General features: G+C 46.9%; 8 protein-coding genes and 1 long non-coding RNA gene across 14 annotated transcripts in view; 5 read left to right on the top strand and 4 right to left on the bottom strand.

Annotated features, from left to right (window-relative positions):
• Positions 1–25,959: 25,959 nt before the first annotated feature.
• GAS7 (growth arrest specific 7) lies at positions 25,960–85,825 on the top strand. 3 transcript variants are annotated; one of them, XM_042032737.1, is made up of 14 exons: positions 25,960–25,982; positions 32,243–32,366; positions 44,946–45,017; positions 46,561–46,646; positions 49,980–50,033; positions 57,509–57,598; positions 60,166–60,281; positions 65,012–65,086; positions 67,587–67,665; positions 70,387–70,515; positions 72,333–72,456; positions 74,179–74,258; positions 76,695–76,793; positions 77,523–85,825. In XM_042032737.1, the coding sequence occupies exons 2-14, from the start codon at positions 32,321–32,323 to the stop codon at positions 77,634–77,636; spliced, it is 1,164 nt and encodes a 387-aa protein (XP_041888671.1). In that variant the 5' UTR covers positions 25,960–25,982; positions 32,243–32,320; the 3' UTR covers positions 77,637–85,825. The 3 variants fall into 3 exon arrangements, with proteins under 3 accessions (XP_041888671.1, XP_041888669.1, XP_041888670.1); XM_042032735.1 differs by lacking the exon at positions 25,960–25,982 and adding an exon at positions 26,584–26,714; XM_042032736.1 differs by lacking the exons at positions 25,960–25,982; positions 49,980–50,033 and adding an exon at positions 26,584–26,714.
• Positions 85,826–91,021: 5,196 nt separating this feature from the next.
• On the bottom strand, positions 91,022–115,840 carry GLP2R (glucagon like peptide 2 receptor). The gene is given in 13 exon segments (XM_042032740.1): positions 91,022–92,494; positions 93,479–93,520; positions 97,443–97,581; positions 98,175–98,263; positions 98,709–98,778; positions 99,973–100,033; positions 102,047–102,206; positions 102,687–102,843; positions 103,442–103,548; positions 105,638–105,759; positions 107,668–107,772; positions 110,120–110,228; positions 115,500–115,840. Coding segments are annotated over 13 exon segments (1,578 nt in total). The 5' UTR covers positions 115,599–115,840; the 3' UTR covers positions 91,022–92,176.
• On the top strand, positions 115,823–126,558 carry GSG1L2 (GSG1 like 2). The gene is made up of 5 exons (XM_042032739.1): positions 115,823–118,314; positions 119,902–119,949; positions 122,325–122,477; positions 124,661–124,772; positions 126,165–126,558. The coding sequence occupies exons 1-5, from the start codon at positions 118,005–118,007 to the stop codon at positions 126,418–126,420; spliced, it is 879 nt and encodes a 292-aa protein (XP_041888673.1). The 5' UTR covers positions 115,823–118,004; the 3' UTR covers positions 126,421–126,558.
• A 2,963-nt stretch (positions 126,559–129,521) lies between these two features.
• On the bottom strand, positions 129,522–138,357 carry DHRS7C (dehydrogenase/reductase 7C). The gene is made up of 7 exons (XM_042032738.1): positions 138,223–138,357; positions 137,572–137,727; positions 134,708–134,820; positions 132,662–132,872; positions 132,288–132,380; positions 130,347–130,502; positions 129,522–129,848 (listed from the first exon to the last, which is right to left on the bottom strand). Exons 2-7 carry the CDS (start codon positions 137,723–137,725, stop codon positions 129,640–129,642), a joined length of 936 nt encoding a protein of 311 aa, XP_041888672.1. The 5' UTR covers positions 137,726–137,727; positions 138,223–138,357; the 3' UTR covers positions 129,522–129,639.
• A 4,144-nt stretch (positions 138,358–142,501) lies between these two features.
• Positions 142,502–143,814, top strand: BLOC1S3 (biogenesis of lysosomal organelles complex 1 subunit 3). 2 transcript variants are annotated; one of them, XM_042032733.1, is made up of 2 exons: positions 142,502–142,585; positions 142,834–143,814. In XM_042032733.1, the coding sequence occupies exon 2, from the start codon at positions 142,837–142,839 to the stop codon at positions 143,314–143,316; it is 480 nt and encodes a 159-aa protein (XP_041888667.1). In that variant the 5' UTR covers positions 142,502–142,585; positions 142,834–142,836; the 3' UTR covers positions 143,317–143,814. The 2 variants fall into 2 exon arrangements, with proteins under 2 accessions (XP_041888667.1, XP_041888668.1); XM_042032734.1 differs by lacking the exon at positions 142,502–142,585 and adding an exon at positions 142,610–142,751.
• Positions 143,815–144,094: 280 nt separating this feature from the next.
• On the bottom strand, positions 144,095–147,540 carry CCDC61 (coiled-coil domain containing 61). Of its 3 annotated transcripts, none has more exons than XM_042032729.1 (14): positions 147,109–147,540; positions 146,360–146,519; positions 146,197–146,279; positions 145,944–146,101; positions 145,742–145,870; positions 145,569–145,644; positions 145,393–145,475; positions 145,192–145,304; positions 145,017–145,095; positions 144,847–144,911; positions 144,676–144,754; positions 144,553–144,604; positions 144,380–144,446; positions 144,095–144,291 (listed from the first exon to the last, which is right to left on the bottom strand). In XM_042032729.1, the coding sequence occupies exons 1-14, from the start codon at positions 147,151–147,153 to the stop codon at positions 144,194–144,196; spliced, it is 1,287 nt and encodes a 428-aa protein (XP_041888663.1). In that variant the 5' UTR covers positions 147,154–147,540; the 3' UTR covers positions 144,095–144,193. The 3 variants fall into 3 exon arrangements, with proteins under 3 accessions (XP_041888663.1, XP_041888664.1, XP_041888665.1); XM_042032730.1 differs by having other exon boundaries at positions 144,553–144,598; XM_042032731.1 differs by lacking the exon at positions 147,109–147,540 and adding an exon at positions 146,986–147,070.
• A 102-nt stretch (positions 147,541–147,642) lies between these two features.
• LOC121666770 (protein ADP-ribosylarginine hydrolase-like) lies at positions 147,643–151,136 on the bottom strand. The gene is made up of 7 exons (XM_042032732.1): positions 151,033–151,136; positions 150,743–150,966; positions 149,928–150,026; positions 149,751–149,856; positions 149,062–149,141; positions 148,808–148,991; positions 147,643–148,301 (listed from the first exon to the last, which is right to left on the bottom strand). Exons 1-7 carry the CDS (start codon positions 151,041–151,043, stop codon positions 147,929–147,931), a joined length of 1,077 nt encoding a protein of 358 aa, XP_041888666.1. The 5' UTR covers positions 151,044–151,136; the 3' UTR covers positions 147,643–147,928.
• On the top strand, positions 148,527–171,281 carry LOC121666772. The gene is made up of 3 exons (XR_006016790.1): positions 148,527–148,537; positions 151,849–151,853; positions 171,208–171,281. It is a non-coding gene; the product is annotated as an uncharacterized LOC121666772 (long non-coding RNA).
• A 43,963-nt stretch (positions 171,282–215,244) lies between these two features.
• LOC121666563 (heparan sulfate glucosamine 3-O-sulfotransferase 3A1-like) overlaps positions 215,245–216,325 on the top strand; it is a 30,465-nt gene continuing 29,384 nt past the window's right edge. Inside the window, exons 1-2 of the mRNA XM_042032237.1 lie at positions 215,245–215,252; positions 216,049–216,231. Coding sequence (XP_041888171.1) covers positions 215,245–215,252; positions 216,049–216,231 — 191 coding nt within the window. The remainder of the gene's footprint in view (positions 215,253–216,048; positions 216,232–216,325) is intronic.

The raw sequence follows: 216,325 nt of genomic DNA, 5'->3' as shown, positions 1-216,325 counted from the left end.
GGGGGTCCCCACCAGCAGCGCCGCGATGGCCCCGTGTCCCCCCCGGGGGCCGGGGCCGGGGCCGGGGCCGGGGCCGGGGCCGGGGCCGCGCCGAGCGGGGGGCGGGAGGGGCCGGCCCGGGGATGTCCCGCGGGGGCACCGGCGGTCCCGGGGGGGACACGGGGCCATCGCGGCGCTGCTGGTGGGGACCCCCCTCGGCATCGCTGTGCCCCTGCCCCGGGCAATGCCCCGGCGCCCCGGGCTGAGGCTGCCGGGTGCTGTAGGAATCTGCTTGCCCTGCCTCGCCCCGGCAGCCAGAGCCTTTGGTGCTTGTAGTTGTAACCATGGAGCGGCAGAGCTCAGGTGCGTGACGAGCTGCGGAGTGCTCCGGACGCTTGGGTTTTCACAGTCGCTGAACAGCAGCAGAAGTCAGTGTCTGCGGTGATGCAGCCCCTGTCAGTCACTCACGAGGGACAGATGCTGGGCAAGTTCCGCTCCATCCTCTCTCCCTCACCCCCTCCCACTCCCTGTCATTTCCTTTCCCTGAACGTGTCATGGCTTTATGTTGTGGACGAGGTAGTTCAGGTACAGAATCATGGAATCACAGAATAGTTTGGGTTGGAAGGGACCTTAAAGATCATCCCATTACACCCATTCTGCCATGAGCAGGGACATCTTCCACTAGACCAGGTTGCTCCAAGTCCCATTCAACCTGATCTTGGACACTTCCAGGGATGGAGAAGCCACAAGTTTTCTGGGCATCCTGTGCCAGGACCTCACCACCCTCACAAAGGAGAGTTTTTTCCTAATACCTAATGTAAATCTGCCCTTCTTCAGCTTGAAGCCATTCCCCCTTGTCCTGTCACTCCATGCCCCTGTCCAAAGTCCCTCTCCAGTACCTGTGGGTACTGGATGATTCTCTTGAGTTCTCCCTGGAGCCTTCTCCTTCTTGCAGCAGCTTCCCAGCTAGCTGCAGACACCTCGCTGCCATACCTGTGCCATGGCTCAGGGAGCCCCAGCAGGGTTAAGGCTGGTTGTGCAGACCCAAAGGCCATGGACCTTCTGTCAGGATGCTGAGAAGTTCTGTCAGCTTCAATCATTTTCAGGGCCCTGACAGCTGGGGTGACAGTTGGATTCCCACCTCGGGACTGCTTGTGCCTGAATGTGTTTATTGCTTCCAGTCCGTGCAAACAAGATACAATGTGCGAGTAAAAAATATGTCCATGAAGAGAGCCTTCACAATCTCTGCATGTGAATTCTGAAACATCTTGTGCACTAAAGCAAGAACTTGCCATGACCCCATCAGTCTTCTCCTCACTGGCCATGCCCTGTTCTCATTTGGAGCTTACACTGAGGCTGTGGGCATGGCAATGGTCTCTGAGAGCATCTCCCTGCCGTGACTGGGCTGCAGCCATTTGCAGCCTGTTGCTCAGGTCAGCCTCTGTTTTTCCTCCACCCTAAGGGGAATCAGCCAGCCTGCTTTGCTTATGTGCAAGGCAGGCAATGCCCATCCCAGGTTTTCCATGCACACCCTCCAGGGAACCCAGAGAGGCAGGAAGCAGAGTCCTGAGCAAAACTTGTCCACCAGCTGCATGTAGAGCAGTGTTCTGTGAGCCAAAGATTCTGTGCAAAAGGACATTTTGCCCACAGATCTGTTGCTGCCTTTTCATTTCTCTTGTCCAAATAAATTTAAAAAATCTATGATGTTTCCATTGACCTCCTGTTTCTTATTTTTACCTGGAAAGACAGGAAAGTCAAAGCAAGAGTTGCCCACGTAGTGCTACAAGAGTGAGGCCACAGACTTTCCTGTGAAACTGACACACTTGGGATTTCTTCTGTTAGTTTTAGAATGTTGGAGTCCTATTGTTTGTCAGTTTTGTCACCTACAAGATCTTTTATTGAGATGTGTGAATGTTTGTGGTTTCACAAATTGCTAAATGTTTACATATCTAGGAATTTAGGAGTCGTTTGAGGAAAAATGTGTCATGAGATGTGAAAGATTCTGCTCAGCAAAGGCAGTGGGGAATTGCTTCAAAATACCGTAACTTCGCTTTCCTGTCATCTCCTTCTCAGAAACTCTCCTTTAAGTCTGAGGAAGTTCCACTGTGTTTGGATCAGTGCCCACAGCCCCACAGATGTGCCTTTCTGACCCTTGGCTCGTGTACCACTGACAGCTTTGATGGAGACTGCTTGTCCACACCGCCTGGCCCCCTTTGCCCTCCCTTGGGCAAACCTTCAGAAAGAAGGCAAGAAAAATGGCAAGGGCTGCGTGTGTTCGCTCTGGCATGTTTTTTCCTTTTCTCCAGAGATGGTACCTAATAAGGACTATGAGCCAGAGTTAAAAAATATGTCAAATGAGAGCTAATTAACCAAATCCATGGGATCACAAGTTCTTGGCACACATCACGGTAGATGTGTGAGAAGGAAGCTCTGTGTGTGTCTGTCTCTCATGGCTCTGTTCAGGGAGCCTTTCCCTTCTCTCTAGGTAGCTTATCCCTTGTGTGCAGGTAAGCAGCTTGCTCAGGGACCTGATTTAATTGAAAGATACCACAACAGAGATACTCTCCTTCCCTGTTCTCTGATCCAAGTCCCTGCCCAGCTACACTGACATCTGAGCTGATATCAGGGAGGTGGTCACAGTGCGTGTCCAGGTGGGGCCATGGACATGAGTTTCCTTTCTGTACCAGCCAGGCCTTCCATGGGCTTTGGGTGGCCCTGGCCCTGCAGCTCTCAGTAAGGTTCAGTGCTCTGTCCTCAGCTGAACTTGACCACACACTGTTGTTTAAAGAGGAAGATGTTACCCTCTCCCGCTGTCCTGCCCTTGTTTCCCTGTGCCCAGTTGACCCCAGCAACTACTTGTGCTCTCTCTGGAGCCTGAAGGAGATCTGGCTGCATTTTCTGCCACAGCAGTGACTGAAGATGGCTCATGGCATCACCCGAGGCATGCCAGGCCTGGCAGCATTTGCCCTCCACAGCACACACCATTTCTTCTCTCAGCAAAGTCTGTCGGGTGCCTCGGAGCTGCGAGAAGGAGGTGGCCTTCTTCTGAAGCCTTTGTGGCTTGAAGCCTGCCCCATGTTTAGACAGGAAGGCTGGATTTTCTCATTCTCTTCACATTTACCAACACTGGGATCTCCTCTGACAGCACTGGTTCGAAAGTCTGTGCTGAGTTTTGGTCCTGAGCTCAAAGAGGGAAGTGAGAAAGGTGTGAAGAACAGCAGAGAAGGGAAGCTCTCCCACCCCTGAGCGGTGGTTGAGCAACCAGTCTGTGGTGTGCTGGTTCCTGACAGTTGAAGCAAAAATGTGTTTTCAATTCATTCATCACAGTCAAGGAAAGGACCAAAACTGTGGTAAATGTGGGGCAAGAGAGACACAAGAGGTAAAGACATAAAGACATTTGGCATGCTTTGTTTCCTGCTGCAAGCACACAGTGGAGGGTTAGAGGTAAGCAGTGATGGCTGAAGGTTCCTGCTCAAGGCAGTGATGGAAGCAATGAGAACTGGAGGAGGACTGGAGGAGCTCATGGTGGGGACAAGCCAGAAACGACACGTCTCTGTGAGCTCTGGAGAGGATACTGCTGTCATAGAGCAAAAAACACTATGAAGAGCAGAGAGCAAAGGGAGAAAGGGAGGGTATCGGCTTCGTGGTGGGGTTCCAGATGGATTCCCTGAGGCTGGGCTGGTTGGGAGCAGCTGAGGAGGCTGCTGTGGTCTTATTCACAGAACCACTGGGTTGGAAGGGACCTTTGGAGATCAGCTAGCCTGGTTTGCCTGGCTCTGTCTGTCAGGTTTTGAATGTGTGCAAGAGTGGACACCACAACTGCTCTGGACAATGTATTCCAGTGTTTAACTGCCCTCACAGTTTTTTGTTGTGTCCATTAAAGGAATTTGTGTCCCTTTGAAGGGATTTTCCGTGTTTTAGTTTGGGCCCATTGTATCTCATCCTTGCACTGAGTATCACTGAGAACAATCAATCTATGCTTTTTTTACTGTCCCACCCCCCCAGATTTTTATTCACATTGATAACATCCCTCTCAAGCCTTCTTGTCTTGATGCTAAACAGTCCCAGTTCTTTCAGCCGTTCTTTGTATGACAGATGCTCCAGTCCCTTAATCATCCTCGTGGCCCGTTGCTGGACTCTCTCCAGCGTGTCCTTGTCTTCCTTATGTTGGAAAACCAAGTACAATTTCTTACACTGTTGTAGATAGTAGGTTAATGGAGAAATGGTTCTTAAGCAGTATTTCCTGAGCATGGGAATCCATGGACACCAGAGGAATCCTGAAGACTGCTGTCAGATTCATGTGGTTTTGCTTTGGCTGAGCTTGGTCTATGAGCAAGCAGCACCCTTCTGCAAGCCGAAGGGCTTGGGGAAGGAGGATGTTGTTGCTTGGTATCCATATCCTATTGAGTAGATACCATCAGCTTCAACCCTCACCCCTCCTTTGGTGATTAATAGCTATGGCAGGCATGAGACCTGAAAGTCAGGGATTTTCTGATGCTTCCCTCCCTCCTGTGTGCTTTATATTTTTGCCTGACCTTTTGGCCATTGAGCAGAGCCCTCCAGGGCCCCTCGGTACCAGACTGTCGCAGCCCCAGGTTAAGCAATTGGTCTTCCCAGCCTGGAGCAAGAGGGAATCTGTGCAGATGCAGGTGAGGAGGTGGTGTACACAGCTATAGAGCCAGTGGAATGTGGTGTGTGATACACCAAGGGATTTCTCAACAGCTCATGTTTCTTATCCTGAGGCTGGCTGCCTCCTCCCCCCAACTGCATCAGGGATGCTTGGGATGATGATGTCTGTAGAAAGATCTGTACAGCTCCAGACGTAAGAGCAACCTGGCACAAGGCTCAGGTGCTCCAGTTTGTGACAACCTTTATGGCACACAGATGTTGAGAAAGTGGGATGGTGTTAGACCTCAGGGGTGTGTATTCCAGGAGGTGCTTTGCATGGGACCCTCTGGAGAAATCTCTGTTGCGTCTGGTTTTTCTAGACAAGTGATTTTGGGAGGGCTGGAGAGATGTGTCATTCAGTCACATTTGCAAGTGGTTTCTTTTGAAATCTATTTTGGGCCTTGATTTTTGTATTTGTAGTTAACTAGAAATCACTTATATAAGCAGCAGCAGCAGCAACATATGCAAATTTGCTGGAAATTGTCAGCACTTTTTATAGCTTCAGTCATCCCACAGATGTAAGTCTCTGTATGAAGCACAGCGTGTGCTTCCAGAATGGATGGAGGTGGCTCTGGAATCTGACTGAGCGGGCTGGACTGAGTAGGACTTCGAGCTGCCACTGATCTTATCTGCACTCTCCACAGCTTGATTTACCAGAACTGTGAGGCACTTAGGAAGGAAGGAATGGTGTGCTTCTCCCTGGTGCAGGCTTCACCTGCAAGTGTGGGACAGATGGTTCATTGCTTCCACTGTTGTGAAATACTCAGTGGGTAACTCACCTCACCTAACCCAACCTGGGGCAGCTGCCACGTGGACATGGAGATGTGCAAACAGCTGAGCCTGGAGGTTGTTGCACATCCAGCTGCAGGAGGCATGGCATGGCATGGCATGGCATGGCGTGGCACAGACTGCTTCCTTCGTGGTGCCTGGGGAGTTGTAAAGAAAAAGGATGGAAGGAGTATACAGAAATTAAAATGCCTTTTATTTATTTTGTAACAGCACAGAATGTGTAGAGGATTTCTGTGCCAAACTGCTCTCTGCCATCGTGGGAGCTGTATGATGTGTGTGATATGTAGAAATGATATCCTAGGAGAGAGGATGTGTTGGTACAGAGCTTTTCCTGATGCACAAAGGAGAGTAAGGTTGTGTATGCACCTGGGTGGCTGTGTGTGTGCCTGAGCCCTGAGCTGTTTGTATGTGGTGTTCATATCTCCTGCACACAGCAGTGGTGCTTTGCTTTCTCAGAAGGTTCTTCTACATCCTTGGAGTTTGTTATCTCACTCTCTCTCGTTCCTCCATCTCCCCACACAGAAATCAGCTTAACATAAAATTCATGAAGAGCCACAAGAACCGAGGGGATGTGTGAGGATGTCGGGTATAGATGTGACTACTGCCACTGCTTTTATTCTAAGGATATTCTGTGGAGCAAGTAATGCTCCAATCTGTAGTCTTGGGTGATGAGGAAGAACCTGGTCTTTAATTTGGTGTGATAAGGCTGTGGGTGCTGAACCCAAAGAGCGGATGGCATCACTGCCAGGCTGGGACTAGTATTCTTATCTCCTGCCCAGGGGTGCTTGTGACACCATCCTGAGTGTTCTGGCCATTCTGCTGCCCCTGGGAGGTGTTGCTGGGGCAGCAACCAGAGCTGAAGTGGGTATGGCATTTCCTCAGGTGTAGAAGGTTGGTTTTCGTTCTTTTGGTGCACAGAAAATGTCTGTGCATGGTCTCAGGGAAAAGGTGAAGTTTTCAAAGTTCAGTGCTCACAGGCGCTGAGGCTGGTCTGCTCTGCAGGATTCAACAGCAAACTGTTGTCCAAAGTGAGGTATTCATGAGAGGAGTGACAATGAGAATCCTGCAGTATTGCCTTGAGGTTTAAGTTTCACAGTGTCTTTTTTCTATCTCTGACTTTCTGTAACTGTATTTTTTAGAGTTGAAACTTGTGATCATCTGACCACTGATATTTCTGGCAAATGGTGAATGAAATCAAATATAAAAGGGTGAGGAAATTATGTTTTGCTGCCAGAAAATCACTCTTTAATGAAGGTTCTGAGGGAATTTAAAGCCCCAGGAGAATGTGAAGAGGATGTGATGCTGCAGTTCACAATCCCTCTCCTGTGAGAGTGATATCTGTTATCCATCTGGTGATTGTCTTGCACTGTTGAAGTTACAGATGAAATGTAAAAACTGAATAGTGCCGTAAATAAGCAAAATTTTGAAGGGAAGGGTCTTACTGTGGCATTTTTTGTGAGCTCTTCCATCCCCTGCACAAGTTGGGGTGTTGCAGAAGCTGGGCTCATAGGTGCTGCTTCTGTAGCAGGTGAGAACAGTCGCACTGTTGGCCTTACAAAAATTGCATAGGACAGATGTGTTTCCTTTATGCTTAACTAAAAGATTAAAAAGTGCCATGGAAGGTTTAAAGTGGAGTATCTCTTATGGCCTGTGGATTACAGAGAGAGTCTCAAAACAGTCTCCCTGCAGACATCTGCCTCCTAGATGTGAAAGATTAAATGAGTTGCTGTGCACCTGCACGGTAAGGGTGGATATAGAGTAACCATGAAAAATGTGGATCATTTAAAGACTCACTTGAAGATTGCTTAGTTCCCTAAAGAATTTCCAGCTCATTCTGTGCTCTGAATGGGGCACGTGTCCTGTAGAAAAATACAAGACTGATTTCTGCAGCAGTAAACATGGGGAACTCAAGTCTCACTTTCCAGCTTGGGTGCAAAATGCACCTTCAGTGCCTTGAGTGTTGTGCCACATACGCCGGTGCTTAATGCACTGCACAGCACTTTATACTGAGTGTAGTTTAAAAAGACACAGCAGGAATAATGAGAAGATGCCACATACTTATTTTCTAAAAACAAAGAAGCTTTACTTTGGTGTGCAAAATGGAAAATTTGGCTCCGTAATCAAGACCAGAAAATTCTGGCAGCTTCAATGGGATTTGGTTTTTTCTACTTCTTGCACTTTTACTTGTGGGATAATAAATGACCAGGTAGAATTAACCAGTCATTTAACTAACTAGATTAAATCTGTGCACACATGGCAGGTTTGCTGGAAGCCTCCCAGAAGCTGGGGCTGGAGTGCAGTGGCTGCTCCCTGTGTGCTCATTTCCAGTAACCTCCACAGCTCTGCGCTTGCAGACAGGGACAGAGGACCTGGGGAAACCTGAAAGCAGCACAATGGAATTGGTGGTCCCCACGCTGTGCTTTGCACACTGTCATCAGTTCATGTCACTTCAAAGTGTCATTTGCCATATTTAATTACATGTCACATTCCCTTCTATTGGTATGAGCCCTTGAGTATGCAGAACAGCGTGAAACCAGGGCCAACAGTTTGCTCAGCCACTGTTTTTCAAGAGCAGTGTGCTTCAACTGGTGTTTGTCTTGAAAAATATAAATATGCTTTAGCGTATTTGGAATTTTTTATGTCACGCCACTGTGTAAAACATTACCTGTTGAGAGGACCTGCTGCACAGGGTTGGTATGTGGCAGGGCTGTTGACGGGTTTGCACTGTACCTGCAGAGCAGGTGAGCAGGCTGAGTCCCTGCAACACGGGGTTAGGCATGGGAGAGCCCCTTGCATACCTGCCATACCTGCCACAAGTGCACTTGTGCTTGAGAAGGGAGAGCAGGCTGTACATTTCCTGGGATACAGACTCCCTAACAGCACCCTCCCTGCCCTGGTACCTTCTCTGTACCTGCAGTGGTGACTGCCCTGGGAAGCAATCCTTTTACAGGCATATGGAACAGCAGAGAAAGCTTTTTGCTTGTACTAGTAATCCAGTTTTCCACATCACGCTATCAAAATAGCTTTTGTACTAGCCTAGTACATCTGTGGTTTGCTTGTTTGCTGGCACATTCCAGAAAGGGGTGCCATGGGTTACTCAGGAGCTGCCACTCTGCATTTTGTAGAGTATATCTGGCAGCGGAACAGGCCAGCATCTTTTAACACACACTTTTGTCAGCATTTGTGAGCAGTCCCCTCAGTACTCAGTCATCAGCATGAGGCACTTTGGAGTTAATTTAGGCTGACTGACAGATGACTTTGGTCACTAATCCTTGAGCTCCTCAACAGGTGCAGATGCAAAGGTTGAAAATCTTCCTTTGACATCGTTTGAGACCTGTCTGGCATTTTTCCTACATTCATGCTTGGTAAGAGTAGACCGTGCAGGCTGTTCTTGAGCCGCAGATATTCCCACTGTGATGCTGGCAGCAAAAGCACTGTGGTCTTCCAGTGTTTGTTTGAGCACTGAGTTTGTTTACTGCACAGATCTCTCAGGGCTTTCCCAGCTCTGTGGCACTTGGAATGGCCTCTGCTGCCGCAGTCTCCAGGAACAAAATCATTGCAACTTTAACTCCTTTGCTGGCTATCCCTTCATACACCCGTATCCATCCGTTCTATGCCTCTCTTTGCACAGTGGAAAAAGCCCTCAATAACAGGTAGTTAGAAGTAATAAGTCTTGGGAACACCTGGGGATTTGTATCATAAAATGGATCAGATAAGGAAGGTGTGTGGTATTTTACAGAGTGCTCCAATGATATATTCCATGATTTTCAGCAAAGAAGGGACGCAGCTGACATGAAAGCTGAAGAGGATCTGCCCTGCCCAGCGTTGCCAAGGCAGGGGCAAGCTGCAAGGCTCTAGCCCATCACTAGAGAGAGAGAAAGCAGGAGCTCATCTGGGCTGGAAATGAAGTCTGGAATAATCAGGCTGTCCCATAAGTACTGAATTTTCATCTTTGAAATGCTCTTTCACTCTCAGCAAGTCCAGCAGTGGGTAAAAGGGAGAAAGGTGTGAAAGTGGGGAGGGATCAGAGGCACAAAATTAGAAGTCTCAAGCCATTCATTTGGTCTTCCCAAACTTGCCCCTATGTTTTACTTGGAATCACGTTAAAAGCTTCCTTGGCATCTGTCAGCTGAGGGTCAAATGTCATTTTTTTACTACACCTGCAGTGTCCTTCCTGGCAGTTCAGCACTGTTTGTGGCTCCTGTTCACCCTCTCACAGCCCTTCAGCCAGGGACAGGCCAAGCAGCTCTGAGACTGCGTGAGAAAAATGCAGCAGTGGAATGGGGAGCATGTAAGGGGTTAACATGAAGCAGCTCCCTGGGCTGCTAAAAGACCAGCTTTTGTGAAAGGCTGAGGGAAGGAACAAGGATCTTTGCGCTTGACATTGTTTGGGACATGAGAAGTACAATAGGATTCCGATTATTACCTCCATATGTAATACTTTGCATTTATTCCTAGTGTATTTTGTTTCCTGTGTTGTTGCCTGTTCTTTGGAGACTTACCAGAGCTCATGTAAACAATTGTGTATAACTTGACCATATTTACAACACATTTTTCACTTTTCCTGAGCTGTCTGAGGAGCGACTGGCATCATCACTCCTCAGACACATAACCAGACCTTTGTGGCTCACCTTTGATTTGAGAAAGACTCACCCTTTTTGCTTCTGCTCTTTGCCTTCTGGTTTATCTATTTCTTATTTTGTATAGTAGTTTTTTCACTCCTTGGCTGCTTCTTTTCTCCTGAAAGTCTTCATAGAAAGGAGTTTATGCTTTCACAAGCATACCTGGGATAGTTGGTCTAACAGCAGATATCAGCACTCCCGAGAGTGCCACGCACGGATGCTTGTGCCACGATGGCTACAACATTGCTGTTGAGTTTATTCTGTCATTCTGCTCAGTTTTACTGTGGTCATCTATAAGCACTTTCAGAATGTTCTTTTAAATTGGCTGGCTGGATCTGCTTTGTCTTCCTGATCCTTTCTAATTCACTTATTTAGCCCTTTGTTCATGTTTCCAGAATGAAACCCTGCAGTTGCCGTGCGCTGAAATGCTCCTCCTTGAGCCATTGCCACAAAACCACAGAGCCAGACCTACAGTGACAAGCTAGTGCAGTACAGGAGCAGTTCCAGTTGCTACAGAAGTGAAATTGGGTTGTAGAAGAGGCAGAGCTGGCAAGCTTTTGGTAGTGGGGTAGAAGGAATAATTGGTACAGAGGAGTTTGGAGGAGAAAAATGGAGATGAGGAGTGGCAGAGTTTGCAAGGGGTGACAGAGAATGAAGAATTAACAGAGTTTGGATTTGATACAGATATGGCAAAGTGCCATGTAGAAATTGCACAGAAGAGGAATTGTATTTCCAAGGGGTGAGCAAATGCTTAACCCAGAAAGGAACAGACAGAAACTGGTTTGATAGATGTAGTTTGTTTTGTAGTCCTGAAGAACTGTGTGCAGAATTCAGTTCAAAAATGCTGCTGAGGGCTGTGTGTGCAGCACACAGCTGAGCAGTTCCAGCCCTGCCCATGTAATGAGCTGCCTGAGCAGCAGATTAGCTTCTACTGTGCCAGCTGCTGTATAATAGGACTAATTCATTACCCAAGGCCAAGTAATCACTCTCAGTAGCAAGATTTAGAGGAGAGCCTATGACTTGTCTCTTTGCACTGCAGACTGCTGATGATCACAGTGGTAACTGGGACCAAATGAAGACTGGAAATAACCTCAGTCTCTTACAGGATGAAGAATAGAACTTCAGGTATTTCCAAAAAGAAATCATGTTTAAATCATCTGTGGATTCCTTCTGGAAAATAATTTTGCAACGAACCTGAGTCAGCGAACCCCTGTGCACAGTTCCTCTGAGCTGCATTGCCCCAGGGTTTGGGGACTCCCTCACTCCAGCTCCCTCCTCTGCTCTTGGCCAGCACCATTTACTAAGGCTGAATATGAATCTTTGGTGAGGGACAAAGCTTCCTCTCAGCGCTTGCCAGAAACATAATCATGGGCCAGAAACATAATTCATCTCTGGGATGGGACCGTGGCAAATTCTGCTGTGCAACTTGAAGTGTTGAGGGGGAGATTTTGCTGGTGCAAATCACTGTTCCCAGCACGTTGTGATCGCTGTGGCCAGTGCCCTGTGCTGCCTGCTGGGCACCAAGCAGGGTGCTGCCTGCCCATCACTGCAGGAGGCAGGATGGAACAGGGCATCTTCCAGCATGTCTCTGATACCCTCCTCGGGAACCTTGTCAGTTTGGAGGTGGGATCTGCCACATCTCAGAGGTGGGACCCTGCTGGAGTAGGACAGGAGGTCTTCTGGCCACCTTGGAGCCCCACAGACAGGGAACCCACAGATAGAGACCACCAACTGCAAGTAGCATGTGGAAGGGGAAGGGAGCTGAGAACTACTGAATGCTTCAACGCTGGCTGCATTTTTTACTCAGTTAGGTCAGAGAGCTGGATCACAGGGCTCCACCCGGTGATACTCAGCAGGGCCTTTATATCACAGTCTTACAAGCTTGCACACAGTGATTTTGGTGACATGTGGAAGGAAGCTGGCTGCACTGAGCAAAGCAGCTTTTTTCCTGGGCAAGATGTGAATCTCTGGAAATGCCTCTTTTGTGATTCTAGAATCAGAAATACACGAGCAGGGATGGCTGTGGTCCCTGTGTTAGCACTGATTAGTGCTCTGTGTATGTGTCCCTGATGTATGCAATGGTGTTAGAGCTGCAGGGCTGAACCCCCTCCTCCCTTCTGTGCCTTCTGCAGCAGGAGCTCCTGTGTCCTCGCTGGGGTCAGGGTGTGTGCCCTGGCAGCCTGTGAAGAGCCACTCAGAAGCTGCAGCCTGTTTCCAACCCAGAGTCGGGCCCTGGAACGAACAAATCCCAACATTCACTTCTGTGGTAGGGAATTTGCTTTTGCTTTCAGTGCTGGAGGGTCCAGTGTTTGCCTGTGGTTAGAGGAAAGCGAGGCTGAAAACCCTTTACTCCTTCCTCCCCATGGCAGGGAGGTGTGCTGGGGAGGTTAATGTGACTTGCTGTGCTCAGGCCTTCCCCTGCCTGTGCTGGGATGGGATGTTTGCTCCTCACCACCAAGAGAGAGCCTCACACAGCCTTCTGCTCTTTTCTTAGCTCTGAGGATTCACACTTTAACCGCCGTGCACCTTCATCCTCTCACATCCCACCTTTGAAGAGTCAAAATCAATCTGAGCCATTGGTCCTTTACTTGAAAATAGCGGTGATGGTGGCTACTGAGCTTTGCCTTGCTCTGTGTGAGGGAGGTCTTGGGGCTGCTCCTTTCAGCATCTCTGGGTGGTACCTGCTTGGGGTGCACACCTGTAGCTCCCCAGAGGAGCACCAGCACCAGCAGACAGCTGCCCTGAGGGGTTCTGCCTGCCAGGGATGGCAGCAGTCTGGTTTTAGGTCTTGGTTTGTCACTGTCTCTCTGTTGGGTGACATGCTCAAAGGGCAGGTGCCGTCCAACTTCTTCTGGTTTGTAATGCAGTGTAGCTAAAATCCTTAAAAATACTTTTCCCTTGTTTTTACTTATTTTAACAAATAAGGTTACAGCTTGGCTTTTGATAGCCTTTACACCTAAGATGTCTCATTCTGCTCTGTGGACAGTAACAATTGTCCCTCTCTATGTCATAATGTGTAACTACCTCGGTTGCCTTATCAGAATATTTCTGAGGAGTACAATTGAATTACTGTTCACCACAATGTAGGACACAATTTTTTCCTCTCTCGTTAAGATTTTTCTTTTATTTGTGATGTTGCCTTCCTTGACAACTTCCGTGTTTTCTTCTCAAGGTGAGAAATTAGCTCCATCTAAATAAAATACATGCATTTATAAATGTATAAATTCTTCATGGTTGTTCATTTTCCCCTCTCTCTGCTAGGCTGCAGCTCCAGCAGTAGTGAGGCAATATCTTCAGCTGAAGGAGTTAAGTATATCACCCCAGAAAAGAGCAAGCCAGATCTGAAAGCTATTCCTGTAACACTAATTTTGATCTCGGCCCTGTTTCCTGTCTAAAGACTTTTCTCTTTCAGTGGAGATCATGAAATGTTACATTTACTACTTTTGCTCAGAGCATGCTGAGGAAGTATCTTTCAGCTCCAAAGGTTCCCTCTCACAGGAGCACAGCCTGAGGAGCAACCACTACAAGTTACAGCGTAGTTTCAGTTCTCTATATTGTTAAATAACATTATTCTGAAGAAAATAATATACTGTAGTGTGCTGCCATTGTTTAGCAGAGTGTGATTAATTAGGCACTAGATTCAATATGTTTAAGCATGCAAGACAACTACTAGAGTCAGGCCAAAACTAAGATAACCTCTCAGATTTCCCTCAAATAAAACAGGTTTTATTTTTCTTCACATGGTGAGATCCTGCAGCTGTGCAAAATTCACCAAAAAAATTCCTTCTGTAATCCTACCAACTTTTTTCCCTTAACCCAGTCAATTACAGAAACTTGGAGTGAGCAGCACAGAGCTGCTGCAGCAGGAGAAGCCCTGCACTGCTGACCCCTGTGAAGTGCCAGTGAGTGCCAAGGCACAGACACTGGTGCATGGGGGCTGCACAGGAGGGCAGCGTGTGCACAGATGCCCAGGCACAGCCATCCTGCAGATCCCAGGCTGCTGGGAAGCTGTTCCAATTCAGCAGCATGCACAGAAACATTTAGAGTCGTGTGAAGGATGTTTGGGCTGTGACAGGTGAAGAGCTATGGCAGTGCTGGAGACCTGAGCTGCTCTGTCCTCCCCTTAAACCCTCTTCTGCCTCTGTAACTCCATCTGCACTCAGCAGCAGCCCCTGAGGGCCCTCTTGAACCTCCCTCCATGCACTGGTCCAGCTCTGAGCACTGATGTTTTCCTGGGGCAGCTTCTGTGTGGCGTGAGCTCACGAGGCCATCGAGCACCAGAACCTGTTCAGAGTGGATGCTGAGAGTGGGCAGAGGGGCCAGACCCTGCTTTCAGCCACCTCAGTGCCTCCCCTGGGGTTTTCCCCTGTGGCTGCAGCAGCCTGATCTCCAGGAATGCTGAGTGTGTCCCATGCTTCTCTGGATGGGGGCTGGAGCAGTTTGAGCACACAGATGGGAAGGTGTTACAGATGGCAGCAGAGCCAGAGCTCAGCCTGGTCACTGACACGTAGGCGTGCTACTCAGGCAGGTTATCTTCACCTCATGAGAGAGGTGTCCAACCCTTCTGTACAAGTGATACAAGAGATGCTGGTTTCTCCAAAGGGGATGAGTGTTGGTTTATGCCTGGCAGGAGCTGCCCAGAGCTCACCAGTGGAAAACTCCTGGGATGGTGTGAGCGAGGGCTCCTCCTGGCAGCCTCTGTGCCTGGTGGGGGCTGTGTGTGTTTGGGGTCTGCTGGCTCATTTATGGTCTCCAGGAGAGGAGGATTAACCTCTCACAACCTCCTGCAGCAGGTGAGCAGCTCAAGGGAAGAAACTGATAGACATGGCTTCAGTTTCTTCTTCTCTGCGTGGAGTCAAGCACCACATGCTTCCTCAGGGAACTGCTCTGCTGTGCTGTGACCGTCCTGCTGCCCCTGGGAGCCATCAGAAGTGCCAGCACACGGTGTCCAGGGAGATGGCAGGTTTCTCATAAGCTTCAAGGATTGTTTTTGCTGTGATGTTCCAGCGTGGACAGGTGAGAAGCCTTGGGGCAGGAACTTCTCAGTCCTGCAGACAATGAAGAACAAGTTCATCCTTATTTCAAAAAGACAAAACACTCAGATTCCTTATAGCCAACTGAGGAAGAGAAACTCCTGAGGTCAGACTCTCCCAGTGCTTTTTCAGATGTCCAGGCTGAAGGAGCTGGGTCTTCTTTTCCTCCCTGGTGATCAGAGAGCACTGACTTGGCTGTGTGCACCTGCTCAGCTGAGGTCTGCAGTCCTGAGTGGAGGCAACAGCACTGAGCAGCTCTGCCTGTGGATGTGCTCAAACAGGCTGTATGGCAATCCCACAAGGAACTGCACTGAGATGTAGTTGTCATGTCTTGCCAAGCTGTTCTTCTCTTGCTAAGTCAGAGCAGGAGCCTGAGGGTGTTGTTATCAATCTGTAGTTTGAATTCAGCATCTGTTCTGCATCGTCCTGCTTCTTTCCTGGGCATGAGACCAAGGTTTGGTGTCCAGGAGGTGGGACCTGCCTGCAAATGCAGGGCTGTGCTCAGGCTCCCTGTTCCTTCCTCCACAACCAAGGCTGCTGCAGCAGAGCAGGAGGGTGCAGATACGATTTTTACAGCCAGAAAGTGGCTCTTGGGTTTGAATTAAATTTTCCCAGAATTAAATACTTTTTTTTCCCCCACCTTGCATCTCTCTGAGCCCAGCAAGTGTTCAGGCAGCTGGGTGCAGCACCACAGGTGTCACAGAGAGGTTGGGACTTCACTGGAAGTCTCAGAAGGGAAGTAGCACAGGCAGTGAGGTGCCCTGAGCAAGACAAGCTCCTAACAGGGGACCCTGTAGGAGCTTGGTGCTTTGGGTAATACCAAGAGTGTTTCCATGACTCCTGGATTAGCTGTACCAAAAGCTGTGCTGCAATGCTTGTTTTTTCCTGCTCTCCACAGGGTAGCAGCTTGTTATCTGGAAATTTATGACCATTTATTTTTATATTAAGTCTAGGTTAAAAATGGAATTCTACCCTTTTCACCAAAGCATATGACTTAAAAACCCCATGGCCTTAAAAATCCCATCTAAAGTAGTGGAATATGATCAGCAGACTCAACAGAACTTTCTTGTTTCGCCTAGGTTTAATTTTGTTTTTGCAGTCCCAGGCTTCAAAATACCTCAGCAGCAAATACTACCGTGCTTCACATGCAAAAGCTTGCAGAGGTTCATGTGGAGAGGGTTTATAGGCTAGGAATGATTTCTTCATGCCTCTTTGAGGTGATGATGTCCAGATAGCGCAGGGTGGCCAGACAGCACCTTCACTGTGATAATATTATTAAAGGTTTCATTGTGAATGCCGTCAGAAAGATTGTATCATCCCCACCCCAATTCTTAACTTTCAGCTCCAAGTGTTGATCTTTGCTAAGTAGCATGTCCTTATTAGATTATTAGATTATTTCGGTTAGGTTTTATTTTCTTTCTAATACATGATGTCATACTTTAAATAATAATTCTATTTTCGTATCAAATGTGTCCATTCCAAGCCACCTCACAGTGGAATGTCAGCATAGTGTAATCTTTGGACACAGCTGCCGAGGATACATATGTGTACCTCATACTCCAGTCACAGGCATACTCCTTTGCTTCAGAAAGGCTGAATAATACCTACATCATTTCTTATAAATAGTTATTTGGTATTTTCCTCAAGAAGTTCAGCCTTTACTGTGGCTTCAATACCACCTCCATCCTGAACCTTCCCTTCTGCAAGTTAAATTCATTTTTCTCCTTTGAGGGATGGGAAAATAAACCACCCTTTTTCTTTTCAGTAGATTGATGGCATAGCTGAGACACTCCCCTTTCATTCATTCCTGCCCTGTATTAAACCACTTCTTTCTCTTTCTGTTCAGGTCATTTTTTTTAGATCTCTGCTTTTTACTCTCTTTTGCATTAGATTTTCCATGAATTCTCCGAGAAGGTTAGCAAATGCTCTGAGATTTTTGAGCCAGTTCTTCAAAAGTCTATCAATCTCAGGGTTCTCCATCTTATTCTTTCCCTACTGCAGGCTGAAATCTTTGTTGTTCGTATTAACTGTGACAGCCACTTGATGATGGATGACTTCTTTATTAACAAATGACATTTTGTTGAATATCCTGAACATGGTCATTCAAGGATGGCTCTCCTCTGCTGCGCTGCAACTGATTCTTTTACTTGGTCTTCCTCTTAATATACATTTATAAAGTATTTCCTGTTACTGTTAGTACTTTTCTGCTGATTTTATCTACTTTTGCGCCTACACTTCTGTACTTGTCATGGGAATAGCTGGCAGCTTTTTTTTAATTTAAAAGCAGTCTAAAAGGTTCATTCCCTTACATGCCTAGTATGAAGTACAAAGGCTTCCCAGTCCCAATGACTTCTGATGTTTCCATATTACAATTATTCAAATTCACTGATGCCGTAATGGGTAATTATGTGCTGTAATGGACATAAGAGGAAGTCAGATACTGAAATGCCCAGTTCCATAAACAAGATTAACTTGCTAGGTGTAGAGCAATCAAACCAATATATTTTTTAATCTGATTTGAGAGTGTGGTTTGATGAATCTGGAGCATGCAGCAGGTCGTAGTGTCTGGACCATGTTGGAAATGCATCCTCGTGGCAGGATAGTCCCAGGGACTGAGGTGCAAGGCAGTTTTAAAATGGCCAGTTTATTCATCATCATCTTTAAACCAGTGGGACAGGAGACTGACTGGGAAAAGAGAGAGGGTGGAGGGGACCCAGTGACATTCATTGTGTTCTTCTGAGGATGCTCAGTTACTGCACTGGGCAAATTAAAATTCATCAGTAACTGTTTCCAGGGATTTCCTCCCTGCTGGCTGTTTTTTTGGGCTGTTTTCTCCACTTTCATTTTTTCTGAGCTGAATACTGAATTGATATTTCCTGTGTGTTTCTGCCTGCTCCATTTTTCTGCACACGTCTGACCAATCTGCAGTTGGTCATCTCCCACCAGCAGGTCTCCTGCTCAGCTGCCACTGCTGTCTCCCAGCACTTTCCTTGAGGTCTGCCTTTGCCATCCCTCATCTCTCCAGTCCTCCCCACCATTGGCAGTGTGCTCCCTTAAATGTTATTCTTGCATATGGACTGGGACTGAATGACTTTCACTGCACAAATGCGGTGACCTGGATATTCTTCTTCTCAGATGAAATGTTTGTATGGTGGAGTTTGATTAAAAAGAGCTAAACCAGGCAAATGAGATCTGATGTCCCCTCAGTGTGTAGAAGGCCAGGAGCAGCAGCTATGAGGACAAGAAACAGGTTTTTTACCTCAGACATAGGCCACTAATTAGAAGGTGAATGTGAGCAAACCCTTTAATTTCAGCCAGTGATAAGAGGCATTCACTTCCCCAAGGACTGCTCTAGTGAAATGGCTGCTCACATTACAGTCCTGGGAAGCTTGCATGTGGGAGAAACACACAGGTGTCCTGTGCTTGTGTCCTCCAAATCAGAAAGGCCAGAAGAAGGAGCAGAGCCACTGTGCAGGAATGCTGAAGAGGGGACGGTAGCTGCAGGGAGGTGCTGGTGCTGATGAATCGATGAGAACCAGCTCGGTCCTTTCCAGGAGCACGGGGAAGAGGGGACCAGTCAGCTCTTGCAGAGCGCTGGAGACCCTCTGCTGCTCTGCCCACCGAGGGCTTCTTCAGGATCCTGCATTACCTGGATGTCACACACTGGCTGGCCTTGATCTTAGGCATGCAAACAGCTCTGATGTGGCTGCCCAGACCTTCCTGTGGGAGAGGATTGAGGCAGCCAGGCAGAGATACCTGTGGTCATGCTCAGCATGTCCCGCCTGAGCAACCTCCAGAGTAGCTGAGCCTGGTGGAGAAGGAGGATTTTCCTGAGAAACATCTCAGTCTTCTGTCAGGGTACAAAGGCAGCCCCACACTTGGCACACTTAGAGAAGGGGCCCCTGGAAAAACGCTGCAGATGCAGTAATTGGTGTCACTGGGGCTCTCCCTGCCTGCTGAGCCTGGCAGGAGTCTGCGTCCCAGCTGCGAGGGGCACCAAGCATTGTGCACTGCACCTAAAGTTCCTTGTCCTGCCTGCGCCCCCCTGACCTGCCAGCAGACGTGGGCATATGGCCCTGCTCTCAGAGCAGCCTGTTCATCTGCCTGTTTGTCTGCCTGGCTGCTTGTCTGTCCGTCTGTCTGGCCACGGCAGCAGGCAGGGTGAGCTCTGGCTCCGTGCAGGGGCTCCTGCAGCCTCGTTCAGGCTTGCCAAGTTGTGAGAATGGCCTTCCTCCCATGCCTTATTCTGTTGTTTGTTTGTTTGCTCAGTTATTAAGATCTGTAGCAGCAGCAAAAATAAAAAAAAAATAGAGGTGGTGTGTCTGTGTGAGTGCATTGTGCTCTGGAGTTACAGGCACAACAGTCACATTCCCCACGCCTGAGAGAGATTACGAGGGAGGGCGCAGGAATGTGCATCTGGCAGCACTTTGTATCTTGGCCATTTCATTGCTTTCTCTGCATCTGAGGTTCCCAAAGTTTTGGTCACGGAGGGCCATTTAATCCAGGGAACAGATTTCCTCTGCAGGGAAACACCGTTCAAGAAAAATTGAGGGTGTTTGTAAATAAAAGATTTCCATCCCGGCTGCTTGCAAAAGTAGTAAGGTGTGTTATGTGGGGATCTGCCCAACCACAGCAACAGAGGGAAGCAAATTTCATTTTAAAGTAGAGGGAAGTGTAGTTATAATATGCCAAAAGATTGCATAAGGCCTTGGGCCAGGAACATAATCTGAGCTAACTATTCCAATTTTGTTTAATTTAGTGGGTTTTGAGATAGTACTTATAATAAAATTATCAGAAATGCAGCTCATTAAACATAAGGTTCTCAGGCACCTTGTCCAACATTCTTCCTAAAAGAGAGAAGATTAGTTAAAGTCTTTTCAAAAGTAGTTAAAGATGAATGAATAAATGCCCCATCCCTGGCAGTGTCCAAGGCCAGGTTGCACAGGGCTCAGAGCAGCCTGGTCTGGTGGAAGGTGTCCCTGCCCATGGCAGTGAGTTGGAATGGGATGAACTTTAATGTCCCTTCCAACCTGAAGTATTCAGCGATTCTGTGATAAATACAGGCAACTAACTGAGATTATTCTTTGGACACTCTCAGAATGTCCTTTGATTAACTTCTCATGAGAAGGAGAATACGCCAGCTCTGGAGATCGGATCAGATCTCCAGAAACTCACCTACAATGCTTTTACTTGCTTTTCTAACTTATAGATACATTACTTGCTCCAAAATGTTTCTGTAAATAGATGTTTATGGCAGATGACTGCAGCAAGTTTTGAGCTTGCTGTGCCTTAGCTCTGCTTGTGTGTGCATATGGGAGGGTCTCTATATTTTAAGGGAGAATCCCTTTCTTCCTGGAAGGACACTGATTATTAGTTGTTATCAAGTGATTTTATTGTGTCTGGGAAACTGCAGAACACAGCTGTAGAATGGGGCTTGTTAAAACCCTGGTGATGTATGAGAAATGAAGCACGTAAGGCATGCCCTGGCACAGACAGGAGAGAGGATGCTGGAATTGCATTGTTTGGAGTTGCATCCAGCTGCTGGAATTGCAGAGGATGCTGCAGGAAGACAGCAACTCAGGTAGAGAGAGCGCTCAGCCAGGCTGAGCTTCCTGCACTGCACAGGCTGGAGGCCCCACATTAAAACATTTGGCATTATTCCCAGATGTTCCATTTCTCCAAACCCAGCTGCACTCACAGGCACAGGAATTCCGGAAGGCAGCCATGCTGCCCAGCTCTTTGTTTGCCCTCAAGCCTGCTGAGGGTGACTTTTCTACCCCCCTTTTTCATGCCCCAGCCCAGGGAGAGGGGTCAGGCTGTGAATTTAAGTCTGTGGGAAGTTTCTTTTTTTAACTGCTTCCAGTCACCCTTCCAGGGCAGAGTACCTGGAGCAGGCAGCGTGCCCTCAGCTCCCTGGCTGCCTCTCGGGTCTCTGACCATCTAGCTGGTGTGCCACGCTCTGCAGTCACTCAGAGAGGGACTTGTCCCCACAGCAGGTCATTTCAAACTGGAGACAAGCAGTAATGCTGCAGCTGGCTTGATCTGGACTTGTGACTCTCTGTGCTTCTGGGGGTGACTCTGACAGTACAAGGTTTGCTCAACAATGGCCCTGTTGTCCCTGGATGCCCAGAACAACACAGCCCTTCAGAGTACTTGGCCCTGGTACTCTGCCTTGTACCAGATGCTGGTGTCAGAGACAGAGTGGCACATCCCTCCTGAGACGGGTGAGGCTTGTGAAAAAACTTCTCTACTCCAGGTTTCCCACAACAGAGTATCAGGCATCAAATTTTGGGGAAAAAAATAACTTAATAATTGAGTGGTACAGCAGCAGAAACAGCCCTGGGGAGAGACCTTGAACAAAGGAATCCCACAGGGGTCTCCAAGGTCACGTGTTGATGCCAAGATCTGCCTCTTTCCTCTTCAGTACCCTGTTTCTTACACAGGACAGACTGCAGTCATCAGCCAGGGCATGGACAGACAAATGTGATCACCAGCTGCCTGTTTGACTGGTTCCTTGAATCCTCTTACCCTTCACTGGTTTCATCCCTTCCCACCTTTGTTTTTTTCTCTAGCCATCCACCCCTAATCATCCTTTGTCTCCTATAGTACCTCTTTCCCTGCATCCCTCCATCAGTCTGTTCCATGGTCTAGAGAACCTTTCCTGTGACTCACTGTGATGGTTTTCACCCCAAACCAAGGGCCTCATGGCTCTCACCACAAGGGTGACTACACAGAGTGTCGTGTTTGTGGGATTAGGTTATCTCAGCTCCCATCATTGTCCCTCTGTGTTCTGTTACCATTCCTCTGTGCTCTGTTGTGTGTGGAGTTGGGCCCTCCATAGAATCACTGGTTCCCTAAGGATGGAAAAGCCCTCTGAGATCATCGAGTCCAGCCTTTAACCCGGAGCTGCCAAGTCCAGCACTAACCCATGTCCCTTAGCACCACATCTGCACATTTTCTGAGCACTTCCAGGGACAGCAACTTGCCTTGACAGCCTCTTCTAAAGCCTGACCACCCTTTTGGTGAAGAAATTTTTCCTAATACCACAGCAGTCTGTCTACATGTCCCCTCATTGACCTTCCAAGGCCGTGCTGTAGAAGCTCCATCCAGCAGTGCCAACGCCTTGCTGCTGCTCAATGTGGTCACCCACAGCTTTTTTCCTGTCCAGTGTCAGTCTGGCCATCACCTGTCCATGCATGGCTCAGCTGGATACAGGAGAGGGGCTGCTCAAAGGGAATTGCACAGATTTGTCCATTGAGTGATTTGTTGTATATTAGCACGGGAAGGAAGAACAACCATGTGTTTTCCTGGGGGTGATTCCTGAGCTCCCTGCGGGTGCATTATCCTTGCAGGGAGGCCATGTGCATGCAGCTGTTGGTCACTGTGTTCTAGATGGGCTTTCTCAGAACAGACACTATTCCCATCTGGCTTTCCATGGTCCTTGGCACCTGGTGAGAGGGTGGTACTTCATTTCCCCTTTCTTGGTTGCTCTTTCAGTGCCATATCTCTGCACCCTTGTCAGAAAGTGCTGCATGCTGTCACCCCCTGAGAGCGCACAGAAAAATAAGCACAGGAAAGGGAGCACAGCTCAGGCAGAGGAAGAAGCGAGAAGGCTGACAGCTGGGCTGTCCTCTGCAGACTGCTGTCACCCTCCTGCACACTTGCCACTCCCCAAATCCCTGCTGTCAAAGGCTTTTCATTGTCTTTCTTGCTAACCACTCTCCTCAAATCAAGGCCCCACTCCCATGCTCTTTTCCCACACTGAACCTCAACCCTGCCATCTTTCTTACGCTTCCTACTTCTCACACCTGCCTACCTTCCCTCCTCAGCCAAAACCCACTGACAGCTATTGCCAAGCACTCCCTGAGCTGCTGCTTTGCCAGGGAGTGAGCATCGTCTGTGGTGGGATCTGGACCAGCCCTGGTGCCAGGAGTCCCACATGCCCCACCACAGGGGCCAGGCTCAGCTGCAGCTCAGGGCTGTGAGCTCTCCCAGTCTGGCACATGGCTCTGTGCACCAGGCACATGTTGGGAAGGAAGGGAGAGGGCTGAGCTGCGCTGGAGTTACTCAGGTTTTTCACTTCTGGTTTGACAGCCCCTATTTTGAAGGGGTCAGGATGGGATTCACAGGTCAGAGCATTTCTCTTCCCACACATTTTGGTCTCTCACGCAGCGCCAAGGCAGAAAACATCACCCAGTCTGTCCCCGTGGGTCATGCATCCTTCAGAAACAGTTTGGTTTTCCCTTATTTATGGTACTGACAGAGAAAAGTGTACTATTCCCAGAAGGCTCATCCTCTGCTAGCACAGTGCTTTTCATGTATATTACATTAAAGCCAAGTCCTGGGCACATGCCTGTGCCACAGCCAGGGAGCTGGGCGGGTGAGAAGGGAGGCTTTTGGCAGCTGTGGATCTGGCAGATCTGGTGGGAAGCATGCACACTGTGTTCCAGAGCCCAACGAGAAAGAGAGGAGTGCAGAGATACGGGAGAGCTGGCCACCACCTGGTCACAGCCACCGTCGGCTGGTGGGAAGGTGGCAGAGATGGCATCCAAGGAAACAGCAGCTGCATGGAGATGCAGAAATCATTTAGAACGAAGAAGGAGTGAAGCAGAGTGGAATGGCACAGAGGAAACTTACTAGCACAAGGAGATTTTTAAAACTGGGAAAAATGAGAGCTGCCCAGCTAAACTGGAATGTGAGTATGTGCTGGGCATAGTTCAGCCCTTAGCTTCAACCTGCCAGCACTCTGAGATGCTCTAACTCTCAGCACAGGCACGGGGTTTGTCCTCTGTGGGGGCGAGGGCTGGTGGCACAGGAGGCTGGAGCCAAGGCCAGTGCCCAGAGCAGAAGACTGGCACTGCAGGGCAGTGGCACGGGCAGGGCCACCCAGGGAGGGTGACTTGTCCCCAGCAGAATGTGCCATCCTATTCAGCCCAAGGGGAGCTGTGCTGGTTGCCGTGACAACCAAGACGGATCATATGACCCGTTCCACTTTCTATATATAAATCTGTTTCACACAGTGTATGTGACTCCATGGAAACCAAATGTTGAGCAAGAAAGATTGCATAAAAATGAACAAAATACAGAATGACTCAAAGTACGAGGCAGAGAGAGGCTGTGGGTAGTGCCGAGGGGTTTGTGGGTGCCCCAAGCCTTCTCCTGAGCCAGGGCACAGGTTGGTACAGGCATCAAACACAGACCCCTGTTCTTTAACTACACCATACGGCACCTTCCTGTACCCAAAGGGGCTCCAGGACAGCTAGAGAGGGACTTTGGACAAGGGCCTGGAGTGGTAGAAAGCAGGTTTTGATTAGCTTTTAGGAAGAAATTCTTCCCTCTAAGGGTGGGGAAGCCCTGGCACAGGTTGCCCATAGAAGCTGTGGCTGCTGCATGCCTGAAAGTGTCCAAAGCCAGGTTGGATGGGGCTTGGAACAACCTGGGATAGTGGAAGGTGTCCCTACCCATGGCAGGGGGTTGGAATGAAATGAGTTTTGAGGTCCTTTCCAGCCCAAACCATTCTATGATTCTGTGGCTCTGCCTTTTCTGCACCATACCCTGGGACTGACACACAGCTTTTCCAAGTTCAGTGGTCATACAAACTGCAGTTAGACAGAAACATAAGCTCAGTATTGTCAGTGCAGAACAAGCCATTCCCCACAGGACAGAGGCTGTTCTGGGGCAGATTCATGCTGTGTCCTTGCGTTGCTCCTTGCAGGGAGTTTCCCCTGTGTAGTTTGCATCTTTCTGTTACCAGTGATCTTCCAGCACTGGGAAGGGCACTGCAGGGCAGCTTCTTGTTTGGGCACTGTGGCCTTCCCTTGTGCTGCTGGGTCTGCAAGTGTGACTGGACAGGTGGCAGCAGCAGGTGAGTGTGCTGATGCTGCCCTCCAGCCCGTTCCCACAGCCAGAGGCTCCTCTTCTCCAAGGCTGCATGCTCTGCTGAAACAGGATCATAGAATCACAGAAGAATTTCAGTTGGAAGGGACTTTTGAAGGTCTCTGGTCCAACCCCTTGTTCAGAGTTAGATCAGGTTGCTCAAGGCGTGAACTTGTGGGTTTGGGATTGTTTTGCTTTCCTTTCCCTGGGGTTGTGTGTTGGGAATTGCTCCTGCTCTGAGCTCTGGAGCACGGTGCAAGCCAACACATCTTCAGGGAGCTCAGGCTTGTCAACGCACAGATGTTTCCTCCCCAGGATCCCTCTTTGAAGGAGAATGGGGATTTCCTGCAGTTTGAAAATGGGAAGTCATTTTCCTCTATTGAGCAAGGCAGAACTTGCCTCGGGGTCAAGCCATCATGAATTGAACTGATGTGTGTTACTCCCTGTTGCCTCACTTTGCTGCATAAAACCCTTTTTGGTTTTTTTTCCACTACTGGGAGGGAATCACAATACCAAGTGCTCTTCCAAAGGAACAGAATGAGCTGGGCTGCTGCTAACTTGATCAAGAAGACCAAGAAAGAAAAGAAAAAGAAAACAGTCAGAAAGTCAGAAAAGGTGGAGTGGGAGAGGCACGTACCACCTCCCTGCTGGCCATGCTGCCCTGTTGTGAGCTGGCCCAGCCAGACAGAAAGTGCCAGGTCTCCGATGGACAGGCCTTGGCTGCTGCTCTTCTTCACATGAAGCATCCAGGCTGTCCGACCCAGCTGTCCTTCTCTTCAGACATGCTTCTACACCATCTGTGTATAGCAGTACCCAGATGAAACAGTATTTCCTGGTCAGGGTTGTGATGCTGTGGGGGTGGCTCTCTGGCCCACACAGGTTGTCCTCTTCTTGGCATTCCTGGCCCAGTGCCCATGGATGCAGGGAAAGAAGCACAGATGATGGTCAGGTTTGTGTGCTTTGACCTAAACAGCAAATGCCTCTGCCTCTTGTCAGTGCTTCTGTCCTGGATTAGGTGAGTTAACCCCATAGATCTGTTCTTATTCCACGTGCTTACCTTTGCCACCTCTCTATCATGTCGTTTGGTGCTGAAGAGCTCCAGTGCCCTTTCTGCTTTGAGATGTCTTCTGCATTTGCTGCTCATTTCTGTTTCCTCTCTGCTGTGCATTTATCAGGAGAATTCCATCTCTGTGTTTCTGCAGACAGCAAACAAAAACCATCGCTTGTCATGTAGAGCAAGACCTGTTGGGTGGCTGGCTCATGTGCATGCCCCTGCTACATGGAATTCTGATCCTAGGAAATCTCGTGCGAGAGAAGTGCTTGTGCTGTTGGGTTTTAATGTTTTGAGAGACGCTTTGATCCCTTTTCCAGGCATCAAATACAGATGGAGGAGGATTTCCCTGGGGTCACACATTCTTTGCTCACATTGTTCAGGTTTCCTGTTTCCTTGACAATGTGTTGCAGACATCCTTTCTGGGTCCAGATTTGCCTGTCCACCACCATGGTGACAGCAGCTGGTGACACTTCCAGAAGTGACAGTGAGGGGAGTGGCCTGAACATTTCTGAGCTCAAAGGCACTGTGGGACTTGGAAGGTTCAGAAAGCAGAAGGGACCGCAAGCCCAACCAGCCTGAGCTGGGGCAGGGGTGTCAGGGTCCCGGGTTTTTCTCCTATTGGAATAGAGGAGAACTTCTAGAAAGAGGCACTTAATCTTGATGGAAGAGCCACGAGAAGTGCACAGCTCCCTGGTAAGCCTTGATACTTATCCTCATGACTGGCAAATTTTCTTCAAGCTGGGCTTGTCTTCAACTTCCAGTCCCTGCCTGCTGCTCTCTCTTTGCTGGTTTGCAATGCTCTCTGCTGACAGGGAACCTCTTCTCCATGCAGACATCCTCTGTTGTGATTTACCATTCTCAGAAATTGTCCTGGCAATAATTCTCCTAAAATAGGAGCAAGAAATCAAAGTAATAGTCCAGTTTTGCTGATCTGTCTGAGGAAGGGGTGCATCTACACGTGGGTACCTCTAAGCACTTTCCTTGTTCCGTGTGGCTGGGCACAGGGTGTGCCCTGGTTGGAGCTGGCTTTGGGAGAGCTCTGAAGCCTGTCTGTGGGTGCTGTGCCAGATGTGGAGCTGTGCCAGATGTGGAGCTGGCCCCTTGGAACACTATCTGCCAGTCACCTCTGCTCCCTGTGCAGTCCCGTGGCCCTGTCCTTGCTGTGTCCCAGCAGCAGGATTGCCTGTTGTCACATGCCACAGTAACCAAAACTTCTCCCATATAGGTGTGCAAACATGGTCCCTGTTTAACCATGCTGGAGCAAGAAGAAGGGACTGCAGATGGCCTGGCTGGGACAGGGTTGTGTCTGCCAAGGAAAATAGAGCAAGAAAATCTCTCCTTTTCTTTAGATCTCCTGTTTTGGCAGAAAAGAGACTATGTGCTACCCACTATGGCCTCTCTGGCACTCTCATTTCTGAAAGGATGGGTTGCTGAGTATGCCAAAACAATGAGGTACTTAATCCATGGTGCATTATAATGCCCAGGCAGGCCCATGTGCATCTATACCAGATCCCATCATCCCACACTATCTGTGCCGGAGCATCCTGGGCTCTCACATGATGAGTATAGGGCTTGTAGTGATATGGCAAAGGGGAATGGCTTTAAACTGAGGGAGAGCAGGTTTAGATTGGACATTAAAAAGTTCTTCACTGTGCTGAGGCCCTGGCACAGGGTGCCCAGAGAAGCTGTGGCTGCCCCTGGATCCCTGGAAGTGTCCAAGGCCAGGTTGGACTGGGCTTGGAGCAACCTGGGATAATGGAAGGTGTCCCTGCCCATGGTGGGGGGGATGAATGAGATGAGCTTTGATGGCCCTTCCAACCCAAACCAGTCAGTGATTCTGTGATTCTGTGAGGGCAAGGTGATGAGGAAACCTGTATGAAGTCAAGTTTTGTTTCATCTCCAGCTCCTCCTCTATGCCATTTTCAGTTCCTTTTCCCCCATAAAGCTGCTATAGGAGTCTGAGTCCAAGTGTTGTGGGGAGGGGATTGCACTGGGACCAGTTAGGGGCTCTTAACACAGCAGTGGTCTCAGGATTCAGTGGATATTCCTCTGCAGTCTCTGCTGAAGGGTAAGTCCTGCCTAATAGTGAGCTGAATCACATTCTTTCCTAAAACAAAGCAAAGAGATCCACACATACTCCATGCTCTCTTGGTTTCAGCTGAGATAGTTTTCTTCCCAGTAGCTGGTAGAGTGCTGAGTTTGGATTCAGTGTGAGGATAATGTTGATAACACCCTGATGTTTTAGTCGGTCCTCAGTAGTACTCACTCTAAATGGAGGACTTTTCAATGTCCTGTGCTGGGCCAGCAAGGAGCTGCAGAAGGAGCCAGGAGGGAGCAAGGCCAGGACAACTGACCCAAACTGTCTGAAAGGATATTGCACACCACAGAACATCATTCCCAGTGTATAAACTGGGGGAGCTGGCTAGGAGAGGCTGAATGCTAGGAAGGGCTGGGCATGCAGCAGCAAATGGTGTTCAATTGTACTGTGCATCACTTGTCTTTCTTGGGTTTCATTCCTCTCTCTTTTTGTTATATCCCGTTTCTTTGTTATTATCATCATTATCACTATTATTATCATTATCTTTTACTTTATTTCAATGATTAAATTGTTCTTCTCTCATGAATTTTACTTTTTTTTTTTCTAATTCTCCTCCCCATCCCGGGGGTGGGAGGCAGTAAGTGGGTGGCTGTGTGGTGCTGAGTTGCTGGCTGGAGTTAAACCACAATACACGCACATAAACTGTTTCCCCATTATTTACAAGAACTTCAGATTTGGCAGTGCTGAGATTTCCTCTTGACTATCATTAATAGAGACCACTCTGCTCACAGCACTTCTTGATTGCAAAACCAGAAGCAAAGGTAGAAATATTAGTAACCAAAAAAATAGAATGATTAACTGCAAAACATAATGCTTGTATGCTTTTTGAAGTGATACACATTTTGGCAGGGACTACAGCTGAAGCCCTGGGTTAACTTTGCTTTTTATACTGTTTCCATCCACCATTTGCTGGTGTTCACTGTATACCATCCACATCCATCTCTTGGCGTGCCTTTGTTTAAGAATGCAGCCATGGCACTCACCTGTGAAAGACCCCTGTTTTTCCTGCAGTCCATCAGGGAGACGTGAAACAACACTGAAAATGTGACTGAAAGGATGTTGGGGCAATTTCGAGCTTCCCTTAAGCAAGCTGGTAATGTCTGTCTTTGCAGGGCAGTGGTGCTGACTGTGCAAAGTGGAGGAGCACCATGGGCCCCTAAAGTGACCTGAGTTTAATTGTGACTTGCTTGGCACATGGAATCACTGCAGGATCATGTTAAGAAGTAGGGGTAGTGGGAATGAAGGGACTTCAGTTCCTGAAGGGAAAGAAGGTGTTAAGGACAGAAACGGCGAGCGTGCAGCAAAAATGTGTGAAATCTGGATCTTCTGAAACAGAACCCAGGGCTGGATTACCCCAGATTCCTCTTTACGAGGTTTTCATGCACAGCACAGATAGTCTGGTGTATCTTTGTTATTTTCAAGGCCAGATATCCTTGAAGGGAATACAAGGGACCTGACCTGCTGCTGTATTCTTCCGGAGCTGCTGCACTCCCACACTGCAGAGTTTGCTTTTGCTCAGTGTGCTTTTGCAAACAATAACAGGGGACCATTCATCCCGTGCTGGAGGAGCTGTCCCAGGATTTGTTCCAGTACTCTGTGCTATCTGACGGAGCATACTGGGAGAGAGTCTGGTTTTGTGGTTCAAAAAATAGCTTGGAGCTATCCTGCGTTCCCTTCTGATCTGACTTCCTCTGCGTATGTTAGCAGCCTGGAGAGGAGATGGACGTAATTCCAGCCTTCCAGTACCTGAAGGGAGCTACAAGAAAGATGGAGAGAGACTTTACAAGAGCATGGAGTGACAGGACAATGGTGAAAGGCTTTAAACTGAAAGAGCACAGGTTTAGATTGGATATTAGGAAACCCACCACCAGTGGGGGTGGTGAGGCACAGGGTGCCCAGAGAAGCTGTGGCTGCCCCTGGATCCCTGGCAGTGTCCAAGGCCAGGCTGGACAGGGTTGGAGCACCCTGGGATAGTGGAAGGTGTCCCTGCCCATGGCAGGGGGTGGAATGAGATGGTCTGTACAAACCCTTCTAACCCAAACCATTCCATGATTCTGAACCCCCTGAATGCCTTTTAGCCCTGGCCTTCTCACCATTCTCCTGCCTGTGCACCAGGACCGTGTTGGGTAAGATGTGAGGACAGAGATAAGAAAAAAATCAATCAGTAACATAAATTGTGAAAGCTACTGCTTTCTCACACATACAGCAGGGTGGGGAGAGCTGTAAATTGATTTGATTAAACCTAGAGAGCAGAAACATGGGGGATAGGGATAGATGGCAGAGATCCTACTGATTAACCCTGCATGCCCCCCTGCCATCAGCATGCAGGCCATGAGATTGGAGTCTTACACCTGGAAGAGTCCCTTCAGATCTCCTGAGGGAGCTGGTTCTGTTGATGCTGGGCCAGCTGAGTTTCCCAGTATCCCAGTGTATTTCTCCTCAAGGAGAGGAGCTAAAATCTGACCCAGCACAGGCTCCATCTGTGGTGCAGTGGTGAGACAGATTCACCTCCCGTTGGCCTTGTGTCCATCTGGCTGCCTTGCACCTGTGACCTGTTTGTGCCAAGTACTCTTGATGAGGCACGAATCCAACATCATTCTCCAATGCCTCAAAAGCCATTATAATAAGAATTTTTTGAAACTGAAAAGAAACATAAAGTAGGCTGTTGGCTCCTAAATCATTAAATGTACCTTTTATTCTGGGTTGGGACAAAGTTGGAATTTCACTCAGAGGCTGGGTGTGCAGAAGGACACATCACAAATTTCTGACTAATGATGCTGTTCTTATGGCTCTCAGTGTCTGAACAGTATGTGCAGCAGATGCTGAAAGTCCCCTGGATGTGGCTGCTTGTGAATCCAGTGCATATTTCAGACCTGCTCCCCACCATGTCAGAAGGCATTTCCTGGATAAGGATTAGCTCCCGTGGGATAAATAGTTCCCATTTCACACATTTTTCCTTGTTCTTCTGCATTTCTTCCTTTGAAGACAATTCAAACAGAGACAAAAGTGAGTGCCTCGAATGCCTTAGGGAATGTGGAAAGGCAAACTGGAGCTCTCTGGGTGTGAGCCAGGAGCAGGCTGCTGGCTCCGTAGCTGCAGCCCTGGCGACTTGTGACTGGCGATCTTTGGCCATGCATCTTATCTCCCTACATTCAGCATTCCTGGGTGAAGGGACCAGAGGGTGTTCATGCCTCCTTTGAGGTGAATCCCTCTTTGCCCATTTCACATCAAGCTGTAAATCCCAAGCTACCAAGAAACCAGCAAAACTGGTAATAGCAAAACTATTTGTAAGAGGGAATAGTCCAGGGGATGCAAGGTAGTACAGACAATTACATGCACTTCAGTTTCACCTCTTTCTTTTTCCACACCCTGAAGCTTCACTGAGGCTTGCAGCTGAGTTGGTGAAGAGATGTATAGCTGAGATGTGGCACCTGAACCCTGACAGCAGTCCTCTGTGTGTGCCTGGAGAGCAGGTGACAGCCTGGTGCTCATCTCCTGCTCTTCCTAATTATCTGGATCACTCTTATTAATCTGGATCCTAATGATCTTGTATCTGGACAATATGGACCCAGATTGTGTGTAGATCAGTAATGTCTGCATTTCTAATTACATGCATTATCTGTATAATCAGCATCCTAATAAATTTACTTCAGCACGTGACTCCTGTAGGCAACATGGCTCTGCAGTCTTGGAACTGTCTGAAGGTGGTGGTGCCCCTGTAAAATTGTGACAGCACCTCTGTGATCAGTGCTTTGACCCACTGGTATATCCTCAGGAAGGTCCATGAGGGCCAGATGCCTGCCTCTTTCTCAGACCCTTGATCATTTTATGCTTTGCATTTTATTGCTTAACAGGAGTCATTTTCTTGGACAGGTCCAGGTGCCTTGGGACATTAAATACAGAGGGGTTCATTTCTGTCCCAAAGGGTGATTTCTTCAAGGCAGTGTTGCTTCATGTTCTGGATGAATCTAGGACAGATGAAGGGAGAAATGGACTGAAAGTCTTTCGGTGTATTGGAATCTCTAGAATGCCAAACCACTTAATTTCTTTCCAGATGTGTCTGGTTAGACTTTACATTATCTAGATATTGATTTAATAGTTCTGGTTTTTTTTCTTTTCTCAGCAGAAACCCCGGAAGGCAACTCCTCAGCCAGGAGAAGATACCTTGAACGGCCACCTTCCCCCCGGCTGGCAGAGCTACATGTCTCCCCAGGGTCGCAGGTACTATGTGAACACCTTCACAAATGGTAAGTGGGGGTGGCTTTCCAGTAAATATTTCACCATACCAGCACAGATCTGTTTCAGGAAAACATCTTGCTAGTTGATTTTGATAACAAATAAGCTGCAGAGCCAAGGTAGTTAATATGATCCTGACACCATATGAAAGAAAATACAGGAAGATTTAGTTTTATGATCCTCTGTCATCTGAATTCTGACCATCAGAAGAGTTCTGAAACGTTTACAAAAGACAGAGAATGTAAAATAGAAATGCCCCTGTTGTAAATGTTTTAGAATATGAAATACTGTTAAAGATAAAATTTTTACCACATTCCCTATTTCCTTTACTTGGAGGTATTTATGTCTCTACAGATACATACATGTAAAGTAGTTTGATAGAACATCAGATATCACTAAAGCACCATTGAGGAAAACAGAAACAGTGAACTCAGCTTGCCCATGGAGACAAGGAAAGAAAAACAGATGTAATGGGACAGCACAGACAAAGCTTTCAGTCTATATGTGTGTGTTCTATTCACTGTCGTGTTGGTAGAGGAGCAGACTTAACTCACGATCTTATCACTTGCTCCAGACCTGTCAAACTTGTACCACCTCTCGGTTACCTAAGGCTCTGTCTCTGCCTGCTCTTCTCATCATGAGCTCACAGCAGCATTGCAAAACAGGGTCTTGTGACCAGCAAATCCACATTTCTTTAGCAAAAAGAATGCCAGAGTGACATGAAGGAGAGGCCAGCAGGAGCTAACCTTGTTCACATCGAAGTTGCAGCCATCAGGAATGACCCCTGGCATTCCTTTATCTCACTCACAAGGAGAGCCACGGGCTGTCCCAATACACCTCATGGTCTGTTCAGGGACTGATGTGTTTTATTTCAGAAGGCTTTGGCCTAGGACTTTGCCAAGCCATTATTTACTGGGGTTTGATGCACTCACATCTTAGAGGACACTCCCTCAGAAGGTACCTCTGCAGAAGGTACATTTCCATCTAGCCTTGCCTCCATTTTCAAGCACGGTTTGCTCTGGCCGATGGGCAGCATCCCCTGCACAGCTGGGGAGATCAGCAGGAGTTTGATACCCCATCCCCACTGCAAGTCAGATGTGTGTGAGGAGGTGATTATACTCAGTGCTGAGCCATCCCTGTGATGGACCCATAATCGCTGGGTTGAGGCCAGATAAAACCAGTAAGAGGCAGAGGCTGTTTCTTTTGTGATAAGAGCTCTTGTCACAGGGACCCTGCCTCAGAAAGGTGGGTGGCTGGGACTAAGTTTCTCCATAATGTCAGGCAGTTTTGTACTTCCCTAACAAAAGTTACAAGTAGTGTAACAAGGGCCAGTAGCCATATCCTGCTTGGGAGCTCAGGCCAGAAATCAGGAGACTTCTGATTCCTCTAGGAAGGGAAGATAACTTTGGCACAGGATGGCCAGGGAGGTGGGGGAATCTCTGTCCTTGGAAAATCTCAGAAACTGGCTAGACAGAGCTGTGGTTGATCAGTTGTTAGCAGTGATCCTGCTCAGAGTAGCTGGGTTGAAGACTTCCAGAGGTCACTTCCAACCAGTCTTTCTCAGGAGAATGCCCAAACCACTTATGGTTGTGCTCTCAGCTGTTACAGCGCTGTGTGGTTCTCAGATTATCAGCATGTAAGAGAGGGTAGAAGTGGGGTTTCTGTGTCCTGAGCCTTGCTTTAGGGATCACTTATTCAAGTTCTGTTCAGATGAGAATCTCCTCACCAGACTAATCCTAAACCCAGTCGGCTTTGAAGTTAGGCTTGCTCTTCTTTCCTATGCTGGACTCAAGAATCCTGCATTTCTGAGCCTCCCATAGTTCTGTGAGGGCTGTAGCATTTTGTAGGACAACAGGAATCTCCTGCAGCATGTACAGGGGCACTCTGACCCCTCAACTACCTCCAGCTGAGTTGGTGTTCCTGGCAAGCTCAGCTTGTCTCAGCCTGCTCAGTTAGAATATGCTGCTGCCTCAAAGTCTTCCAGCTGCATAGAGACTGCATGGTAGTTTGTCAGCTGGGTGATCCTGCTGGAGAGTATTTTTGCTCTGGCTGGGCTGTATTGCATGGTCAGAGTCAGATCTCAAATGCCTGTGCTTCCTCAAAGTGCTCATGTGCCAAAAAAGTGTCACCTGTGGTGTCATCTAGGCTTCAGACAATGCAGAATGCAACCTCCAGGCCTTTTGGCTGAAGTGTGTGGTGAAGCCTTGTCCAGGCCTGGCATGAGCACCTGTCTGGACACTGTTTTGATTTAATCTGACTAATTTGACCTTTGATCCTGCAAAACTTGTAGTTCAGAACTATCCATAGGCTCATGTTGGCCCAGTTTCACGTTGATACACTTTCTTCCTTGGCTGTGCTGCAGAGCTGGACCTGCTGGGCCAAGCAGCCACCATGAAGTCACATTTGGCATGTGGGACTTGCTCCTACCAGTGGAACTGCACTTTGAGTAGGATGTATTCTCCGGGTTTGAGCCATAGGATAAGTCAAAGACAATATGCTATAAGCCTTAAACCTGCAGTCTCCTTCTTTCCTGTGGTAGAGCTGCGTTGGCATGGGTAGTATTTATTGCCAGTCTCACAGACTGGACAGCTCACTGCTGACTTGTCTGAACTGCTTATTTGTCCTGTCACTGCTGCAGCTGCTGCTGGGAGTACTAAGATGAACACTGGCAATGTTTGTCATGAGGACATGGTGCTGGCACACATCTCTGTCACAGGGCTCCATGGGCCTCTGTCCTGCTTGGCCTCCTTAGCACCATTGTTTCAGCAGCAGGAGCCAGGTCTCTTCTTCATCAAGGTGCAGATGTACTTCTAGGCTGCTCTCAGTTTACCATTTACCAGATGATGAAACTATGCTGAAGCATTTGACAGAGCTGTCACTATTTAATGCACACACATGGGAACTCAGAGGTCAGTGGAAGACAGCTGGCTGGCCTTCAGTGGCCTTCATAGATCACTCCAGCCTTCAGTGAACTATGTAATTAAAGGTCTCCTACTCATCATTACCCACCAACAGCAGTTGCTGCAAAACTCTTGGTGTGTAAGGTCACGGCCACTTCTCTGATCTCCCAGGGACCAGAAATCTCTTTATGGAGAGGGTTGAGAAGGAAGGAAGCAAGAAAGGAAGGAAGGAAGGGCTCCTCTCCATGGCACAGAGCATCCAGCAGTATCCCCAGCTCTCCTCAGCTGGAGCCCTCCCAGCAGTTCCTTGGAGCTCTGCGTTGCCCATGCGCTGTGTGCACCCAAGGGATCCTGTCCAGCTGCTTCCATCCAAGGGTTCTCCATCCAAGGATGCCACTGCTGAGCCCCTGACAACAGCACCCTACTGCAGGCCACCTCTGATCCCACTTCTCCAGGGCTCAGAGGGATGCAGTCTTGGCCTGCCACTAAAGGCAGTTAATTGCTGGAGAGCTCCACTCTGGCTTTTCCTTCAGGGCTGGTGTTAGACAGCAAATGTAGCACTGCATTTTAGGCTGAACAGCACTCTGTGAGGTCTCTTGGAGCCTGGGGCACACAGATCCATACTCTTGCTTTCTTCTGGCACATGTCCCTGAGGCACTGCTATCCTGCAGCCTCCCTTTGGTTGCCCCTTCCATCACAGGTCTCTCATGCTTGAGGTGGAAGAGAGTCACCCAGCAGTGTGGTGAGCATACTGTGGAAGCTCCAGGCATTGGGTTCACTGTCTATTCATATAAATGTTGTATTTGGATATCCTCAGAGTGGCATGTCCTTCACTTGCAGCACTCCAGCTGTCTTGGGTGTCCAACCAGTTGCCTTGCCAGTCAGTGGGGGCAGATTGCAGGGCAGAGAGGGGATTCATTCAGCTCAGGGGTGTGGCTGAGCCCCAGGTCAGGTACAGAGCATCCTTCTGCCCCACTCTGGGGCCTTGCTGGCACCCACTGCCTTTCTAAGGGGGAATGCTATCAAGAGCAGGTCTTTCTTGGCAGTTTTAGCATTTCCATCATTGAAAAGCACTGGTGAGAGGAGGTATGGGCCCTCTCGTGGGGTAGGACCATGGCTAAACATTTATCCAGCATCCAGGCAGGGGCTGTGGGTAGGGGACCTGTGTGAAGGAAAGGCAATTCATTGATGGGAAAACAGGTCTGAAAAGCAGCAAAGGCAGTCTGAAAGCTGACTGAAGGGAAAACAAAGGGGGGACCATAGTTAAATTACAGTAAGCTGCTGCAAAACTGTTTGGCAGCTCGTCCTCAGAGCATGGCCATCAATGGTCCCTTGTCAAAGGGGAGTTTGTGCTGAAGGGAATCCTGCAGTGATCTGCCCGAGAATTCATTCTAGGCAGTATTTCCAGTGAGGACTGGCATGTTGACATTGAGAGCACTTATTCAAACAATAACTTTTAACTGGAGCTGGGAGAGAACACGGTGTTCTCTCCTGTGCAGAACAGGCTCAGAATTCACAATCACCCTGGAATAGGAGGATGCTGTTCAGGAAAGATGCATTTAAGATCAGAGATTTCATCAGAAATAATTAAGTGGCAAAGACAGGCAATGGAACAGCTTACAGATGAAGACATTGGGGCTCTGGAGGATCTAAAGCTGAGTGAGAGCCAGCAGTGTTGTGCTAGTACAAACCAGCCAGCATTTTCCATTGTATAAATAGGAGTGTTGTCTGTGAGGCATGAAGTAAGCTTCCAACTTTACAAGGAAATTATAAAGCCTCAGCTGGAATATTTTATCTTGTTTGGACTCTACACTTCAGGAAATAATGTGAGTCAGTTGGATAAAGCCCAGAAAAGAGTAGCAAAAGTGATGGAAGATGTGGAAAACATAGCCTGTGGGTAAATGCTGAGAGATTCGGGGTGTCTGCCCTTAGAAAGCAAAGATGTGGACAGGGTCATGAAAGTAGGCTTAAATTGCATAAATGCCATTAGGGAGAAGACTTCCCAATGCCTGTCATCACTAGAAGATCCAGTAACACATTTCAATTGCAACCAGGACAACTAACCCTTCCAAGCTCTCTTGGAAGTGAAGTGTGGGAGTACAGGGTTGCCTGGGAGTCTGTAGCACTGGAGCAGGTTATGCAAAACCATGCAGATTCACACTGGCCTTGCTCTGGGGTAGAGCAGGGACAGTGGGACTTCCTGAAAGCCCTGTCAGGCCTGTTTTTTCAGTCTGTAAAGCCTAAACTACAGGAAAAATATTTATCACTGTAGAAAACAACAAATGCCTGGGACTCAATGGAAGTCATTCTTCATTTGGTGGCAATGCAAGTATCCACTCCCATTCCTGGGAGGGGAAATGGGATTTTAGGGGCAAGTAACATCCTGATTCTTCTGAGCCTTCAAAATACAACAGATGCCTCCCTTCTTGTGAGGCATTACTATTATTGTCACCATTGTTTCCAGTGGTTAGTGTCCTTCCAGACTGGGATTATCTACCTTTGTTGTACATCTTGACCCTGAGATGAGCTCAGTTGGTCAGAGCAGGGTGCTAATAATGCCAGGGTTGTGGGTTTGATCCCCATATGGGCCATTCACTTAAGGGTTTGACTCCGTGATCCTTCTGGGTCCCTTCCAACTCAGACTATTTTATGATTTCATGATCTTACCTGACCGTAACAGTATTTCCACCATGTGTTGTTGTGTGGTCTAATTTTCATTGTCTTTACAGGAAAAACACAAGGAGTTGGTTCTTAACTAGAAAGAAATAGAATATATGAGACAGTGTTCTTATGTGGAAGGAAGATGTTAGGAAAATGAGTAATGAAGGAATTAGGGTGACCCTGAAACAAACACATGCAGAGGTAAATGAGCCAGATGACAAACAGCACATTCCTGTCTGTCTCCACTTGATGGTCCCACCAGAAAAACACTCCCCATTTATCATCCTTTGAAACAGGTTCAATCCTGAAAAATTGTAAAGGCCTGAAATCCTGAAAATTGTAAAGGCCTCTGAGCTGTATATGATCTACACAATGAAGCCCAAGACAATTTCAATATACCTAAGGTTTTCTCAGCATGGCCTTGCCACAGGAAGGCTGAGTCTGCACCAGTGACATTAGAGGTAGATGCCTGGAATCTGCCTTGTGCAACCTCACTTGTCATGTCAAAACACCAGAAAGAGTGCCCAGAATGAACAGCCACTATGTGGTTAACGAGTTGCTCAGTGTCTGTGGGAGGGGTTTACAATTGTGTGTGGGTGGTAGATTCAGCAGGAAAATATTTCATTGTGCTGAAGAAACTCTCTGATGGGCTGCAGCTGCAATACCTCTTGCATTAGTCAAACAATTGCACTCCAGCTACCTTGCCCATCGCATTAAATATTACTTATGTACTTATGACACCAGTGTTTGTGTGGCTTACTGCCACCTTGCTTTCACAGCTGAGGTCAACCTTACATGGTGTGTTCTTATTTCCAGCCTTTTCTTGTCTTTGATGTAAGGTCCTTCCCATTTACTAAACAGCATTTTATCTCCTGGAAAGCAGGAATTCTGCTTTTGTGTAATCTTGATTCTAATTAAGGTCCATATATTCTTACCATCACAAACATCATTAGTAAAATGCCACCTGCATCAGTAAGTTCTGGGGCAGTCCTGAAATGTGTGGTTGAAAGTGGTCATTTCCTTGAAAGGTCTCTGAGTTGAGGGTTTTTTTTTTCATGCCTCAGCAGCTACAGTCAACTCCTACTCCAGCTAAACTTACAAACTGCAGCTCAAAGAGTAAGTCATCTATGGAGACGCCAAAGAGATGTCAAGCATTTTTATTACACATTTTTTCTCATACAGTTAAAACGTTTCAGTGACAATTTCCCTCTGCTACAGGATGCCCTAGCTAAAGGGTAGTATAGGAACCTGCCGTGGTAAAGTGGCCTAAAACCTAGAAAAACAAAGTCTCAGAAAGTGCTGGAAATAGCATTATTATCACTGCTAAGCCTGCAGTGAAGGGCTTGCTTTTGTCACGTGGTGTTTGCAAAAGGAGGGGCATGGTAGATATCCCAGGAATCATTTTGAAAGATCAAGTGAGAGCTCTTGTCAGCAGCTTTTCCCATGCTGTGGAGGTGGCAACAAGCACCTCTCCATCCAACACATGGACAGAACAATTCAGGAACTCCTGGATGGTGCCTGTCTCCGTGGCGTGTCTTTCAAGATTGAGGTCAAAAGCTGTTTGGCAGCCTCAGTCTCTCTTCTATTGAACTGTCTGAGATGGAAGTGGATTTTAATTCTGACACCGCAACTCCTGCTGAACTAGTTCATGTGCTACCCGGTATTCTGCTTTCAGCACTTGTGTGCTTGACTCTCATGTTTGATGCAGGTGCAGAGAGATCACTTCTGCCTGCTTTTTTTGTCTCTTTTTATTAGGTATGAGGAGGGAGGTAAAAGCCACAGTCCTGGGAGGCCCATGGAGGAGTGTGAGGTCACTGCAGACAATGGTGTTGCAGTTCAGAGGCTCTTGCCTGAACTGGTGGTTTGGGCCTTTTGAACTGATACTGATCCAGGTGACCCATACAGGATTCAGTACTGCAGGGCTCAGTGGACCACAGTGTGGGAGCACAAAGATGAAGAAGCTGCTGTGTTGAATCAGGAGAGTCCACAGCCTTTGGTCTGCAGGAGGTCAGGGCTGCTCTGAGTCAGTTCTGTGAACTGATGCAGAGGTGACACCTCCTCGTTCCAATGAAACAAAATCTCCTTGTGCTACACATCCTCTGTAGAAAAGAAGGGAAGATATGTTCATTGCACTCCAATTCACACACTCCTTCTACTTCAAAAGTTTTGAATGGTTCACACCAGTCTCAGGGCATTGTGAGTGATGTTCCCGCCTTACGTGCCCAAACCCCCACACTACCTTGGCCATTCCTTTGGGCTTTTTTTCTACCACACACAATATCAAGAAATGAAGTGCCATGAAACCTTTGCCAGATCATCACAAATGTGGGGAAGCTCTGAGCCAGAAAGGGGACATGAGGGGCGAGACCTGTGACAGTTCTCTGCTCCTGGCTGGTGAGGTGAGGTTCAGAGCATGCTGGCTCCAGGCAGATGTGAGGTTTGGGCTGGGAGCGCAGTACTGTGCTGTTCAAGGAAACCTGTTTCCAAAGCAGGGCTGTTTGCCCACCCTCTGAGTCACAGGGCCAACCAATCTTTACCCTTTGGGGAGCCATGGACAGGCCACAAACCTTGCTGAGAGCCTATGGAGATGCAGTGGACAAGCAGAGAAAAGTTATAGAGGCTTTGCAAACTGTCTGCAAGGTGTTTCCTGCCTGCCACTGGCAAGAGTAAAGTGAATCCAAAAGGGAGGAGTTTAGACTGGGTGGGCCTGTTTTACCCTTCTGCAAATGTGACTTCTAGTTCTGCTTGTTTTCAGGACCAGTTTGGGAGAAGTTTGCAGGGTTTCCTCTTGTGGCATTGAGGGGGGACGTGTTCTGCTGCTGTTCTTCATCCATGTCTGCGTACCTTCATCCTTGGCCTGTGCAGCCTGCACAGCTTCAGGTTATCCAGGGCAGAAACTGGGTTTGGAGCTGCTCAGCATCACAGATTTATTGCTGTTAAAGCCAAAATAAACTCCAAATCTATTTATAAAGATGTGAGTTAGCCCCATTAGCTGGGTGACACATGGCAGGTGCTACAGATCCGTAACACCAGGAAAGGTTTCTGCACAGTAAGCAGACCCAGAGGTCTGCCAGCTTGATCTGCCCCATTCTTGTAGTTTAGACAATGAAACTATGAAGCATTTAGCTCCTAAAATAGAACTACACATGACACCGTGCTGAGGTACTAAATCCATTCCTGAAAGGAATATAAGCACACTTGTGAGGGATTGTGCTGGTACATAAAACCCTGACGTTTGGCTGATGTTGTAAGTTCAAACTGGAAAGCAGCTCCTTCAGGCTCAGAGTGCTACTGAATTCATGGAAGCGGGACCAACAATTCATTCTTCAGCTGCTACAGTGTGATCACAGAAATCCTCTGCTTCAGGATGTCCTCAGAAGCTGTGTTTCTTGACTAGCACAACATCCCAGAGTGTGTGGCTCTCTGAAGGCCTGACACATCATGTCATTTCTCATTCTGCCAAACAGAAGTGACCTTTCTTCCCCCAAACACCACAGGTTTCCACTTTCCTTTGGTAGGAAATGTTTCACCACTTCTGTGAAAACCCTCTCTGGTTCCGTTGGCTGGTGTAGCTTGGATCTTGTAACTCTTTTTCCTTTTACTACGTCATTTCAGTTTTAACAAGTGGTTTTCTCCTGCCTCACTGTTCAGTAACCAAATTGCACAGAACCACGGAATGGTTTGGATTGGAAGGGACCTTGTGCCAGCTCCCTGCAGGGGACATGTTCCACTAGACCAAATGGCTCCTAGCCCTGACCTTGGGTATCTCCCAGGGCTGCAGTACTTCTTTTTGTTCACAATCCTCCTTCACAGTCGAGAATTGTCTGTAAGTTCACTGGTTTTCTTCACAGAGAGAGCCCCTGTAATGCATCTGCCTTTGCTGAGCCCTGGGCTGGCACCTGGGATTTCAGGGACACGGTGAGGTGTGCTGAGCAGGAGCTCCAGGAACATGCCAGTCTAGCCAAATTACTGGGTCATCTCTCTCAAAGAAGCTACTGGTTTTTCCTTCCCCACACTGCCTAAATGGTCTAATTAACATGTGGCTGATAAGAGAGGACAGAACTTGTTGGTGTTGGTCTGCCGGTGCTAAACTGCACTCAGAGTACAAGGCTTTAGCTTGACTGGAACATCCTCTGGGGAAAATTGTGTGGGATATAAAATCTAGGCCAGTATGGAATCTATTCCTAATAGCCATGATCACTGTTTTACCCCAGGGTTACGAGTAGTCTTTGGATTTTCCAAGCACCAGGATCAAAGGCTCCATGTGGTACTCCCAGACAAGACTCTGCTGTATCAGACAGTGCATTATCTCCCAGCAAGCCTTCTCTGTGTCTCTGTAAAAAAAGTCATCCCCCCACTCACTTCTAATCCCCACTCTCACTTCTTATCATGACTAAGCTGCAGAGAAATTGGTAATGTTACAGTTTTACCTTGGTAAATGTAGTTGCTTCCAGTAGATGGCATTCCAGCAGTGCAGTCCTGATCCAGATTAGTTCCTATCCCTACTTGAGCTGCCAGAATAATCCCTGCACAAAGTGAACTTTTTTTTCTCCTAATGCTCAAAATAAATGGAGTTAAAACACTCTTGTTCATTTCCTACCCAATTAAAGAAGTTTTTTCTGTTTTATGCATTTTATAGCTTTGGGGATTTTTTATTTTTCAATGTGCGTAACTCCAAAGTCATTTTATTTTGGAAAATTTGTTGAGACGCTGAATGGTTTGGATTGGATTCACAAATCTGCTAACCACTGGGCACTGCTCTTTCATGTGTGAATTTTCTGCCCTCAAGTTATGTGTCTGGGTCCTCTGTGTGGCAGAGAATGAGGCACTGCACAGCAGCTCCACAGCAGCCAGCAGGCAAAGCAGAGACCAGTTACAAGAAGCAGCTGGTAATTTTCACAGCATCACAGAATATTCTGAGCTGGAAGGGGCCCATAAGGATCATTGAGTCCAAGTCTTGAGTGAATGGCCCACACGGGGATCAAACCCACAACCTTTATGTTAGCACCATGCTCTGGCCAACTGAGCTATGTCTCTTTAACCAATTAATGACATTTCATATCTCTTTGGTAGGTTTTTAGGTATATTCCTCTGTAGGGTCTCAAAAATGCAAAAATCCTGGAGACAGATATGCTTGTGTAAAACCCCCAAAAAGCCCCCAAAATGAAGGTAACTCGCTTTACTGCTAATGTCAGTCAGTGCTGACAAAAACCCATTACTTCATTGACTGTACTGGGGTGCAGCATCAGAGGGCATCACATCCCCTCCTCACAGATCTCAGCTCACACTATTAATTTACCAACTATTTATAATAAAAAAAAAATCTACATGACACGTGGGTACTGTATTGTTTACCTTTGCCTTACAGTAAATGTAAATTAGAATGTGTCTTTATTTAACCATTTAACTTGTGGATTGTAAGCCAAGACAAGCTGACTCATAAAAGACGACTCTTTGCATTTCATTTTGCTTCTGTTTAGTTAAAATACTTCTCAATGCTTCTTTATTGACCTAGCGTGGAATTTATTTACTTACTACCCAGTTCACAAAAACAGACTAAAATTTAAATATTCCCCTGTGATTCAGCAAAGCTTCTAGTTCATCTGGTTTTGCACTTGTAAGGGAAGAAAAAGCTCAAAGTACTTTTCTTTGCAAGCAAAAGCAAGCTGTGACTTGGGGAGGGGGTGAGGGGGGAAGGATAGGGAAAGGCAGGGCGTGTATCTCAGGGGCATTACAGGTGTGGGGGATGGCACCTGCTTCTGTCTGGGATCTGTAATCCTGAGTCCTTTCCTGAAATAAGGGACCTAACGCACCCCTCGAGGACATCCCTGTGCATATATACACACACACACACACAGACACACACATCTGTATGCATGTGTGCATGAATGTGTATATAAAGATAGGCCTTTTATGGTTCTTGAAGCTGCTTGATGCCCAAATAAGCACTGACCCAGGACAGGAGGCCTTATGTGCCCTGAGGGAGGTGCTCACTGCCAACCCTAAACTGTTAATCCTTAAAGGCTCTCCTCCATCACCACTTGACCATGGTCATCCACAATACTGACACAGATGCAGGATTTCAGGCATTGGAAGAATTAGATGGTTGTTGATTGGGATTTTGGAAACAGCAGTTTCAAATAAAGCAGCCAAAACAGTCCTTGGAACTGATTACAGTGATTTGCTTATTTTCTTATTTGATACCATCTGGCAATCAGTATTGTTTAGTTGATTTGGAACTGACGTGCATTCAAAAGGAATGGTGCCTTGGGCTTTCTAGATGGACTTCTGTGGAGTTGCTGCTCTCACTCCACTGTCTTCTGTTCACAACTTTTAAAAAAAGTTTTGCACTTAAATCTTCTGTCTTCAGCATGTGGTCAAAAAGAATTTTCCTTTTAGTGAGAAAATGAGCGGAATGGTTAAACTTCAGAGGCAGCTGAGGGGGGAAAGCAGCAGTAGTCTTTGGAGTGTCACAACTTGTGGGACAGACATTTGCATATTCCAGCTGCTAAGTGACCTGGGTGGAAAAAAGGAGATTTTCCAGGGAAATAGTTTTTTCGGGGGAAAAGGGTGCTACGCTTGTGCATATGTCACTGAAAGCACATCTGTGAGTCACTCACAGCTGCCTTTCACGGAGGGAGCAGGGGCAGAGGCACTGCCAGTGCTTGGTGCCTGTCCCCAGGCTCAGCAGCACGGCTGGCACGTGGCGATGCCTGCAGTGGGCTGCACTTCACTCCACCCGGAAAGGCGGTCAGTGCAGGTGAGGTGAGTGTTCCCAGGCAGTGATCTGGAAGAACCAGTGATGCAGCTTCCAGTCTGCTCTGTCTCCACCCATCCCAGCTGGCAGCTATAGCAGGAAGAGATTAAGGAAGAGAGGGAGTGCAGGGAGGTGCAAGCATCTTCCTCACAGGGTAAGAACCTGGTTCAGAGGACAGTGAGGGTCAGACCCACTGGTTTATGTGTAAAAGTCGTAACTGGTATGTGTGCAAAAGCCTCCATCACCCTCACACTGATGCTTCCCTTCAACAGAAACGACGTGGGAGCGGCCGAGCAGTGTCCCTGGGACTCCAAAGAGCCCTGTGTCACAGAAGAGTTCTGCAGGTACTGTTTGGTGCTGTGCCTGGCCATTGCACGGGGTCAATCTGCTGCTCTGCCATTCAGCAAAGCAAAGCAAAGTGCTGTGGTACAGTGGGATACAGACTTGCTGTGCTATAGAATCACAGAATGGTTCAGGCTGGAAGGGGCCTTAAAGATCACCTTGTTCCACCCCCTGCCATAGGCAGGGACACCTTCCAGTGTCCCAGGTTGCTCCAAGCCCTGTCCAGCCCGGCCTTGGACACTTCCAGGGATGGGACAGCCACAGCTTCTCTGGGCACCCTGTGCCAGGGCCTCCCCAACTCTCACAGATTTTCTCCTAATCTCTGATCTCAGTCTACCCTCCTGCAGCTTAAAGCAGTTGCCCCTTGTCCTGTCACTCCAGACTCTTGCTTAATATCCCTTGCTATCTCTCCTGTAGCCCCATTAGACACTGGAATAGGCTCTGAGGTCTCCCCAGACCCTTTTCTTCTCCAGGCTACACAGTCATGAGAGTGTAGCAGAGCAAACGTGGTGGGGCTTTCCCTTCTGACCCATCTTCTGGGCTTTGGTTTCCCTGCCAGTCCATCTTCTGTCTGGGTGCCTGAAGTGTCCGCTCAAGAGCTGGGGTGGCTCCTTCTGGGAGCACAGAGGCCAAAAAGTGGCCCAACAAACACTTTCTCAGTTCTGCTGTCTGACAGGGCAGGGAAATCAAAGAGCTGCAGATGCACATGGGCTGGCTGATGCTCTTCCACGCAGAACATATGCACAGTGAAGTGTTTTAGCATGTGATGGCTACAGGAGTGACCATATGTATCATCTCTGTCTCGACTTGAGGTTGCAGGGAAGCAAGTAACAGAGTCAGATGCATAACTGCACTGAAAAGCACTGGGTACTGCAGAATGACAAAGCAAAGCAAAAATTACTCTAGAATAAAAAGTGTTAAATGTAAAGGCCATTGCTGCCAGCTGACTGTAAATAATGCAGGCTGGAGGATGTTTCGGATGGATGTCCCTCTTTATTGCTGCAGCTGAGTTGGTAGTCTGCATGAAGATTGTGCATTTTGTTGTGACCAAGGATTTATAATGTAGTTGAGTATCTTGTTTTAACACTACTTGGAGCATTATTCCTTGCTCAGTATATTAAAAAAAAAAGGCAATTTATAGTTCCGTGCATGAACCATAAACATCTTACAAGGCTTGCCTTCTTGACATGAAAACTCAACTCCTTTAGACCAGTATTTTTTGGATGCCAGGTGCCCAGCAAGCCACTCCATCACTCTCCTCCTCAGGTGAATGGGGGAGAAAACTCCCAGCAAAAGGCTCGTGGGTTGGGATAAGGGCACGGAGAGATCACTCACTGATTATGGTCAGTGCAAAACAGACTCCACTCAGGAAAATGTTTAATCTGTTACCAAGCAGATCAGACTAGGGTAATGAGAAATAAAACTAAGTCTTAAAACACTGTGATCTATAGCTGCATATTCAGTTATGGGATTAGTGTTTAAATTTGTGCAATTTTTCATTTGCTATTGGCAGCAGGCCCGCTAACTCTCCATCTGTTCTTACAGTGAATGGCTGCTACATCTCTGGGTCCCCAGTACACCAGCTCGACTCAGGGCATATGAGCCTCCGAAAAACCAGCGGGGACCCCCAGGTAAGTTTTTGGGAAAAAGCCAAACAGCAGAATCTAAGAATAAATGGGTTTTTATTTAAGTAGTTTAGGAATCCACCCAGAGCAGGAAGTCAAGAAGTCATTTTCTTTTAGAAACTCTCAGATCAGACAGATTTGTTGCATGCAGAATAGTTAGTCTTTGTGTCCAGCTGGTAAAACAGTAAAAAAATGTCAAGATCCTTTGGATTTTTTTTGTCCTATCACTCCTTTCTGGCCACTTCAGTCACTATTAACAACCCTATGAATTTTCCTGCCACTCCAGCCTGAAGCCTGGGCCTGTGTCCAGCACAGTCCTCTCTTTACACTTGCACATCCGCCCATGTCTGTATCTCATTGTGTTTTCCTGCAGCTCCAGCTTTCCCTCCCAAAGAGAGTATTCACAAAGAATTCGTCCAAAGCTTTTTTCTCAATGACTTCATCCACTCCAGCCTGTCCTTTCACAGCCCCTCCTCAGTGCCTCACCCAGCACATCACCCCGAGTTAACCTACAAGATGCTGACCTGTGGACAGTTGGCCTCCCCTGTCTTTGTCCAAATGTCCAGTAAATATCTCTGCACTTTTTCTTGCAACACATCCATACATATCCCTGGGAAAGTCTTCCCCACAGGTCTGCAGATGCAGCACAGGGCCCTCTTCCAGCTCCTCCCATGAAACTCTTTGCTCCCTGCCAAAACACCACCATATGACCACATGACTGCCACAGCTGGTGGATCACACTCCATTTGGGATGTGCTTCCCCACCCTCTGGCGTTTCCCCCCACTGGTCCCAGACCTGAGTTTTCTGTTTCATTTCTGTGTGAAAGGGCTGAGTCCTTTTGCAGTGCCACTCTTTAAATACCGCTGGGGAAATGCGTGTTTCATTGGTGTGCTGCTGCCATGTGAACCTGGCTTGTCTGGTGCTCTCAGTATCTCCCTGACATTCTCTGTTTCTTGGTTTAAATTTTGTGTTCTCTCACAACTTGTCCCGCTTTGCCTCAACCCTCTTTCTCACGTGCTGCCTAAGTAGTTCCCTTCAGCCTTTCCCTCAGGTGGTCTGTTTCACCTAGGTCAGTATTTCTGGTTTAGATTCATGGCATTTCTCATGATACAGTGCAGCACTTTGCATTCCCTATTTCTTCTACATCAAACATCTTGTACTGACTCCCTGTGCTGCTGTTTCTCTGAGAAATTTGCCCAGGCTGGAGACAGTGAGCACCTAAACGCAGGCAAAAGCATTTTAGAATCTTATGTAATGCATCACCAGACACCCCTGTCCACACATCTGCTGTGAATTCCTCAGAGAACCCAAATAAACTTGTAGGCTGTGACTTCCTTCAAAAAAACCCAGGTGAATCCTTGTGCCAAAAAAAATTAATTTCTCAAGGTATCTGACTCCCATGTTTTTGTAGTTGGCTTGGAACACGTCAGATTAACTGACTTCTGCAGAGCTTCCTTTGTAGCAACATTTGCTACCTTCTGTTTTCATGGTGCTGAGTCTTACTCAAATTCATAGACACCTTTTCAGTCAAATTCACGTCTGAGATACCTGAGGAGTTACAGAGTCACAGAATGGTTTCAGCTGGAAGAGACTACAGACCATCCTGTCCCCTTGCCATGACAAGACACCTTCCACTATCCCAGGTTGCTCTGAGCCCCATCCAACCTGGCCTTGGACACTTCCAGGGATGGGACAATCACAGCTTCTCTGGGCAACCTGTGCCAGGGCCTCCCCACCCTCACAGGGAACGATTTCTTCCTACTATCCACTCTAACCCTGCCCTCTGTCAGTGTGAAGCCATTGCCCCCCTTTTTCTATCACTCCAGGCCCTTGTCCACAATCTCTCTCCAGCCTTTTGTAGGCCAACTTCAGGTCCTGAAAGTTTGCACTAAGGTCTTTCTGGAGCCTTCTCTTCTCCAGGCTCTCTCAGCCTTTCGGTGCCATGCACTGCTTTGCTCGGTTGACTCAACCATGAGCCTGTTGGAAATCCCTGTCATGACTTTTCTCATTCCCTTCATCACCTCCATGATACTTTCTTTCCATTGCTCCTTTATTACAGGTTTTTCCAAACTGAAGTCCTGGCTTCACCCCTGCTTTGAACTAGTTCTGAATCTCCACCAGGCTGCTGGTGGCGTTAATTCTCAGAACAGCTTGTGTCTGCACCCGTTTGGGAAGCTGCTTTTCCTGGGAGCTGTGGCAGCTTTTGCTTTGCAGAAGAGTCCTTAGTAAGGAAAGCATCTGACCATAAACTCGTGGTTGCAAGAAGCTGTTCTGCACACCCTCAAAGTCTTTTTGGCCTGTCTCTCTATTTCCTTGTGTGTCTTGGGCCATCCTGAGCTGCTTTGCTCTGACTGCCTCCTTGTCTGTTCCTGGCACAGGCTGTCTCCCACTGTGGAGCAGCTCCGTGGCATTGGCCAGGATGCTTTCTTAGACCTGGGCAGCAGCCACCCTGCAAACAAATGCTGGCAAGATCTCTCCAGCAAGCTCAGCCACATTTCTTGGAAACAGGTCAGGGGGTGGGGGGAAAAGCCACAACTGGGAACAACACAGACCTATGCTGTGCTGGGCACAGGGCCAGACCTTGTTTATGGCTTCCTAGAGAGCAGCTAAATGCTGCCCGTTCAGGTTGTCACAACTGCCACCAAGGGGACAGCAGAACAGCCGTGGAACTGCACGTGTGTGGTGCTAGGCACGATGCTGCTGCCGCTGCTGGGTGTTGAGTCCCAGGATGAGCACTGGGTGCCCGGGCAGTGGGATTTGGGGTGGGAGTCCTGGCACAGCCCAGTGATGATGCCAAGAGCGATTCACACGCTGCGGATCAGCTGTCACAGCATCTGAGCCCCACCAGTGACCCTGCGACAGGTACAGGGGGCCACTGCCAGCCTGGGGGGACTGTGGCACGCATTTGTGTCCCTGACCCCAGGGGGACACGATGCCACCCTTCCACACACAGACAGGCAGGAACGGTCCGATGGCAGGACACTGCCACCATCGCTGTCCCCAGCAGCGGATGTCACCGTCCCCGTCCCTCTTCTCGTACCCAGCAGGGCAAAGTGCCACCCCGTGGGCCACCAAGACTCCTGTCGCTGTCCTCAGGGGGGTGTGACGCCCTCATCCCACCCCCGCCGTCCCACGGCGCTGCACGCCCCGTCCCCGGCTCGGTGCGGCGGAGGCGAGAGAGGCGGAGCAGCGAACTCCCGCAGCTCCCCCTCCCTCCATCCCTGCCTCCCGAGCCGAGCCGAGCCGAGCCGTGCCATGGGACCCGCCTCTCCCCGCCCCGCGCAGCCATGCTGGGCTCCGAGAGCGGCCGCGATGATGCGCTCCGCTTCCCTCCGCAGAGCCCGGGCTCCCCGGCGGCGCCGCGGCGACAGAGCAAGGAGAGCAGCCTGACGGTGAGTGCGGGCGGAGCGGGGCGGCGATCCGCGGGCGGAGCGGGGCGGCGATCCGCGGGCGTTCCGCGCTGAGCACCCCGCGCCCGAGCATCCTCCGCGCACCGCGTTTCGGTGTTCAAACGCTGCTACAGCGAGCGAGGCGCTGGGGGCTCTGCCCTGCGCGGTTTTCCGCGGAATAATGGTGGTTCCGCGATGAGCAGGAGGGAGGGAACGCGGTGCCTTGGGAGGTAGCTCGGACTGTGAACCAGGTGTCCTGAAAAAACTTCCTCATCTGATCGTCTTCCCCCCACAACAGCGTCTGTACCGGGAGAAGTACTGAAGAGTTAGAGAAAGACAGACAGCAGACCTGGATCGTTGCTCTGCCGGGGCAGGATCTTTTTTTTCCTCCATCTGTATTTGAGGTGCCAAGAAGGTTTCTTGTGCCAGAGTGTCCAAGTGAAGATTTCTGATGGAAAGTGTAGGCAAAGGTTTTATATTTCAGTGTGAAGTTAATCTTACATTTACTTTTAGTCTTTATAATTTAACTGACTCGATGAAGAGACTTTTTACAAGAACATGTAGTGACAGTGCAAGGGACAGTGGTTTTAAATTGAAAGAAAGGAGATTTAGATTAGATATTAGGAAGAAATTCTTGCCTGTGAGGCGGGGAGGCCCTGGCACAGGTTACCCAGAGAAGCTGTGGCTGCCCCATCCCTGGAAGTGTTTGAGGCCAGGTTGGATGGGGCTTAGAGCAACCTGGGATAGTGGAAGGTGTCCCTGCACATGGCAGGGGAGTGGAATGAGATGATCTTTAAGGTCCCTTCCAACCCAAACCAGTCTGTGATTCTGTGTTATGAATGAAAATGTTCTCAGTTGTATGATGTATCTCACTTTACAGACATTAGTATCTTTTTTGTGCTTGGTGACCTCAGCTGGAACACAATTAGCACTTACAGGCTCTTCAGTGCAGGACACAGGATTAAAAACAGAAAGGAAATCGAAATAGATGAATGAAAGTGGCTAGTAATAGAAAGCTTTATTTAAATGGAAATCAGAAGAAATGAGCAGATAAATTAATTACAGCGATAAAGGAGAGGCAATAACCATGCTTGCAGCTGCAAGTATTGGCAGGGTATCAAATCCCTGAGAACAAAAGGAATAGTTTAATATTATACATCCTTAATGTTACTACGAGGAGGAGATTGTTGTCTGCATAGTCACATAGTCGTTACTGGGCTGGGTTGCTGGTGACAGAGAGCAGGGTTGGGAAGGAGCACACACAGGTGTCTCTGACTGAGATGTGGGTCAGCCACTGCCATGCAGGTACAGTGTTCTGGGGCGGGAGGGGGAAATCTTCAACAGTTTTTGGAAAAAAACCACTTCAGTCAGTGATTTTAATTATTAAAATCGGTTGTGACCAATGTTAGTACTGTTAAATGGTATATTGAGAGTGTACTATGCTTTGAATTAAGGGTAAATCTGTATATTCGGACATTTTTGCAGAGGTCTGGAAGAATCAGCTGTTGCAGGGCTGTGCTGGCTGGGGCAGGAGACGTGTCCCAGCCCCTGAATGCAGCCCCTGCCTGCTCAGGCTGGGGGGTTGAAGTAAACCATGGGCTGAACATCATGCCCAGAGGGACTAGACATGGCCACAGGGTGGGTTGCACTGGGCTGCATGGCACAGCACAAGAGCAGGAGTGCTTGTTTTTCTGCAATCCCCGCTGCTTATAGGGCTGAGGACTCAGGCTGTTCTCTGAGGGTGGTTTTCCATATTTGCTGGCCCCTGTGCCATCAGGTAACATCTGCAAAGCAAGAAACTGTTATGTCAGGGTCACTGGGTGTGCATTTCTCCAGCAGAAGCCCAAAGCTTTTAAAGTAGGATGAATCAGATAGCCAAAAATAAGCTAATTTTAACAGCTGTTTGCTCCAAGCCATTGCCTCCATCAAGGCAGCATTGTGAAAAATAAATCTCATATGGAGTGTAAACTGTAAAGCAGTGTAAGTGTTTTTGCTGTCTCCTAGGAGGTTCTCTTTGCTCAGTGCCACTCAAGCTGACGTGGGGATGTTCTAGTTAGCAGAGCTGCAGGGCATGTCCTTAGCTTGCTGTCAGATGCTTTTCCTTGGTCTGTAGCTGTGCTCAGGCAGAACCTCTTCTTGCAGAGGGGAATTCTGTGATTTACTTTGCAGTTCTTGGTCCAGGAAACCTCCCTTCAAACCGAAATCCTGTGGCACACAAGCTGCAGACATCAGGTGATGTCCAGCCAAGCTGTTGCTGCGTCATCGCCTTCAGCAGAGGAGTGGGAGCATCTCCCTCAGGATGCATCTGCCTCCTCTGCATCCAAGAAGCATTAAGTAGCCCAGCTTCTGGAAACCCTGAAGGCAGGTGGAGCTGGAGTATTTCCCATCTGCGTGCACCCAACAAGAATAATCTGGTGGTTTCTCTTTGGTCAGTGAATGTTACTCCATTTTTTCTTCCATTTTCTTTGGAAGAGAAACTCCAGCTGGGTGTATCATAGGCTGTTATGAAACTGCAGATGTGTGGTCTGTGCTGGTTTTACAATGAGTTTCAAGGTGCACTCACCTTTTTAAGGCTGGATGGTTTGCTGGCTGATTCCTGAAGTCTCTGGCCATGAGTTGACTGTGGAAGCTGGAGATCATTTACAATAGGTAAGGGAGAGTTAAATGGAGAATGTACAGGGGGATGTCACCTGAGGAACAGAGCTGTGTCGTTCTTGGAAGAGCAAGAAAGCTGCCTGATTATAAGGTATTTCTGAGTGTGGGTTTCTTTCTTAAAAATTCTCTAATGCCTTGTCAGGACAGTGCAGGACTTGGAAAACCAGTGCAGGGTGGTGTTTGGATTGCAGTGTTGGACACATTGATGAACACGTGCTGCAGATGGGAAGATGGGCAGCCTGTGCACAGGAACTTGGGATTTCCTGCTGCTGTGCTCTGTGTCTGACATAGTGTGATAAACACAGGGTTGTGAGGAGCACAGGATGAGGCTGCATGTTCAGCACAGTTTCCCCCTCTGCCCTGGGGCTGACTGCATGGTAGATACTGTCAGAAGAGCCCTGGTTTGGCAGGGGCCTGAACAATCTCTGAACCTTTCTACAGATAGACCGAGTAAAGAGGGCTCCTGCACACTTTTGGCAGAATCTTCCCTTTGAAATAGGAAGGAATCAGTGGATTTGTTAACAGTGAGGACTTGAGTTGTCTGTTCTTACCAGCTTCTTACCCTGCCAGCACTAAAACCCCAGGCAAATTCATGGTGGTGAATAGCCTGGGCATTTCTGGGCTTCCCTGTCTGGGGCGAGTTCAAGCTGCCCAAGCCTGGGGCTGTGCCCAAGCTCTTCTGAGATGTTCCCCAGCCTTTGCATTTGGCTGTTTTACCCAGATGGTTCCATTTGCCACATGAACTCACTTAGTGGAGTTGGATGTTGTACTTTTTGGGTCTCAGCTGAAACTGTAAAGAAGATACTGAAGTGAGGCAAACTGGCACATCTGTTCTATGTTTAAGGTGATGTGAATGTGTAGAAATCAGGGAAAAAAAGTGCATTTTTAAGTTGAAGAAATAAGCAAAACTGTTGCCCTGCTTACTTGCTTTAGCATGGCACAGTAAGTTCGCCCCCTCTCTGCTCATTTATTCATGTTGTGTCTAATGTAGTAAACATGTAGTTGATTATCTACACTTTGATCAAATTATTCTTGTTTTATTCATGTTGCTTGGCAATGTCTCATTTACTGGTGAGTGGTGGCAGTGACTTCAAAGCCTGTAGAGACTCTGAAATCCAGGAGATTAATGTGCATGTCCAACCCAACAAAGTTTGTTACTCTTGTGCAAATCCAGTGCATTCACCTGGCTCCCTGGATCTTTTCCTCTTCTGTCACCCTTTTGTGTCTCAGACACAATGAAGAGTCACCGACAACACAAACAGCTCATTTTACCATGACTGCCAATGTACTCATGGAAAATAGGAGCTGGAATATTCAGCTGTTGAGAGTATAATTACATTTGCTCATGATCAGTACACAGGCAAAAGTATTTTAATCCACTGAGTTTGGCACACAGCTATCAAGAGAAATGCATCAATTTGTGCTGCTTCTCTGATCCCCTGTGTGTGTCCTCCACCAAGCTTTGTTGTCACCATGTATTTTTCCTTCTCTGACTGCACCTCCTGTCCTCTGTGATCCAGTGGCTCTCAGACAGGTTTTCTGGTGCCACTCCTGGCCAGTGGCAGCTGGAAAGACAAGCTGCTGTCCTCTGGCAGGTTTGCTCAGCTCTTCCTTGGGGTTTCTCCCTGCTAGTGTCTTTGTTAATAATTTTGCTTTGTTGCAAGCTGACAACAGCCATTATGTTGACAAAGAGGCCGTGTAAGAACTTAATATCATGGTGAGGCTGATTATCACCTCAGCTGTCCCAGTGGAGCTTGTGAGAACTGTAATGCAGGTCATCACACCTTGTTTTCTCTTCATGTTCTGTGATTCCATCATTATCTGAGAGACGTGTTATAATTTGTTTTGTTTCTGACTGGCAATTACAGCTGTAATAGTCACCTTCTGCAAGCTTTTGTTAGGCCTTGCTGGCAGGTCAGCAAAGTGAAGATATTCACACTGCCACAAGTTTGGATTTGGAGCTTGCATGGAACCTAGCCAGCTCTCAGGGATGTGAGCCAAGTGTGCTCTCTCAAAATTAGTGAGGGCAGTGGTCCTTTGCATGGAGGGAGTGTCACTGTCCGTGGGACTGATGGAGCTGTTTAATGCTGTCAGACATCAGGACATCATCACGAGATGCTTTGGCTGACTTTAGCATCAGTCAGCTCATCAGTGGGACTGAGCTGGTGAAGCAGAATGCTTTTTTTTTCAGCTCTCTTTGCTTTTAGAAGCAAGAAAAGGAGCATTTCAGAGGGAGGATTGGGAGGGGGGAATACCACGCTGTTATGCCACTACTGCTCAGTGCCAGACTGGCATTCCCCTCCTGCTGGGAGATCCTGAGAGGTTTTAGAAGTAGTAGGAAATACCAGTCCAGGAGCTCTTTTTTAAGTATAAGAAATCTGTGGTAATGAAGGAAAGATCACAGGATTACCTATGTAGTCATATGTAATTTTTAGTAATATTTCTAGAGTTTTGAAAATTTTCATGCCCCCTGCTGGGACTTGGTGTAAAAAGCTGTGAGTTCTGTTAAGTCCTGTTTACCATGATTTTTTTTCTTTTTTTTTAAGATTGCAAAAGCTTATGCATTTTAGCTTTTTAATTCTGGCACCAGTTCCCTTTTAAAAGTGACCAAATGGCCTAGACCCAAATGGCCTCATGACTCTTTCCAGACAATTTCAGCATCATTTCCAGACAATTCAGTCTTCTGGGAAGTGAGGAATACTTGATTTATTCCTAAAACTTTGAGCCTGATGATACTCTCTGAGAAACACGTGTATTAACCCTACTCTCATCACCTGCTGACGTGCATACCCACTGTTCCTCTTCCTGCTGCACTCCTGGAGTTCTATCCACTGCAGTGGCACACTGTCACCAGTCCAGCCTAGGACCAGTTCCAGTGGTTGTTGCTTCAAGACATTGAGACTCACTGTCACATCTCTAGTCAGCAGCTTCCAACTGACACAGATTTAGTTTTTGTGAAACAGGCACTGCCTTTAGCAGGGAATAGGAATTCCCCATGCTGTTCTCTTAGCAGATTCTTAAGCTGAAGGGTTCAACTCCTGTGCCCCCCACTGCAGATCCCCTCCCTGTCCTGGTGCGCAGTGCCACGGTGCAATGATCCAACTCGAGATACTCTGTGTTCCTCTGATTCTGTGATGCCCAGTCTTCTGTTAAAGGCTGCAGAATACCTTAGGAGGTGCAGTGGTTAGAGCATGGCCATCCTGCTCTGAACTGAGCTGAGTTCTGTGACTCCTGAGGCATGGCTCCTCTGACGGGGAGCACAAGGCAGCCGGGAAGGTGTTTGCAGTGCTGTCTGTGGTTGGGACCCTGTGGCTGGTGGAGGCTGGCACTGTCTGGAGATACTGGCTCTGTTTGGAGGTGCTGACTCTGACTGGACATTCTGGCTCTGACTGGAGGTGATGCTGGCTCCTGGGGTCACCAGTACGTGGCCACTGCCTGCAAAGCCCAGATCTCTGACCTGCAGATCAGTTTGGAGCCTGATGGGAGCTGGAAAGGACAGCGTGTGGCTTAGGATCTAGCTGAGGTGACAGCTGAAAGCACCATTGGTACAGGGTCCTCAGCCTGCTTTGGGATGGACTTGGCAAGCTCTGGGCAGATGATTTAAGTGGAGCAAGCCCTTGCACTATGACAGGACAGCTGCAGAACCTCCAGCCTGGGTTCCAGCAGAACCAGTGTGGGTTTGTAGGAGCAGCCTTGTATCAGCTAAAGGTTTTGTCTGTTTTGCTCTGGCATGGTGAGTTTGCACTGTGTCAGCACCCACATCCTCTCTGATCCTCTCTGAGTAGCCCAAAGGCAGATTCACTGCGTGTAAGCACTGCCTTTGGGTCTGCCCGTGCAGCTGTGCTAACCCGACCCACAGATTTGTGTATGGATTTCCTGTGAGCATTAACTGATCCAAACAAACCCCCACCCCCACACAGTTACATCTGTGGGTCTCCCATCCCCAATATCTCTTGATCCCCTGATTAATACCCAAATGCTCTTAGTGTTCCCATGACCCTGTGGGTGCACTGAGACGGGCTGATGTAGGGTACCTGCCCAGCAGGGATTTGGGGTGAGAATACAAACTGGCACTGAGCTCTGACTCTTGCTCGTGCTTCCTCTGGAAGGCTTGGCTGTGTCCAGGGTTGTTCTGCAGTAGCTGTCATGCTCATTGCCTTCACTGTGCTCTTTTCAGTCTGAATATTCCACCGTGATAACTTCATGAGCACTTGGGCTTCTTTATGCTGTTGTTTAATGACCGTGTGATGAGTCCTGTCTGGCAGATCGCTGTGGTTTCTGCACGCTGAAGGTTCACTGACTTCAGAGAGCCCCTGCTCCTTTCTACAGAGAGCATCACTTCCATCTGAAAAGGTCTTTGAGATAGATGGAAGGGCTGTGTGCTGAAAAAATAATTCCTTTTTTTTCATCCTCTAGGAGACTGGCATAGCCAAGGGTGTTTTGCAGCGATAGTGCCTGCAGTGCTCTCTGATGGTCACTGTGTTTCTGTGCTCAGGGTGTTTCACATCAGGTTTTTTACCACAGTTTTTAGGGATCTGGGAGAACTCCCTGCATGGTGCTTTCCAAATACAGTAGGTTTTCCTCACATGAAATGGGTAGTTTATTTCCCTCCGAGCTGACACTCCTGCTTGCAGAGAGTAGCTTCTGGGAATACTTAGCTGCTGTTTCCATGCAACAACCAATTTTTCTTCACTGCCATGCATTCACTGCGGATTTTCTGATGGGAAGCATGTGGATATAACTTTTTATTTACATATTTCTCATTAACAGCTAAATTTCTTTACCGTCTAACTCTCCTTTTTTTTTGCCTTTTTTTTCAACAGATCAACTGTGTGACTTTCCCCCACCCTGACGTAATGCCAGAGCAGCAGTTGCTGAAACCTTCAGAGTGGAGCTACTGTGATTATTTCTGGGTAAGTAGGCAGCCAGCCACATGCCACATGCAGCTCCAGAGCTTCCAAGAAAGTGGAATAAACAGCTTGATTTGTGGTACAAGGTAAAGAAGAATTTGGGCTGAGATACACTGTGTTCAGAGAGTACCAGGGAGACTGGGGATGCCAGTGAAGATCTCCTGGAAACATCTGACCACTCTGAGATGTGGCTGATGATCAGAGGAGTGTCCAGAAAGGCAAGGACAGTTCTCAGGAGATGGATTTGGTCAGGAAATAAGGAGGATGTAGGACAAGCCACGTGTCTCAAAATACCACAGGCAAAAGGGCAGTGCGGCCAGAGGGGGATAGAATCCCAGAATCCCAGACTGGTTTGGGTTGGAAAGGATCTTAAAGCCCATCCAGTCCCACCCCCTGCCATGGCAGGGACACCTCCCACTGTCCCAGGCTGCTCCAAGCCCCAATGTCCAGCCTGGCCTTGGGCACTGCCAGGGATCCAGGGGCAGCCACAGCTGCTCTGGGCACCCTGTGCCAGGGCCTGGCACCCTCACAGGGAAGGATTTCTTCCTCATATCCCATCCATCCCTGCCCTCTGGCACTGGGAAGCCATTCCCTGTGTCCTGTCCCTCCATTCCTTGTCCCCAGTCCCTCTCCAGCTCTCCTGGAGCCCCTTTAGGCACTGGAAGGAGCTCTGAGCTCTCCTCAGAGCCTTCTCTTCTCCAGGCTGAACAGCCCCAACTTTCTCAGCCTGTGGCTCCAGCCTAGTGGCCTCCTCTGGACTCCAACAGATCCACAGGTCATAGGATAGCAAGGTGGCTGACAGGAAATGTGAATTCAGTGTTTCCCAGAGCACGAGAGCCAGGGGTACACACGGAAGCAGCGGGTTCCCCTTCTAAAAGAAGCAGATAGTTGATAACTTTTTTGTTAAATTGTACCACTCCCTCCATGGGATATTCCAGAGGTCAGGTAATAAATGCATTCTTTGTAGGGTGAGGCTTGTGAAGGACAGGCCTATTTGTAACTTAAGTTGAGTAGTTCTAATGCAGCCTGGAGCACTGGAAGTCTTCAGTGGGAGGTTCTGTGTGTGCCCTCTTGTGCTCAGGTCTGTTTTCAGGTTCCTGGATCACATTAAAATGATGCAGTAGTCCTTGGAGTGGGGACCTGATAGAAAAAAGCCTTCCAGTGGAAAACTTTCCTTCCACTGGAGGATTTTTCTGGGTGGTGAGAGGAATACTACGATGGAATCCACAAATAACTACAAAAGGAGTCAGAAATGAAGGTTTTAGGAGTCTTACGTGTGTTTTCAGTAGCTATTGAAGCATTTCCATCTTAAAAAGTGTCAGCCTTGGAGGCCCAGCAGCATGTCCCTTCGTGCTTGCTCAGTGCTGATGGCAGGGACTTGCTAAAATACACATTTGAAAATGGTCACGTTATCACCAGATTTCTTCAGTTTCTTCCAGTTTTCTGATCCCCATGAGCCCTAAATCATTAATGGCATACAGACTGATTTTCTGCATGTGTCTTACAGAGGTTCCTGCCCTGTTTGGTTCTCCCCATTTGGGCTCAGCCACTGTTTGGTTCCATGGGTTGGTCACGTCTTGCTTTCAGTGGAACTCTACTTAAAGTTGCCTTTCTTCTTGCAGACTTTTCTCCTCCCATAACTCTGCTCGCAGGAGTTTCCTCTTTGGCCTTGTCATCCATGGTCTGCCCACAGCTCTCTCACCTTCTTCCATCATCTCCACTTCTCCCACTGTCTTGGCCTGCTGGTGCCTGGCAGGGCGTCCTGCCAGTCTCCTGCTTTGATTAATCTGGCATTTCTCTCTGGCTAGTTGTGCAGCACATGGGGGATCAGAGCAGAATCCGCAGCGCTTAGGGAAGTGTTCTCAGAGAATTTGTTTGTTGGAAGAGGGTAGGAAATGAAATTGGGAAACAGGAGAGAGAAAAGAGGCAGCAGAGATAAAACTGTGTTGGTCCTTGCAGCAGCACTGAAGCCAGTGGAACAAAGGGCTGTGTAAGAAACAGACAGTGAAGAATGGGGTGTAATCTGTGGGACAAGTTGCTGGTTTGCCTTGTTTTACAGCAGATCCGTGCAGACTGGCTCTGTTTTTCTCAGTACAAGTCAGAGTTGACCTTGGTGATCTGTTAAAGGTCTTTCAGTGCTGCTTTGCCCCTGGAAGGAGCAGCACTGTCCTCCCGTCTGCCCCAGGAGTTCCCTTGTGCTGCCTCCAGGATTCCTTCTCTTGGCAGGCTGAGCCCTTGGGGCTGAGAGCCCTTGGGGCTGACACTTAGCAGTGGTGTTACCAGCTGTGAAGGGTCATGGGCAGAAATGACAGCAGAGCTGCTGCTTTGGCCCCCACGTCATCCTTTGCTGGCCAAAGAGAATTGTGAAGCTTCCGTTTTTAAATTAAAAAAAACCAAAAAGGGAGTAAGAGGAGCAGGAGAGTGTTGGGCTATTTCTTTGAGAGGGGCTGAGGTGCTGTAGCCATCAGCTGCTCTCAGGGGAGGGTTCCTCAGGCACCACTGCCGGGAACCAGCTCTTTGTGGGTTTGGCCTCCAAAGCTTTTTGTTGAACTTCCTTTTATTTCTTTCAGGCAGATAAGAAGGACTCACAAGGGAACAATACAGTGTCGGGATTTGAAATTCTTCTTCAAAAGCAACTTAAAGGGAAACAAATGCAGAAAGAAATGGCAGAGTTTGTTCGAGAAAGGTAACGAGCACTTTGTTATCCAAGTAAATATTTGTTGAGATTGTTTTTTCCCCAATTTAGATATTCCTTAAATACATTAATGCTTAATGCTTAAACTGCATAAAGGGTATGCTACAAATTCTTAGTGAACATTTAATATTTCTTTAATGTTCATCCACACTCTCCAGTCTTCTCCAGCTCTCACTTGTCTCTCGTGCTCTGAGTTGTATTGCACAAAGGCTGTCTGTTTAGAGGGAGCCAAGAAGGTTTGAACCTGCAGATTCAAGGAAGAAGCATAGACAGGAGAGAAGCAGAGTGGAGATGATATTTAGAAGGGAAGTATTTTGTCTGAAAAATACAGGAGCAATTTGTTCGCATGGAGCGTAGGCACAGTTTCCTAGAGGAAGATGTAAAAAGACATCACTTTGGACTTAAACTTGGTTATAGAATCATGGGATGGTTTGGGATGGAAGGGACATAAAGATCATCTCATTCCTGCCCCTTGCCATCTACGTGTCTGGGAACACCTTCCACCATCCCAGGCTGTTCCAAACCCCATCCAGCCTGGCCTTAGGCACTGCCAGGGATCCAGGGGCAGCCACAGCTTCTCTGGGCACCCTGTGCCAGGGTCTCCCCACCCTCACTTTCTGGTTTCTGTAGCCTTTGACATAAGGCAGTCCAAGAGACAGCTCCAGTGTGACCAGAGGTAGAAGAAGGGACCACCTGGCACATTAAAAATACAATTGAAAATAGGCTTGCTAAGGGAGAGGATGGGAAGGCAAGCAGAATTGTGATAGCCAGGGAAAACAGGGGGAAGCTGCTTCAAAGGAAGTAATATATAATGAAATTTGACAGAAATAAAGACAAGATGCGTTCAAGAGGAAGGGAATGTTGGTGTGAGATTAGAGAGAGCAGGGAGAGCAGCTCTGACACTGCGGGGAGGCGTGTCTGTGTCCTCAGCAGAGGAGGCAGCAGGCATGCTGGAGAGGAAAGACAGAAAAGATTCACTGAGTGCTGAAAACAAAAAAAGGTTGGGAATTGAGTGTGAAGAGGGTCTAGATGGGAGTTACAGAAAGATTAATGCATTTTTCATCTGTTTGTAAGAAAGGATCAGGATTGTTATGTGTGGAAAAGGAGGAGGATGGTGTTGAGGTTATTCATGGAAATATTGCTCAGGCCATCAGAGGAACCTCTACATTCCCAGCTAAGAGGGCTGAAATATTGATAAAGTTTTCATGATGACCATCAGGTGCCTTGGGGACCACAAGACTACATTTAACTGGGAATTTTCATGTCCAGAAAAATTCTCTTTGTACCAATCAGCCTGCTGGAGGTGAGATTCAGACAGCTAATAAAAACAACAGAAAGCTGGTAATAGACATGATAACCAGATTTCTTCATCAAATATCCAACAAGAGGGAAGCTAACTGAAATTTAGTTTATCAAGTAGATGCTTTTACAGGAGCTTCTGGTATATCGCAGTCTTAGACTGAGCAATTATTTGTTCATTCAGTTCTTGTTGACAGAGGTAGGGTTATAAAAGTCAAATAGTCTCAGAACTTTGACTTCAGTAAGACAGACCTCAAGAAAGGGAGGAAAGTGATGAATAAATAAACCGAACTGAAAAATCCAGGGTGTTGGTGTGAAAGAAGGAGTTACTTTAAATCAGAAGTAAAAATCAGTTCCAGCATTTGCATTCAGGGAAGGACTCCAAAACAGCCAAAAAAATCTGCAGACTGCCCTGAGAAGCACCAGGTATAAGAAGTAGTGTTTCCATTAGCAAAGGAGCACTGTCTTAGTCACTTTTTAATTAAGCTGTGGTATGTTTAAAAAACATAGTAAGTTAAATAGCAGATTATTTAGCTTCCACCATGTTCAGCAGATACATGTATGCACCTTTCACTGTTTGTCTGCCACAATTTGTGGAAGAATTCTGCAGTTTCTTCGCTACAGGAAAAGCAATTATGCTTCTGTTGTCTGATAATTTCATGGTTCCCTCCTAATCTGGAGAAACAGTGTAAAAAGACTCCCAGTCAGTCTTCCCACAGTGACAGTTGTGTAGCTGTCTGCCAGATATCCTCCACCACCTTTCCTCCCTGTTCCCCCTGTTGTCTTAATCTATTTAGTTTCTTCTTGCATGGCAGTCACATCAGATCATCTTTGCCTCCCTTTGTAGCTCTCTAGTTTTGCTTCATCCTCTGTAGTATGTCATGGCTGAAACTGTTGGAGTGTGGGCACACAAAGTACTTCTTTCCAAAAAAAAAAAAAAAGAAGTAAAAAGGGAACGGGAAATAAACATCCAGACATCAACTAGAACTAATAAAGTCAGAGCAGTATGGGTCAAAATGCACTTAAGATCTGTAATGCTTCTGACTATACAGGGTGTGAAATCCTGAAAGTTTTCAAACAAGTTAGTGGAAGCAAGACTTGGAAGCTTTTTTTGTTAGGAAGGTGGAATTACTTCCAAACAGCTACGTGGATTTCTGGAAATGGGACTCAGGACTTCTGGCATGTTTGTGTTTCACGGTCACCACAATCCAGAGTTTGCAGTGTGTTTGTATCAGGCAGGGTCAAGAGGCAGATTTTTGCCCCTCTATGAGGTTTATCTTGGGTTTTAGCCCCTTTTGGCCACAGATGGTAACAGGAAGCCAGGCTGGGGTAGAATAATTTATTTCTTCTATTCAGGCTCTTCAGCTGTAGGCATTTCACCTTTTTATATTTATCTTTTCCTGATATTCCTCCTTGCCAGGCAGGCTGCCCTTTTCGTAGTGCCATACATTTGCAGTACAAGTAACACTTGAAATCCCTGAAAAAATCTCGGGGTCTAGGCCAAAGCTGGAACCAGTGAGGAGCACTTCCATCAAAGCCAGTGGCTTTACTTGCCTGGTACCACCTTGAGGACAGGCACTGATGGCAGCAGACATAGTGTGTCTGATGTGCAGTTGTGAAATCATGAGAATCATGGAATCACAGAATGGTTTGGGTTGGAAAGGACCTTAAAGCTCATCCAGTTTCACCCCTCCCAGTGCCAAATTCCAGCAGGAATGTAGTTCACAAGGAAGGCTGTAGACTAGAGCTTTGGCTGGTAACTGAGCCCAAAGCAGTGAGCCTTGGCACTGTGGAGAGACATTTGCACCTGCATTATTGCTGACCTGTTCTCTCTTTCCAGTCCACAGGAATTGTCATTTCTGAGACAAGATTAGTCTCATCCTGAAGTAGGTCTTTAAAGTGTGTTCAGTGAGATGTGCCTGGATAAAGCCCTTTTCATAGTGAGGTCCTAACCCAGTGTATCCTTAGATGCTGAACAGCTGCGTTTGTTGGTCTCGTTAGAGCAGGTGTGGGGAGCTGGCTGGTTTTGCCCTCCTGGGAGGGGGAAGAAGAGGACCCCCAGCTCCTGGGTAAGGTCTGTAGAACTGTGTCACACCAAGCTGGGTATCATCCTGGGCCTCAGCCAGCTGCATCCCAAGCAATTGCTGGAAGTGACATCCCAACCAATGGCTTTGCTGTGGAGCTGTCAGCTGTGGGACCCAGACCTGCTCCCTCCCCTGAACTCCTGCGAGAGTAACGACAGAGTGGCACTTCCCCTCCCACACATCCACCAGGATATTTTCAGCAGCCCAGAGCGTCAGATCTCTCTCAGCTGTCTCAGGGGACCCCTTTTAGCTGAGGTGTGCCCCACAAAAGTGCGCTTGCTCAGCTGGCTACTGCAAATGGGCATGCCAGAAATACCCCACCTTCTGATGTCTTTGTGGACAGACACTTCAAAGCAGGTTTTGTCCCTGCTTGTGCCTAGTTGGCACAGAATCAGGAGTTGTTCTACCTGGGGGCCACAGAGCTCTCTCAGAAATGCTCTGTGGAGCAAGCTGTGTTGAAAACCAGCAAACAGACCACTGTTTGCTCTGCCTGGGAACATGGGCACCTTGAAATTGTTTCATTGGGAGCAGAACTCAGGGAAGACAGAGATGGGTTTCAGGCATGATGCCCATCACCTCTGCACCAGCAGCTGCTCATTCCTCCCTGCTGGGCAGTCAGCACCTTGTCCCTTTACCCCACAGCTGCACTCCTTCTTCTCCCTGCAGTCATTCCCTTCCCTCTTCTGCGCCCTCACCACTGGCAAGCTCAGCTCCTGTTCCTGGTGTGCTGAAGACAAGGACAGGGCAGTGAGTGGGGTGAATGAGAGGAAGGGGCTGCACCGGCCACATGCTGGTGACAGAAGCCCCTGTCACATCTCTGCCATCTCACATCTGTCACATCTCACCTTTGCTTTGTCACCTGTAGCAGAGAGCAGGAAGCAGTTGGTGTCCCTAAGAAAGGTGCAGCCCAGCACCCCAAATCTCATTTGCATTTTTCCTGGATCGCCGCATTCCTTCATCTTTGCCTCGAGGATGTGCAGCCTCACATTTCACAGCAGACTGAACCACGTGCTTCTGGCTTTGCAGACAGCCCATGTTGCACAGCAGAAACACTCTGTCCTTGTTATTTGCTCTCCAGAACTGTAGCTTCTTCATCTAATTTTGTCTCACATGCCATCCTGCATATAGCCCTGCTCTTGCCACTGCATTTTTAGCATATGGGGGGAGAAGACGGCTCATCAAACCAGTGCTGCCAAGCCCTGGAGACTGAAAGGAAAATTCCTGTGGCAAAATCTGTTAAAATGCAGAGAATTTCTTCAAATTATGTGTGTGGGTTTCTGCCTTAAAGCTTACTTACTGCTGTCTTTTTATTTTCTCTCTGTGTGTATGTGAGTGTAGGATAAAGATTGAGGAGGAATATGCTAAGAACCTGTCCAAACTGTCTCAGAATTCCTTGGCTGCTCAGGAAGAAGGGTAAGTGTGTCTCTGTGACTTTCACAGAAGACAAATTTTAACATAAAAGGCATTTCTCCCACGCAGGTACATGTAATTTTCCCCAGCTCTCCCATTAATTAGAGGTTTATTTAGATTAGTACCCTGGGTGTGTTGGGGAAGATGGAATTGCTTCAGAGTTGTTTGTTTGGTTTTTTTTTTTTTAAGTTGTTAATGAGAAATTTTTTAGGAATATGTATATAAAATGTCACCTTTCCAATCAGGTTTGTATGCTGTCCTTGTTGTAGCCAGGATTAGCATGTATATGTACTAAACTACTTTGTAAATGGAAGAATATGTAGAATATATGTACTACTGAGAGTAGATGTGTAAGGTCAATGCCAGTACAATCAGTGCAGCACAGACAAGAGGGAGGATGAAGAACCAGAACCCTTCTCATCAGGATTCTGGCCCTTCAAGAAGAGCAGCAGACTGCCCCTTATTTACAACATTTTTACGCTTTGGAAGTTTTAAGAAGACATTAGGCAATGCAATTCAGACTAAATTGCAGTTCTTCAGTGATAATGAAAAGGCACCACTCCTGAGGGATCAGAACTTGGTAGCTCTGTCTGTTTCAACACAAACCCTCTAAGCACTGAAAGCCAGAGTTGGAAATGACTGTCCTCACTGACACAGTGGTTTTCTGCCAGCACTGAGGCTCCATGAGGTGTTTTGCTCAGCTTCCAGGAGGCAAGGACAGAAGTTGCAGGAGGCTAACTGGGCTGTTACTGCTCTAAGCACCTACAATGACAATGGTTTCTGTCCTCCTTTCTCCTCAGGGGTGGATGCTCAGCTGATCCTAGCAAAGCTAAAACCACTTTCCTCTACATCTTCCTTCCGCTTTCTGTTATCCCCAACAGGAGAATGAGAGAATGAGTGATAAAATGAAGGGGAAGGAAACTAGGGGAGAGTAGGTGAAAAGAAAGGGAATGAGTACCCAAGCCTAAGTGTCTGTAAGAACTGGGCAGTGGGAGAGGATCTCAGGGTGGATCTAGGGCAGGAGAAATGCTGGGAGCACTTCCCTGGGTGTATCTAAGTTGTTTAGCTGATGAGCACCGTATTTGAGGACTCCAGTCCTTGGAGCAGTGTCAGAGGTGACAGATCATTAGTTTGAAATTGCAGATGACAGGCGATTTTTCAGCCTATCAGGAAGAGTCAAATCTCATTATTGTTGAAAAGGGGATGGGGAAGAGATAGAAGGAGCCGGGAACTCTAGATCACTCAGCTTTATTTAACCTTTGCAGAGGGGTAGAATAAACCATCAAACTTGCACTTAGTGGAAAACTAAGGTGATGAGCAATTGTTGTAGATGCATAAAGAAAAATGCCAAGCCAACCTAAATTCCTTCACCGATGGAGTAAGAGAGTAGGTCAAGCATCACAGCTCTTAATTTAGTACTGCTTTTTGCAATGGGAGATTCTCGTAGGCAGACAGGAGAAATGGTGGCCTAAATAAAGCCTAATGTGCAAAAAACTAGGTAAGAAAAACCCACTACTTACAGAAACTAAACTGCAGAAAGCAGCTATGGATGGGTTTTTCCTAAGTCCAGGGGGTTTTAAAATGTTTCTGGAATGAACGACCTATGATAGAAGAAAGAATGGATTTCCTGTAGTCAGAGATGTGCCAGAGCTAGGAGGGTTGGTATGTATAATTTGAAGAACAGGTTGCAATTCAGAATTCTTGTGTTTAAAATGGAGAAATTAACTGAAAGAAAATAAGATGCATTTTAATGAGGACAAAGCTCCGCGTTTTATACTTTCACAGGATGTGAAAGATACAGTTACATAACAGTTTGTGGGAGAAGGATCTGGCTATAGTGAATCACAAGCTTATTCATCAACAACTTCATGCTGTTGTCTAAAAAGGCAATCATATTGAAATATGCAGAAGAAAGAGTGTCTGATACAAAATAATCTGTGACCAGTTTAGCAACTGGAGTTGTACTGTGCTGTACTGGGGACGTAGAGATTTGGTTATGATGCTTTCAGAGGAGTCTAGCTGTCATGGAGAGTCTGGAGGAGTGTGCCTCAGCTGCCATTGTCTTGGAAATGTTCTGTCCAAAAGAAAAAGATAATGGAGAAATTTTCAAGTGCAGAGAAGCTTCTCTGGGGCTTTTCACCTAAAGTGAAAATCTGTTCTCTAAAGCAGGGTGGGAAGTAGAAGAGGCAGTGGGAGAAACTGCATTGGTGGGAACTTTGTTATGGTAAGGGTAAGATACTGAGGGATCTTGCTGATGGAGGCTCTGGCGTCTCTGTACGTGGAGATCGTCATGAACTTTGTTTTCAAAGATCTGCTGCATACAGTGACAGTAGAATTCTACCTTGGTCACAAAGGTTTTCTCTGTTTTCTCTGACTTCTGTCACCCTTTTCCATGATTTTGCTGATCAAGGTATGGTACAAAGTGTCAGGTTTGTCTGACAGATCCCACGAGGGAGGATGGGCAAGGGATGGGGCACTGATCATTGTCCTTCTCTTGTTCCAGCACACTGGGAGAAGCTTGGGCTCAGCTCAAGAAAAGTCTAGCTGATGAAGCAGAGGTTCATCTCAAATTTTCTTCGAAGGTAAATAGTTCTTCCTTTTCCAAAGATTTTTGCCCTGAATTGGTGGGCCTCTCCCTTCAGTGCATGTTAGTGGGGGAAATATGCATATAATATGCATGAAATATGCATGCCTATGGTGCAAATTTAGAAGAATTAATAATCTGGTGACCAAACGTACTGAAACTGTCCAATCTTCCTCCCCAAATCAGTTTATTTAGTCTACCTGATGTGTAAATTAAAGCATGTCTAATTTTTCATAAAAAAGAAGTGAAACTGATTCTCGAGGTTGTTCGCCTGGGTCCTACGTTCCAGCCAGTAAATTTAACTAGTGCTTGTATGCTTTACTTCTGCAAAGGAAGAGATGAAAAGTAATATTTGGCTTCTCAACAAGAATCTACTCTACCTGTCTGGAAGGAAGAGAACCAGGACTCTGGCTTTTTTGTATCATTAGCCTTTCTGAAAAGTGTACTGGGAACATCATGTTATTTTTGGGCTTTCTCTCAAGTGATGCCCAAGGAGGTTTCTTCTACAAATTATGGTATTTATCTGGGTTTTTTCCACCTCATGTGACATGCTCTTGAATCCTGTTACATTATGTTAACCTCTGTGGGTGTTCAAGTTCAATACAGTGGCAGGTATCTCAGCACAACAGCCATGTTCTGGAGGAAAATTATAGCTCTGCACCATTTGTAAGTAATTCAGCAGAGGTTACTCAGGCAACCAGCTGCTGCCTTGGTAACCTGCTGCTCTGCCTCAAACTTCAACATCAGGGCTGTAATTAGTGAAATACTTTTTGCTCCCCATTGTCCTCCTGTATTGTTTTCCAAGAGGAAAAAATGCACCCTGGAGTGATGTGTGCATGTAGGCAGGCCAGGTAGAGGGGCTTTGCCATTATTTTACTTCTCCTTAAACTCTGCACAGAAACTCCTGCAGCATCCTCTGACTCCTTCCCAGTGTTTGTGTGTAAAAAATGTGTGGATGTGGCACTTCAGGACCGTGGTTTAGTGGTGGACCTGGCAGGCCTGGGTTAACGATTGGACTTGGTGATCTTGAAGGTTTTTTCCAACCATAATGACTTATGATTCTGTGTTCTCATACGTGCTTGGGAGTTTCTACTTTTGTCTTCCTTTTATTAACATAATATGTTTTTAAATGTATTGATGATCTTTAATGAAAGCACAAACAACTCCCTGTCGGGGCAGGACTGTCACCCACAGGGGATCAAGTCAGCTGCACCTCTGCCTGGCTGAGCCTTGGGTATCTCTAAAGACAGAGATTTCACCATCTGGTCAACCTTCTCCAGTGCCCAGCCACCATTCTAGTGATTCCTTTTGAGTTTGGTTTTTTGAATTATACTAAACCTGAACCTCCCAGAACTCAGTTGTCTGTTGTGACTTCGCCTGGCCCTGCAAAGATGGATTTGGTTCAGTTACCCTTGCATCTGACCTTCCCACAGCTGTAATTAGATCACCAAGGTGCCAGTCTGCACCTGTCTATACAGACTCTGCTTCAGGCTTGTTTCACCTTTCTAGGATATGTGCTGTAGAGTCTTGGCTGATTTTGTTGCTTCCCTCCAATAAAAGACTGTACTGAGTTTAGATAAAGTTTCCTTCTCCATTAAAATAATGCTGGAGAAAGGCTGCAAATACCTGTTTTCAGGGACTATTTTCTACTGCTCCACTGTAGGCTGTGTTAACTGATTACAGACCCAACTCACCTGCATTGATGGAGAGCAGTATCCCCACAGGAGTGACAATACAGAGCAGCTTCAGGGGAGGTGAAATACCTGTATCCCTCCAGAGCTCATTTTTAAGATGTCAAAACTGTGTATCAGAAGGCCAAAAACAATGCAAGCTCTATCAGAGTCGAGTATTAGCAGCGGCCAAGATAAGTCATGTGTCTGCTCTTGATGGAGTTCTCCTCAGTTCATTCCAGAGGTTTCTTGCTACTACTTAGAAGAGCTTCAACTGAATAATCAGGCTTCTCTTTAGGCTCCCTTACACTTGACAGAAATAAATAAAATGTGGCCTTCTTGGCTCTCACTTCACCATACTAGAAATGCAGCTGTGACACCACAGCCCACAGACTCACCCCACTGCAGTTCAGGTTAGTGGCTTTAGTTGGGTACTTTGGGGGGTTTTTAAACAAGTTGCCATCAGTTAGGCCAGAATCAGAGCCCTGATAGTGCTCTGAATATTTCCTGTAGTTCGGTCTTCTGTGTAAAAAGAGAGATGATCTGTCAGAGAGAGAGGAAGACGAGATTTCTGTCCTTTTGCAACCTTCAGTTAATACTCCCTAAACACAACTCTCCTGAGTTTTGTAGTAGCTTAATTCAGAGCATTCTTGGACAAGAGAAGTCTGGCATTGCCTTTGGCTGCAGTGTGTGAATTGTTTTCTCTGTCTTGAGCTCTTCTCAGAAGAAGGAAATGGTCTCAAATTGCACCAGGGGAGGTTAAGATTAGATACTAGGAAAAAAATTTCACAGAAATGGTTTTAAAGCATTGCAACAGGAGGCCCAGGGCAATGGTGGAGTCACCATCCCTGGAAGTGTTCAAAAAATGTGGATATGGCACTTGAGGACATGGTTTAGTAGTGAGCATGGTGGTGGGGCTGGGTTTGCGGTTGGACTTGATGATCTTGGAAGTCTTTTCCATGCTTAACAATTCTGTGGTTCTGTGAAGAGCCAGGAATTGCTGCCTGGATCCTCATTACTGCCATTTCTTCCTTTGTCTTCTTCACCAGCTTCAGAGCGAGGTAGAGAAACCCCTGCTCAACTTCAGAGAGAACTTCAAGAAAGACATGAAGAAGTGTGACCACCACATCGCGGACTTGCGGAAGCACCTGGCCAGCCGCTACACAGCCGTTGAGAAGGTGGGAGCAGGGAGCAAACTGCAGGCTTTGGGAGACACTGCTGGTTTGAGTAGAAGAGCAGCTGCCCCATGAAGAGTTTCTGTTCTGCCACAAAGGACCACAGCTCTTCCTGCTGGGGGCTTTTGCTGTTAGCTGTGCTTTGCCCAGCCCCAGGCATAGCTTTTGCTGTTTAGCTGAGATCTTACTGCTGAAATGGCTTTTTGTTTCATCTTCCCCTTCCCAATTTGGGGCAATAAATTTCTCATACATTTGATGCAAATGCTTCTTATTCCTGTGCATCTGTTGTCCTCCAGATTTAAAACACCTTGCCTTAGAATGGCAGCAGGGTCAGTGGCCAAAAGCAGATGGCCAAGGAGGGCAGCTCGACCCTGGTGTGGCAAGCCACAAACCCTTCACAAGAAGCATCCTCACTGAAAAAATCCAAACAGCAGCAGGACCCTGTAATGGGCTGATGGGACATGAAGCAGGAGGTATCCAAGGTTGTGGTGCAGGGAGTTAGACCCACAGAATGTGATCTCCCAGCAGCAGCTGGCAGAAATGGGGATGCTTGTGCCTCAGCTGCCAAATTGTATCCTCATGAGGTTTGCTTTTGGGTGTAAATTGGAAAGAAAAATACCATACCCAGTCATCCCCGAAGTTGTTTGTGATTTCATTAAAGATCAGCAGGAGTTTGCCCAAGGACAGAATTGTTGCAGGATACACAAGGTCATTAGGCTGAGTGAATGCAAGGAAGGCATTTTTCTGCAAAACACCGAGTTCTTCACACTCATAGCTGCAAAGAAACGCAGTAGCAATATTGGGAAGAGTGAATTATGAGTGAAGAAGGAATCAGAGCAAGGAAGAGCCGTGACTGCAGTGCCTGCACAGCACTCAGCCCCTCAGGGACTGCTCTCCTGCTGCTCCCTCTTGAGACCTGCAGGACCCAGCCGAGGCCTCGGAAGTGCACATGGAAAAAATTCCAGGAGTGCTTCAAGAGTGCTGTAACAGTTAGGCTGGTGTGACTAAAATCTCTGAGGTGCTAAGAAAATACAATCGTGCCAATTTAGCTTGAAACACTAGTACAGTATAAAGAATAGCTGTGACATGTTTTAAAACAAATCCATGCACAACAAGTTACTTCTATGTATTTATCAGCCTGCATGTAACAATGTTTATTTGTTAAGGTACTTTAATAATTTGCCTGTATAATATATGTTTGTACTGATAAATCAGGTTTTAACAGCTTGAAGAACTTTCAAGTAGTAATTCAAGTAATCAGTTATAACCAGACCTCAGGTTCTTGATTTCTGATGTTGGCATGAACCTGAATAAGTTTTTCTGAAATAAGCTTCTATTGTTAAGAGTTTCTGATAGGTGTGCACTGAGTCTAGAACATACTTAAAGACAAATTCTGTAAGATACTTGAAATTACTTCAACAATTCAGATCCTAAGAAAAGTGAATGGAAGAGGTGGCTTGGTATTGATGCTGTTTAGGATGTTTGAAAGAGGCTCCAGCTCTCCTTTCTTCCAGAAATAATGAGAAAGCTCTTGAGAAACAGGAGAGCCTGATGATGCTGTTAGTCCTTTTCCTTTCCAAGACCTAGGAAGAGTTCAGATGCGTTTGTGATTTGTTGGTGGTGACTTCTCTGTGGTCATAGGACACCTCTGTGGAGTCCACGTGGTGTTGTAAGAACCTGAATCGCAGTTAGGACCCAGTTTCATGCAAAGTCGTTGACTTCTTCCTGAGAAACACTTGTGTGGAGGAGTCCTGGATGGCTGAAAGCAGCTGCCAGTTCTTTTTCTCTTTAACAACAGACTCTTCTTTAATTACTCCCAGGCTCGGAAAGCCTTGACAGAGAGACAGAAGGATCTGGAAATGAAAACACAGCAGCTAGAGGTGAAACTCAGCAACAAGACAGAAGAGGAAATCAAGAAGGCGAGGCGGAAGTCCACTCAGGCAGGTGAGTACCTGTGTCCATCAGCACATGGCAAGAACAAGGGGGAATGCACCTGCCCAGCCACCCACATGGTTCTTGGTTTTTAATACTCTAGCTACAAAGTCAAAGTGAACCACGCCACAAATTGGTGTGATGTTAAATCCTCCGAAGAAACAAGCCCAGTTTTTCCAACTCAGATGTCACAAATGATTGATAACTCAGGTGAGAACAACAAAAGTAGGGTGAGTTCCTGTTTGATGAAAGTGTCCTTAGATTACTGAACGTTTGGGGAACTTCCAAAGTCAGATTCAGAGAAGCTTAGCTGAGGGTGTTTCTTCCATAAATCATAGTTCTTTCCTTGGTTCTTTCCTAAATCACACTCACCCACAACTTTGTGGGTGCCTATTACACTTACTATTACTGTCTCTTTCCTTGAAAGTGATTTTTTTGTTTTTTTCTCCACTGCTACTCAGTGACTAAAATAATTTCTCTGCTAGGAGTACTGAGGATATAGTAGTGTGTGCTGTACTGTACTGAGGATACAGCAACGTGCTGTGACCTGTGCATATTTTACAGAGGCTCAAGCCACATCTGCAGGATCCATCAGGAACTTTTTTGAGCTCTGCAAAGCTGATTCATGCAGCTCAGTTAGTACCTTTGCTGAAAATAAGTTTTAACTAGGGCTTCCATGTTTCCTCCCTTCAACAAGGGCTCCTCCTTGGAAGAGTGGTCCTTCAGAGTTCTGAGGTTTTGAAAACTTCGGGATAGATGTCTGGGTTTTAAGGAGACTGGGAAGAGTCATTGGCAGTGTGACCATGTGTACAGGCAATCATTTGAGGAGAAAGAAAAGTTATGATTTAACACCAGGAGGCTTCATGGGACATGGTCTTTATTCACCTGAAAATTCAGAGTCTTTCTTTGTTCCTTGGATCCTTAGAAATTGTTGATAATAGGTTTTTATTGAACAAGCAAGGGAGAGCTGAAGATCAGAGAGGGAAAGAGAAGCTGAGCCTCATTTAAAGAGCAAAGAGAATTTCCTAGCTGGGGAGCAGCAGTCTCTGAGAATTGTTTTCCAAATTTGCCACCCACCTTTCCCTCTCCATCAGTGCAGAGTCCTGCAACAAAGGAAAAAAATGGAAAGAACTGCAGCTTCTTGTGTTACTGCCCTGAACACAGAAGGAGCTGGAGCTCAGCTGGAATCGGGCATCTCCAGAGATGGAGAATGCATGAGGCTGCAGATAAGCATCCCTTCATCCAACAGCTGGAGCCTGATGCATCGCTTCTCCTTGAGACAGAGACCTCTTAGGCTGCAGTCTCACCTACAGAGTGCTGCCCTGCAGTTCCATAACTCATCATTATTATTTCCCATTTTAATTACTTCATTTTTCAAATATAACTTTCCATCTATGGCTTTTTTTTAACTAAAGTAGCTTGCCTTTTTATAATTCTGGGCATTTTGTGAAATACTACTTAAAGCTCATATTTTTCTTTCAAAATCTTGTCTTTTCCCCTCATTCATTCTCACCCCAATCACCTGCTTTTTTTTTGCCATGCATCAAGAGCATGCATTTAGTTGAAATGTTGGTATGTGTGACAAATACCATGCAACAGAACTGCTGTGAGCCCCACCAGGGTTGATCTTCAAATCCTTGGGATCTGTGTACAAAACCTGACCTGCACTTTCCTTCTAAGCTCTGGAGAAGGTTCTAGAGAAGACTGATGTGTTGCTGTCTTGACTCTTTTCAGGGGATGACCTGATGCGCTGTGTGGATCTTTACAATCAAGCCCAGTCCAAGTGGTTTGAGGAGATGGTGACCACCACTCTGGTATGTAGCACCTAAAACTACCCTTGCAAACTTGTAATAGCCTACAGTATTCATCATTCACAGCCAGTTCAGTGCAAAGCAGTGGGGAAGATTGAGTGATAAATCTCACATTGTATTTCCCATTCTCAGTCCTGAGAAAACCTCATCATCAGGGGATAAGAAGAAATAATTGTTTCTTTGCAGAAGGCCTTAAACCTGTTAAGGGCTGCTTAGGGTCCAGAACACTGGAATTGTCCTTAGGAAGGGTGAAGTGCTGCACAAGGAAAATACACAATAAATCACCAAATCCATTCATACATTAATGAATTTTTCTATTCCACAATTTCACAATTTTTTTTGGAGTCTCCCCAGAGACATCTCTTCTGCAGACTTAACAGCCCCTGTTGTCTCAGCCTGACTTGCTACAAGCTGCCTTGGAGCATCTCTGTGGCCTCCTCTGGACTCAATCCAGAAGCTGCACATCCTTCATGTGCTGCCACCCCCAGACCTGGCTGCAGTGCTCCAGGTGGGATCTCACCAGGGCAGAGGGGCAGGATCTCCTCCATCTACTGAACATGTGCTCTGCGTATTTGCCCCTGGAGAAGCACAACCTGCAAGTGCACTTGGCTCAAGAGGGCAGCCAGAGCCTGCAGCTCTGGTTTGTCAGTGCTAGAACTCAGGCTGATGAACATTTGCAGGCAAGTCTTAGTACACATGAATATAAAACCAGAACTGAAAGCAGCCTGTGCCTGCTCAGCCCAGGCGCAGATTAGTTCGTACAGAATGATGCCAAGCTGAGAGGGTCGAGGTCTGAAGGTTTTTGTCTCCATGCATACCTTCCTCCCTGAAGTTCCTGGTGCAGATACAGTGGCTGTTCTGCAGGTGGCACGCTGGGTTTGGCGTTCTGGTCTTGCACATCTGTGCCCTAAGAGGGAGTGGGCTGTTTATTTCTGTAAGGGCAGTACCTCAGCTGGCAGCAGCAGTAGGAGGTCAGTCTATTTCAGCCCTATCCATTCCATAAGCTCCTTTGCTCATCTTCCTCCCCAGGCTGATAATCTGCCACCTGAGATTTTTTTTGCTGGAATGAAGAATGTTTCAGAGTTGCAGATAGCACAGGGAAGGCCAGGTTAGCAGTCTGCCAGCTTGGATGAGCTTTGGTTGCACTCCACCTTGATGCTCAGTGAGTGGGCACCAGAAATGCCTGCTGAGGACAGGTTTCACAAGGTTTGGCCCCGGTGATGTGTGTGTGAGCACCAAACTTTCTGTTGAACAGCAAAGGCCATTGCAGTGATGTCTGTAAAGGCAGACTTCCACAGAGTGCTGCTGCTGCTGCTGCTCAAATCATGGAATCACAGAATATCCTGAGTTGAAAGGGACTCATCAGGATCACTGAGTCCAACTCCTGGCCCTGCACAGGACACCCCAGCAATCCTACCAGGGGCCTTAGTGTGTTGTCCAGATGCTTCTTGAACTCAGACAGGATTGGACCTGTGCCACTTCCCTGTTCCAGTGCCTGAGCACCCTCTGGGTGAAGAACCTTTTCCTAATACCCAACCTAAACCTCCCCCACCTCAGCTCCAGCCATTCCCTTGGGTTCTGACACTGATCATGGGAGTGAAGAGATCAGTGCTTCCTCTCTGCTGTCCCTCATGAGGATGTTGAAGACCACAATGAGTCTCTCTTCAGTCTCCTCCAGGCTGAACAAACCAAGTGACCTCAGCTGCCTCCCATAAGGCTTCCCCTCCAGACCCTTTATGATTCTTGTGGCCCTGCTTTGGACCCTCTTAACAGCCTGATGTCTTTTTTACATTGTGGCACACAGTACTCAAGGTGAGGCCACATCAGAAGGACTAAATGCAGATTTTGGGGTATAATATCAGAATCCAGAAGAAAAGGGAGGTAGAAAATATCAGGAGGAAAGACAGAAATCACCTGCCTTTCCAACTAAAATGTTGCTGGGTTCTGCTTGGTGCCAGCTGAGCACGATGGAAACTTGTCCTAGCTCATCATCTGGTGAACTGTGCTCTGACAGGCTGGAAGGGGGGGTGGTCTGAGCCATACACCCCAATGTGCTTTCTGCTGCCCCAGGGAATCCCTGTAATTTCTGTAGCTAGCAATAAAGCACGCGAAACTTCTTGCAGGAAACAGATTCCCTCTTGCTTGCAGCATCTCTGAAGGCAGTGGCTCCACTCTCTGCCTTGGTTGTCTCAGTTTTGGAACCTTTTGGGAAGGTTTGACCTTCTTTTCAGTTGCTAGGCTCAGGCTGAGATGACTGCTGTCGCTTGCTGTTTCTTACTCTTTGCAGAGCAGAGGAATGTGCAACCACAGAGCCCAGCTCCAAAGCATGACCCTGGGGCAGTATCGCACCTACTGGCAGCTTTTTGTCTATCATCCTTTCTCTGGGCCTCCAAGCTCAGGTTCCAGTAAAAATGTGGACTTGTTTTTCTTCATGTCCAGGAGCTTGAGAGACTAGAAGTTGAAAGGGTGGAGATGATTCGGCAGCATCTGTGCCAGTACACACAGCTGCGGCATGAGACAGACATGTTCAACCAAAGTGTGAGTGTGCTTTTTGTTTGATCCCCGTGGTCCTCACTGCCCTTCAGCTGAGCAGGATGGTCCCTCCTGACCTGCTCTGACTGGCTTTTGTCAAAGGACATGGGAGAAGTGTCTGCAGGCAGCTTGTTAGTCTGCAGCAGTGCTGTGCTGCCTCCCTGCAGTCCTGCTCCTCCAGGACTCTCTGATCCTGGTCTCATTTCATACTGCTGGGTCACAGCTCTTTGCTGGGGGGGGTACACAACCAACTGAAGCCCATTTGGGCAGCGTGAGCCATTATTAGCTCTCCCAGCATGATGCACTATTCCTTGAGGTCTTCTGTTTGTGCAGGGAAGATGCTGAATTGTTTCACTGTTGGAAAAGGGAGTAAATATATTTTCCTTATTAAAAACTGGCTATTTATTTTAATATTAAAATACGGGGGATGCATGCTGACCTCAGTACAGTTTTATTTGGTGTAAGGTGCAGATTGCAGGACAGGAGTCAGAGGCTGCCTGGCTGCTGCCTGGCACAGGAAGCCTTTCTCTGCTTCATGTTAAGTCTCCCTCTTCCCTGCTTACCACAAGGCTGCATGTTCAGACCTGTCTTGTCCATCAAGGCTCATGTACATGCAGCTCTCACTTGTCTGCTGATGCAGTGTAGGCATGCCCATAGCTGCTCTGCGTGTCAGAGCAATGACTCTCTGCTTGAAATGTGCCCTTGACATTTGGATTCTTGTTTTCTTCCTTTCAGACAGTAGAACTTGTGGATCAGTTGCTTCGGAAAGTGGATCCTGCCAAAGACAGGGAACTGTGGGTAAAAGAACACAAAACTGGAGATATCCGACCTGTGGACATGGAAATATAGACTGATCTGTAGTTGGATGCGATGAGTCCACTGAATTAAGCAGGCTGATGTTTGTTTGTAAGGGTCAAAAGAGCATAGGGAAAAGGTTGTTTCACTACCAGACACCTTGTAATTTATGCCTGTATGGGCTATCTCTGTTCCATTTAGTCATTACAATGGTCCTCGTTGTGCTAAGCCTTAAGCACCAGACATTCCAGGGTGAAAAAAACAGATGTGTGCTTCCCACCAGAGGTTCCCAATTGCACGCAGCTTCCAGGAGAAATCTGCTTTCTGGTACAGAAAGTGCTCTGTTCTTCAGTGACTTTGTGCTCCACCCCTTGCATGACTATCTCTATACAGTTTGTTAGAACAACCATGCAGTGAGCCTCTGGCCAGCAAGTAGATAACTGAAAATGATGCAGGAGGCAAGGAAGTCCTGATCACGAATCCCAGGTCTATCACTGACTGCTTTCATGGCCACAGGCAAGTCAATTAACTCTCCTGGCTCCCCCATCTATAAAATAAGCGTATCTTGCAGCAATGTTGTGTGAATACATTGATTCCATATAACACTGTCTTTCACCACGGCAGTGAAGTGATGGCCCTTCTCCCAAAATCCAGGGAGAAGATTCCTGTTCTTCCTGTTTTATACTCCCTCTCAGGGATACATAAACCCATTTTCATGATTTCTGTTGTAGGCCACTCGATAAGTTTGAAAGTGTTGCCATCACAATTTTTTATCAAGAAGGACTTGGTTGTACTATACCTACCTCATTAGCTGTCAGAGTGCCCTCGATGACAGAAGGAGGTTATATTCCAAGGAATAAATGAGATGTTAAAAATCTTTCCTGCTCATGCAAGGTGTTTTTCCACAGAATCTCCTTAAAGACAGTCCTCTAACAGTTTACTTGGGATTCAGGTTTAAATTTCCTTCGTTGGTTTCTTCAGGTGAATATCACAGACCTTAGGTATTTTTAATTACTGAGTTTGTCCAGCTAAATTTTGGCTTTTATCTTTTTGGAGCCTGATTTTCAAAGGTGCCATGAATATGTCATGCTAGATTGCATTCAGTGTAGATGTAGGTGCGCAGCACTTCTGTGCCATCAGAGTCCTAACCTGAGTTGTTTTCTATGTTACCCTTACTGCAAACCACCAAAAAATTCAACACTGCTCTTAGCAAATAGTGTTACATAGTTTGGAGACTGGTTTTGAAAAGGTATTTATTTTCTTCTGCTGTTACTTCTGATTGATTATTCAGTGTTGCTGTTAAAATATATTTTTTCAGCATTTCATACAATGCAAAGATTCTTCAGATTCTTGCTTTAGATCCAGGAGAAACCTTGATTCTCACCACTGTGGCCTTTACTCAGTGTTTACTGTGGTCTTAGCTACAATTTCCCAAACCATGGTATTTCATTTGACCCACAGTTATGCTCCATTTTGTCTCACTGTTACTGTCTTTTTCTCCCCAGCCCCAGAACTGCATCCTTCCTTTGTTCTACTGCTATTCCAGGTTTTTGTTCACCATCCTCCCAAGTGCTGCAATTGGATCACTGGGAGTCAATATTCCTCTTTACAAATACAAACTGAGACACAGAAAAGTCTTATCTGAAGCATGTTTTTAACATTGCTGCAGTGGTTATTTTTCTGGTTTATTATTTCAGACTGAATTCTCTTGCATTTTCCTATTGCTCCCTTTTTCTTAACCATCTCTTTACCAGTTCAGGTTCGTTCCTGCCTTGCAGATGCCTTCACAACCCACTCCTCTGCTGCTTCATAACCTTTATAAACCTTTTGCATGCTGGCAGTTGTAGTGTCATGACTACTGCATGCTTGGGATCACCGTTCCTGTGTGACACCTCCTGTGCTGCACTTTCCCTGCACACTTGGGAATTTGGACTACTATTTTATTCTTGGTGTTGGAAGAGCACACTGTGATGTGAGCCTCACCTCAGTTCCTGCAGAGACCATTGCAACACCAGTTGAAGTGTTTGGTTTGTGAGTGTCCTTGAGCTTAGTTAGAGCCTCCCTGGAATCCTTTTCTCCTTCCCTTCTTCTCTCAAGCAGGGCATTGATGATCTCTCCTTTTCAGTCTCTCTACTGATTCACTTGCTGTCTTGCTAAATTTTTGGGCATACCAGTGTATGCTTTTCTTACCTTGCACTTCAGAGGACAGGCACTTTTTTATTTTTTAAGCCACAAGTGCAGGTTGAACTTTCAAAACTTCAGTGGCCAAAATAACGTGAATACGTGTAAGCTGCATTTCAGGTTGCCCCCTCTTCTAGGCTGTATTGCAAATTGAAATGAGCAGTCTTGACAATGCCTCAGAACATTCTTGTTTTGATTACAAAACAAAGCTAGTTGTGCACTTTATACAGTATTCTCCTTAATAAATACCTGAAATAATCTGTTAGCAATTACACTTTATTTTTCCTCTTTCTTTAAAGATGTTTGTTATATTATCTATTTTGGACTGGAAATACTGTCCATTAGCACAGCTTTCTCTGGGGACTGCAATGTGTTTTGGTTCCTGTACTAAGGTGTATTTATGCTGCTCTAAATTCTTAGTGGGGTTGGTTTTTTTGTTGTTTCTGTTTGTTTGGGTTGGTTTTTTTTTTACTTTGGGTTTTATTTCTGGACAGTTTTCCTGCTTCTAGTTCTTGATCCATTTAAAATGTTTTAGGGATGTGATTTGCCCAGAGCAGCAATTCTCTTGGTGGAGTCTGATCTCTTTGTCACTTCAATAAGCAGAGGAGAGCACAGGTACCTGGCTGCTGATCTTTCCCAGCCCCAGGAGACTCTGGGTTCTGCTCCACGGTGGGTGAGATGCTTCGTCCACAACACCACTTCCATCTGTATTCAGTGGAAGTTTTGCTGTTGCCTGTAAACAGTTTCCAGCTTACTTCTTTCAAAAGATGATATTCCTCCTTGATCCAACACTGCAGATCAGTGTCACCTGGCTCGTTCCCTTCTCTGACTGGTGCATCCTGCACAGTGTGATGTCTTACAGGTCAGGGCATGCTGGAGTTCCAGTGCTTCTAACAGGCAGCATCTTGAAAGTGGCATGTTTAAAGGAAAGCATGGATTCCTGCTCTCATGTTTGTTCCTAAGAAGGTAACTTTGGGAGTTTCAGCATTGCTCTGTTTGTCTTCCACTGAGTTTCAGAGATGCAGTGGAACTCAGTATCTCTTCATTCTCCTCCTAAACAGCTGCTTCTCCAGAGCAAGATGCAGCTTGGTGTTTTATTAAAATCCTAGCATCCATGGATGCTGCGTGATGATGCTGCAGTGTGACTGACTAATAGAGTACCAAAGTAAGTCTCTTCCCTCCATACATACTGAGCTTAGGCATCGTCTCATTTCATCTGGCAGCTCCCACGCTTGGTGTGAGTTTTTGCTGGTTTAGTCACTGTGGGTATCAGATTGGCAGGGCTCTCTCCCATCTTCGTGTGCTCTGAGGTCACAGAGCAGGTCAGTTCTCAGTTAACACTGTTTGCTTTCACTGGCAGAGGTAGAACAAGTGGGAGTTTTCCTCTGGTCCTTAGCAGGTAGCTCTGTTTGTCCAGATCTGTTGAAGCCACCTGTGTTTTGGGAGTGCTGCCACACCTGTGGAGCTCCCTCTTGGTCTGAGCGATGCTGTCACACGTGTCCTATGCTGGAGGGCTCTCTGGCACTCTCCATTTCAGCCAGAGCCTTTTGGCCCTTGTCTTAGCAAAAGGGCTTCCTGAATTCCTTCAGGAGTTCAGGTCTGTGGCTTCAGGTCTGTTGAGTGTCCTGACACCAGCGCCAGAGCTGGTGAGGTGCTTGTACCCTCAGCTGCCGTACAGAATGAGAACTTCTTATTCATCATCCATGCCTCCCTGCCTGGTGTTCAAAGCCATCTTCTGGCACAGTTGAAATTCTTTCTCTCTAAGGTATTTTTTCAGCTTGTTTCCTACCAGAACTCATTCTGGATCCAGTGCTGTTGGCTGATTCCTGCTGGAGTTTGAGCTGAAAGCAGTGAGTCCTTCACCACATGGGCCAAAGGCACTCTTCTCCCATTAGGGGCAAGATTCCAGTTTCTTTCTTGGAGCAATAGCCAAAAAAGGCCTAATTCAGATTTCCAACTTGCTCCAGATTCAGTCATCTCTGTAACTCACACTTGTTCATCACTCCTATGAGTTGGACATCTTTTGAAAGACTTTGCTTGCTCCCTTATAGGGACGTTAGTTCATTATTGGACACTGGAATTTTAGAAGATTGCTTTAATTTTTTTTTTTTTTTAATTTTAAAACACTGTAACAGCAGTGAAAATGATACAGAAATCCCTGTTATGTCTCTAGACTCCCTTTCCTCCTGTGCAGCCCTTTCTGAGCTGCTGGGGGGCAGCTGTGCTCCCCCTTATGTTGCACAGGTAAACACTGAAATCACACTTCCTTGAGTGCCTAACAGGCAAACTTGTGCACTGCTTCTTTTTCCCATTATGCAGCTTTTTTTTTCTTTGCTTAGGTTGGGGTTTTTTTTTCCCTAACAGGAATTTTCTGTGAGGCATTCACAGGAAACTTCTACATGCTCGTAGCAGTCATCATTTCTCAGGTTTTGTCAGAACCTCCTTAAAGTTTTCCCTGTTTTTAATGTCATTATTTAAGTACTCGCTGCAAGTTAGGCTTGTTACATACAAATGTGCATTCTTCACCTGTTCTTTGGAAGTGCTCAGCACTCAGAGATTTCTTGGAATACAACAGGGAGCTAAGAGCTGAGAGTCTTTGAAAATCAGGCTAACAAACAGAAATGCACAAGCCTCTTTTTTCCTTACTTGTACTCAAGTACACAGATAAAGTAAATACTGAGAAACGAGAAATACTTAATGTATGAGATGTAGTTGCTCTCTGTGCAGCTCCCAGCAGCTCCAGTAATGTTCTTGTGTCTGGCTGCAGTCAGAACACACCTCTGGAGTATGGACCACCAGGTCACCTACTGATGCAGCTGTAAAAAATCCATAATTCAGTAACAAAGTAGCTCTGCCCGTCTATTTCTTCAGTCACACACAGGGAGAGAAAGGGCACTGCTTACCCAGGAGGGTCCTTCACTACCAAGCACCTTAAGAAATCCAGACGAGCACTTTGAAGGTCCCCCTGGAACGAGTAGATGTGACTTCTTGATGTGATTATTTGATTGTTTTCTTCTGGACTGAAAACAGATTTACTATTTAACAGTATCTTGTGTGCTCTTGTCCACTAGTGCAGCCTGCTGTGTCTGTTCCCAGAGGTGGCAGGCAGAGTCCAGTGTCCTGGGGGCAGTCCTGGTCCCCCTGACATTCCTCTCATTTGGCAAGAACTACGTCTTCAAAAGACAGTGTCAGAAAAGCAGTTTTGAAAACAGTGAGCTTTTCAGTTCACAGTCCTTTCTGGAAGGCCTGAAGGCTTTTTGCTACCCAGTGTGTGTTGAAGTAGGAGAGAGACGTGGCAGAGGTTGCTGAAGCGTTGGCTCTGAGGGGTTCTTGCTGTGTGGACATTGCTCCCATCCTGGCACTGGGGTGGGGAATGGCCCACAGGCATCCTGTGTGCACCAGAGGAGCCTGCTGGTCCAATCTATCTTAAACCAGGTGGGCAAGAGTCACAGGTAAATTCAGATTAAAAACAGACACGTAGGGCAGGAAGATCGTTTCTTCTGTGGCATCTCTGTCAGACCCTGATGGGAAACGAGCAGTGGTGAGTAAGTGGCCCATCATTCTCGCCATTCTGCTCAGCACTTGAAAATCAGTGATGAAGTGTTCCATTGTGTCTGTTGCTGATACAGAGCTCTCCAGCTCACACCTGGTTGCACCCGTGGAAGAGCAGTAGGTGCCAGTGCTGCCCTGGGGACTGGAGCACGGGCTCTGGCATTTGGCTGCCCCACACCGGGTCGGGTGTGCTGAGCCTTCTGTGCTTCAGGAGCCCGGAGCACACAGCCCTGCTGTTGCACAGTGGGAATGAAGTCTTTCCTGGCAGCAAATCCTTGTCTTTTCCTGAGAAGTGTTGTTGTATAAATAACACCCATTACTTTGTCTTACAGTAGATTTTATTCATATGAGTGGTGCATCTTTCAGCTCTTAATTTTTCCCTCTCTGTTGTTACTGTAGCCAGCTCTTCATCAATGAAGTACAGCACTTTTCAGGACCTTTTCTTTAATTCTGAAATTTCATAGAACATATCTGTTATTTCGACGTGCTGACCAAACGTCATGCTTTCGGGTGTTTTCTGAGAGTTTTAAGAGCTTTTTTGGAGAGGTTATTTTGGTTTTTACTTTGGAGTTTTCCTATCAGCCACCAGGTTTGGAAGTGTAATAACTCCTTTTTGTGCTAGCCACAGTTTCTTTTTTCTTCCTGGACATTTTTTCTGAAGGGAACAACACATAGCACAATTCAACTTAAATTTCTAATCCCATGCATTCCTCAAGGCAGAAACCTTTTGTGCCTAATGATGCATCTAAGAACTGTATGTGGATAAAATATTTCATAGACCAATTTAAAAAAAAAAGTCTTAAGTTAACCACATAATAATTACAGAAAAAAAATACATATAGATTTGAGACATTCAAATTTAATTCCCTCAACTTACATTAAGTTGAACTATTTCAGGTGTGTCGTAAGAGACAAACTCAGTGGATATTCAGAACAAAAGCTTTCCAGCTGCTCTATCCAGGTTCAGTGAGTGGACAGGACTATAATTTTGAATATATGCAGTCTTTTAGGGCTACTGATTTAACAAGTAACTGAGTAATGGCTTGTATCACAACCCTATTAAAATTCTGCTGGTAGATCCCCTTGAAGTGCCTCTTTAAATGTATCAGCTACAAAAAAAATACATAAAAAATACACAAATTCACCCTACAAATTGCCAAATCTCAGGAGCAGCCATTGTGCACAAAGCTGTGCAGGATTCTCAGCCCCCTTCCTTGCTCTGAACTGTGCACCCTTTTAGGACACCCACATCTCCAGGAGACCTGCCTTTGTCTCTGATAATTTACTGTCCAGCTCAGGCATCCTAAGTTCTCAGTGCTTAAAATGGAATAGAAAAAATTAGACTTAAAAGCAACTGCATTGAAGCCAATCTTTGGACCCATCCTTCAGTGTAGGGGTCTCAGTAGAATAAGCAGGGAATTCTGCATAAAAATAGTATGCAGTGATAATTTTGCATAGAAGAGTTGTGATACTTTACTGTGTAAAATTAATAATAATAATAAATAATAAAACCCCACAGCCTTTTTTTTTTTTACAGCAGTTGCTGAGAAGAAATGTTCTGGTCCTGGAACTCAAAAGCTGAATGTGATTTCAGGGATCTCACATCTGCTAACATAATAATCATAGTCATGTTAATCCCAGAATTTGGGAATGGTTGACCTGAAATCCGTTGTTCCTTTGGAGTTTTTTGATGGAATGGCTGAGGTTATCAGAGCAGCCTAAGGAATTTGGATGTTCATACTCTTGCAGATCAAAAGCACTCCTTAGGGACAGCAGTCTCTATCCATTATGAAAACAGCAGGCACTAGTGATGGACAAATAACTTTCTTCTCCTTAGATGATTTCCTTGTTTTCTGCAACGCAGGACAGTGCGAGAATTCCACTGGGCAGTTCTGCAGACTCTGTAGCAGCAGGGATTCACAGGCAGGCCAGATTACCAGTCATACACTAAACCAGAGTTTTCTACCAAAATAAAGTTGCTTATTTGGTCCTTTTTTTGTGTAAGTTTTCCTAAATACTTCTAAATTTCTAGGAAAGTTGTCTTTTGCCAGTACTAATGACCTGTTTTTAAAGATGCTTAACCAAAATTTTGTAACTTCCCATAAATTTTGGCTGACTAGACCCCTTAAATAGTTTATTTATCATACAGCCTCTGTCTGGGTTACTAGTAAATCTTGGATCATTGTGGAAATTACAGGATGGCTTTTGTTCCCTAAGGATAGATGAAGGAATCACTTACTGAACTTAAGTTGAATGAAGAAAAGATTTAAGGGGCAGATCTTCAGCTCGGGTAAACTGGCAGGGTTCAGTGGAAGCTCCTTGATGTTGGCTGTGGATCTTGTCCTTCAGTGTTGAAGGCATTTCCTCTATGTAATTTTTCTGTCTTACTGTAAAACGATTTCATATGGTTAAACTGTATTTTCCTATATTGTTCTGCAAGTTTATATACACCATAGTGCTCATCTCATCTCCTGTAAAATAAACTGTACAGAGACACATCGAGCATGGAACTGTCTTTACCCCGTTGCTTTTTCTTCTCCCACAGCCCCACACCCTGCGAGTGCAGTTTGATCAAAGACACGCAAGTGCAGCTTGAATTTGCAGCCACGTCACGGGGGTGCAATCTGTTTGTGCTTACCCTTTTCAGATCTTCACATGATTTTCAGACACATACGGTTCCTACAATTTTTTTTTCCCCCCCAGAAATCAATTCAAGTAGCACCTGTGGTTAAGTGGTTCTTAAGCAAGCAAGCTGACCATGAGCAGGCTGAGAGCAGCTGCCATGGAATGGGTGTGCTTTCATGTTTTAAGTGATCTGGAGGCCTTTCCCACCCAGTCAGTCCTTTACCCTCATGTTTCACGTGCAGCTTGAAGCTCAGTTAAAAACACCGCTATAAAGTGCTCTTAATAAATTGTTCTCCTTTCAGTATTTGAGTTAACATGCATGCTGACAGGTTTCCTGACAAAGTCAAAATCAGGCCTGCCAAAATCCTGTCTAACCCAACACCTGCCTGTGGAAGGGGGCTCAGAGCACCCAGGGGTCACAGTTGTGCAGAACACAAGGCCACCTTCCAGCAGGGTGTGACTCCTGGAGGCAGCACATCCATACATCTCATAAACCTCAGTGGAGACTCCTTCTAAGAATTTTTCCAGTTTTGAACTGACGTTAGAATTGGTTTCTGCGACCCCCTGAGCTCAGTGTGCTTGTGCATGGAGGTGGGAAGGGGTGCCAGAGGTCTGCACGCTCTCCTTGGAAAGGAGAAGACACTGCAAGTGAGACATTGAAAAAGTTCCCAGGTGGAAGCTTGGTTTTCACAGCAGTGTCTTTGCATCTTGTCCTAAGTTGCCTAAATCTATTAAAAAAATCTCAGAACGCTGTTTCAGACTCAGGCCTGAACTCCAGCAGTGCTCCTGGTCCCGTGGGCCAGCCCTCAGGCAGGGGAGTCCCGTGGGTGCTCTTGGGGCCTGACAATGTTGATCCTGTTGGATCTGTCTTCATCTGTGTTGGCTGCTGTACACACAAAGAGACAACTCTGCCTTGCAGGGCTTGGGATGGACAGCCAGCCAGCCTGCAGAAGGTCACAGGTGCTTATTTGCAGTGTTCATGGAAGGAGTCACATAAGGCCACTGAAATACTGCTGTCAGTCAGTTGAAAAAGTTAAACTTATTCTACAAGGTGAATGGGCTGACGTGAGTTTTTTAAACCTTCAGAGGTCAGGGTGACCCATGTTCTGCACGAGGCCCTTAGAGATAAAGCTGTGTGTAAAGTAAAAGTAAAGCTATGTGTACAGCAACTGGTTTAACTCAGATCATGTAATCTTTCCTGGTTTGCTACACCACCACCATCTCTGTCCTGTGGTTTCAGTGAACACGGTGGCAGTTTCTGAGCTGATGGTCAAAGGGTCCAGGGAGTGCTATTTGCACAGCTTCCTTTGAGTTAACCTCACACAAAAGGCAAGTTTCAGCAGCCGTGATCTTCTGGCTTCACTCAAACCACAGAAATACTCATGTCCTATTTCTGACTTGGGGAAGTTACTGTCTTGGTCCTTATACAAATGAAAAAAAAATACAAACATGCACTAGTGAAGTATTTATTGTAGGGACAAACAGTCCAACCTCAGTGGTCTGTGCTGCAGGCTGTTTGCACTGTTTTCACAAGTCCCTGAAAGCAGAGGATGAAAACCTCCAGCTCTGATTTGATTTTGACTTCCTGTTTTACAAACTACAAAACCAAACACTCAAGTCTCCCAGAGCTATAGCATAAGTTTCAGTCTTTTTATTTACAGAGCTACGATTTTTTTTCTTTTTTTTAGATTTAGCAAATGTTTTAAGACTGTGTCATTTGGTTCTTTGCTCGAAGAGACCGGGACTGGTTTTATGCATCAGCTTATTGGATTTATTTAAGCTGAGTCCTAGAGTGCCAGTCAGCTCTGCTCACAGGCTTCAGGGGCTCTTCCCACTGCCTTTTCACTTCCTGCAAGTCTGTGTAAAAGGGAGGAAGGCTGCTGGATGGCACTGGGATGGAATGTGGAAATGGGGGGGCTAAGTCCAGACACCTTCCTGGCACTGCTCACAGTTCTCAGGGATCTTTCATGTGGGCTCACATTATCACAAAAATGCCTGCAAATTGTGTGCAGCTGTGTGTTCAAGAGCACAGTTAACAGCCTGGGTGCTGTGGTGCTTACATACATTACAGGCACGTGTGCTCAATGTCTTTTGGACCTTTGTTGCTTTATGCTTTCTCTCTGTTGCTGCAACAAATTCGTTTCTTAACCTCCCAAGTCTGTGGCAAGTAAAACTCTGGATTAGGCCAAAGGTCCATGTAGTCAAGTGTCCTGGCATGACAGTGACTAGTAAACACCACTTTCACAGGGAAAGGTGGGAGAGGAAAGCTTTGTAATGAATTACATGAAATACATTGTGATTCAGCCCTAGATTGCACTTTGATCTCTGCTCAGGGACTCTCTTCCCCAGGAGTTTCAGTGTTGTAGTTAAATGGCACTCGACAGATTTTTTGCCTCCCTAAAGATAAATTGATAGACTGTTTAGTCAGTGATTGATAACTGATCTTCTGTGATATCTTTCTCAAATAAAGTTTAGTAAGTCCACCCCTTTCCTCCCCTGAAAGACAAAGGAGAAAGGAAAAAGCTGAAGAATTCTTCCTGGTGCGTTTTTGTTCCTTTCCTTCGTTCTGCTGGGTGGTGGTTTGCACCCTCTTTGCTGAGCCAGTGTGATGAACATGATACACAAGGAAACAGCCTTGGAGCCTTTGAGGGCTGCTTGTGTGGCAGCTGAACTTCAGTTTCCTGGAGCTAATTGCAGTGACGAAGTTCACAAGCAGCTGCTCCTCACTGGAGTTGTGTGTGGCTCCAGGAATGACTGCAGAGATATCTAAACACGAGATGACATTTATCACAGCAGAAAGTTTGTGAGATTTGAAATGGCAGGTGGAAAAACATAGTTAAAAATCCGGAAGTGTGGTTGCTATGGAAGCTGGAAAAGATTATGTCAGCAAAATAACATCATGAAGAATTTTACAGATCACAGAATTTTCCTTAATGGGAGCTCACACTGATGGGAAAAGGGAAGAAAATCTGAGAATCAAATGAAAAGAAGAAGCTGTATCCTGAAAGGAAGGAGCAGTATTATCGATTCCAAGGCATAACTGACAGAGCTTTCCAGAATGGAATGGTTGTGCTTTACTATTTGAGCCTCTGAGGCACAGACTCTGACATGTAGAAGCAATATATTTAACAAAGAATGTAAGTGCACATGAATAATTAGCATAGAGTTGACATCTCTGGCTGTAGGAGGAGCCACTGTGTCTGGAAGGGTGTGCTCTAGGTGTAGTAAAATACAAAAGATTTATAGCATGTCTCACGACAGATTACTGAGATGGAATAAACCTTATTTGTACATATCAGATCAGTTATCACACCACATCTAATGGCAAAGCTCTTCTGAACCCCACAAGCTATTCTCGGCTTGGAATGCAATTTTTTTTTTCTTTTTTTTTGTCATGCAAGTTTTGACAGAAAAAACAATCCTTGGCAAAGACAACTCCAAAGCTGTGGGAGTCAGGTTTTGGCGTGGGTTGTCTCTGATGTCCTAAGCATTCATGTGCCACCTTGTCCTACTGAATGGATTGACTCAGCAGAGCCCAAACTCCCAGGACTGTGGGAGGAGGATGGGCTCTCTCCCCAAGAGGGAAGGAGCCTTTATCTCACTCCAGACTTTCTCATAAGGCAGTGGAAATCTGGGGACTAAAGGTGAGCAACCAACTGATAAAGAGAAAATGCCTGTAACCGTGTCTACACAAGCATAAAACCCTGGGGGAATGTAAAACTTTCTGTTGCCTGGTAATTAGTCGATGTGCAGATTAGATACATCATTTACATAAAATACCACTTGTAAACAAACACCAGTTTAGGTCAGTCAGTCTCCTCCACTCTTGTTTTGTCAGAACAAGACCCTATTTCTTGTCCTTCTGATGCCATGAAGATTTTTGCCTTTTCTTTTATTCCCCTGTTGTACCTTTTTACAACTTCTGTATTCCCAGTGCTTTTTCCCTACATTCTTGGACTTGTTTGTCAAGCTAAGAGACTCAACATTTTAGAAGCTTCGTAGTTAGGGATCAGTGTGCCCCAGACCCCAAGGTCCTCTCCAGAACACATTCTGTAAACCAAGATAGAACCATCCAGGGGAAGGTTCCTTGGGGAGGGGGGCTCACTTGAACCTCTCATTGGGGAATCTTTGATAGATCTGCTAATTAGTAAAGCCTATAATGTTATACCCAATGTTGGGGGGGAGTTATGGGAAGAAGAGAGACACAGAGACACAGGGAAAGACTCGACCAGGAAAAGGCATCACTTCGACTGTTTCTGTGTGTCCCGTCCGTGCACTTGGAGGATCCCTGGCTGCTACAGCTGGTTTTATCAGCTCATCGGGCTGCAGTGTCCCTCCAGGGGCTCCACAAAGGCTGGAAAGAAAATCCCAGGAGGATTCCTGGCTGCAGACCTTCAAGTTCCCAGGAGGACAGTCAGCTATTCCTACCGCTCACTGTTAACTAGGTGTGAATTGTGAGGTTCGATGCTGTCTTCTAGAAATAGTTTGTTTAGAAACCAGGAGCTTGTAATGATTCTGTAAAATAAATAATGCTATATTCTTAGGATGAAACCTGCTGTTATCAACTTAGAAACGTGCTTTCTGAAGGAATCCATGTGATGGTTGTTTTTATCAGACCTCAGGCCAACAGGGCCTGCTTATATAACAACAGTTGATTTTTATAAACTGAAAGAGGCAAAAAGCCCAAACACATAATAGAGAGGAGAAAATGCAGCTAGAGGGACTGCTGTTAGGAGAACAGAAAACTGGTTTCTTGACCATATGAAACTCTTTAAAATGCAATTAAAAAGTAAACTATTTCACTGAGATACCATAAAGTCTTAAAATTTTGACGTTTTTAACACCTAAGTAAAACACATTCTAAATAACTTCAAGCTCTTTCATGTCTTAAACAACGGCTCTGGAAGAAATCAGTCTGGTTTAAATTGAGGAAGACACTATAAATGTATGTGTGGTGTCTGGTGTTTCCAGTGGCTGCTGAGGAAATCCATTGCAGTAAAATTCTATGTAAGCAGAATGCACATTCTAGTAAAAAAACCTTTAAGAATTGTAGATAATATTATTTTAAAATGGATCAAACATTTACAGTTTATTAATATATTACTGAAATATACAACTTTGTATTGATTAAATAGGTTAACACATATAGGACTGTAAAATAAATACTTTTTTAAAGTGCCAGAAGTATGTTCTTGAACTAGTGCTAGTCAATGAATTGATCTGTTCTTTGCAACAAAAGAGTATATCATAACTGCCAAAGGCTAAACCTTTGTAGCCTGATAAATAATCCTAAAAGCATTGGTAAGTTACATAAGCTGGATCATAGAATATTAACAAACTCAATTGCATTTCATAGGTCTCTGGATGAGTTTGTATTTGAGAAATGAAACTTCACCATGGCTCTTGTCAAATGGTGGAAGAAGGATTTCACAATATTCTTTTGGTGCTGTCACAATCCCATGTCTTTATCCACTTTGGGGCCCCTGGGAGGAAGGTGGAGGCATCACTTACCACTGAGCTGCTTTGTCATTAAGGACACACGCAGGGCAAACCAGAAGTCACAGTGGCTTGTGTCAAAAGCAAGAACAGAAAAAAAAAATAAGGTAACAAAAATTGTAACAGAACATTTCATTTGGGCACATTCCATGGAAATATTTTGGGTTTTCATCTCATAATGACATTTATTTCCAGCACTAAACTTTAGGTGAAGATGCTCAAAAATGTATCAAAAGTTTGCTTCTTCCCAAGTTTATTTTTGGGGTTTTATATATATATATATATATATATATATATATATATATTTGGTCTGGTTTGGTCTAAAATTGGGGTGGTTTTCTTGAGATGGGGTATGATTTCAGTCTGTGAAGAAAGGAGTCTGCCACACACGTCTCTCTATTTATGAACCACTCCCATGAGAAAATAACAGCTTCTCACTGTGTGACTCGAAGGGCAGTGTCTCCAGAGCCTCCTGATTTCCAGAGTCCATCCTGCTGCCTGGTGTAGGTCACGAAAGCAGAAATGTCAGCTCAAAGCAGAAGTGATCCATCCCGATGACCTCTTCTACCCAGCCACACCGGTTAGCAACATCCAGAAAACATTTTTCTCAGATCAAGAAACCTGGAACATCTGGGATATCAACGGCTTCGTCCTTGCACTGCACGTTCCAGAGCTCAGAACAGTCTGGAGGTGAAAGATCTTTCGGAGCCCTGGCTGTTGGGAGATGCTGCCCCAGCTCTCTAAATTTCGCTTTCCTCAAAGACTTCCTCGGTTGTCTCTCCGGTGGTGACCTCTCCCTCGCTGCTGTCGGACATGCTCATCTGGGGGGGTCCTGGCCTGGGCTCTGTCCTCTGCCTCCTCAGCACCTGCTGCACCTGCATGTCTCAGGGCTTGCTCACCTCCAGGCAGAAGTGGTGTTTGCTGCTGAGGGGCTGTTTTTTCCGTTTCTGTGAACATTTCCTGAGGTACTTGATGTTTTCCCCGAGAAAGCAGAGTTTGCAGCCGAAGGGATCTGCCAGCAGGAAACGGGACCACTGCTTCTGGAGCTCTGCTTTCACCTGAGGGGAGGAGAAAATAGTCTGGTCATGCTAATGGCATGTGGCCACCTTGTAGTTCACTAACACAAATACTAGTTGTATCTAACACTTCACTAGTTGTGAAGTGCTGAGCTTCCTGCCCCTTTGGGGTTCACCTTGCACCTCTTGGGGTCCTTGTAGGCTAGGAACAGCCTTGTTTGCTAAATCAATCTGAAGAGTCCAACCTCTTCCTTCTGACTTGGGAAAGCTTTTCCTCTGCAAATCTGATGTGTGTGAGAGCTCAAGTGACTCCTGTTTACAGTCTGCTGGAGTGAGGAGGAGGAGGAAGGCGCAGGGGCTGAGGAAACGAGGACCACGCAGCTTTGCCCAAGTGTTATGGTGGTGTAGCTGGTTTGTTTTGTTAAAGCCTTTTATCTGGCAGCCTGATGGAAATTCTCTGCACTGAGTGTCCCACTGCCTGCACCTCAGGAGCCAGCACTGCAGAGGAGGACAGGCTCTAGCCCCGTGTGGAGGAGTGGGGCTTCCCCTGGCTCTGAGCAGCAGCACTTTGGCCTGAGAGTTCAGCTGGACCAGGTGGTAGAAGGCCAAAAGAGCAACTTTCAACTGCTGATGAGAGCTGCTGGCAATTCTGTGCCCTTCACAAATGTCAGACAAGCAGTTCTCTACTGCAGACAAGTGCCAGCTCTCTTTTTTATTTAAGTAGTTCTGAAATTACCGCAGAAAGTCTGGAGTTTCAGCTGATTAAAGGACTGGGTTTTAGGTGGGTGACCATAAACCTCTAGTGGTATTTCAGACACCACTCAGGCTTCAATGGAAATACTTTGCATTTGAGTCCAAACCTGTGGTAGTTCTTGTTGTTCTCTTCACACAGAACAATTTTACCAGCTCAAAAGAACACATACATGCTCTCAATCAACAGACCTGCTCAGCGCGTTCATCCTTCTTGGTGTCATTAAGATACTTTACTAATGAGCTAAAAACTCCTCTCTCAGCATTATGTCTTACCTCTCCATTAGCAAAGCAATAGAGAACTGCTACCAAAAAGCCCTGCAAGAGAAAGGGAATGAGAGGAAAAAGTCAGTGTGCAGGAAATACCTGAAGCATTAATTTAAAGATGACATTAGAGTTAAAACCATAAATACAAACAGTGCTCCTTAATTTTCAGTAAGGAAACCAGCTGCCAGCATTTTGTTTTTAATGAAGTACACAGTCACTTGTTTTTGTGCAGTTCCTTGGCAAGTGCAGGGCACATTTTGTGCAGATGCTGAAGAACAGACTATAAAATCCAGTTTTATCCTCATTTTTCTACCACATAGTACTTTTTTTCCCAAGCTATTGCTGTTATACTGTGACTGCTGCTATTTCCAAACGTGGTAAAATAAAAAAAAATGCAGCTTGGTTTCTCATATTATCTGTATGCTTGTTTGGGTTTGTGAATGAGTCTACTGAGATAGATCTCATTTGGGTGCTTCTTACAAATTATTTCTATATTAAGTGATTAGTGTTAGTTCAAAGTTCAGCTATATTGAGTCTTTTGACCATTTTGAATTGCTGTTTTTCCTTTGAAACCGATTTAGATAAACACCTTAAAAACCCCTGGAGATATAACTTGTTTTAAACCAACCCCAAAATTATTCTTTCCATTTGCCTCTCTGTGTTTGATGTCAGACTAAAGCAGCTTACAGGCTGCATCTCAGCCCCACAGACATGCAGATTTATTCCCACTGCTTCAGGAAATGCCCTTTTTTGGTGTGTTTAAAGGCAGCTGTGACACAAGTTCTGATTAAGAAAATAAACACTCTGAGTCCCAGGACAAAGGTGCAGCTCAGCTGACAGCATTCAATTGTTCTCACACTGATACTTTTCCAGAAATGCTTCTGCTTTTCTCAGACAAAAGTTTAAAAAGAAATTCACATACACAGAAGCTTCAACGTTTTTCATTACACCTAGCATGAACCAATAGCATTCTGAGCCTGCTGTTAATTTTCTAGCAGTCCTGAAATATTTGGAGTCATTAATTCCTTCAGCATATGTGCAGTAAGTAGGAAAAGAAGCAGTTTATCTGCAACACCAGTGGAAATGGGGACAGGAGGAAGAGCAAACAGAATTGCTTTTTAAAATACAAAAAATTGGATTTTATTTCTATCCTTTTTCATGCTTCGTCTGGGTTATGGTAGGAAGATAGAATTCACCAGAGTTAATAATAGATAATATTAAGTACAAATTGTAACATAATAATTACCTTGCATAAATATAATGTATTATCATCTAATATTTTAAATATTTAAATATATTGCAATATATTATACTAAATACAAATCTGCTAGCTTAAAAAGCAACTTTTTATGCAGAGTTTCTCCTGCTCCTGGATGCAGTTCTCTTTTTTTGGGGGGGGTAGAAAGTTCATGACTCTGCTGGGTATGAGCTCTAAATTTGGCCTCACGGGCACCACAAGCAGAAATAGGATTTGAACTACCCAGCAGTGCTGAGTCCTGTGCTTGCTAAGCCTGGTGACAGCCAGTGTGAGAAAGGCAGAGACTCACCAGATTAGGAGCTGCCTGTGGGAACATCCCTGGGCTGATTTCAGCTTGTGAAAACCACTGTGAATCTCGTTCACTGCTGCAGGATCAGAGCATGCAGTGACAAGCAGAAGCACTGTAAAATCACACCAGAAGGTGGAAGACTTTGCTGATTATTTATATTTGATGTTCACTTTATACCCTGCTTTCTTTAGTGCTTACTCATTTTTCTCCCAATAAATTGATTTTCACGCTTAGAAACCTTCCTGATATGTTGTGACTTCTCAAACACATTTCCAGAATTATCCCAGGGCAAGTGAAAAATGAAGAATCAGAAATTCAGAAGAATGGTTCATTAGCAGAAACACCAATAGGAAAGGACAGATGCACATGCAAGCCTCACAATTGTTCTTCAGTTCTATTGACAATGGCAACATGATCAATTACTCCTCACATCACTGGGTTCTGTCCACCAGGCATCAGTGGTTTTTCCTGAGGGTAACAGTTCCCATGCACAAGAGAGCCAAGATGTTTAGATTGCTCCACTTTCTAAAGAAAAGCAGCATCGTACCTACAGCAGAACTCCTATTTAGAATTTAATTTTGTGCTCCTAGAAAATGTTTGAGTTAAACCTTCAGCTGAGATCCCAGGGATAATTGTTTTTCTTTAACAAAACAGTTTAACTGCCTTTTAAAACTACTGAGAAGATTTACAGACTAAACAAATGTAATTGTGTACAGTTTATGTGCTTTTTGGCTAATCCCTTCATAAATAATGCTGCAGCTAAAAAAGAGAATCTGCAATAAACATTGGCTAAGATCTTTGGGTATTTTTTAATGGATCTTTGCTTCTAAAGCATGACATGCTGCCAAGCGCATGCATGTTTCTCTAAAAGGAATGAAGTTTGTGTTCTTTAGCAAGGATGAGTAAGCTGGTTTATATATCAGATTTCTTTGCACAAGCCAGTAAATAAAATCCTCACTTAAAATGATTCTGTGCTTTTAAAATAAAATCTAGCCACTGCAACCTCTCCAAGTAAGGCTATGTCTAACCAAGGAACTTATACTCTAGCATTAAGGTCCCTTCCAACCCAAATAATTCCGTGATCCTGTGAACACCATGTCAGCAGGCTCCTTGGGGTTGTGGCTCTGCAGGAATTCTCTGCTGCCACTCAGGACATTTTTCCCCTCAAGCTGCAGTGGCAACTTTAAAGCGTAGCCTCAATAACAGCGTCAAAACACTGATGCATACATACAGCAGAGCACAGGTGCATTTATGCAAAGGTTAAACCCAAGGATCATCAGAAATCATGGGGAAAGTGCAGCAATGCTCCGATGGCTTCATGCCTCAGGCTGCAGCAGTGGGCAGCATGTGTCAGAGCCGTGAATTACTGAGGAGCAGCCACTTGCAGCCAGCAAGGTCACTGGGTTTTGCAGCAAATAAAGATCTGGGAATCGCTGTCCTGTTGCCCCAGGAAGATGAAGGCAGGAAGATACAGGTAAAGGACAGCTTTGCTGAGCAGGTTCATTAGTACTGTCTGAAAAATTCATTACTTAGCAGGGCTGCAGAACTCAGACAGGGCTTTGTGCCAGTGTCCAGTTCTTTGGCTTGGCAAACTGGAGAGCAAATAGTTACTGGGAAGCACACCCTGTGCCTGTGCATGAGTGGCCATCTGAGAATCACCACTGAGGTCCAGTAACAACTCACTCTGGAATGTGGACTGCTTAGAGCTGGCTATTTTACTGGAGTGTGGCTCTTGTACCCCTTCAGTCTTGCAGCTGAGATCTGAGGGCAAGGAGCTGCCACAGTCACACTCCTTTTCTCACCTCAGGTTTCTGCCCACTCACACAGAACTGAGTCAGGGTGATTGAAGGTGAACACCTGTAAAACACTCCTGGCTGTATGGGTGAGAAACTTCTTTTCCACCTGCAGATGCTGGTCCATTTGTCTGTTCCATCCATGGGAGGGCTCTGACAAATTTTCTCCTTAAACTAACTGAAAATTGATGCACGTGTACAGCACTTCTGTGAAGGCACACGTAGGAGTCCACAGGGTCACTTTGCAGATAAGGTGAACAAACACATCCTTTAGGGAAATGGAGCCCAAACCTTGGATGAGGCAGACATTGTCTTTGTTATGATTTTGGCTGGGAGTGTTTTAAATGGACCATTTTAATCCTGTTTCCAGAGCTTTGTGATGAGCTATTAACTATTACCAGGGAGCAGAGGACACCTTGTTCCTGAAAATGTCAGACTCCTTTTTTTTGATGTTTGGGACTATTGTATTTGAGTATGCATTTGTGAGAGGTTTATCTTGTTACTGCAGTAGTGTATTTAGAGACATTGTAGGTTGGGGCATAATATTAAATCAGAATTCACTGTAACTGTGGTGAGCAGAATATGCACTTGGATCTATGACCCCTAAAATAATGCTTGCAAAACAGTACTTACATGAAATGAGCTCATTGTCAGCTGAATGAAAAGTCTTATATGTCTTGAAAGTCCTTCCACCTGTTCATCAGTGCAGAAGGTAAATGCAAACTCATGGATCCCCAACAATGGAATCAGCACAAGTGTAGATCTTGCCAGTCTTAAAAAGAAAATATTCGATTGCTGTATTTTTTAAACATCCTTGGTGCCAAAATCAAAAACTCAGAGACAAAGAAATTATTCCAAAAATATGCCCTTAATATTCTAACTTCTGAATGGTAATAGCAGTTTTGTGATGTGAATAATGTGTGTATAAACCTATGGAAAGTCTAGTTAAAAGGCATGGGTAAATGGAATGTTTTCCGTGGCACAATAAAGTGATGCCTGATTCTCTAGCAGGCTACAAATATAGTGCTAGAGGGTTTTTCTTCTTCTTCTTGAATTTTGGTGACAAAGGGAGAAATGTGTCACAGCAGCAGAGGCCAGAGGTGTGAGAGAAGAAACCTGAGAGCAGAGCTCTTACTGCACTGAAAAGGCTTTGTGAAAATGCCCACGAAACTCAGCACACAGGTGCTGACCTGCCTTTGCCTCTCAGATAAGGAAATGTCTGTGGAGCCGCTTTTCCTACATCATATTCTGAATATCCATTACACCTGGTGGTGGTAGGTAAATCTTTAAGGGCAAACTGGCAAGTTTTTGATGTGACAAAAGTTTTAAAAAGGGGCCAGGACTTCTGTGTCATTTACTACATACCTGTATTTGTAGTCATGAAAGGTCATTTGCTGAGCTTTCAGTTTGGAAATCAGCATTCTGAGGATTTTTAAGAAGATGCCAAAGTTAACCTTGAAGGAAAATACATATGGTTTACTTAAAATAAATTTTATGACACTAATCAGTTAACTACTAAATAAATGTATAATTGATATTAAACACTTGCAAAACCTGCCACCAAATAACTGGAATGCAGTTGTGATGAGGCTGGAATACAAGCAGGTTATTGTCACATACTAAACATGCAAAGCTGAGCAACTTAGCATCACCTTATTCAGCCTGACATATCATTTGATACATGATCTCCCAGTATAAAATTACATCTCAATTTTTTAGTACAGAACCCTGCTTCCTCATTTTTTGAACAAAACTTCATCCATTCTGTCATTTTACGTCCCCCTTGATATTTCTGTAGTAGGAAACTGTATCTTAATTATTCCAAAATTTTGAAGGACAAAAATGGCACTAATTACAAAGAGCAAGGAGGGAAAAAAATACAGGTTATACAATTCTTACTGTGATGGAAAACAGCATTGGACCTCGGATGATCCACCAGATCCCCATGTGTTCATTTGTCCCCCAGCACCTGGAGAGTAATTTAAAGTATAATTCTTTTCATAGAAATTAAAAAAAAGAATGCTCACATAACTTGTATATCTATTTCAAAAGGAACTTGATGAAGTTCAACTTTTTCAGGTGGCCCCCTAAAGAACTGGAATTGGACTAGGAAGAGTTTCACCAACAACTCTAATTGTATTTATTCTGAAGATCTTTCCACAGGAGTGTTGATAAAGGTTTTCCTAGACCATAAAGTTCAGAACTATCTGGAAAACTCAGTCTTTGAATCCACAAAACAACTGTACATGACACCAAAAATTCATAATGAAATTAATCCTCCTTAAATTATCTATCTGAAACTGGAGACTGGAAATGAGTAAACCAGGAATTGTGACCATGCTTCTTGATCTGCTCAAAGGGATGCTTACTGTTTCCTTGAAACTGTCTCTCTTTCTCCTGCTTTAACCTCCTAATTTGTCCTGTGCATATGTCTCCTCTTGCTAATTAGCCTCAGGTTCTGTAGGATCTTGGCTTGTCATTTACAATTTACATGACATCTAACTCTGTAAGACCATCATTATGAATTGGATGTTGCTTATGATCCACATTGGCATTCCAAATAAAATTCCCAGGAAACCACAAAAAATAAGAGAACAAAAGATACTGTACCTAAACCACAGAGTTTATGTGATCTCACCAACAGCACCACTGAAGACCAGGAACTGATGCTTACTAGTGCATGTTACTGTCACTGATGCCCTCACCAAACACCAGCTTTCAGTGACTATCAGGTTTTGTCATTAGCCTCCACTACAATTTTTTTTTTTTTTACAAAGTGGCAGTGAATTCTAATTAAACTCAAAGTGTAGACGGTCTCCAAGGAAAGCACTGGTCTCCTTTTCGTACTGAGAGGATGCTCTCCATGAAGATGCTGATGCACAGTTTGCTTCACGTGAATGGATGAACATTGGCTGCAATAGTTTTCACTTCAGGAGCAGTGAAAGTTCATTCCACTCCTTGCTTTATGCATAAGTAAATCTGAGAATTCCTAGAAGAAGTTTGATGTAAAAGTACTAAAGGGAACCTTGAAAATATAACAAGTATCAATAGGTGCTGTATAATCTTACAATTTTCTTGTGTCAAGTACTGCCCAGGGCAAACAGAAATCAGCTAAGCAAACAGAAATCCAGTATTCCAAGGCACATTTTATTTAGCAACCTACCCAGTGTTCTCCAGTTTGGATCTGGTTATTCCCCAAGGGCCCACAAACAGGATTGGAACAACTGAAAAGGAAAGAAGAGTCAATCACAGCCAAGCTTGTAGAAGTGTGTGGTGCAAAGATTTGTGCTTTTCAGTTTTCTATTGAGAATTGTACAGAAATCAACTTCACCCTGGCTTTCCCCATTTGTAGTTCAAATACAAAATGACGTTTCATGGTGTAGTTGAATCTTGCATTTTCAGACTGATAAATACATTTGCACACAAACACACTGCTGATCTGCTGAAATCTTCTAAATTTCTGACCCAGAGAATTCGAAGTAATTGGCACACGAGGCCTCGCAGACTACGTCAGGCAGAAGTTGTTGAACCTGAAAGGAGTTTTCAGTCAAGGAGTGGAATGCTGCCTGGTTAATTAAAAGAGCTGACAAAGGATTGTTTTCCTGGACCCCTTCAAGAGAATCCCCATCCCCTTATTGTTGCCCCCACCCCCCACCCATTCCTGGAGATCACAGACTGCAGGCTGAAAAAAAACCCCTAAAATAAAGGATTACTGCACTATTCCAATGGACTACGAGTGTGCAAGCACAGGTCTCAAATCATGAGCTACAAGCAGGTGTTCCACTGGATTTTTAGCCCAGTAACACACAGGAGATTTTCTGGTGGATGTGGCAGAAATTAAAGGAGGTGTGGGACACTGGGACCAGAACAGGGACTATTCAGGATCCTGCGACACTGGCTAAGGTCATGGAGAAAGCTGGAGTGTGGCAACACAGGGAAAGGACCAGAAACAAAATACTTTCCAAGAGAATAGATTTCTGAGTAGGTAAAAGGGGGAAAGAGATAAAAGGAGTCTCACTTGGGTAGGAGGTGGTATTGGTGCAACAAGAGGGTCTGCAAGAACAACTGGGGCATGGAGCACTTGGGAACAGAACTATAGACCCAGGGGAATACAAGGTGGTCTCATGAGGAAAGGTGACACCCGGGATGATGAGGTGAGGTTATCAAAGGCAGTTCCTGTGCAGCAGCTGAGGAAGTGTCAGTGTGAGCCCTGGTTCAGCCCTGCTGCCTCAGCAGCAGTGGTACTACAAATATCTGAAAGACAGATGCCAGATCTCCCATCTTAGCAGTGATTGTAATAAATATAAATAAAAAATTAAGCTAATGAGTGGGGAAAGCCTTTAGAAAATTGGTGAATATGATGCAGGTGTGCAACCAATAGAAGAGGACCAGCAGGCAAATTATCAATTTTATTAATACTCGTATGGTAGGGAGCAAATTTCCTAACAAACTTGTCCATTGCAATCTGAACAAGGAATGAAATGACTAATCCCTATTCCAACAAGCTGGTGATCAAAGCAACAAAGGGATTTAGAGAGGTAGGAAGCATGATGAAAGAATGAAACAACATTCATAACCAGCATGAAAGAGAGTGGTCTTGGAGCACCAGCAACCTGTGTGCTCAGAGAGCCAATGTAGCACAGGGGTCCTTTAAAGAGGAATGTGAGAGGGAACAGGGAAATCAAGGCATGGATGGTGAAAAAGACCCCCAAAAGTAACTACCTTTAAATTGTCTTTATTTCCTGGATAATGCCTGAATTATAAGACCTGACTCATGCAGTGTTTCAGATTGTCCCCTGACTTACAGCACACCTTAGAGCTTTCAGGTGTTTCAGGTTCCCCCTGAGAGGGGGAACATCTAAATGAAACTTGCTGATGTGTTGGCATTTTCACTGTAGGGGTGCTCTATTACAAAGGAAGGAAATGAGGTAGGAAATGCTGGAAGTACCATAATATTCAGTGATGGCAATATACAGTCAAATTTAACGAAATTTCTTCTTGTTCTGCCCACCAGGCACCTGTTTTCTTATGAAACCATTCCCTGATTTCCTGTACCTGCAGGTCAAACCGAACTGCAGCCAATGTACCACTGCTGACAGATCTTCATTTGCAGTTGCTGTCTTCAAAACTAACAAATAAAACAGAATTCAGATTTTTTTTTTCTTCTTTACAAAATATCCTCCACTGCCTCAGCAAAGCACCACATGATCAGGACTTGGAAACAGGTACAGACTTACCCCATCCTATCACAATGTATGCCTGCAGCAGTCGTCTTTCAGAGAGTACCACAGTTATCAATAATGTGTGCAGATAAATTCCTTCTACCAATAGCCAGAAGTAATTTGCCCCAACAAAGTAATGCATGAAAAACTGGGCAGTCCTGCAAATGATTACAATCTGTGGGAAGGAGAGACCAGGAATAATTGTAAATATAGATGTTGTGGTCTGCATGTGAGAATTTTTACTGATGAGCTATTAAAGTAATGGTCATCATTAACATCTTGCAGATAATATTCCTTGTTGACATGGGCAACTTCTATTCCTACAACATCAAACAAGAATAATTTATTCACAGTTGTCATGAATGAGATGTTGTTAAATAAGTGCCAAAAAAATGCAGAGATTTCTTTCTAAAAGCTACAAGGCATGAGTTGCCTTGCTTAAGTGGCTAAATATTACAAATTAATTGATATGTTCTTTCTATACAAGCCTTCACATAAAATAAATCTATTACAATCAGGATTTTATCAACAAAATTTCAGCATCCAAATCTCAACTAACAAACACCTCAAAACTTGATGCTGTAGGGCAAACTTCAAAAACTGTAACTGTTACGACCACTAGAAGCACACATTTACTATTAGCTATGAACATTACCTCTGGACTGAGGTAGAATATCCATCCAGTTTCATCATTTGGTCTTTTTGAGTAAATCTGGTAGTAGACAGTGTCCTTTATAAGAACTGCTGCGGCACGCAGGATAAAAGATGCAAATAAATTCATGTGGATGTAGTTTCTCGTGCAGTGAAGTTTTCTGTGGGAGAAAAAAAAATAATGTATGAATCCTCTGGAATAGATCTGATTTGCAGAAATAAGATTTTTTAAAATCAACAAAAACCCAGCAAAGCAACTGTTGTATTCATGTTGTTGCCATCAATGGATTTTGCTTGGAAATTGCATTTTATCGCTCATTAGAAAAATACAAGTTATTTACATGGAATCAACAGAATGGTTCAGGTTGGAAAGGATTTTAATGCCCATCTCATTCTATGCCTCCTGCCATGGGCAGGGACACCTTCCACTATCCCAGGTTGCTCCGAGGCCCATCCAACCTGGCCTTAAACACGTCCAGGAACAGTTTCTCTGCATGACCTGTGCCAGGGCCTTACAGGAAAGAATTTCTCCTAATATCTGATCTAAACCTACCATCTTCAGCTTAAAGCCATTCCCCCTTGTCCTATCACTCTGCCTTTGTCCAAAGCTCATCCCCAGCCTTTTTGTAGCCCCTTCAGGTACTGGAAGGCTGGAAGGTACTGGAATATTGGAAACTAAATAATAACTGCAATTTCATAAAAAGAAGCATATGAGAGTAGGACTCTGTCCTTTTAAAATGCATGTGAATTTATACTAACCTGAGTAAAGAAAGTATAAGCAGAGCCAATACCAGTGAGATGAGAGAAAAGCAATACCCTATGGTGTATAACAGCTGTAGTGTGGTAAGTAGTTTATGTTCTTCTTCCTGGGAACAAAGAAGACAAATATGTTATGTAGGCAGGGGGACAGAGCAGAAACACAGCTCAGAAACTCTGGGGTTCACCTTCTTTGAGTTGCAAGGAGCCAGGGGAGGATTCTGATCCCTGCTCTCTGCGCTGCCTTTTGAAATCAGGGTCTGACAAAGACACTGGCACCCAGACTTAGTTTCTTTTTAGATACAGAGGCACTCACAGACTACTCCCAGCCTTCTCCTCCACAAACAGCATTTGCAGTCCAAATCACAGCTCAACATTGCCGTGATTCCATGCACCAGACGGCTCCTGGTGGGTTCACAGCTGCAGAGATCCTCTCACTGAACCTGCACACAGAGGTGCACTGCTGGGTGTGTGGCCTGGAGACAGAGTTACTGCTCAGCTGTGTCTGTACAAACCTGAGAGTCAGCTTTGTCTAGAGATATTGAAACAGACTGACTTCCATCTTGCGTTCAAAGAAAAAAAAATTATTAAATTAGAGGTATCTTGAATGTCTCTGAATGACAAATAGGACCTCAGAGGAGGAAGGGAGCCACTCACACTTTCACAGATGATCATAGAACATCCTGAGTTGAAAGGCACCCACGAGAATTGTTGAAGTCCAACTCCTGGCCCTGCACACATTTCCTTTCAATCTGCCTAATTTAACACTTCTTTTTCCTAAGTTTTTTCTATTTTAGCTGCTTATGTCTACCTCTCATCTAGTCACACTTCTGGCCCAAGGAAAGCATCTCTGAAGAGGGAATGTGAGATACAGGATATGGGACTTTCATAATCCATACTTGGCCTACAGAGGTTTTCTTGGAACCTGTGCCTTTTCCTCAGGGAGTTTGCTGTTTTTCTTGTTCTACGACTCAGCACCAGGGGCTTTAGCACTGTCTTCCTGCCAGTAGTTTTCTCTAACAATTTTATGCTAGTGAGCCATGCCTCTCTTGCAGAGGGTGAAAGGGCCCAGGGAAAGCAGTGTGGGTGCAGGAGATTCCCAGCCATCAGTCACTCTGTTCCATGGAAACATTCCAGCAGGCAAGAACCCTGTAAAAAGCTCGAGTTATCACCTTGGCTATTTCAATTTTGCAACACCAAAGCACATGCAACCAAGCAGATTCCTCTGATGTGTGCAGATACCAGCTCTGGGTTATTTCTAACATCTTGGGGGGGGTGCCATTAAATAAAACAAACAGGTACAAAACCACCTTTAGTGTTGGTAGAAAAGCTAGTTAAAGCTTTCAGAGAAATTGTCTGCTGTCACACAAGATGAAATAATATGTCTTGCAGAAACAAATTTGCTATCCAGAATGGGCAACAAACCCTGGAAAACACTCGTAACTTACGAATATTTATTGCATTTGAAAGTTTGGAAATTCATGTACTTACTATATAAAGAGCTTAGTAAAAACATAGTAATACATGGAGGTACTGAACTAATCATGTTTCATGACTAATCAGTAAAGCAGTGTTACTTGATAGAGTAAGAAACAGCACTCAGTCAGTATTAAAAAGTAAAAAATAGTGGTAATAGTGCTTACCTAAAAGACCTAATTTTGACATCTGCTAAGCTGAACTCCATGGCAAAAGAAGTTTGGCTGACAAAGTCCAGCCCCTGGGCTGATGCAGTATGAGAAATACAGGAAGGATGGCATTAGATTAGGGTGAATCCTCCAGTCTCTGACCAGCTAACTTTGAAATAACCAATTAACAGCTCATTAAATGCTAAAAGGCCCTTTAAATGCTGGAAGGATCAGAAGGGAAGTTGCCTGACTTTGATAGGCTAAAGCAATTTGGGGAGATGCTGAGATGCTCCCTTGCTTGACAAGTTGCAGTTTTCTTCTATTTTATTAGGAGAAAATCAGCACATGTGAGCACTGGACTCCAAACAGAAAATTACTTGTGACATCTAAAGCAGGAATCCCCTTCTTTAATATTTTCTCTTCTGCCTCTTATAAATAAAATTACAGCTTTCCATCTGGTAATTTAAATGAAATCTGAAGATCCTTTGCAGGTATTAAATGGAAATGTTTTGTCAGTTACTCAAGAAAGGTTTAAGAAGATTAAAGTATTAACCGTAATATAAAACATACTTACATTTTTTTGGAAATGATTTTTCTCCGAACATTCTGAACTATCCCGCCAAATGTCTGTGGAATTTTCCTTTGTTTGCCAAATCCCTTCATCCAAGCAGACTCTGTATACATGTCCTACACTTCCTGAAAGTAAACAGAGTTTTAGTTGGAAAGGTCAAAATAGAGATTTCATTTTTCATACACGTTTGAAAGATTTCTGCCTTATACCTCCACAATAGAGTCCACACCACCCATACTCAAAAAAAGAATAAAACCCACTTTTCTTTTGTCTTTGTCAATGCATTTTTCATATTTACATGGGACAAAGTTGGAATGTAATCTAGCAGAAATAAATTCCCAGAATGTACCTGGTTTTTACAATTCAGTACATCCAAAAGAAAAGCCTACACCTCACTTTATTCATTTTTCCTCATTAAGCTCATGAATGGGTAATTCATTGACCAGGTTGTGCAGTCAAAAGTGCACAAGGATTTGACTGGGGAATGATCTTCCTCTGTAACACCTGGTGTTGCAGGCTGGTGTTTTATTTCTGTGCTCTGGGGCCCTTTCAGCACGTGGGGTGAACTGATGAAATTTTCTTGGTTTTCACTGCATCATCCTAGTTTATATTAATTAGGAATTAGCATCAGAGGAATGGTATGGGGACCCTGGTTAGTGTTTGTTTGATGTTGTCCTTAACAGCTGCCATCCATTTATTTCTAATCAGACCTGAGCTTTTTTGATCATTTTCGAGTTGAAAGTGTTTAAGGGTGGCAGCAACAACCAGAACATCTTGTTTAGCTCAGGGTAACTGGTGCTGACAGAATTGCTTTGGGAGCAGTTTGTTGTGATGGAGCAGGAGCTCTGTATGAATACTAGATACTGAGAAAAACCTTAAACCTTCCATGAAATGGGACCAGAAATCTTGCTTTTGTAGAAGTTCAGAGAAGAAAAAAGAGTCCCCACTCCACGGAGGCAAGATGCTTTTGTTTATTACAGAGAGCTGGGTTTGTTCTAAATGGTTGGCAGAAGCAGTTTGGGAGACTAGATAGGAGCTTGGTCTCTTACTGCTTATCAGCATCAAAAAAGGACAAATGATATTAAAGAACAAACCATGTGTGGCTTGGCCTGGAGAAAGCTGGGGTGAGCAGCTGGTAGCAGTCTCCCATAAATTAAAGGACTCAGGCAGAACTGGTCCCTCTAAGTGGTATGAGAAAAGCAGCTAAGAAAGGCTGTTTAGCAGCATGCAGAAATGCTGGTCTGTGGCAGTGCCCTTTCATTTCTTTAGGAGAAAAGGAATGTTGTTTGGTCTTCAACAGTTTTGCTGCTGAAGATGTTTGGTGGGGGTTTTTTTTTGACAAGTTGCAGTTTTTTTCTATTTTATTAGGAGAAAATCAGCACATGTGAGCACTGGACTCCAAACAGAAAATTACTTGTGGCATCTAAAGCAGGAATCCCCTTCTTTAATACTTTCTCTTTTGCCTCTTACAAATTAAATTACAGCTTTCCGTCTGGTAATTTAAATGAAATCTGAAGATCCTTTGCAGGTATTCCCCCATTCCTGAGCCTCCCTGCTGCATTCCCTGCAGGAAAAGGCTGCTTGGAAGGCTGGTTTGCTCACCACACCACTTGCTGGTGGTGTGCTGCAGCCCACTGGAGGGGTGACAGCTCGGAATGCCGCTGAGTTTGGCTTGTCCAGGTTTCTGGGAGAGAGCTTCATGTCTGGGATCAGTGGGGACCCCAGAAGCTGAAGCTCAGAAGCTGAGCCCTGAATCTGTTACTACGAATAAAGCCCTGGCAGGATGGTTACATGACCTGGCAAATGTTGCTTTACCACAGACAATACGGAGCTGTGGTGAGCACAGATGGAGAAAAAGAGCAAACAAACATTGAAAATGATTTTGTGCCTCAGTTCAGAAGCAGTAGAAAGAGGTGAGAGTCTTTCTCACTCATCCACTTCAGAGGACACTCGGGCAAGATAGACAAGCACCACCTGCCCTCCAGCTGAATTCCTGGCACACAATCCAAGACAAGTTAGAACTTTCACGTTACCATTTTCCAGCCATGGCAAATATGAAGGACAAGGAACAGAGACGTTTCCTGGGGGTGAGTATGGCCAGCAAACAAACTGATCAAACGTCCCATTGCAATGTACTCCTGGGGAGAGAAGCAAATACAAATTTTACAAAAAGTTGTCCAGGCAATGGGCAGTCATGGAAACCATTCTGTGCTGTTCCAGGTAACCTGCAAGCTACTCCAGAGCAACAAGATGCTGCAGATAAACGTTGTGTATTCACTGTGCAATGCTCCATGCACAGAGCAGAAACGGGTGCTGCCCTTCTTCCCTGAGTCCTGAAGGCTTTACACTCTTCACTGTGAGAGAAGTTTATTGCTTAAAATCACGAGGAGGCTGAGGCCAGACCTCACCAGGGTCTGCAGCTTCCTCTCGAGGGACAGAGCAGGGGCAGCTCCCATCTCTGCTCCCTGTGACCGGGACAGAACCCAAGGAATGGCTGGAGCTGTGTCAGGGGAGGGTTAGGTTGGATATTAGGGAAAGGTTCTTCCCCCAGAGGGTGCTGGGCACTGCCCAGGCTCCCCAGGGAATGGGCACGGCCCCGAGGCTGCCAGAGCTCCAGGAGCGTTGGGACAGCGCTGCCAGGGATGGCCAGGGTGGGGTTGTTGGGGTGTCTGGGCAGGGACAGGGGCTGGATCCATGATCCTGTGGGGCCCTTCCGGCTCAGGATGTTCTGTGATTCTCTGATATTATAATTGTGTGATCCTGAGGCCTCTGAGGTCCAAATGTAACAGTCAGATCCCAGCCATGTTACCCCTCACTGGTTTGGGTACATGCAGCAGACTGGTAAATGGAAGACATTCCACCTTTCCCAACCCCTGTGACACCAGTTCTCAGCTCAGACCACCTCTGTCAGTGACAGTGACTCCTCTTAGCCTTTGGGCAATATCTCTCATTCCCAGAGATAATACCAGAGGTTGTATCTCTGGTAGCATCTCAGACTAACTCAGTTTTAATCTTCACAGGTATCACATCACGCACAGGATTTAAGGTTAAGATAAAACTTTTGATAATGCCAAATTGAAATGGTGCAGTCAGGTGACAGCAACATAAAATAAAATGCATTGATGTCTTGGTTAATTTCTGTCTTTCTTTTAGGATAAAGCCAAAGCTCTTCTCTCTTAACTTTAATGGTTTTGCTCATCCTAAATGTTTTGCAGAAGAGTATATCCTGCTTTATTTGCCATAGCACTTAGCAATACTTTGAGAAACCTGTGTGGGAAGAACACAGGGAGCAAGAAAGACAGCTCTGTGCTATCTCACCAGCATTTTTTGGGGTGTTTCTGCTGAAATACAGAGCACAGGATGTGCATTCTTACTTACTCTGCTGTACCTTTGAGGCTAAGCATCGGTGTTATGACCCATGTAGCTGTTAACATTTATAGCTGCACCTTTATTGTTCCTTTCCCCAGTTTCTGATCAAGGTTTGCTCAAGCGTCGGTTGGGGAGACTGCCACGAGAAAAATACCTTTTTTTCCAATTTCATGGAAGCTGAAGTTCTGAGTCCCTGTAGTTCTCTTGATCCCCTACGACAAACTACTGCCCTCTGATATCTTGCTGGGGTCATCTGGCTTAGTTCTGATTGCCACGAAAGCCATCATTCATTCTCTGCTTCCCTGGGAAACTACAATCTTCTTTTGCATCATGCTAATGTTTTCTGCACACCAGGCTATTGACTTCTGGATGCTCACTAATGTTCCTCCTTCTTTCCTGTCAGCATTAGTTCTATGCTTTGCTTTCCCTGCTTTCCACAAAGTCTTTTGTCCCCCTTGCAGTTCTCATCAGTGTCTCCTTGCCTCCTTGACTGTAGCGACATAGTAACTTAGGGAAACTTATTTTCTCTGGTTTTCTGTGTTTTCTCCTTCCTTATTTCCCACAAACGGCTCTGACTTCTGACACCTCCCACTTTGGAGTCACCAACAAATTTGGTGAGGGTGCTTTCAATACCTGCCTACAGCCAGTGAGTACAAAACAGGGAGCACAGATCCACTTTTCATCTCTCCTTGGTGAACAGTAGTCATCTCTCTCCCAGCTACATCCTGGACTTCTCCAACTACTCAAATCAAACCCGTGCCATCCCTTCCTGAAGACAGACACCTAGCTGAGCACAGTTTATACATTTAGGAGTGAAATAATGACAGATTGTGACGTTCCCTTTTGCCAAACAGCGTAAAACTTTGAGCACCCAGTCAAAGGTGGGAGGCATGGATTCAGGAGAAGACACTGCAGGTATGCTGCTCTTCATCTAAGAATCCAAAAGCCACAGAGGGAGGAGAATAAAAAAGGGACTTCAGGCCAATATTTGTGCCAGGTGAATTGTTCTACATTTAGAACTTAGGAACAGACATACACTTGTGTGAAGCAAGCAAGACAATATTTGCATATTCATCAGTGTTACTCCATACATCTCTTCATTGTTTCATTCCTTACCACCATCCACAGATGATTCCTGCAGCATTTTCAAGCATTCCTGTTTATATTTGTTCCATCCAGTAGTGGTTTTCTCCAGCAGAGACCCTTTGGCCTGGGAGTGAAAATACTGTACATGAGAAAAATCAGGTAGAACCTTTTAGACCTTAATGGCAAGTTTCCTTCCATTATAAGCAATGAGAGGAGAGGAAGAGGAGAGGAGAGGAAGAGGAGAGGAAGAGGAGAGGGAGAGGAGAGGGAGAGGAGAGGGAGAGGAGAGGAGAGGAGAGGAGAGGAGAGGAGAGGAGGAATGGAGGAATGGAGGAATGGAGGAATGGAACTCTTACTTCTCCAGGAGTCATAGAATCACAGACACACAGAAAGCTTTGGGTTGGAAGGAAGATGAAAGATTATCTCATTCCAACCCTCCATGTCCAACCCATGGGCAGGGACACTTTCCACTGTCCCAGGTTTAGCAATGGCCAAAACCAGAAGAATTAAATGCAGAAATGCTTGGTGATTTGGGCTAGTGAAGAAATGCCCGATTAGGAGCAAAGTGGTACAGAAAAGATAATGGGAGCTGCTGCTTACGGCTCAGTATTGGCATGATGACTTGATCATTATTTCCCCATAGAAAAGAACACCAACCTAAGCACTCTCTGTGCAATAAGCCCCCATGTCTCCTGAAACCAGGGCTTTGAGAGGCCAGAGGCAGGCCAGCAGTCAAAGATCACTGTTACTAGAAGTCGCCAAAAATGAGAAATTCATTACTGGTTGAAAATGTTGCCAATTGCAATGAGCAAATTTTGGAGAGCAAACAAAATATAAGTTTTCTAAAACAATCTTTCTACTAAAAGATGCCTTTCAGTTCTCCAGGAAAAGTCAATTTCTTTTTGTCTGGACTTTTCTTTGAACCTGCCTTTAACACATCTGTGCTTGTCCTGATGTTGTCTGAGCGTGGTGATGTGCCAAGGGCTGAGATGTATAACCAGAACAATATATGGCTGTGAACTTCACCTTTGTTCCTTTAAACCTACGGTTCGTTGGCTTTTTTAAATAAAGAAAATAATATTTATTTACTTTCAAAACAAGAACAGTGTTCTTGTGAGCTAGCTCTTACGCAGGATCACTGTTTCATGCACGTTTTTGTTGTGTAAAATGTTGCCAGCTCAATACTTTGCTTTTAGTCTCTCAGCTAATTTCCAGACACCCCACTGTAAGTTAGAGGGAGTAGAAAGACTACAATCTTTCCTCATGGATGGGCTTGCAAGATAAGGAGAGAATATTTACAGCAGCCATGAGAAAGGAATGCATGTTTCCAAAATAAAAAGCATCTTGGCATTTCCCTCATGTAGGCCTCAAAATGCTGGGAGCCAGGGGAGATTCTTCAGATACTCAGGGGTCAGTGAACCTCGTTTGAAGAGGCAGAGACATGGAGATGACGCATTTGTAGAGAGGACTGCTTGGTTTAAGGAAGAACACTTCAATTTCTAATAAACAAATGCGTTAAACAGCCAAGGAAATACAAAGGAAACCTCACAGTGGCTACCTGGCAGCTTGTTTGGTTCCATTCCTGGAGATGAGGCTGATACACAGTCATGAAGAAGTTCACTCAACAAGAGTGAGGAGCAGTTTGGGCCTAAGCAACAGTTCCACATCACTTCCTTGTGGAATTGTCCATTTCCTCAAATCTGCAGGCACGGTCAGATAGCCAATACCTGGTCACTACTGATGTCAATACTTGTGAGATAAATTTGTTTTCTACCATAAAACTTTCTGGTGAAAAAAATCAAGTCTACATAAAATCAGAGCTGCAGCTGACAAAAAACCAGTTAAGAGCTGTCAGCTGACCTGAAAAATTAATTTTAAATAAAGTTAGAAGGACATATTAAAAAAAATTAAATTACCTAATCAAAATGAAACATTTCACAGAGTAGCTGTGGCTGCCCCAAGTTTCCTTAATGGTTGATCTAAAAGACTAAGAAATCACCTTAGGTTTATGATTCCAAAGAAATAATAAACAGATACTCAACAGCAAACCATGATGACTTGAATGGCAGCAACTTGTGAATTGATCATCAGATACTTACATGGGGACTGCCAATAAAAATAGGCTAAAAAAGGCAAACTTGCTGTTTGTACACAGCTATTCAGTGTGCAGGGGCCTCCACTCTGGGGAAAGGACATAAATATAGAGAAAGGCTGAAGAATGCTGGCAGTGCCTGGGAATGAGGAAAATCAGCTCTTGTTCCCTTCTTGGTTTGAAAGATTTTGATGCAGGTGCCCCAGGGAGAAGATATCAGTCTTTTCAGCAGTGGGACATCCTGTTAAGCTTTTTCTGTATGAACTGAATTAGAGAGTTATTTACTGTCCTGTGACAATCCGAGAATGTCCTGAGCTGCAATGGATACACAAGGATCGTTCCAGTCCAGCTCCTGGCCCTGCCCAGACACCCCAGCAATCCCACCCTGTCCCTCAGAGCATTGTCCAAACACTCCTGGAGCTCTGGCAGCCTCAGGGCTGTGCCCATTCCCTGGGGAGCCTGGGCAGTGCCCAGCACCCTCTGGATGAAAAACTTTTCCTGATATCCACCCTAAACCTCCCCCGACCCGGCCTCCTGCTGTTCACCTCGAGTTCTGTCGCTGGTCATGAGAGTGAAGAATCTTTTCCTGATATCAAACACAACCCTCCCCTGACCCAGCTTCATGCCATTCCCCCTGGGACCTGGGGCACAAGAACGGGAATCTTGCACGGTAGCTCTAAGCTGCCACCAGAAGGCAAAGCGAGTAGAGTGGGAATAAAGGAACAGCCTTTAGAGGGAAGGTAAAATGAAGGGAGACACCTTGGTGTTCTGTGTCCATTGAACTGTGTGAAAAGGAGCCAACAAAAAGTCAGAGACAGGCTTGCCTCTGTGTCCTGGCATCCGTGTCCCCGTGGTTCTTCAGAGAGCGGCTCAGTCTCCCTGAGGAGGAGGATGGTCTCGAGTCTGGGTCAAGGTGAGGAGCACAGCAATCACTGCTGAGATTGTGGAGGCTTTTTCTGGGTTTGTCATGTGAGAGGAGACAACTCAAAGAACAACAGAACTGCACAATGGTTTGGGTTGGAAGGGACCTTAAAGACCATCTTGCTCCAACCCCCTGCCATGGGCAGGGAACCGTCCACTGTCCCAGGCTGCTCCAAGCCCTGTCCAACCTGGCCTTGGGCACTGCCAGGGATGGGGTGTGGGTCCTGTGGCTCTACTCTGAGCAGACCCAGCAGATACCTCCCTGCAGCTGGTACAGGTCATGATTACAAATCCCAGGAAGGTTTTATTATGATCTGAGTTTTGGGTTAGATACAGTGCAAGCTCCATGCAAGTTCACACAAACTTTCAGGTACATTTCCCCTGATCTCAGCCAGTGGAAACTCAGCTTTTGATCTGTTGCATGTTTCAGTTGCCATTCAGCCACTGCTTTTAACCAGGACTTCTGACTCAGGAAAATTAAACTCCAGGGTCCAACAAAGAAGCTCAGAAAGTCCATGACCTTCTGCCCTACGCTGGACATGATTTCAGGTTGTCTGAAATTTTTTTGGTGACAAAGGAACTGCCTCAGCCCTCAAGCCTCACCCCCACTTGTGCTGAAGCTCACCCATAAGGAAATTTAATCAAAATTCCCTGGAAGTGTCTGGCCATTTATTTCGATTGCTCAGCACCCACAAACTGCACCAAGAAGACACCACTCTTTAGAAACACATTGGATGCAGAAGAAAATGCTGCCTGAAGGTTTCATTTAGGAAATGGATTACATATGGTTGCAGACTGGTTTAAATTTAAATTTTTCATAACTGACCACTGTACAGTCAGGATTTCACCCTTTTAATTTTTTTATACTAAGCTAGCAATGCAATGAAATATTTCTGTTTATTCGGACTACCCTCTTACGGACAGAAAAAACCCCTTCAATTTAGGCATAAACTAAAAATAAAAGCTGAAAAATATTTACTCATTCTTTCAGCCATGATCCAGGTTTAGTCTGATGGATATTTTTTCCTATCTATAGAGGCTTTTGCTAGAAAATACAGATACAGTGATTTATGACTGTTGTTCCTTTAAATGTTTCTTTCTTATGAAATAAAATATAAAGAAACACAGCACATACTTCTTTGAAGAAGTTGCAAGAACCACTATGACAAATTAATTCACTGTGATTAGTCTAGCAAAGCTTTCATCTCACAGAAGTGCTTGGGAGATTTTCTGTTAGCATTGATGGAACCAGTGCTTTGGCCGAGGTGTCTCACAAATCTGAGAGTTGTTTCAGTTCTATCAACAGAAGCTCTAAGCAGAGAAGCTCTGGATTTGAATGATCAAAAATATTAGGAATATTTTCTTAAAAAAAAAAAAAGGATTTGTCTCCTGGTAACTTTTTCTTCATAAAAATGTTAGGAACACAGATATGGGCTCTACAGCACACACAGCTGCAAACCCACTTTCTTAGGAATCCAAGAAAATGAGAATAAGTGGATATAAATACCATATTACTTTCAGTTTAAAGTAAGTCTGTTTATTGCCCTAATGCCCATACTCTGCATAGAAATGTACCCTAAATATATGTGTGAATTTTATTCCGTTAAATTGAAATTTACCAAATATCAGTAGTTGTTTAAAACATTTATTCAAATCTAGATTGATATTAATAAATAAATAATAATTACTAAAAACTTACATGAAAATTTCCTTGAAGTGAATTCCACTGAGATGTTTTGTCATTAAATACCTAAACCCCCTCCAAATTATAAAGCAATATGGAAAAAAGAAGTGAGCATTTAGAATTTTGTATAGATTTAGGGAAAAAACCAAAATGGCTTAGTGGATCTGTACAAGAAATAAGGGCAGAAATCTCATACAGATTTATTTGCTTTCTGTAGGACTGTGAGGTGCAGAATGAAACCAGTAATGCCAGTTTTCACAAACTGGAGATTCAATGCTCACCCTTCACACAAAGGCTAAAAGGCTAAAAGGTAGTGCCAGAAACAAATCAAAGCTGGGTTTAGAACAGAGAAAAAACAGTAGAAAATAAAAATGATCCATGATAGTGTTGTTATCTGGTAGGAAAACTGAAAACCAAATATAATTCAATACTGGTCAATATTGGTAAGAAAAGTGATCGTGTAAATGGTTGTAAACGTGATTTATTCACTTTACGAATGAGGATTAATAGAATAAAATTGTAATGAATGACCTGGTCAGGGAGAGTTAATATAAAACTCTGCAGCTTTGCAGCCATTATTTCTCATGACAAATTTGTAATAAAAAGCAATTGTTATGTCGGAAGGATTTTTGATACAAACACACTGCTTGTGGCAGTTAAAACGCTATGTGCTAGGAATTCACTGTCCATTATTAATTATTGAATTAGCTTACCTGTTTCACAAGAAACAATATCATGATAGAGCTGGCAGATGTTGGAGGTATCCTGGACCAGAGTCCCATGCTGGAATAGAGGGCAAAAAGTGTCCCCATGCCCGTTTGAATAAATTTGTCCCCAGTATGCTGCTATTTCACTCTACTACAGATCAATTATATCAAAACAAAAAAAGAAAATAGAGAGAAGTGAAAAGGTCTTCTTTTAAGAATGCCACTGTTCCATGAATCTTCTTTACAAGTAAGTGAGGAAGTCTCCTGAAGTGTCTTGCCTTGCTAGACTCCAACTACGTCTTGGTTTTTCTGATTAAAGGCAGAGAGAGCTTAGTCTAAACTTCACAGCAACTCTGCTTACTGTAGCCTGTCCATTAGCCAATAAGAAGTCAGAAAGCTATTAAAACATTAAAGGGCTGCTCCTGTTCCTTGAAGCTCCACAGGAATTTTGCCAGTGATTTTTCCAGAATGCAATCCAGCTCCACAAAAACACACAGATGTATTTATACACACCTCATGAAACCAATAAACGACACCTTAGGACACAGAAAAACTTTGTGTAGGAAGCTCGCTGGCTCTGGTTGTCTGTCAGAAAGCAGCTGGGTAATAGGTGGTTTTATGCTTTGTGATGGTATTTTGTCAAATATGCACAGCCAGTGCAGGATCAGGGAGAATCTATACGTGAAAAAACTTATGTTACCAGCAGTTAAAGTTTTACTACAATTCAGTGATATTCAGTGTTTCTTCAAAGCCTCAGTTGCCAGGTGGATCGTGGCTGCCTTGGTGTTACCTGCATGCATTCGGTTTATTCCAGCAAAACTCACTGCAGATAACACTTTGCTTGAAGGAATTTCCAGCTAATCTATTTGCTCCTCTCTTATTTTCTTTCTTTTTTTCACAGTTTGACAGAACTAACCAATAAATGCTCATGCAACACATTTCTCCTATGAAACAGAGCATTCTTACATGAAAAATTTGACTTGAAAGTTGTGGCACCAGCATTGCTAGGGCGTGAGCAGAAAACTGTCTGTGGAACATCTCAGTTGTCAACCAGAAGGTATCTACGGTTTCACAGGCCTCAAAATATGTTTAAATAAAGCCATATGCAGATTACTCATAGGAGTAGAAACACAGAGAAGTGGTTAATCCTTAGAAGGATTTCCCTCCCTCCCTCCCTCCCTCCCGCTCCTCCTGTTCTCACACTTGCTCCCACTCCTGCTCTCTCAGGTGCTACACCCCTGTGAAAATGCAGTGAGACAAAGCTGTAGGAGATAACAACTCCTGCCTCAAGCTACGTGTGACCTTTGGGTTGTGAGCTCTGCTCTGCCTTTGTAGCCCAGACCTGCTTGGTGTTTCACTGGCCAGCTCTGTAAGCTGAGCTCTTCATAACAGCCTAGGGCAGGCATTTATCCTGCTCCTTTGAGTTTCATGCTGGGGCACATCCAGCCAACTGCTTCTCCAGCTCTGACATCTTTGGGTAGAGAGTTGTCTTGAAAATCCAGATTATTTTCATTAGAAGATACATATGTGACTTCAGAGTCTGTCCTGTGGTACCATTCTCCTCCAGGACACACGTTTTGACTTTACAGTTGTAAAAGGAAGCAGTGAATTACTAACACCCCAGCTCCTTTTGGTTCTCTGCATAACTTACTTGCATCATCAAACAGGCAGAAAAAACAATATCTATATAACACATCAAGGTGGGAAATGTTTCCTAGATGAAGGAAAAAGAAATGCAATTTCACGGAGTGAGAAGATGCACATATAAAATAAGGATAATTCAGCATTTTCTCCAGTGTTTCACCTAACCTGGGCAAAACTTGTGTTATGTGTTCATGGAGGCAAACTGGACAGTGCCCAGGAAACCATCAACAGCAAAGACAGGCAATTTATGACTTTCATTTGTCACTGGGGGAACTCTGAACACATGCCGTCACCTTTTAGTGGTCTTGGGCAGTGCTGCATGCTGTGAAATTCCATAGATGACCAACCAGTTTTAGCTCCTGACCAGTTTCTTTACAGTAAGAGTCACAATGTGTTCAATTTAAACAGCGTTCAGTGTTACAGGAGCATTTGGACCTGCGAGATTTTATTTATTCCTTAGCTAAGAAATAGAGATATTCCATCAGTCTGACTCCACCTCTGATCAAGGTAAATATTTTGTTTGTATAAATAAAACTTCAGTGGTTGCACACTGGGGTACTTCCAGTGCTTCTGTGTTCGGTGTATGATTCATGGGGAAAATTACAATTTATTGTCACACTTCCTCATATTTCTTTCACAGTACATTGCTGCCAAGCAACACTGTCCTTTATTCTTAATCTCCCCTGCCACATGATTTCTGGTCATGCCCAGATCTCTGCTCTCCGTCTTAAACTCCTAAGCTAGTACAATTTTCTGAGAGGGATGAAGAATGGGATGGCAAATACAGGCAGGTGTTTCATTGGGCAGATAGCTGCATTAATTTCTAAAAGGGACTTTCTAGAATAATTGCTAGCGCCGTTCTAGAGGATGCCAGCCTCAATCCCAGAGGCAGACAGACGGCACAGAGCCTCAGCAGCATTTTCTCTCAGTTTCCTCTCTTTAGTCTTCTCTATCACAGCGTTCAGTAGCAGCCACTGGTGTGAAGGGACGAGGAAAGTTGCCAAACCTTTCTGTAAAGGAGACAGCAAAGGGGATCTGTGCATCCGCTTCAACAGCCCCGATGGCAACAGCAGCCAGGCTGTGCAGTACATCTGGGAGACGGGAGATGACAAGTTTGTGGAGCGAAATTTTCATGCTGGGATTTGGTATTCCTGTGAAGAAATGATAAATGAAGAAGGTGAGTAAACCCATGGAAATTTACTTAAGGAAGTAATCACAGTTATCCCTCCTTATTTGGTGTCCCCTTCCCCTCTGCTTCGCCATCGCGTGTGTCTTTTATCGTGTTTGTAGCCTTAAAAAGTTGCTCTTCTCTGGCAAAAAGGACCTCAGTGCGTACCATCTAGTCAATTCTTTAAAAATTCCTAATGAATTCTGCGAAGAACATTAGCGTGCCAGGTTGTGTTTTTGATTTGGGTGACAAGTTGTGGTACAGATGAAGATTATTTGGTTTTTATTCTTCTAACCATAACAGCAAGTCAAATTACTTTAACAGGAAAGTGTTCAATTTTTCCAGTGTTTTCATTCCATTAGTCAAAAATGAACATACCTGCTTTAAATGATTGCTTCTGATCCCTTATGGCAACATAAAAAGCACAAACTGACTTTTTTTTTTTTTTAAAATAACTTTCCCTAATAAATCTGTGGGATCTAAATCAGTTCCTGGATTTCCTCTTGAGCACAAATATTTCTACTTTCTTACTGTGATCTCACCTTCCATAAATCAAAGCAGAAGAAGATTATTTTCACCCTGCTAAAACATGATAGGGAGAGTTACTAGTTCTAAGTGGTGGCATTTAATTGGGTCTCACTCTGAATATGTAAATATTGGTAGAATGAAATTAGCTTGCCATTACAGAAACTTTCTAGTCAATTTTGGATTTTTGTATAATGCTGGTTCGAGAATTCAAGCCTTTACTGTAAAACCAGATCAACACTAGGTTTTTCCCCCTTATTGTCCTGATCAGTTTACAAATGGCAACCAGAACAGAACTTCAGTAGCTGTTACCTATGCCATAAAATGCAAATATTTTCTCAGTCACCTGTCCTGAAGGTCCAGTTCTACCAGAAGGTCTTGTAAGTTGAGCAGTTTTAAGGGGTAAATGTCAAAGATCAGAGCAAACTACATGTCCAAAAGATGCCTTTTGTCCATGCTATGAGTACCAGGGTTGTGTAATTTGAGCATCTGCTATGGAAGCTCGTGTTTTCCGACTTGGGGCAGTTAGGAGCTGGAAAAAAACACCCACATCTACAAGAACTCTACATCAGAGCAGAATTAATTCCGAGAGCTCTGTTCACAGCATCTGTGTGGGGGTCAGGAGGTCGAATGGGTTTGAAAATCAAAGCTTACAGAAAGAAATTGGAATGAAGCTTAGAGGGAATTTGTGTGAGCAGCAGCCTTGCTGCTGTAAGGAGAGCAGCTCTGCCCTAACAGGGACAATTGCATCCAGGCTGCCAGTTTTGCAAAGGAATTTTCCTATCCTGGCTTTCACAGCTAGCACCTCCTGGAAATCAATTCACAGCCTTTCTCTAAGTCTTTCAGGCTCTGCTTCTACCTTCAAAAAGTCTGTAAGGACTCTCTAGCTAAGCCCGAGGAGAAGGTTGATGTACCAGGGGCTTTGTGTACATCAAAAAGAGCTTCTCCTGATCCTCTCACTTTCTGCTTAATTGATAGATTTTGTGTTTTCTTCTTCCTATTAATCTATTTCTTTAAATCATTACAGAATACAAAATAATCCTGAATTTGATTTAATTTTGGTTTTTTTAGGTGAGAAATGCAGAAGCTTTATCAGTCTGACTCCAGCTTCTGATCGAGGTAGATATGCATATTTTATTTCTGTAATCAAAGCTTTCCTGATACAAATATTCTGCATTAAATTAAATCAATTAATTTCAAAAATCCTTGCTTTAATGCCAAATAGTTCTTTTGTCCTTTATTTAGTTTTCCAACTTCAAAGTAAAGTTCATATGAGTTATGATATCAATCTCTGTTTTTCTGAAGACACACCATGTGAATATGAATGGTTTTTGAAATTACTTGAAATATGGGTACCGGAAGTCAAAATCTGTAAGTTTTTGCCCTCTCTCTCCTCACACCTCCCTATTTGCAGACAGGAATTCTGTGGCCTGCACCACACCCTGAGAAGGCAGAGGGACAGGCAGCGTGGGAGCATTCACCCAGGAGGGTTGCACGCTGAGGGGATTGAGGGAGATGTGCTGTGCACCAACCCAGCCTCAGTGACACTCTGCATCCCCTCCCTGTGCCTCATGCAGAACTCTGAGGAGACATTTCCATCCTCTTCTTTCAAAGAAGGACTCATGTTTTTATGAAACATTCCCACAGATGCTGCTAAGTGCCCTCCTCTTGCCTGATCCCCAGTATAAAAACATCAGTCCATCACTGATCTGATTAGACCAATCACTTTACAAGTGGCTGATCCAGGAAAAAAAAAAAAAATCTTTCTTTCTGGCATGCTGGGACAAGTATTTTCCTGGATATGCAATTTCAGACCCTTGGAGAAGGAGAAACACTCAGTCTCTGAATGCTAATCTTCCTTTTAACTGCTGCAGCTTGTCACAGTGCCTCAATAGCATAAAAGAGTTTTGTAGCATGAGAAAAAACTTATAAATGAGATGTGGGTGTAGTCATACAGCCACGGTCCTCAGAAATGAGAGGTGTGTTCTGGGCCCTGCCTTGAGAGTTCCTCCCAAGGAAAACTCCAGGTGGACATGATGCTGAAACTAACTCTGAACAGCATCAGCAAATGCCCCGGGCAATGGCAGGCCAGATTGAGACAGCCAAGAAGCATCTAGGTACCTAAAAACCAAAAATCTCTCCCTGGGCAGTGAAATCCTGTGTGGAAATAGGCTCCTGGCCTGCACAGAAGAAGGGGTTTGTGTTCTGCACGTGCCTGCGGCTGCTATGTGATCCAAACTCAGGATGCAGCAGGCTCACCCTTCCCGAATTCATCACCCCTGGGTCTCACACACAGGGGTGATCACCCTTGTTCAGTGCATTTGTTATAATGGCTCACTGACCAAAAATGTTCAGATGCAAACTCTCAGAGCTGGAGCAGCCAAAACTGTTGGGCAATGCAACATCTGGAGTTCCTAATGTAAAACACCATTTTTTAGCGAGACAGAGTTTCTGGAGAAACAAACCAAGTCCAAGAACACCCACACATAGCCTGGCCCAAGAATTTAATGTCTAAATGGCCCATGAATCAGAGAAGCCCCACAGACATTGTCAAAGCCAGCAGCTGGGGTTATGCACCACACAAACGTTGTCTCCTGTCCTAGGTGGTGCTTGGTAATCAAGGACAATCAGCAATGTCTCGATTTTTAAGTTATGATGGTTTGTGCATGTCTTCACGTGAAATCACTGTTTGAATCTACAACCAGGTGTCTCAGGACACATTTATTTTTTAAAAAGTTTGGGGAAGGCCATTTGCCAGATCTTGCTGCAGTGAATTTGGACACAAGAAGGCCTCCTGCTCCTGGCTGGGGGACATTAGCATGCTACAGGTCAAACAGCGGGCTGAGAGACTTTAATGGGAGGATTAACTTCTTGCATAAGATGTAATTACCAGATATCCAAAAAGAGAGGAATTAGCAGATAACTAGACAAATGAATCTCAGCGAAACCTGGAGACTGTCTGGGCTCATGAAGGCTTCTCTGTCCAAAAAAATCAAGATCCTGTTTGGTTGAAAGTTAAGCCTGTGGGGAGGATTTTATTTAATGACTAGACCCACAGGCAGTGTAGGTGTGTGCATGGCCTCCAGTTTGTTAGCTGGGGTCTGCTGCTCCAGTGTGCTCCTCTCTGCACTCAGAACCACGACATCAGCAGCGAGATAACTGGGCAGTTCTTTTTATATTCACTGTGGTTCTTCTTTTTATATTAACTTTGGTTCATGGTGATTTTAGGGTAGCTACTGAGTATAAAACCACACTGTCCCAGAAGCACAGTCACCTTCTAAGTGTATAGCAGGAACATGCAACTCCTCTTCTGATAATTATAATTTGGGGTGTCCATTGACACTGAAGCCTTCCAGAGGTGTTATCATTATCACAGCATCCCCACAGCCTTCGTGCTTCTGTTCAATGTCGTATGAACAACACAAATGAAGAAGGAAATGGTGACAATACCAAATGATTGCTTATAATATCAGTGCTCTTCATTTGGTTTCCAGGGGTTTTATGGCTGTCTATTGGAGCAGAGCTTCTCTACATCGTTTTGCTTCTGATTGGAAACATTCTTATGTCAGTAGAAATATTCTACTACAGCTCTGTCATTGATGGGCTAAAGATCAACGCCTTCTCTGCAGTGGTCACCGTGTTGGCAGGTAAAGTTAAGTATCTCCATTGATTACATCCAGAATAGCCTTCCATCTGAAAATTAATGAGAGCATCCAAGTTTCAAAACTGTTACAGTACCTATGGAGATGCTAACAATACAAAGGGATGCAAAATTGTATGGGGAAATACTGTTTTCAATTAATTATTTCTTAATGTGGTTTGGTTTTAATGTTATATTTATGGCTTTTGCTACTTTTAACTTAATTATTTTAATTTTGTCATTTTTCATTTCATTGTCAGGTTGGTCGTCAAAGATTGAAATGCAACATACTCTTCCAAGTAACTTGATTTTTTAATTCCGACACACTACATATAAAATCAGAGACAGCCAAACTCAAGCAGCACTTTTAAGAGGGAATAGAATGTACTTGGATAATTTCTAGTAGAGAATTGTCATTAAAATTTTCTTTCATTTTCTGCACATTGTTTCATAATCCGGTGGTATTTAATTCTAGGATTTCAGGCAAACTAATTTTGGAAGCAGTCCAATCTGAGGAATCTGGTCTGAATTGTCTGTTTATAGTCTGTCGAGCAGGAGGAGGTTGGACTAGAGATTTCTGAAGGCACCTTATAGACTGAAAGATTCAATCTATATTACAGAATTTTCACTGGGGAATGTTGCAGGAAAGCATTTACAGTTAATTTATTTACTGTAATTTCTTGTGGAACACGTGCCTCTGTGCTTCACATGTTCAGGACTGTTCAGCGTTCAAAGTGATTTATACTTGGTGATAGCATACCTTTTAGAATGACATTTAATTGCAAGTCAGGCAGCTGGCAGATGGCAAAAAATTAATCTCAAGATTGTATTTCTCTGTCAAAATTTTTGGCCTGGATCCTGATCCTAATGTTTCTGGATTTAACGTTCATACATTTGTGCCTTTTCTTATGAAGTAAGGGGTTTTTTTGTAATACTTTTCATCTTAAACATAATCACATATTTAGTTCATTCACCAGTCTTTTTTTGGGGGGTCAATAAATGAAGTTCATTAAACATCTGACCATGATAATGGGGAAGAAATAGAGCAGATAATTCCTTTTCTTTGCGGTTAACTTTCACACGCGTGAAGACGGCTCGTTCAGCTCCTTGTTGTCCAGTGGCCAACCTTTGCTGCCTGTGATCTCTTAACCTGCTGGATTATCTCCTTTCTTCTTAATGACTTCCCTGAAAGATGGCCAAGCAGTTAAAAATCTCTACTATCACCAGTTCCATTAATTGCTCAAAAAAGCCCCATTTCTCCTGCATCTGACCAAACCTCATGATCCACCATCATGTCTATTTTCAAAGAAAGAGTTGTGAGCTTCATTCAACTCCTCAGGCAGTTTTGCCAGCTATTAGCAGCTTTCCCCTCTCCCAATAATCATGAATATTCACTTTTATTAATATTCTTTTTGTTTTGGGCCTTTACAGTATTAAGCAGACTTAGACAGGAAGCAGCAAGTTTATCCTGGACATTCTGTTTACATGAACGAGTAAAATTTCTTGAAACACTAAAAAATGGAAGAACACTTGTCTTAGCTGTTAAATTGATGTATGAATCATTTGCAGACATAAACCAAATCTAGTTGCCCTAATCTGTAACGATGATGCAAAATTTCTTGTACAAACATACTCTTGGTTCTATTTGAGCAATGCAAATTAAATTATTCAATATCAGCCTCTGTCACAGCCTAGATTTTCAGTACTTTCTAGTGTTTGTCCACATTTTCATTCACCTTCATACCTGATAAATCTGGCTGCATTTACAGCAGTGGGAGAGGGCATCCACCTGCATGGCTTTGAAAATCTTCCCACTCAATGACAGGAAACTGGGAAATGTGTCCCGTGCAATGCAACTGAGCAACACTTTCCTGTAATAACTCAGGATTATATTGCCAAGATATTTTCAGAGGATGAGAACCAACCAGTTCTCCTCCTCTGGCAACCAGCAGGTTGCCTTTTGAAATCTATGGGCTGCATGTCCCAGGGCTCCCTCAGATTCCTCTGGCCTACAGAGGGGCAAATACACAACACGTTAAATACACCTAGATGATAATGTCCAATATTTTTGAGCGCTTTGTAGAATTCAGATACTTCACAAAATATTCTCCAGGAGTTCAAGGGACAACTCCAAAGAAGAATGTCCTCAATTTACATTTTCTAATGTTATTATAATATTGTATTTTTTAGGTCTTCTGGGCATGGTTGCTCACATGATGTACACGACTGTATTTCAAATGACTGTAAATCTTGGTCCTGAAGACTGGAGACCTCACACTTGGGATTATGGCTGGTCCTATGGGTACTTACTGGTTTATATTTGGTTCTTCCATTACATTTCGGTCACTTCACCCTCTGTTCAAGGAGCATATACTTAATTTCTAAGCAGTGGCTTTACCTTATTTCTCTTCTGAGGATGCAGTTCAGTAACCAGGTGACGTTCTTGAAATTCAGCTGCCTTAGATTACTGCCCAGAATGTATAAACTTGCAAGTTTTGTATTTGCCATCTGTCAGAGAGTACAGAGAGGTCCAGAGGACCTGCATGAAGGAGAGGTTCTTCTCCATACACATCAGAGCCAGGTTAGGTATCCTCATCTCCCAGGACAATTGTCTTGCCTAAATTGTTTAAAACTCTTCCAGCTTTAGTAACTTAGGTTGACGTTTTCCTGTCACATACATGCTTCAGATTGTTGTATCTGGAACATGTCATAGAATCACAGAGTAAACTAGGTTGGAAAAGACCTTTGATATCATCAAATCCAACCTGTGACCTAACATTACCTTATCAGCTAAACCATGGCACTGAGTGCCACATCCAGTCTTTGCTAAACACCTCCAGGGTCGGTGACTCCACCACCTCCCTGGGCAGCCCATTCCAATTTATTGGAAGGATTTATTTAAAAATGTAAATGGTTTGTTGAATCACATCAAGGATGTGGTCACAAACAGCTCTGAGGAAGATGTGAGGTAAACAGGAGTCTACCTTACACTGATTTCTCCACCAAAGCACATTTCATTTGATAATTGTGACCTTGCCATGTTAAGAGAGCTACTGATGAGCCAGCTCCTGCACTGTGAGCTCCCATTCATGCTCATGTAGCCATATTTTTACATGCTGCTTTTAATGTCATGCATTTTTAACAAATTGTACCTCAATATAATTTTTTTACTTCTGTTTCCTTAGGGCTTTACTTTTAACATTTCAGCGTTGATGTCCTTTTCTCTCTGCTTACTCATGACATGCATTTCAGTGCTCTGAACCTGCTTTAGCCAGCTATTTAACAGTGCCTTCTCTGTTCTTTTTAACACTTTTGGGTAACTCACGTTTTTCAGTGTCCCCTGTGAGGTTTATACTCTTAATAACTGCACCTTTTAACTTTTTATGCATTCCTCATTTTTTTTATAAAACCCCTTTCTGCTATTAAGCTCTAACCAGAGTAAATAGAGAAACTGGAGGTAGGGTTTCATTAAACAGGTCTGTTAAATGTAAATATTACAACAAATATGTACAGGTCAACTCTGCAAGTCAGGTCTGTAAATGGTCATTAACCAAGAGTATTTCTTCCTCACCCAGCCTGTTCATCTCTCCCTAATACAACCACACGTATGCAGTGTTCTCAAAAATAAAATTGAAGGACTTGAATATGAAAATGTCCTCCTAACTTCTGATAATTTTTTTTCTTTTGTTTACAGCCTTGCATGGACTTCCTTCGCTTGCTGCATGGCTGCAGCTGTCACCACTATTAACAAATACACAAAAACTATTTTGGAATTCAAGCACAAAAGAAAAAAGCTGGAAAGGAGCTTTAGGATTCAATACAACTTTCCTGACCACACAGCTCCAGAGAAAGTTTGCAATGTGTATGTGAACTCTTTCCAAAACACCACGGATGACCCCGCACATGCAATAAGAAGCTTGCGTCACCTGGCCACTATTTCAGTCCTGTAAAGCTGAACCATATCTCAAGGCAACCTGTAAATTATAATCCTAGATCCAAATGAAACAGTGCTAATGAATAAAATGTATCATTGTGTAGTATTATTTATTTTTCTTAATAAAGAAATTCTATTTCTGTGGAAGCTTCAAGGAAGTCTTGGTGCTGGAAAAGAAGGTTCAGGTGTCTCTGTTCAGATAACAATACTGACACAGGTTCCCCACTGTTCTAGTTTTTAAGCAGATCCAGGCTTTGGAAAAATCCCTTTATATTTTTATTCAGGCAATAAATATAGCTTGAGTTTGTTATGCCAGCAAGATCCACAACAGGTCAGGTTATGGCCAGTGATAAGGTGGAGCTGATAACAGAGAAGCATCATTAAGTCAGAAGAAAACCATTAGTGGTAAGAGAGGAGAGTTTTTGTGTATATATTGAATATATTCAAGAAATGAGAGTTCCTGACCTTGTTGGCAACAGGTCCCAATGCTTCACTGCTGCAATTGTAGAAAAAGCATTTCCTCATATCAGATCAGAACGTTCTGTGTTCCAGTTTGTGCCCGTTACCTTTTTTCCTTCCACTGTGCACCTTTGAGAAGAATCTGGCTCCATATTCCCCACACCATCCTACTAGGTAGCTGCAGATAGCAGTAAGATTTCCTCTTTAATCTTTAGAAAAGTCTGTCTTTATCCTTTACAGTGCTCTGAAACTGCCACCTTCAGTTCAGCAGGGGAACAAAGCAGCTGCTCGAGGGCTGGGTGCCCGCTCTGTTAGAAGCAGTCTCACTCCCTTGACCAAAACACAAGATCCTGATTCCTTCCACGTGTTTCAGGCATTTCTTCCTGATGGGTATGTTTCTAACACCTTCACTGACAGAGGAATTATTCCTGATTCCGTCTGACTTTCTGCTTTTTGTCACTTGTAATAATTCTTTTTACAACAGATCTTTACCCATCTCGTGTTGCTCCTGGGTGTCATGGAAGAATTTCCACCTCATCCAGGAACGTACTTGGTTGGTGCCTAAAAGTCCTTTGAAAAATCCAATTTAAGCAAGTGCCTCATTTTTTTTCTTATCCTGGAGTTTACTAACACAGGCTGACAGTCTCTGCCATGTGCTGTTTCCTCAGGACTGTTTCTTACAGTGGTTTGCATGCACATAACGTGCTGCATGTGGGCAAGGGCTTTTTAAATAATTGTGCAGTAAGAATCCGTCCAGATCAATACTTGAATCTCAAACTGTCTGTTTTTCCCATGCTAACCATTCAAGAAGCTATATGGCTTCTGCTGGATATCTGGTAAATCAATTCACCTGATGAAATGCAAGATTTCTTATCCCTATTTGTAAGCCATGATTTCATATTCTGGCCCTTACTTTAACTCTTGACTCCCAGTAAGTCCTGGAACCACATTATTTGAAAACAGAGGAAAAACACCTGCAGCATTTTTATTCTGATTCATTGGATCCTATCAATCTTGAGGAATATGGCATCTCAGAAAACTTCAGATACCTGTGGCACAACAGATCTTCAACAGTGCTGGTTACCGCTGCAAGTTAATGAGAGAAATAGGCACCTCTGGGATGCAATTCCTGTTATCCTGAACTCATCTTAATATTTCTTTTTGTTATCATTGTATTTTTATGTGCAACATATATCCACAGGTGAGACAGCGAAACAGAGATCAACAAATGAAATAGAAAACTCCAGATTAAATAATAGATTTCCCCAGAGGAAAAAAAAAAAAGATATTGCTTCTGAAATACCAGTGGAGAAACCCTGTCTTCGAGATGAGAAAAACCCACTGAATTAGAGAAAAGTGTGACCCATTTAAAAGGTCATCTAATCCTTCTTTTCTTCTAGGCAGGATAAACTAAAGCTACATTGCTTTTTTACAGATGTTTCATTAATCTCTTCTTTAAAGCTTCCAAAGACAGGCATTTGAAAATTTCTGTGGCAATTTATCCTTTGTGCTTAACTATTCTTAGCAGAAAAATGCTGTCCCTGTAAATCTCCTTTGCAGTAATTTTAGCACATTGTCCTGCTCCAGCAGAAATGGAGAACATTTCCGTTCTACCTTCTCCACAGTACCTTTTAGGAATTTGAAAATCATTAAGATACAACTTTCTTCTACTCTCTAGATTAAAATGCATCTGTTTTTTGAAAGTTTCTTGGTAGGTTACAGGTGTTATTCCACCATTTTTACTCTCACTGCCTTTTACTGTGGCTCCCTGAACTCTCACTGTTTTGAAGTGAAATTGTATGGAGAAGTTCTGCTGATCTCTAGAACGTGCAAAATGGAGCAGAAGGATCACTCAGCTTATTTTAACATGTGATCCACTTGTTTTTACAACAGAGAAAGACAATAATAGAAATCATAGAAATCACAGAATGGTTTGTGTTGGAAGGGACCTTAAAGATCATTTATCTCATTCCAACCCCCTGCCATGGGCAGGGACACCTTCCACTAGACCAGATTGGTCCAAGCCCCATCCAACCTGGCCATGAACACTTCCAGGGATGGGGCAGTCACTAACAATGTTGATTCATGTTCAGCTGTGGTGGCCTGTGGTGCCTGATCCTTTTCAGATGAAATTGTGCTTATTCTGCATCTTGCTCTTGTGGAAATGTGGAGGACTTGGCTGTTGCTGAGGTACAGGAACAAATACAACTGAGATCACAGCAAATGCCCATTGGTTTGAAGGAGAAGAGTTCTGCTGAGGACCAAGAAAATTTTGAACAAAGTTAAGGTACAATCTCTCACACTACAATAAAACCCCCGTGCTACAACAGAAAACAGATGGAGCTCCAGCAGGTACTGCAGGAACTGACCCCTTCATCCCAGCAGTGAACTCCCTCCCTGAGTCAGGTTTCTTGAAGCCAGAGCAATTGAATCAGAGATACAGCAAAGGGTTAATGTCCCTTCACGATGACATAATGTTTCTTTGCTCTGAAAATTCCTCTCATGTTTGGTGATTCTACCAGTGACTGAGGTATATAAATGAGCTGATGCTGAAAGTGATATGAGCAATGGGACTTGTAGCATCAAGAGCAGTTTGGTTCCAATGGCATATTGTCATATTCCCTAAAAGCAGAAGAGTAGAAGCTTTATAGTTGAATCTGTGTGTCAATGCTAGTGGCTTTATTCTACCCACAGCAAGCAGCAGAAATCACTGACATTTAAAACAGAAACCTTTTTTTTTTTTCAGGTCAAAAGCAAGGAAAATAACTGAACAAAATCAATTTTCCTCTTCTGTCTTCAGCTTTTCCCTAATCCCTGAGGCAACGATGGCAAAAAACAGCTCAGGGAAGAAGGTTCGAATGTAAACTGCTGCTCTGGGGATGGGATTGGCCATAAGCACCTCCTGCTTCTTCCTGCTCACTGTGCGCAGGACCTCCCCTGCCACCTCCACCGGGTGCACGCCGTATGACACCTTCCTGAAAAAGACTGTAAATGAGAGAGGAGTGAGAGCTACAGACAGACAGACAGACAGACAGGCAGACACTCTGAGGGAATGGTGTTAAAAAGACACACAAGTAATGCATCAATCAAATCAGTTTAACTTCTACGCACTTTCGGTCCCTTCCCCACTCCGCTCTCCTCACCAGTACGTCACCAAGATCTTTTTATAATGTTGAGGTAAAAGCCTTACAGTCCCTAAGAGAAGGAGCAACCTGAGTGCAGTGGAATTATCCCTTTGGACCTTTCATGCCCTCCTCCACCTCCATTCCTGATGCCCTGGTGTATTTATTTTCTCACATAATGTTGCCTCATTCCATGTTCCTTCTCTTTTCACCAGACTTATATTACCTCTCCAATACCTCTTTTGTTTTGCTCCTCATGCCTGTTCATCATTTCTGTCATTCCCATTATTTTTCCTCTCATTTACCCTGGAAAAGCCTCCCCCCTGCTATATGTTCCTCATCTTCATCCACCCAAACTTACATTTCCAAATAGATGCCTCCCAGTTGCCTGGTGTTGGTTGGCGATGGTATGAACAGATGAAGGTTGGATTCACAGTGCTGACAGAAATATCAAATTCCTCCATTTCAGCTCGAAGACAATCAAAAAAGCCTACAGCAGCATGCTTGGATGCAGCATCTAAAAGAAAAAAAGCCCACGTATGCATGTTTAGATGTATGATTGCATGGAAGCAGATGTATAATAAATCATCAGTGTTTGGGAAAACGAGCATGGAATGATCAGCCAAAAGGCAAAACAACAGCGAATTCTTTCACCCAGTGAAATTATCATATGACATATTTAAAACAAGCAATAAGAAATTATCTATCCAGGACAATTGTGTGTGGAGTGTCTCGGATGGGTCAAAGAGCATGTGCCTGCATTTCCCAGTCAGAAACAGCATATCCTGGGTGAGGGAATAACAATTCTATTATCTCTACAGTTCAAAAATGTCTTTGGTGAATGGCATTGTCTCTGAGATGAGTCCCCACACCTTGTGTTTCTGCAGTTGGTGACACATCCATACAATGCAGTGAAATACATGTCCACTGCTGGAACGCAGTGCTGCTCACGCTTTGTGAACTGATTAGGACATTGCCCCAGAGAAGCAATCTGAGATGTTAAAGTGAATTTTAAAGTAACTGAGTGTCAAGGCTTTTTAATCTGCTTTTAGTGTCTTTTTATTGAGAATAGTACGAATAAGACGATAGTATGTGAAACCTGACCAGCAAACAGAACTGGGTGTTCAGTGCAGCAGAGCTGCAAAGTGCTCAATCACCTTTTATTTGACTCAGTTTACAGTGAAAAACAACCTGTGCATATCTAGACAATGGCAGGTGGGCTCTGGGAATGCAGAGATACCTCTCCATGCATCCATTTTGACATTCCTTCTTCTGGCAGCTTCATTTCATGCAACAGAAATATTGGTAGGGGCATTGTAAAAACTCTCTCTGTTGGCTCTTCTGCTTCTTATGGTTTTATACACATACAATGTATCTTGACACAATTGTCTATATCCTAGATGGAAAGTATTCCAGATGTCACATCAATGTGTTGTTTCCTTTTTGAGCCTTTTTTGTAGTTCTTATACTTCTTTTGAGACGGGAGACCAGAATAGCCCACTATGTTCAAGATGTGGGCACTGCGTATTTACGCATAAATTTACAAAGACAGAAAGACATGTTTTAATTTATTTTCTCTGCTGTTTTCCTTACAGCTTCTGTCACTGTAATTTGCTTTCATGGAACTCTAAGTCACAATTCTGAGGTCTCGCAGGCTTTTCAATTCAGAGCCCATTACTGACTTTCTGCCAAGTTACAAATGTCTGTTTACATCTGTTCCAAGTTAAAAATGCCTATTTACATCTCTCCTATATTTTCTGTCCACTAATTTTGCATTTTGTTAATGCAAAAACCTTGCATTATAATTCAGAACAGCCTCGTTCCCTGAGGAGCTTTGGATGAAAGACCTTGAAAATTTTCTGGAAAGCCAAGCAGGAAGCAATTACTACATCTCCCTTTAAACTCCCACACCCAAATACATTAAGGGCATGGGGCTTCCTTCATAAAGCAGTAGCTCTTATCATACTTTATATTTACACACTATTCTTCATGAAGGTTTCTTCCAATATGCACAAGTACAGATAAGATACAGATTTTAACTGTACAATATATATTTATATGTATATTTAAAATTTGCTGTCACATTTTTATCCTCTTATTCTCAAGTACCCTAGGCAGCAGTTACATTTCAAAGGCAGCATTTTAACTATTTCTGAGTTCCAATTTGAAAAAAATTTCAGCCAAATACTGTAATAACACCAAATTTGGATGCAAATTAGCACTTTTAACAACCTATTATGATTGTCATGGACTACTCACAAGCTGTGCATTAGAATGTGTGTTTTTCCTATGTGTAACTTACAAGCTGCACGAAATGGGATTCCTATTTTCCCTTGGATGCTATTAATTAGAACAATCTGACCAGTTCTTCTTGAGATCATGTTAGGAAGAATGGCTGCGAAAAGAGAAATACAAGAAAAAGCCACGTAAGTAAAAGAGCCGAGTGCATTTAGTGAAAAGGAGTGACAGCAGAAGTGTAAACACCACAACTTCAGTGAAGTTGACTCAATACTGCAAGCAAAAGCATCACAAAACCCAATAGGTGGAAATTAAGTGTCTCCTAGACTTCACCTGAATTCTACATGCAGAGCTGGTTGCAGTATTAACCCATTTAATTGTCAATCTGCTTTAAGTGGTTACAGCAAAAAAAAAAAAAGAAAAAAAAAATTAAAATACCTTTGGTTAATGTTATAGGTCCAAAATAGTTGGCATCCATTATCTTTTTATCAAGTTCCAGTGAAATGCTCTGCACTGCTCCCTTCACCTTCATACTTGCATTGTTGATCAGTATATCCACACAGCCATAGCAGTTCAGGATTTCCTTAGCTACGTCTCGAATGCAGCTGATGTCTGAGATATCCAGGAGTATGAGCTTTGGTGCATATGTCTGACAAACAAAAGACTCATTTCAGCGGGACTTGTTATATACGAAGTGTATTTCTACCTACTTGTCTTGTAAATGAATTTACCTTGATACTCCAAGTGTTTTTATCATTCTCACATAAGGTTTTGATATTAACTCGCTCTAGAAAGAAGATAGCTCAGCAATGAGAGATGGGTTTGATATTAACTCACTCTAGAAAGAAGATAGCTCAGCAATGAGAGATGGGTTTGATATTAACTCACTCTAGAAAGAAGATAGCTCAGCAATGAGAGATGGGTTTGTTCAGCCTGGAGAAGGCTCTGGGGAACCTTAATGCTCCTTCCAGAGCCTAAAAGGGGTCCAAGAAAGCTGGAGAGGGACTGGGGACAAGGGCTAGCAGTGACAGGACAAGGGGGAATGGCTTCCCACTGTCAGAGGGCAGGGTTAGATGGGATATTGGGCAGGAATTGTTCCCTGTGAGGGAGGGGAGGCCCTGGCACAGGGTGCCCAGAGCAGCTGTGGCTGCCCCTGGATCCCTGGCAGTGCCCAAGGCCAGGCTGGACAGGGCTTGGAGGAACCTGGGATAGTGGAAGGTGTCCCTGCCCGTGGCAGGGGTGGCACTGGGTGGTGTTTAAGATCCCTTCCAATCCAACCCATCCTGTGATTCTGTGATTGGTTCTGTGATTCCATGACAATGGGTATTCACAGACACTGAACTTCAGGTGAAGCAGAACACCACGGGAAGGGTAAGCTGGACTAGCTCCTCATGAGTCTTGTCTCTCCTGTAATCAGTGGAGACAGAAAATAGACACAAGGGTGACTCCTACCAGTTCAAGTCATGGTCTTTGTGGGAACAACCCTTTGCTGACAACACAGACCAGGGTATAGTGCTTTGATAGACAAGCTACATAAACATGGGGACAGATGGAAGGTAGGAATGGTTTGTTTTGCTATAGCTTATCCAAATGGAGTTTACATTTGCATGATTTCTGCAAAAACAGATTTTATCAGCTGTGGGACAGAGGAATGAAGTTGAAATTGTTTCTCTTACTGTATTACTTAAACAATGTAATGCAGAACCCTTGGTCATACTTAATAATTTTTCCTAGTTGAATCTGTGCAGTCTAACATGAACCTTTGTGGTTATCTGTGCAGATGAACGAAGCTCACTGCAAAAAAACTCCACAAATATCTGTTGGTCTGATGAGCAATGGCTGTAAAATTTATGTGATGCCTTCAGGAGCACCTGTGCCCTGGAATTGGTCAACTGCATGTTGGTCCCAGAAGGGAAGCGTTCCCAGGAGCCTCAACAAACACCTGCCAAAGAGCTGGAGAAGGGGCAGTCCTGCATGTCCACTGCCAGGGTGACCCAGCCAGTGGCCATGAGGAAAAGACAGTGTTATTTTTTCACTCCCAATCCCTTCTGCCGGGACTTTTCCCCAGATAGTGGAGAAGCTCAAAATTAACTTGATCTTTAGACCCATCTCGCATTCCTTGAGCACACTAATTATATGAAAAACTGATGGCATGTCCTGTCATTAAATGAAGCACTTGGATCCCTTTCATCCAAATTATCAGGCAAATTCCTCTGCTGAGGATTTCTGGCTGGGTGGCTTGTTCAGAATACAGGAGCACTCAGATGCTTCACAGGATTAGCTCAAGAGAGCAGGATTTTGGCAATATGCTCCAAAGACCTTCAGAGGGGTTTCTCTCTCTGTCTCTCTGGACTGTGTTTGCTGTATTACCTGGGTGACCAAAGCCATCACTGACAGAAATCACATTTCTTCTCCATTGTTTTGCTGGATCTAAAAAGACATTGTGCACCCAAGCAAGGTTTATCCCAGGCCATGAATACATACCATGCTGGGGTCTGTCACGCTAATTAAGGCATCATACAAGGCTTCTAACTTCTCCCATGTCCTGCCACACAACACAAGCCTTGCTCCTCCTGCGTGAAACACACGAGAACATTCTAGGAAAGAAACACATCCAGAAGAAAGAATTACAATAATGACAAGTTGATTTTGTTTATTTTGCTTGAAATGGGATGCTGGTTCTGCTAAAGATGTTGAATCCATGCTTTAAAATTCATTAAGTTTGAAATAATATGAGTAAAACAGAAAGCATCGAATTGTGAGGAAAAAATTAAATTTATTGTGATGGTATGATGCATAGTTAATGGTACAACACAATGCCACTGTTTAGTAAAGGGATTTATTAAAAATGACTTAAGAAAAGAACACCATGTCTGTTAATGGATGATGAGATTGAGTTAGAAAAATTTTTGTGTATATCCTTCCCAGACACACTTGCTATAAATAAAACTACATATAAAAATACACCTAAGGTGGTTACAATACAAACTGCATCTTTTGCAAACCTTCATGTCTGCTGCACTATAAAGAAACCAGCCAAGCCCAGCAAGCAGTAACACCAGCTCGCTCTGCGGGCTACCTGCATGAAGCTCTTGGCAACACAGAACTCATCTACAACTTTGAAAAAGAGTAATACAGGCCAACTTCCTCAAACTGGCCCACTGGTGAAGCACCCAGGAGACAGCCCTTTCTCCTACAGACCCTCCCCTCCAGATGTAATCCATCCCAAGACCTTTATCTCCTGAGTCCTAATCCTTCCCAGCAGTCAGCAGGGGCAGCAGGGACCAGCTTGTTCAGCTACATTCCCTGATGCCTTCCTGAGAAAAGCACCAAAAAGCCTCTGGGAATGCAGGGCTGGTACTGCATTTTCTTCATTCAGACATATTCTAGGCTGGGGGTTTACCCCAATTTAAGATAGGTCTCAGAGGAGATTTCTCCTCCCTTTTTTACACAAGTGAGCTATGGTAGTGCACTTCTGGAAGCGGGGACTCAAGTAACAGCAGGAACTGGCAATCAGTGTCACCCATCACCCCCTCTTGGCACCGGCTACGAGACTGCAACCAACTCATTGTGCAGATCTTCATGGGGGTATGTCACCAACTCGAGCCAAATTATGAAACACAAGGGTGGAGCACCTTTATGGATCCATTCTTGTAGTTTTGCAAACCTGTGCAGCTGGAAGCTTTTATTTAAGCAATCTTTTTCAATCTTTTTAAGCAATTTACAACAGTAATTTTATGAATGCTTTTCATTTTCTTTTTTTTTTCTTTTCCTAGCATAGAAAGACTTTTAATTTAATGCCCAAAAGATTATTTGCCAGAACAATTATAGCAGTATTTTCCTTATAAACAACAGTTGAGGCAATCTGGTGAAAAAAAAAAAAATAAGAGAAAAAGACTACTATGTGAGCAGCAATAAAGGTGAAAAAGGGAAACCAATGTTCTCCTCTAGAACTTCCCTGTACTTTTCCGAGTTACAGCACTCAGAAGAAACAGGAACTATGTTTCAATAACAACCATAAACCATTGAAAACATCTTCAATCATCACAGATTTGTTTCTCTTTTTTAACTTTGATGAATGTTGCCTTTAGTCCGGAAATTCTGGCATGTAGGAAAAGAATTTGGCTGTTTCCTTAGAGCCCACATACACAGCAGCTGGCCACACAGCTGGTATTTTAAAGCTTTGAATGAATGCATGAGTGGACTGCAGAGTTAATTTTGCATTATTTGGAATCATTCAAGCCTGCAAATAACATCCTGGTGTCAACCTGTGGGATACTGATCATAGACATATTTAGGATAATAAAATAAAAGTGCTTTGAGTTACCTCATTTTTCATCTATATGAAAAGGAGTGTGGGGGCACCACACACACACAATTGCCTTTCTAGCCTCAAGAGACAGGTGACAGCTAGTCACAGAAAAAAAAAAAAAAAAAGAAAAAAGAGGAAGAAAGGTTAATAAGGAAACTGAAGTTAGGAAAATATTCCCCAGGGGTCATGCAGTGCTGGAGAAAGACAGCTGGAGAAATGTTAAATTATAAATTTTCTTTATTCTTGGAGGACTGCAAGATTTGGCTTGAAGCCACAGCCAAACAAATCCAGCACTGGTGATATTTCTGCTCCAAGTGAGGTTTTTGTCCAGAAACCCAGACACCATACAATTCTGCAATACCTCCAACCTCAGCAGAAGTACTCTAAACCATGCCTCCCCAAAATCAATTTGAAACATAACTGTCCTGGTTCTGGCCAGAACAGGGTTAACTCTTGCAGCAGCCAGAAGGGGCAGGGGCAGGACCCTGGGGTTATTCAATCCCACCTCACCCAAGGGGGCTGAGGAGTCAGAGGGGGGTCACAATCACAGAACCCCCTGCGATGGAAGGGACCCACAGGGACCATCGAGTCCAGCTCCCAGACAGAGGGGTGAGCACTGCTGTTTACAAGCAGCAGGAACTGTTCAAGTCTCTAAGGGCTGAAAAAGAACATGTAAAGAATAAGATGACACCTGTTTATATGCAGCTATCCCGCACTGACAGCCTATGTAATGGGATCTTACAGTAGCAACATGCTAAAAATAGCCCTCAGCGTTCTTATAAATCCTCTCATTCTATTGAATTAAATAAATACAAAGCTCTGCAGCTCCTTCAAGTCTACCAACAGTTCCTGTGGCTGAGCCTAAAAATATGCATTTAAAAATCACGGGACTTGTTTATAAATAGATTTATTAACTTCTGCTTCACCCAGCCAGTTATGAATAGGTACAAGGCAATGTGTGCATGTTCTATCACCCAGAGGGTCGCTCTCTGGCTGTTTCTGTTCTCTGACACTGAGAAGAAATGAGAAAACTCACCCTTGCCTAGTCCAGAGATGGCATCCGTGATCACCACTACCTTGTTCTGCACCGCTGACTTGGACAAGAGCCACCTGACTGACTGGTAAATATAAATAATTCCACTGATCCCTAAGAGCAGCAATGGTAGAGCAAGTACAGAAAAGATACCCATGTCTGTGGGAAACAAAAGACCATATGAGAGTACAGTAATCATAATACACACACATTATTTTTCAATTAAAAACCCAGTGTTTTCATATATAGAAAATCCAGTGATCAGCATGCCAAAGCAGCAACTTGAAGTAGTAGGAAGGTTGTTTTCCGATCAGTGGCGTAATATTGTTTTGTAATGAACAGGGTATTATTGCTCCTTTGTTTTCCCCATCTTTGTATGGTCTAGGCAAATCTGGATTCCTTTTATGCAAAATTACTGCATGGTGGCAAGACCATAATAGCATACACACACACATCTATATACTACATATATATGTGTATGTATGCATATTGTATTATGCTTTGAGGCAAAACATAGGCAAAAAAAACCACTGAACTTTCAAATACATTGCTATTATTAGAAAACAGAGAAAAAGCTTTTAATCCAAATTGCAGGTAAAACTCACAGTAGAAGTCTTTTCTGTTCTAAAAGATAGAGAAAATACAATCACTTACTATGGCTACGAAGACTCCAGATACAGACAGAGCATTCTGTTGTATTTTTGTAAACCTCTGTATTACAGGTTTAGATAAGATCCTTTAGCAGCTTCACAGAGAACTGATTTGTTGAGGCTGCTTGCCCTGAATCAGAGTGGCTATGTATGGCCCAGTGACAGAGGCACTGCCAGAGTAAATATAGCATGCACAGTGTGATCTGCATGCCTGACCTATCAGGCCCAACAGCCTGGGCACTCACAGAAAAGTTCTCAGTACAGTATCCATCCACCTGTACGAAGAACCACCTCTCCTTCTGCCTTGTGTTTGGCTGCAGTTGTTCACAGTGCCTCAATTTCTTGTGCTCTGCCTCCAAGAGACTTCACACATCAAAGCATTTGTGTAAATGCCACAACAATAGGTCGTCAAAACCAAGCAAAAGGTTCCACAAAGAAGCTGCCACTTGAAATAATCACAGTTCAGCAATATGAGTGATGTATGAATGTGTCAGGAGAAGGTCTCTGAGCAAGCTGGCTGGGGAGTCAGTGCCTCACACAGAGCTGCTGCAGGCAGCTGAGTGCTGGAAAACAGACGAGGCTGGCATCCTGTGCTCCCAGGGGCTGCAGGCTGCTTTCCACTCTTGGTGTCTGCAAGACAGATCTGTCTCTTTCCCAGCAATTTTAAGACCATACCAACTTAAGATAGGTGATCTACGTTTTACCTTTTTACATTTACATCTATTTTACATTTCCTACAGAGACGTTATCTGTTCATAGAATCACAGAATCACAGAATCACAGAGTGCTTTGGGTTGGAGAGAACCTTAAATCTCATCTTATTCCACTCCCATGCCATGGGCAGGGACACCTCCCACTTGACCAGGTTGGTCCAAGCCCCCTCCAATCCCCACCCAGGTTCAAGGCTCCAAGCCTTGAACACTTTGAGGGATGGAGCAGCCACAATCTCTCTGGGCAACCTGTGACAGTGCCTCACCAAACTCTGGGTAAAGAATACGTTCCTAACATCTAATCTGAACCTATCCTCTCTTAGTTGAACACTGTACCTCTTTGTCCTGTCACTATTTACCCAAATAAAAAGCTTCTCTCCTTGTTTTTTTGTAACCCCCTTTCAAGTACTGGAAGGCAACAACGAGGTCTCCCCAGAGTTTTCTCTTCTCTAGGCTGAACACCCCCAGCTGTCCCAGCCTGTCTCCACAGCAGAGGGGCTCCAGCCCTCAGAAAATCTTCTGGACTCACTCCAACAGGGCCACATCCTTCGTGTGCTAAGAGCCTCAGACCTGGATGCAGTATTCCAGGTGAGGTCTCACAAGGGCAGGGAAGCTGTGATTGTTAACCTGACGATCACACATACTGACTGACCTTTAGACTAGGGAGAAGAACGGTTTACCATAAACCATCCCTGTTTTGCTTCTTTAAAAAAAAGTATTACTGTCTTAAAACTGCAATCTGACAACCAGATTCATAGTTCTGTTTGTGCTGTGTAACTGGTCATCTAAACTCTAATTTTCATCTTCAACGTGAGACTGCAATTCTACAAACGAGAGAGTCACTGATGTTGGAGATTTCTAACAAAGAACAAGGACTTCACGGCTGGTTTTGCAGGTACCAGGACAGTGGTCACTTTCAATGAGTGGAAATGGATAGAAGATTATTTAAGTGGGTGTAGGAGGGCACTTTCAGACATATTTTGTAAACTTAACTTGCTCTAGAAGCTAATGGCTTCAAGAACTAAGATGTGTACTCTTGCCTCTGAAAGCTGAAGTTGTCTACCAAAGAACCCGTGGTTTAAGGTTTCCAAACCTCAGAATTCTATAATGTGTCAACGTTTGAAACACTGCATGCATTTCTAGGTAAAAAAGACACGAATGACAGGTATGATTAAATACCTGGTTTTCAATACAAAATGGTCACAGTGTCCTGTAACGTACATCAGTTTCTGCAAGTGAATGTAAAAACATGAAGTCACGCCAAGCCACCTGCAGCCACAGAGAGGAAATCCAATTTTCCATCATTCCTAAAGCCCCAGCCATCTTCTCTTACTTTTAAAACATCAGTTTTTAACAAACAAATGTGCAGTTCCTATCAGCAACTGAGCTGGTTTGCTCTTTTTATGGAACATGATGTGTTGTCTGTTTAATTCATTCAGGGTTCTGGAAACAATTTTCCTGGCAAGTTGAAACATAAAAAAAAAAAGCACACGCTAGAGATAGAGGACTTTTTGTGAGTTTTAAGTGATTTTTTTCCAAATGAACCAGAATAAAGGTACAAGAAATGTAAAAATCCAAGACTAGGAAAAATCAATAGAAATAACTAGATAGCCCACAGTGTGTAAGACTGTAAAGATAAAATGCTATCGTATTTATTAATACAACGAAAAATTTTAAAGAAAAACTGCCAGAGTCATCTGGGAAAATACAGTGACTGCAATAACCAAAACACCCAAATCTTCTGAAGCACAGAAATCTCAGTCTGGTGAAATAGCACAGCAATGTATCATGCACTGCCACCTTCAGAGCAGCGCTGGGAACAGCAGTGCAACGGGGATATTTAAAAACTCTTCTAGAGGCCAGTTCCCACGAAAAGGGTCAATTATCTACAGAGAAACTTGAACAGAAGTGAGGTTTTCTCCCTCCTTCAGCTGGCTCTGAAAGTCTCTGTCACCAGCAATAGCACCACCACCTGCCAACAGCACTGCTGTCCTCGTGGCAGCGAGCAGGGACCTCATGGTGGCCCCTGTGCCCCACCTTGGCAGGGTGGTCACCATCAGCATCGTGCCCGCAGTGTCCTGACAAGGGTGTGGTTATGGTGACACTCCCGCTTCTGGTCCCAGTCCCGGTCACCACCTTGGTCCTGATCGTGGTCCAAATTCTGGCACAGGCACTGGGCTCCCACAGCGCTCTGGAGCCCCGACACTCACTGCTCCTCATGAGAGTGGAGCTGAGCCTGAAAGCAGGAGAGGGGGGGTGGCAGTTTGGCACCACGGCAGCTGCCAGGGCACAGCCCCAAGCACCCACACAGGCCACTCAGCGTCCCACCCTTTGTGTCCCCCCTGGTGCCACCAAAACCCACCCAGCCTCACCTCTCCCACCAGCAGTGACATCTGCTTGGGAATGGCCACACTCCCTGTGCCTTACAGATATGAGGGACCTCTACACCCTCCCCCAAAGCCCCAGAGCCCCGCAGATCACTGCAGCCCCGGTGCCCTGTAGTCATCATGGCCCCTTCCCCAGCCCCTGTGGGCTTCTGTAGGCCAGCTCCCCAGTTTGGAGATGAGGATGCCATGTGGGACCACGCCAAAGGATTACAGCAGTCTAGGAAGGTGACAGTGCTCAGTCTTCCCTGTCACAGGTGGCCACCAGATTGGTCACACCGCGCTTGCCGCGCTGGCTGGCTCAGGTCACCTCCCCACTGCCATGAGCCCCGTTCCATCTGCATCTCGGTTCTCCTCATCCTCTCCCTGTGCTCCTCTCAGGCTACAAGTCCCTGCTGCTGCCCGGCTTGATTCCTTACCCAGGGGGATGGAGAGCTTTTGCACTGAAGTGGCCTGTCTTGGGGTGACCTTATGATGCGTATCCCATATCGCTGCCCTACGCCCAGAAATTAATTCTTGTGCCTTTTTATGCCTTCAAACTGAGCCTGAGAGGGGGAAGGAAAAACTGAGCAAAACTTTCTCAAAGCAGTTTGCAGCTTGTTCAAGGTCACACAGAGATAGAAGGTTTTTCCCCAGCTGCGGCAGGGGAGCGAGGAAGCACCCGGCTTGCTGCTTTCCAGTCAGCTTTTGGCCAGTTTCAGCTTCTTTTTCTCCGGAGAGAGACTGAGAGTTGAGCTTTCTTTCCTTCCCTGGAATTTTGGATTTTCTCCCTTTTCTGCTGGACTGCTTCAACCTCAGAGCACATCGGGAGGACTTTCCTAAGCACAGAGGGCCTGGCCCTGGGCCAAGCCCCAGCTCCGAGGAGACCAAAGGGAGGACTCTAACACTGTCCCAGGGTTTTCCTCCACAGCGAGAGATTTTATTATTTAGCATTATTTTCCTTTTCCCGCGTGTTTGTTAAATAAATAGCTTTTATCTCCTTCACTTTCCTTCGAGGAAAAATTACTTTTCCCGAACCTGGTGGGGGAGGGATGGCGACCTGCCTTCTCTCAGAGGATATATTTCTAAATTTGACCAAACCGGAACATGGCCTCAAACAGCTGTCGGCTGGCCGGCTCCTGTGCGTTTCAGGCCAGTTCCCCGGGGATCTCATCCCGGAGTTCTTCAATCAACCCGGCAGCGGCCCGCGGCCCGCCATGCTGGGCACCGGCACTTCCGGGAGGCGGTCACGTGGGCAGCGCATCATGTGACCCGCGGCGGTGGCGGGCCGGAGGTGGGAGATTCCCGTGGGATCGGGGGGGCCCGGGTGTGGGGATCTGGGATCGCTGGGGGGCCGCGGGACCGCCTGGGATCGCTGCCGGGGCCGCGGGACCCCCTGGGATCGCTGGGGGGCCGTGGGACCGCCTGGGATCGCTGCGGTGCCGCGCGGGTCTAGAGAGGTCTGAGCGCCGGGGCAGCGGGGGAGCGATTCCGCAGGGATGAGCCCCCCGCCCTCCTGACCCGCCCCGTGTCCCCCTGCAGGCCATGGCCGCCCCCCGCTCCCCCCGCGTAGTGCCGGGCGAAGCCTCCGAGAGCGACTCGGAGCCGGAGCTGCTGGTGGGGACGGCAGGGCAGGCCCCCGGGGCCGGGCTGAAGGTGCCGGGCGAAGCGTCCGAGACCGAAGAGGAGGAGGAGGAGGAGGAGGAGCAGAGGCCGAAGACTCCGCCAGTGCTGGCGGAGGAGCCGGCGGCGGTTTGGGGGGGCGGCCCCTCGCTGCTGCAGCAGCGGCTGCGGGAGGGCACGGGGCGGCTGCGGGGGGCGGTGGGCAGCGCCCTTCGGCAGAGCTACGGCAGCGCTGCCCGGAGCCTGGGGGGGCTCGGCGGGGCCCTGGGACGGGCGCAGGTCACCGCCGCCGCGGCCGCCCACTGCCTGCGCCTGGCCCGCCGCGATCTGCGCGCCGTGGCCGACACCATCGACATCGTCACGGCCTGTCACCTCCTGCCCGACATCCGCGGGCAGCTCTGACCGGCGCCGGGATGTGGCACGGCGTTCACCATCCCCACTGCGGCTGTCACCGGCGGCGGCACCAACACCTGGCAGACATCTGCGGGCAGCTGCCAGCATCACTGTTGTCCTCTCGGCATCACCAGTGCCACGTATGCCGTGGCAGGGTCATTACCGGCAGGGTCATCACCACAGTGTCCTGCGGAGGGTGGAGTTGTGCTGGCACTGAGTCATGTTTGGAGCACCCCTGACTGACCCTGAAGACCTCCTCACCACAGTGACATCATCACCAGTGTAGCCACAGTGACACCAAACAGTGGCTTTGGTAAAGAGACCGCCGGCCTGGCACCCCAGGACCTCCATGCTTTGGTGACACCATCGCTGCTGGCCGCCTGGCCAGCCGCCACCATCCCTGAACTGCAGCCTGGTGCTGGCTCATCACCATTGTCCCCAAATGCCACTGTTTTATGTGACATGGAACTGAATAAAGCCGTGATGGCGTCAGAGCCATAGTGGGGAGCTTGGCCGGCGCTGTGAGGATGGTAGTGTTGCAGGAAGGGGGACAGGGACACCCTGGGGTGCAGGGACGGGGTAGGGTGACATGGGTGCTGGTGTCACACTGCAGTGACCTTGGAGTTCACTGGTAGCCCAGGGGACAAGACTGGTGGCCTGGGCTGTATCCCACATGTCCCCAAGCACTGGTACTGTCACCCTCTTGTGATGTCCCTGGTGCCCCCATGCCCCCACACTCCCTCCCAGGAGACACCGCCCCCACCTCCGTCCCAAGAAGGACACACTCTGGCGCCTCACAAGGGTTTATTTGGGGGGACACTTGCACCACACCACCACTGTTCACCCCCTGAGGGCACAGGGAGAGGGTGTGTGTCCCTGGAGGGGGTCACATGCGGGTGTTCAGGCTGTCCATGTACTCCTGCAGAGCCTGCAGCCGGGCATCGATCTCAGCCAGTTCAGCTGAGGGCTCCTTGGAGTGGTTCTCTGGGGAGGCCAGTGCAGGAAGAAAGGGTTAACAAAGGCCTGAACTGGGGTATCTCTCAAATATCTTGGGGCTCAGATGGGGCCTCACCTTTACCAGGGCGCTTGCCAGCAGTCCTGCATGCCGGCAGCTTGTGGCTGGCAGCTGGGTGAGGCACCTGGGGGGGAGGTTGAGGGTCACCAGTGACCTTGTGCTCACCCTGCTTTGGGATGCAGGGGGAGACCCCAGAGGGGTGGGGGAACCCCAAAGGGGCAACCACTCACCATGCAGGATGAGGTGCTCAGGGGTCTCCGTGTATGGGTCACTCTCCTGTCCCTGCCCAAGGTGGGGGGGGTTAAAGCGTGCTAGAAGGGATGCCCAAGCATCCTGCCCCACCCCAGCATTACCTGCAGGGCACGGGCTCGGGGCGCTCATTGGCTTTGCTGCCAGAGCTCACTCCCAAGCGCCAGCTCCGGGAGCTTTCGGCTGCAGGGAAAAATGGGGATGGGGGGAAGTTAAGGAAGGAGCCCCAGCACACAAAGGGTGTGCCCCCAGCCCTCTTCATGCTCCCCACTCACCTGATGAGCTGCGCCTGTGGCTCCTCGCCGGGCTGGTGCTGCCAGAAGCCACTCCACGCCGCTGGCTGTACCCAAGGGAGATGGCGGTAAGGGGACAGGGGTGTGAGGTGGGGAGGAGATCCCCCAGGTGCCAGGGAGGGAAGGTGACAAGCTCAGTGACCACCACTCACTTTCTGAGCTCAGCTTCCTTCTGCCGGCACTGCCGGGCCCTGACAAAGGCAGTGGGGTCAAAGCGTGGTGGGCGGGAGCCTGGCAGGGGGAGGCAGAGGAGGGGGTCAGGGTGAGGAGGGGGGGGAGCCATGTCCCGTCTCCACTCCTGGGCATGGGTCCCCAAGTGTCCCACACCTGCAGGCGACAGGGACCGTGGCGAGGGGTGGCCCCGGCTGCTCCTGTGGCTCTCCAGGGATGCAGAGCGTCGCTCCGGGGGGCGCAGGGCCGGGCTGGCAGATTTCTGGCGGCTGCCAAGAGGACCAGTGCCATAAGGTGGGGACAGAAGGACACCCCATGGTCATGAGGGTCCTCTTGCAGGGTTCACCCCGGCCTCACCCCCTCCTGTAGGAGGCCAGTTCAGCTGTCAGGTTCTTCACCCGCATCTGCAGCCTCTGCTCCGACGCTTTTGCCTGGGCCAGCTGTGAGGGGGAGAAAAAATTTCGCTATGCATCCAACAGCCCCTGTCCCTACCAAGAGCAGCTCCCATCCTTCCTGCCCCTCTCCCAGCCCACCTCTGCAGCCAGCTGCTGGTACTCGCGCTGGTGCCGGGCCTCTGCCGCCCGCTTCTCCTCCAGTGCCTGCCACAGCCTGGGGGGGATGACAGGGGGATGGTCTGGGGGTTCCTTCCTCACCCTGTGAGACAGGAATCCCCCAAACCCTTCCGGATGCCACCGGCCCCACTCACACATCCCGCAAGTGCTGGGTCTCATCCAGGCGTTGGGCCCGGAGCTGCGCCAGCTGCTCCTGCAGCTCCCGCACCAGTGCCACAAGGTCCGGCCGACCCGCATAGGGCAGTGGCAGTGGGTAATGGATCCTGCAGGACAGCATGTGGAGGAGGTGAGGCTGGAGTCACTCCCCTGTGACCCCTGCCTGGTATCCCCTGTCACCTATCGAACTCCACAGAGTAGATGAGGATGAGGTAGCGCTTGGTGTTGAGGGGGGAAGAGGAGGAAGGGGGAGGCCGGGTGATTGCCCCCACTTTCCGGCTATGCAGGGTTTCCAAGTCGGTGTAGGTGAGGAGCTCCAGGCTGACGGACTCGCTGCTCTGCAGAAAGTTCGAAAAGCAGGAGGGCTCAGTGGGACACACACCCCACCCCATGTAGCCCCAAAACGCCGTGTGGAGGAGCGGCACGGCCACACCTGCGTCAGTGCCGACTCCAGCATGCTGCAGAAAATGCCAAACTGCTTGAAATTCCCCGTTTTGCGGGTCAGGTCCTCGACGACTGCGAGGAGGGGAGTACTTCAGTCAGTGCCAGTCGTGGGAAGTCCCCTCATCCCACCACGAGCTCCCTCCGGCACTCACAGGTGGCATCGAACTCGCCTCTCCACAGGTCGGCGGTGCCGTGAGCCTCCACCTCCACCCGCAACGTAGTGCGGGCCAGGGTCACCCGCACCGTGTGTGCCCCGGGCCGGAAAGCGCAGTCGGCCTGCAGGTACCGCGGCTCGCCCATGGTGCGAGGGGTCTGTGGGGAGGGGACACCCTTGGGAGACAGGGGTCTGTACCCCAGGAGTACAGAGGGCACCCCAGGAGTACAGAGAGGGCACCCTCGGAAAGGGGAGGAGGGCTCGGGACAGGTGAGCTGGGCTGGATTCTGGGGGGGGGGGGCGAGTGCCGAGAACTGATGGGCGCGCACTGACGGGGTAAGAACAAGGGGAGACTACAACACCACAGGGGGTGACCAGAGAGGACCTTACAGCTTTTGGTAACTTGGGCCCTGCTGGGGGCGGGCGCAGTTTCAAGGGGTGGAGAGACTACAGAGGAACATGGGGAGATCCATGGGCTTGGGCCTGCTGCCGGGAGAACAGCGGGAAGCGCAGGGCTTCGGGGGCCTGTTCTGGGGGTACCGAGGGAAGGGAACTGGGGGTCTGCTTTGGGAGCAGCAGGACGGGGGTGGCCCGGGCCCGCGGTTGTGCTCAGCCGACAGATACCGGGAGCAGCCGTGCCGCACTCGGAAGAGGCTCACCGCCCGCCGCGATCCGCCGCCTCAGCCGCGCCCCGCCCCCCGAGCCCGCCCCACCTCATTGGCTGGCCGCAGCCCCGCCCTGCCTCACCCCGCGCTGTCTCATTGGCTGGCCACACGCCGCTCCGCCGCTCATTGGCTGCTGGCGCCGCCCATCATGGCAATGCCGTTACTGCTCTGCCCGCCCCCGCTGCTCTCCAGCCTCCCGCTGCCATTGGCTGTCAGGAGAAGCCCGCGCCCCATCTCCACGGCACCATTGGTTACTGCTGCTGTCAGTCATTCCTGGGAAAGGGGAGGAGCCACGCCTGCCTGTGGCAGGGCCCGCCCTTTCCCCTGCTTCCCGCCCGCCTTTGGTCGGGGGCTTGTCCCGCTCCGTTCCCGGAGTCTCTGAACTTTAAAAACATAAACCTTGGAATGCATAAATGTGGTTTTGCAGCATGAAAGTGTCGGTTTGCACCTTAAATTGACTATGTGGCTTCTGTTTTCTCTACTTTTGAGGACTGCATTATACAAATTCGGGTTGGCACTTGGAGAACTTGGGGTTGAATCTGAAGAGTAACGCTTTGGACCTTAAACACTGGCAGAGGCAGGACAAGAGGCGCAGGGCACAAATCCAGACCCAGAGTGGCTTGGGAGGAGACGTTCTTTAGTGTGAGGGTGACTGAGGCTCCTTGGGCGGGTTTTGGGGTCTCTACCTGGGGAGGACTAAAAGGCCAACTGGACACAGCTGTGGTGGGCTTTCCTTGGACCCCAGCACACCTTGGAAGGCCCTGCTTCACCCAAGGGTCTCCCAGGCTCGTTAACTCCCCAGCCCCGCTGTGACCCCACGCTGGTCCCCGCTGTGCCCTGGGCAAGCCACAGGAGCTTCCCTTGGAGAGGGACAGCGGGTGACACCAGGGACGGAGGGGCACTCACCGTCCCCCCCAGGCCAGCGCGTGCAGCTGGCGGGCAGCATGGCACAGCCGCCCGCGGTGCTCGAGGCGGCAGTGCAGCCCCGGGGGGATGGATGCCAGCCCGCCCCGCAGCCCCCAGCACCCAGCAGCAATGGTCCCCGTGGAATCGCTGTCCCCGCCGTGCAGCACTGCCCTGGCACACAGCTCTTCCCAGCACCCACCAGCTGCCAGCAGGGCCTCCAGGGCCACCATGGGCGCGTCATGGCCACTACGGCCTGGCCAGCCTTCCAATGCCCAGCCTAGGTACTCCGTGTCCCGCTCGGCTGGGGATGGGAGGGATGGCACCCGTGGTGGGCCACGGCCCTCCAGAAGCCCACGGGAGTCCAGGTACCTGCAGAGACATGGGGACACTGAGGTCACTGGGGCCACTGGTGTCACTGGACAATGGGGTAACCAGTGACACTGGGGGTCACTGGGCTGTGGCTCTCCAGCAGCCCCTGGGACCCCAGGTAGCTGCGGGGACAGTGGGGACAATCAGGAAACTTGGGGGGCAGCATGGCACTGGACGCAGTGGGGACACCAGTAACACCAAGAAAACCCAGTGCCCCAGGAACCCGAGACACAGAGGTCCCTGTCACTGAGGATGGCACCTCTGGCCGGGACATGAGGGACACTGGGTGCAGCAGGGACAGGATGGGCACTGCCAGCCCTGTGAACAGACTGGGCATCAGGGTCAGCAGTGGCACCAGTGACACCCCTGCGATGCACTGCCAGGACTGACAGAGAGCCTGGCTGGCACCAGTGGCACTAATGGACCCCTGAACCCTTCACAGTGTCCTTCCCAGCCCCTCTTTGTGCTCCCAGTGTCCCCCCAGAACCCTCACAGTGCCCCCTCACCGGTGCCACGCCTCCCCAAAGAATGGCCAGGCAGCAGCATTGTCCTCCACGGCCACCCCGGTGCCCTCCACGTAGTCCCATGCCAGGGGCAGGACCCGCAGCAGCTCAGCCCCCCAGCGCTCTGGGGGCTCCCCCCGACTCCCCAGTGCCCCAAAGAGGGCCACCGCCAGTGCTCCAAGGTACCCTGTGGGGACAGGGGCTTCAGGAGAGTCCTGGTATCCCCTGCTGCCCTCCCCCGCCGGTCTGGAGCTCACCAGTGGGGTGGTGGTGGGTCATGCGCCCGCTCTCGATGCTCACCCGGATCAGAGTTGGCAGCTCCCAGGCATGTGGGTACCTGCACTGGCATCAGACGAGTCCCCACTCCCCTGGTCCTGTATTTCCAGCCTCATCCCTGTTCCCATAGCACCACCCTTGTCCTGCTGTCCCTGCTGTACCCATTCTCCTAGCCCCATCACTTCCATGTCCCACTCTCAGCTGCTCTGTGACCTGTGTCCCTCTTCCCTCTTGCTGTTCCCATGTTCTCTGTCCCCAACCTCCCAGCTCCAACACCACATGTCCCCAAGCCCTGTGCCTTGTCCTCTCCAGCTCCACCAACCCCCGTCCCCACCCCACTCTGTGTCCCCATTCCTCTCCCTGTGACATCCTCATGTCCCTCTTACCCTACTCCCATCCCGTCATGTCCCCTTCCCTCCAGCTGTGACACCCCCATTTCCCCAGCCCAAACATCCTCATGTCCCCACTCCTCCAGCTCCGACACCCCCTTATCCCCATCCCATGTCCCCGACGTCCCTGTCCCTTCCCGTGTCCCTGCATGGCATCCCCGTGTCCCCCATTCCACCCATTCTGACACCCCCCACATCCCCGTCCCCACCCTGTCACCATGCCCCCGGCTCTGATACCTCCATCCCTGTCCCCACACGTCCCCCAGTGTCCCTGTCCCCACCTGAGGCCGATGGCCAGGCTGCGCATGGCGGCCCCGCAGCCGGTGCCGCGGGGGTTGAAGGGGATGCGATAGCCCTCGGGCTCCCCTGGCCGCAGCTGCGAGGTGCCTGGGAGGACACGGGGGCGTGAGGCTCCCTGAGCCCCCCTGCCTCTCCCCGCATCCTTGGTCTCTGCTCACCTAGGATGCTGCTGGGTCCGGGTTTGCGTCCCTCCATGTCCCCCATGGCAGCCACATAGCGGCGGGCCAGCTCCTGCAGGAGGGCTTCCCCCTCCAGGCCTGTGCAGGGGTGTGAAAACCCATGTGGGTTACCCAGGCTGGCAGGGAGAGGCCCCATGCATCCCCCAAAACTGAAGGGGAAGAAGAAGAACCCCATTGCACCATCCCCAAAAATGTGGGGAAAGGGAACACTGCCCCACAGACACCCTCCCCCTACCCCCCGGGGGGAAGCAGAACGTTTAGTGGAGAAACGGGGAATCCCTCTGAGCGAGAAAGGGGTGCCCTGCCAGGTTCCCAAAGTGGGAGGGGGAAGTGTCCCTGTCTCCAGCACCAGGTACGGGAGGAAAAGGCACATAAATGAGGAAAACCACACGGACACCGACAGACACACACTGCCCATGCCACCCCCACCCAGAGGAAACGAGGATACACATCCCCCTAAGCCTCACTGGAAACCCCTAAAAGTGGGGGGGCTGGGAGAAGCAGAATTAAGATGCCCCAAAGTCCCCTCCAGAGCTGGACAAAGCCCCCCAAAGCCCCTCCCAGCATAATGGAGACCTCCCTGACATACCCCAGGGCTGTAAGGGGACACCCAGCCGCACCCCCAAACACCCACCCACCATGCAGCAGCCCAAGGAACAGAACAGGGACCCCTCCCACCCCTTAGGGGATCCAATGAGGACACCCCCCCTCCCGTGCCAGCCTGGGGTACAACGGGGACCCCAACCCCAGGGACCCCTCCCTTGTGTCAGTGGGGTGTCACGGAGTCCCCGCACCTGTGGCCAGGCCCTCGGCGGTGGCAAGGTGCAGGACGGTGTCATCGCTGACGGGCCACTCGGGGGGCTCGAGGGTGATGGCTGCCAGCCCGCCCAGCTCGGCCAGCTCGGCGTGGATCTGGGGGCCTGAGGTGCAGTACTCCCAGCGGCCTGCCCGGTACCCCAGTGCATCCCCCACCCCGCTCAGCACCATGGCCGCCTCGTAGGTTTCCACCGAGGGCACCCTAGGGGAGCAGAGGGTTCAGGGGGTGCTGGCGGCAGAGGGGCCCCAGGGACCCCGGTGCACTCACGTCTCCTCCATGGTTCAGCAGCTGGGGATGCCTGTCAGGCTCAGGGCATGGGGCCAGTGCTGGCCAGGGGCCCTTAAGGGGACCAGAACACTCCAGGGATGTGGGGTACAGGGTACAGCGAGGGGGAGAAGCAGGGAGGGGATCCAGGGGCATCCTGGGTGGGGGAAGCAGAGGGAAGAGAGGCTCTAGGGAACCCCAAAGGACAGCAAGGGCTTTTTAAGACCCAAACCCTCTTCTGGAGGGTCCAAAGCCCTCTTTTACCGCTCAGAGCTTGCACTGGAGTGCCTGAAGCCCTCTAGTCAGCACTGCTTGCGGCCAGAGAGGTTCACCTCCATTGCAGGGTCCACAAGGTCATTTGTAGCATCTCAGCTACTAATTTTTTTCATGCCTAAAGCCTCCATTTTTGGGCCAAAATCCTATTTTTTGGGCTCCCAACCTCTCTTTTATTACCTGTGGCTATTTTTAGGGCACAGAGTTTCATCTGTTGGGTCCAAACCCTCATTTGTCATACAGAAATCCTGCTAAGGCTACAAATCTACATTGAGATGGTCCTAAACCTCATGTTTTCTTCCCAAGGTCTTAGTTCTGGCTTCCTAATCAGCTCTTTTTAGGCTACAAAGTCTCATTTTTAGTGTCCAAAGAATCTGTTTCAGCTCACAAATTCTGTTTTTGTGAGTTCCAAGCAGGGTTTTTCCTCTCCAAAGCCTTCTTTTCAGGCAATTTGGCTCTTGTCCCAGTTAAAAAAAAAATCAGACAACTAAACCTCTGTTCTTTCTTGTTTGGTCACACTCTACAGAAATTAAAGTGCCACCTCAGACAGGGTTTGGTTCTGAAGGCAGGTTTACTGTTCAAATGGTAACCTCCAGGCTGATGATCACGAAATAACAGAATTCTCAATAATTGGTGAAACCAGGAGGGGCACCAACTAAACTTCCACACTGGGCTTCCGAAGGGCAGACCTCGGCCTTCTCAAGAAGCTGATTTGGAAAGTTCCTTGGGAAAGAGCCCTTAAAAACAAAAGGTTCCGGAAGGATGGACGTACTTCAAGAAAGAAATCTCGAAGGCACAGCAGCGGGCTGTCCCTACGTGCCAAAAGACGAGCCATGGGGGATGACTGGCCTGGATGAGCAAGGAACTTCTGAAGGAACTTCTGTTCTCCGTGTCCAAGCCTCATTGTGGACGAGTGACCAGCTGGCAGAGCTGTCCAAGTTCCTGCAGTGTCTCCCTGAGTGCTTCCTTATTCGAGGCAGCACTCCGAGGAGAGTCAGGGTCGTCTGCTGGTGCTTTGTGCGAGCTGGTCCCTACCAGGGACACTTCGGGTACTTCCTGCACTCCTCTTCTTCCTCTCTGGCACTGCAGAAGTCAGATCCTCTGCTCCCCCCTCATCCAGGCTGACAATCTGCCCTTGTCATTGCTGTAGTGGCGTGAGTCCCCTCGCCTCAGCACCCCTCCTCTGCCAGCTTGCTGAGTGTTCTCTCTGCCCCAGCAGCCAGACCATTAGTTAAGAAAGGCATTAAACTGGAGCAGTCCCTGACCCTTGGGAGACACTGTTTGTCCCTGGCTCCATGCTTGTCTTGCTGCTGAGCAGCACCTTCAGGGCCTGGCCATCCAGCCCTTTTCAGTCACTATTGGCACATCCAGCCCATGTCCCTTCGAGTCTGGAGCTGGGGTTGCAAGACAAAGCCAAAGAGAAAGAGGAAAAAGAGCCAGGGGGCCCAACTGGTTTCCTTTTATAGTTAACTTGGTGCGTACCTCTTACAAAGACTGAATGTTTTGAGCTGGTTTTGTTCATGCATGCACAGCCATCTCTTCTGGCCCTCGCCTAGGAAGTGAGCATGAGTGTCAAAGCAGAGCACGAATTGGGCTCACAACAGTGCTGCCCCATCTCTGCAGGACTGTCTCCTCCTGTGATTTTTCCTATCGTAACAGGGTCAGAATGCTTGAGACAAAACATGCTTAAGTCTGGTCCTCCACAGGCCAACAAGGGGTTTTAATTCTGGGTTAGGCTTTTCTGCCTGTTGATTCCAACCAGGTGGGCTTTTGTTCATTTCAGATGCTGCGCTGCTGCATCATCCGGGCTGAAAGTCTGCCCTCATCATGCTGTGTTTGTCTGACGTGCATCTCTGGGATGCTCACACCCAGACCAGTAAGAGTTTGTGATCTCCACAACCCGACTGCAGAGCCCATAGTCCTGCCATGAGGATCTGCCCAGCTCTCTCTGTACTGGCAAGGTCTGCACCCAAGCAAGCCTTGGTACAGGCGCCTGCTGGCAGATCCTGTTGTAGGGCCCTGGAACTGTGGCATCCCCGGGAGCACGGTCATGGCCAAATGGACTAGTTCTCTTCCTCCTCCTTCCTGTTAAATTGCCGTCGTTGGTGCTGTTCACAACCCAGCTGCAGAGATCACTGCCCCACTGTGGGGACCTGCTCCGGGCCCTCTCCCTGGCACGGTTCCTCTGACTGTGCATCACCTTAATCCTGCCAGGCAGACCTTGTGGAACTGAGGAACCTGCCTGCTGGTGGCTGGCCCCTCCCTGACCCAGCATGGCATGGGCATATGATGGTGCTGGTGAGGAAGCCGCCATTTCTCTCATTTTCAAATCCGAGCACCTGGAGGAAAAAGGAGTTCTCTCTGTTTCAGGCATTCCTTGTAGACTCCTCTGGGATTCAGTTGTTTTCTTGGAGCAACAGAGAGAAGACTTCACCAAGGTCACCAATGGTAAATTTAACTAGGGTCTTCCCACCAGGTCTGCCACTGCCAGAGCAAGTCCTCATCTTTTTACCCCCTATGGCCTCCACTTCACAGAATCCTAGAATTTGGATGAGAGAAATCTCATTCCAACCCCCTGCCATGGGCAGGGACGCCTTGCACTGTCCCAGGGAGCCCCATTCAGCCTGGCTTTGAACACTTCCAGGTGTGGGGCAGCCACAGCTTCTCTGGGCACCCTGTGCCAGGGCCTCCCCACCCTCACAGGGAAGAATTTCTTCCTAATATCTAATCTAAATCTTCCCTCTTTAAAATCATTACCCCTTGCCCCATCACTACACTCCCTGATAAGGAGTCCCTCCCCATCTTTCCTAGAGGCCACCTTTAAGTCCTCTTCTCTACGTGAGCCAGCTTCAGAGAGCAGACAAGTGGCAGTTTACACAGGGCAGCACCCTAAAGCCCAGCAGGGAAAGAGGAGGACTGGAGTGAGGTAGTTCAGAACTGGCAGCACTGAAGGATGCAGGAAGGAATTGTCTTCTATGGCAGAAACACTCAGGAGGATGAGAAGACAAGCAGCTAAGACAGGAAATGGAAATGTTTTCTGAACACATGATGCGGGTTATTACCTGGCATAAAACAGCAAGTAGGCTTGCTGCCCCAGAACTGTGTGGGTGTCACAACTATCCACAAACTCATCGTCCATCTTGTACCACAGCCCATTGCTGGCCTGCAGAGAAAGGCATCCAGTTCTGGAGAGGAACTGCAGGGTTTCTCCACCACAGGCAGAAAACTGCCAAGCCAGGAGTACACAAAAACAAATCCAGTTGAGCCCTGGAGGAGACCTTCTCCCCCAAACCCTTGCCTGCCAGTAACACTGGTGGGAAAGTTTGTCTTTCCCAACACACATTTCTCCCTGTCAGGAGGGAAGTTGCTCTTTACCTTTGTGTAGCACAAGAAGTGTCCTTCAAGACAGGTGTCACCACTGTGAACCACGATGGCATATAGGGAGCAGAGGAGGGGTTCTCCAGCTGTGTCAGACATGTATGGCCGAAGATCCAAGTACTCGGGGTACTCTACAAACTACAGAGAGGCCAAGAGGGCTCAGAAATTACCCTTAGCTACCACATTAAATAGCCTTCAGCATGTATTGGCTTGGGGGACAGGAAACTGTTCTCAGCCACAGCATCTCTGTCAGAGCAGAGTCCAGGCCCGTCTGTTCATGGGAATTCTCCTCTCCCCAGAAGGGAACACAAAAATCCCGACATGAGCATCTTGTGGCAGAGCTTTGGGGAATCCTCTGCATTAGAAAGAGAAAGTTGCACTCCACTTGCACACACACCTTGCTGATCTTTGTGCCAGTCCATTGGTCAGCCCTTTCCAGACACAGCATGAGGACTCTGGGTGCACGATGGACTGTGACCCTCTTGGAGGCAGCAGCCTTCTTCTTACACCTTGAAACCAGGCACATAGCCAAGTGCTGAAATGCACCCAATCTTCCCCCAGGAAGGCCAGGCAACCTATGCCCTGTCTCACACATCCTTACTAAGGTTATTTTAAGGTTATTCAGAGGCATATTTAAAAAGTTGTGTCTCATTATTGTGCATTAAACCTCCTTGAGAAGATGACTTCTGTTCAACGACATGCAGCCCCTCCCTCACGCAGGATCTGGTGTTACTGTGTTTGGAATCATCTTACTTGATACATCTGAAGCACTCTTTCTGATCCAGCTCCTTGGATGTCACACAGTCCTCCAGAATTGTGGTGAGGGATGAGGCTGCCTGGAGGAGTGAGAAAGGAGCTGCAGGAAACGCCCTCACCCAAACACTTCCCAGGAGCTGACAAGAAGACCCAGGCAGCTGACACTGAGGATGCCCACCATGACCCTGCGGGCAGTGTTTGTAAGGAGACAGAAAGAGGGTGTGATGCTGAACATCTCCCTCACGTCCCAGGGGCTCCCGGAGTCATCAAGAGCTCCCTCTGCGTGCCACCACTCAGTTCAGCTACCAGTGGCATGCAGGGGCATCAGTAGTGAGAACTGATCCTACCCATCAGCCTGGAAGCCAGATGGGTGTTGAGGGAGGGCAAAGGGAAGGGGGAGGAGAGTATGTCAAGGGTGCAGAGGGGGTAATGCTTGCTAGTTCAGCCTAAAGCCAGCACCACGGTGCCATGGGCTCTGCAGGAGGACACTGAGGACACTGTGCTTTCCCCTTCCCACTCACCACCAAGCTCCCTTGTGCTCGCAGTATAGGTTTTTAAGACAAGTGTTTTGTTTCTGCAAAACTACAGGGGCCTTGGGATATCTTGAAGCTCAGTTGCAAACCTCTTACTCTGATATCCAAAGAGATATCCAGGAAGGCCTTGTAGGAATCAACAACTGCTTGGCAGCTCAAGCATGTGACTGGAAGGAAAATCAAAATGCTGAGTGAAGCTAATTGACTGTGCTGGTTAATGCTCATGGGTTCTCCTACGCCAGTCATCACAGGACCAGCTGCTTGTCACAGGCAGACAGAAGGGCACAGACAAACCAAGTAAAGCGGTAGTAGTGGAAACATACCTCTAGATTTCATAAAGCCCCTGAATATTTGATGGATGATGGTAGTTTCTTGTGAAGAGATGTACAGGCTGCAAATACATGGCAAGGCAGAGAGTTACCTCCTCCAAGAGTTTAGCATTGAAAGCCCTGGTGGTCAGTTTTCCTTGATGGGAACACATCAAGGAGTCCAGTGGGTTGAGGAACATTGAAACTTGTAATTTGCTTGTGCTTACTCGTGGCGTGCACTCAGACAGGCTCTCTGCATGGCACTGAGAGTACAGCATAAGAACTTGTAGGCGTTTTCCTGCCTGCCGTATTCAAACTCCTCTCCTATGACTAAGAAAGAATTTAGTAGCTCTCCCCCAAAAGAGGGGAAGACAAAGAGGAAAACCTGTCGAAGCACCTGAAACAACTTACATTTGAGGTCCCTGAGGACAGCTCCAGGCAGGATGGCACTGGCTGGGGAACACAGGACCTTCCTGACGTGCTCTTCCATGGTGCACATCATGCAGAAGCCTTGCTGTTGACCTGAAGAGGAAAGGAGGAAGGGAGCAAGGAAGGGAGGGACAGAAGCTTCTCAGGGTAGCAAAACATCTCAATTTCTTGGGAAACCTAATGGAGATCTTGAAGTGCTAAGAACAGTCTCCTTTACTCCCAAACTGCCAATGTCCCAGCAAGCCCAGGACATTTTAGTGCACAGAAAACATACTTCAGAGGGAGACTAAATAGGCAGATGTGTTCTCTGCGATAAGCCAAGAGAGTTCAACTTTCAGGGATAGAAACTCGGGGCTAGAAAGAGGTGTTCTTCTGAAGATGAGTGCACCTTGATAGGACAAGCATCTTTTAGCTGATGTTCAAAGAACATAAGCCCATGGGGCTGACAAAGAAGGGCTTGCTGTTCTCCTAAACCTGATTCCAGGTTCTGGGAATCCTTGGGATGTGTCCAAGAGATTTACAAGATGTCCCTAAAAGTACTCACACGACTGGCTGTGCTCATAAGAGAGCAGGTAGTTGGCCAGAGGGGGTGTGTATGTCAGGCACTGCAGGATGACATTGATGTAGCAAGTATTGCCCAGGTTGAAGAGTCCTGCCCCAGGTCTCTGTCTTTGCTGCCAGTCCATGCAAATCTTCTCTGGGGGAAAGACGATGCTTTGTGGCAGAGCCCTTCCCTCGGCAATGTCTTCAGGGAAACGACGTTTGAAAAGAGGTGAGACAATGTTGTTACTCGAAAGCATATTCAAGCGTTGAGTTCTCTAACAGGAGCACCAAGGACAACAGCTCTAGTCAGCAGCTCAGAAACATCGGGGAAAGCCTAACACCCTGCTGACATCTGCTGGTAGGGGAGCAGTTTTGGAAAACTGTCTGTTCCCCTGTGTACTCTGCCAGAAGTCCAACAAACCCACTCTGATTTCTGGGCCTCAGGCCACCATCCTTTCCCTCTAGAGTCTTGTATTTCCAGGACTCACAGGAGTTGTTCCCCCTTGCAGCCATCGCTCCTCTCAGGAACAGAGGGGAGATCTTTGGATGACAAAGCTCCTGAAAGATCTCCTCCAAAAAGATCAGGTGAGCACCAATCCCATCACTTGAAGGGAAAGGAAATAATTGTAGCACAACAAAATTATCTAGAAACCCCAAACATGACTCACAAAGCACCTTCAGCTATCAAAAGAATTTTGGTGGTGCTTGTAGCTGTTATCAAGGATGAAGAATGCTTGGAAAAAGGCAGGCACGCAATGGAAGGAGCCTAGATATCTTGAAGGCCAGCTCAGCCCAGCTAGCTTTCAGTGGCTTACTCCTCAGGATGCCAAGCATTGGGCAGGTGAGATCACAATTGCTGAACCAGTGCCATATCTCTGCCCCTTTGTGACATGAGGCCACATGGGGTCATGTCTTTTTGAGGCCACAGAACCCCACGGATGTCACAGCCCAGGCACCTCTCACAGCTGAAAGTCACTGGACCGGGTACTGTGGACAAAGGGCTGTTTGCCTGCCAGCAGAGCTCCTTCCTCTTCCAGGAGCTCCAGCAGCCAGAGTAGTCAAAGGCTGCTGTGGGCTGTAAATGAGCCTGACCACAGCTTTGGCTGGCACACTTGGAGTGCTGGAGGTTTCTGTTCCACTGTTCCCAGCTTCTTCCAGGCTTATAAGCCCCTAAAGATCCCTTTTTAGGAGGAAAAGCCTTTGGTTGTGGCAGCGAAGCATCCTCTGAGGGCACAAAACCTAACTTCAAGGCCCTCATTTTCATTTCCAAAGGCCCATTTTTAGTTCTCACAGACCCAGTTTGAAGACCCAAAACCCCTTTTAGAGGGTCCAAAGACCTCTTTTACAGCTCAAAGCTTCCACTAGAAGGCCTAAACCCCTTTATTCAGCATCAAAGCTTTGTTTCTTGAGACCAGAGAGGAACCAGAAAGTTCACCTAAAGTTTGTAGACGAACTCTGCGAGAGTGAAAACATTTCTTACCGCAAATGAATTCATGCTGCCCTTTGGGTGTGGTGCAAATAAGAGTTTGGACTTAGAAGGGGAAGGTCAGTGCCAACTTTCTGTCCTGACACAGTTGATTTGAGAGCGGGGACGTTTCCAACTTGGCTCTGCGTTTCCTTGAGGTGCGTTTCCTTCTTCTGCAAGTCGGCAGCGCTATCGTGTGGTTGTTCTGATGAGCGCTGACAGTGCCCAGCAAAAAGCCAAGAGCTTCTCTGGCCCAGCCCCATTCGTGTGGGAACAGTCAGAGTGAGAGCTCCGCTGTGCCTCCTGCCTCGTGGAGACCGGGAGAATAAGATCATGCATAGTGCTGGGAAGGAAGAGGAATCGTCTCGTCGTTGGTTCTGCAGTTTATAGGCTGCAAAAGAAACGTGAATTCCAGCACTGCCTCCTTCTTCTAGAACATTTCGTGTGGGACCAGCTGTGGAACATTCTTAGTTTTGTCACTGAGACTGAAATTGCATGAAGGTGCCCAGAACTGTGCCGGGCCAGAGAAGCTCTTGGCTTTTTGCTGGGCACTGTCAGCGCTCATCAGAACAACCACACGATAGCGCTGCCGACTTGCAAAAGAAGGACACGCACCCCAAGGAAACGCAGAGCCAAGCTGGAAACGTCCCCGCTCTCAAGTAACCTTTGTCAGGACAGAAAGTTTTCCCCTTCTAAGTACAAACTCTTATTTGTATCACACCCAAAGGGTGTGTGATACAACTTGAATTCCTTTGCGCTAAGAAGTCTTTTCACTCTCGCAGAGTCCGGCTGCAAATTTGAAAACATCCGGCAAAAACAGCGCTCGCAGAAGTGCCAGCTGAGAAAGTTCTTGCTGCCTGCAGCTTCAGCTGCACCCATCGAGCTACCAGCACACACCCTGGTGTCTGCACTTTCCTTCTCAGCTCCATGTCCCATCGTAATCCTTCAGTCTCACAGAGTCAGGGTCTGAATGGAACAGCAGCAGGGACTGCTGACACACTAAAGGTACCAGGACTAAAAGCCTGGCTTTTGCATTCCCGCTGTAACAGCTCAACAGGTCTAGCTGATAGAAATTCTTACTAGGAAAAGCAATTAAATTCACCAAGGACCACCCAATGTGTGGAATCAAAACTGGTTTCTTTGCCAAAGAGAGGAACTATAAGGCCATCCCCAAAGAAAGGGGATTCCCTCCTCCAAAATAGAAAACATCTGGGGATTGATCCCATACAAAGGTGCCAGAACAGTGTTATAGGGCATTACCTCCCCTGGTAGGCCAGGCAAGGACAGGAAGGGGTAGGCGAGGAAGGGCCAGGGAAGAAAGGGCCAGGCAAGTCAAGGCAGGGAATGGGTACGCAAGGCCATGCAAGGCAAGGGACGGGCAGTCAAAGCGAGGTGAGAACACAGAGGGGTCAGAAAGGCAAGGCAAGGAGAGAAGAGGAGGGCAAGGCATGTCAAGGCAAGACATGGGAAGGAAGGAGTAGGCAGTTAAAGGTGGGGGATAGGTATGAAAGGCGATACAAAGCCAGACGTGTAGGCAAGGCACGACAAAGTAGGGGATGGAAAGGAATGTCAAGAAAAAGCAAGGTTTGGTAGGAATGGCAAGGCAAGGCAGTAGACTGACAGGCGAGAGAAAGGCCAGAAGTTTTAGGAAAGGCAGGGCAGAGGAAGGCAAGTCCAGTGATGGGGAGGCAAGTCCAGTGATGGGGAGGCAAGGCAAATCAATGGCAGGGTAGAGACTGCAAGGCAAGGACAGGCAAGAAAGGGGCAGGCAAGTCATGGCGGGTCATGGTCTCTGAGAAGGGAGAGTGAGATTCTTTTCCACAGGAAGGAAATCGTGTAACCTCAGTGTTCCAGGTGCAGGTGAGAGGGGGCCCAGGGCAGGTCAAGGGCAGCCAGACCCATCTCTACTGGCAGCTTTCATCTAGGAGCAATCCTTGGATGTATTGAATTTTGGAGGTGCAATAAAAATTTTGGCCATGGGCTCCCGGATAAGAATGAGAGTTCCTTGCCACAGGAAGGAAAGAACATAGCCCAGGGTTTCACATGCAGGGGAGAGGAAACCCATGGGAGGTTAGGGTTAGGTGGTTAGGGTTAGGATTACATTTATGCAAGGATTAGGATTATGGTTAGGGTTAAATGAGGGTTAGGGTTAGGTTTATAGAAAGGTTAGGGTTTGGGCTAGGGTTAGGGGGGGGTTTGGGGTTCACATTGGTTATGTAATGGTTAGATTTAGGGTTGTTTAAGGGTTATTTTTAGGGTTATGTAAGGCTTGGGGTTATGGTTAGTGTTGGGTTTAATGTTCTTTTACATTCTGAGTGAGGATTAGGGTTAATTTTAGGATTTGGGATTGGTTTAGGTGTGGGTTTACGGTTAGGCTTTTGTAATGAATCAGGATAGGGTCAGTGTTAGTGCTAGGTTTAGGATGATTTTTTTGTTATTGTTAGGTTTACGTTTTTGCAAGTTTTAGGGTTTGGGTCGATTCTTTGTTTAGGTTATGGGTTATGGTTGTGTTTTGGTTTAGGGTTCGTTTTGGGGTTATGGAAGATTTTGGTCTAGGATTATGTGAAGTTTACGGTTTTGGTTAGGTTTAGGGTAAGTTTAGGCTTAGGCCTGGGGTTAGCATCAGTGTTATGATTATGTTTGGAGTTAGATTAATGGTTAGGGTAAAGTTTAGTGTTAGGTCTGGTGTTAGGGTTAAGTTTATGCTCTCAGTTCTGGAGAGTTGAGGTGTTATGGCCAGAAAACAAAAAGTAAACTCAAAATTGTACAAATCACCTTGGATGGGAAGAATAGGAAGAGCTGGGTAGGTGAGCTGGCTCATTAATTAACTTGTTCCCTCGTTAGCTTCCGGGGAGTCTGGCACTGCTGTTTGAAACGTGTATACAAAAATAAAGGGCCACTTGGAACAAATGCCCGTGGCACGCTCGTGGCTGGAGCTGGGCGTGTGCTGGTGCCACACAGGAGCAGCTGCTCCGGCTGAAACCCGGGCGGGGCACAACCTTTGCAGGGTGACATCCCACCCAGCACCTCTCCACAGCTTCCAACAGCCTCTTCCACCCTTGGGGGTAGCACTCGAGTCAGAGCTCCCAACTTTGGGTGAAGATATGGGGGGACATGCACCCGTGCTGGCCAGGGCTTCTTCCTCACTGCAGGACTGCTTTTCAACCAGCCTCTGCAGCTCTTTTGCATTTTTGCACATGGCTTAAAGCATTTCTGGATAACCTGGGGCTGATGGAGTTCAGCATCTCACCAGCAAGTGCTAAACAGCAGCAGAACATCCTGGGCCAGGGACTGAGGAGGGCTCGGGCTCCAGCAGGAAGAGCAGGCGCTGTGCAGCCTCTTGCCGGACCACCCCTTCCCCTCAGCAAATATTTATGCTTTAAGCTTTCTTGCTTAAAGGCCTAATTGGAGTCTAGGTGAGCTGGCACACTAGAAGAGAGCCTAATAGAGACATTGCAGTGCTATTAGCACAGATGGTTGTCATATGTATGCAAATGAGGAGCAAATTGAATTTGGTGTCCCCTCTCACCAGCTGTCCTATCAGCACTGGCTCCTGCAGCAGCAAAAGGCACTGCCACTGCTCTGCTAATCTGTCATCGCAGATTAATTACAACTAACACATTAATCTTCATTTGTTTCCCCATACAAAGGAAGTATCCTGTTCTTTCAAGTACACTCTGATGGGATGGGGTGCTCCAACCTGGGAAAAGAAAAAAGAAAGGGAAGGAGGGCCAGCCAGCTTCATTAGTGCCAGCCCCGGGGGCTGGGGCTGCTGCAGCCTTAGTGGGGCTTTCGTGCTCCTTCTGGCAAACCAGACCCCACTGGGGGCACTGGGAGCCCCAGCCACCTGCCGGGAGCCCTGGGACATACACTTTGCTCTGTGATCCTTCCTGGGACACGTTTCTCTGCTTGGCTTTGTCCTAAAGTGACAGTGTCACTCTTTTCCCAAGCTGGCGGCTTCCAAGGCAGTGGTTGGTGCTAGCACAGCCGTTTGCTGCTTCCCAGTAAAGTGGCTATAATGGGCGTGCTGGGCCAAGGAGGCCCTTCAGGATGCTGCCACCCTTCAGGCAGTGGCACTTTTACTGCTGCCTGGGGTGGGAAGAGAACTCGTTGCTTCAGTCTCACCACTAATTTTGACATCTTGATGAAAGGCAAAATAATTCTTTCTGTTTGGTTTGTTTTTTGTTTATTTTTCCCAAGTGAAAATATTGCAGCTGAAACATTTTACAGACTTCTGGAGTTAGCACCCACTATGTTTTTGGGTAGAAGTCTAGTCTCTAACTTTTTTTCTCCCTATTTTCTGCTTTTATTGGAGTAACCCATAGTTCTCCTCAGTTCTCCATTAGCTTAGTGTCTGGGCTGCTGTGTGCTCCACGTGTGGTCTCTAATACTGTGATCTGAAGTGTACTGATGACAAATGTTAATGATGTCTATTTAATCAGTCTGTAGAAGCTCAAATCCCTTGTATCCCATGGGCTGGAGAGATGCTAAAGGAGCCAAGGTGAACAACTTCCAGCCAGCTCGAGACAGCAGGAGCTCTCTTCCAGGCAGCAGTAACAGACAAACAAGCACTTTCAGCCATCCTGGAGGTGTTTTCATGTGTTCTTTTGATCCTAAAACCTATTCCCCTTGCTGGGCTGCTCTATGCAGGATTCACCATCCCCTTTGAGTGCATCTGCCAATAACCCACACTGGCTGGATTACTGAAATAAAATTAAATGAAAGCCTTGTGAAGGCATCCCCTCATTTCTGAACCTGGTCCTGTATGAGCAGAGAGACCTGGTTGTTACTCTGCCCCAGCTCTGCTCCGAGAGCCGGCCAAGCGTCCCCATTCCCTTCTTTTTGGGCCATGGAGCTGCTGCTCTACAGGGAGGAGGAAAGACTTGGCACCTTCCCACCTCACAGCAACACTTGCTTTATTCTCTGCCTTCCTGATGGCACTTTTGTGAGGTTTGGTAGAGGTAACACTGACACCAGGACGATTCTGCTGCAGAGATTGTCTGTCAAGGTGCTAAACCCAACTGCAGAGCAATTCCCGGGCAAGAAAACCCAGGAAGGTGGAGTTGCATTTGTGGGAGTGGGTCAGGAACTTGTGGGTGATGACCATTGCTGAAGTGTGATCACTCCTAACCAGGCACAACCAACAACAGGAATTCAAAGACACAGCACAGTCACCCTTTCTGTGTAACCTTCAGAAGGAAGCAAACCCACTTCTGTGAGAAGGGTTAGCAAGGACAGAAACAGCTGCAGAATTTGGCAGCAACATGAAATATTTTGCAGAAATAAATGGAAGCAAACAATACACTTTTATTGTTCTAAAATTTAATGTTTTGCACTGTTCCAATGATTTTTAAGTCATCGGACGTTGCGTTTCCTACTGTTCTGATTGGCATGCCTTGCTCCCAGAGAGATGGAGGTGACCTAGATGGCAATGGAAGGGAGAAGGGGCTGTGTGGAGCATGCTACTGGTAGCTGGAGAGATCAAACCCAGTCCCTCAGTGCTTTAACAACTCCTCGCGGGAAAGTTGAACAAAAACGTTGATTACCAAGAAATGGAAATTCTAATACCTAAACGTCTTTTTGCTGGAAATTTTCCATGATACCTAAAACACAAAGTTTGTTCTGAACACTGATAATGTATTTGTTTGGCCAAAGCACAGCCATGTCTCGTGCCAGACTGATTTCCTGCCACGTGCTGCTTGGGATGAGTAGCGTCATGTCCCAGTGCTGTGGTGACCTGAGGCCACAGCTGGCCCTGGCCTGGTGGTGAACCCCAGGAGCCCTGTGCCACACTGCTGAGCTGGGCAGAACGAGGGGGCCCATGGCATGTGTGGCCAGCTGTGGGGTTTGGGGACAGGGACATTCCCAGTCCTTGTCAAGCAATGCAGATCAATGCATTTCTGAATGCTTCTAGAGGAGGTTAATGATGTGTTCAGTGCTGAATTGGGCAGGAATGCTGGATTTGGGGTTCATTTCTGGTCAGGGTACAGAAGATATTTTTTTTAAGCTTGTATAAAGTGCTTGTATCAATACCAGCAGGACCAGGGCAGCCCATTTCTGTCCCAATCTCCCGCTGCAGGTGAGTGGTGCTGTGCCCTGTGAAGGAGCTGCTCGATGTGGGGTGTGTGCAGTGGGAATCAGACCCACCAAAATGTGAATGCCCACGTCATTTTGGGGTCACCAGGCGTAGTCTCTGGGGTGATATGGCCCTGCATGTATTGGAAAAAGATCAGGAAAGGCAGAGCAGAGTTCAGCAAAGCACACTTCAGTGTCTTCAGAGGCACCCTGTGCATACGGCTGCAGCAGTTTTTTGGAGCTGAAGTTTGTGGTGCTCTGCTCTTAAACTTAGCTGACATTTGCATTTCTTTAGAGATGGGGTTTAACTCTGAATTTCTACTGCTTTTCAGAGAAGGTGTCACATTCTCAGAGGGATCAGAGGGTCAGTGCAAAGACACCTGGAGAGCTGTGCTTCAGGGCCTCTGCAACAAGGAGCCATGTCCTGTGTCTTTGATCAGGACAGATCAGTGAGACAAGAAACCTCAGACCTGTCTGGGAGCTTTAAACCTCTGCTCCTGACGTGCCTGTCTGCCACCTGACAGCTCCAGCACTACCTGTGCCCATGCTCAGACTGGTGATTCAGCTTCTTGCAGATGACTGATAATGGGATTATCCTCCAGCACCCACAGCAGGACAACTGGAACCACATCCTTTAATGAAAGAAATGTTTGTCACTGGTTGGCATGTTTGCTTCTGTCAGGTTGAGCTCTTTATCCTCCAGCTGACAGAGTGCTGCTACGTTGTCGTTGTGTGGACCCCATGCAAGCAGAAATCAAAGGGGCAGCAGAGATAACCTTGAACAGCCAAAATGGATGTTTCCAGCAAATTCCTTGCGCAATAAGTTGCACTTCAGGCTGATGTGACTGCTGCAAGTAGTCACATTTTGCCTGCTCCCTGAGAAGTGCATCCCTCCAGCACACAGAGTGTTTTCTCTGCTTACAGTGTGGAAACTCAGATATTCCTTCTGTCTAACAGGGTTTGGAGCTGTCTGAAGCTGGGAGTGTTTCTGTTAACTGCAGTCTTCATATCCAGCCCTTAATTCATGCTGGGCTGGCAGGATGCGTGGGGGGAGTGCCTGGGATGAGGGCACGATTTGGGGTGTCCCTGAAATTTGTATACTTTGGCTGCAGCTTGCTTGTGGGCAGAAAGGCTTTTGGGGCGTGAGGCTTAAAAGGGTCTTTGAGTAGTTGTGCTCAGTACTCTGGGAGCTATGTAAGGGTTATGCTAAAGTGTCCCTTTTTTTGTCAAATATGTGTCTAGACAGCAAATTCTTAGTCGTGGCCGAAATGTTTCCCTCCTGGCCTCATAAAAACATACCATCACCTTTAAAACATCACGCTCCCGTAGAAAAACTTTCTGCTCTGGAGTTACAAGAAGCACTTGAGCATCCCTGCAAGTGGAAAAACAGAGGAAAAAACAGCGTCTGGTTTTCCAGGGAAGTTTTGGGCAGCACGTTGGGCATCATCACATTTACCAGAGGCACATCCTGGTTGTTCTTTACAATTATTCATATTTTATGTCAGTGTATTCCTCCCTTTCCAGAGGAGAGGGCAGGTACCACGTACTGTCCATCAATCCAGAGCTCCAGCAAAACCAGATTTCTCCCCTTTACCCTGCTCCCTGCTGCAGGGGCCTCATCACAGCAGGAAGAGCTGGTTCACCCTCATCACCTCCTCCTCCGGTTTGCATAGGCAAAGAAACGCAAAGCACATCCCAGGAAGGCTGTAAGGCGTTGGTGACACCCCTGGCACAGGCTTTCCAGGTGACAGCGTTATTGCAGCATCGGCAGCTCCCTGCTTTTGTCCCCGAGGACCGGCGTCACTTTGTTTGCATTCCAGCCGCGATGCCGGGGCGATTGGCGGTGCTCGGAATTTATTTGGATGCAAACACAACAATGCAGGTTGCCGTGACCGGTGCCCGAGCCCTGCTGTCTGCATAAACAAAACTCGTGTTTTGGCTCCAGCTCCACCTGTGCCCACTGCGTGTGTTGGTAAATGAATGGTGCGGGGAGGGGAGACAGCTGGAAATTCAAGGCTTTTCAGTGATCCCCAGCAGTGTCTGGATGCTGCCCAAATCTCTGCTAATTGGCCCCGGGAGACCCCCCCATTTGCTGCACCCTCATCAGTTTTCTGAGCCTGAGGGGGGGAAAAAAATCCCTGGATGGAGAGCGTGGGGGTAGCACTTTGTATTCCCGGCCAAATATCACAGGTTTGGGTACCAGCAAGCACCTCCTGAACCTCCAGAGCCCACCTGATGCTGACAGCTCCCAGTTTGCTCCAGCACGGACAAAAGGATGGGACTTGCACCCGGGGCTGCGTTTTGCCTGGTGTTTTCCAGGCAGAACTGGAAATGGGGAGCAGGTGGGAGGAATTATAGCTGACCCTGGGTATTTTTGACAGTGAGTAATACAGAATTACGGTTTGAAAGAGTGAGATTTGGGGCTTCCATGCTGTTGCATGACAATGACCTGCCAGCCCCGAGGTGGGCAAGAGGGCCTGGAAGTCTGGGCTTATTTTCTATCAATTTGTAGCTTATCAAAGCTTCACCAGCAGAAGCAACTCCCCTTAAAGCAAATGTTGGAGACAGGGCCTGTGCAAACTGCTGCCTTTTTATTTCATGGGACCACCCTCTTCCCAAGATAAGATTCATTCGGAGTTTATCTTAATTTTTTTCCCCACAAGGAAACTTAAAAGATATATTTTTAAGGGTTTTGTGGGGTTTTTTTTTAAATTTTATTTTTTGTTGGTTTTGTTTGTTTGTTTTTGGGGGTCAGGAAAACATTTTGTTTGTCTCAGCTTGCTGTATTTGATTAGTTTTGTTTCCTCCTTTTTAATTATTAAACATGAGTATCTTTTGAAACAGAGCTTGGTTGCCAAACGAAATGTCAGAAAGTTTGCATTGAAAATACCAAGGAAAATGTGTTTTGGTATTTTCCATTTTGGTATATTCCAGAGGAATATACCAATATTTCCATTTGGTATGTCCCATTTTGTTTCCTGATTTTGCTGCCAAATAACCCAATTAATTTAATGTGAGTTTGCCATTAGTTTCAGTCAATTGTAATTCAATTTTTTTTTTAAAAAAAGAAATGCTTTCCCTTGAAAACAGAGGAAGAGGGGGGAAAACGATGCTTGTGGCAGAGCAGGATTTTGAGTATTGCCTTCTGACAGCACAGAACAGTTTATGGAAGGTGGAAACTAGAGTTGTAAATATGAAAAACCCTCTCATCTCTAACCAGGCAACAGTTTCTCCCAGACAAATCATAGAGATCTTACCAAGACCCCAGGAAGTAGCTGGAAATGTTCCCACACCATAAATACACTTGACATCTGCCATTGAGCAGTCTGTTGTGTGAAATGGAGCCAAATTCAATGAATTGTATATCTATTTCCTACTTTGCAATGCTCTGTGTTCACTTGCTGCGTTCTTCCAATTTTTTAATGCTTTCTTTTTGTATCTTTGCTCCAACTGGTGCTCCAGTGATCTTGTGTCCAAGGAAAGGTGCTGCTGCCACAGCTGTGCTGAGGAGTTTTGTCAGAGCTGCTGGATGCTGCCAAACTTTGTGGTTTCTGCTGCCTCCCAGAGTGACAAACAACTTCTGCAAAGTCTTGTGGCACCTTCTGTGCCCTGGACGGGAAGTTGGGGATGTGGCTCCTTCCTTCTCGATGCAGATGTGAAACGATGTCACAGAACCTCCTCTCAGACTTCAGACCTGAGGTTTAATGGCCTTTCAAGTGTCTATTGTTTTCTGGTTTGTTCTCTTTGTGCTCAGCACCTGGCACGTAGAAAATGTGCTTTGAAGGGCAAATAAATCACTCTGATCATCATGAGAGTCACAATAAATCACACAGGCCATGAGGGTTGCTCCCAAAGAGCCTGTGGGAGCTGGGTGCCAGGTTTTGTTTTGGCCAGACCCTCAGTTCAAGGCAGATCCCCTTCAGGTTCTGGTGCTTTACACCAAGAGCTGATCCCTCTCCCGTGGGTCAGGGTGGGATGAGGCAGAAGCTCAGGGTGGGTCCATCAGCTTTGGCCTTGCTGCCCCAGCAGCTCCCAGGCAAGAGCCACCAGGTCCCCAGCAGGTGTGGTGTGGGTGGTGGAGACATGACGTGAAAACAGCCAGCTTGGGTTTTTCTACTCTTAGTGAGGGCAGAAAGTAAATAAATGGACTAAATAACAAAGCAGAATTGCCCATCCAAGTGACTGAGAACTGTGAACCAGAGGGGAAAAAAAGATTTAAAACTCGTGCTGTTTGTGAGAAACTGATAACACAAGATTTCCATTTGGGTCTTGTCTCTTGAGCCTGTTCTGCTTGGGATTTTTTGTTCAACCTGCCTAGAAACCCATTATTTTGTTTAAATGAAAGATGATCCTGATACCTGGCTGAGGAAGCCATTGCAAAACCAACCTGCCAGCTTGCACAAGAGAATTGCAACACTGGCAAAGAGCAGCTAAAGTTTAAAAATATTTCTCATCCAATGACCCAAAGCTGTTATTAAGCACCCACAGGTAAGAGGGAAAGCAGTCCACAGCTCTCACTTCTAAAGTGACTCATGAATAGGAATGCTATTACCATTACAAGTTTTCATTTCAGCAATTCCTTCTTTGTGCACAGAAGCCTCAATAAACCATGGCCAGCCTGTTGGACTTGTTTGCTACAGGCCTCTGCCTTGCTGGGACAGTTTTGGGAAGCGTTTGCCAGGTGGTTGGTTTGCAGCATCAAGGGGTTTGCTCTGGGCAAGGTTGGATCTCTGTGGTGGGTGGATGTGAGAAAGAGGAGCGGCAGGGAAGTGACTTGTCTTGTGGCAGCAGAATCAAATCTGGATAAAAGGCAGCAGAGGACAAATGAAAACACTTGACTCCCCTGCTTCGTGCTTCCTAGGAGCATTTTCTTTTAATTGAGTGGGCCATTGTTTGCCGAGCATAACCTCTTGCTTCCCTTTGTAAGTGTGCTACCCACTTTAATTAAGAGGGATCAAAATGGGATATTCCATCTTGCAGAGGGGCAGGAAGGGATGCAGCTGAGACTGCTCTCTCCAGTACAACTCTGCACAGCTTGACACAATCAGCTGCATCATTTACACTCACTGTGTAGCATAATATGGGGTGGGCAGCAGTTGCACTGGCTTAAAACAGCCCCAGGATGGCCATTCCAGAATCATGGAATGGTTGAGTTGGAAAGGACCCTAAAGACCATCTTGGTCCAGGCAGGGACACCTTCCACTAGAGCAGGTCGCTCAGTTTCTATGAGGCAGATTCCTCTGGGCTGCACGAGCTTGGCTCAGGTGAAACCCTGGCCCTCGGATGCAGAATGAGCTGATACCCTTTGGCTGCAGACCCATGGAGAAAGCCAGCACAGGGCTGAACATCAGCCTGGGGCTGTGGGACTGCGAGTGGGGACGTTCAGTAGCTTCCTGGCTGAGATGATTGGGTGGTAGGTTGAAATGCAAAAGGCAGTACAAGCTTTAATACCTTGTTAAGGAGGATGCTGCCCATCCTGTACTGGGATTGATGCCTAAGGATTTTTGTCTTTTTTCTTTTATGTATTCCCTGTACTCTTTGCACATATATTTGGAGCTCTGTAGCCTATTATTGCATTCCTAGCTAGTTTTCACAGTGCTTTTCCCTGCCCTGATAGGCAGAAAGACAAAACATGTTCCAAAGCCCCTGTCCTGTCTTGGTTGTCCCTGGGAACCAAGGCTGAAAAACCGCTCTTCGAGACACATTTTCATCAACAAAGTACAGACCCATCTGAGGGGGCAAGGATTTAGAAGGGGCTTAGACTGGGGGGGAAATTGCATCAGCACTTGTGCTCCTAATTGGTGCTTTTTGTCAATTATGCTAATCTACTAAACTTTATAAAACTCTATTCAGCCCTGTGGGGGGGTGAACTTTTGTGGACATTTTCCATATCTGCCCCTGGAGGCCTCCAACAAAGACCAGGCTTTATATTACCTCCTATACTAATACTATCTCGAAAGTGTGTGTGTTGTTTCATTTTTAGGTTTGTTAAGGCATCAGGATGAACCCCTGAGTAGTGCACCTGCACCAAGGGGAGCCAGGGGGATGTGGAACAACACCCACACGTGAGCCCTTCAGTTCCTGTCTGCAGTGCTGTGAAGCCATGAAGATTTTTGCCTTTTCTTTTATACCCCTGTTGTACCTTTTTACAACTTCTGTATTCCCAGTGCTTTTTGCCTACGTTCTTGGACTTGTTTTTCAAGCTGAGAGACTCAACATCTTAGAAGCTTCGTAGCCAGGGATCAGTGTGCCCCAGAGCCCAAGGTTCTCTCCAGAACACATTCTGTAAACCAAGATAGAACCATCCAGGGGAAGGTTCCTTGGGGAGGGGGGGCTCACTTGAGCCTCTCATTAGGGAATCTTTGATAGATCTGCTAATTAGTAAAGCCTATAATGTTATACCCAATGTTGGGGGGAGGTGGACAGAGATAGACTCGGCGGGTGCATCTCGATGCATATGACCTGGACGTGTGCACCTAAGGATCCTTAAAATAAACACCAAGGTAAAATCCCTTTTCCCCTTCTAACCGTGTATGACTCTTGATTTTAAGACCAGGAAAAGGCATCAGCTGTGCACTAAACAGTTAAACTGCCCGTGTCACCGAGCTTTCTGCTGGCCCTGGCTTCTTGGAGGATTGATGTGTTTGGCACATGCACACCTCCCTCCAGATAGTGCACGAAAACAGTGAGCTGCTTTGTGTGCCTGTACGTGTGCGCCGAGGATTAAAGTCACCTTTGTGCTGAGGGTGAACATATGGTTTATGTATTTCAGAGAAGGGAACAGGAGATTGAAGCTTGATGTGTGCTGCACAGGGGTGAAACCGTTCCAGAGCTCAGTGTCTGGGTTGTTGGTCCTCCAGAGCTTGCAAGAAATGGGGAGATGCATCAAACTGGGTATTACCGTGTGTCATCTGTGTTGTTCACCTTCGCATTTTTCCTTCATGGCGTGGTCAAAATCTGGCAGGGAAGGGATCAAACCCCTTGTTCAGGGTCTCCTTTGAGTCCTGCTCATGTTAAACCCTAAAAACCCAAACACAGGCACAGTGATGAATGCTGAGCCAGTGGCTTCCCACCCCTTCCAGTGGGATCCCCTTCCCCTTCGCAGAAGCTGAGGGGACAGGAGTCCTGCAGGGAAAGGCATGGGATGAGAAGATAGTTGGGGTTTGGGTTTTGGCTCAGTTCCTGCTGTTCTAAGGACCAGGTCCAGAAACTAAAGTTAAGATTCCTATTGTGATTAATGGACTTCACACCTGATTTTGATTTAACTTCAAACCAATTCTCAGGACAGGAGCTAATATGGACTTCATATAACATGCAGGGTATTTTCACTAGTATTGATGGGTAACAAGCCCAATCCACTGATTTGGGTCTTTGGAAACCACATCTAGATATTTAAAAATACCCAGACCTGGAAAGGAGCTTTTTTGCTTCCTGCTGGCCCATTCTTCCTGTATTGCAGAAATCATGGAGGAGATGCAGGTGTAAAAGTCTGGCAGTCTACAGGAACAATAATTTTGCTGTCCCAGACTCTCTGAGGATCGCAGTAGATCTTCAAGGCACTACCAGACACTGCTTTTGCCTTTGTGTTTTTCATTAGTTCTCTGATGGTCTTTCAAAGGGAAGAAACACTCTGAATATGGGCTGTACAACTGCGCTCTTTTCCATCTGGAGAGAGGAAGTGATATTTTTTAATGCCTGTGATTAGTCTGCAGTAATTCGTTTGTTTGCCTGTTTGCTTTTTTTTTTCCCCTCCCCAGAATGCAAACCCAGAAAATTTTTGTTTTGCTGCAGCCTGAAATGCAACCTTTTGTTTTCACGCCTCAGTAATTGAAGGTTTACGTTATTGCTGCTACAGCCTTTTCCCCCACATTAAATCAGTAATTAATGCTCTGCTGCCTCAATGTTAGCGGGTTTGAGCTCTGGTCTGTAGTAGAGTTTCTCCATCAACATATGAGAGAGAGACCTTTTGGTCCTTTTTGCTGTGACATCTCTTGCATGGGCTATTTCAGAACCCACTCAGCTAGAAAGTGAGCATACGGCGGGTTCTGCAGCCCGGTGCTTAGGGTGTGCTTTGGGGAACGAGAATCGCTCAGTTCCAGCCCTTGCTCCAATGAACCTGACACTGAAATGCTGACAGTGAAAGCAGCTTTATTAATATTGCCATCTCAAAGCGTTCAGAAATCGTGTGTCAATCTTGTGAGTGTTGAGATAGTGGGAAATATAGCTGAATCTTTGGCTAGTTTTTATTTCCCTTTTGGTTTGTATCTTTTGAGGGATAAGTTTTCAAACTCATGACCATGACCAGGGTTAGGAAAAGCTGTGTACATAAACTCTTCCCTTCCCTTCACAGTAATCCTCTTGGAGGGAGTTTTTCCTCTGTGTTTTATTTTATCAGCACCTTTGTAGCCCTCAGCAGAGAGAAGAACGTTTTAGTGAAGGCACTTCAAACTCCAGGGCGAAAGAACCATCTCCTCCCCAAAATCCTTGCCTCCAAAGGGGATATTCACACCTCCCTTTTACACTGGTGCTGACTTCAACTCACCAATTTTGAAAGAAATAACCTTGAGATGTCTCTTAGCACTATTCCAGAGTGAGATGATTGCTCATCTTCAGTTTGCAGCAGAGCCTGGCCAGATTTGCTCCCAGCGACCTCGTTTGAGCATCATTGTCAGGTTATTTTTCCTACTTCCTCTCTGTATATCAGTATTGAATCAGCAACTTGCCATTCAACAAACAGGTCCCTGTTGATCTAGAATTTAAATTTCAACCTTAACCCATTGCTTGGAAAGATTCAGCAAGACTTCTCAATAAAAAAAAATCTTCAGTGTCCTCTGCCTTTAGCTGACCTGACTCTCTCCTGAAGTTTCCCAGGGGTGCTCTGGTCTTGTACTGGAGGTTGCAGACATGGGAGAGGGGTTCCTTCAGGTGCTCCTCTCCCACGTGCCCTGATCCAAATGCCAGGTCTGAGCATGAGGATGTCCCTAGGAGCTTTGTGCAGGGTGTGTGGGCTCATCACTGCACAGGGGACTGAGGAGATGATGCGGGGAAAACACCACTTTCCTCACTCCCCAGTTCTGCCATTCATGTTAAAGAAATGGGGTCTCACAGGCAGTTAAGTGAGCATTTTAAAAATTTATCAACAAAATAACCAGCCTTTCCAAAAGCAGCAGGGCATCTCCATTTATTTAGAAAGCATGTGTGAAATGCAAGGAGCCTTTGCAACTTGTGGTGCCAAAATAATGGGGTGAACTGGGTTAGAAGAGTGAAGTGGTTAATAGTAATCTTGCTTTTAAATTCACCACATTTGAAGAAGTCCTTAAAGAATTCCTACAGATGCCCTAGTGACTGATTTTAAGCTACCTTCAGTAAAAAACATAACATATCTGATATGGTCCCACGAGGGACCGACACCATTTGTTCTTATTTTGAGTTCCTATGCATAATAGGGTCATGTTCTAGAAATGAGACCACCCTAAGAGGCATGACTGCAATTTCAGAAAATAATTCCCTTTTCCTAAACTGAATGTTTCTGCCTTTTCAGGCTCAAAAGACGGGAAGAAAATGAAAGAGTCTTTAAGCAGCAGCCACACGCTCACCTATGGCTTCCTACATCCCCAGCTGTAACTTTCACAATGTTTTACTGTTATTCCTCACATGGATATTTTAAAGATTGGTCATTCCCATTAATACCTTTGTTCCAGCCCATGTCTTGCTGAATGGTGTGATATGATACAAACCATGATTCATAAAGGTTTCTTGGAAGTCGCTCAAGAGAGATTTGGTGTTTTCAAACAGCTTTTTGAAATGTTAATGGCTGTTTAAGAGCAGCAGCCAGCAATTTCAGCTGGGGATGATTCAGTTGAGGAGGCTCTTGAAGCAAGTTCGTAGGAGTCAGAGAGACTCAGAGAAAATAGGAAAACTGGCATTTTGCTTAAAAAGTTCAGAGTGGGAATTGCAGCTTCTTTAGAAGGAAAAATATTCCAGTACATTAAAAAACACTTTAAAAATCAAGAGACTTTCTTGAGACCAGAAACTTTCCAAAGTTACACACTTGTACATAAGCAGGATGGGAGCAGTGGCTGGAGGTGCTCCAGCTTTATCCCTTCAATAGAGGAAAGGATTCCATGGTGGTTGGGCTGCCTTTGGGAGTCCCATCACAGGCTCTGATAGAAAAGAGGGTTTGTATCTGTATTTTGTTACCCTGCTTGATCCAGCCGCTTGTGCTGGTACTGGGTTGCAGTGGAGTCCAGATTCCTGTTCAGGCACCAGCTGGAAAGGCAGAGTTCCTGCTGCTGGGGAGGACTTGGATTGTCACTCGAGACCTTGGGCAAGTCACTTCATCTGTGCAATGGGGATAATCATGTTTCTTGTCAGAGAATTGCACAGTTAGGCACACTAAGATCATGAAACTGAGTAAAGGGATCTATAATACCAGACCTATACAGAGTACTGACCCATGTGGTCATAACATTCCTGACCTGGTTAGCTTCGTGTATTCTCAAGTGCTTTGCCTTAACCAGCAGCTTAACTCAAGCTAGCTCACATAACACATCTCCATGTCCTAATCCAGAGAAAGCATTCTGAATGGGAAATCCAGATTCCTGAATTTCAGCCTGGAAAGGATCATCCGATTGAGGAAAACCGACAGGAATTGGCTGTGTAGTTGTAAGTGACCTTTCAAATGGTGATGTGGCCCTGGCTTTCTCTCCTTCAGCACCACTGAAGTGTAGCTGGAAAGAAAGGCACTCAAACCATTTCTCTTGTGATTAAAGTTGCAGCTTATTAAGGTCGGACTTGCAACTCTAGTCCTGAGAACAAGCTGGCGATTAAGAGGAGACTCTGGCGTGTCAGAGTGATGCCATCTTGACTTTTGCCTTTTTTTCTTTGATATATTCTCTGTATTCTTTACACATACATTTGTAGCTTTGTGGTCTATTATTGTAACTCAGCTTCAGTATTTTCCTAGGCAGAAAGACAAAACACATTCCAGGACCCCTGTGCTATCTTGGTTCTCCTTAGAAACCAAGGTTGAGAGCAGCTCTTCGCGACGTATTTTTATAAACAGGGCCTAGTCCTCATCTGAGGGGGGAGGATTTAGAAGGTGCTAGAGATGGGGGGATTACTTCATCAGGCATGCTTCTAATTGGGGGCTCTTGTCAGATATGCTAATTTGCAGAATCTATAAAAGTGGCACACGCACGATGCGGCGTGTGCATCTTCAGCGCTTTCCACCTGACGAATTGTGCACCCAAGGATCCTTATATAAAAATACCCCTCTCTAACACCCTAAATGTGTCTGGCTCATATTTCTAGGACCAAAGGAAAAAGGCATCGAGAGCGAGAGGGCTGTGTGGAGGAGGGAGCCTTGCTCCTGAAGGATCTGCGCAGCCCTCAGCATTCCCTGCGTGGAGGTCGCTTTGCCGTGGCTGTGCCCGCCTGGCACGCGGCTCGTTGCCGACGGAACAAGCCTTCCCAGGAGGAAACACTGCACCAATAACCTTGTGAGTGGCCAAGACCCAGCTGTAAAGTTTTCCAAGGCCACCACTGCGTAAATAACGCCTTGCAAAGGCTCCATTTAAAGCCTGGAGAGTCATAGATGTTCCTCAAGGCCGGAAAGAAAAGAGAGGCAAGGTTGGGGCACAGTTTGTTTCACAGAACCGGGAAGTCTGGGCTGTATTTACCCAGCTGGAAGCAGGCTTCACGTCTATTTATGCCCACGTTTTGCCTCAGGTGCATACTCTCCCATTAGGTTTAAGTGGCTGGAAAAGGCCAAACACGTCTGAGGTCACTTTTGGCTAATTAATATGGCAACAAGTGCTGATTAATTAGTTTGGGCCTGAAATTAGCTGAGATAATTTTTTCGCGATGGCGTAGGCCACAGATTTATGAGCGCTTCTTCTCCAAGACAAACAATGCTCTGAAAATGTTTTTTTCGGGGTGCATTCGCCTTGAAAATTACTACCTGGATTTCTCAGAACTTCAACAGTAACCATTTTATTTCGTTTAAATGCATGTTTTCATTTCTTTTTACCTGATGGAAAAATCTTACCACACACAGCATCTGGTGACAATCACTTGCCTTATCATGATGCCCTCTGCTCGATGTGTACCTGTATGTCAGAGCAAGTTAAAAAACCTTTGGGATTGAGGTCCAGATTTTCAGATCAGCTGGACATCATAGCAGGCAAAAGGTGCTGAGGTCTCAGTGAAAAACGTGGTGTCCTCTGGTCATCAACATGCTTAATACCCAGACTTGCTGACTTTAACAACTTGGTCAGTGAACTACCAATTTTGGTGATGATTTACTGCTGTACTGATGTGGGCTGTGGTGTGTCTGACTCGTGGACATCCAGAATTGGACCTCAAAAATGACAGGGAAAATTCCCCTTACACCTACAGAGAGAAACTCTGCTCTGTGCAGTGTATATGCCATAGGTGTGGATGGCAAACACGCTGTCAGACTAATAATTATGAACTTGATGTGGGCAGGGATAGTGATGCTTAAGAAATGTTGGACTCTTGCTCACAGATTGCCATAGCAGAAGGGTCCACCCACCCCTGTGTCTGCCTCAGGGATTCCCTGCACAAGAGATTTAAATTGAGTTTGGCTTCATCCATCCCACTGCAACCACTTTGGAAGTACAAACTTGTACCAGGGAGTGGCTGCCTGTGCCCCACTGAGGGCTCGGCTCTGCTGCTGCTGCTGTCACATCAGGTCAAGAAGCAGGATTTCCTTTGCATGGGACTCTTCTGGCTTTAACTTTGCTTTCAGTCCAAATCAGGATGAAACCATGAGTGTTGACATTTCTCGTGTGCTGGATGTTGCCACCACGCACGATGAGGAAAATATCTGCTATTAAAAGAAAAATTCACAGAACAGCTACAAGTGGCTGCCAGTTTTCAAATCCAGAACTAACCCTGGGACAACTGGAGTCCCCAGAGTGAAAGATCACTCAGGTGTCAACCCAGCAAACCACATCAAAGCCAAGGTGCTTTGAATATTTAGGTATAGATGTCATGTCACTTTGCATTGCATAGGGAGTTCTTTATAATTCTGCTCCATCCATCCATCCATCCTTCCATCCATCCATCCATCCATCCATCCATCCATCCATCCCAGGTAACTCTCCCCCTCTCGGGGGGAGTGATTATCAAATTTTAAGAGGGAGGCCCAATCATATTTCCTCTGAAGCACATTTTTGCCACTAGAGCTGCAAGTTTTTCTCCTCCTCCTCTTCTTTACCTTTAAGCTGGTAGGTCTGACTGTTGCCCAGAGCCAGGAACCATTAGAACCAGTCTGGCAGGAGGCTTCTCTTCCTTGATAGGACTCTTCTCACATGAAATGTCATGTGAATTTGCAGGGCCTTCATTAAGTGAGTCTCATGATTAGGTGTGAAAAGGTGTGTATTGCAGAGGATCTGTTATTCCAGAGGTGACAGAAGCCGGAGTCCCGTCGCTGTCACGCAGAAACAATCCTACAGGAGATCACGCAGACGGAAACTTCAGAGAAGACTCTGCAACCCAAAGTCCTTCGGGGTTTTTTTGCCAAAGATGAAGTCAGTAATGTTGATGCACCCCTTCATTCCACTTAATTCCATTTCTGGGAACTGACTGCAAATCCCTGGCCTCGCGTGGTCCCATGGGAGCAGCGTTCACAGGGCAGCAGTTCCGTGCCACGGCCCACGCTCTCCAGGCGTCATAGCTGAGCGTGTTATTGGCTTTACAGCCTGCTCATATCCTTTCTGCACCACTGTCATGAGCTGCTAAGTGGCTGCCTTGTGTCATACCCCAGAAGGAAGGAGTGACACGGATCTTCAGACTTCAGATCGTTATCTGAAGTGCTTTGTTGGGAGGTAATTGCAGACTGGAGTCTTCTGCTTGGATTTCCATTGCCAGGTGACTGCCCCAACCTCCAGGCTGTGCTTTGTAGTCCTGTTATCCCAGAGCTGCTTCACAACATCTTGTCCCACGAGTCTCCTTCCAACCCATGTTCTTGCAGCTTGTCAAGTTCTTCTTTGCCACTTTCTCCTACACCACCTTTTCCCTTTTTTTGAGCTCTCTGAGCTGCTTTTACTTGCAACCACAACCAAATGTCTCCCTAGGCTTCATCATCCATTCTGCTGCTTCTGCTCTATTTCCTGGGAAGTTTGAGCTGGTTTTCTCACTAAATATATTGTCCAAGTATTTAACAGCACCTATTTCTTCTCAGCTGCACACTTGAAGGAAACCCTTAAATTTCAATGTTTCTCTTCACCGTCCTGCTGCATGCCAAGACAGTCTGAAAAAACAAAAATGGTTGTGTGAAATTGACTCTTTGCATTATTGGAACCCAAACTGCCCTGTGCAGCTTAGCAGAGGCTGATGGAGTCAACTGGTCATTTATTTTCCTTCATTCAGTTGTGAAAAGGGTTATCCAGAGAGCAATTCACTCCAAATAGTTTAGGTCTGGATGAAACACTATTTGAAAAGTGCTTATTTCTCTTCAGCTTCTGCTATTTCCAGCCTGCTGGGACTTAAAAATTCAGTGTAATGTTCAAACATAGACACCTCTATTTGACATATTCCCGGACATCATGAGCTGCACTTTGAACAGTGATGTTAATAGTGATAACACCTTGCTAACTCTTAATTAAGACTAGACAAGATAGCAATGCTGCATTTAGGCTGATCGCAAGCTGATCTGATCAGGTGATCATATAAATTTAGTCTGGTCGGATCAGAAGCTCAGGCTTTTGAGAGGGACTGGAAAGTTGTATTACCTGGTAGGCATTTCTTCCCTGGTTATGCCATGCAAAATTCACTGTCAATACCATCAGCATATCTATCTTCATCTGACATTTGCAGCTGGTCATGCAAACAGTGTTTAAACCCTTTCTGGCTCTTTAAACCCTGCTGCTCTGGCGAGGCATTTGTCAGTGGAAAGTCCTTCAGTGGCCTCTGAGCTCCACACCTTGCAAGTAGGACGCAGCAGAAATAACAGATTGCTGCATGTTTTGCTTGGTTTGTGGTTAATACACCCTGGAACTGGGAAATTAAGGAGACCTATAAATAGCAGGTCTTATATACACACCTGAGCCTCTTGAGCACCAGACCACCTGCAAGGAAACCAGAGCTGGAGCTCTGAACACCTCCAGTCCCTCTGACTGTGAGCAGGGCAAAGTGGTCAGACTTCCCTCCTTCACTCCAAAGGGACTGAATGTGCCCTCCATGGGCAGGCAGGAGCTGGGCACTGCCTGTCAGGATGCAGCTGCTGGCACCATCTTCCAGCCAGGAGGAGGTGCAGAGGTGTGCAGAGGCTGAAAAGGGGCTCAGTGACAGCCCCTGTGGTGTTGGTCCCACCGTGATGCTCTGGAGTAGTTCTGGGCTGCCACAGCTTGTCATTGCTGCCAGACCCTCAGGGTGAAGCAGAAGTGAAGCTACTGCTGGGGTGGGCAGGGAGCTCTCCTGCATCAGCCCTTTCCCAAACTGAGGGCAGGAACCAAGGGTTATCTGAAATCAGCATTTCCTGGGTGGAAGGCAGAGGATACAATCACTCTGGTTTTGAACTGGGAGAACAGGAGCTGTTGGAGCTGCTGATGTGAGCCTGCCTTTGTAACCACAGCCCCCCAGGACCCAGACTGGGCTCCAGTGGCTGTGAAAGGGGAGAAGGGAAGAGGAGCTTTGAAGGTTGAAAGCCAGAGATCAACGTGTCAGATGGAAGGAGGAAACTGACTTTGCAGGGAAGGAGGAAGAGGGGGTGTAACAAAGGTGTGAGGGCACCAGCAGCTGGTCCTCAGGGCACTGGGACTCGGGCCATGTGGTGGGCTGTGGCTCCATGGAGATGGATGGGATCCAACAGGCTTGCCAGGTCCATCACAGGGTGTGCTCTGCTGGCCCCACCAGCCCAGGGTTCATTTTCTTCTGCTTCCATCTGGAAAGAAAACCACTGAATGCAGTTTGGATGGTGATGGGCTGGAGAGAAGCAAGTGACAGAGGATCAAAGCATCATGCACAGATGCTTTGGTTCACGAGGAGGTGCAGGTTCTGGGTGAAACTTTCTCTGGGGCACCTCTTTCATGGCAGCTCCCTGCCAGGAGGGCTGACCTTCTCTTGCGTGTTTCCCTCTCCAACTCAGCCACTTGGTTTTGCAGAACTGGTGGGAACTTCGTACTTGGAGCAGCAATGGCCTGGTCCAGTCTGGAATAGGTGATGGCCCAGAAGTGGGGAGGAGACATCCACACACAGAGCAAAGCTCATGATCTTCATCCTCTTCAGAATCCAGGATGAAAAGGAGGAAAGGTTCAAAGCTTTGTCAAACAGAGCTTAACGGTAATGCTGTTTCAGAGGAGTGAGCACATCATATTGCATATTTACATGTTCAAATCAGTCACAACCTCTCTGCCTTCCCCACGTGTAGATCCCATCAATAGCAGCTTTATGCAGGCAGGAACATAACCTGGGGACTGGAGCACCAACACAGTGTCAGGGGAAGTTGGTACAAATTGCTCCATCGGCTGGACATTAAAGCAAGGAGTGATATCACTCTTAAAATAAGAAACCTAATGTAATGTGCTTTAATAGCTGAATAATTGCTGTGAGCAAAGAAAGAGCCTTTTGTGAAGGAGGATCAGTGAGACCAGGAGTGAGTGCTCATGACATCACAGCAGCACACAAGAGGAACTTTATTCTCACTGCTCCACAAGAACGGCTCGTCGAGCTGCCAGTCCCAGATAACTAGGTGGGAGACATTAGAGAAGAGTTAATAAAATGATTGATTTACAGCTGGAAAAAATTAGACCCTGAAAATTGGCAGGCTGACATTGTTTGAAAGATGCACTTGAAACCTCCCCCGCTTTTTTTTTTTTGAGAAGAAGGTCATTTGCACCTAAATTTGGAGCTTGCAGCATTTGAACAGGTATTTTGGGGGACTCACTGTCAGTCACCCTTCATGGGAAACAGTTGTAAAACTACTATCATCCTAATTTAGCTGTGTAAAAATAGATCTTAAAAGCCTGTACCTTCTTATGGGAAGGAGCAGGTTTAAAATACTTTATTTTAATTTTACCAGCTGTGGATCAGACCCAAAACCTTTATGCAACTCATGCATTTCTTACTGCTGGGTTTGAGTGCAGTGTGTTTTCTTTACTTGTTAGGAAAAACTGTCAACTTTGTCTCAACTCTGTATATATTTTTACGGTGGTTTACAAGCACAAGGCAAACTAAGGGTCCTTTCACAACTTTTGGAGCTGGTCCATCACTCTTTTTTTTGAGAATTTACTTTGTAAAAATGCTTCTTAAGATTGAAACACACGATTTACTGTTGATAGGAACAAAATCCCGTGGACACTGCATTGTGTCTTTGCGAAGAAATAGGCTTTATTTTTCAAATGGAATTTCTCAGTGGTAGAGGCAGCTCCAGGAGCCATTTGCACCCCAGTGGTCTGCAGCAAAAGGCAAAGGCATCCATAAAAAGTAGAGGTTGAGAGACAACAATTTTATGCTTTCAATCTTCGACCACTCATTTAAAAACAGATTTTTATTTTTGGTGTCAATATGTTTGATCCATCAGCTATACAGCTAGAAAAGGGACAAGTCTGGCTTTCAAAAATCTTTCATGGGTTTCCAAAGATGCAACAAAACTTGCTCCAGACTGAATTTGACTCACACTAGAGGTGAAAAAAACCACCTTTGCAAATGCTTGTGAGACTTGAGGGTAATCATGAAGGATGCAATGAACAGAAATAAGGAGAACATGGTATTTATTGCAGATAAAGAGAAAAGACAGGAAAATAAGGCCAAACATCAGCAATGGGCACTTTGAGGCAACCACAAACACGGTGACACTATGTCCAAAGCTCATCTCTGTTATTGAAGCCACTTAAGAAAGTATCTGAAAAAGAGCAACACTGATGAACTTTAGTCTCCCTCAGGAAAAAATGTAGACTCTGTGTTGGCTTTTGCGTGAGATAAGTATCAAGCTGTTTGTATTTTTAGAGAAGAATAGAAAGGACCAAGGTAAACTACAGAGGGAGAGCAGCTGAAGAGGTTTAAAAATTTTCTGGTGTTTGAGTCTGATGGACTCTGAAGCCAGATGAGTTTTACCAAGAACTGATATCTTTATTTAAGGCATATTTAGATCTTATCTTCATCAGATAAAATCACTGGTATATCAACAGTCTGTTATCACAACTTTTGGAGTCTTGTCAAGTAAATCTACTTAAGGAGTTGTACTCCATGCTAAAAACCTCCTGAACAACTCAACAACTCTCCCACGCTAAAAATAGCCCTCAGTTTTACCTAAATGTATGCTGACATGTCAAATTAATTTCATTTCCTCCTTGGGAATGAGAGCCAAGCGATGGCTTTTGAATAAGGAGGCTTTTGACTGTGTTTGGATTGATGCTCTCATACCTTAGGGCAGTGCTGTCTGGAGGAAAACACCAAGTGAAAGATGTAATTTCAATATACACTTGGTTGAAAACACCCTGTGAGAACAAAAATTATCTTAACAGGCCATGTAGCTGATGGGGAGCCCAGCAATGTAACATTCAGCGAGAACTGTAAAACGGGACATTTTAGAAGAATACAAATGCACAAGTACCACATCAAAGCTAATTGACTGAAAAATGGTCTGGCATAAAAATGGATCACAAGTTAAACACGGGCCAAAATCGCATTATATTGCAAATTCTCAGTCCAATCTCATTCAGGGATGTAGGAAGATAACTTCTTTGCTCTCTTAGTGTGTTTGAGGACTTGTCCAACACACCACGTCCCACTTTGAATCCCATACAGCTGAAAGAGAGACGAGTTGCAGGCTGAAGGTCAGGAGAGTGTTGTGAAGTGCAGGAGGGAGCAGCTGCAGAGAGCAGCTGAGGAAGGTTGAGGTGTTTGGTTCGGAGGAGAGGGGCAGGAGGCCACTCTGTGACAGCAAAGGAATGCTGTGGGAGGTCAGTGACCGAGCGGTGCCTTCACGCTGCAGGAAGAGGAGCCCATTAGCATTGCTGGGGGTTCTGCAGCCTGATGGAGGAGTTGAGTGGCTGAATCTCTTCCCTTTCTCTGGAAAACTTCTTGGAAAAGCTCATTATGAAGTTTACCACCAGTGCCATTTGCCAGGTGGGCAGCAGGGAGGAGGTGTGGGGATGCTGGTCCTGGCTCTGGCCCCGGCAGCAGCGAGGTCCCAGCACGGGCTGTGAAGTGCCACCACTTAATGATTCTGTGATTCTAGGAGTCTTCACGTGGAGCATTTTCATCATACAAATTGATTTTTAGTGCAAATGTTTGTATCTTTGTCATAGTGTTATTTCTTATTGAGTATTTTCTAACCACAATGAAACTTTTTCTTTCCTTTTGTACTGCTTGGGTCTCAGTGTTTCCCATTTCTGGGGAGGTGAGGTACAGTCATTAGCAGAGCAGGCAGTCAGGCAACCATTTAAAATGCCAGACTGATTTTTTTCTTTAAATTAAACCCCCAACTGAAACAGAAACCAGCAGCTCAGGGGTGGAGGCCACGGGAAGATTATTGTTAGGAAGAGAAGAACAGAAGGATAAAATGTGTAGCTTTTGAAAAGTCCTTTCTGTAATGACACAGCTCTCTCTGTTTGCAGATGACAGAATAAATTAAAACTATTTCTGCCAGTCTAGAGATACTGATTTAGGAAGCCAAGGTTGCCTAATGGACTGGAATATCATCTCCATGTTTTCAATTTCCTCCATTTTACCCAAATCATTCACTTCAATAATTAAGGGATAATGAACCGAACAGCTTTCCCCTTTATAACCAACTCTCTCTGGATAGAGATTCAAAATAATAATTAAAAATAAAAAGGAATCCTGTCTGCAGAACATGCCTGCAGATAATGGGAATATCCTTCACTTTCCCTCTCCTGGGGTTTCCTGGCTGCCCTCTATCAGCTGCCATTCCTCGCGATGCTGTTAGGGACCAATGAAGAGGCTGCCCTCGTTCAGGATGATCTATCAAGACCCACATTCCTCACACAGATACATTCTCCTTCCTAGAAAACGGGTTTGTGTCCATCCACACAGAGAACCTCATCGATTAGGCAGAAAGAAAAATGGGCTAATCTTAATTACGGCACTTCTTAAACTTCTCTTGACCTCTCCCCGACGCTGTCACCTCTCGGATCCACTTCCTTGCCCAGTCCATGACAAGGACCAGGGAAAGGCAGGGCTGCCCTTAGCCAAGAAGTTGTGCAGAAAAGGGGATTTCCCACAAAATCTGCATTTCTTGCATTTTAAAAAATCCAGTGCGAAAGCAGTAGAAACACTGACCAGTTCATGCAGGCAAACATTCCTAAATCTTTACATTCGAGTGCAGCTGGATGGATTTACACCACCTAGATGTAGGCATTTCCCTGGCCATGGGCGTGACCTCCACTCCCTGTCCCCAGCAGGGAGCTCAGTGGTTTTCCAGGGGTTCCCAGCCTTGTGCAAGCAGCAGCTCTCCAGGCCCGTGACCAACACTCAACTCTCTCCTACCAGGAGACTGAGCCCCTTCAAACATCTCATAGACAAGCCTAGGGCCTTCCCAGGATCAGGAATTTTCAAGTGGTTTGTGTAACAAAAGTGTCAATTGAGGCAGATCGACGTTTGATATTTTTAAGGGTGAAAAATTCTTTCTGCTTTTTTTTTCTCCTGAAACCCACCTCATGCCCATTGCCTTCCCTCATCACAGTCTGCTGCCCCTGACCAGCAGGGGAATTAATAAATTAGTTATGAGATTTTCCAAGCACTAAACGTTCTTCTTTGGAAAGAAAAAAGAAAAAAGGAAAAAGAAAAAAGAAAAAAGAAAGAAAAAAGAAACACCAGTATCTAAGAGCTTTCCATGCTGGAGTTTGGGAGCTTTTCAGAGCCATAAAGTATTTATTTTAGGGGTTTTTTTCATGAAGTCCTAATTCTCAATATTTTATAAGAAGTTAAATTATCCAGGAGAACTGAGTGTTCATTTCTGGGGAAAATAAAAATCCCAAAAAGGCATTTTCCTAATTAGAAAATGACCATCAAGCAGAGAGTGCAAAGAGCATTTTGGATGGAGAGAACTGAGCACAGAAGGAACCGAGCACACACTTTAAAAAACCAGAACTGTTTATTTTTCCTTCAAAGAGGATCAGTTTTAAGAACTGAGCAGACTGCAGTTCATTTAGCCTCCTTTATATTTCACCCCAATAGCAAAGCAGTGCTTTTTATCCTTTCCTTTCAGTACCACTTCCTTCTCTGGGCCCTATTTACTGGACCAGACCCCTCCTGGCTCCCCATGAGCCTTCATCCCACCATGCTCCCCACAGCATTCCTCTGCCCCGTGCCCTGAATGTTCAGCCCAGGACAAGTAAGAATTTGAGACTGTAATCCTAGGACTGTCTCTCCAGAACTTGCAGACCCCAAAACACTATTTTTTGTGTAAGGTAAAAGCTCAGAAAGCTCTGTCTATGTCAGAGCATCCAGGCTCCTGCCCCAAGTCCTCTGAGGAGCTCCAGGTCTCTTGGCTCAGGCAGAAGGGAGGGGAAGAGGGGCTGAGAGAAAGTGGACATGTTTCATCAGAGTGAAGCCACCATAAAACAGGTAAAACACCGATTCCAGGTGTTGTCATGCAACAAATCAGTTTGGCTGGAGCATGTTGTGGTCTGCCTTGGCACAAGTGTAACTTCTGGGTGGGCAACAGAGAGACATTTCCACGTCAGGAAAAGGGAAGGGGTGACAGCCACAGGCTGAGTGGGCCTGAGTGGGAGCAGGTGGCCCTTGGGCACCCATCTGAGTAGTGAGAATGTACAGATTTATGTCAGACTGAACACTGCCAGGGGAAACCCAACTTTGGCTTATTTCAGACCCTGTCTAAGCACAAAAAAATTTCTCCCGTGACCCACTTCTGTATCAGAACTCGCTGGCCTCTCTGCTGACACATCCAAGGCATCACAGTGTCACGAGATGTCACAATTGTCCTCACAGAGCTTTGTGCCTGCCCCGTTGCCCGTGCAGAGGCTGGAGAGCTGCAGCCCAGGCAGCAGCACTCAGCACAACGTGGCTAAGGGCCGATGAACCCTGTGGCAGTGCAGCATGGGGGGGTTGGGATTTGCCATAACTTTTCTCATTTATTACACTCAAAGGTTGTTAATTATGAACTCACTTGTCGACATTAAGCTGTTTTACTATCCAAGAGGCAAAGCTGGGTTGGACACAAAGAGCTGGAGGTTTGTCCTTCCCTCTGATGAACCAGCCACCTTCTCTCAACACTATCTCCGTCTCACCCCCTCGTCGTCCCCCAAAGCAGGAAAGAATTTGCATTATTCCTCTGAAAGCGTTAATTGAGAGGAGAACAAATGGAGTTCCAGGCAATTGGAAGAAGCCTCATTACTGACTGAGGGCTTGTTTTGAACCAATGTCCATCAAAACAACAATTGCACTGCCCTGGCCCAACACCAAAACTGTACTGGGAGGGCTGGGACAGGGAGAGACAGGGTTTTGTTCTCCGGGAGACAGTTGTGCACCCCTAATGATGACCATTGCAGCCAGCTCCTGCCTGATTGCTGCACAGTCCAGTGCATCCTTTTCCAGCATTAAACCCTTATTATCCAGCAGCAGGATGAAATCCAGGGCCCGGGCCACGCCGGCCCCTGCGCTGCTGCCCACCGTGCAGCGGCTCCCAGACAATGTCACACTTCTCTGCCTGGAGACCACCCGCAGCAGGAGGTGCCACCTCCAATTAGGATGTGGGTTTTTTCTGCTTTGCCTGACTTTGTCCCAGCTGGAGGAGAGCTCCAGCCTGGGCCAGAGCGAGCTGTGAATGCTTTGAAGAGAGCTGAAAGGGACCTTCTGCTGCTCTGCACAGGAAGGGGGCACAGGGAAGGCTGCATAGGTTTTCAGCTGGGCTCTGCAACAGCTCCTGTGGCTTTTTTGTTTTTCTCTTTCCTCTTGCTTCTCTCCTTTCCTTTTGGCCCAAATTCCCATCTTCAGTCACTTTTCAGTTCATTGGATGGGATGACTTCTTCTATCTCCAGGCTTGTTAGGTGTCTAAGAGAGGTACAAATGTCAATGTGGAAATACAGGAGCTTATGACAGGGTTAAGGGTGTTCCTGCCTCTCTCCATTACCCTTAAGGACATCAACCCATTGACTTCCCTTCTCCATAACTCACTGCATTAAGCTGCTGCATTATCCTGAGTTGGCTGGTAATTCTTGAATGGGTGAGAAGGATGTAAGGGATGGAAAGAGAAGAGTTTTTTTCAGCATCATTCAAGGCTGCTTGGACCCAGAGGTTTTGCTTTCAGCCCACCTGCACTTTCTGGGTAAGCAGTACAGGGGCTATGAGCAGTATAAGGGTGAGCAGTATAAGCTGCCCTTTGGACCAGCAAACTTCCCCCTGGTGCTGGACAAGCTCTGTGGGATGATCACGGAATTCAGACAGCACTTAGAGATATCCTTGTTAGGGGTAAAGGCAGGCATTTTAACAACTTGCTTTGTGTTTGCTCTTTGTAACTGGTGCTGAAACACCAGACTGAGAGGAAAGGAGCTGTGCTGAGCCTGCTCGGGATAAAAGCTTTGATATTCTGTGCTGTACATATGCAGCTCATCACCACCACGGTCCTCCTGCAAGTGCCCAGCTGATTCAAAGTGGTCCTCAAACAATCCAATAGTAACTGTTTTCTCTAAACATTTACAACCAACAAAATGTGCCTGTGTACATTCAGCAGAGAGCCAAAGAGAAAAACGGCAGCTGCTCCCCGCATTCCTGCTGGGGCTTGTATATATTCCAGTGCTTTTTAAAGCATCTATTTACATTTTCAATTTTGGATACCTCTTCACTTCCTGAGAAGATTTGGCCAACTCCAGTCCTGGTGCAAAGCGGGTGCATTGCCCTGACAGGGGCACAACCACACTCCTCTCTGCCAGGCAGAGGGATACCCCGATGTCTTTTTCCATGACACACGCATGGGCTTCCTGCTTTGCTTGTGATGCCCTGTTGATTTTTGCCTTTTCTTTCATATATTCTCTCTATTCTTTACACATATATTTGTGGCTCTGCAGTCCATTATTTTAGCTTAGCTTCGGTATTTTCCTAGGCAGAAAGACAAAACACATTCCAAAACCCCTATCCTATCTTGGTTCTCCTTAGAAACCAAGGTTGAGAGCAGCTCTTCGAGACAGATTTTTTATAAACAACATTTAGTCCTCATCTGAGGGGGGAGGATTTCGAAGGTACTAGAATTGGGGGATGGCTTCACTGAGTGCGATTCTAACTGGAGGCTCTTGTCAGATATGCTAATTTGCAAAAGCTATAAAAATTGTACACATATTTATGTGGGGTGTGCATCTTTGGTGTTTCCCACCTGATGAATTGTGCACCTGAGGATCCTTTTATAAAGGTAACCCCTTTTATCACCCTAACTGTGTCTGGCTCATCATTCTAGGACCAGCAAAAAAGGCATCACTTGTCCTTATGAAAAAAGGCACTGGCACCTGGCAGCCTTACTGAAGTGTCCAGGCTATGGTCTGTGCTGGACTGGTATCTTGAGGCCACTCATGGCACCCCCTGAGGTCCCTGGGACTTCACCACCTCTTGCCCCAGCAGGCAGGGATGCTGCTGAGGGAATATTGCACATCATGGAAGTGGGGCTGCTCAAGGCTGAGAGCTGTGGGAAACCACCTTGGACATTCCAGTTTCACCTGCAAACCAGCATGGCAGCACTACAGCTCCTCTGCTTTCAAACTGGAGCTCAGCCACTCACAGGAAGTTCAGAGTTTTTATAGCTGGATAAATCGTGTTGGCTTCAGCAATGAGCATCAACCCATCAGCAAGGGATGCAGGAAACAGCCTGGCTCTCTGCTCAGCAGGAGCCATGGTTCTCACCAGCTCCTTCAGGGAAATGATGAAGCTACCAAAGGCTGTGAGGAGAGAAAGTGCCATCCAGCCCATGCTGGGCTCTGGAGAACTGTATTTTTATCAGACAGCACGTGATAATTTCAGTCTTTCCCTCCTTAATGATGTCTTGGAGCAGCACAATCCCCATCTCATTCCCTACTAGCTGTTCATTCAGATGAGGTCTTATTGCCCAGAGAAGCAATTCTGCCAAGAGAGCAAAAGCACAGGCAGCTGTGTGTGTCCTCCTAGGATAACGCTCCCCTTGGGAAGGCTGCACACCACCAGGATTAGTGGCCCTGCTCCTCCACGTGGGACATTGCTGGGAGAGGTGTCTGCAGCCATCTCACTCCTCCTGGCATCAGGTGAACCTTGTGCTAAGATTGCCCAGGGGTGCTGTTGACAGGAAGGCACCATGGCAGTGCCCCCTCTCTGGAAAAGTGCTGCTGGATGGGCCAGTCCGTGTTCTGCTGGAGCATGGGGACCAAAGAGCTCTCAGAGCATCGCCCCAGAGCAGCAGAATCCCTCAGCCACATCCCAAGGGGCACAGCCCTCGCTGGAGCAGGGACACAGTGCCGAGGACAGACAGACAGACAGACAGACAGACAGATGGCTGTCAACTCTCAGGGGGACTTGATGGGAAATTCTCCCGAGTTCTGACCCACAGTGCTGTGTCATGTCAAGGATTAAACTCCTTCTGAAAGACAAACCTCATGAAGCTCATGGGTGTGGGTTGTGAGGAGGTATGAATGCTGTCTACAAGGTTAACACTTTGCTCATGACAAAATATAAAATACCTGAGACTGCTGAGGCTGGCTTTGGAACCTCAGGAATGCTGTCTACAAGGTTAACACTTTGCTCATTACAAAATATAAAATACCTGAGACTGCTGAGGCTGGCTTTGGAACCTCAGAGCTTTCTGACTTCTGCTAACAGCATGCCTTGAAGCTGCAGGTAATTGAGAAGGTCAGGGGAAAAGGGCACTCTGGGCTTACATCTGGTGCCTCCCCTTCCTTCCCTCCTCTTTTCCCTGCCTTTGCATGGAGGGGTCCTCAAAGCAAAAGATTTACATTTCTATTTGTTTCATTAAAGATGTTTTTTTCTTTGGATGGAAAGATAAAAAACCTTTTTCATATAGCAAGACACAAGTGATCTTACATATTAAACAAAATGCTGCAGGGGGATGTATTTAAGGCCAAAACCATCCAGGGTGGATTTTCAGAGCATTGCCCTAGGAGCAGAAGGGAATTGGAATATCCTGTGCAATGTGATAAAATATCCTGTAACTCCTTCTGCAGGGCATGATCCCATAAACTCAGATGTTCCCCTGGTACAACACAGGGACCTCCTTCTCTCCCCCAAGCTGCCTCCCATTCACTTTAATTATCTGCTGCACCACAGCAGGTATCTTGCACGGTTGGTCACCTTTAATGGCTCCTCAACAGGAGAGATTTAATTAAATTAACAGGTTCAAAAATAAACGTGGAAACGAAGAGAAAATAGGCCTGGCATGTTAAACATAAAATACTTCATCACTTAACAGTGACCTTAACAAATGGTGTTCACTGCTAATTTTCCAAATGACCAAGTCTGGTATCTGATGGAGATATAGGGAATTCTGGTAATTCTCTTTTAATCATTTCCCTTTACATGATGGAAGATGGGAACTGCTCACCAGTAACACAGTGCTGGGCCCAAGAGGAGAGGCAATTCTTTATGGAAGACGAGTGCAGGTTTTGTCTTGGTGCAGCATCAATGTGACCAGAGACCGAGACAGAGGCAGAGCAAAGTACAGCGGGGTTTTAATCAGGGAGCAGGTTTGGATTCCCAGGCTCACACGAGCTGGCTGATCAGCTTTGCTTCCATGTGGCAGCACCTCCAGAGAGGACATAAAGAACTGAGTGGTGTAAAGCACTGCAATTTCATAGCACTGAACAGCCAGAGACCATAAAAGCTTCGTTGCGTTTTGCTTTAGCCCGCCCTTGAGGATCCATCCTCCTCGTGCCTACGTGAATCTCCGATGAATTCCTAAAAGCCGTGAGTTTATTTATATTTCTGTGCTGCTCAATCCTCTTTGCTTGTCCCCTGTTAGCTGCCACCATCTGCTTTCACCTCTCTGAGTTGTGCTGCGCATCCCATCTTGTACTCTGCCTTCATTCCCCAATTTCACAAATAAACCTTGCAGAAAAGGCAGTGGGAACTGACGCTGACTACAACGTCCCCCTCCCTCACTGTTTGACGTGGAGGAGCTTTGCACTCCTACAGGAGCTTTATTTTCTCCTTGCTCACCTTTCAGAGCAGCTGTCCCTGCGTGTTTTTCCCTCTGCACAGTGCCTGTGGCTGATTCAGAGGCCACAGAGGTGTTTGCTTCTGTAGGCAGATGTGCTTTTGGGAGAACACGTGTGTGCTTGTGCGGGACGTGACAGGACACGCTGTGCCACAGCCCGAGTGCAGAACAGCTGCTGGGTTTGCCTGGTTTTGTGCTGTCGTTGCTGTGGGGGTTGGACAACCCCTGCCCATGGTGGGAGGTGGCTCTGCTTGTCCTGTGGTCCTCATTTCTGCATCACAGCCCTGGCCACGCCGCTCAGGCAGAGATGACCTTTAGACATTGCTCATGATCGTTAAGTGTACATCGTACTGCCTGTATAGGCCTTGTCCTCCTGAGCCCTACACCTCTGAAAAAAGGCAACCTCAGCTCCAAAGAGTTTGCAGTAATACCTGACAGTGCCTTCCCACAGTGGTTACAGACAATTAAACCTGCAGCAGGTAATGGAATAGTGCATGGAGCATCCCAACTCAGAGACAGGTAGGGCAGGCACAGCTGTGATGCGCTGCTGAGACTGGAAACAGCACTTCAGGCACGTGGGGTGGCTCTGCCCACTTGCTTCCTGGGGTGTATTTCATAGAATCACAGAACAGCTGGGTTTGGAAGGGACCTTTAAAGGCCATGGGCAGGGACACCTTCCACCAGACCAGGTTGCTCAGAGCCCCATTCAGCCTGGCATTGAAAGTTTCCAGCAATGGGACTTCTTGTGCCTTATTTCCTGCTGGAAATGAGGGCACTTTTCTGTCACCCAGGTGTAGCTCAGGAGATATCCACAGGGTACAGGAGCTGCTGGCAGTGTGAGTGGCACAGCCCCCAGCTGTGGGGAGCTCAGGCTGGTTGCACCATTGATGGTGATGTTCAGCCCCCAGCAGTTGTGTAGGGGCTGTCTGGACTTCCCCCAGAGGCAAGAGGGATCTCCTGTCCTAACAATATCAGAGTGTTACAGCTTGGCAGTCTGAGGGGAGCAGGAGTGGGACAGTTAATGTGGAGGGTTAATTTTTTCTTAGATTCCTGAAAATAGACAAATGTATTTCAAATACTCTGTTTCAGCTGAGCTCAGAGGAGAAACCAACACCAAGGAGTTGATCGAAACCTGTGGTGATTTCTGTGCTGTCCTGGACAACATGTTCAGCTCTGATCCAGGAAACTGTCACTGCAAAATCCTTCCAGCCCTTTTGTGCAAGGCTTGGCAGTGGGTTTCTCTAAAGCTTGGGTGCACATAGATTTTGGGAGAGGGTGAAGAGTGCCAAGGACACTCTTGCTGTTGTAATGACCACTGGGCAGCTGAAAGGTTGTTAACACCAAGTGTGAGACATGGCAGTGTCCCAGCACAAAGTAATCCTAAAGGACTTAGCTTTGGGGTGTGATAAAAACCATTTTGTGCTCTTCAGCCAGCCTGGTTGATGTGCTCACTCCATGTGGTCCATGCAGTTATCTCTGTTCCACGACAGGGAAACTGAGGCACCACCACGGCTGCATGCTGCTCCATGGAGCTCAGAGCACCCCCAGGTAACAACCCCCAGATTATTTAAAATGGAAAGAACACAGCCAAACTCTCTGGCTCTTTAAAGGAGAGGCCTCCGTTGTGTACCCAGGGCTGGCAGGAAGCAGGGACTTGAGCACTTTGCATTCTTTGTTAGGACTCAGGGACATCCCAGGCAAGCTCAGAAGTTCCCAAAAGGTCCTGGAGAGGACAACGGGCTCTTGGCTGCCCTGGGTTTGCTAGGAGGACACTGTGACCCCTTGTGAACACCAAACCAGAGCAAGCAGGAGCGAGTGCCTTCCTCCTCCAGCTGCCATTAGTGCTGTCCTCAGCTCCAGGAAGGTCTGTGCCACCAGGGTAGTTAATTTATGAAATTAATTTATGAAAACCCCAGCTCAGGTCCATGTGCTGCTCACAGCTGGGGCAGTTGCTGCTCAAAGCCTCGATTTGATTTAGTTTAGGTTTCAAAGGCAACATATAAACATTCCCAGTGAAGACACTTCTTCCGAGGGGCTCAGCCAAGTGGGGTTTCCTTCTTCATGTTTATGGGAAAGCATTTTGTTTAGATAGAAAAGCAAATAAGCAAATCCCCACATTCCTCTCTGGCACATCTCAGCCAGCTCAGCTGCCTCCGGGATGGAGATTTAGCACAAGCTCAAGGGAAATTTGCATTAATAGTCCTTTAGTAACCCCCTGGCAGTGTGTTTGTGGGACAGAGGCACCACAGCCTGGTTTAGGTGCTGGCAGAGGGTGGAAACACCACTGGTAATGCAGCCTGCAAACCAAGAGTTACCCTGAGGTCCATTACAGCAGAAAATGCCTCTTCTAAGGACTCTTCTTGCCCGTGACTCAAACCCACAGCCTACCTACAGCCCAGGAAGGTTAGAAAAGCTGATATTGCTTGCACTGTGTCCTTGAGAACTATAAAATAAGAAAGAGTTTCCAGTTTTGCCCTTCAGGGCAGGTTGAAAATTCACCTCTATATGAACACCAGAAAAAAAGATTTACACCCATGTAATACCACTCAAAATAGGCTTCAAGTGAGAATTAATTGGTATCTATACCTCTGAGCAGGGTGAATTTCCCCTGGGCCTGAATGAGTTCTGCCTAAGCCTTTTGTGGAGTTATTATTTCTTTCATTAAAGGGGTAAAAAAAGGGATGAAAATCTCCACTGAGAACAGCTGGCTAATTTTTGTTCTTTATTTATAACAACTCAGGTCAGGATCTGATTTCTGGCAAGCACAGCCCCAACATCTGCAGGAGGAGAGGCCTCTGGCCCCCCCAGCTTGCTGGAATTTTCCAGCTAATGGGAACTATTTCCCCAGTTAAAGAGAGTGTCTGTCGAGGTAGGGATGCAGTGACCAGGTGGTCATTTTTTGGATGCACAGCCGGGTATCACAGGGCAAGTGATTGAGGGAAAACCCATCCTCATGCAGGGGTGGACTCCACAATCACACTCCAAGGGGCCAGGTTTTCTTTCTGGGTCTGCTTTAAGCAGCAGGAGCCTCCTAATCTCGTGCTGGCCTCGCCCAGTTTGCTCCCTGGTTTGTGGGACCAGTATGAGGGAAGGGTCTGATGTCACTCCCATGTCCCCACCAGTCTCCAAAGATCTACCATCAGTCCATACACACTGATCTCAGCAAGCTTCCAAGAGCTTTATGCAGCAGGTAAATAAAGCTGTTTATCCCCACACCTGGGGAAAACAGGGTCCAGTGCTGAGGAGTGGCTTCTCCAGCTCATCCATTCAGCACCACAACTGCCTTCTTAAGGGCTGGTCCTTCACCTCCCTACCCTCAGGATTTGACTCCAAAGGCCTCCAAAAGTCATTTTATAGCTGATCAGTGGCATCAGCATGACACGAGACAGCGGGATGCACCCAGGGAACCTGCAGAGCATTGTCTGCTTTTCCACTGATATTCACAGGAAGGGCACTGGGTGTGAAGGTGAGGGGGGAAAGCATCAGGACTGACCTCACCTTCCATTGTGATCAAGGTGAAATCCCCAGACAGAGGCATGGGAAGGCTCAAAATTTGTTAAAATCAGTCTGAGAGACTCATTGGAGCAGTGATCTTGGCAGCTCACACCTCTAAGCCCCCAACCCCCCCCCCATCCTCAAAGTTCAACCACAAAAAAAAAGGGAGCCAGTTCCTGGCTGGGGACACGCTGGGCATCCACGGGAAGGAGGCAGTGCAGGGGTTAAGGCTCTTGGCAGCATTTCAGTGGTACGATGCAATAAAATATTTTATGACATTTTTACAATATTGTGCAATGGGATTTCGAGACCTCAAAAGAAAACACTGCTGAAGTAAGATGCAGCTGAGTGCAGCAAGCCCAGCAGGTGAGGGTTTATCTCTTTCTCTCCCCTCTCTTCACCCCTCCCTCCACCCTGGCTGCAGGCACAGGCACTTGCTCCCCATGCCACGGGCCAGCCCAGCTTCCCTGGTGCTTCCCAGCACATCTGTGCTGGGTTTGTGTGCGTGCCACATACTTCTACAGTGAGCACATCGTGCATGTTGCTGCAAACAGCCCCAATAAACATCAGAGCCAAGCGTGCCTAAATATTACACCACGTTAAACACCCTTCATCCCAATCCATAACCTTGTAATCGGTGTGAAAGGAACATCTCCTCCTGAAATGGGATTCCTTGGCTGGTGTTGTCCAGCAGGCTGATCACCGAGGCGGTGTGAGGATCCTGGGGAAGAGCACCTGCCCCAGACACAGGACACGGGGCTGGCTCAGGACCAGAGGGTTGTTCTGATGATCTTCTGACACCGCTCCAGACATGATGTTCCCCTTTGAATGCAGAAAATTTGACTGCAATTCCAAGGCAAATTTGACCAGGGTTGTTTCTGATTCTCGGGGATCAGAGAACGCTACTCACAGCATGCAGGATCTTTAACATGAATCCCCAAAGCTGAGTGGGGAAAGAGGCGTCTCCAGCTCCCCCAAGCACGATCTTCCTTACCCATTTCAACCCTTCTGGTAACAATGTGGGGCAGGAATGTACTTTTATAGCCGAGCCAGCAAGGAGGCTCTTCTGTAATCGCTTTATTCCAGGAACTGGCACTCTAAGAAAAATCCCAAACATCACAAAGCTTGGCATAAAATTCTACAAATTGGCAACACTACATTCAGAGCGAGGCAAGCTAAGAAAAGCCTAATCCAATCTTATGCTTTAGAGTAACAGCATCGTGGCAACAGATTGCCTGGGGTGGTTGGGGAAGAAAGGCTAGTCGCAGCATGGGATGTGTCCAGCTTTCAGCGGAGCAGAGAGATTCACAGAGGAAGCCCCAGTGTCTGAACCTCTGCAGGCAGAGACATCTCCCTCCATGGCTGATTTGTCTGATCAAACAGAGCAAATCCCTCGCTCTGATCTCGCTGATGGCTCTAAATTGCTTTAACCATTGTGAAATGAGCCACACAATACATTTTCAGTGGAAGCAATTTTTTTTTTCACCTCCTTAGCAGCTCTTTGGCCTGACTGCAGGAGGAGGTTCAGCTCCCTTGGAAGGTGCTGCTGAGGAACTGGTGTGTGTGAAGACTCACCTGACGTGCTTGTACTCTTTTGTTTCCTCCTCTGGATTGCTAATGTGTCTTTTATTACATATTTCAGCTGTGCCCAGAGATTCCTTGCTGTGGCTGCGGGACACACTCACATGAAGGCACCTTTGTTTGGAAGGGTGTAATTACAGCCTCGTTAGACAAGAGGGAAAAGGATGACCTGAATGGGGTCAGATGCCACACTGGGGCTGGACACCTCCTCTGAAGGCACCTGGCTCTTCCCAAAACAGGGTCCCCCTTGGCTGCCTGATGGAAAATGTTGGGAGTTGTCACCTGTCCCATAAATCCTGGTTGTTCCAGCTCCTGCTTCTCTGCAGCACCACTTCTCAGTGCCAAAGCAACTCCACGGGTAGAAGCAACAAGAGGAGCTGTATGTTGAATTACGTAAAAACACCAGCACATTTGTTACTCGCAGAGTTTTCCTCACCCCTTTCAGTTTTGAATGTCCCCCGTGCCCTTAGAGTTCACATTTTTTACACTGCTTTTAGCATTGGGTCAAACCTGGTAAAAATTTCAATATCAAAAGTTTGAGCAAAATTAAAATGACAGCATTTGTCAACCACAATGAATTCTTTGCTGCTGGGAAAGATATTATTTGAAAGCCCAAAATTTTCTCGCAGTGTGAATTTTCCAGTCAGATGATTCCCAGTTCACATTTTTCATGAGATGTCAAACAAACAAACAAAAAAATCCTAGCCATGCCTAGCTATATTTCCCTTAAAATGATGAATTTCTCTGCTTTTCAAGTCAAAGTTGAGGAAATTACCTCTGATTGGAAAATCCTGGAGGAGCATTCTGCTGGGAAATACAGCCCTCCCTGGCAGAGGTGCTTCCCAAAGTGACACCTCAGGCTGTGACTCCTCACAAGCCAAAGCACCATTTCCCTGGGGAGCTGCTGCTGGTCTGATGTTGCTTTGCTGGGGACCCTGGGCATTATCCTGCTCACCCACAGAAATCCTGGATACCTGTGGGTGTCACAGGTGACCTGGGGACTGAAGTATCTCAGTGTTCATCCATCCTTAGCACGATCTGCCTCTCTCTCTGGGATTTCCCATGCAGTTTTTTGGTGAAGCTCTACCAGAGCTTCAGAGGCTTCCTGAAGAACTCTGGGTGGAAAGCAGGAGCCCTGCAAAGGGACAGGGTGTGTGCTGAAGCTCAGCTGCACCAGGGACAATGCTGGCTGGTGACAGAAGGTGACAAATGTCCTTACCACGACCTTCTTGAGGCTTCTTCTTGCCTGTTTGCAAAGCCCTGTAAAGTCACAAAGCTCAACCCTTTAAAAAATGAGGAAGCAAGAAAAAATATTTGGCTTGGAGGGAGGAGAAGGTTATACAAGTGATGGTAGGAGGGGAAGTTGTGTCTCCTCTGAAGCAGCTGTGACTCCACCACTGGGCATGTCCACACTCACAATGAGGGACCACAACTGATGCTCCTTTGAGCTCCTGCAGTCCCAGTGAGCGGTGCCAAACCCCTCCCTTTTGCTTGTGGATTTACCCAAGCCCCCCCAGCACCTCACAGAGTGTCCACCACCATCTCCCAGTGGTATTTCTTACGACTTGAGGATTTTGATGCCCAGCTTGGGCTCCCAAAGCACCTGCAGCTCACCTTGAACACTTCTTCCTTCAAGGATCCTTGCAAAGCATCTGCTGGCGGCAGCAGCCTCCCTGGGAGAGCTGAGACTGTACCTGGACACCCCTCTGGGCACCCTGGCTTCCGGGCCAGCTGCTGTCCATGGCACCAGAACTTGGATTACATCGATTCTTGTGACATCGCCCAACTGAAACCCTGCTCCCTGAGGGAGGCTCAGCTTAATTGACTGTGGTTATTAATATTGTATTATTGGCAGCCAGATGGCCCAGAGACAGGCAGTTTTCATCCATTTTACTGATAATCTTCAGTGGAAAATTATTTCTACTTATCTTTCATCCTCACGTGCTTCAGCTGGAACAAAGTGTTAACAGCAGCACCCTCCACCACAAGCCAAGTCACCACGGGGAAGTGCCTGGCTGGCAAACAGATGTGAAGAGGTGTCTGTGCTGGGTTCAATTAAAACAGCTTCATGGGATGGCTGGGGGAATAGGATGAGGTGGTGGGTCCTTCCTGCCAAGCCTGGAAAACACCTGGAGTGGCACTGCTGGAAAGGATATTCTCTTTGTTCCTTTTGTTTCTCTGTTCCTGACTTTTGGAGTGCCACTCGAAGAGCTTGCAGTGGTGGGTGCTCCAAAACACAAAGCCCCCAGAAGCACCACTGAAAACTTTACAGATGAAGCCTCCAAACACACAGAGATGGGATCTACACAAGTTTCTGAGCCCATCAAAGTCTAAAGCTCAGGGGAAGTTTAGGTTGGACATCAGGAAAAAAATTCTTCACAGAAGGAGTGATTGGGCACTGGGACGGGCTGCCCAGGGAGGTGGAGGAGTCACCACCCCTGGAGGTGTTTAATGAAGCCTGGATGTGGCACTCAGTGCTGTGGTTTGGTTGATGAGGTGGTGATGGGTCACAGGTTGGACTTGATGATCTCAAAGGTCTTTTCCAACCTGGTTCATTCTGTGGTTCTGTGATAGTCCTGGGTAGAAAAGTGAGAGGTTCTTCAGGAGGTTTTTAACCAAGAGGTTTCATGGCTCCCAGAGGAGATTCAGTCCTAGGAACGGCCAGATGGGCACTTCTTCAGAGGTCATTTCACCTGATCCTAGTTCAGCCACTGCCCATTACCTCCTTCTACCCGAGAGATGCAAACGATGGTTGAGATAAACAGAAAGGAGATCCTGGGCTTTGTACTGCCAGAGAAAGAACCTTGGTGCTTGGCCATTATTTCACTGCCTTACCCAAGCCTCAAGTAGCTCATCCTTCCAATATTTGCCTCTTGGATAAAGTTTCCCCCCTCTTCTGACCATGTGATGAAGAGAGCTAGTTAAAAGCAGATTTCTGTGAAAGAAACCAGCCCCAGGCTCAGCTGAAACCTTGGTAAAGCCAGTGCTGCCTGCTTAGCCTCAGACACCTCATCCTGGGTGATGCTTCTCATGTGTCTGCACTGGCCCAGGGCCATGCTGCCAGGCAGCAGCTGGGACCTGCTCGAGGATGGAGCAGCTGAGCCCTGGTTTATTTTATTTTCCTGCTGATCCACCAGCGATGCCCACTGCTGCCACGACCGGCACGTGCTCCCCAGGTCAGCCACTCACCGGGAACATCACCAGCAAAATAGCAAACAGATGTCATCCAAGATCATTCATAAATATTTTATAGCGGCCTGTGAGCCCTTTGGTGAAAGACAGAGACCTCAGCCTGGCTCCAAGCTAATTACTGAATGCCGACAAATGCTTCTAATTGGGTCGGTGGCAGTGACAATGTTATTGACAGCAACAGAGGGAACAACCCGCTGGTGTTTATTTGCTTTGCTGTGGATACCCGTGGTAATAAAATGTAAATTGAGGGTGATGCATAAGGCTTGGTAGAGAGCTTCTGTTCTGTCTTGTTGAATTAACACAGAAACCTCAGGAAAGAGGGAGATGTGAGGGGATGCAGGCAAGCTGCTGAGAGGACACAGGCAGGAGTCACTTGGCATTTAGTGTTTTCAGCCAAGCAGGAGCCATGGAATGGGGAAGGGGGTATTTCCCAGGAATCTAACCTGTTTGCTGTCAGATTGAACATCCTGAAACCACCATGCTGCATGTGGACACTGCAAACAGGGTGTTTTCCAAAAAGGATCCTGCTGCAACCAGAGCAAAAATCCTGTTTTCTCAACTCCTTCCCAGTGACAGAGATCTCAGCGAATAGGAGATATGAAATGAAGTGGGAGAGGGTGCAGGATTCAAAGAGGCTTCTGTTCCTGGGCTGCCATGTATTTGCCACACACCACTCATTTCTCAGAGGCTGCAGCGCTGTCCCCATGTCACCAGGGATGATGTGACACTTGATTTGTTGCTGTTTCCAGAGCATTTTGAGGCCTTTGTTTGAAAGGAGCTTTTATTAAACTTCCTGCATGCTAAGAAGTGCCTAGAACTAATAAACAGGGTTTAAGGAAAGTAATTTGGGGACATGACAGCAGCTTGGTTCTGTGTGCTCTTGGGCGTGTAATCGTGTGTTTGTGTGTGCGTATGAGTGCCTGTAGCTCACAAATTCTCTTGAGAACCCCCTCCTTTTGGAAGCAAAAGACTCCCATATGAACATAAATCTTGAAATGGCAATATTTTATATGCGAGTATTAATCCTCTCTTGAAGCAGCCCGTTTATTAAAACTCTGCAAGTTTCATTTTTGAAGCTGGTTTCTCAAGATGTCATTATCCTCCTGCTGCAGCAGATTAGCGGATTGCTAGGAGGATGCAATTTGAGCTCAATTAATTCTGCTTCAAGTCCCAATTCAGTGTTGCTAAATAGCTCTCAAACCTTCTCATCAGGCTCTCCAGCACTCCACTGCCTCAGGAATGCTGCCTTGGGACTGGGTTTCTGCCCCGTGCCAGGCACTGGTCCTGTTTGCACCATCACTCCCTCTTTTCCAAAGGAATTCCGCAAGATTTTTTGCTTAGTCACTCAACCTTGTGTCCAGGGAGCAAATACTGAGCTGGTCTTGTAAAATACCAACCTCAGCATTCAGTTTTTCCTTTTTTTTTTTTTGTATCACTTCCCTCAAGTTGGTTAAACCGTTGGCGCAGTCATTTCCATGTGTGCTTGGATACAGTGATGAGAGGGAATGGCAGAGCTAAGCAGATCAACTGTAAAGCAGTGAAATAAAAGTAGTCACTTCACAAGCAGGGCTTGGTTTGTTGTTTTTTATTCCTTGGGTAAGACTTTTCCTGGCTGACATAAGCAGGATTAAACCAGAGTGTTGGCTTAACCTGCCGTGCCCAGAGCCTGTGAATCCTCGCCCGTGTGGTTGGGTTTATGTCAGTAGAAATTGGGGTCCTGGCATGTGTGAAGTGAAGACTGTATAAATCACAGCTCATTCTTCCAGGCAGGAATTGTCATTTCTTTCTGTGTCTTTGCAAAACCTGTAAAGCTGGGCCTGGAGCCAAGACTACCCAAATCATTATTAATCTTGACCTAGTTTACAAACAGGTATCAAGTCCATTTCCTTTGCTCCTGTCCTTCCTCTCTCTTCCTTCCTTGCTCTCCCTCTTGTGCTCACAAATACATACTGCACATCCTCTCTCCTGCTTCCAGCCAGCATCTCTTACAATGAGACCACTTTATTTATTTCTTTAATATGAATTCAGGCCTTACTGGGATATTCAGCAGTCTCCCAATCTGACAGATCTATTTTCACTGGATGCTTGGGAGAGGAGAGTTTGGGCACCAGGAAGCCATCCAAAGCATCACCATCAGCATGAATATGGAGTAGGTGACTCTGGTAGCTGCTTTATTTTTGAACAAGGAGGATTTCTGAAATGCAGGCCATCTGAAGGAGAAAGAACAGGGGCAGGTGGGGGGATGGAGCTGTTTTCTTGGCAAGAGACATGCAGTGCATAGGGTGTTTCCAGCAGTTATGCAGAGAGAGGTAAGGACCCATGGCACATGCAGACCCATCACCCTCAGCCTCCTCTCTCCAAATGCCCAAAGTGCACCGTGAGAAATCCACAGTGATAAAACACAGGCACTGGTTTCCTGGAGAAGCCGTGGCTGCCCCATTGCTGGGTGTGCTCAAGGCCAGGTTGGACTTGGAGCAACCTGGTCTAAAGGAAGGTGTCTCTGCCCATGGCAGGGGGTGGGACTGGGTGATCTTTAAAAGTTCTCTTTCAACTCAAACTCTTCTGTGATTGTATAAAAATAAACTCTGAATTGTCAGGTGGGACCACAGAGCCCAAACAACAAAATGCTTGTTCTGAGCTCTAAGGCACCAGTTGAAATGCCTGGGTTGCTCTCTTCTTCCTTGCAGTCTTCTGGATGTCTCAGAGCTTATTCCTCTGCTACCACACACCTGCCCACGTCCTGTGGCATCACAAGATGCCCATGCACAAATCCTGTGGCAGGCACAAAGATGCAGATGCTGACACTTCCATGCCCTGAGTTGATGCTGTCATTGACGACTCTGTCCACAAACCTTTGGGGCTGGTAATGTTTTGCACATGAGCCAAGGACTGGCTTGTTATTAACAAGAGTAATCTTGTTATTAACAAGATTAGATAAAAGGAAAACATTTTTCACGCAGAGGGTGCTCAGGCCCTGGAACAAGCTCCCCAGGGCAGTAGTCACAACACCACGCCTGACAGAGTTCAAGGAGCTTTTGGACAACAATCTCAGGCACATGGGGTGTCCTGCATAGGGCCAGGAGTTGGATTCGATGGTCCCTTCCAACTGAGCATATTCTGTGACTCTGTGATTCTATGGCTGTTCAGAGCACTGGCGTTGCAGACGAGCCTTTCTGAACACATCTCCCCAGCGAAAGGCAGAAAATGCAGCTCAGTGAGAAAGTCAGCTTCAAAGGGATTCCCCTGGCACATTCCAGGCCTTTGGCCCATCAAACAGCAGCCTGAAAAAATACTTGGTCCCTAAAGGTCAGCAGGTGTCACAGCGGTGGCCCAGCTGGGGAGTGAAGGGCACAGCTGAGGGATGTGCTGGGAAGGTCCTGCCACCAGCCACAGGTGCCACAAACCAGCAGTCCCCCAAAACACCTCTGCTGCCTCAGTGTCCTCTGTTTTCACTCCCCTTTGTGCTTGAGCTGGGACAGAAAGCCTTGTCCTTGTCCCAGCTGCACACCCACATCTGCCAGTGAGACCCAGCCTGTGGAGCAGAGCTGTCTCTGCGTGAGAGAGCGCTGATGGCAGCGAGACCTTGATCTCTGTGATGCATGGGGTAACCTTGGGAGAAATGCCACTGCCTTCGTGGTGGGTGTCTGAGTGCCATGGACCCGCTGTCCTGAGCCTTGAGGGGTGGACCACAGCCAGCACTGTCTGCACTCGATGAGCCCTGGCTGTGACGGGGAGATGACCCGCACCCTGTGCTGTCCCCTCTCGCCTGCACAGCCAGCAGATATGCTCTCTTCTAAAATCTTCTCATTCCCTGCTATAAACCTTGTGTAGTCAATGCCAATTGCCCTCTTGCCTGTCCTACCTCTTCCAGCTGAACACACGTGTGGATTGCTTGGCTTACCCGATGCTGTCCTTCAGGCATGGGGTGCTGAAGTGTGGGAGTGCTCACAGGGATGTGCTCTCAACCCCCAGGGCTTTGCTCTGACCCACTTGTTCCGCTGTGCCCTGTGGAGCTGATACCCAACACAGGAAATCTGCACCACCCGTGTCCTGCAGCACATCCCTGGCTCTTGTGGGTCTGTGCAGCCTCTGCAGTGCTGGGCTGGGTGGCTCTGCCTGGCAGCACGAAAGCTGAGTCTGTGCTCCATCTCCTCTGCCCAGATCACAGCTCTGCTGGTGGAGACGCTCCTGTGATGCTGAGGGCACCCATCTCTGCTGGCAGCACCCCTGACCTGGCAGGGACTGGGGCTGTCTGTGTCCTGCTCACTGTCTTGCCCCAGGGCATCACCCACGGCTGCTGGGGTTTGGCTGCAGGTGAGGACAGAGCTGGGGGAGCAGCACAGGGCCAGTCCTTCAGCTGTTGTTTGTTCCATCCCTGGTGTGCAGAGTGGATAGACAAGGCCGAGGTGGGCACAAAGTGGGCTCACTCAGGCCAGCTGCACCCAGGCCACCCTGATGGCATGAATTACCACACAGCTTGTGGCACGTGGTATCTCGTGGGGCTTTGCTGCCCCTCTAGCGCAGCTGCAGCCCAACCCAGCCCCTCTCCGTGACACTGATCAGCCCCCTCTACTTGCAAGGCGCTTGCCATGGCTGGGGTGGTTTGCAGCTATTGACTGAAGGGACTGGATCAATACACAATCTGTCCTGCCTTTGTGGTTGGGAATCCTTCAAAAAACAGTTAAATGCTTGGACAGGCCCAAAGGAGGATGTTGCAGCTGGGGTTCATGACCCTGGCAGATGCCTGCTCCTGTGAGGCCACGCTGCCTTTCCCAAATAACCCCACGGGGTGATTCCCAGCTCATGGGAAGGATTGAACGGCACAGGCGGGGCTCGGATGCCAGCACAGGGGTATCAGCTTACCATCCTGAGGCAAGGCAGCCCCGTGTACACACCCAGCAACTACCATCTGGGATAATCTTCATTTTGGGGTGTGATTCCAACCTTAGGCCTTTCAGATGCACCAGTGTCCCAGGAGAGATGAAAGCACCAAGCCGTCCAACATCCTCCATGCCAGAGCTGTACAGAGCTGCTTGGAGGTCAGAACCATAGCCTCTAATCCAAGAGGCTCTGTGGTCCACAATGTTTTTAAAACCTTTCTTTACCTGTTAATTTTCCTAGGAGAAGCCTGTGGCTTGGAAGGTTAGTAAGAGCATCCACTAAATGGGGAGGCAAATGGCACAGATGGGTTTCAGTGCTACAGCTTCCTGCTAGAACTTCCAAGGCATTTTTGTCAGCTTATGCTGACAGCTTAAGTCTTTCAGCCAATCCTGTGTCAGTCAACCTGCAGCTCATAATGCCCAGCCTGAGTGGAAAGAGAAGAAGCAACTTCTAAAAATCACAGCTCCGAGTCTCACTGCCAGCTCGGGGCAAGGGAAGGAGCTGAACAGACCCAGAGAGAGGGCAGGGTATGGGACAGAGGGGAAGAGCAGGTGGGGGGGAAGATGCTTTTGGCAAGGGGGAAAAAGAGCAGAATAATGGAAATTTTTCCTGTGGTTGTTTCTCAAATGGAGACTCCCTGTGAAACACGAGCACTTCTCAAGGATCTTTCCCAGCGATGCCCTATCACTGGTGATGCTCTACCATTAAAACCACCATTACTGATCTACTAAACAAAACACACCCTTGCCTCAAGCCTGGCTGGTGCACCAACCTTCCCTTCATGGTGCTGATGTTGGAAAAGCAGAACGCCACCAAACCCCTGAAACAAGAAGTTCCAAAGCATTGACCCAAGAGTGAGGATCAGCTGCACAACACCCTCCAGAAAGAAGAATCACCTGGCATAACTCTGGAGTGATTAGAGCCCAAAAACAAGGTGATTTCCTAATGCTGCAGGTCTGTGTTTTGTGCAGAGTTCAGACATCTGGCAGAAGCATGAAGGGCCAGTGGTGGCCAGCGCTGTCCCCACTGCTGGCCAGCGAGCTGTGCTCATTGAAACACTGACCATGATTCTCATGCAAATGGCCGGACTGCGAGAACAGATGTGAAACGTTTGTTTCTGCTCTTGCTGGCTTGTAAAGAAATAATGCAACTGGAATGGGGTTAAAAAAGGGGCCAAGCAGGGTGTGGGGAGAAAGTTTATAACAATGGCTCTCCCTTGGTGGCCCAAAGTGATGGAGTTTATGTCAGGCTGTGCCAAATTCCTATCTCTAAGTGAATTGGACCAGGCCTGTCAGGCTTTGAGGTAGGGGCAATACACAAATATTATAAATACGGGGAAGTGTAGAAGCTGTGTCATGTCCAGTGTGGAGCCATCAATCATCCTCTTCCCGTCCTCAGTTTATAAAGTGGTTTTTGACGGTGCTTAGACAGTTTACGCCGGCCGTGTGGACTGGCTGGAAAAGCTGACTGCATGCTCCAAGTATGTCGTGTCTGCTCTTGAGGAGCAACGGTGATGAGGTGCCCTGGCAGGTTTTGTTGATATTAGCAGTCAGAAAGAAGTAAAATCCATCGAAGCAAAGAAACAGGCAAGTGGAAAGCACAGCCCATGCCCTGGCTGACCTGATGGCACGGGGTGCCCATCACCTCTCTCTCCACCCCATTGTTCAGTGCACGGGATGGGGAAACCAGGCTGGTAGGAGAAAAAATCCCAGAGTGACACAGTGTGTGATGGTGCTCCAGCTTCTCCGAGACGTTCTTCATCATGGCTCTGGAGCTGTAGTCACATTCAGATATAGGTACACACCTTAAATGGGTGTGGGGCCCTTTTTCTGGGAACATCCATGCAGAGAAACCCCTGAAGAAACAGAGCCCTCAGTGAGAACATGCCTGACAGGCAGATGCTCAGAGCTCACACAGTGCAACTGTGTAGGTGTCCCCCACAACCAAATGCACACCCACACCCCTGCCTGTGCTCCTGAGGGCACTGGAACACAAATATTTACACACAGACAGGAGCATCCCTTGGCACGCACACAGATGGGATCCTGAGCTTCCCTTTTCCCTTCTGTATCCATGTGGATACCTCTGAGCTGGGACACAAGCTCATGCAGTGAAGGGGAACCTCAAAGCTGAGGTTTTTCCACATTCAGGAGTGCCTGAGCCCTCCCACTGCACTCCTGCAGGTGCTTCTGACAGCTCCCAAGAGGGAGAAAAGGGCTCCTGGGTAAATGTGGAGGCCAGGAAGGGAATAGAGAGAGTGGGAAGGAGAAGCCCGATGACTGGGAGTGCGGCAAAGAGGGCACATCTAATTAGTGCATGGCAGATGCCAAGCCCCTGAATAACAGAATTACAGAACCACAGAATGAACCAGGTTGGAAAAGACCTTTGAGATCATCAAGTCCAACCTATGACCCAACACCACCTCATCAACCAAACCACGGCACTGAGTGCCACATCCAGGCTTCATTAAACACCTCCAGGGACGGTGACTCCTCCACCTCCCTGGGCAGCCCATCCCAGTGCCCAATCACTCTTTCAGTGAAGAATTTTTTCCTGATGTCTGACCTAAACTTCCCCTGGCACAGCTTAAGGCTGTGTCCTCTGAAGAGACCCCACTGGATAACAACAGGTCTGAACTAACCTGTCCTCCTCTCATCCCTCCTCCCTGAGGAGGAGGTGGCCACGTCTCCCTGGGTATGTCCAACTAAGGCTGGTTGGGAGGACCTGTCCAAGCTCCCCCCAACCCCACTGCTTCCCTTGGCCAAACCCCACAGGCAGCTGCGTGGAGGAAAAGTGTCTGCTTGTGTTCCGTGAAGCACTAAAAATCATGTTTGGAAACAGCCGAGCTGATGACTGCTTGTGCAGTTCAGTAATTACACACTCGGCGCCGTGCTGAACATGCAAATTAGGCCTAAATTGACGCCGGGATGCTGTGTGCCCAAGCTGACAAATGCTCAGTGCTGGGACTGCCTCCAGCACCTGGGACACTTACTGGAGCTGCCTCTCAGAGCTGCACCTTGCTCTGCTGGTCTCCAGACCCCGTCCTAGTGGGGCAGTGGGCTGGGAGTGAATCCCCAGCAGAGGGATGTGGACACACTGCCAAACACACAGCAGGGCAGTTTGCCCTTCCTCGGGGTTCTTCAGGTGCGTTTAGCCTGGCCCTTGCCACTGCTCAGCCATCCTCAGGGAGCCTCAGTGAGTGCTCCAGGCATGACTTCACCCTCTGCTGAAGCCCGACCATCTCGGGGCTGGCAGTGGCTTTTAGCAGTGCCTCCCAGGAGCTGTCTGAGCGTGGGGTGCTAATGATGCCTTTTCCTGGTCTTAAAACCAAGAGTCATACACAGTTAGAAGGGGAAAAGGGATTTTACCTTGGTGTTTATTTTTAAGGATCCTTAGGTGCACACGTCCAGGTCATATGCATCGAGATGCACCCGCCGAGTCTATCTCTGTTCCCCCAACATTGGGTATAACATTATAGGTTTTACTAATTAGCAGATCTATCAAAGATTCCCCAATGAGAAGCTCGAGTGAGCCCCCCTCCCCAAGGAACCTTCCCCTGGATGGTTCTATCTTGGTTTACAGAATGTGTTCTGGAGAGGACCTTGGGGTCTGGGGCACACTGATCCCTAACTACGAAGCTTCTAAAATGTTGAGTCTCTCAGCTTGACAAACAAGTCCAAGAATGTAGGCAAAAAGCACTGAGAATACAGAAGTTGCAAAAAGGTACAACAGGGGTATAAAAGAAAAGGCAGAAATCTTCATGGCATCACTAAGAACACAGCATTCAGCCCAAACTCTCAGGGTGATGCAAGCAGGCCGAATTTCCCATACAAGGCAGGAATGTGCATCACTTGTTCCCCCTTCCAGCAAGAACGAACGCTGTGTTACTGCTTTGCTTCCTTTTAAAGTGCTCTCTTCAGCCCAGCAAAGCCCATAAGCAGAGCTGTCACCAGCTCAGCCGGGGTGGAACAGGGGGAGCAGAGGTGCAGGGTCTCCAAAGAGGGGGCACCCAGGGATTTGCCAGCTCTGCTGCTGGTGTGCTGGGGGTGCATCACTGCCCCTCTCTCTCCGTGCTTACACCACAGGGCTTGGTGTTTTCTGGGTGTTACAAACACCCCAGGAGCACTGTGGGGCTCCGGGCTCAGGTCTTGTTGCTGGGCCAGTTGTTTCCAGCTGTGGTTTAGTCCTTCCTGAAGGGAGTGTGGTATTCCAAAGGTATTGCATGAAAAGAGCAAGGCATAAGGATCAAGTCAGTGCCTTCACATTCAACCTCCATGTGTACCTTTGCTGTACAAAGGGCAAATTATCCCTAAAGCCTGCTGTGAAGGGAGGAACCCAGGGGTTTTACACCCAAGCCCTCATTGGTGGGTCTCTGGCTGTTTTTTCCAGCCTTTTGGAAGACTGATTCAGCCCTCAGCGCTCTCCAAGCATTGCCTGATATCCAGTTAAGTCCATTAAAAGACTGCCCTTAGCTTCAGAGCTGCTCGGTTGAGCAGCTTGAGAGAGACAAGGCATTCTGTGGAGCACCAAAGTGAAGCTGGAAGTGATCAACTCTCACCCCCATGCAGGGTACACTCTTTCCCCAGTCCGGTTCTTTGGGGTCATTTTCTCCAACTGGAATGTCCATCCTGGACCGGGGAAACCTTACCAAGTGTGCATCTTCATCAAAGCCAACCCCACTGCACAAAACACACCACTTTCCCCAAAAGCGCATTTTTAGCAGAACCAAGATATTTTATCAACAGTTAGTAGCCAGCCTTCCCTGTGTGTTTAATGTAGAACCATAAATGCAGATTTAGGGTTTAATTTTCCCTGTATTGTTTTCATTGCCTGACTTGGCTTTTTTTTTTTCTTTTTTCCTTTTTTTTTTTTTTTTAACGGACAATAATATTAAAAAGCACAAAAGGCCTGGAAGGTATTTATTGTTGTTCCAACCCATAGCCACTCACAACTGTACCAAACCCAGCACAAGGAAGCACGCAGTGCACAAATAAAGCGAGACACAAACAAAGGTAATAAAAGAGACAAGTATCTGTTTCAAAAGCACTGGAAGAGCAGCAGGAATGTAACTACTTCATGTTCCAGCTAATATAGCTGTCTGGAGTGATCCTCAGGAAGCTATACCAGGGAGCAGTTTATAGGTTTCCCTTGGAGAGCCCTTGTAAATATTTGCCTGCAGTGGCTGAGCGCTGTTGGGAACACCGGGGAGGGTGTTGGGAACACCCCGGGCTGCCGGCCCCACAACAAAGCCACTGCTTGGGGTGTCCAGAGAGCACCCCCAGCACTGCACCCTGTAGGCATGGATGTGGCTTCACAGACCATTTCAGGATGTGCCCGATGCTAGGTTATTCCAGGAGTGGGTTTTCCATGGATGAGAAGCGCTGGGGTGTAACAGGTTGTTTGAGATGTGAGGCTTTGTGCTGAGCATGGAGCATCCATCCCCATCCCTGCTGCCTCTCCTGGCTCTCCAGTTGGCAATCCATTGTTTTCCACAGCCCCCTGGTGCCCGGGGAGGGGTGGATGTCATTCCAGCCAACGCAGGGTGACGTGATGCCTTTTCCCATCTGGGAAAAGCCAAGATGAGAGCTGGGCTCAGCACCCAGACCACACAGTGTAGCTCCTTGACCTCTCAGTGTAGTTCTCAGCCCCCTCAGGGCAGCACACAGACCCCTCAATGTATCACCGGACCTCCCTGTGCAGCTGCTCTCAGGCTCACAGCCCTTTGCAGCCAAGCAACTCCCACCATGGCCCCACAAATCCAGCCTGCCTGGAGTACAGGAGTTCTTTACCTGCTCTTGGGGTGCACAGGGGGACATTCAGGGTGTAGAAAGCCTCCCTGGTGTGGACAGGACGGGTGAGTGTGGACAGGATGGGTGAGTGCTTGCCTGTGGGATATGTTGACCCAACTAACTTATGTGTTCCAGCTGGGCTGAGGCACCTCGCAGACGTGGTGCCAGTCCCCTGAGGTCACTGGCTATGCTAAGTGCCACATAGTGGCTGAGGTCCATGGACTGTCCCTCCTCTGGACCTGCCTCTGGCTGGGCACCAGGGGTGGGCTGGCTGTGCTGGCGAGGTCCCTGGTCACTTGGTGGGCTGCAGAAGGAGCTGGGCTGAGCAGGCACCAGCTGAGTATCACAGCCAAGCACCAAGGCTGCCCTGCCTGACTCTGCCATCACAGCAGCCTGAAGCAGTGACGGGCCACCAAAACCACAGCTGGGAGCTGTGGCTTCAGTCAAGAGGGGAGCAGCACGATCCTGCTGGCCCCAGGGGGCCGTAGCCCACTCCAGCCTTAGGGAAGCACTGCTGCAGCTGCTTGCACGGGAGGCTGAGCCACCAACGAGCTGACAGCAGGCTCTGCCCCCCTGCATGGCAGAGGCATCCCCCTGAGTGGGATGGCCACTTTGGGAAGGGCAGGTCCCGAGGTCAGGACCTGCCCACAGCAGCTGGGCACCGTGGCTGGCAGCGCTGAGCTCCCGTCAGGGCTCTGAGTCCAGTTCAGTCTCCTCCTCTTACTGGCTCTTATTAATTCATGCTCCTGATCTGAGGCCTCCCAGATGTCCTCATGTCCCGTGCCAGCTCTCTAATCAAGTTGGCCTAATCCCAGCTGGGCAGGAGGTATCACAAACAAGGTGCATGCACTGAGGGCCATGGCCAGGCATCAGGTGCAGAGATATGTGCCCTCCAGCCCCAGCCAAAGCAGGACTCAGATTTCACCCTCTTTCTGCTCACAGGGCTGCTTGCTTTTGGGCACAGGCATTGCAAATGATGCAACAGACCAACTCGTTTTGCCAGAGTTAAGAGAGTACAGAGTGAAAATAGTCTCTCAAAACGTTTTTTAATTTTTTTTTCCCTGGTCTTCATGGTATTTCCTGTGGATACTTCTGTCCTTCCAAAAGAAAAAAAGGTACTAAAAACCAAAGCAAAATCCCATCCCTATGTTTTTAGTGTCTCTGGCTAAATATTTCAAGATACCTTTTCAACAAAACTACCAGAACTGGAGATGCTGATCAGGTCTCCAACACCTCTCCATCACCTGTCCCATCTGCTTGGACGCTGTGCTGATGCTCCACGGGAATGCAACTCCTATTCCCAGTGCCCTCATGGCTCTGCTGCTGCTCTGAACACCCTCAGCTCATGCTGTGCCTAAGGAGGCCCTGCTGGCCCCCTGATAGAAAGACCACCATTCCTTTTTTAATAATTTGACAGCATTTGACTCTGCCAGGCTCTGGGCATCCACACAGACTCTGCCCCAGAAAGCTCAGTGGATTTGGAATCCCCCTGGGAGCCAGCTGCGATGAGGGCAGCAGCAGTGGTGCTCCTGCCACCACTGCCAGCCCAGGGCTGGGGACATTGCAGGACACAGCAGCAGCTCACCCCTGGCATCTCAGCCTGCTCTGGGGTACTCCCCATCATCCTGTCCCAGCACACCTCAGCAGCTCTCGAGAACAGTGCGTGTTCCTACAATCGAAAGGCAAAAAGTCCTTGAACTTTCTGTCTGATTTCAAGGGGCGGAAAGCCCAGGAGATTATTGAGATCAATAGAGGATTTGGGTAGAACAGGACCCGTCATTGCCTCCTCCCTCTCCTCTGGCTCTCAGATCCTTGGCCACTGCTGGCCTGTCCCCATTAGCCATTGTTCCTATTCATTTTAGATGAAGGGGCTTTTGTTGTAGGAGCCTATGTAGGGTCACATCACCCCTTGGTTATCAATCTGTTTCACTCTCCTCTGTCCCATACTCCATCTCCCCAGTACAATGGGATGTTTTCTTCAGCGGCAGCTTCCTGACAGGCAGGGGTTCCCTTTCCCTTCAGACCTTATAATCACTCGTTAAGTTGCACTAGCCTCGGGCTCCCGATCCCTTTTCCACCATACTCCCAGTTTAACCCCTGATCCCATCTGCGCTATGGGTCACTGGGAAAGCGGAAAACATACAGCCATCCCAGTGGGGCCAGCACGGGCTGTGCGTGCACAAAGCATCCAGGGTGGAAGCCTTTCCCAGCTGTAAGAAAAGCACCTGAAAACATCAGATGGTGAAAGCCAAGCCTTCAGCTCTAGTTTGCCAAGGGGACAGCAGATTTCGGTTGCTCAGTTTAAGGCTCTGCAGACTCACGTGCCAAAGGGCTCTTTTGGTAAGCAGGTCTGTTTCTTCAGTGCCCCCCCTTGAAAGGCATCCCAAATCAGCCCGTTTGGAGTAGGAAACCTTGCTGCTGCTGCTGCTGCTGCTGCTGCTGCTGCTGCAAGGAGGATTTTGGCACCAGCCATACTGGGAGACGAGCCCCACTCGCCCTCAACAGCAGCACCCAAAATGACTCAAGCAGTGGAGGATCCCTGGGGTGGAGGCAGGGGTGGAGCAAGCAATAAAACTGTACATAGATAAAAGGAGAAAGGAACAGCAGAGCAAGGTAAGGAGCAAGTGCAAACAGGACCACAGAGCAAAGCCTGCCGGGACCATCCCAGGGCTGAGCCCACACCAGCAGCAGGATTGGTGCCAGGGAACTGTGAGTCACGGCCATGGTGCACGCTGAGGTAGCCACACTCCCCTCCAGCCTGCCAGCACTCTGGGGACAGTGACCAAATGCCCATGGGCCCACCATGGCATGCAGAGCTGCCCTGGACCCCCAGGGATCCAAGCACCCCTGCTGCTGCCAGGCTTTGGGAGAGGCATGCTGAGTCTGTGATGGGTGTAATGAAAGGCTCTGAGATGGGCAGACAGAAATTTAAGGGGAAAAGAAAGAGGCCGCACTGAAAATGTTAAGTCAGTTGTGCAAGAGGCTGAGTAAAATGAAAAGCAACTTTTGCTCCAAGCTCTCAGTCATTAAAAAACCCTTAAGTTATCCCTGAGAAGGGTTATTTTTGCAGCAGGGCTAAAATAGATAAGACGTGTAAGTTCTCAGCACTTGATGTCATGATGTCAGCCACATAATTTTACTGGCTTTATGGTACAGCGTTCATCAAATGGTCTCTGTAGCAAGAAAAACTCATCCATAAATAAGGCCCAAACCAGTCTGCTGCTAATAAAGAATCTCAGATTTGCAGCTGTACTAACAGAGTCCACAGCAGTATGGGTGAAACTATACACTATTTCCCTGTATTGCCCTTTCTAAAGAATTAAGACACCTTCCTTCTTGGAGAGCTGTTCCTGGCTGCAGAACTAGTGGTGCCTTCAGCCCCAGGAGGCAGAAACCATGAGTCAGGGGCTGTAAAAAAATCACAAGTTTGCCTTAAATATTGTAGGGCTCTTTTAAATACAGATATATTTAGCTTATTGCTTTCTAGACACCGAAACTTTTTATATAGGCTATGGCCATATTTTCCCTAGTCAGCTAGTGACTCTTTAAAGGAAAGTTGAGATTCACACCAGTATTTCCAGGAAAAATGCTGCAAACATAAGTCTTGCAATGCAATCCCAGCAGATACACACCCTATGCTCTTTCACACCGATTTCACTTCTCTTTTCTGTTTTTCTCCATTTGAAACAACCATTCTTTTTTCAAACAGAAAGTGTAGCACTGTTCTAAGTGTCTAGGAAAAAGGTATCATAATGAGAGTAATAAGAAGTCAAACCACTTTTGCCCTTCTGCAGGGCCCAGCCCAAAGCCCATTGATGTCAGCAAAGTCTTTTCATTGACTTCAATGAGCTGGATCAGAGCACAGATTTAAAAAGGCATTTAGGTTCCTAATGATCGAAGCAGTTGCTTCGAGGTGTTGGGGGCCTAACCTGCTTACAGAGTTTTGTAAATCTGCTTACCTGTTGGAGCACTGAAATACCTGAAACGCTACAGTGTCTTGAAGTCACCAAACACACCAAGATCTAGTAGAATAATTCATTGCAAATAGCATTTGTTATTAATTTTGGTCTGTTTACTATTTGGAAACACATTTTTATTAGCCAGCCAGCTCTGCAGATGGCTGGTTATAATTCAGTGCAATTTTTCTCCCCTCTTTTCATTGCATAATTTGTGGATACACCAGCTTTATTTCCAAGTAGCTGAAGTTTAATTCCTCAGCTAGGTCCACACCAAACGGAAAGAAAAAAAAAAAAATCTAAGTCAAGTGTTTCATGTGCAAGTTTGTTTAAAAATTCTATAATCTATGACAAACATTTCAAATTAAAAGGGCATTCCCACAGGCAATGAAATAACAAAGCCCTTAGAATCAGGCAGCCGAGGCATGAAGCTGTGAGCTATTTCCACGTTTTATGTACTCTCAAAGGAGAAGAGCAAATTCCAACCGCAATATCGTGTTGTGTTTTGTAGATATTTCTTACCAGCTGTGGGCCAGATTCTGCAGCCAGCCTAGGGGCAACTTGTGCAAGTCAGAGGGGAAAAGTCTGATTTGGGGTGTTTCTGTGCTGTGTTCAGTACAGAGCTCAGTGTAACTGAGCTGTGATACCGCGAGTGTGTTTCACACCCCTGTCAGTGGCTTCGCGGAGTTTAAGGGGGACTGTTCTTCCATGTAAAGGTATGTCTGTAAGGGTGGATTATTGGGCGTATCAGGAATTTGTTCTCAGGTCCGGTGGGGTTAGTTCAAAAAATCTGAATGCACGGACAGGCAGGTGGACAGCGCGGTCAGGCAAACACCAGCGTCTCGGAAAAGGCCTGCGGATTTCGACTGCCAAAAGAGGCTGTCCCCGGGCAGCGGGGTGACCCACCGGGGCTGGAGAGCAGTCAGCACCGAGAGAAAAGCTAACGCAGATCTCCTCCCTGCCCTACGGGATAGGGCATCCCTGCGCCCTCCGCGACAACCTCTGGGGCACCCCCGCACCTCCCGGCACAGCCTCCGGGGCATTCCTGCATCTGTCTACCTCAGGGACAACCTCCCGGCCATCCACGTAGCCCCTGGGACAGCCTCTCGAGGGGTTCCCGCATCCCCTGGCACATCCCTCAGAACATCCCCGCACTCCCCCATCACATCCCCCAGAGCGTTCCCGCATCCTCCGGGACAGCTTCCCGGACCCTCCCGCTCCCCCCGTAGGGGCTCGGCAGCGGTTTCCCAGCGGGGTCCGCCCGCCCCGGCCGGCCCGGGGGCGGCTTTGCCCCCCGCCTCCGCCGCGCCATTGGCCCCGCTGCCGGCAGCGCTCCGCCCCGCGCCCGGCGATGCCTCCGCCGAAGTTTTCCGCGGCGGGCTCCGCACGTGGGAGCCCCGCGTCGAGCCCCGGTACCGCTTCCCCGCCGACTCCGGAGCGGCAGCGGGGGCGGCTCCCCGCTCCCCCAAACCCGCCCCCCTGCCCCCGGCGGGGGATGCCCCCCTG

Source organism: Corvus kubaryi, unplaced genomic scaffold, assembly GCF_017639235.1.
Source record: "Corvus kubaryi isolate FWS band 111438036 unplaced genomic scaffold, C.kubaryi_AGA036_p1.0 37353, whole genome shotgun sequence".
Taxonomy (NCBI): Eukaryota; Metazoa; Chordata; class Aves; order Passeriformes; family Corvidae; genus Corvus; species Corvus kubaryi.
Note: the sequence above shows the minus strand (reverse complement) of the source record. Positions and strands in the feature narration are given on the sequence as shown.

Excerpts from the sequence above, each read along its gene's own strand:
- GAS7 (XM_042032735.1), top strand. The coding sequence starts at position 26,682 with ATGGAAGAGCCACGAGAAGTGCACAGCTCCCTG. Across the intron at positions 46,647-49,979 it reads AAACCAGCGGGGACCCCCAG|AGCCCGGGCTCCCCGGCGGC; the intron begins GTAAGTTTTTGG and ends TTCCCTCCGCAG. Across the intron at positions 50,034-57,508 it reads GCAAGGAGAGCAGCCTGACG|ATCAACTGTGTGACTTTCCC; the intron begins GTGAGTGCGGGC and ends TTTTTTCAACAG.
- GSG1L2 (XM_042032739.1), top strand. The coding sequence starts at position 118,005 with ATGCCAGCCTCAATCCCAGAGGCAGACAGACGGCACAGAGCCTCAGCA. Across the intron at positions 122,478-124,660 it reads AGTGGTCACCGTGTTGGCAG|GTCTTCTGGGCATGGTTGCT; the intron begins GTAAAGTTAAGT and ends TGTATTTTTTAG. Across the intron at positions 124,773-126,164 it reads GATTATGGCTGGTCCTATGG|CCTTGCATGGACTTCCTTCG; the intron begins GTACTTACTGGT and ends TTTTGTTTACAG.
- DHRS7C (XM_042032738.1), bottom strand. The coding sequence starts at position 137,725 with ATGGGTATCTTTTCTGTACTTGCTCTACCATTGCTGCTCTTAGGGATC. Across the intron at positions 132,381-132,661 it reads ACCTATAACATTAACCAAAG|CCATTCTTCCTAACATGATC; the intron begins GTATTTTAATTT and ends CTCTTTTCGCAG. Across the intron at positions 129,849-130,346 it reads GGAGGCATCTATTTGGAAAT|TCTTTTTCAGGAAGGTGTCA; the intron begins GTAAGTTTGGGT and ends TCTCATTTACAG.
- BLOC1S3 (XM_042032733.1), top strand. The coding sequence starts at position 142,837 with ATGGCCGCCCCCCGCTCCCCCCGCGTAGTGCCGGGCGAAGCCTCCGAG.
- CCDC61 (XM_042032729.1), bottom strand. The coding sequence starts at position 147,153 with ATGAGCGGCGGAGCGGCGTGTGGCCAGCCAATGAGACAGCGCGGG. Across the intron at positions 146,520-147,108 it reads AGCCAATGAGACAGCGCGGG|ACCCCTCGCACCATGGGCGA; the intron begins GTGAGGCAGGGC and ends CCCTCCCCACAG. Across the intron at positions 145,645-145,741 it reads ACCCAGCACTTGCGGGATGT|GCTGTGGCAGGCACTGGAGG; the intron begins GTGAGTGGGGCC and ends CATCCCCCCCAG.
- LOC121666770 (XM_042032732.1), bottom strand. Across the intron at positions 148,992-149,061 it reads GACCCACCACCACCCCACTG|GGTACCTTGGAGCACTGGCG; the intron begins GTGAGCTCCAGA and ends CTGTCCCCACAG. Across the intron at positions 148,302-148,807 it reads TTTGGGGAGGCGTGGCACCG|GTACCTGGACTCCCGTGGGC; the intron begins GTGAGGGGGCAC and ends ATGTCTCTGCAG.